At 39.8% G+C, this 280,848-nt stretch overlaps 1 protein-coding gene across 2 annotated transcripts; it reads left to right on the plus strand.

The window, feature by feature from the left end:
- The first annotated feature begins 108,510 nt into the window (after positions 1 to 108,510).
- ADCY8 (adenylate cyclase 8) lies at positions 108,511 to 242,802 on the plus strand. Of its 2 annotated transcripts, XM_074898423.1 has the most exons (18): positions 108,511 to 109,504; positions 138,490 to 138,639; positions 161,758 to 161,888; positions 165,752 to 165,863; positions 177,144 to 177,271; positions 189,029 to 189,187; positions 193,283 to 193,553; positions 199,616 to 199,813; positions 205,840 to 205,940; positions 214,019 to 214,220; positions 217,533 to 217,622; positions 219,003 to 219,175; positions 221,979 to 222,060; positions 227,667 to 227,825; positions 231,425 to 231,571; positions 238,374 to 238,466; positions 240,690 to 240,804; positions 242,301 to 242,802. In XM_074898423.1, exons 1-18 carry the CDS (start codon positions 108,563 to 108,565, stop codon positions 242,786 to 242,788), a joined length of 3,741 nt encoding a protein of 1,246 aa, XP_074754524.1. In that variant the 5' UTR covers positions 108,511 to 108,562; the 3' UTR covers positions 242,789 to 242,802. The 2 variants fall into 2 exon arrangements, with proteins under 2 accessions (XP_074754524.1, XP_074754526.1); XM_074898425.1 differs by lacking the exon at positions 199,616 to 199,813.
- The last annotated feature ends 38,046 nt before the right edge of the window (positions 242,803 to 280,848 follow it).

The raw sequence follows: 280,848 nt of genomic DNA on the forward strand, positions 1-280,848 counted from the left end.
CCCACATCATTAAACAGAAAAATGAGCACATTTTCTGAGGCTAAAGAAGCCTTCTTAAAAAACATATGGGAATCTTGTGTAAATAACACAGTATAAGACAGATCTTGTCCAAGTAAGACAGACGCCAGGTCTGGTGTATATCGGAAATAATGAAAGCCAAGGGAAACTCAGAAAAGTGGCAAAGTAAATGATAATAATAACACTGAGATGTTATCCATACCAGGAAAAAAAAAAAAAAAAAAAAAAAGCAGCACATACAGGAACACAGGACCCAATAAACTAATGACAAGAAAAGGGCCAGAGATTAAAGAAAAACCAAAGGAATTTAATGTTCTTTTTAACTAATCTTTACAACAGATAAAGGACAAGGAAATTTTTACACCAAAGTATCCTTCTTCCATAACTTTAAAGTCTCTGAAGGGAAAACTTAAAAAGAATTTACAAGGTCTCAAGTGCAGTAAATAAACTGTCATAGCTGCATTTCATCTGGGATCAGAATGAAGTGAAATGTGAAAAAGGTGACACACCTATGGACCTCCTATTTTTTTCCTGCAAAAGACCTGCTTTCCAAAGCAGGAGAAGCAGAATTTTATGCTCCTTAGTCCCCACCTTTCCCTGGAGTTTTTTTCTATTATCCTGATGGCACTTTACCATATCTTCCTGGGGCTTTAAGCAATCCCTTCTACCTCTAAAAACCTATAGGGTATTCATAATTCCTCCTAATCTCATACCTTTCCCATTCTCATTTTTCTTGTCTATCTTGTTCATCCAGTGTTTTCTGCAGGCGTCAAGTCTTTCCTTTCTAACAAACTCCTTCATTCTTAACTCCCCACAAGAAACCTGTGGTTTCTTCCTGTTCTTCAACTAGAAATCTGCATTGGCTATTTTGATGTGCAAACTCTCAAGGATAGGGACTATGTGTCTTTGTAGGAATGCTGCATGGCAAGAAGAAGGAGGGAGGGTGATATTGCAGAAGGGTAAGAAGCACTATGAATATTAAAAAAAAATTCAGGTGCTGAGGATACAGTTGCTTTCACATATATTTTCACATTTTAGATAGGTGAGAATAATTTTCCAGATTTAGTCATCTATAAATTAGGCATTCAACTTCATCTTCTTCATTAGTCAACTAAGAGAGACAGGTTACTTCTGAAGACATTTGACCACATCCCAAAAGAGGTAGCCGGTAAGGGTATTTTGTTGAGTGAGGCTGATTTTGCTTGTTCTATGGTGACAATGCATAGTGCAGAAGCTCATGGGAATGAAGGGTAAGTCAATAGAGTTCTTCATGTTCATTTTTAATGAAACTATTAAAAAAAATTTAACATAATTGGTTTGAGGTTTTAATAAAATTAGAATTACTCCAAAGGAAAAGCAAAGCTGTTTGGGTTTGGGGAAGATTCATTTTCTGAGTTTGAACCATTTGTTTATCCCTAATTTAAAACAAATAAGAAAAAAAATATATGCTTTTTTTCATACTTTTTCCTTCATTTCTTAGATATCAGGGATCAAATTCAGAGTTAAGAAGTACCCTTGCGGGGAACAAATGAAGTGACAGCAGAGTGGGAGGAATAGGAGTTGTTATCCAAAATGTTCCTGACACCATCACACCCCTTCAAGTGTTTGTTAAATAATATATTAATAGTACATACTGCCTGGAAAACGTCATTCTGAACAGATGCTGTAGAGAAGGCAAATGTTGTGATCACTGCAGTAACATAACAGGCTGGACTCTAACTACCGGCCTGGCAGCAAAACCTGTTCAGTCCCAATTGCTCTTAAAAATAATTTAGTATTACTGTCTCTCTGTAGCCCCGGTATCTTTAAGGAGGAGCACAGGTTCAGCAAGGGCTGCTGATGCTATCTGCACAGTCATCAGTGCAATCTCTTGCCATGTTTCTTTTGCTGGCAGGCTCTCATGATATCTTTCAAAATGGCCAAAACCTAAAACACCCAAAGCCCTTGATGACCTTAATATCTGGTCTCAGGCAAATGCCAGTAATGATCTACATTTATCTCATGTGTCTGTCTCCATAAAAACTGTTGGTCTGGATGTTATATGCGAAATACTAGAGCTGACTCTGAAAAGCCATCAGCCTGAGGTGTGAAATTTCCACACCCACTAGAAAAGAGCACCATGCTTCACAGTGCATTAAAGACTTGTAAGAAGTTTAGACAAGAACAAAGATTGTTATTAACCCTCTGGTAATGCTGGCAAGACTCTGTCAGACCCACAGATATCAGCATCTTCAAGCAAGTGTGATGAGAAGAATGGCCAGACATCTTTCTGCTTGGATCTGAAACCAAGAGATAAGAAGTGTGAATGATCCCAACAGATGGATCAGAACTATAAAAAAGGTGTGCCATAAATGTATGGACTGGTATTGTTCAGGCAATCTTAGAGTTCACTTGTTGGTGAGAGCTGAAATTTTCAGCAGCAAAGAGGAACAGAGCCTGTCAGTGTATCAGCCAAGGCATACAGAGTGACAGAAATGGTTAGAGGTTGTCTCCAGGAAGGTGGATGTGTTTTTTTCTTTTCATTTCCATTATACTTTGCAGATGTGTCTGTTTTGGGTTTAGTAAATTTATCCTTCTTTCACCTTCCTCTGCCTTGAATTAAGTATGATTTTATTTTCAGCATGACTATATAACTGGCTGCAATAAAGGCACTTACTATCCAGGTGTGGTGCTTTGGGACTAGGAGGTATCCTGCATCTGTCACTACTGCGTATCTAGAGTACACATTTAAACTGCACAAGCTATTTTGGGAAATGGAAATTTGGTGGCCTTGGGGAGTTTCTTTCAGTGAACACTGATAACCAGAAGACTATTCTGACACTCAACAAGATAGTGGGAATAAGACCCCAACTAATTCTTTCAAAGGAGCTTGTGATGTCAATTTATAGTTTTAGATTTCTGCAGTAAAAAGAAGTCATGAAAGCCTGTAGGTAAGAATGTTTGAAAAGATATAGCCAGTCTAAACTGAGGATTTGCCGCATGGATTTCAATGTAAGATCTCATAGATTGCTTCAGGAAATCATCACTAGAACTTTCTCTGGGAAAGGGTCAAACTGCCACTCAGCCATTCACTCACCTCCCCTCCTCAGGACAGGGGAGAAAACAGGATGAAAGAGCTCATGGGCTGAGGTAGAGACAAGAGAGGTCACTCACCAGTTACTGCCACGGGAAAAGAGACCTTACTTGGGCATAATTTTAGTTATTTTATTGACAATCAAAATAGATTTGGGTAGTGAGAAAGAAAGACAAAAACTAGAATACCTTCCCCCTCCTCCAACTTTTCCCCAGTCCCGCCTTCCCCCCTTCCCTGCCGACTCCTCTCCCCCAGGGGCGCAGGGGCTGGGGCTGGGGGTCGCGGTGGGTCCCTGGCAGCCCTCTGGGCCGCTGCTCCCTCCTGCCCCGTGTCCCTGCTCCAGCGCGGGCCCTTCCCCGGGCTGCAGTCCTGCAGGGACAACCTGCTCCCGCCGGGGCTCTCCACGGCCGCAGCTCCTGCAGGAAATATCCCCCCGCTGCGGCGTGGGGCCCTCCCCGGGCTGCAGGGTGGGTCTCTGCTCCCGCGGGGTCTCTCCGGGGCTGCAGGGGATCCCTGCGCCGGGCCTGCAGCACCTCCTGCCCTCCTCCTCCTCCTCCGGCCTCGGGGTCCCTCTGCTGCTGCTCCCTCCTCGGCTTCCTCCTCCTCTGCCTGGGCCGCCTTTGGCCCTCGCTCGAACCTGGTTTCCCCCGGGCGCCCCCAGCTTGGCTGAGGGGCTCAGCTGTGTCCTGCGCTGGGGCCGCTGGAGCCGCCTGGGACGGGCTGGGACCGGCTGTGTCCGGCACGGGGCAGCCCGGCCTCTCCCCGCGGCCCCTGACAGCGCCTGGGTCATGGACATCCACCACTGCAGTCTCTCAGAATCTGTATCACAGTTGCTGATCATTATAATGATCCTGTTTTAATCATGAAGTACCAGGAGATTCAAGGTCACTATCATCTTCAAAAACTGTACCTACCTACGTTGGCTAAAGATGGGATTTTTTTTATCAACACCAGCATGTTAGTGAAAACTCTAATGTAAACTTTGAAAAATGTTTTATATTACTATTTTAGTATTTTTTGTTACTGTTACATATATTGAAATGGGGAATAGATCATAACTAAGAAATTGGCCATAGTTGGAGAGGCATGTAGAGACATGTCAGGTAAGAGTGCTTCCTTATCAGAGCTTTAACAATACCCTAGTAGTTGAAGAGGCATGTAGAGACATGTCAGAGAATTACGGGGGGGCTGTGCAGAGCCGTAGGGTGAAAAGTTCAACAGAGAGGCAGAGGAGATACTTCATCCCTGCGACCACTGCCCAGGACCCTGCGACCGCCGCCCAGAACTGTCGAAGTTTACTGCGCAGACGCAAGTGGGAAGAAACCTCATTAGAATATGAAGCGGGGTAGGCGGGGATAGGTTAAGAATATGTATAGGTGTCTCATTAATATGCAACACTTTGTAACATATAAACAAGACGAAAAGCCACAGAAGGTGCGATCCCCCATGCACCCAGCGCTGAATAAACATACCTACTTTACAACTCCACGGTTGTAGAGTCTTGCTCCTGAAGGTCAATATGATTGCTGTGACAGCTCCTGAACTGGTATGTACTGATACAGATCCTCTTGCAATTGCATCACTTGGGAGACGAGCCCTCCTTACCTCCAATTTATCCCAGCTGCCTCCCACGTTTCTGCCCATCCTTCTCTGTCTAGGTAGCTCCCAGCATGGTACCTCTGTTTGGACTGATGTTTCTACAACATTAGCTCCAATTTTCAACCTCACATTGAAAGCAGACCTCAAGCCAAACCTCTTTTCCCCTTAGGTATAAAACAGTGAAGCTCTATGTTGGTTGGATGTTTCTAGGGATAATACAGTAAAGCAGGTGCTTAGCACTTGCATATAGCTACATTCTTTTAACAGATCAAATGCTTATGACCATGAGAGTCTTCATTTCTTCCCATTCCTTCCCTTGTGTAACAGACAAACACCTTAAGGCAGAAAATGCTTTCCAATCCACTTGACAATAAGAGAGGCTTTATCTCCATAGAAAGAATAAAATGTCAGTAGATGATTGGAGAGCAAAATATGATTTAATAGCCTAAATCAAAGCTTAGTGATGCCAGTGAAAACATCCCTGTGGAAAGACTGTGAGAGAAAAAGCAAGTAGATATGAAGACCATCAGATCAAAGGTTCCAGATATCAAATTTAGATTATTTCTTTGGAAAGAGCTTAGCATGAAGTTAAATACACCTCCACATATAAACAAACACCCCCACAGTCTTACGTAAGCATGTTTTAGATTCAAAAGCAGAGAAAAGGAGGAGAATCTTGAAATGGTACTTTAAGCTTTTGTTAGAATTTTTACTTATCTTTCTTTACATCTGTGCTCCTTCCTCATATGTGAGGTTTTCCTTTTTATTGCTCACTGCTGTGCAATTTTTCTGTCTGAGATCATTCACATAGAGAACACAAAAGAAGGAGTTTTTTGATCCTGACTTCAGAGAAAAAGTCAGGAATGTATTGAGGAAGAGAGTTAAACATCACATGAACAGAAGGGGGAAAGCTGGCTGGTGTTTATGCTCTGCACAGTGACCATTGTCTCTCAGCTTTATTCCTTGGACACGGTAGAAACAAGGAGCAATTCAGTCATATACTGGAAGTAGCTCCACTTTCTGCTAGAAAATGGAGGAGCACATGATGCTAAGAGGTATTTAGAATTAACAGTAAGATTTACGTCACTTTCCCCCAGTGAGTACAATGTAGTATTCTACAATTATTTGCCAGAGCTGTCAGTTACCCTGTCACTTTTGATTGCTTCTCTGTGAGTCTCAAATTTATTTGACATGGCTTCAGTCAAGAAAGTCTGGCGACAAACATATCAGTGGCCTTACTAGGAACCTGGCATGCCAACCACAATGTGATGCATATTTTTCATAATCTCAGATTAAAAGACACAAACATAAAACTGTTTTTAAAAGAGCCTATGTACCTCAAATAATGCAAGAAGTCATTAGCTTCTAAAGCACGGCCATTGTAAAAACATTGTTTTTTCCCAAAACGTTTAGTCACTTTAATGGTATTTGCCCATAATTGAAATATTTTATAATCCATCTGCTTGCTATTCAAGCTGAAAGAGAGTGGAAACGCTGCCAAGATGGTGCAGTGTTCACCCTTTGCTCTCAAAATATTGTTGTGATACACCAAATACTTCTCTGCATCCTTCTCTGTAATCGCAATTTGTCTTCCAGTTGTGGAAACTCTGTATCTCAATGCATTGTTCCTCATATGCACTTCAGATAATAAAGTTTGTAGTGTGTGTGTACAGTGCCAGCCATTAGCACCAACTCTCATTTCTATTATCTAACTTTTAACTTTCAGCTAGGGAAATTCCTAGAAAGACTGTCCTTTTACATCTCAGCACTGCTCAAATCCTTTTCTGTATAGTGGAGGCAGTTTGATGTTGGTGTCAAGGTGAACCTTTCTGATTCTGAAGAGACATGCCTTTGTCCTACTCTAAATATTTTAAGTGCCCTCTCATATCTATCATCAACCCCTCATGGGTTTGCTCATGTCCAACGAGTGAAGTTTAATGGGTTACATATTTTACCATCTCCACATCCGTCTTCTAGTGGTATTGCCAACAGTGAGGACATGAGTGAATTAAATGCCCCTTCGCAACCTTGTTACAGAATTCTCTTGCATGCTTCATGTTCTTGAGATATTAGTCTGTCTTGAGGTCCTTCACAGTGTACATCTGAAAAGTCTGCAGTTTTTCTCTGTGCATCTTGCTTTTGTCCTGCGTTTTTTCCACTGTCATGTCTATTACTGATGCAATTACAGGCACTAATATATAATAGTGTCTTGACATCAGATATTGTACAAAATTGTTGTTAATTTTTGTGATAATGTTTCTGCATCCAGGTGTAGCCTGCCATAGGTTTTCTTTGATGATTACAACTTTCTTTAACAGTCTTAATAATGTCAAGTGTTAATTCAATGTTGACATTTGACTGGCTGTGGGAAGGTGGTGATATGCTGTGAGTGAATTCTCATTGCTGGGTAAATTGTATAAATTGCCTGCCAGTAAACTGCAGTTCGCTGTCTAAAACAAAAGAGGCTGGGATAGCAGGCCTGGTGGAAAAGCCCCACTGCTCTGTCTGTGATGGTTGTTCTGACACTGTCAGACAAGTTGCTTACTCTGCAGAAACCAGACTAACAGCTTGCAATACTGCAGCAGTAAAAGAAGCAATTAGTCAAAATATTTGCTTGTGCTGTGTTCTGTGGTCTGAGGTGCACAGTGCTTGGATAGTCTTTCTTTCTTCTGCTTTCCCTGCTTTTCACTGCTTTTATGAAAACTGGAGACAGTCATGAAAGTTACTAGAGGAGCTAGAGTTTGCACAGACGCAAAATTTGTCTTTGTCCTCCTCGTGGCTTTGGAGAGAACCTTTACATATCTCTAGCCCTCTCTTATCAACTTGTAGTTTTTGCACTTTAGCAGCATGACCAGGTGATGGTGGGTAGCCAAGACGATGTGACATTTTGGAAAATATTTCTATTTGCGTATGGTTGATTTGCATGTGAATGTTCTAGTTGAACTTCTCTCTGACCACACACATCCCTTTTCATGTGGATGGTGTTTTCCTCCTTCCAGTAAGAGTGGACCTGACAGAAAAGCAACATGTCATGCCCCCCTAGACTTTGCCTCACTGCATCACCGTGCAGTGCTGATCGCCCATTTACACAGAAGCAGTTACAGTCAGCACTGCTGCTTTCCAGGTCCTTGCAACACACTGAATTGTGTGAAAGTAACAGTATCCACTTTTCCTCCTTGATCAGGCATCACCTAAAATCTCAGACACTGTAGGCAGCTCAAAAAGATGTTGACAGAAAGGTCTGAATTTTGTTATTGTTAGGTATGACTCTGCTTCGTTGCCTATTCCTTGTCCAGCATCAGGATATAGCTCTTGGGAGGTGAGTGAGGGTCCTCAAGATCATACTACAGTAACTAAGAAACCAGTCTTGTTCTGGTGTAGTTTTAGCTTTGCTACCCCGATATTCCTAATAGAGGGACAAGACAGTGGATGTGATTTACCTCACCTTGCCTTTACTGTTTTCAATACAAACACCAGTGCTGTCATCTGCAACTCTGGAAAAGCTTCTTGCCAGCTCCTTACCACAGGTCTGCTTTCATATTACCTGCTCAGTTACATACATCTACCAATAATAGCCAAGATGTGGTGAGGCAACTGCCTTCCTAATGAAACAGCTTCCAATGACTAGCACTTACCAATGTCTGTCTCTGGTCCCAAGTACCCCAGTTTTGCCTCAAGTGATTCTTCTTCAATGTGACTTTGGCACTGGTCTCATTTCAGTTCTTTCAGTCTATGCAAATGTGCAGCTTCCTTGTCCTTCAGTAGATACGTTTCTGCTTATCCAGCTTGTAAACCCATTAATGATGCTAAAAGGACTTATTTTCTTTTGTTAATTTACTCTGGAACACTATTCCAAGTAGATATTGCACTGAGTGAAGATTAAACTACAGGAACCCTGGAAGACAGGTAGAACATTCCTGGTAGCCAGTTAACAGCTCTGTTGCAAAATTTCATAACACATTGTTTGAGGTCAGTATTTTTCCTTTTTCTGTTATTTTATATTTCTGCCTGAATAGCCTGTCTCAGATTTAATGTTGGTAAACAGATGCACCCACAAATTTCGGTTGAAATTGACTGTATGTTAACAGAACCAGCAGAAATTTTAGCCTTCAATCCTTTCTTTGGTATTCTACTTTGATTTTGCATTACCAAAGTAATGTTATGATTGGTCATGATATAATATTAATGTAACATCTCTTCATTGCCATATTGCTTTTTTCTCTGATACAGAGCTGAGGTACTCTGGGCTCACAACTGATGTCTCTAACACTGAGCTGTTTCTGATGCCTGTCTTTGCATCTCCTCCTGGTGTAAACTGCACAAAGCAGGATGACTGGTTTCGTTATTTTTATATGTGTAAATATAAATCATATTGAAGTAGAACTATTTCCTAAAAAATTGCTGTTTACTTTCTTCATATAATATGCTTTTTATTCAGACTTTATATTAAATAATTTCAAAATATTATCTGTGACAGGCATATGTAAGGTATCTCGTGCACTGTTTCCCAAATAATTTTTTATATTTTGGTGCTCCTATAGGTTTCTGCTGCTGCTATGAATTAGCCTTATTTCATGTTTCCACTTAGGCCAGGTAAATGCCTGCCCTGTTTTCACAAGTCATTTGAAATATGAGCTCCATTCCTGCTTTTGCATACACACATAGGTTTCAGAAAAGGTGGTTTGGCTTCTGAACATTTGTACTAAAACCTTTTCTTTGTTCTACTAAACACTCTGAAATCTGCTGATATGCTGATAACTTCTTCAGTTCTCTCAGATGTAATATTTGACATTGATGTGATGCCTTATGGATTGGCAAATGCTTTTGGAAATTTCTAATAAATTACCTGAATTTGAGCATGTCACAGCCTTATTCTATAACAGTGTTTATGGTCCTTATTATCCCTTTATCTAGCTTGCTAGCAATCTTGTAATTTTATCATTACAATCAAAAGAAGGCGTGACTTTTAAAGGATTGATTTCAGTGTGGTTAGAGACAGAAATTTGGTAGGTTGCCATAACGAATGTTTTAATTGTGCTGAAGAAAATGATTGACTTAGTTGTTCTCTTTGGAGATAATTTTGACATATTGTTGAACCCATCAGTTCTGATTTTTCATCATGCTAACACCATATTTAGGTTTCAACAAAGGTAAAAAGAAACCAAAGGGAAAATAATGAAGAGAGAGAAATAAAACCAAAGAAAGTCAAGTGGTGAAAATCCAAATGATTGCTCACCACCAACCGGCCGATGCCCAGTCAGTCCCTGAGGAGTGGCCCCCTGTCAGCCTTCCCCTTAGGTTTGTTGCTCAGCATAACGCCATGTGGTATGGAACATCCCTTGGGTCAGTTGGGGTCAGCTGTCCCAGGTATGCCTCCTCCCAGCTTTTTGTGCACCCCCAGCCTCCTTGCTGTGAGGAAGGTATGAGGAGTGGAAGAGGCCTTGACTCTGTGTAAGCACTGCTCAGCAATAACTAAAACATCCCTGAGTTATCAACACTGTTTCAAGCAAAAATCCAAAACGTAGCCCCATACTACCTACTATGAAGAAAATAACTCTACCCCATCCAAACCAGCACATCAGAGACTCAAAGATTCCAGGAGTATGCTTTCATTCTCAGATAATATAAAAAGTTTTTCATTACATCTGTTTAAATATTTGCACTGCTTTGAAAGGTTTTATGTGTACCATCCTGTTCATTATAATGAATAAAATGCTTTTGTCCTCTTCTTTCTTCCCCATTTTTTCCCCACGGGATTTAAGTTTAACATTGAAAATATCTGCTTGAAGTTCCTTCCAACTGCTACTTGTTATACAGTATCTCACATATAGACCTGCATTTCTCTCAGGAACATCTTTCCTCTTATACTGAATTATGAATGGAGTTGGAAGAAACTTCTAGCCATAAAGATCACTCTTTCGTTCCTTCCTCCTCATTCTTGTGCACTCCATATATCACTGTCTTTCTCATCTTTTTGAAGACTTGATGCCTTCCTTTTGAAGTTGTTTTGTTTTTTGAATATTACAGAAATCCGCTGATGATGATACCTTTTTTTTAAACTATTCTGTGAATTAGATTGCCTTCAGCAGATATTTCAAGCGAAATAATAGCACACAACTAATCCAATATCAGATCATTATAATGGTCTTCACTGTGAATGTTGTTTACCTATTTTCTTTCATCTTTTTTGCTCCTTATTGCGATCATTCTTATAATCGATGATTGGTAATCTTGATGTTGGCAAATCTCTCTCTCCTTTGGCCTGGTACATTACATCATCCACTTGTTAATCTAAGGTTATTCTCCCCTTGACTGTTACCAGTGGGGTGTTAGTTATTCAATGTCATCTTCTCTCTCCTAGGTACCTACATTGAATGAGGAGTTTGCTTGTTCCATTTGATATAATTCTGATGTAGCAATCAAAATATAACACTGACATCTCTGCTTGCCATTTCTGATGAGAGAGATTCACAATGTAAAAAATGCTTCTTCCAGGTCCTTGTTTGCACCCCTTTTTTTCCTAGTTGTCTTTTCTTCTTGCTTCTAGCTTTGTGCTCCTGCTCCTCTGGCCACTACTTATACTGCTATTGAGCATCTCTAGGTCCCTTCTGCACCTATGTCCTGTGTCCTATTCCAGTGTTACATCCACTTCACTAATACCTTTTCTTTAGTGACTATGTGTCATCATCTCTTTACCTGTGACTCCCCCTGCTCCCAATGAAACTCAGTGAAGGGAATATTTTAGAGTCAATGCTTTCTACTGGTTTTCCAAAGACTCTAGGTTGTAATCAGCCTTCCACCTGGATTTTTTTCAGGAAATTCTCTGATTGAGAGGAAATAAAGAAAGGCCACTTCATTACCCAGCAGTAATCTGAAGGGCAGATGTATATGAATCAATGTATCAACGGTGGTTTTCAGTCAGGAAGGGGGCTGACCCTGGAAGAAGGTGGTAATGTGATTAGCATCTCTTCTTACATTGATCAAACCTTGCTGGAAAACATGCAGGAGTTGAGTCTGAGGTCAAACTGGGAGAATTGCTACCAGAGTTCAATTAACTTATCAGTCTGGGCTACATATCCAAGGACATGGATCTCCAAGACAAACACGACATCAGTCTTCAACAGCCGCTGCTCACAACCATGGCTCTTATCCATCGCTGGGTTCACCTCTCACCTATAACTATGCTGTGACATGCACCTGCATTATTAATATAGAATTGCCTTCTACAGGGACACTGCCAAAGTTTGACTTGAGACCTAACTGTAGATCCCATATGTGGTCTGCCACTTTTTGTAAAAAATATTTGCCTATAACAAGTAAGAGCAAACTGCATCCAGCAATGCAGAGTCTGACATTTAATATTGATTTTCTTTATTCATCTCTATGGAAATCCCATAGCTCTAATAAGGAATATGGCTTTTCCTAGACTAGACCCCACCTTCACTAAATAATAGCCTTTTAAAAGAGGTAATTTTAAGACAGAGTTGTAAGCGCTATGCTTTCTCTTTTCCATGTAAGGAGTATAAGGCATAGAACAAACAGGAATACAGATGGTTCATTGAAATTAAATTGCACTTCATAAGTTGTGTGCAGGCAGATGCCCCAAATCATAGCAATGCTACTATGGGGAGCTTGATGTCTGTGCAGTTTAGAGACTACAGAGCAGCTGTCACTATCCTGGTAAAACAGATTCATTCTCTTACCAATAAGTTCTTTCAGAGAAAATGTGAATCTGATTCTGAGTGACTGAGAGACTCATTTAAGCACCAAAAGGTGTTCTTTTTACTTTGAGTGAGGGTGTCAGACTCAGTCGTGATGTCATGATTGCAGAGTTGCCAGTAGCAACCAGTCACTTTTGTACAATTCAGTGAGAAAAAAGAATCCCTGGTCAGGAGGCCTTTTTTTTTTTTTTTTTCATTAAATGATTGGGTCCTCTAGAGGGTAATACAGAGCACGGCCTAGTTTGCATGCCCTGAATCAATCTGTGGAGGTGCTTTTCTCTCTGCTGATTATATAGGGAACCTTGTGAGCTTAGTCCTAACTTGGGCAGCCTGCTAGAATTATACATTAAAACAACGTGAAAAATCGTAAAGGAGTATAGTCTTCTCAACTACTGGAGACTGTAAGGAACTCTCCCTAGTCACAGTCTGGTTCAGTACTCTAAGAAGGAAGGACATCAGAGAAACCACTAGGTACGTGGTATTAGGACATGAGCTCTCTAAAGCTGTGTCTATAACGGTGTATTAACTAGTGCCCGAACAGTGGCAGGCAGTCATCCTCACTGCTCAGCCATTGGAGGTGCCCTATCATTTTGACTGTCACCATCTAGGTACGTTTCAAGAATTTCCAGGGATGAAGAAGGAACTATCACGGGCCATGTCTTCCCCAACAGCCAGTTTGTATGCAGCCACTTATCTTGAAAGTAAACTAGGCTAGAATTACAGACTTGGCACAACCACGGGCATATCCTGCTACTGTAGGTGTAGCCCCAGTGTTCTCAGGGCCAGTGCTTAAATATCCAAATGGAACTCCCTTGAGAAATTCACAAATTGTTTACACTGACAATTTAATTTTGGATATGACTAACATTCACTCATAATGTCACATTCATTCTAGATTATGCCAATCTTTTTATTCTGACCTAGTATAAACCATTTTAACACTTAGCTATGGTCATATCAGGAAAAAATCACTGGTTTGGAACCAGAGCATACATGTGCATGAATTTAGAAAAGCTGATCTAGAATATTTTAGTAAGGAACAGGTGCTTTTTTTTTTTTTTCCCAAAAATAAATGGTAGACAAACCCTATACTCCCTATCTATCACAAATTTTAAAGGTTCTCACTGTAAGTTTTCCACTGATCCAAGATATGAAGAACAAGACAGGGATATTTTCTGAGGGACATCCTGGAAGTTTTACAAGGTTATCTGAAAAAACCTGGGAGACTGAGATTCAGAAGTTGAAGGAAATGCCAGTTCCTCTTATATCCCTGATGTTACTTCACAACTGTTTTTCTTCTTAGCAGAGGAATAGAATCATAGGGTCATAGAATGGTTTGGGTTGGAAGGGATCTTGAGGATCATGTAGTCCCAACCCCCCTGCCATGGGCAGGGACACCTTCCACTAGCCCAGGTTGCTCAAAGCCCCGTCCAACCTGGCCTTGAACACTGCCAGGGAGGGGGCAGCCACAGCTTCTCTGGGAAACCTGTGCCAGTGTCTCACCACCCTCACAGTGAAGAATTTCTTCCTTATATCTAATTTAACTCTACCCCCTTTCAGTTTAAAGACATTACCCCTCATCCTATCTCAAGTAATTTTTGCACCCTTTTGTATTATTGTATTTTGTATTATTGCCTGTGCTATCATCTTTATGTATTAAAAAAAAAAAAAAAAAGGTTTAATTTACTAGTCATTTTTAAAAGAATTGTGTGTCCTGTTGTGTTTAACTAAAAGTGATTCCTTAAAGAGCAAAATTATCTGGAATAAACTGTGGAACTTTGTTTTTGGATTAAGATTTGGCCTTTTTTTTCAAGAACTATTCCCTAAACTTAAATCACATGCCTGATCAAAGAATTGTATTTAAAACATCAAATTCCCTACAGAAAAGTTCAGGGATGTCCCTGCTCAGGGAACAAATATCAGTATCTGAACGCTGTGATATTAAGCACAACTTATGGCATTAAAAAGGGCAGGCAGTTCACCGTGAAGTAATCAACATGTGGTCTTCCTTCCAAGAGTACAGAAATATGATTGCTTCCCACTACTCAAACCCGAAAATGTTCACTTGATTTGATTGTACAGTTGAAAAGCAAAAATCTCAGTCTGGAAAACTTTCTGAAAAAGCAGGTCCTCTTTCAGCAGCAGCATTCTCAGGTAGCTTTGCACTTCATAGTCCATTCTCTTCACCACATTCAGCTACTAGCTGGATGTTTCATGAAGCTCACAACCTTTTCTTTCTCACAGCTCTGTGTGAGATTGACCAGACTAAGACACTACCTTTCTTCTACTGTCTCTCTCTCACACATATATTCAAGATAATTTGTTTCCTAGAAGCAGTTCTCAGTCATAGGCCTGCAACCCATAGAAGAGAAGTTGATCCTTCCAGAACCAAGTAGGCCAACCTGTTTCTAAAGATTTCTTTAAAATCTTGGATAAACAAAGTCTTAGTATGGGAAAAGTCCTTTTCTCCAGAGCAGAACAATCAACCTGAGAAGCACAAGTAATGGGGAGTAATTAATGACTTTCAGTACCATTTTTGAAGGAGACTAACAATACACATAGTGGAAGCAAATCAAATGGAAGGAAAGTTGGCTGTTAATAAATGTAAGAGAGAAATTATAAGAAAATCTTTATCTTTGTATTTCTAACCCAGATACTGAAGGTATGAAGGCATCATACTCAACTACTTAAGTTGTCCAATACCTCACCTCCAATTTTATGTTTTCTATTATTCATAACATATATTTAATACTTGGAAGCTACTGATATCCCAGTAAGATATAGAAACAGGAGCTTAGATTTCTGGAACAGAAACATCTACACTGTCAATTCCAAAGAGATCCAAACCCACTGAATTCTTCAGAAAATCTAACATGAAATGGATGACTCCTACTTTGGTTCTTCAGAAAGCAAATATAATGTAGAAAGTTGTTTGCCTGATTAAAACTGGTATCAGTAACCTAAAAGGTGGGATTGTTACCTCTGATGACTGATTTATATTTTATGCTGTACACCCAGCTTAGCATGGGATAACCCCACCTAGAATGCTGATGTTAGGTGAGCTCTATTCCACTGCTTGGGTGTTGTTTCAAGAATTCAGACTGAAGCAAAATGAAATGATCAGTTATGCTTGTTGAAGTATGTGGTGGTGAAGTTCAGAAATATTTAACCAATAATTTTATGCCAAGCAAAAACATTTGTTTGATTAAAAAGCCTACAGTAAAGTGTTTTAAATGTCTTATGTTGTAAAGCTGTAGTAAGTATTTAAGATTTTTTTTAATGCAGTTGTAATTAAAATATAGCCAACAGATGAAGCATAACCTTCAACTCTCCCTTTACAAGTTTTGTGTTGTGAAACACTTGTCAAATTAGTATGTCTCCAGTTAATTAAAATTAAACATAAACAGACCAAAACATTTTCTAATTTGCAGTTCTGCTCTTGAAATCAGTATTTTTGAACAATATGAACTGTGTGGTTTAATTAACAGGGAATAGAGCTCTTCAACTTGGCCCTGTATCACATCTTGTATAAAATAATGTTTCCAGTCCTGCATTAATTTACTCCCGACCATGACTAGCACAGTTCAAAGACAAAAATTAATATTTTCAGGGCTTAGCTAGGCACAGTTATCTAGACTCCTATCTTTTAATCTTGATTTCCACCCACGCTACAGCTCCACAAGCAAGAGGATTAAGAAAATAGGACAATGAATGCATTACTGTCACTGTACTCTAATGCATATGGAAGTTATCGGAGGGTAATACGGTACTTTATCTAACATCGACCTACTCCAAAGTATGCTCTTCAAGTCACATTTGAATGTCTCACTATGTATGCTTTTATTTGGTCCTTGCATAGTCCTTGACAGCAATGGGAAATAGATTGTGAATTTTAGTATCCATCTTTCACAGAGGGAAGTGAACTAACACATAAGAACCAAGAAGGATTTTTCCCATTCCTACCCACATCCCTCCTCTCAGATCAGTACTTTGGTGAGTCATCTCAGATGGATATGGTATGAGTATGGGTCTAGAAAAATGTCACTACACTTGCAGATGTCAGTGTAAAGACTGGTTATAGTTTTCACATTATTTTTCATTGGGAAGATACTGATCACCTGCAGATGCTGCGTTGACAGTAAACCTCATGGAATGGCTGGTAGCTTTATTCAGTGGCCAGTCATAATTTTAGGAAAAAGGAAGTGAAGTTCTCTTGGATTTGGAAGATAGTGGTAACAGATTTCCATCGTATCTCCACTGGACCAGTTAAGCATGTGGTGTATGTGAGGCAGAAAGGTAAGATACCTAGAGGTTCCTCTCAAGATTTTCTCTCTGAAACACTTTTTTCAGAAGGTTCATCCTTGGCTGGGAAGTTGTCACCTCCATGACAAGGCCTGAAATAGTAGCATGCTTTTAACGTGTTAGCATGTAACCCAACAATGATGGAGGTAGCAGGGGTGGGAAAAAAAGAGATGACAATACAATTTGGTTCACTTCAGAAGAACAGTGACTCTGTTCTATTTTTACAGCTTCATTGTTGGCAGGGACACAGTTTCACCTTGCTTCTGCTGCCTAGGTGGAGTAGAGTTCAGACGCTCAGTCTCATTAAATTTAATTATGGTTTCTTAAGATTCTTCTCCTTACTATTCCATTTGGTGAAAGGCTTAATTAAAGACAAGTTCTTATTATTGTTTGATTCTTTGAAGTTGCTATTCTACCTAGACATATCTCTATTAGCAAATAAAAAATTAACATTCGTGCCCGTATACTTCATTAAAGAACTGATACAGAACTATAACTGCTTTGCCTAACAAATGGATTGTGCATATTCTATCACATTACAGAATCAGATGGTATTTAGAAAGAGGATGAAAAAGAAGGAGTGACAAAGTTGGATGGCAATGGACAATAAGCCTGGAATTAATTTTGTGATTTTTTATTTGGACATATGACCAATGTGGCAGTAGGACAGAAATATGGAAAAAACAGAACATAAGTGTCTATCCATTTGCATGTTCTTAATTGTGAAGTAAAAGGGAGATAACATCGTTTCACTGATGTTTTGGACTAAGTCACATCACCTCACAAGGGATGACTTAGGTGCAGGTACACAGTAACTTCACAGCTAAACGGTGGTGTCTAGTGCCATATCATGTGCCACAGTTTGGCTGATTTCAAGCTCCTACTCCACAAAGGTCTGCCTTAATTTTTGTGTTGTATCTATCTGCCACACCTAGGAGGAAGTCTCGGATACCATAAGCTATTTCAAATTGTGCTACACACTTACATTCAGCTGAATGAATTGAGTCCTTACCAACAGAAGAGCAACAGGCATGCAGTAACTTAATGCAACAAAAATTATTCACTTCACAGAATATTGGAGAAGCCTGTTTCATTTATATGAATCACTCATTATTTTCAGAACCTCTGCTTTGTTAAGTAACAGTTTGTTTGTTTTTTTTTTTTCTGAGAAGAAAATATTGTGAAGAAATCTTAATGATTTAGCACCCTCAAAACATCTATACATGCTGATAATTTTTTAACGTTGTCAGTGTATTCTGAAGTATTTTCAAGTAAGCTTCTTGGATACTTCATCTATTTTTAAATCACTCTAATTCATTGTCTCCAAAGAAAAAATGACCTCTTTGTGCTCTACACTTAACCACGGCATGCAGGAGGTTGGATCTGATGATAATCATATAAAAATAGGCATATTGTGTCAGAACTGAGATACAGTTATTCCCCTATTCTGTCTCTGACAGTGACAAACAGTAAAAATCTGGGAGGTGGTATCAGACAGCAAATACTAATGCTTCCTGAAAATACTCTCCTTGCATCCAACAGTTTATGACTCAGTGACTTCCAGAAACAGACAACTGTCCTTGTAAACAGTAGCCTGAGCAGATTCTTCATCCTGTATGGAAGCTGCTCTTTTTAACTTCTTTTCAATTTGCCACTTGTTAGTTTCTTTTAGGTTCATTTCCATTAGGTGGTTTATTTTTGTACTGGAAAAGACAGCAAAGAGCTGATCCTCATCCATCTTCTTTAGGACACCTATGGTTCATGGGTTTCATTAATATCCTCCTGGATTGTCTGTTTGCAAGTTGAAAAAGCCTACCGTATGTATAAGTGCAGAAACAGTTCTGGACCTTTGTTCACCCTCTTTGCTCTTCCAAAACTATTTCTACTTCTTTTAATTTATTTCTTTTTAAGATAAAAACCAGGGAGGAATGAGAATATCATACCCTACAGAAGATGTGGACACACTGTGGGCCTGTACAGTGGCATAATGATGTTCTTGATTTTTTTTTTTTTTTTTTTTCCGTAATTCTGAATATTTGGTTTGCTTGGTTGTCAATGCTTATCATTAAGCTAATATTTTTCACAGAATTATATACTGTAACACTAGGTTTTCTTCCTGGGTGATAACAGTCTACTCAAAACCAATCATTTTCTATGTAATGTTTGGACTGTATTACTTCTTGAGCATCACTTTAAATTTATCTGTATTCAATGTCATCTGTTATTTCATTGCTTAGTTATTCAGTGTTGTAATATCTTCCAGAAGCCATCGGTTGCCCTGTTTTTCCTACCATAAATTACTTAGTATCATCAGCAAACTCTGTTGACTCATTACTCACACCCCTTTCCCAGGACAGATACTGGGGAACTCCACTGCTGGCTTACAGTGCTGGTTTTGTCTGAGATAGAATTAATTTTCGTCATAGTAGCTAGTATGAGGCTATGTTTTGGATTTGTGCTGAAAACAGTGTTAATAATACAGGGGTGTTTCAGTTACTGCTGAGCAGAGCTTACACAGAGTCAAGGCCTTTCTGCTCCTCCCCCCACCCCACCAACAAGGAGGCTGGGGGTGCACAAGAAGCTGGGAGGGGACACAGCTGGGACAGCTGACCCCAACTGACCCAAGGGATGTTCCATACCATATGGCGTCATGCTCAGCATCCTCCTAAACTGAGGATTGTGGGTTCAAGCCTTGAAAGTTCTGTTGACTTCACATTAACCATTTTTCAGTTCTCTGGAGCTTTTACACTTCAAGTATATTGATCATATCTGGCTTATTCAATTTGCTTTATAATAATCACATCAGTCTTCTTATACATGAAAATTCATGTAATATTTTTCTTATGAAAAGGTTATTAAGTTATATGAGATAGGATCAGCCATTAGATTATGTTTATTGCTTCACTTTTAGAGAAATTACAGTACTTCAGTAAGGAAAAAATGCACAATTCATCTTTTTAAATTAACATTTCCATGAACATAATCTCTGTGAAACTTTATTTTCCATATTTCTGAATTGTTTCTAGCTCATGGGCTACTTTAAAAATTGATTAGTATAAACCAGTAGTTTCTCCTGTCATTCACTGCTCAGTGTTCAGCACTGTCTCTTAGAGACAAAAAATGACAATGGATCCTATGAATAATATTTACTACAGAAGTGTAAAAATCTGATACAAAAAAACACATTCAGATATGTTTTAATTTGACTGCTGGAACATTATCTTCATCCAGTACACTAGCACATAGCCTACTTAGCAAATAAATGATAATTTCACAACTAGGCAAGACCTATTCTATTCAAAGCTATGAAATCAGGCCTTCACTGAATCTCAGTTAATATTTTATTTACACTGGGAAACAGCAGCAGTAAACAATAAAACAATAGCATTTTTCAAACTAAGGTAAACTTATTTTTTCCACAGCTGAAGTACATTATGCTTTTGAAGATCAGTACTTCCGCAGTATAACAGTTTTACACTCAATGATCTGATAATGTTTTTTAATTCAGTTGGTGCTCTTACAAATATGGAGTTATTACTAATACCATGGTCCTTGATCACTCTGGAAATTTGAGAAAATCCATCTCTCAAACACACTAAATATGATTTTAGAAATCAAATCATCTTCTGTCTTTGGCAACATTTGCTGAGGAGGCTGATTTTTAAGAAAGTAATGTGAAATTAAAGTGAAAACTTTCTGGAAGCCACCCAGGATCACAGGACATTTTTTCAAGTAATCTTATCCATGTTGTCTAGATCAGATTTGGTCTTTGGGTATTTAACAAATAGTCTACATTTTCAATCTGTCATTATGGTCTTTGGCTATAGAAGGAGACATGCTTTGTTGAACAGATGCCAGAAACAGCTATTTCTGATTGAGAAATTAAAAGATTGTTTTATATAGAAACTAAAACACACTGGAAAAAGTGATGTAGATGTATATTGTTAGGTTATATGATACAAGGATCATCTGCACACACTCAAAGGAGACCAGAAGCACAGTGGCCAGCAACTGAAATGGGACCATCACAGGCCCGTATTTCTGGATGTCAGCAACTGAAGAAACTGGAGTGTGTGCATAATGTGGATACATCTGTCAGTGTGTGACTGACAGCATTAAGTGGGAATTGGTGGCAAGTAGGTAAGAAGTTTAGGAGGCAGGTGTTGAAGTGACCATAAGTCCGGGACAGACCGAGGCATCAGTTCCCTCCTCCAGCTGGCTACCAGAGGGGCCAGGAAGTCCAAGCCAACTGCTGGAGACACCGTAAGGTCTGGGGATCAACTGAGAGACACATTTTCACATGTGCATCCCTGTATATGAGGCAACTGGAAATGGGGTAATTTGATGGCCAGTTACTAGGTAGGCTCAGTGTCCAACACCTGTTACCGTTGGGTTCCATTATGTGTGTTCCTGCATGTATTTGTGTTCACAAGAATAAGCAACTGGAGTGGGGCAGCAGCACTGCAGGCTGCTGTGCCCGAGTCTCAGCAACTGGGCAGACTGAGACCCAGGGGCAGCTGCTGGCTTGAGTGTCTGGTGACAGCTGTTGGAAGGATCCACACTGCACATATGTGTAGGCTTTCCACTGACAGACCTTCATCCTGATCAGCTGGAGGAGGGAACAGGATGAAGCTACTGGTGCTGTCTGTGTCTGAGTGCTGAGTTGATATATCTGTGTAGATCTATGTGGACAGCCACATTTAGATGTGTTGTCCATTTGTGCTCTGTGTATGTGTGCTTACCGGGAACACATGCTTAGTCTTGCTTCTGCATGGACCTCGGGGCATGCAGCTGCAGTAGTCTCATCACTATTAGACTACCAGATTTGACAATCCTAACATATATATTGCATGTTAGTTTTTTTCTAATGTCCTGTCAAAAAAAATTTCTCTCTAAAATGAACCCTTATTTAGAAGAAATTTTTGCATCAGACTTCAAATCAGAGAAGTCAAATAAACACAGCAATGTCTAAAAGATAGTTGAAAAACATGGTATGGACTGGTCTATATCTAGCTGAAAAAATAAGCATTTAGTTTAAACTATTCCTTTGGTTCTCCTATTAGTTGTAGATCAACAGGCACATCCTAAAAAATAACGGATCCCATCCTAAAATGGGTTTGAGAGAGATGAGGTGAATTGCTGCCTGATGTTTCTCTCCTTCACAGATTCTGTAAGGAGGCTGGACGCCTAACTGTTAGATAATTAAACTCAGGTAAAATGAGCCCGACCCAGAGAAGCAGAAAAGATTCACAATCCATAAAAACTTTTCCTTTACCCTCTAATTTCCCAAATGACTGATTTTAATAATGTGTAAGATCAGATTGGTACCAAAAGGTATTCCTGTAGTGATGTGCTGCTGTAAAAAAGATACCTTAGCCTGTTCTCTCTTCCAGACCAGTGAACTGCCATAGTGTCTAAATGTCTATTTAAGGCCCATATCAGGTAAGAAAGAATCCCACAGGCCTGAGCTGTCAGAGCTAATAATATATAAAAAGATGTTCAATACTCACAAGAGTAGTGTTTGGATAAAACTATCTTTCATAAATGGTCATTTGGTGAATAATAACCTCAATTTTACTTTATTCATGGCTAAGAAACTAAATTTTCAGGGAAAGCTTTTTGTTTTTTCCTAAAAATAAACTTTTTTTAAAAAATTAGTAGATTAGTTCTAATACTGTAGAAACCTTAAGTCTTTGGATAACAATTTTAACAATCTTTCACAAATTACTTTAAATTTGAATTAATCCAGAAGACTACAGTTATTGTATTTTGATATTACAAAGATAGATTTTTCAGGCCTCAGTCAACATAATAGACTCCTTGTGCTGGATGCAGTGCAGAAACATGATATATACCAGATGGAGATCCACTGAAGTAAGAAGTTTATTTGTACTTTGGTCCCCTCTTTTTCTAACACTGCGTTAGACTGTGCATATTCCTGAATCACATCAGCTGAGCTCAGCCTCAGTGCTGTGATGACCTCTCCTTTCTCATTTTAAATGTGCCTGTCTCTGTGGCAGCCCTTGACAACCTTACCCCCAGAATAGATCAAAGTAGATGAGAAAGAAAAAACCTGTGATTGGGGAAGCATCATAGAAATAGGAAGGTGACCTAAGTAAATTTCTGGTCACGTAAGAAGTCTGTGGCCAATTGTAAATTTGGACCATGAGAACTGAACCATCAAAGCTGCTGCCACAAAAGAATTATCTGACCAATTACTGGTTTCAGCATCATTAGTCCCTCTTCTGTTAATTTCCTCAATACCACATCCACCACAGGAAGCTGTTAACTAGTATACTATGAGAGAAAGGTGACTGAGGAGAGGGGGTATTTAAGACAGAAAACAAAGACTAAGAACATGAAACTAATCTAATAAACCATCCAAATAGCAAGAGAGATGTAAGGATCTAAAAGAAATTCAATCGCTTCCACAGATGATTGCATTCTTCTGTGGTTTAGCATCCTTCCAATTTTACCAGAATCTAAATGCTGAAGAGCCACAGCATTAGAGGAAGAGGTGAAAAGGACTCAGTGTCAACTGGTGCCAGAGAGGAAGGTAGCTTCCCTTATCCTGCCAGCTTGCCTCTCCAGGGGAGCTTCACTTACAGTTTGAAACTATACTAGCACAAATCCCCAGCTATAGTCCAACATCTTTTGTTACAGAATATCCCAAAGCAAGCTAACGCTGGGTCCCAGTCTCAGGGTTATCCCAGATGGAAAAGGGAACAGATACACAGTGTCTGTGCCCTGTATGTGGAGCTGCTTGTGCACACCCTCATGAAGCAGAAGGGTTGCGTCTTGCTTACTAATTCCTACACAAGCCTGTTCCTAATGGTACATGGGTCCTATTTCATGCTGAATTCAACTCTTCAAACAACTTACCATAGTAAAATTCCACCCGATCCTTCACAGCAATATGTTGTCATGGAAACTTGAATCAATCTAGTCATTAATAACTTTCTTCACATAGGAACTCAAGTGCAATATCTTTCCAGATTGAATAAAGGTACAAGTTACCCATCTGACAATAACATCGAATCAATTTATGAAGATATGCTTCATTAATGATCTGTTAATGCGTCATGTGAATATCATCTGATAAACAACATATAAACCTTTTGTATAACTATTATATAAACCATTACTTATTATAAGAATTATACATTCAAGTATCTTTAATACTGGTTAGAAATATATAATATACATCTAGATTATGTGTTATATATTTATGGTATAAAATACATGCTTTTTATATTTTATTAAAATAATATATTTTATATAATAATGTAAGGACTTGGCAATTAAAAGAGTTTGTTTCACATTAATAGCTTGATTTGAAATAGCTCAGTCAATTTACATAAAAGAAGTATTGTCCATTCTTAAATTATGCTGAAAATGTTAATGAAAGTTTATTTTAATTACTTATTTCTGTTCATCCTGGCCTTGACAGTATAGTGGCTAGGAAAAATGCTAGGAAAAGAAATAGTATTTTCAAAGCAAATAAGTAGCTAGCAATATTAAAAAATGAAACTATGATTTTTTTATGAGCCTATGTAATGAAAATATGCTCATCAAAAATATTCAGGCACCTGTCAGATAAACATCAGGGCTCTTACATGATAACACATTGGGATTCTGATTCTTTATTACTACTGCCTGTCATTAGCATAGCTGATTGAATTTTTTTCTGTTGAAACTAAAGAAAGGATTTTTTTTGTCACTTTCACACATATTTAAATTTCTACCCTCCATGGAAAAAAAAACTTTTTTTTTTTTAAAAAAAAAAAGACAATTAAAAAATGAACTTATTCAGAAGAAATCTGAATATTGGTGGGTAGAAGACACAATTTTTATTAAAACCTTGCGAGGTTGCTCCCTGATATCATAGTTTATTTGCTTCCGTTCCTTCATTCTTCTTCTATATTCAGGCTCTCTGACCTATACACATCTCCCATATGGTACCTCTGGCTGTAGGACTCTCCTGACATACTGAAGTAGCTCAATAAGAATAGGAGAACAAAAGCACAGTGGGCAAAGTGGGCATCCTGATCAGAAAAAATTAAAAAAAAAAAAAAAATCACTAAGAGCACAGTGACCTCAAACTGCAAATCCCATGATATCAGAAGTTTTGATTTTCAGCCAGAGCTTTTGAAATAGTCTTCAGGTGTTTGCTTGCTATTTCTAAAAAATCAATGGTTTTAAAAAAAGAAAAACAGTTTTCTGACAAGTCCTAGTTACTATAATAGAAACTTCTATGGCCAAACAAATATAGAAACACACTGAGAATCAGGAAGCCTGGTTTTATTTTTAATTTTACCACCCACAGTTTGACATGGGGTACATCACTTCACTCTCCTCTCCATTTCCACGTCCATATTTGGCCTATGTCTCCTGAGCTGGGCTTCTCTTTTCCGCTGTTGGATATACAAAAGGATCTAAGCCTCATTTCACAGAGCTGTGAATTTTAAGGACAAAACACTATTCTGAACTGAGCTCCTGGCCAACACAAGCAATAGCTTTTCACTGTGGAATTCCAATATCTGGACCACCATCTTCCAAACAAAGAATGAGTCTACAGACTTAACAGAATGGAAAAATTCCTTTTAAAAAATCTTTCCTTGCTCAGGGCTAACAGTTAAGGTTTGTATCTAAAATTATATTGTCTGGTATCAGCTTCTAACCACTGATTCTTATTAACTTTTCTCTCCTGGATTAAGGAGAATTGTGGCATCAGAAATATCCACCCCCATGGGTACTTCTGGACTTCGATTAAATCTGCTGCTAACTTCTTCCCTTTAAACAAGCTAAATCCAACTTTCTAAATCCTTCACTGCAGAAAAAAAATATCAAACCTCTAATCATTCTTTCAGCCTCTTTCTGAGTTTTCAGTCTAGGATCATTCATATTACAAGCTGGTTGGTGGTCAGTGCCACACACTGCATCGAAAATATCTCTCAGGTAACAGTTCCACTCATGGGGAATGAAAGAAACTGGATGTCTGTTTGTTAGAGGCAATATACATTTAAATAAGTCACAAGACACCAAAGTTAGTCAAACATGGATATGGTTCAACAAGGTTTGTATCACAGTGAGCTCCCATCTCAGCTGCACCGAGTGGCAGGAATAAGTATGATGGAAAGACATGACTGTTACCAGAGCTGTGCATACCTGGGATCTAAGTGAGGCATAGGGGAGGAAAATGAAACTGCAATATCAGTCCCTGTCATTTTCCCACCTAAAACGTCCCTGCTAACAGGCAGGCTTATGGCATATTGATTAGAGGAAGAAACCAAGAGTTACACCCATTTCTGTCTCTATTACTGACAGATGACTTACATAACTTACCTGTAAATTACATATAGCCGCTACAGGTTGGCCATGCTTAATTAATAGGCAAAATGTGGTTCTACCTCATACAGAAAGGAATATGTATAAATGGATATAAAATGTATGAAGTTGACTTTTTTTACTGGGCTGACAGCACTTTTGTTAAACACTGGCCTAGAAAACCTCAAAGATGCCTTGTCTGAAGGGGTCCGTGACAGCAAATCTAGACTTTCTTCTGGCTGAGGCAGTTAACTTCTGTGCTATAACCTGGGAAATGGGTCACACCGGTCTGGAAGGGGCAGAACAGTGCATTCCTAAATCTTAGGAAAAATATTAGAATTCTAATGTTAGGAGTATGCATTAGTAGTGAAAATATAGCTGTAACCATGGCCTTTGTCTACTGAACTCTGCTTCTCCTTTGATCCATCTTTATCATTCCTGAGAATGTTTTAACTTCATTGCATGTCATTAGGAAACTATTGGTCCCATTTCATATCCTTCCTGTTGTATTAAGATAAATACAGGTTTCATTTTTAAAAAGTCTCTGTAAGTCATAGACATGAAACCATCTTTGCATCCAATCATCCTTACACAGAATGCTGTCACACAAATAACTGCCCTCCCACAGTCAGTACACAGATTTATGGTATTTATGGAACCTCTGGAAAAGTAGATTTTGCCCCCTTCAAAACCTATGATTACTGCACTTCATCTATCTATTTATTTATTAATGAAATTTATTTATTTGTCTATGTATTTAGTTAGTGAGTGTTATCCAAAGTGTTTAACAATTATTTTGTCATTTAACATAACTCAAAAATCATTCTTGTACAGATCAGTATCTCAATATGCTAATAAAAAGTGGTATTTCATTCTCTTTTACGGTCTTTCTCTGAGTATGCCTAACGTTCTAGATGAGATCTGTGATCCTGTTGATCTGCTTTGAGATTCACAGAAAACAAATACGGCTCCCTGTATCTGAGCTACAGCTCATATACTGGCCAGAAAATATTGCTGTCTCTGAACTTAGAGGCCATGGAGATTGCCAGGAGGGGACACTGAGACCCTCCGAAGGACAGAAGAGATAGTAAGGACAGAAGTTCCTGAAGAGTAAGTTCCAGAGGGACTTTTGAAGTCTTAACACCTCTAAGTACGTATGTTAGAGCAGCACCAACATTCACCAAGGAACAGTGTTGGTTATCCTGAAAACAGCAATGCTTTCCTAGGCTTTACTGAGGAAATAGACTCCGTTATTAACCTTTCCTCTGAGCTGTGTTGAAAAGGCATGTTCTGATTCTTCCCAATAGAGCAAATTTTAAATCAATAAAAGATTCTTGGTAACTAATACATTGTAAATAAATAACGGATAGAACTGCATGACTTTAAGTAGCAGCGCTTTCCCCACTTAGATTCTCTGCAATTTTTGTTCAGGAGAGGTATTAGTGCCTTCAGCACTAAGTGTAGATCTCCTTCATGATTGTCACAAGGACTATCAACAACCAGTGGAGAAATATGAAGAGACTGGAAATTATCAAATGCTTTCACTGCTGATGATGCAATAGTTTCTGAGGATGGTTAATACTCAGCTTTGCAGCATTTATCTCCTGTACGACCTACCCTTTTAAAAATGGAAATGCCTTGAAATGATGTAACCAGAGGGAATAAATCCTTCTCATTCAAGCCACACAGCATTAATGGTTAGAATAATAAGAGTTTTAACCAGACCATGTTGTCTATCTCATAGATTAAAACAGAGGACATCTCTGGGGTTTTTGAAGAGTAATAAACATCAAAAAAAATCAGCCAACAGAAGGAGGAACCTATGACTTTATCCAGCTTTCAAGTGCTTTAGTGGCCCAAGCAGAACTGTATATTACAGCAGCTAAATTCTGCAGTTTTGTACACAGCTCTGGTAGAGATGTTGCATGTTGGTCCAATGGCACAAAGCATCTCCATTAGCAAGGCAAGCTAGACCACTAATTGCACTTTTTAGTGTATGGATGATCTATCTTCACAGTCCTGACTTTGACAGGTCTCAGCTGATGGACATTCATAGGGCTCGCTTATCTTTAGGTGAAAGCAATGTAATATTTAAATCATAGACTCACAGAATACCAGGTTGGAAGGGACCTTAAGGATCATCTGGTCCAACCTGTCTTGGCAAAAGCACGGTCTAGACAAGATGGCCCAGCACCCTGTCCAGATGAATCTTAAAAATGGCCAGTTTTGAGGATTCCAGCACTTCCCTGGAGAGATTATTCCAGTGGCTGATTGTTCTCATTGTGAAAAAATTTCCACTTGTGTCCAGTTGGAATCTGCCCAGGAATAACTTGTACTCATTACCCCTCATCTTTTCCATGTGACTCCTTCTAAAAAGGGAGTCTCCATCTTCTTTGCAGCCACCCTTTAAATACTGGAACATGGTGATAAGGTCTCCCCTAAGCCTTCTCTTTTCAAGGCTGAACACACCTAGTCCTCAACCTTTCCTCATATGTCAGGCTTCCGAGTCCCTTGATCATCTTTGTGTGGCCCTCTCTCTCCAGCCCGTCCACATTTTTTTTTTTTTTTTTTTTGTATAACAGGAATGAAAACTGAATACAGTATTCCAGGTGTGGCCTGACAAGCACTGAGTAGAGTGGGATAATGACTTCTTTATCTCTGCTGTTGATGCCGTTTTTGATGTAACCCAGCATCCCATTGGCTGGTGCCCACGTCCCTTTCCACAGAGCTGCTCCCCCCAGCCAGGTAGATCCCAGCATATGCTGCACTCCTGGATTATGTTTTCCCAGGTGCACTTGTCCTTGTTGAACTTCAGAAGTTTCTTCTTAGTCCACAATTTCAGCCTATCCAGGTCTTCCTGCAGGGTGACTCCCTTCTGGAATGTCTGCTTCTCCACTCAGTTTGGTATCCTCAGCAAACTTCATCAGGGTACACTTGATCCCATCATCCAGATCACTTATGAAGATATTAAACAGTGTTGGCCCCAATATCAGTCCCTGGGGGATCCCACTTGTGACTGGTTGACAGTTTGAAAAAGGACTAATTACCACCACCCCTGGATGTGGCCTGCCAGCCAGTTCCCCACCCACCACACAGACCCCTTGTCTAGACTGTAATGCACCAGTTTCTCTAGGGGGAGACTGTGGGGAACCGTGTTGAAAGCCTTGGAGAAGTCCAAGTAGACAATGTCCACCATTCACCCCACATCAACTGAGCAGGTTAAATTGTCACAGAAAGTGATCAGGCCTGTCAAGCACAATTTGCCCTTGGTAAATCCGTGGTGGCTTTCTCCAATCACGTGATTAATTTCACTTGTGATAGCCTCCAGGGGATTTGTTCCATAATTTTCCCAGTGGTTGAAGTAGGACTGACGGGCCTATAATTTTCTGCACCCTCCTTTAAGGCCTTCTTGCAGGTGGGAGTGACATTAGCCTTCTTCTTTTGGGATGTCCCCTGATCTCCACAGCTTCTCAAACGTTATGTAGAGCCGCCTCACAATAACATCAGCCAGCTCTCTTAACACCCTCGGGTGGATAACATCAGGGCCCATCGACTGTAGGGGTCAATCTCCTGTAACAGTTTGCATATCGGCTCTTCTTTCACTTACAGTGGGTCTGTGTTTGCATTGACAAGATTTTTGTTCCCAAGACCTGGTAAAGACAGAGGTGAAATTATAATATGCTCCAGTATTTACCTTGCAATTCTATAAATTAGAACTGCTTACCTCTCGCCTATTTTCAGTCTCTGTGTACCAACTCTTTTCCATTCAATCAGCTCCAGCAAACCCAGCCTCTATCAAGCCACGCAGGAAGGATAGGATGATCTCACAACACCTGCTGTCCTGGAAGAATCTCTGGCACTCTGTCACGTAATTTTTCAGTTCATTTCTGAAGCTCAGGTGATGTGTTAAGTTTAGTAAATTTATTAAGCCTTTGTAGTTTATTAATTCCTGGCTAGGCTGTGGGGTAAATTAGCCCTGAAGAGAGTAAATTAGAAAATTTTGAGATTTATGTGAAAAGTTTTGGCTGAAATAGGTGTTTTGGTCTGGGTCTGAGAAATGTGTTTACTCACTGAAACATCTGTGCCAATAGAAGGTCCTATGTGTATTGTCCTGGTTCAGCTAGGGTAGGGTTAAGTTTCCCCAGCAGGGGGAAGGGATCTCCAGCCGGGTTATTCACACCATGCTGAAGTCACGTCCCACGCGGCAGGGCAGGAAACTTTCCTTTGTGGCTTTGGTGGCAGAAAGCACGTGTGGTGGGCTGGCTGTGTTCACTGTGGTATTTATCTGTACATCTTTTGTCTTGTTTACTGTTATTACTGTTTATTGTTGTTATTATTGCTATTGTTGTTGTTCAGATTGCTTATTACACTGTTATATTAAATTTCTCCTTATTTTAACCCCGGGGTTTGTGCCCTACTTCTTTCCGAGGGTGGGGGAGGGACAACGGCAACGTGGTCTCCAGTGCCGGCAGGGCCTAAACTACTACAGTATCTATAATTTAATCCTAATTGTTAGGTTCAAATAATAATATTATGTGTAAAATTGTATGGGAAACGGTATATCACAACTGTTGCAGACAGAATGATTAAGAGTATGAGGTTAGCATACATGAGTAACACATACGGCAGTACAGGCCAACTAGTTCGATTAAGAGGATTTCTAGGGTCAGACAGTATCACATGCATGAGAAAGAGCTGAGTCAAGGCTTTAGGTGGATAAAAAGTTAGAAGAAACCACTTAATTGCCAAGCAGACATAACCTTTGCCTTATTTAGATTGCAAGAAAACAGTGTAGTCATATCCAATTACATTTTTATAGATTAAAATCTTTCATAATATTGATCAAATAATAAAAGATTATTCTGGCACCCTGAATATGTTCTTATGTCCTTGAAGAATGGGACTGTAAAGCTCTCATCTAAGATATTCAAATATTTCTTGAAACTCAGTTGTTGAGCTTAGGTAAATTAGGTAAAATTTCTGAACTAAAATAAGTAATTTATCTGTCAGGAATTTTTCTCTTAATATTGTATTCGCATTCTTTTTATAAACATTTCTTATAAGTCACAGCAGCACATGCACTTGCTATGTCATATCTGCAAACCATGATTTTTATTTACTTATATTTCATTATTATTTTATTAAGTAAAGTTATTTTCATTTGTTTTCACAGAAATCCAATCTCTGTGATTTTTTTCAACTTGTGTGTTGTCCCACGTAGTATCAGGATGTCATCAAAACTGAATACAATTATACAGAAAAAAAAAGGTTTGTGCCTTCCTTGTGGATTATTTTCCTTTACTGGTAAACACATTTCCAGTACAGCTGCATCCATACCATGGATGCTTTGCTGCTACTCTATTACCAGCGAAGTGCTTCTACGGTCCATATCTCCCTAGTGTCAAAAGCATATGCTTTACTGCCCTGCTTTAATTCCTTATAAGTCCTGACTTTATTTAAAGAAAAAAAGTATAAAAATATAAAAATCATTCTTTTCTTCTTGTTGAGAAAAGTACAGAACAGGACATTCCCTGAGGAAAGAAAAAAAAAAAAAAAATTAATTTTAAGGATGGAACAAGCAAGGGAACGTTGCTGATAAGGTATAAAGCACATCTTACTCTGTGTCAGAGTTTACTAAAATTCAACATAAGAATGTGGAACAAAAAAAAAAAAAAAAAAAAAAGAAACCAGAAACAGAAGAAGAAGTCTGAAAGAAAAAGCCCAGCTTATCAAAGTGCAGCACAAGAATAGCACAGACTTGTGGTCTGAGAAGTAGTAATGGGCAGGGAACTCCTACGATCTCATGCTGTCTCTAAGTGCAACGCCCTTTACTTCTCTGTTCCCCAAGTAGAGATGATAACTAAATGGGTCCAAAGCACGAGAACTTCCTCAGCTCTCTTCTTTGTAGTACTCAGCTCTACAGACAATGAACTCACCAAGGAACTGGTCACTAATTGACAAGACACCTGCAAGCTGGATGCAAACAATTGCGTTGTAGGAGTAGAGAAATTCCTCATCCAGACAGTGCTTATGACAGACTTCACAAATTCTGCTTCACAAGCTCTCCTCTGGCCTGTTATATGTGAGTAAAATAGGTTTTATGTTCTAAAATTACAGAACACCGATCACACACTATCCTTTTGTAAATCACTGAAAGCCATGTCACTAGTCTCATGTGCTCACATGTGGACTCCATGTGATTCAGGAACGTGATCCCAACCTAACCACACTGCGATTAAGTAGGTGTGAAAGTGCCTCAGCAACCATCTCGATTGACAGATGACCGGAGGGTCTCCTAGTAATTCAGAGTTCTTCCACTGAGAACACTACAGCCATGTATCCTCTGGAGAACAGTAACACATGACTGCCAAATATCTCGAGACTAAAGTAAACCAGATGCAGTGGATGGAGGTAATTTCAGAGTTATTAAGGTCTTTTTTCAGTACTTCTAAGGGGTAAAAGTCCTTAAAATCAATGCAAATATAAATTATTAAGTCCCCTTTATAGTCCCAAGGAAATTCAAAGGGGCTCTATTGTAAAAAGAATCAGGTTTGAGGACTACATAAGGTATACAAATGAAATCGCACAAAAGTAAACTACATAAACAATAAGATGGAGAGGAATTTGAGTAGGTCAGGTACCTCACCAGCAGAAAGGGACCTGTCAAACATCTCCTGAAGTCTTTGGTGCTCCTGTTTGTTACAAACTAGAAGAGCCGAAAGTCAACTCAGAACAGTTTTCCCCGTCCCTTGCTTTTTCCCTACATCCAATCTCCTCCTCTACTTTGTATCTCCTGCCTTCTACCACAATAAAATGTGTTACTATTATGAAGCAGCTGGTGTTTCTCTTTGCTGTTCTTGAGCAGGGGTGGATGAAACAGAAGTGATAAGGCTGTGGAGAGAGCAGGGACCAGGGCCTGTTTTGCAGGTGGCATTTTTGGTGCAGGAAAGGCTGAAAACCCACAAAGTTCTGCCTTGCTGTACAGGCTAACCAAGTCTGATTTCTACTGCTTCCTCCTCCTCATGTCTGCCTTTTCAAAAAGCTCATTTTTCTCTTTTATGTATAAGACACCAAGTCCAAATTGCATAAGGTGGGAATAGGCTTCTCCACCCCCACAGGTTTTGATCTTTTTCTGTTGGATTTTGTTTTTCATTTCAACAGTATTTAATGGTCTCTAACTGTTTCAAAAGAATGGAAGGTTTCCGTCACTCTGAAATGGAAAAAATTAAAGAATAAAAGCTTTTCATGTAAATGGAAAAATACACCAAAACTTGCAAAGAATGGAGAGCAATATTTCTTTGTGTCTACTTAACTGAGAAAAACTAAATTGAAGGCACATTTATCAATCCAGTAATAAGCATGATCTGTATCTAATCCTTTCTATGGCCAAATTCTTGTTTTTACCTCTGTAAATCAAACAGAACTCTGGAGAAGTGAATGGCATGGCTCCTGGGTTACATCAGCATGAATGCTACAGAATAGGCGAACTGGTTGAACTAAAATGGTTTTATTTCTACAGCTAGAAATACATTCCGAAGGGGTGAATAGTGAACAGATATCTTCCTAAACTATGCTCTGGGGATGCTAAGGGCAATTATATACATACAGCCAACACTGTATCACCATCTATAATGCTCTTTGGGTCATGGTCCAGTAACATTTACAACACACAAACTTCATGCCCATCATCCACTAAACATTTATTCATTCTTGACAGATAGAACCAGACTATAACATCTGATGATATCAATACAGACATATGCACCAGCCATGCAACAGCTGTGAAAATAAAAGCCATTTTCCATTTCTTCACATAACAAAGCAAGCTCTGTTTCAATTAATGTTTCAGCTCAGGAAAGATTTGGAGATAGACTTTTCATGGTTAAACAAACCAAAAATTTCCCTGCTTCCCTCCAGAGAGATGTTCTCAACTATGTTTCACAAGAAACAAAAGAAAAGACATTACAGTTATATGAAAATGGTGAAAAGTTAGAGAATAAAGAGGTGCTATCCAAGTTTAGCTGATTTTAAAAATAATCCATGAAATTGTTCAAGCTAAAGGGAGCATTTACATTGATGTTATTGGGGATTTATTTCACCATTATGGGTTCAGTAGTTGTTATGTATCCCAAAGGAACAGAAGCACCTCTGAATTGTGTTGCAGCATAGATTAAGATGTTAAAGCAAGCTATCACTGCAAATAGGCCATGCTATAGGGAGAACAAAAAAATAGACTGATGGTATGAGCAGAGATGTGTTGCCTTCAGAGAGGACCTCCAAATGAAATCTCCACTCTGAGCTCATTTGAAATCTGAGAAACTGGGATCAGGATCTGAGTGTGCCCTTGTGCCAGTTTTTGCCGCATTGTGCTGTTTCCCATATTGGGAACACTTACAAAACTTTTGAAATAATAAATGATCATCATAACATACAGTACTGCAAGAGCAGTCTGGCACAAGAAAAGCAAACAGATCTTTGACTTCTGGTCACAAGCACATTTTCTGCTACTTTTATAGTGTTCATCATTTTTTCTTCATTACTGGTACCCTGTCAGAATGTATAAAATAAATCTGCTATCCTTTTTGTCCTTTTATTTTCTTTTGGCTAGGGTTGTCACCTTTCCATTTGTGCTTTCTGCACACAGCATAACTCACCAGAGCTGGGCTGTTTGTTTGCTTTTTCATGAGCACTGACATTACAGTCAACTTCAAGCTGGGGACAAGATTTGCTTGAAAGAGAACTGTGGTTTTCGGCACAAGGAAGAGAGTACATCTGACCAAATTTTGACCCCCTCCACAGATTCATGATCTATGTTTGGAATTTATGGACTTCTAATGCTGTATTTCATTAGTGAGACAAAGGTGCTAGAATATATGATATTATAACCTCTCACCGGTGCGACCAAACTCTGCGTTGAACAAAGGTTATGAATATTTGCATACAAAGGCTCCAGATATAACAATTGATGTTTTTTCTTCTTTTATTTCCACCATAAAAAAAAATGATGGGTTCAAATCAGAATCAGGATGTAAATATTTGTTTTTATCTTATAACCCTTCTCTTGCCTGAATAAGTTTCACTATATTATTACTGTTACCTGTTAATTTTCTCAGTCATGTGTAAGACAGAAGAAGCAGCAGTTTTGCCCAGAGGATCTCACAATCAATTCAGTTCAACCATGTCTGTATGCAAAGAAGAATATTGTAATGTCAAGCATAAACTGTGGTTAATTATTTAAGCTGTAAGTATCTTTTAAGAAACAAAAGAGCATATTAAGCACAGACAGTAAAACCACCGCAAGACATTCCTTACTAGAATGAGTTTGCTTTATAGTAGATTAAATTGTAGCCTCAAACTACTTGATAATTCAGTTCTAATGTTTCCAGTTTGACAAATTTAAATATTAAATAAGTGTGAAATTTCAGCCAGAGGTAAGGCAAAGTTTCAGGACTAAAAAGTTGCTGCTAGCTAGGGGAAAAAAAAAAAAAAAAAAAAAAAGAAAAAGATTTATGGAAACTAAAATACATTCTGGGTGTATTGGGTGTTTTTGTATTTTGATCATGAACCAAAACAAACAAACAAACAAATAGAGATGATAATCAGGGAATTCATAGGTTAATTATTTTGCCCCATTTCGGGTTAGGAGCAGAAAAGCACACAATGGTCAGTTGAGTATGTGCTATATGTAAGATTTCTAACTTAAGAGTTCAACGGTGTAGGATGGAATACTGCTTCATTGAATCCACAGTAAAATTCTGATATACAGCATTTATATCACACTGCAATAATATCTCTCCTCCTCAGAATAGCTTGTGACTTTGCTCTCCCACTAGTCCACTGGGAGTGTTTTACAGTAGGAATTCAATACCTCTCAGCAGATAACTCTCCATTTTTCTGGTCAAGGTCTTACAAGATTCTTCTTGTGTGTCAGTGAGACACTGGCACTTTAAAGTGCCAAAGGCATAACACCAAAATATACACCTAAACAACTACTGTAATTTAAAAAGCCCCAGGAAGGTTGAATAATTTCAAAAGCCAACCAGAAAAGGGAGGGTGAAAACAGGCTACATGTTTTCTCTATTAAGCAATGAGCCAGTGTTTAGAGCACTTATACCAGAGATCCTCTACCTGTGAGGGCTTGAATTCATGCCCCATCCCTCTGAGATAACACCATAAACTTTATAGGGAACTGTGAGTTAAGGACCTCTTAACCTCTCACTTCCTGCTTTAATATCTGATCTAATATAATATTTAAATATTCACTAGAACAAGGAGAGGAACCCCAGTAACCCCTTTCCTAGCAATGTGTCCCGACCTTCTGTCACTGCCCTATGCAGACTGCATTCTGTGCTTAGGCACCAGGGAGTGGAATCTCAGAGGTCTACCAGGATTTTGTAGTGTTGATGCTTCCAACATATTAGTATTAAATATTTTCAAGCATCTCTGTGCCTCTGCACCACCAGCACATTATGGTAGATGGTTCTTATGACATCTACAATACGGAGGGTGTATTTAGAAATGGTGTGGAGTGACAAGTCTGAGATCACAAAGGAAATCTTTGCCCACTAAAGAATTAAATTTGTGATTTGTCAGCCTGAGTTGGAACCCAAATGAAATAGTGACAAACATTAAAATCACTGAATAGAGCAAGATGGTTTATCTGTTATATCCCTCTGTTGGCCCTTCTGGAAGTTTTAACAGGCCAGCTCCTGATGACTGTTTTTATATGGATATGAAAATCAAAATTTTACTGTTTAGTTAATGTTCTCTATCTATTATGAACAGGAACAAGGTATCCAACCTTATTTGAATAATTTTATTATTAACCTTTGAAACTATTGATCACAAATACGTGCTAAGTGGCCTTCAAACTCTTTTGGGGTTGAAAACTTTGATGTTTTCAGGTAGGGCACAACAAGGCAGCTGATTATCACAAAATCCCTCTTGTTCGGGAGTTTCCATCTTGCTCAATACCTAGATGAAGACACAGAGGATACCAAACAACTGGGACTTCATTGCCCTCCATATGCTGCAGATAGAACTTGCCCTGACACCCAAGGCCACAGTTTGGCTGTACTTTATTCCTAGTGGCTGGCAGGCACCGGGCTGTGGATGGAAGTGAACACAGCATGAGTCACCTTGGAGGAGAGGGAAGTGTGTGTTGTGAGTGGGAGGAAGCATTTGGATGAGTTGGCAGAAGCTGTGACTGCCTCAGGACGCAATGATCAGTCATTACTCCTGAACTCAGTAGCACCAGTGGCCGGAAATAATTCTTGACTTCCCTTGTCTGGTGACTGTACTTTTCCTTGGATATCTTGATGGTCTTCTCTGAAGCTAGTTAACTCCTGACTGAAACTCTGGATTATGAACAGGTTAGGGCCACCTCTGGTGTGGCAAGTGTTAAGGGATTCACCTAAGCCCTGTGACCAGGCAAGGACTCTGAGTGGCCAAGCAGATGCAGCCACATGGACTTCAGGTCTTTTATTTAGCACTGTTTCAGGGTGGGCTGTACCCAGGGTATTTGTGAGGACGGGGAAAAGACTGGCAATCTCTGATGATGTCGATCATAAATGCTTTCTCTGCAGGTGCAGAAGCAGATCAGCACAGCACCATAACCACGTTTCCTGACGTATTAGGTGAGAGCTTGCAGCAGAGCATAATGGGGACAAGAATCCATTTCAGTTATCCTAGCTGCAAGTCTGTCCCATGATTACATGCCCATCACACATATCTTATGAAACGGACAAGTGCATCTTCAACATTTACATAGCTATTCTGACACTGAAGAAAGGCAAGTGGGCCTGCCATTGAGGTATCTTGGCTAGGGCATAAATTGAAGTCTCAAGCCTGCACCTATTTCCAGGCTGTGCCACATGTTTCCTTTCTTTGACTGCACCTTCCCATCCCAAGGGCTCTGCAACATCTCCTTCAGACATGGTGAAAGCAGAAGCCACAGAGGCACGAAAAATAATCAATTCCCTTAGCTCAGGCTCTTTGCTTTAGAAAAGCCACTTTCATCCCTTGTGGCAGCTTGTCAGAATTAGAATCAATTGACCTTAAATGTGTTTATCTTTTTATTATGCAATTAGCCACATTGCAGGGTCCTGTGATTTCTTTTTGTGACTTAATCCTTGTAACTGAATTGCAGAGCTATCCTAGAAATAGACTCAATAGAAACTTGGAATAGTAATAATTACAAACCTCCTGAGCTTTCCAGTCTCCCAAATTAATGTATGTTTTAATTAGCTATTGGTACTTAATTCACTTCTAGAGGCAGTTCATTTAAACCATTGCAAAATCATTTAAGTTATTTCCATTTTTTCATCAGAATATGAAATCAATGCTTAAAATATCTAGAAAGTTCATGCTTTTTGCTCACATTTTTACAATGAGTTTCAAGGGAAGAGAAAGACGGTTTTCATTTTACCTGTAGTTTTTCAGTGCACCACCGAATAAATTCAGTGCTTAACAGCCCCACCTCCTGGTGAAAAAGCAATGATAAAACAAAAATTTGGGTTTTGCTGGGGTTGTACATTCCCTGGCGATTTTTTCTATCTCTAACTTACATAATGGAAGCACTTTTCTTTTTTACCTTTGCATGACAGTTCTGGAGCATGTTTAGAGCTGCTTTTTTTTTTTTTTTTTTTTTTTTTTTTTCTTTTACCTTGTATTCCTTCATTTTTTTCTCACTTCACAGGGATAATATATTTTAATCATTGCTTCTCTCCCTAATGTCTCCTTTAAAATAGCTGAGGAATCCATTCTCCGTCCTTTTATGCCTCCCCATAAACAAATCCAAAGCTAGAAATCAGGGAAAACCCCAGCAATATCTGGGAACTTCTGCAGCTGTTCTTGTGCACAGTGTCTCCAGGAGTTAAAGCATCAGACAAGGAGGAATTCCCAGATGGTATGAACCTTGGAGAATAAATTATTAGGTGTCAGAAAACCTTTATTCAGTAGCATGGGTCAGGCTGCACCTGCCCTTAGGAAGGACATTTCCTGTGTGGCTCTCTTTCCTCTGCAGAAATTGAGGATTTCAGTTTGTTTTGTCTCGGAGTAACCTCCTAATAGTAATTTCTCATACCTTCTATTCTCTTTCACTGATTCCTTGCCTTCAGAAGCGAGCTTATAAAACTGATATAAACCCAGAATGGTTAATAATGAGAAAAGAACTGCCTGCGTTTGGGGAGATTAAAACAACCTACATTTAATCCTTGAAAGAATCATGAGGACAACAAAAAGGTCAGTGGCTTCATTGCTAAACAGAGCATGCAAGGAAGGAGCATGGCATGTACATGAAGAGGGGCTGGATGCTTCACAATGAGAGACACCTTCAGTGTTCATCACGGGGAAGCTTGCTTAAGATCTGACACTTTTGCTTTTGATTCAGCCTCTGCTTCTACCTCTGTGCCATCTTTAGGCTTGCCAGCACCTTTCTCCCCCAGCTACCTGTCAGCCCAGATCTTCCACAACCTCAGGGTTCCCATCATCGCAGCTGGCCCTACAGCGTCTTGCAGAGGGGAGACTGTTTTGCAGCAAGGCTTCTGAAGAGCAGGAGTGGTGACGAAACACCAATCTACCTCATACTGCCTGCTGGGCAGCTGGGGTCTGTTTGGGGTGGTCAGTGGTAACAAGGTTAATTATTTTCTAGAATTAAATGCAAATTAGACTATATTAAGAAATTATTTTTAGAGCACCACAGAGACCAGGAATTATGTGCTTTTACAGGTATTAGATAGTGCATTTCTAATGGAATCTGTCCAGCAAATACATGTTTTCATTTGCCTCACTTGTCTGTAGAGTTAAAAAGACTCAGCTAATACTTTCCAACAACATGCCTTTAAATACTAATCAAGATCAAGCCTGAAGCTATTGACCCCTGTTGCAACACAACCTATTAGCATTCGAGGGAAACCTTCTCCACCCACATCTGAACGGGGCAAACCAGCCCTGGGTCCGGAATTTGGCCCCATATAATCATTATTCCATTTGCAAGCTTAACAAAGGGCTGCATTAAACTTCAGGAACTATTGATTGCTCTCAAAGTGGTTCTATAAAATCAATTGTGGGGTTTTGTTTTAGGGAAAGGTGTAAGTGAGGAAAAAGGAGTACATGCCAAGATTTAAGATAAAAGGCATGTGGTTGAGAGGCATAGGAATGTCATGGGGTCGCAACTTCAAAGGCTGAAGCCCCATCTAGCCAAGTCCTTTCTGCTGCTCAGATATCCCATCACAGGTTGCTCAAGGCTGCCTCAGATTCTCCTAGCTTTGTTCACCTTCTTTACATTATATATACAGCTCTCTATGGTTTGCAGTTTATTCTAGTTTAACAAATAAATTAAGTCACTAGGGAAAAGAGGGAAGGGGAGACCAGATATCTGTGCAAATGCCTTAAGGTTGAATTGAATCTTTTATCTTGCTTGAAGGATTGCCTACAGAAATAATAAGAAATAATAGGAATATTATTGGGATGTGGGCTTCAGTTCTGCCAGCTTATAAACACATAAGCATAAAAAACATTTTGGTGCTTAAATAATTTACAAAATAGGATAAATTGATTCACCTCTCACAGAAGGAAACCCCAAAAGTATCCCCGCTCATCTACTTTATCTACAGCATTTACCATCAGTGCAAGAACCAAAATGAGGTCCATGGATCCAATTCAGCTCATACTGGTGGAGAATAAAAGCCATTTAGAACTGGTAATGTTGACTCACCTCCCAATGACCATAACACAAAACACTCATATCAAGTATTGGACTCCCTGGAAGTGTCATCAAAGATATTTAGGAAAAGACACTGAAAATGAAGGGTGTATCTTACCATCTCTTGCTGGACTATTCAGGGAGCTTGTACAATGCTTCCATGCTGAACTTAGCCGTATGTATAAAGAGGAGTTTATTTTTCTAGGCTATCAGCAAAAAGCCTCTCAGGGAGCACTAAATTCACACAAAATGACTCTGACAGTGCTTGGGGCTAGTACAGGGGTAATAGTGGCATGACTCGAGAATTTAAGAAATGAAGTTGAAGGCTGTATCTAACTGAATGCAATTGCCAGTATAGCTTGTGTTTTAGAACCTCTAGAACACAACCAGGAGAAGAATTTATAAATAATAATCTAAGAAACAGCTTTTTTTTTTTTTTCCCCCCCTCAAAATAATGTGTATAATCTTTCAAAGTAAGCAGTTAATAAATTGTTCATGAGCAGCTCATTGCACTATTGGACCTTTGAGCTGTGTTGGATTACTACATGAAAAGCATTGGATTGCTATGTGGACCCAACCAAAGTAAAAATTTAATCAGAGGAATTGCTATGTGATTGAATTTTGTAATAAATAAACAATTCAAGCAGTTTATGATACTGTGTTAAATACCTTTTAAACAGTTGCTTCCCAATATTGACTTCTTTGGGCTTATTCCATTCATGAAGGTTTTCTGTCATGTGTTCAAGTTGAATGCTGATATAGTGTAATTTTTCACTGAGAAAATACAATTAATAAATTAATAATTATCAATAATTAATATATATCAATAATAGATAAATGTTAATAAATTAGTAATAAAGTCAGTGGGAAAGAATTGAAAGAAAATACAAAGTCGATTCATTTAAAGTGGAGAAAGCATTAGGAAGAATTAGGAGGCCAGTGCTGCCCTGCCAGCAATGTTTTCTATGGCTGAGAGGAAGCCATGTCACTTCAGGATGTCTTTATTTCCCCTTTTGATTCTTCATTTACTTCAGCATGAAGCACACCGCTGCCAGCAGAGTGCCTGGTATGACGGGAGTCTCATTCCTGCAATGTCCCCTGGTTGCGGCTCACATCTGAGTAACCAGTTATAAAATTACAGTTCATCACAGATAAACGTTTCTCTGTGTATAACTATCTTAATAGCCAGGTTTTTTCAGCAGTCACCCACTTCTAACATTGAAATGTTACAGGGTTTTTTAGAGGATTCCCAAAAATCCACCTTTCCCTGTAAATCTCATGAGAAAGACTGTGCTGTTGGTAGAAAAACTAATCAGCTTTCGTCATGGGGAACAGACCCGGGGTTTTGTTCTGAAGTCCCATGGATGCAGGATCAAGGCTTGAGTTCTGCTGGCTTTCTTCTCAACATTTTTTTTTTTTTTTAAGATTCCTTAACAATCCCTCCAGAGTTTCACCCTGTGAAAGATAGCACCAGGCTAAATTAAGCAACGTGTTGATGGCTTTAAGGTATCTGGCTACACTGAGTGAAAATTTCACCCTCCTTTCCAAACTGGACAGGCCTTTTTGCTTGGGTTTGAGGAGCAAATAATTTAGATAAAATGGTATTTCCTCAAACTGCTGTATACCTGATGAAATAGTCTTTCTTCAAGCTGCTCTGTTTCAGACCAGGTAACTATGAAGTACTAAACTGTCTGTCCCATTGTGCTCTTGCTTTCATCACTGGCTGCAGCAGGAACAGGCTTTTCTTGCGAGAATTCCATAAGCAATTTTCCATCATGTTACTTCACATTAGTTCAGCCTATTAACTGAATATTTTGGTTGTTTGTCAGTATCAAAAAAAGGATTCTTTCTCAATATGACCCTCTTCCAGAACAAAATATATACAGTCTCTGGCTTCAGACTAAGCAGACAGAGGACAAGGGCAACACATTGCGGGGAGGGAAGTAGCCTTGGGGAAGACTGTTTGCAGCCCCACCTCCAGTACACATCACATGTACAGAACTGTGTTATTCAAGCACCACGTGTCTCCTGCTGGTGCAGCCAGCCTGGAAGCTTCTGCTGTTGTACTTGCACCCATGTCTGTGGTGGGTGAACTCGTAGCACCAGTTACCACCTGCTTCTCATCCCAGCCCTGATGGCGTTAACTATGGCCAAGGCAGGGTTAACAAGTTCAGCTCTCCCAGATCTCTCCTTCATTCCAGGTCCTAATCCAAGAGCTGTTTTAATTTCAACTACCTGTAAGGACTAAAAAATGCAGTGGAGTTCCAGGTTGAGAGGGTGGAGGTAGGCTGTGCATCAGGCATGCAGCCAGTGACTGAAAGAAAAGGAATGCAGGCAATGAATGCAAACCAGCATGCATGTTCCTTCAGGAGTGCTGCATTTCTGTGCCCAGTTGTGCATGTAGATGGAAAAAAGGAATGAAAGTGTTTAACTAATGCTCTGCTGCACAGCTTTTCAATAGCTAGCTACTTTGAGACTCAGGTAACTTGCTAACCTGAACTGCCTGGGTTTAAAGGGATACAAGTACTAAATTCCACTGGAAAAAAAAAAAAAAAAAGTTACTTCAGGTTCTGAAGTCAACCAGCAACTTTTGAAAGTTGATCTGTGGGAAGCTTGCATTAGAAAATAAGAGTAGCAGAATTTAAGTGTATCTAAGAGATTTCTGAATGGGTCAACAAACATGTGAAGAAGGGCAAACTGAATTTGATTTCATTTCAAATGAAATTAAAAGGACCCGGGTTGAAAATAAAGAAAGGGAGGTTCTTCAAGTTACAGGTAATAGATTTATAGAGCTCCTTGCCAAAGATGAGAGAACGGGAGAAGGCTGGAAAAGATGTCTGTCAGGTATTCCTAAATGGAAAACCATGTCAGCCTCAGGAAATCCCCTCATATGAAAACAGTTCCGGGCTGCAAGAATTATAACTAATAGGTTTGTTCTTTTACAGTCTGAAAGAGGGAGATGACAGTAGGAGGTAAAAGAAATTAAGTCAGGTAGTGATTTGGAAAGATGGGGAAAAGACTGTTTTCAGTAGAATCACACCTCTGTAAATGCAGTCATCACAGAATCATAGAACAGTTTGGATTGGAAGGGACCTTAAAGATTATAGTCCCACCCCCCCTGCCATGGGCAGGGACACCTTCCACCAGCCCAGGTTGCCCAAAGCCCCATCCAACCTGGCCTGGAACACTGCCAGGGAGGGGGCAGCCACAGCTTCTCTGGGCAACCTGTGCCAGTGTCTCACCACCCTCACAGGGAAGAATTTCTTCCTTATATCTAATCTAAATCCACCCTTTTTCAATTTAAAGCCACTATGTCTTGTCTTATCACTACATGCCCTTGTAAAAAGTCATGCCCTCTGTCAGCTTTCTCCTTCATCTTTTAACATTCTTAAGGCTCTAGGACATTTTTTTCTTCCAAGTTTTGTATTTGCTATGATGAGATGGGTAGTGTTGTGTGGCTTGTAGCCTGCATGAGTGAACACATGAAATCTTGAAGGCTGTTTTATGCAAAACATCTGTTACATATTTGCTTGTGATTGCCATGGATGGGACTCACTGGTGTGGGTGGCCAGTGCTCCTGCACCAGCTCAGGCTGTAACTCTATCAGTTACAATCCAGTTAGTGAGGAGGGTCTGTGGGAGAGTAGTAGGAGGATTTCACCCCATATGAGAGGATTCACCAGATTATTATTTCCCCTTGATGCATGTGTGTTTTAAAGCTTGGCTCTCACCCTCTGTTTTTACAGTTTACTGAAGCTAATTTCAAGCCTTTCTTCCTTTTTTGTTCGGCTCTGAAGAAACTTTTCTTTCACAAACAGTCCATTAGAGAAAGTCGTGCTCCATTGACTTGGCTACAGCTTTCTGAGGCAGCTGCTGCTGTTGTCGTTAAAGCATCTTGCCAACTCCCCTACCTCTTGTTTGCATTTTAAATCATTACTCATATGGAGAGAAATGTATCTAATATAATCAAAATATTAAGACTCTGCCTGTGCTTTTTATTGATTTTTTTTTAACTTTGAAGAAAAGCTATTGCTGTTTTATAACAAATCTCTCACTATTGGCAATGATACTCAAAAATTAGAGAAGTTGACATGTGTTCCTGCTGTGTTCTTAAGGGAATTCTCTTCTATGTTTTTTCCTTTCTACTGAATGAGAAGACTAACCATGAAGATAGGTACTAGGCAGGAAATAGTCAAACACACAAGCATTTCAGGAGACAGCTAGTGATTTCTGCTGAGCTTTTTTTCACCTGACTGTTAATCCTTCTTTCAGACTCCCTGGGAATCAGTACTTGCTGCAGTCTCTCTTTTATTTGGAACAAATTCCACAAAGTTTATGAGGAAAAATGGACGATGACAAAATGTCCCAAAATAATTCCCTTCAAACCTTACAGGAATTTTGGTATGGGTGAATTAAACTTAAATAAGCTTCCTGGATGATGAACAGGAAGAGCATGATAGCCTCTAGTGTGCAGCAGAATATCTCCTCTCACAAATAGAAAATAATTGCTTTTTGAAATGTCAGAGGTTACCCACAAATTCTTATACACTTTCAGACACAACTACCTCTCTATAACAGGTGTTACTGTTTTTGTTTCATTTGCTGATACTGTCCAATCTCATACTAACAGGACGACTCATGTCTTGAATTTGAAGGATACTTAGTACTGTCATTATGGCCCAAGTGAAAAATCAGAATGATCTTGAGTCAGCTCTCCAATCTTCTGCTGACATCATGCTCCAACACTATGATACAGTACTTAGAAAAGAAGTAGACAGATGAGCAAACTGGGATCAGCAAGAGATTTCTGAGCAACCACTAATGATACAAGCAGTGTCCAACATGGTAAGAACTATGTGTAAAAGTGACAGTATTGGTATTATCATTAGTAATACTGTAGGAAGTAGTATTCATGGTACATCATCTACTAGCCACCTTTGAATGTTTCAAGGACCTTACAGCAACTGGCAGCTGTAGGTATGCAAATTTATCTATGTGTATTTATTCTGCAGTGTTAGCTATTATTTTCTGGAGGGTGATGTTATTTCTGGACAGCTTATGCCTTGAACACGGTCTGATGGATCTTGCACCAAAAAAGCATTCTGTGTTTCATTCATAAAGAAAGTGAGCAATATTTCCTAACAGAACTAAGCAGATATTCCTAATTTCATTCTCTTGATCTGGGAAATGGACACTTTTCTTTAGCTACAGACTATTTTTCTTTATGGCTCCTTTACAAGGTCACGGTCATTCACCCAATAAGCTCTGCAGAGGTCAAGGACCTCATCTGAGTTCTCCTGTGGCATGCTCTCCAGGAAGGTGGAGGTCAGCCTCTCTGATTGGTACAGGTCAAGTCTGTCATTATCCATTCACCTCCTGCATCCTACAGCAGCTTTCCAGGGTCACACAGGAACCATGGAGCAAAACCAAGGATTTAATGCAAAACTAACTTCTAGCTCTGTTTCAAGCTCTGAACCAGAAAACAAGCATTTCTCTTCTTGACCTGCTTCAAAACTGCATGTCAATATCTATCACAAATAATACAAGAAATAAGAATTAGCATTCCTTCTCCTTTTTATTTCCATTCTCTGTCTTCTAGATGCAAACAAACAAAATCCAACTTTTACTTTGTAATAAAAGCAAAACATTTACTGTGAGTAGAAAACTTTGGGGGAAACTAAAGAGAATCCTAACAGCCACTACTAAAGGCTAGAGATGTTTTCAAGGATCTTGTCAGCCAGTTTATGAAATTCTGCACAAGTTCTCTGGTCCACACAAAACATGTCTTGTAAGCAACTTTGGGCCAGTATTATTATAACCTTCAGTCAGCTACACCTTTCAGAAGCATCCTATAACTTCTGTGAATGAATGTAACGAAGAGCAGTTCTCTCATATGAAACATGGATGAAAACCAGGCAACAATCAGAGATGTTCAAATGATGGAGTAAGTTCACTAGACAGTAATTATTGATCATGCTGTTCTTTCATCTAAAGGTGGGTGTAAGAGAGACAAGGTTTGCAGGGAGACATGTTTTATTATGCCCGCTAATACAGGTGGAAAAAACCCAAAAGCCTTAAGCCCACAGCCCCTTTTTGTCAGCTCTTCATGTTATGTCAGTAACTTCCACTTCATTATGGCAGTGTTGTCACAGCTAAACGGCCTAAGGATTTTACACAGCCAAGCTTAATTATTGGCATTATACTGCCTGCTTCAGCCTGGAGAGGGTAGGAGATCTTATGGGCAGAATTATTCTGCTCTTAGTGCTCTGAGACCAGTTGGAGTTAATGTCAGTGACACAAGTAACTAGCATAAAGCAGAGAAAAGATTTGGAGGTGCATTCAGAGAGGAAACAGGAGTGCTAAACAGATTTCATTTTTCTATTTTTTAATTCTTTCTTGAAAGCAAAGAGCCCTAGGGAAACATTTAAGATCTACCATAAATCTATGTAAGCAAACTTTGGTCTACATAGAAAACAATTTGTGTTTGTGAATGCGCTTGTGTGAGCCTACCCTCTGTCTATAAAGCTTATTGCATACTCATTTGCAGCTGAACCAGCTTAACTATTCCATTATTCAATTGTACCATTTAAATATGTGGATTGATCTATTCTAGAAAATCTTTCAAATTTATTTTCCTCAAAATGGGGGCACTGGAGCATTATGCTCTCCAAGTGATGTGAGAAAATTAGATTCAGCCTTGTGAGCTTGCTTGCTTTGAATGAAATCCTGCTGTAAATACAAGAATCAAATGTTGTTGGGAGAGTGTTTTTGCTGTGGGTCGGGCCTGTTTTGTATTTGTAGCTGAACACACGTTTGCAGAATTCATGCTGCACTGCAGTAAAACCTAAAATACCATTAGAATATATCTGTGACAGCATGAGAAGAAAGGATCAAACTCCAGGATTTTTCCCTGAAAAATTAAGAATATGAAAATTAAATAAATTACTTTTGCTCTTTACTTAATTGGTTTTGGATTTTGCACAGAATCAAAGAAAGCCATTGTTTTCACTCACATGTCCTTATAAAGATTCATCCCAGTGGTGCCTTATGACCCTTCTAATGAATACCTTCTTCTGTCATTACAAGACCTGAATCTGTCCAAGAATTTTTATTCTTATTATACATTAAAAAATCCTAGTTTCATCCATGGTTTCTTTTCCTTTTCCTGTGAACTACACTGATTTATTGACTGTAACCAACACAGTGCCTTATTTCCTTGCTAGTAACTGGACTTTTGCAAGTCATGGTAAAAGTCTGGAGAGGGGAAGAGGCAGAATAACGTTTCCTGAAGGGAGATTGGTATTAATATGGGGATGACTATGGAGAATCCTGAGGTGACCACTATGCTTCAGTCTGTCACAGATCTCAGTCATGCATAGATGTACACACTCTAATGAAGGAGAAAGGTGGAAAGATTTTTCCTTGCCCTTCCCACTCCTGCATAATTCCTCTTACTCGTGTTAAATGTGTCTTTTAAAATGACAGTGCAGTTTGCAGGTGCCCTAAAGCTTGCCTGACCAATAGATAACGGTTAGGCTGAGGCTGTCATATGGAGCAATTTATATCTCTGGCTTACCTACACCCATCCAAATGGACAAAACCAAACCTTACTATATCCAAATGCTAACCTAGGAAGAGGAAGGAAAGCCAGAGCATAGGAGGGTAGAATTATATCCTGAAAAGTCATTGATTCTGACAAGTATATAGGCATTGTCATGCAGTAGGAACTTCAAATTAGATGCCATAGATAACATACATTAGTAGGATTTTGAACCAGCTAATGATGTAGGAGGATAAGAAAGACCCTTTATTTATTTATTTATTTATTTATTTATTTACTTGCTTACTTCTTTATTTATTTGTTACTTCTGTAACCAAGAAAAAACAAGAGAGGAACACTCTATCCAGAAATGGTCGCTAGACTGGGGAAAACTGGAACAGATTCAAACAGTTGTTACAAAAATAATTAGAGGGCTGGAATACATGGCTTCCTGTGGGAGACCTGAAGAACCAAAGCTGTTCTGCTTATCAAAAGATAACTGAGAGATGAACTGATTACAAAATGTTTGTGTTAATGAGGAGAAAATAGAGCTCTTTTATCTAGTGGAGAAAAACATGACAAGAATTAATGACTAGAAGCTTCAGCCACACAAAATGAAATTGGAAATTTGGCACGTATTTTTAAAAATCAGGTTGATTAGCCAATAGTTTAAAACTCCTAAAGCAGATGCTGCAGGCTTTGGTTCTGGTTGGATGATATGCTAAAACTGTCTGTAGGGCTACTAGTTGCAGATCATAGAATCATAGAACCATAACACCTGTGCCATGATCTGTGAGCACTGAGCCAGGACATGATTGTTCTGTTTGTTTGTATTTGTTCTAGTGTCCATCTACACCACTGCTTTCTTAATCTCCCTCTGCTCATTTTTGCTAACAGTCCCTGTGCTTGGATATCATTAGCATTGTTTAAAATACATATTTGGAAGACCATACATGAGATTTCTCTTCACAAAAAATATTTTAGTCAAGATTTTTTGAACTTTGGCCCTTCACCTTGTAGCTTATGTGTCATAAGGCCATGCTTTATGGGATTTTCCCTTTTCATTAGACTTTTCATTCAAACTTTGGTTTTGATGTGACAGCAAGGCAATGGCTTGGGATAATCACCCGTGTACAAGCTTCAGGCCAGTGTCATGGGTGCTTCTTTTGAGTCCCCAATTCCATTTATTCCCACTGATATCCAAGCCAGACAAGTTCACTGTAGGGGGGCCAGCCCCAAACTATGAGCTGCAACCACTCTTAATACTTGACCTGGTGGCCAGGGATTATTCCCCAGAGTGGATACTTTTAATAGCACATGTATAACCATCTTTGCTATATTCTAAGCTCAAAAAAGACCAGAAACAAACCATACCTATGACTGTTGTTGCAAAGACAGTCTGCAAGAAAGACAAGATTATTAATGGACATTGGGGTGCTGCAGGGACTGTCACTACAGTGAATGCATCCTAAATGGAAGAAAGGATATTGAAGCTGAACATCCCAATACTTTTTGAGGTCAGTTTGTTTCTTATAAGAAAGGAATATTATCTAGATCTCCATGGAAAAGTTGTCCAGCAAAAAGATTACATGATTTATCACCAGTGAGGTCCACAGTGACATGATTGGGATGGATGACATGTGCGCTTTTTTGTTTTGGGTTTTTTTTTCAACCTCTTGTTAGCTATTACACATTTCTGATCACTCAGCCAGATCCTATGTGTTTTGCCATCCTTGACTAGTATGGCAAGATTAATAAAACTGGAAAGTTATCAGAGAGCAAATCTGCGTAGCTAGGCAGGTCCCAAAATGCTAAACTTTTATGATTTTCCTTCAGATGTTTTCATGTCCAAGAATTCAGCATTTCCCGTGGATTTATGGATTTGCTCTAACTGTGACAGTACATACTTACTGAGTTTCTCTGGATATAATATAATCCTGGACAGAAAATGGTTGACAGTGTTGTGAAGTCAGCAAGAGGTAGACTTGCCTATGAAATGAAAAAGGTGCTACTAGAAATGTCATGATTTCTGCAGATGGAATTTCAAGGAGCTGGGATGCTGGGACTTGCAGGTATAGGCCAAAGAGACTATGGAGGAAAACAGTGAATTATATCAAGAAAATATAAGCTTTATTTCTTGAATCCTGCATATGTACAATTTTGAGTTACATGAAGATTTCCCGGAAAACAATAACTAGGGATTCCTTCCCTAGTAGCCACACAGTTCCTGTGGGTGAGTAAATGAACTGCAGCTGGTGAGAAGGTGCAGGCGTTTCCACTGGGTTTTCCCTGAGCCATCCTGTTGCCATCTGCTCCCCTTTCACCTTGCAATTACTGTGCAGAAAACAGCATGCAAATTTAAGTGCAGTAAGGGAGCTGGGGTCAGATTTGGCTTTGACATTAATGACTCTACTTCTACTTCCAAGACACAGCTGCTGAGGCAATATCTTGAGAGGGTCTAATGGGGTATGAGGTTGCCTCTGAAAAAGCCACAGCAGCATGAGCCAAGATAACAAGCCTGTGGCAGGACTAACTGCCAAGTATTCAGGGTGTCATTGTGACTCCACTGATCTCAAAGCATCAGGCACATAGTGTCTTGTTGGCATGGTGTGAGCTGAGAAGCAGCTGTTGGTAGACACTGCTGCCATGAACTTGCCAGAATATAGTTGGTGTCAGCTGCAGTAGACCACTATCCCGTGACCTATGATACTTGCAGTGGAAGAGTGAAGCCTTTCTTCCTGTTGAGAGGGACCTCAGCTTGGATGGATGGGCAGAGAATACGCATCCTGTCAACTACATGTGGGAAACCACATGCTAACAGAGCCTGTTTTGACCTTCCGTGTGCTCACCATCCAGAGAAAGTATAGGCTCAGACTAATATCTGTGAAATTCTGCAGACAGTTATCATCCCAGAGCCTCTAACTGGCACAACAGAAGGAGTTAGAGGTTGCCAAATTCCAAATAATAAAAGCATCCTCTTTCTATTCTCAACTATACTTTCATGTTGGTCATTTAACATGTCGCATAACAGGTAAGCCAGCACAGATGCCCGTGACTGTTATCTTTATCTTTCTTCATGATCAGACCTTTCTCATTTATAATACAGATCCAGACATGATACCATGTTTTGATATCTTCAAATCAAGTTTGGATGTCTTTTTGAAAGAAATATTTTTGTCACACACTGGACTTGGTGCAAATAGCTAAACACTAGGCTGAAATAAAAAGGATTACCCTACCCATACCTTTTAGCCTTATACTAAGTGCACCTTTGGCTTTTATTGTAGACTATGCAATACTTGATGTGAGCCTTTAAAATTGCAAATAAAAAAATTAGAACCATGATTTGACTGCACACAATAGTGCAAACACACCCCCCCCCACACCCCCCCAATACTAACATATCCCAAATATCATTTTTTTAAAAGAAAAACTCATATTCAGCTTATGGGTTTTTTTAATGACTGGCCTAGCAAAACAGTTCTGCCTGGGAGTACACTCTGACAGAGCTGAGAACTGACAAGATAATGGTACAGAGAAAACAAAACTTTTATTCAGTGAAAAAAACCAACCATGAGATCTTTTTAACAACCCATTATCAAGTAGAAGGCTGAACAGAGGAAATCAAGTAATGAGCAGTAAGTTTTATTGGAAATACAAAATTAAGGATCAACATTGCATATACCTGACTTTCTCCTACTGGCATCCCACTTTTTGGCCAACACTACCTAAACAGACACTTTGATGGGAGAGGTGCTTGTCCCCTCATCCTCACACTGAACCTCATGTCAGGGCAGATAATGGGCGCTGGAATTAGATATAGTCCTCATCCAACGAGAGTATCTGCTTCCTTCAATATGTACCCTGCCTGCCTATGGCTTCAGCCTTGTACTTGTAATGTCCATCTTTCTTAGAAGTCTTTCCATGGTTTCTGATCCACAGGCATGACCTTGCAGAGTTTGTACTACTAATTAAATCATTAGTGGCATCACAGCAGCTGATCCTTAACTTACAGACATTTTGGTTTCCGTAATTCAGTAATTCATGCAAATGACAGTATGACACAGAAACACAGTGGCTGCTCATTCAAAAAAGAAAAAATCACCCTTGATTTAAAAAGAGAGGAAGAAAGCTCTCATTTTGACACTGCTCCAAATATAAAGCATTTTGCTTTCTTCTTTTCTTTATTAAACAATAGATCATGGCATTTAAATGACTGATGAAAGAATACATTTTACTTTTTTATTGTTGCAGATTAATATGAGTGATGAACTTACAGATACATATACTGAACTCCCCTATTCCTGTGAATAGCAGACACAGTCTCTGTGCAGACAGGCAAGGCTTCCTGCACATTGTCTGAAGGAGATTTTAGTTTATTATTTTGGTGAATTAGCATGATTTTTAGGAAGGGCAGTAAGTGCTGAGAAATGGGGATGAAACACAGACATGACAGGGTGGTGGGAGGAAAATTTGGTGGACACTGAATGGGCACAGGATTTGTGTGCTGACCTCTGGGAGGCAGGCATTATCAGAGAGGATCCTGATCAGATCTGTGGTGGTGATTTGTTCCCTGACTTCAGAGAATCTGGTTCACCTGGACGGACGGGCTCTTTTGGTATCTAAAATGATTAAGTATACAAAACAAGCATTCAAAAGGTTTTACATAACTGCCTGGCTCCTCCTGACTTCTGAAAAAGTAATCCACCAACCTTTCTATGTGGAAATGAGCTTTAAAGTCCCAGCCTCCTCTGTAAAACATACACATTTAGAGACTTAAATACAACTGAATTTGCAAATTCACTGTCTCAAGATTAGGGTTTACACACATACAAGACAGTTGGATCCCTCTATCCACAGAGAATCAGTGGTAAGCCTGGCTGCCTCCAGATTTTGCAGTGCATTTCTGTGGGCCTATCTTTCTTATTAGGGCTGCATGGTTATTTATAGAGCAGTGGCTGAGACTGGAGATCTAGTCACTGTGAAAAGGCAGAGCAAGGAGTGCTGGCTGAAAGTGTTGCATTTAAGCTGTTTGGTTGGAAGGGCTGATGGAAAATTTGATTTTCAACAAGCTTTTCTGGGGGGGAGTGGTATCTATTTTCCAACGCAACTTTAACATTGAAGCACAAAAATTGCCCAGAGATGCAATAATTGAAATTTCTGTATTTCAAAATTTTGCCAGAGTACCTCATGATGACTATAATTCAGTTGCACCATTCCACCTTTCTCTGCCAAACGACATCTCCCATGATTCACTGAATCTGAGAACATCCAGAATACACTGTCTTTTTCTGATAAAGACCATATGATCCATCAGTCAAGACATAAAATAGCCTGCTAATGTACAGAAAGGAGATACACATATATCAAAGATATACTACCTGTGAAATACCCTGCAACTGCTCTGCAATTATTTTAATATTTAATTTTTACAGTCAAAACAAACAAATTAACTGCTGATGTAACAGGCAAAGAGACAGAAAGAAAACAGAGGTACAGAAGAGTGAAGGGATCTGCCCCAGCGATTAAGTTTATTTTCAGGAACTCTTCATTGCTTAGCATACTGTTGTGCTTCACAAGCTCTAAGACTGGAAGCAAAGTCAGGGAGGCACCAGAGCAGGCTGTCAGGATGGAACATTAGTCATATCATCAGTCTATGCTTAAATAATTCCCATGTGTGCTGTTACACCAAGTTAAATATACTGGGTCTTATTTTCAGCTCTGTTACACTTGCATGGAATCATTGAAATTAAGGAATTGCACTAATGTGTTTTAAAAGAGAAATAAACCTATTTTCTTCGTTGAAAGAATTACTTGTAATTGGTAACTCTGTACCTTTAAACACATGGATCAACCATTATCTTTTCCTTGGGGAAAATAAAAACCTGTGTTTTCTTCTATAAGCCTGCAGTCATTTGGGAGAGAGAATCAGAGATCAGCTGTCATTGCAGAAAACGTCAGAGGAGTTTGTGGCAGCAAGCCATAGTGAGGAGGTTAAAAAAAAACCTCCATCATGCAACTATTTTGTTCACATTGTTGGAGAGAGATTAATGCTAAAATTAGCAGTTCATTATGTTCCTTGGGGAAATAGTGTAAAGTTTACACTGATAAAAGTGACTCCTGTAGCATCATATACACAGCGGAGCTGGCACAGAAAAGTAGTCAGACTATAGAGGGGAATCATGATCCAGCCAGGGTTATTTCCTCCCCTCTCTCCTTTAATGTACCCCCACCTGCTTCCAGGATGAGAAAAACAAGAATTTGTGGAGAAATGTATTATCTCTTACTGTCCCAGCCAAGTAAGCTGAGAAACATAGAGGTCAATGGGATAAGCCAGCAGGAATAGGAGAGCAACGGACTTTGATGTCTCACCAATGCCACCCTCACCTCAGCTGTGGACACTGCTTTCTGTCTGTCATCTGACTTTCTTCCCAATTAACAGTAATGTTAAATTGCTTACCCTATGCCCTTTTCCTTCACTCAGCCTTTAACATCCACATTCACATTTTAGGATTTTGTCCACTTACCCTCGCTCCAACAAAACCCTGCCCTAAAATGTTAAAAATGACAGCCAAATGATAAATAAAAGGTCATCTGTGATGCAAACAAGGTGTTTTGCCAAACTTCTCTCAGATCATAATGTTTATCTGTTGCATTACCTTTCCCATCTCTGCTTCCACCTTGACCACTCAGATGATGAAACCCCTGCAAAACAGGCTCTCTCTTCTGTTTGTATAGAAAGCTCGATTTGGCTTGGAGCCTCAGGTGCAGGTCTTTACATGAATGGAGTTGCTAAGATACAAAGTTTAGCTGGTACCTTAAATTTCAGTAGTCTTTAAGAAAAACAGCTCCTTAGGATAGCTACAATGTGGAGTCATGCTCCCACTCACCTTTGTCAGGGGCCAGTCTTGGGCACAGGACACCCCACATAACAGCAAACCACAGCAGCTTCTTTCACATTGTGAGAGAAGGTGACATTTTGGGAGTCAAAAGACGACTCTCAAATGTCTCTTTTTACAGGTGGTGGGGCAAAAGCCAATACAAATATTTCCCTCTTTCCCCCCCGACAATACACCATTTCAACATAAAACATGTTTCCACTAGCAGTCTTCAAGACCAAGAATGTAACCAGAGGTAAGAAGGGAGTGTATATACCTATAAATAATAAGACACAGAATAGCTAAGGTAAAGAGAACAACTAATAGGAAAGAAGGCAAACGAATCCTTGTGATACAAAGCTTAAGACAAACAGTAACTACTAAGATTTAGGATAAGAACATTACTCAGGCAGATTATCATATAGCTGTCTCCTTGTGAGAACTATTTCATCTTATTCTGAAGTATTTGACTCTGGCCTTAGTCCATGAGTGGATAAATGAGTTGACAAATGTTATTTCTGACATTGTGGTAAATCTTATGTTTCATAAGCAGGGCAGCTGGCAGGTTTTGAGACAGTCTGCTAGATTGGACTTTATTCACACAAATCACTGCAAAGAGCCTGTACTATAAAGTACATTTGCTATATCACACCTCTAATGTTATGCCAAGCTTCTTGAACTGTTTTTTTGGTTTTGTTTTTTTTTTTTTTTCCCCCTAAAAGGACAGAATGCTTAACTCCAATGAATCCTAATTAAATTGAGTGTGGGCATGGACCAGGCTATAAGACAAGTTCTTGACTGAAAATACGGTGGAATATTTTACTCAAATCTTTAATCTCAGCACCCCATTCCTGCTGGGACAGACTTTCAAAGACACAGGTGAGATTCATGATAAAGAATAGCACATGAACTGAATAATCTTGCAATAAATTATGAGCAATTTTCTGGCCAAGAAAAAGTGTCTTTTATTGTAAAATATTAATTTAATTCATCTACTTTCCACATATTTCATATACTTTGTATACATTTCTATATATAGAATATATACACTTTCTATATATTTCATAATTCAGGCTCTTAATTTTGTTTTCCAAACTTTTACTTTTTCCTCTTAAACTACTTTTTTTTATATGTATCCCTTTACCATTTTTCTACTCTTCCCACACTGGATTTTCTCCTGAAATCTACTTTATAGTATGCCAGCTTTCTTTGCTGTTACATATTTTTAGATTTTCCTCATCACCACAGAGTCCTTTGCTAGTTTCCAATTCTCCGCTTGAAAAGACATTTGAGGATTCTTCTTTTCTTTTCCACACTTCATATAAAAGCTAAAAAGCACAAGGTCTGATCAGGAAGAAAGGTCAGTTGCTAATAGGAAAGGTTGCATTACAAATACACTTCTACACAGTGCCGTCCCACCAATCACAGCAAAGGACATGCCAGTGTGTTGAGCACCTCTATTGTTCTGAAGAAATGTTTCCTCCTGCTATCAACTCTTCCTATGCAAATAAGACTTTTCAGATGACACAAAATAATTTCTAACAGACCCAGATGCTGATAAGTATTAAAAAAATTATAATAAAAATAAAGCTTTTGAAAATAGCTGGAGGAGAATTAAAGTTTAAATATTCTTCACGGTAGAGTGCAGACCTGTGAGAGGAAATGTAGGGCATGGGATCATTTTCTGGTGGCTACAGCAGGGGATGGGGAGATCTGGACTTCTTTTTTGTTTCTTTGTTTTGCTTTATTCATTCACCCAGTCCCATGTGGCCTTGGGCTAGTTGGCCTAGCTGTGTCTTGGTTTCCCCATCCTAATTACTGTTTTCCAATAAATTGCATAGAGCATTTCCAAACAAAAATGAAAGAATGGGAAATGGACCTTTGAAATCAATATGTGTTTTTAAAGCTCTATTAGTTACTCTTAGCATCTCACTTTCAGTTCAGAGTTGGAAGGACTTCAGAACAATTAAAACAAAACTAAGTTGAACTTAAATATTTTTCTCCACACTTCCAACCAAAACTATCCACCTCTTTAACCCAAGTTCAGGCTAGCTGAATTTTTATCACAGAACAACCTGGCAAAGAAATCTCTGAATTCAGTATAAAAAGTTTTAGTATTTACAATGTTCCCAGGGGTCGGAGCAGGAAGGGGAGAGCAAGAGTGGTTGTAGTCCCAATTCACCTTCCATTGCTATGGTGTAATGTGCTTGGAGACATGATTTATGGGCTGCCAAGTTACTCTACAGTCCTGCTACAATTTCATGCTTCAAAGTTCTCTCTGTTTTCTTCTTAGACTACAAGATGTTCTCATTACTGATATATCAGCAACCTCCTCATAAATTTTGTGGTGCTTCATATTTACTGGGTGAGGGAAGGGAAGGGAAGGGAAGGGAAGGGAAGGGAAGGGAAGGGAAGGGAAGGGAAGGGAAGGGAAGGGAAGGGAAGGGAAGGGAAGGGAAGGGAAGGGAAGGGAAGGGAAGGGGAGGGGAGGGGAGGGGAGGGGAGGGGAGGGGAGGGGAGGGGAGGGGAGGGGAGGGGAGGGGAGGGGAGGGGAGGGGAGGGAGGGAGGGAGGGAGGGAGGGAGGGAGGAAGGAAGGAAGGAAGGAAGGAAGGAAGGAAGGAAGGAAGGAAGGAAGGAAGGAAGGAAGGAAGGAAGGAAGGAAGGAAGGAAGGAAGGAAGGAAGGAAGGAAGGAAGGAAGGAAGGAAGGAAGGAAGGAAGGAAGGAAGGAAGGAAGGAAGGAAGGAAGGAAGGAAGGAAGGAAAAGGAAAAGAAAGAGAAAGAGAGAGAGAGAAAGAGAAAGAAAGAAAGAAAGAAAGAAAGAAAGAAAGAAAGAAAGAAAGAAAGAAAGAAAGAAAGAAAGAAAGAAAGAGAAAGAAAAGGAGAGAAGTGAGTTAACTAAAAAATACTGGTAGTCAAAACCAGCTTCCAATGCCTAGTTCTGTTAAGCACCTGAAGTTTATGTGTAAATTTTCTTTCATTCCAGCAGCCCTACATACAGGCTCGAGTCCCTCATGTCTGTGGCTCTTTGCAGGATGCCAGGTTAAGAGGTATGCAGAAATCCTCCAGCAGTTATCTTCACTGTTTCAGAATCTTTCTGGCAAATTATATCAAAGCATAGATGTTAACCCAAGTGTTTGAAATTATGTGACGGTAGTGATCACTTTCACATCTGGAGAATTGCATGTTTTTAAATTTCAACACACATGGACTAGCACTGACAGCTACAAGAGAGCATCAGTGAGACCTGACGGCATGCTACTGTGGTTTAATCCAGCAGGCAGCTAAACACCACACAGCCCTTCACTTACTCACCCCCAGTGGGATGGGGAAGAGAATCAGAAAAAAAGGTAATTCTTGTGGGTTAAGATAAAGACAGTTTAATAGGACAGAAAATGAAGGGAAAATAAGTGACTGCTCATGGACAGGGCACATGTTGAGAGCATGGTGGTTTGGCTAAGTGAACAACGGCCTGATGCATATCCTCTTCATTTGGCTTTAGATCACTCTCCTCCATTTATTTGCTTAAATGTTGAAAAATTACTATGGAAAAATCATTCCACAGGGGCATTTTCAGTTATAGGAAAACACTGGGAGAAGTAAACATCTTTGCTAATTTGTAAGCAATATTAAAACAGTCCTGTCAAATAGTAAGTGAAATATTATCTTTATGGAAATTAGGCATTGTTATTGAGCTTGTTACTGAAGGGTTGGAAAGAAAAACTGCAATTGTCCTGGACTTCTTAGATATAAAGGGATTTAATGTTTTGTTATTTTCTTATTTTGATTTATGTTGGCGTAATATCTACAGTATTTCTCCTTTAAATGCATTTTTACAGAAGAATGTGAATTTCCCAGAGGTTAGGTAAATAGACCATGAAAAACTAGTGTATTTCTAAATGCAAGGTTTATTTTTTGGTTTGTTTGGGTTTTTTTAATTTTGAAATAAAACTTAATTCACACTGCAATCTATGCATGACACAGATTCTGTACCAGCAAAAGTGGAATACCTTTCCCTGAGTAATAATTTTTGGGGTTTTTTTCAGCTAAACTCAAACGCTTGGACATTGAGCCATTGACCACAACTTTCTGAGTGCAACCATCCAGCCAATTCCTTCTCCACCAAGTGGTCCATCTGTCAAATCCATGTCTGTCCAATTTAGAGACAAGGATGTCACGCAGAACAGTGTCAATTTTTTTGCACAAGTCCAGGTAGATAATGTAGATCAACTGATTTCTCTTTTTAAGTATGACTGGCTGTGGACAGAGGGGTGTGCAGAGCTATATGTCCTTGATATAGCCTTATGCTCTTCCACAATCCTACTTGACACAACATGGTGAACCTGCCCGTGATGGTGTCCTTGGTGCAATATGCACTGATTTCTAAACTGCAGGCTGTGTTTTCTTATTCTCAATTATAGGTCCTGGTGACCAGAGGGCAGGATCTGTGCACTGCAGCAGCTAAAAGGGTAAGTCTTATTGGATCAGATACATAGGAATGTCTCCCTCATTTCCATTTCCTATCTGTTCCTCTGAGTAAGATAAGGATAAATATAATTTTTAATATAGCAAGCAGCAGTTCACAAGGTGTGGGAGTAATAAATTCTTAAAGGATGGATATATGTCTTACTCATATGCACAAATGTCTTTTATCTGTCTATCTATTGAGGAATAGAAATGCTACCAGTCTCTCCTTTGCTCATTTAAAAGACCATTCAAGGAGCTACACCGAACATCTGCATTAGTACAGGCCAGGGACTTTCATCCAGAGACTCCTGCACTGAGCCTTAAGCTTCTGGATGAGAGAAGAGGGGGGAACCAAACCTATCCACACCTCCCCATTGCTTCCCGCATCCTCACTGCCTTTGTGAGCCACAACAGGAGCCGCACGAAGCACAGCGAGGTGTGCTCACATCTCCACTGATAGAGACTCCACATCCCTGTGGCCATGGAACCGCTGTTCAGAATGACTGAGCTATCACATACCTTTCAAAGCATGTTATCTTTGCTACCTTATTTAAAAACCCAAAACAAACCAAAACAACAAGATACTTTTATCTTAGCTGATCACAAAGATGGGATTTAGAACCTTCCTCCTGTCTACAGTCTTTCCTAGGAATCACTTCTCTATCTACGTATCAATGCCAATATTACCTGCAGTACTCTGATAAGAGCCTTGAGAATGGAGGCAGTGGTGAATGACTACTGAAATCCTAGCAAAAGTCCAAGTATATCACTAGCCTGTTTTGTTGGTAGATATGAAATTATATGGGAAGGGCAGAGACTGTGAGGAAAAAGATGAGTCTGAAAGTAATGATAAAAAGCCTTTGGGTAATGTTTTAATTATACTATGCATAATTTATAATAGCTTTTCCAATAAACTGAATATATTCAGTTGGAACTATTGATGCTTCCTCATGGAAAGCATACAATTACAATCACATTCATGTTTCCTTATTACAATTAGCATCAAACAAAACTGTTTCTGGTTGGCTTAGTTTGACCATCAGAAAGCTTGTCATTCAAGACTAACAAGCTAATGATATGTAATATAAAAAATTATAACGTTTGTGTCACTGAAAATATATTGAATTCACACACTTCACAGCTCCTTCTATTCATTGTTCCTGTTCAGAAAAAAAATGGGATTTTAAAGTATGTTAAGAACATGCTAAGTTCATTATTTCACCTGTATGAAATTGAACTGTTGTCTTTGTATAAAGCCTTTACTGTTTGCAGTACCTGCCAAATTACATTCACCACCTGCATTTAGAAATTGTCCACATAGTCTCTGTAAAAATAATAAGAAACCGAGGACTGAAAATTAACAACTTCCTAGACACGTGTTGGGTTTATAATAATAAAGTTCCACGCACGACTAACTTTTGTCTTCTCTTTTAAATATGACAAAACCAACAAAGAATATTTTCCACTTATGGTAATGAAACATAAGTGGGTAACATATGGTAATGAAACATACCTTTGTTGATAAATGATGTGAGACTGAAAAATAAAAAGAAACTGAAAGGGAGGAGCAGATGAGTCAGGAAATTTATAACAGTGAAATGAACCAATGTTTTGCACACACCTAGCAAAATTACTGCATAAGGCAAATACACAGTGGTGGAGGTGAGGGTAGACATGTGCTCCTATGCCTGAGTGGAAGGGGATTGCTCCATTAGATTAAGGTTAGCCTTCTCTGCAGCAGTTCACATCAGCTTTCTAAGAGCACAGGCAGATACACAGCTACTACACTCCAAAGCCTTCACCTTGTGTGACACTGGTTCACAACTGATTGACTACCTGTAAGTAATAACAGATAAGTTTGCATGCTGCCTGCAGCATGGTTCCAAGAAATGTGAACTCTCTGTTTATTTCAGCTGTCCAGGGAAATGTGTCAACACATTTCATTTCCCAGGGAGAAAAGTGGATTTCCAATTTGCACAAATTACTGTAAGCAAACATGTCATTCTGAATGACCATTAAGAGAATCTATCACCACATATTTTCCCTTTTCAAAACAGAAAGGAAAAAGACCATTAACTTTGTCAAGCCCAAGAAAGGAGAGGTGTAGTTTTAAGAATTCAGTAGATGGAAACAACAATGTATTCATACTTGAACTACCCATGAAGACCTTGGTGAGCAGTGTATGTCTTTAATGAGCCATGAGGTCAGAGCTTATTTTTTGAATTTGTCTTGGGAAATGGCATCTTCTAGTTTCCACCAAACTTAACTGTGGCTCTAAATGGAGAGACAGACTTACCCAGTAAAATGCACAGACTGTGTCAGCACAGTCTTGGTGTGTATGATGTCCACATTACAAACTGTCAGGGCAGCAGGTAGTGTCTATTTGAAATATGGGCTGACAGAAGGGATGTGCAATATGCAGACCAGCAAGTGGCATCCTCACTCTTCTAGGTTTTTGTCTTTGTCTGAGGTAGTATATAGAAAATAATTCAAGAAGTGCCAGTATAAGGACTTTGAGATATGACCTCCAGTAATCTATTTAAGATTTTATCTCTTACCTACCTGCCTCATCTCTATAGACAAATAATGCTTGCTAAATAATTGCAGTTCAGAGTCCAGCAGCCAAAAGACGTGGCTTAAATTGCCGAAGAAACCAAATTTTTAGAGAATTCAGACAGTAAATTGCAGTGGCTGGAACTCAGGTGTTCTCTCAACTCCTCCAGATTTGGGGTTGGAGAGTGTCCTTCCTCAGAAGGGCAGGCTATGGGGCTGAGGGGAGTCACTTATGAGGGACACTGTCTTAGACAGCATGAGTCAGATTTCTGAGCCTCTAAATTAACTGCCAACACAGCCCAATTGCTTTCTACTCAAGGACATGGGAAGAGTCCCAAAAGAACCAATATGGCACCAGACTTTACAATGAAGATTAAAAAAAAAAACCTGGAAAATTAGGCAAAATATTTCACAGTTAAAAATAAAGCAAGTGGCAAGTCAGTTACAAAAAAAAAAACCAACACCATTCTACCAATCAAGTCTGGAATGGAATTAGGAGGTACAAACTAAAGGGGAAAAGAGGAACAGAAGGGAGGCCAGAAGTTATCTGACATGATTAAATGGCAACTTCCAAATAGCAAACTGAGTCCAAAAAAATCCTTTATTATCTGACCCTAACAAAGCCAATGAACAGGAAGATAAGTTAACAGCTATTAAGAAGAAAATTAAGAAGGCCAAGATGGATTTCAAAGAATAAATAACTAATGATGTGAAAACAAATTAAAATTGAGAAGTCTGCAAGAGATCAATAATTCCACTGAATCATCAGGGGCTAAAGGGATTTATGAAGGAATATTAAGCACATTGATGAGAGGCATAGCAGCTTTTCTGTGTAAGTTTCATGAAGGAGACTGCTGGGTAAATGCTTACCTTGAATTTATTCTTCATGGAAAAGGAAATATTTTTGGATATTGAAATGTCGGGAAAAGAAATAATAACTTATAGAGTGATAAAATGCATCAGACCCAAATGACACACCTGGGAGTTCTAAGGGAGCGTAAGTACGGAAAAAAAAATCTACAAAAATACGCAGTCTGTCTTCAAAATGCCCACTCTTCCAAAGCAAAAGAAGGTAGTAAATGTCATATGTAAACAACTGCAGACAGAATAACAAATGTCTGGAGGGTATCTCAAGAGAAGGAGCAGTCAGCCTGACCCTTGCAGAAGAAAATGACATCACCCTAGTCCCTTGGACTTTTCTATATGTCATTAGTGTAGTGAATAAAGGAAATATCACTATGGCAACATCTATATTAAGACTTAACACTTAGCATTTTGAAAGGTCTTTGATAAATATTTTGAGAAATGAACAGGCTAAACACCAGGATCCATAGGGGAAGAATGGGATTGGGTGCTACTCAGTGCCATGGTTGTGACTGACCAATGTCAGAGTGAGTATTTAGGGTTCCCTCATTTCTATTAGTGAAATCTGTTGTAGAGTTCATGTCTAGAAGGTCTGACACACTGAGGACAGGTTAGACCACACATGCTCTGCACACATGAATGTCACACCTGCACTAGGACTACTGCAGGGATATTAAGTCTAGGGTGTCAGAACGCATTGTACTCTCTGGGCTTATTCAGCGTTTCTCTTCAAGAATTCAGTTATCCATGAGAACTAGAAAAGCCACTGCTCTGACTGGCAGATATTGAGACCTGTAGGGTCTAGGTACTTTACTAAAGGTTGCTAATGGAAAGGTTACAGCATCTTTAATCATGTCAGGTATATTCATCCTGCTAAGCGATGTTCAACAGATGAAGCATCATTGTTGAGAGTTGTGAGCGATCAAGAAATGGGTGACAAAGAGAAACAAAAGGAATAGTGTAAATGGAAATACTGAAAACTTAAAGTTTGTTTCCTGAAAATTTCCTGAAAAGGAGTGGTATTGGTGAGGGACATAACTATTCAGATGTAACAGGTTTGAGAAGAACTAATTTTGAGATTTTTTTTTTTTAAATTTACCTAAGCTAAGTGATCATGCAAAATAGATTTTACTGCAAAAGCCAGTTCTGAGACCTCCAAAAAACCTTCATTACCCTGGTAATGAAGAACTGGACAGTGATTGAGTATCCTAAATGTGAGCTTGACTCTTGAAAAAATCTTGGTTTATATATTATACAGTTTGCATGGTATTCAGAGACATTTCATTGAAAGAGCCATATAAAAATAGGCCTAATTTTAGACTAACAATGTAAATGTCTGTCTTAGCCATGGGAAACCAAGACTTTTAAAAATTTTTCAAAGTCTGCAGAAATTATCACAGGATGTGGGAGTGAGATCTGCTTGAACAAGCACAAAAAGTAAGGTACAAAAGGAAACGTCATGGTGCCCAGTGGACAGACATGAGTTTGTTATCTGGCTAATCTGAGCAGGTTAATCATAAGTGACTAGGAGTCTGGTTGTCAAGTTTGATCTTCTTCTTCTGCCTTGACACATAGTCTGCAGTCAAGTTTTGAGTGTTTTTAAATGTGACAGAATTCTGCTTGGATCTCCAGCTGTGGTAGCACAGAGTTGAAGTGCTGGGGAGAAGCACAAGTGTTTGGGATGGTTTGCTAAACATTATCCCTTTCCTTCTGTCAAAACTGAATTGAAAACAAACAAGCAAACAAAACAAAAATCAGCTGAATTATAAGCAAGGGCTGCAACTGGACTGCACTGGCATACACCGACTCTTATGCAGAGACTTTCAAAGGTCCTGAAATCAACCCAGCAATCTCCTTTAGCAGCAAAACCATGATACCTCCAGCTAAGCCATATAGAAGAAACTCAGCCAGAGAACACAGAAGACTTTCTCAGAGCTTTATCACTTCACACTGCAACGTCCAGCTCATATTAGACTTTCTCCAGTTTCACTATGTATTGAAGGACTTCTGTAGGGGGCACTGACCTGACTGTTCTTTAGAATGTAGAATTACTTCTGTACTATTAAATTAAAAGGACGAGGGCTGTTCTTTGGTGCTGATGCGTCAGACACATTTTGGTTTTCATCCATACAGCTAAACTTATTGACTCTGAAGAAGGTTTTGCATCATTGCTGACTGGGAATGGTCCTTGGCCTACACAAGCCACCCAGACACTGTCTGAGAAAATGCAGGTTGGCATGGGACAACATGTCACTGCAGACAATAACAATAGTTTATCAATATGGGAGACTAACAGCAGTTTTGAAAATCTCTTTGCAAATACAAATGAGGATGTCTGGGCAAGTCCTCTCAGTCCTACAAAGGTAATATTCATCTAATGCCAGTCTCTTATGAATAACTGCTGAAGAGGTGGCTAGCAGAAGAGTCAAACTTAAGCTAAAGGAGAGAAATGTGGGTAAAGACACTGAGAAAACTGTTTGCAAGAATGGTGAAAGAAAAGGGATGATCCAGTGGGACTGAGGGATGATGCTATGTAGTCACATGATGCACTTGCTGAAGACACAAACTAGAGGAGAAGGATGAAGAAAGAAACCTGAAGGTCTAAGAAGTCAGGCAGTGGGACAGTACATTGAGGGGAAACGATGAAATATCTGAGTAACCTCAGAAATGAGGGAGATTTTACTTCTGTTTTGTCTGTAAATTGGATTACTGACTTTAATGCATTGTGCAAATCCCCATCAGTCATAAATTAAGTGATATAAAAAGTGATATAAAGCTCCAGTGGTATAAAAAGTGGTTACTGATGGATGGCTAAGTAATGGTCCAGCTCTTTATTATCTATGGTTATTAATCCTGTCACTAGCTAATAACAAGTAACCACACAAGTGACTGCAAAGATAGTGATTATTTTGTAATTTCCACATCTAAACTACCTCATAATATGATTGTGTTCTGTGAAATAATTACTGCTCTGTACTATAGCGATGGCAGAAACACTACGTCCATATGAAATTTTCTCTTTTGGTAAAGTTTCTTAAGACCTCCCCTGTGTGTGAGAGCTAACAGAAGTGAGATATTCCTGGTAGCAAAGTGCAGTGCATTGTTCTCCTGCAGCCTTTTTTTCCATTAACTCTAACAAAGTTAAGCTGATCTCACTTGCCTGCAGTGTGTGCTGTGTTTGTTCATTCTCTAGCCTCTTTATGCATAATTGCAATCCAACAGAGATTGGATGTTTTATTAAAGATATTAAATGTTACCAGCAATCTCCATTAGTATAAGAGACACCACAGAGCTCCAAAGTGCCTTACATTAAGCCATTAAATGCATTATTCCATTAACTGAGGTTAAAGTTTTGTGGCTTGGTTGCTTACAGCACAGCATCTACAGAGATGGACATGATTTCCAGGTCCTATCTGAAAATCCTCCTCTGCTCTGTGTCGCCTCCGTAGGCCAGGGTCTGTTCCCCATTCTGGGACTGGGGGGATTGACTTCCAGTATCCAGCTGAGAGAGCAGGGTTTCTCATAAACCTTGTGGCATATGAGCTGGGGTCATGCTGATATCTTGACGGCATGTCTCAAATGGCACTGTAGTTCTGTGTTTAGGCAGCTGGATCGTGTTTCATTCAGATTTAAAAAGCTGAATTTGCTAAGCACTTCAATAAATCATTTAGGTATCTGAATGTGGATGTTATGCCTCCATTTAGGAATCAAAATCTGAAAATTTTAACAGAATCTGTGGATTACTTCAGTCATTATTTAACTTTGTGTTTGGGCAGATCAATGAAGTTCTCATACAGTTGTTTTAGAAATTACCCTGGAATGTTTTCAGATTATATAAAATTATCTAAAATTTATATATTGATCACTGAGCTAACAGATTTGAGATTTCTAAATCTTGTTCTTACAGGGGAAGTAGAAAAGCTTAGCCCATGTTATTTAGCAAAAATTTTGTTCAATATTGAAATGTTGATAAATAACTTTGAGGAACTATGTTTATGATTGTATTGGAGCTTGTCTGTAAACCAGCTAACAAAGGTTTGATAAGATTAGGTGGGGAATTTAATGCCAGATATGTAGGATGGACTTAATCTCATTTAACTTTAGCTGTGTACACCATTAAAAAAAAAAAAAAAAAAAGTCTGATTTTAAAATAACTTAAATTCCTGATTTAGTCAGGGGAGAGACAGAGGACTTGTGAAGCAAAATTTCTGTGTTCACTTTCAGACTCCTTTATGGGTGAGGTGTGTGGTACCATGTTTCTCTCACTGACTGCAAGCAGATGACCAGGCCATGTGTAGATGTTTGCAGTAGGTCAGGTGAGCCCCACCCATACAAGTAAGTGTATCACAACACCTCACATTAGACATCAAACTCAGTGGTCCACAGTAGGAAGCAAATCCCCTTGCTTTCAGTCTCTACACACAGAACAGAAAAGTCATCTATTCCAATAGGTGATGCAGAGCTAAAACCTAAACCGTATGTATTAACCAGCACTAAAGGGTCACTTCATCTCAATAAAGCTATTCAGATCTGAGGAAAGATGTTCTAATTTAGGCACCCAGGTACAGATGCCTACAGTTAGATGGTGGGACTACTTCCAAAGGTGAAAACTTAAAAGCAAGGATCATATCTTCCTTTTTTTTTTTTTTTTTCTCCATAGATGTCACCATTTTTTTTAAGTACTAGCTGAAGTTTTCCTGGGATATTTGACCCAGATGTTTACAAAATATTTCAACCTATATGATTTTAAGTATTATCAAATACAAAAGTAGAACTTAAAATATATATGCTTGGAGGTTTGTTTTAGTGGTGTTCTCTCTGTGGCTGTGCCATTTTATTTTATTTTTTTTCTTTTTCTCTCTCTTTTCTAATTCCTTCTAATTCTGAAGGAATATGAACCTAACACTGGGAACAGATCAAAACTTACATTGGGAAAGAAATTTGCACTATGTGAATATTGCACTGATATTTTGTTGCCTGCAGCAGTAATTGTTTTCCAAAATACATTTCCTGTCTTGCAATTCTCTTACCTGCAGTACAAAATAAATAGTCATTTAGAAAAAAAACAAAACCACTACAAATCTCATTTGTTTGGTTCTGACAATCTCATCTGCTTAGGTCCCACACTGCCACTGGCCATTATTGTTCACGTCCTTGTCAAATCATTGGAACACAAGTCTCAATATTGTGCAGTATTACCCTGCTGGAAAAATTTGTTTAAAATAAAGTGGTGAGTTTGTCTCTGCAGTAATGGTATAAGCAGCAGGTATAGATTTGAGAAGGTTCAGGGAATTAATATGTATGTCTTAAGTCCAAGATCTAATTTAATATAAAATAACATGTTTTGAATAAAGTAAAATAAACAGTCTCTGGACAGTTTTATTTTCTGAGGACTCTGCCACAGGTCAGTGGTCTACTGAATTCACTTTGACTCTCCAAAGACAGAGTTTATGTCCGCAATAAGCCACTATATACATTGATTTACAATTTTTATGGCTGTGTTTGTCACTGCTTAAATTCTTACTCTGCAAATAGCATTTCAGTAGGAAAAAAAAAAAAAAAAAAAAAAAAAAGATGCACTTTGGCCAAAAGGTTTGCAAAGAAAACTGCCAACTTCATGTGCCCTTGACTGGAGAAGCATAACAAAAAGGAAGCATAACAAAAATTAGTTAGAGATGTTATATGGATTCTAGGTCTGTTGTGTACATATATAATCACATTTTGTTACTTTTTTTTTTTTTTTTTATTTCATTCTATTTTTAATATTTGCTGCCAGAATTAAAATGAGGCCCCCTTATCCAAAATTGCAGATTTAATCCTTTTTGTACACTGCTATTAGATTTCACAGATTTCATTACAGTTTTCATTAAAGAATATATAATAATGAAAATGTGAAGGATCAGATGATCAGCTCACTGGAGTATCCAGGGAGTAACTGGGACCTTGGAAATTTCTCTTTGGGAAGATCAATTAGATCCCCTCAGGAGAGAACTTTGATGATGAGTGGTGCCAGATTGAGTGTCAACAATGAGAACTAACTGGGAGATGATCACTTCAGTAAAACTGGTAAGTCACAAGTAGTGTTCCTCATGGTTTAATACTGGGGCCAATACTGTTTTGCCTCTTCTTAAATAACTGAGCCAGGGAGAAAGAATGCATTTTCTGCAAGCTGGTGGATGACACTAAACTGAAAGGATCCCAGTTTGGGCTCCCCAGACATTGACAAAGAGCAGGATGTTGAGCAAAAGGCCATCAAGATGGTCAGGAGACTGGAGCACGTGACATGGAGAGGGACATACAGTCCTTTCCAACTTGAATTATTCTGTTATTCTACGATTCTAAGTAACAACGGCATTTCTCTTCCTGTTGCTGTAAATAACTGCCTGAGAAAGCTTCACTTTCATCATTTCTCTTCTTCAATGATGACAAAAAATGAAGTAAGCAGGAAAGAGTGAAGGCCAGGAAGAGTGAGAAGAAGAAACCTAAATCTCATGTAAGGAGATTGTTGTTATGAAGGAGGTATATAGTTCAACATGGTAAATATGCCTGCTATGACCTGTTAATTTCTCATTCGTACTGTTAGCCATGAGTGTAGCAGAGCTGTGAGTGTTTGAGCTTTCCCTTCTTCAGGATATTGAGGAACTTTGGCAGGGACAGTCTCCTAACGCTGACCTGAGAATCTGCACTGTGCCATGGCACTGAGAGCCTAGACCTAAGACAGCCTACCCAATACTACTGACATATGACATGTCACCTGGCTCTATTAGCTACTCAGTGTCTTCTCTAGCATCGTGTCCCTGAGATCAGGAAGACATCACTTAATTGTGCCTATCCTCAAGCCAGTATGAAGAGTCACTTTCACAGAGCTGTTGCAGTATCTATTGGGATTTTCTACAGAAAGTAGCACAGTTAAACCATCTCTCTTAAACTTCCTGAAATTTAGTCCTGCAGAAAGGTGAAACTGTGCTATTGTTACTCTTTCCTATACCGAGTTGCATCCCTATGTGCATTTTTTATAGATCCTTTTTTATATAGTAACATTCTCTCAAAAGTACATAACATTGTATATTAACAGAAACTCATGATTGTGGGAGAAGCAGACAGAAAAAGTAAAACTGGAAACCAGGCCCAAAGGCCTTTAGCAATTCATGTTTCTAAATTAAGAATGAAAACATAATAATTTCTTATGTATCACAATGCAACCTTCTGCACAGCTGATGTTCATTTTGCTTGGGCATTAATGTCTATACATGATATAGAGTATTGGAGCACTAAGCCCAAGAAGTCTGTGCCCTGAACTACCTATAGACATTTTCCGGCAAACATAAATTTTCCCTTGATATAGTTTATACTTCTCAGTCCTTGAGGTAGAAGCAATTAAACTAGAATAAGTTACTCCCTTCCTTGTCTGTACAGAAATAACTCCAAGGCAGACTGATGAATGCTTGAGGGTACAAAGTAAAGCACTCAGAAATGAGAAAATATTAGTCAATATGGTCCCGGGAATGGTGATTTGTATATAAATGTTACAATACCATATTTAAGTACCTGATCATGTATTATTTTTCTTCCTTGTCCTTGGATTCAGACAAACTCATACAGGAGAGTAATTTGTGGGATTTATTGCAAGAACATCCTTTGCTTGTTGCAACAGAAAGGCAGTTTTAACAGGATGACAGGTTGAACTGAAAAATTGAATCTTCCCCTTTCCTCTGCTATAGATTTCATGCAATGCTGAACAAGACCACCTCAGAAGTCACTGTTCTCTGAGCTCCTCTTTTACTGGGAAGGTACCAAACAGCAGACACCAGAGTCTAATTTACTCAAATGCTGAGTGTTCACAGTTGCTACCAAAATCACTTCAAGCTATGCTTTTAGCAGAGAAACAAAGAAAAGAATCTAAATATCTCAGACAAAAGAGTATTAAATGTCTCTATTGGGCTGATAGTCAGAAGGCAGAGGAGTCAAGATTGTGCTTCTTGCTATTCTGGTCCCTTTGAACTACAAATACCTGTCCACGGCACAGTGGAGGTATCTGAGATGACCTGTGATCTGCAGAAGAGCTTCAAAAGAGCCAGGGAGAAGTCTTGTGAGGGTCCCTCCTCCTTCCATAATATCTTTCTTTTGAACTTTTGTAACTGAGTCCTCACCTTTGCCTCTGCTCATATGAATGACACTTGATATCAGATAGTACCAAGCTGGCTTTCAGATGTGCAGACTGACCATCTTGCATCAGGATTAGGAAATAAATCTTCTCGAGGGCTACCACGTAGATCTGAGGTCATCTGAGCTGCTGAGCACTGTGATATAGCCCCCAGAAACAGGAGTTTAAGACTGCAGAAAAGCACTTGAATACTCCAGACCTGTAAACCACTCTACTGCACTGGTTCCTGTTGGGGATAGATTTTAAAAAAAGAGTGTAAGCAAGAGAGTACTCAGGGTTAGAATAAATGCCTGGAAGCAGTAAAATCTTATATTTCTGTGAAAAATTATCTCTCTACTAGGATTCTGCTTAAAGCCCTGTTGGCAAAAAAATAAATGGTAATTGCTGTATTTTCTCTTTTTCCCCCCCCACTTTCTGATTTTCTGTCAGAATGATGCATATTCAGTTTGGAATTTAGCAGTCTCATCTGAGTGGTTAACTGTAAAATGACCATTAAAAGCTTAGCAAGCTTTTGTGCATTTGTGTCCTCTCTGACCTTATGGGAGCTGTCTGACAAGAGAGTTATGGAATTTTGATTTTTATCCTTATCTTTGGTGGTTTATATTTGCTTCTTCATGGGTTTGTTTTACCTGTCTCCTTCAAATATAAAAATCAAGCTGATCTCTCCAGAAGTTAGTGAGGCCACACTGCTATTACCTTGTTAATAGTGAAGCACCTTGCTTTTAGCTTTGCTATATGCATTGAACATTTGTAACACAATACACTCTCCTGAGGTGCTCAGTCACATTTGTATAGCTTTAGCAAGACATGAATGCATAGTAGAGGGAATGTATAAAAATGTCACTTTACAAAAGGTTTTCATGATCCTATTTATTTGATGATCAGCACAGTACTATGAAAATCTTAAGTATTTGTCATCTAGATTTTGGGGAGAAATTTAACATTAGAGTTATTGTGATCCAACTCTGTCACCAACATTGTGGCACTTCTTTCCTCATGCCTTCCAGGTGTGAACTCCCATAGTCCTTCTTGCCTCCAATCTGATGATTGTGTCATCTCATTGATTTATAAGAAATAAAGTTAATTTAACAAAACAGTTTTAATTTGCCTTCAGATCAACAAAGGGATCAAGGTCACACTGGAGACAAACATTAGATATGCAGGGGAGGAGGTGGGAGATCTGCTCTTCTGGCAGCAACTTGACTTTAGATCAGGTGATGTACATGAAATTGCACATGTACACTCAATGCAATAGCCTAAAGAAATAAATATTTCACAGCCAAGGGAAGAGAGGTTGTAAAGGCTCTTTCTGCTTCAGTGAGCGAGTCTTGTAACTGTCTGTAGGTGTGGATGGAAAAATGGTTACCAGAAAACAACAGGCCAGAAAGAGGAAAACAATGTACTTAGAAAAATTTTGCATGAAAATTTGTGAGGGACTGATAGGCTCTGGAAAATAGGAGTCTTCTGCTGAACTTGAAAGACCTGATGAACTCACAGCACCAAAAATCTGCTGAATCTGTATGGAGACATGAGCACACACTAAAATCAACCACAGGTTGGGTAACTCAGGCGACATTCAAGGTGGAGTGGCAGCCGTAAGCACATGAAGACTACAGGGGTATGTATATACATGCCTGGTGAATGAAAGGACCTTCTGGGGGACTTGAACACTGAATGAGAAGCTAACTATTTCTGAGTGAGCAGCTGGGGTGTTTCTCCAGCTATTGTTCCAACTGGGTAACTGTGTATGAGTGAGCTGAGTGAATGAATAACTGAATATGTTATAGGAATAGCTGTTTGCTACAGGTAATAACAGTTTAATGAATAGCAGTATTATAAAAAATATTGATTACTAGTTGTGCTTTGCCCTCACACATACAAACATACACTAGACTCCCTATAAGGAAAAAAGGAATTTACAGGAGAGGTAGGCAATGACTCCATTTTGCATTACCTTAACTACCGTGTCAAAGCTGTCCTATATACAAGACTCAAATATCCAGGAAGACAAAAATAATGAGCAATTTGGAAAAAGCAGAATTTGTTTCTAGGATATGTGGTAGGTAAGCTATAGAGGTAGGAATAGAATTCAAAAATTCTGATTCAATGGCTCTTGCTTATCATAATGAAGAAACGTGAAAAGCAAGGGCGTGGACTACATTTTGTAAGGGTAAAGTATGTCCTGCCAGCAGCTACCCTCAAAAAAGTCTCATGGGAAAGTTTTGCAGTTTCTAATATCCCTTGTTGCATCCCTGAACTGCTAATGTATCAAACAGTTGTTGCTCACATGGGGCATAGGAATAGCAATTTCATTTTGCTGCCTTCTCTTTCTCCCCACAAAGTAGATTTCAAGTATGGCAATTCTTACAGAAAAGCTTGGCAAAGGATTCAGTGGCCATGCCTCCTAGAAAAGCTTTCAAATTTATACACATATAAAATTAATGTATTTTCTAGGCTATGAGCTACAACTGAATGAAATTCCTGAATTTGTGAACAAAGGGAATCCTTTTAGCACAAAACGGGTTTTAATAACTGGAAAATGCAGCTGGGACACCAAAAACGATCATTAATAAAGAGCAGGCAAAGAACCATAGCATGTCATTGTCAGGACATCTAGACCCATTGCCATATACAGGATTAAAGAGAGTTATCTGTGAACCCATCTGTGCAGGCTTCTCCTGTGTTATGACCAAGAGAGACCCTCTCTTGTACATAACCCCACTGACCATCACTCCCCAGCCTCCTCACTAGGATGCAATGAGAAGAGCATCTGATACCTCCCTGGCACTTGTCTAGGACCACTTATGAAGCTCCAACTGAATAACCAGTCTTCCTTATAGCTGAGGATGACTTTGCTCCCCCTTTTTTTATATTTACTTTCCCAGGGTCTTAAACACAATAGCACTTCTTTCAATTACTCACAGCTGCCTAATCAGCCTTGACATTACAAGCTCTTCTTCCCTTTTCTACCAAAGGAAAATTAACAACCAGCCTCTCCCTGCATCATAGGTCAAGCATCAGAGACTACAGCTTTACCTGATTTTCAGATAATGCTTCTCCACTTACCTGGTTCCCCACATTTCCAGAAAGCAGAAGAGCTCTCTAGCCCTGAGGATACAAGTATTTACAGTAAAACCAGTCATAACATCTGCTTCTGACTAGCTCCTAGTTTCAAAGTCAGATCAGGAAAAAGCCCAGCTGAAGTGCAGAAGCACAGCGGTTCTGAAAAACACTGCAACAGTCACTATCTTTTAACCTCCCACTTCTCCACTTCTCTCAGAAAGTTTGGCTGCTTTAATATAAAACTGAAATAGAAAATCAGAAATGGGACAAAACAACATGGTCCTAGAGAGCACTCACAGAGGTTCACTCAGCCTGGTTCTCAGCTGTATTTTGTCAATTAACTGATTTCACCGGCACTCAGCTGTTTTCTGCCAACTAAGGGCAGGACATAGTGCTTATTTGCTCTGTGATTCATAAATAACTGACTAACTGTACAAGCAAATGAAACTCATGGCTCTGGATATAAGGAAGTTCACCCAGGATCAGTAACTGGGTGCTAGGAAGTTACCACTTTGGGATTTTAAAATTAATTAGGTATTGGTATTTATTGACATTTTTTAAGAACAAATGTGAATGAATTTCATAAAACAATGGTCAGATACCTTTATATGTGAGCAACGGCCTACCTACAGGTCCTACTTTCCTACAGTGATAGACCGTGATGGCACAAACAGAAGCTGTGAACTCAGTACAGGCACACAGAGGAAAAAGACTTAAGGGAAAAGATCAAATCAAAACTATTTAAACTGAGGAGAAACAAGGACTAAGAAAATTACTGCTGTAAAGAGACACACAGTCAGTGTCACCAAGTACTTACATATTACTTTTTAAAAGCAACTGCAGGTATCAAAGTCCTCATGGTCAGCAGACCTTGCTAATCCCTTCCTATCCTTTAGCTCAGTACTGGGTTAAAGGTGCAATGGAGCTGGAAGAGTAACAGCTGGAGCATGTGGCCAAAAATAGAAAATGTCTATGAGCTGTCAAGGGTGAGGTGGCAGCATACACACCCACATACCTTCAGCCAGTGCAGCTGGGATGTGCTTTTGGCAGTGCAGACAGAGGACAGGCTCCTCTCAGTGCTTCTCTTGTGCTGCACTGACCTGCAGCATGGTGGTTTCTTCTTGGAGGAGGAATCTGGAGGCAGGTACTGAGAAAATACAAATCGGCACGGGCAAGGGAAGAAGGGCAGGTTTCAATTTCTCTCTGCCACAAAGGACCTGGAACAGTCTCGCCCAGATGAAGAGGTCATACTCCCCACCCCAGTGATTCAGAAAACAAGAGTCCAAGCTGAAACTGGTCACTGCTAGGTTGTATGTCTCCTTCCTGTGTCTCCCATGATGGCTGCACAGACTGCATGAGCCCATCCTGGAGGTGATCCTGTCTTTCCTCATGCTTCTCCTCCAAACTTTTGTTTCTGCCTTTGCAAAATAGACTGCTGCTTAGCTTGGTGTGTTGTCATGAAGCTATATTAATCAGTCTACTAAAACACCTTCTGATTCTGTGCAGGCAGGTGTTAAAACGATGCCCATGGTAAAAAAAAAATTTAAAAAAATTTAAAAAACAAGCATAAGAAGGCCTGGAGAAACTGTGCTGCATTTGCAGAAGCTGAGCGTTCTCTGAACCAGGAGCTTTCACTTAAACCATGCCTGCTGAGAGCTTCTGTCTCAGGAGTCTTGCTCTTTGCACAGCACAGGCTTTACCTTTGGTGAAAAATAAAGAGGTTTCAGGGGAGTGGACAATGCCTCAACATCTGTTGTCTGTAGCCTTGAATTAACTTCCCAATGGTGCTGTTGATAGGCTTGGCACATTCACATACTAGAACAAAGCAATGGCTATTGGCAACTGCGTGCATGCTCATTTATCCTGGATTTTCTCAGCTGTAAATGGGCATCTGCTCGCTCAGCCTGGGAGACCGGTATCCCTGTTACTCTCCTCTGTGCCACTGGATGCAGGAAACACACACTCGGTCTTCTTAGACTGCCTGACCACCAAGGCCCAGGCTGCCATTTGCTATGGAGGTATCAACTCTCAGGGACTGGTTTTGTGTTAAACCAGTACAAGGACAAGGCAAATCGTAATTTTCAAATTTAAATGGATGAGACAAACAGCAATTCAGAGAAGCCTGAGAAAATAAAGATGTACTCTATTTTTAGCTGCTGGTGGAGCACTACCACACCTAAATCCCCATATGGCTGTAAGCCTATCAGACAAGGCTTACAATGGTGTCTAGACCTCTAAAGATAAAGAGATGTCAAGGGAAAGCTGTTATAGCATCCAAATGAGTTTCCCCTTTACCTTCTGTGAGATTTAATGTCTTACCTGGATGGATATTTTTTGCAAATGATCCAGACATCTTTAAGACACTTAAAGACTCGAGTCCTTCAGGAAGGGCCTATTTTAAAACAAGATGCAGTTCCAGGCCCTGTGCACAGCAGCGGGTTGCTTCATTTGAGAGTGCTGATATCCATGAGGCATATTTCAGTGGATCCCTGTATGTAGCTGGCAGCTAATTTAGGGCTTTGAAAGTGCCCCTTCTAGGCACCTATGTACTGGCTATACATAATATCTCATACTGTACCTCTGTATTTTATCTGAAATAGCCAGATGGTGTGAGTATTGCCCTCCATCTTCCTATGCATCATCCTAGCCAAAATGTCTACCTTACTGATCACGGCAGGAGCTGTCAGGTACATCACACCTACTTCAGTCAAGTAAAAGCTAAATAACTTTTTAAAGTTTGTCTTTCCTCTGAAATGATTAAAAAAAACCCCAAAAAACCCAACACTAATTCAAAAAAGCAATTCATCCCTGCTATAATACTTCACTCTCTTAAGATGGCCGGGGTCACCCACCAGAGACAGGTAGGTATCACCAACAAGTAAGAAGGAGGCAAGATGCTGATCCTAGGCAGCGAGTCAGGCTTTTTTAGGAGATATCAATTTTCTTTCATTTGAGCATTAGATTCTGTTAGAAAAAGAGAAAAGCTTATAGACAGACCCTTGACCTGAAGGTAGGTGTACCCACAAACTTATCTGTGTTCTTTTTTGCTTTTCCAGTTTTACTAGTTAATCTAATAAAAAATTTTATGGTTTTGCCATAGTCATGTCTATATGCTGTATATGTGGCTATACTATGAATTTAAAATAGATAGCTGGCTAAAAGCTGAACAAGAGCTCATACAGAACAAGTCTCTTGTGTCAAATCACAGTTAGCTTTATATTACAAGACAGGGGCTGCAACTGTGGTGGGTTGACCTTGGCCAGCAGACAGATGCCCACCCAGTTGCTCCATCTCCCCTCCTCAGGAGGTCAGCAGAGAAATTAGGATGAAAAAACTCATGGGTTGAGGTAATGACAGAGAGATCTCTCACCAGTTACCATCATGGGCAAACGAGACTCATCTTGGGATAAATCCATTTTTTTTTATTGCTATTTAAATAGATTCAGGTAGTGAGAAAAGAGGAGCACAGGGGTTGGGGCCACCTTCCCCCCTTCCCTGCCGACTCCTCTCCCCCAGGGGCGCAGGGGCTGGGGGTCGCGGTGGGTCCCTGGCAGCCCTCTGGGCCGCTGCTCCCTCCTGCCCCGTGTCCCTGCTCCAGCGCGGGCCCTTCCCCGGGCTGCAGTCCTGCAGGGACAACCTGCTCCCGCCGGGGCTCTCCACGGCCGCAGCTCCTGCAGGAAATATCCCCCCGCTGCGGCGTGGGGCCCTCCCCGGGCTGCAGGGTGGGTCTCTGCTCCCGCGGGGTCTCTCCGGGGCTGCAGGGGATCCCTGCGCCGGGCCTGCAGCACCTCCTGCCCTCCTCCTCCTCCGGCCTCGGGGTCCCTCTGCTGCTGCTCCCTCCTCGGCTTCCTCCTCCTCTGCCTGGGCCGCCTTTGGCCCTCGCTCGAACCTGGTTTCCCCCGGGCGCCCCCAGCTTGGCTGAGGGGCTCAGCTGTGTCCTGCGCTGGGGCCGCTGGAGCCGCCTGGGACGGGCTGGGACCGGCTGTGTCCGGCACGGGGCAGCCCGGCCTCTCCCCGCAGAGGCCGTCCCCGGCCCCTGACAGCACAGACACCCCGAGCAGTGACAGAGGCCACTGAAGGCATCACTCACAGCTCTGTAGAGACAGGACCAGACTCCCACTTCTCAGAGCACCTTCTTGCTGCCCCCAGCTTAGGCATGGGGATGCAGTAGGAAAGACAAACCAGGTCACCAAAGCAGCACTCTCTGCAAGCACCAATGCCTACCATAGCTGAACAATCCTTCACTCCAACCCAGAGCTCCTCTCTTTGCAGAGGACAGATTGTTCAAGCTGTCTCAGTGGTTGAAATGGTCTCTCTCTGTAGTGGTGTCAGTGGCAGTTTTCTTCCCCTCTTGCCTTGTTAACTCAACGCAAAAATCCCCAAACTCAATGGGGAATGAGGGATGTTCCTTCCTTTTTATGCCTTGGACAAGGGCCACAGGCAAACATAATCAGTGATACAGGCAGTGTTGTAAAAACGAGCTTAAAAGAGATGTTGAAGGCAGCTGTCCACACAGACAGGATGGCGCTGAAGGGTCTGTACTTCTCCAGCACACACAGTTGCAGGATCAGTGAAAGCTCCCTCACACTACCACCCTAACTCCTGTTTATTAAGAGAGCAATTTACATGAACACCTAATATCACTCAGGCTTTCCAGTGAACATCCCACCTGAAGTCATTATCCTCTGGCTGCCTTCCTAATCACTATTCCACAGCAATCAATTAGGAGGTGACTAACAAGCAATTAGGCCTTCAGGAGAGTGGATAAACACTCCAGACACTAAGATCTGCTTCATGTAAATAGAGTTTGCAATCAAGAATAAAATCAAAGAACAACAAAATGTTCCAAACCCAAAATTAGTCCTCAGACAGAACAGTGCAAGATAGATGAGTGTAGCCTTTTGCTGGCACATAGGAAAGTGTCATCTTTGCCCAGAGGCTCTTTCCAGGGATGTCAGTAATGTACTGAAAGAGAAAAGTTGCTTACGGAGCACTGAAAGTGGTTTTAAAACCAGGAGATTCTTAGCCTTGTAGCAACAGCAAGAAGGGAGCCAGCTTAACCTGGGTCCAGCACAGCTGAGGAGCTGAGTTAAAACCAGAGTGGCTGGCGGCCAGCCTCCACTGCTGTTTTAAAGGTGATCCACATGCATCTATCTAAACAAGATCCATTCGGTACATCCCTGAGGCCATAAGGTACAAATTTTTGGTTATTTTCTGGGCTGTGTCAGGTCAACCTATGCATTCAGCCCCTTGGCTGTATGACAGAGGTAAAAATCGTGTAACTCCTCAGGGACAGGCAGAAGGGCTTAACTGGGTATGTTATTTGGAAGAACAAACCCCCAAACACCAGGATTGGGTTGAAGGAAATGATTTGCAAATTTGACCTAAATTCTGCTAATTAATATTAATTAGGACAGCCAATGAAAACAAAAATTAAACTGTTGACGCTTCTGGGCCTGCTGGTTTTTCATAGACAGTGTTTGATATTTTACATTTGTCAGTGATATTTCAAGACACAATGGACCTATCTTTATCTGGGAGGAAAAGAACAAAACACAACAAACCAAGAAAAAAAGTATCCAGGCAATCTTTTTAATGATTATTTTTATTATTATGTTGGTTTGATGAGCAAATCAAAGAGGGAATCCCTTGCATATTGTTATAATTGTCATTCTTTCCCTCTCTGCTGTTTTTTTTATTATAACGTGTATCTTTTTGAACTCTAGGAAAGGGAACATACTTGGTGCACAGCTCCCAGCTGCCTCAGCCCTTTGTGTGGGCTGTGCTTTGAGTAGATCAAGTGGCCTCTGTGGGCATCTGGGTATATACCAAAAAATCTAACCCTTATTTCACTGCAGTCCACATTAAAGGATCAGGCCCAGGAGAACTGAGGACCCTAGGAATGAGAAGTTTCATCAGCTCTTTGCAGGAGACAGTTCACTAAATATCTTTTTGGGATGTGTCCTTTAGTGACCTCCTGGAGGTTATCAGGGTTGTGGAAGCAGCTGTCCCTACAGGGATCCTTGTTGTCTCAGAGAGCTCTCCTCTGAAATTAACAGATGGGTACACAGAATGAAGCTGGAATAAATGTTCAGCTATTTGTAAATTGTGAGTTTGGTTTTGGTTTGTTTCCTTTTGTTTTGTTTTGTTACAGTGGATGGCCCAGAACCCTGGTCCTTCTGGCAGCAGATCATCTACCAAAAGCAAATAACATGGGAAAGCTAGAGGCAAAGCAAGTGTCAGGGAGGTTTAAGGCAATGTGTCAGGCAGAGGAATGGAGAGTTTGTTTCAAGCGTGAGAAAAGTTCTGGCACAGAGAAGGTCCCAAGTGGAAGAGAGTGAAAGAAGGCTGTGAGAAGAAAAAATTGTTTTTTTCCAAACTCTCCAATGAGATAAAACAAGGACAATACTGGATTAGATATTGAAATGAAATGGAAATTTTCTCTACAGGCAATGTGTTTGGAAAGTACAGGTAGTGCTAGATTCCCTCTAACAAAAATTTCTCTTCTAACCAGGGATAATAGTAATAGACTAAAATCTTGTGCTTGTGCCAATAATTTCACAATGACCAGATTCAGTGTTTTCATCTTGACTTATTATGAGAGGAAGAGATTTGCCAAAATCCTCACAGAAAATTTCAAAGGTATACTGTGAATGGAGAACCTCAGTTTGGAGGGTTCAGAAGACCCAGAGCCATGTCATCAGGCCTTTATGGAGGATATTCTGCTTGATTGCTGCTGAAGAAAATTAAGGCCTGAAATTCAAGAAGACTTTAAATTCAATAGGAGAATTAATGGGTACCAGAGACGTCATCCCCAGATTTCACTGCAGAAGAACCAGGGTCTTGGCCTCCACAAATCAGAAAGAGGTACAAGTTCATGGGCTTTGTATCTGTCTTAGTGGATGTGTCTGAACTGCAGGTGTTTTCCGTGTTTTCCTCATATGGGATAGGTAACAAACCTACAATGTGGGCACAAGGTTAACAACTCCAGTGATTTATTTTCAGTCACAAAATACCTTGTATTTCCTGAAGTCCTAATTCTTAGAATTATTTTTCCTCTTTTCTTTTTGTAATAAAAGGAACCTTCTGAATGTAGAAGTATATTTCTAAGATCAGAAGATTAATTCAAATCTCAGCACTATTATTTTTCCTTCAGTTTCAAAATACCTTGCTGCTTAAAGCAGTCTTCTATTTTCCCACTGTCTGTCTCCTGACTCCTGGATGACAGGCAGGAGGACAAGAAAGGGATGAGCCTTTCATGCAGGGTGTCTACAGAGCACTAAAATAGGAGTAGGATACTCCAGTGCTTGCCACTCCTGCTCCCCACTTCTCCAAGGCAAAGTATCAGGCATCACTTAGTTCTGCTTCTGCCTGTCCTTTGGAAGCAGAGGACTGAAGAGTTTTAATCTTCTTCCCTCCCTGCAGCTAACAGGGGACTCTTGACAGTCCAGACACTTTTCTCAGTGAAAAAGGCACTTACCCTTACCCTGCATCTCCTCACCTACCTAGGTGAAAGCAGTGGACTTCAGCATGAGCAGTGATTGTATTGGTATTGTTATTATCAGTATTTTCCTGTCAGACTATGAGACAGATGTCTCTTCTCTCCATCAATTTTTGGTCCTAAAACACATGGGCCACTTGAACTAGAAGAACCAAAATGATTGCTAAAACAAGGAAAAGCAAACCAAAAGTCAAGATGTTACTGCTAGCTTCGATTCAGCTTTGTGCTATTACAGTCATGCTCCTTTTTGTTCCTTCAGAGTACAGGACAAATCTTATTTGCCCAAATGTGAAGTGTGCCATTAAGATGCTCCTGAGCTTTACGGACTAGTAAAGTGAAGGTGTACCATTTTCTGTTGCTGGTTACATGCAAAGAATAACTAGGCATTTCTGTTTGCATTAAACCACTGGCTTATCCACCTTAAAGTGGGTCAGCTGGAGTTAGCCTGTAGTACAAATCCGGAGACTTACTAGAAATTGTGCATCTGTAGCAAGAGTCACGTAAATGTAAATCTTACTCATCTTTCAGCTTTTCCTATGCATTTCATGAAACCTTGATGGTAAACTCCAGTTAATAAATCAGCAGTTTGTATGAATGCTCAATTTTCTTTGCCTGTCTGAGGTTAGATTGAGCTTGCTGCCAGTCTGGATAATGTCTGGGTTTGTGTCTTATTTTTAGATTAGAAATGTGTATTTTAAAATTGAGTCCAATGATAGTAGAAATGTTGAATGCCTCTACTGAGCACACCTGCTCAAACTGGTTTTGAGCACTGAATAACACTGGACCATGACTTCCTGAGCATCAAACTTCACTGAGTCTGTACATTTCCCAACTCCCCTGGGAAAGAAAGGAAACCAGATTCACTCTGGCTAACTGCAGGCACTAGCCAGAGGTGCCCACATCAGGGAGCTATCAATCTAAATCCCCCATGTATTCTGGAAAGAGAAACAGGTATCTCCAAGAAAGCAGTGTTGTCCACCTAGCTTGTGTATGATGGACTCCATCTCTCTTTTGAGGGAAAATGGGGCCATCTCAACTCCTGCCTTACACTCAGTTAAGTGCCTGATAGCTGTAATTAATCTGGATCAAGGAAGGTGGAGTTTGTTGGACATAGCAAGAAGCACTCAAAGGCTATAGCTAACTTCCTAATAAACAGGATGAGAGAACATCAGTGGGTACCAGACCCAGGCTGTATGTATTGCATCAGACTAGCATAGCTTTGGCCTGGGGCATCTAGCACTTCCTCTAGGACCTAGCAGAGGGCAGAAACTACTCTCAGTAACTAGTCTCTACACAGTCACCCTTTAGAGAGCAAGTTAACAGTATGGACATGGGCTGTTCTGTGCCAGTCAGCCAGAGTATCAGAGGATGAATTTGGACACAGGTAGTTTACTAGGGTAGATATAGCTGGGGCTTGGATTAATCCCAGCTGTCTCCAGACATCCCCTAACTGATGCCAGATGCAGACATTTTCAAGCTTCTCTTTTGTTAAAATATCACTGCCCACAAATCAATACTATAACAGCATCTCATTTGAAAAATGTGGGCAGCACTTTGAGATATTTCCATTGCCATGTCACCGGGTTATGATCTGCTTGTGATTGTTTTTATTCAAACCAAACAATTTACATCTCTCTTTGTGACCTTGCCAACGTAAACATGTCAGGGATGAGGAAGGGTCACAGTTTGACAGACCTGCTTGCATGGCTATAGGAAATGGCTCTCAACCAGACAAACCTGACTTAGAGAATTTTTTGCTTTTAATCGAATGGAAGTCTGCACTGGAAAACAGAGCCTGATGATTAATAAAATATCTGAAATAGAAAGGAAAATAATAAGGAATGTCCTGGGCTATTCTTCAGGGAATAGTATCACCAATCCATCCTCATCAAAGGAACATCAGGTGTCCCAAGGACCTCTGACACTATCATAGAATGGAAAATGTAAACTAACAATGAATGAAATCAAGTGTATTTTTTTCTTTTTCTTATTTTTTTTGGTATGTGTATGTTTATTTTGTACACAATGAACACATTTAGAGAAAGTAATCTTACTTTCCTAAATACTATAAAAATACAAATTAAATTCTACTGTGTCTCTGTGTTGTATGTAAGTCAATATATGAATGTAAGTCAAAATGAGTATTGCCAGTGAACTCAGTGGGAGTACGGCCATGAGCATTCTGGACTTTTAAGAACACTAAGAATGGTCAGCGGTCAAATATTAAGAACTCTTGGGTTTTTTTTATTATTTCTGATGCCACAGTGTCTGTGATCTGCAGTTTTGACATGCAAGATCAAATTCTAAGATTATTCAAGCACCCACTTCATTCTGAATTAAGAGAATTCTGAAATTCTCTTAATTAAGAATAACTTCAAATGTATGTAGCCAAAATTGCGGATTGTTTTTTAAAATAATGGCTTTACTTAGTCCAATGATCCTGTGTAAAATAAGGATGAAAGTTAGCAGCTTCCTGCTCTGTTACTCAGAGATCTAGATTTTATCTCTTTCCTCCCATCAGATTTAGTATCTCTATCTTATATTCAGGTTGCTGGATTTGTTTGTGTTTACTCTCAAGATTATTCAGTAATGTTCACTAGAGTAATCTTAAAAAACAAACATAGAATTTCTCCTCTAATTTCTGAAACTGCACAAGTTTCTCTGACATTTCAAAAGAAAACAAAAAAAATCAAAATTCTAATTACTTTTCTGATGTTGAGAAATTCAGCCAGTTTTGTAGGTCTTTCATTTATTTTTCCCTCCAATTGCCAGTTGACTTTTCAGGCTATTAAAATTAAAACTTCATTATTATTGTTTTATTATGAGTAATTTTCTTGTATCCATAACTGTCTACAGTTCTGCAAATAGTTTAATTTTCCTTTGAACTTGTTTATTTTTTCAAGAATATAATTTAAAGTAACAAAATGATACTCCTTTTTTTTCCTGTAAAACTTTTTTTTGTTGTTTTTGAAATGAAATGTCTTGTCAGCAGCTCAAATATCAGAGAATTCCAAGCAGACCTCATTTTATATGTAAATTAATTTGATTTTCATTTATTTGAAGTCCTTTTTTAATAAAAATATTGGGAAGAACTGAAGTAGAATCTTAATATCTCTAAGCTTCACATAGCTTTTAATTTATGCCTTTCAATCCTATGGGCTAAGCAAAGATTAATCATGTAGGGTTTTTGCATTCTGAATTGCAGAATATTCTCCTCTAGCAGACTTTCTGTGTTTTACCTAATGATTGTTATTAAAGAAACACAAGTAACAAAACATAGAAGTAGTTTTTGGGAATTAGGAGCAGAACCAAGTTTCCCCCCCCCCCCCCCCTCAGTTATGTACTGTAACGACAATACCATAATCATGTCCTCATTTGTGTGGTTTTTGTATGCCCAGAGACCCCTCTATGGAAGGATGGGGAGGATGCCCTTACTCAGGAAGTCTGACTGGCTAGTAACTTTGAAACCTTTAAGGTGGAGGAGAATGCAAGCCAAACCTCCCTGGTTCTGTGTCAAATCCTCTAATCATTCAACTTCTACATAAAGGGAGACAAAGAGGATCAAGATGGGCACGCTATTGGTTCAATAGGGAAAAAAAAAACAAGAAACATCCTCTTTTGAGAGTCCCAGCTGGGTTGAGGCATGCGGTCATTGGAAAGGTGTCCCTAGAGGCAGGAACCTACAGGCTTTGGTCCATGGACAAGTGGATCTCATAACCTTAATTCCACCACTTTTTTACTATCTTGTAAAACACGCTTTGCAAAAGGTACCAAAGGTTTCCAAAGGTACTAGGGAATGTAAGATGCTGTGCCTGGGCACACCCACTTTTAGATAGAAAAGTCCCTCTTTATACTTTTTAGCCATCAGTTTTCTGTCATTCAAATGACTGACTCACTGTTGTCACAAGACCATGTATGCAAAACCTGGCACAGCACTGGTCTTTGGTGGCTCCTGAGGAAGAGAAAGCTCTTTCCCTTTGCCTGCAGCATACAGTTGCATTTATGCTCTGCTGAGGCAGCACCAGCTCAGTTCATCTCCAAGAGCTACATACACATCTTGGCGATATGGGTTTAAGACATGCCCCCATCTGGTTTGGTAATATTTTCCACCCACTTTATAAAAACTTTGTACATATGTACAGGATCTCAAAAGACAACCTCGAAATGTACAAAGAGGTGTTTGAGACCTGAATTTCTTCTTGGACTCAGTTCAGGACTTCCTAGCTGCCATAGCCAAAGCTCTGCAAGGCTTCAGATTAAATAATTCAATGACCTTTTCTACATTACAGTACTAAATGGAAAAAACACCCCAGGATAAGAACCCAATCATAGAAAACCTTAGGTTACAAAGGACTCCTGGAAATGTCTAGTCCCACCCCCCTGCTCAAAGCCAGGCTATCTTCAAATCTGAGTGAGGCAGCTCAGAGCCTGATTTCGGGTTTAGTCAAGGTCTGAATATCCCCAGTGATGGAGCTTCCACCATCCATGTGGGTCCTCCTTCCAGTGGTTAACTACTTTCATGGTGATTATATTTTCTTTATGTTCTTATGTTCCTTTTTCCTAACTGAAGGACAAAGAGTTCCCAATGATCAGGTAAACAAGTGGGGTTCATGAGGAAAGGCTGATTAAAGAAATCAAGTAAATAGGGCGCAGAGAGAAGACTTGAAGTGCTGCTTGCCAAGGGAAGCAGCCATTTGTATCAGCGCTCTGGGATCCTGAAAGGACTGTCAAAAGAATGAGAGCTGCAGAGGAATCAGGGAATAATCCTGGCCATCCATAGGCCCTGAGCCAAGTTTTTCAGATGGAAAGCTTGATCACAAGGTGAGTTTGCAAAGCTTTCGTGCTTCGCTCTCTCACAGTAATGCTCCAATTATTAAAATCTTAATTACCAAAACAAACTACAAGGGGAAAAAAAAAATCCAGCAGTCCATTTTTAGCTGCAGCCAGCTGCAGCTGGGCATAATAGCAATGATTAGCTGCCCATGGAAATTACAATGATGTTTGTGAATAAACTTCCCCAAGTTTACATTGGGAGATTATTAAAAACAATATGGTCAGTTGCTTAGTGGGGTCAAGCATTTAGAGGTTCCCTACAGGTGGCTTCCCAGACATGCAGTCATGTTTTTAAAAAGCAGTAATTCTATTGCTTCTCATCATCTGTCTGCTAATACTGTGGGCTCACATGAGGTCTTCAGACATAGCCAAATGATCTTCACTTTTCTACTTACTCTCTTTATGGCACATGGATTTCATCTGGTATTTCAGAGAGAGTATTTCCAACAGACATCCAAATGCAGCTGAAATGTTATTACAATCTTTCCCTCCTGCAATACAGAGAATATATCAACCCAGCACATCGGTGTCATTTAGATGACCGCTGAGACACTCGAACTGCTCGGTTTGTGGAGAAGCTCACATTAATCTGTAATGCAGAGGACTTCAGGGATACTATTTCAATGTGGCGCAACCAATTAGTTGTCAACAGAATGACCTTAACAATTCGCATTACACCGGCATGAGATCATGCCTCTGAAGTGATATAAAAGCGTAGCCTGGAAGTACCGAGTGACAGCAGAAATGACTTCTCCACAAACTGATCGACAGGTGAAAGTTGCATCAGTACAGCTGCTAATGTGGTGTCACACCTGGTTCATTAAAGTAATCCCAAAGGCTGTGAAATTACATATTTCGGCAGCAAAACTGTTTACTTTAGACTATCTTATGACTGGGTCTAAAGGCATAAACTGTTTGCCAGAGTTATTTTTGGAATAACTCTCACACTAAAGCTATCCCAAAATAAAAATCTCCATCATGATACAAACCAAACTCTGCATCACACTCCTTTAGTCCCTTTTAAACACTGCTGTCAGGCAATCAGCACTCTTTCTTTCACTTCTGTCAAGGTGCAGCTGCTCGGGAACTCGGTCTCATTCTCTCAGACACACTTACACCTCCAAGAAGCTCCTCTGGGAAGCTTTGGACCAGCTGCTGAGTAAAGTGATGTAAAAGAGCTTTGTCAAAATGAATGATTGCTTATTTACTCAAACAACTGCCAGAGGAGGGAGTTAGCCCAAGAGCAAAGCTTCATCAAGTCTAACTAAAGTTCACAATCTCCTCACAAATTTAGGTTGCTTCTGTTTAACTCAAGCAGCCAGGCTCATTGCCTGGAGCTTCCCGGTCCCCTCTGCCTCTCTTGGTCTTGCTCCTGCAATATCTTTCTCAAATAGCATTGAAATGCCTCACTTAATCCCCAAAGTGTATATGGAAATGGTTTGTAAGACTTATTTTTTGATCTTAGACCCCAACATTGGGGAAAAAAACTCATGCCTGTGTACTTGGCTGCAGCCAGATAAATAGGCACTTCCCCTATGCCTCGCCTGTTCTTTTAAAGTCTTCTGAAATTTTCTTTGAAGATATTTTATCTCTGCCCTTGTTTCATTTCTGACTGCTCTTACCAACAGCCCTTTGTCTTTAGTTCCTTGTAGCGATATAAAAAATATCAAGTAGGTAAATTGAGGGAAGTACACAATAGTTAAAAATGAAACAGACACCTGCATTATCTATGAACTCTTTTATAAGATACTATTCCAAAAGCTGGCTCTGGGCTGAGATAATTACAGTAATTTGAAAACAGAGTAATTATTTGTAATTAAATCACTTTTATTGTGCAGTTAGGGTGCCATATGGAAGAGGTTTTGCCTTCAAAACAGCTAGAAGTCATCTGAAGGATTGTAAAGACACTGCTCCATTCCCCTTATGGAGACAAGAGGAAATTTCCTTGGGAACAAGCCTATCTCATCTGCTCACTGACTTTTGTGGCCTCAGGTAGCAGTTCAACTGTGATGAATTAAAATCTGGTTCAAATACATTAGCACTCCCTTTAAACTCCTCTGAGAGAAAAGTCACAACTCATTGCAATGTTTCCAGCTTCCAGACTGCTCTAAGACACTAATGACAGAAAACAACCTGACATATACTTCTGAATGGTATAAGGTGAGTAGGAGTCTGACAATTCTTTCATTTTACAACTGGAGAGGTTAAGAATAGAAATCCTGAAAAAAAAAAAAAAAAAAAAAAAAAAGGAGGAACTAGCATGTACAAAACTAATGAGCTTTACTGTCTGTTTCTACGAAGAATGGGGAAAAACACTGCCAGTGTTGCCACGAATAGGTAAAAGTGAAGTTAAAAGAAATAATGACAAAGTGCTCCCTCCCCACTCCCAGATGAGCTAATTTCAATGCTAACTGTTCCCAGGCTTTGTGCTTTGCTGCAGATGTTGACTGTGCAAGGAGGTCAGAGCAGCAAGCTCTGGTGAAGCAGTTCTGAGGGACAGCTGTGAACGTTAGGGGCTGGTCCAGGATGGGAAGGACCTATCTGACATCACAGCAGCTGTGTCCTGCCGTGCAGCGGTTTCAGTCCAATTAGTCTGCTGTTCCTTGCATTTCCTAGGTAAATATCCGAGGTTCTTCTAGGCTTATTATTATTATCTGTGGGATCTTAACCGAAGAGATCATTGACACTCATTACCTAAAATCTGGACTACATCTGCTTCTATATCTTACTAGATGTGTAATGGCAGAAATCACAATGGGTTTTCCCTGCCCTTTGGCAGACATTTGGGTGAAATCTTGTCTGTGCCAATGTATGTTTTACAGACTGTATAGTGCAAATGCAATTTGTTTGTATGCACCTACATACACTGAGTATGTGGCATCGGACATGATGATCTGGGAGTATAGCTTCATCAAAAGCAGCCCCCAAAACCTGTGATCAATTTTTAACCCTTCTCCAGTGCTGTAAACTCTTTATAACTCTTTTGACATTTTCCAGCCTGGCTCCAGAAAAGCAAACAAGTTACATTATATGCTTTCAATTCACTATTGCAGACAACTTTTTTTTTTTTTTCCATACATGTTCATCTTTCAAGGTTTATCAGGAAGAGATTCTAAAATTCCAGGCTCCATTAATACAGCTGTCTCCTCAATAGAGACAATACTTTATAGTTCTTAACAAGACCGTTCTTTTTCCCTATGTCTCAAATAAACTTTAACAAAGAGGGACCAAAACCAGACATGCTCTGCAAAAACTATCATCAAGGAAGACCAAATAAAAACTTTGTATGGATTTTTTTTTTTAAGTGTTTAGCTTTGGAATAATTGTGTTCCAACTGATTTGACTGGGGTTTTTTAATCCCATCTTTACCTTTTCCTGATGTTAAAATTCTGAAATAATCATGTCTTGAACAAGATTATTCCAAATGCTAACTGAAAAATTTACATCAAAACTACCCAGCAGAATAAAATTTGTACTACCAAGGAAATTATTATTTTTATAGTGTCTGATTTCTGCAGAACATTCTGACTTTTTACTGAAAATGGAGCACAAGTCAAAATACTTCCTTTGGTTCTAAAAAGCTGATGTAGTGACTCATGATGATTATAGTTTAAGTGCACTGCTCTCCTTTCTGGACAAGTTTATCTGTCAGCATCCCAGTTTCCATAGTCAAGGATGTGCTGCCAATGTAACCCAAGCTGGTTCTGAAGATGAAGATTGGGGCTCTAGCATGAAGGCAAGCATGGGGCTGGAGCATTTGTAACTGAGGAGGGAGAGGACAATACCAAAGAGTTTCCAGGGCAAACATGGTCTCCTTCCCTGCACACTGTCCATGTTCTTATAAAGTCCTTGTCCTAGTTTGAGATCAGTGGATGGTCTGTCTATGTGATGAAAGGGGAGGGAAAGAAAGAACATGAATCATCTGACAAAATCATTAAGAGATAGGGACTTCAAGAGCTAAGTGTGACAGACAAAAAAAGATCAGACTATCATATAAGCCTGGAAAGTTCTCATCTCCATGTTGAGTTTGTCAGACAGCTCATCCATGGTATCTAAAATGAGCTTTGATACTGGCTAAAGGCATCTGAATTCAATGATATGATCTGTGCAGCCCGGTATGTCTGCAACAGCCACTGGCAATGTGAGTCGTCTGACACGGATGCCTGGGGCCAGCTGAGTTGCCCTAGGGATTCCCACCTGGCCTCCAGCACTTCAGAGATGTGCATACGATCACCAGCTCCCTGTAGACATTTCAGATATGCTTCTGTGTGTTCAAAAACCTATATTTAGGCAGATTTATTAAGCCCTCGGTGCATATCAACTCTACTGGATCTTGAACAGCTATCACACGTGCACCCAGATAAGGAGGTTAAAGTGCCTCAACCTTCAAGCAATTGCCACCCTCAGTAGATGAGTATCAGAGCCCTGAAAGCACTAATAGGCATAAATGCCACTGACCAGTCTCAGTCAGGGCCTCCACCTGTGCTCTCTGCCATGGGCGCAGGATCCCCATTTCAGCTCAGCCCTGGACCATCAGTTTCTGCTTGTGCTCTGCCATAGGAGTACCAGTCTCTAGCCTGTTTCTGGGCCTGGCTTCTGGATGGGCCTTCAACCTACACTGTAGGTAGCTTCCCTCCTGGATGGACCCAACCTCTCAGATGTATGCTGCACTTGTCCCTAGCCCTGTCTTTAGTACTCTCTACTGGATGGACTCAAGAGTCCAGTCTTGTTGTAGCACAATCTCCAGTCCTGTCCCTTGCTCCATCACCTTCTGCTCATGACTGAAACCCCTGCATGGACCCTGGAGCTGGTTCATCACTTGCCATGTCTGGGGCTGCCAACGGACCCCCTTACCAGCACCCAACTCTATCCACCATGTCAAGACCCTGCAGGACTATGCCCTATTAGTGATGGCACTGCCTCCACAAGGATCACCCTCAGATCCTGTCTGTCTTTCCCTTAGGAAGCAGCCAGCCCTCACTGCTCCCTGACAATGGACCGTGTTTGGTGTTGTAGGTACTATTCATCTCATGGATTTATGGCAGATGCAGAATCTGGTTAAATATTTATAAACTGGAGTACTGTTCTGCTGATTAAGGATACCAATTAAACTCAGACACCAGAGTGAATAGAGCAGGCGTATTTTACTAGTGATAACGGTGTAAAACAGAAAACATGCAGTAAGAAAAAGGAGAATAGTGCACTTAAAGCAGCAAACAGCAAAAAACAGAGTAATGCATTAAATCATTACTACACGAGAGAGAGAGAATGGAGATTAAGAAAAATACATCACCACTTGCATATATTATCATCATCCAGATCCGCAGTCGCTGTGGAGCCCTGGTCACAGCGAGGATTTGGAGAGCCTGTCCCGGCAAGTGGGAAATCCTACGCGGTGCGTCCACCTGTAGATGAGGCTTCCAAAGTCGCTGTGAACGGGCCCAGCCTTATATACCAGAGATCGACAGGCCAGAATATCTGGCACCTTTGTTTTGAGCAGAAAATTTCTGGTTTCATTCTCCTGTTGGATTCTACCCAAAGCCTGGCCAGGGCTCAGGGGGGGAAAGCAAGGGAGTTTCTAACAAGGCCAAACACTTGGGTTCTCAGCCTTGAACAAGGCTAAACAAGGGAAGTTGGATACATTCTCTCCTCACTCCTGATTATATTTTGTCTAAGCTGCATCTTTCACTAGTGAGTTTACATACTTTGTTAATGATTACACACTAAACAGCTTCAGCTTGGGGCCTGTTGTTCAGGCTTCAGTACTTCAACGCTTTAGCACTTTTTACATCAGCATAAGTGCATTGTTATAACTTAGTACAATACCTACTAGCACAATGGTTTCAGTTATAAAATATACAGGATTCATCTATAGGTCAACTCTGGCTTGAGCCAGTTGTCCAAGCCTTAGCACTTCAAGTACACAGTGGGATCACAGACACCAGCGAAGATATCTTCCTCCCATAAAGTAACATAAAGAGGGTGTAAATAATGTGTGAGAAGCTTTATAAGTGTTCTCCAAAATCCTTCATTCTGAAAGGTTGCACTGAAAACTTTCAAAGCATCAGGCAGAAACTACTCAATCCTTCTGAGACTACAGAAAGCCAGGAACAACATATCTGAAGGAAAAAAAAAAATATTTAGCACCTGTGGGCCAGCATATCTTTACAACTACTCAGTGCCAGCATGCGCTATTCTGCTGTTCACATGACATGAGAGGAGAAAAAACTTTTTTGTAACACAATAGTACATCAAGGTTATCTTAAGTATTCCAATATGGGAAGAAGAAAAGGATTTAGAAGACTACCTGGCAGGAGGAGACATGGAAAGTTAGGCCATTATTAACATACAACACAACTGTGGGGAGTGGTCATCATTTTTCCTGACATACATGAGCTGAGATTTCCAATATCAAAAAACCATTGCCCACTGGGAAAGAAAATAAACAACATGCTTTGTTCTAGCATTTGTTAAATCTAAATTAGATAATAACTGAGCATGTGTATGAAAATATCTGGCACATAAACCTCCACTCATGGTAGGAGCCTGAGAGAGTACTGAAGTATAACACTAGCGGTTAGCACAGTGATAGAGTTCCTGTCATCCTCAGTGAGGTAGAACTTTTAAATTACATGCAAGACAAAAAAGGCATCTGAACATTGACACCCTCGTGGGCTAGTAAAACTTTACATTTTGGAAATGCACATTGCCTCAGCTGCAGAAGGAATTAATGGAGTTGTCCTGGGGAAGTGACCTGTCCTCATCTGTTACTTCTGGACCTACTGTGACTTACTTTAATAAGAAAAACAAATAAATAGAGCCACAAAAATGGGATATAGTACAACTTTGATAAAATACTTCCTTGAACTATTGACTTCTTTGTATAGATGCTGCCAATGCATCTGAGAGGCAACCTACAGTTCAAAACATTATAGATTCTAATCAGATGTATTCGGCTTTCATCCTTATCCTTGGCAATTATATTAGAGGTATAGTTATCCCAAGAAACCTCTCTTTTGGAGGCAAGAAGATTATAAATATAATGTTGTGTACACACAAGCTGTTCTTTTCTCAACCTTGAAACTCCTTCCACCTGCTCTGCTGCATACTGAGGAGACTGTTGAAAAGGCAGAGTGTGTCTCTAAATTGGAGGTTCTTTTTGGTAGCCCTGTCAAGGAAATAGTTAAATCTGTCCTGTGTATTCTACTGTTCAAGGGATTTGATCTTTAACACAGTTTTAAGATCTTAAAGAACATGTAGGGGTCAAAGCCAAATATTATGCCTACTGAATCATGTTAAACAAAACCACAGGGGTTTGTACTATGTAAAAGAAACAAACAACAAAACTGAAGATGTTGTGTATTATTTGATCAAAGGTAAATAAATACACAGGAGACAAAAATATCTGTTATTTTATTCTGGAGTTGGAAGAATAAGAGATATTTTATGGTGGAGGAAGATAAATAGAAGATATAGAATGACACAGAGCAAAAATGCCTGTAGATAGACCTCTAATAAATAAACTAATGGCAAAGTCTCTTAGCCAGAGAGAAACATGTCCATGGTAGGCAGCATTTCATTTTAGTCATTGAAAACTGTGCAAAACGGAAGAAGAAATCAATCTTGTATGAGCAGAGAGTTGGAGGAGGTTACTGAATAACAAAACTTTCCCTTCAATCTTATCTCTGACTTGAAAATATGACAGGCAGTCAGGAATGAAGCTGTAGAACAATACAAGCTAAATTTCATTGTCTTCAGGAAGATGTGTGTGGGATTGATTTTGTATTTGGCAACTGGAAACAGAAACTTTTATTCAAAGAGAGGAAATAAAGAGCACGGATGATTTTTTGATCACAGCTGAGCCAGAAATGTCTCTAGATCTCAGTCAAAACAGACCTGTTAAAGGCACTGCAATAGCTGCTGCCAAAGTTGGTAAAAGCCTGGAGACATATTCATCCCATCTCTCTGCCAGTCTGAGTTTCATCCTCAGATATACTTGTAGGACTGTGTTTTCCAGTTCAGACATGGAGGCTGATAACAGGACTTCAGGACTTATCATTGTGAGCTCAGGCTGCACGTCATTACTAACTAAAGAAGAAGAGAAACTTTCTATAAGCAGCTGCAGAAAAATGTTTGGGTAGTTTGGGCTGAGCTAGTGTTTCTGCCACTTAAAATTTAATCATCACGGGAATCCTTAATCCTTCGCAGTAGTGGACTTTGTGATTGCTGAACTGCTCCTTGTTTTGTCTGAGTTTCTCTGTCCTTGCCCCTTAGATGGTCTGATTGAGAGATTGCTCCAGCCTGACAAAGGGAGTTGGAAGCCGTGCTGAGGGAGGCCCTTATGATACTTCCACCATGGTAGATGGCACACCAGCATGTCACTACACATCAGCTGTCATCACCAAGACACTCAGAAAGAGGCAGTCAAGTAAAGGATGTTCCACACCAAAACAGCCCTTTCATAGCCAGCTCCAAGCAGCTCTGACAGAACCCAGGAGAGAGAGGAGTGGGAAAGCATTCTTTAGAACAAATTTCTCCTGGCTATATGTCACGGAGCATTCAATCAAGATATCCCCTTGCTCCTACCTTCTTTGTGCAGCACTTCTTCACCCAGGCACTTCCCACTCTTCTGTGCTCCCAGGCCTTTATAAGGGCAGGCAGCCTTCCTCCTCTAATTGCTCCTCTTAACATAAAGGGGCCTCTTACCCTATTGGCAGTCTCATTTCTCTGAATAGAGAAACGTTACCCATTTTTTCTCAAAAGTGTGAGGCAGAAATGAAGGAAACTCACTCCATTCTCCCTGGACACTTAATTAATCCTTATAACCCACTTCCCAGCACTTAAGTGTAGCTTTCACCTCCAATTCTTCAAGCTATGGAGGAGCTATGTAAGTTCAGATCTCATTTAGTCAAAGGGTCTTTTGAGTGTGTCTTCTGCTTTGGCATTTGAGATCCTAGCCACCAGCCCTCCTCAAATAAATGGGAGAATTTAACTGTGACATAGATAATGATCTTTTCTTTTTCTAATCTGCTGACTTGAAACTCTGCCTGGTGTTTTTTAGGATCCCACAGCTATGATGAAACCACCTGTTTTCAGCCTAGATCATTCTGCACATTTACTGCTCATCCAACTAAAGTGATTATTATTCTGCATTAGAAATATTCATTTGCATTTAATTCTCTTCATTGCAGTGAAATCAAAGGCCTACTAAAATGCAGCTCCAGCCTTTCAAATTGTTGTGGGGACACCAAACACCTCTGATGTCAAAGCATATATTTTAGGGAAGACATTGCAGGTATATATCATCCTTGTTGTTTTTACCAAGTTTAATGGCACAAACCATACAAATTGTACTATCTCCAGCCCATCCAGCATTCCTCTGGCTGCACTGTACTTTTAGGATGAAAAAAACATAAAGGTCATTCTGTTTTTCTGAGGCAGCTACTCTAATACAAATGGAAATTTTGTGAGGGTGTCCAGCAGGTTTTCCACATCCAAAGGACTCAGACAGTGAAGTGGTTTCAAATAAAATATTATAAAAATCATCATGGTAATCCTGACTAAATGTATGACAAGAATCAAGTGCTATGATGAATGAAGCCTGCATGCCAAGGGAAAAGGTGAATGATATTGTGGTATCCACTTACAACTCCTGGTACTAACTACTTCAGTGTGAGGTGCAGTCACAGATAGTTGGGAAAAAGTGGAGTCATTCTTGGAGGGTCAGTTTTGCTCTCCTATTCAACCAGTTCTCCTTTGAATAAATAGTTCCACACTCAGTGGGTCAGACAAAGATTGTCCCAGCACCTGTGTGATGAGAAGCCCACAAGACATCTGAAGATGTAGCTTCAAATCCTGCTCTGAATCAGACAGAATAGGAGTTGGAAGATTAATTCCCCTTATTTCAGATGAGTATCTGAACTACTAGGTCTCTGCTAGGAGTATCTTTGAAAGCCTTTCTTATTTCGATGCCAACAAACCTTTCCTTAGGGTTTTGTTGGAAAAAGATCTTTGGTCAAACATGCCTGACTGTGCTATGACTGTACTGAGTAAAACACCAACACTGTTCTTTGGTGCTGTCTCAGACTCCTGCCTTAGGCCATACTTGTCATATGCTTCTCTGATATTTCCTCACTTAAAATTTACTTCTCCTTTCAGTGGTTTGAACCACACCTTTCTCAAATTTCTCTTAGAAAAAAGATGGTAGAGTCTGGAGTTTTTCCTTTGTATTCTTTTTTTCATTTCATGTAATGTGGCACAGGTGCATACTGTTGACCTCCTTCTCTCATGAATCTCTTAACACTGGTCTCTCCCAGGGTACAAAGATCTTACCAAGATGAAGTCCACATCATTGTATGACCCAGGAGACCTTTGGAGTGATAATTTCCCTTTGCGCTTTGGTCTTACCACACCATCAGCTTCTGAAAAGCCATGACAAAGGAAAGTAACATCCACCACATGGTCCTGGGGTGAGCTAGAAGTCTATTGGGAATTCACCTCCTCAGTATACTTCCTCTGTGGGAAGTGTTATACTACATTAAAAAGGAGGAGGCCAAATGGAAGTTCTATCCCAGATTAAGATTTATCGCAGTGGATCATTTCCTGAGTGTCCTCAGCTGGTGTATAGTCAGGAGCCAGGCTGAAACACAGATGCACAAGTTGTAGGCATTTCCTGATGTCACACTTTAGAATATGTGGAAAAATTGACTCTGCTTCTGACTTTGCAAAGAGGCAGCAAAAGCTCTGCAGTGACCTATCTCTGAAGCGTCCTTTTGTTTGGTTACAGGCACTGCCTGCATGGAAGTCCCATTCCACAGTGTCCAAGTAAATGAATTTCAGAGCATAGAGTGTCAGCAATGGCATCAATCATTCAACAATATCAATGTCAGCATTGTATAGCTTCAGGCACCTGGAGTTCAGCATAGAACCGATACCCCATGGCTATATAAAAGTAAATCAGGAGACAAGCTGGCAAGGTGGAATAGATTGACTCTTTGGGTGAAAATAATGCTTCCCAGCAGAGCGCAGCAAAGCAAGATGCTTGCAAGCATTTCTGTTCTGAGAAGACCAGAACAGGTGTCAGTGGAGCTGGCTTAGGAACAAAGGAGTTCAGAACAGCTAAAGGATTCATTCAGCGCTGCCATTCAGAGCCTTTGTTCTGCCGTTTCCAGCAAACCGTTACAGCAGATGAGAGGCAGTGAAGAGAGGTCCAGCTGAATGGTCATTCATTCTGCTGCACCGCTGCTCAAAGATACAGTAAGAAATGAAATACATAGAGACACACACTGCGCCCCAAAAGGTGAATCCTGACTTCTGGGGATTAGTCTCCTTTCCAGGGATGGGTGACTCTGTTGGGTCTGGCCCTATGCCAAACAGAACTGGGGAGAAATAATTGGACTTCTGCCAGCCTCTCTCTTTGCTGAGTCAAGAGAGTCTCAATGGAATGACAACGTGGCCTTGTATGTTCAGCTCATACAGAATACTGAGGTCTGCAAAAATACAAAGCATTATGAGAGTAAATGTACAAGCATCTATGACTCTGAGCTGTTGAAATAATGAAAGATGAATAGCTACATTTCAACAGTTAATAGTCCATCAGGGATAAAAAAAGAATTCCTCCCTGTGCTGCTGAATTTGTTAAAATTGAGCTGCTAGAAGCTGACGTTGGTTTAAAGGAAATTCTTAACTTATCCCCTTCCCATACTGCTGTATGTACAATTTAAATTAACACAGAGTAAATGAAGTTTTGAAATGCAAAGGTGAATATGAGTCAAGAATACATTATGCATAAAGTTTACATATGGTGATGACAAGTGTCATCACATGTAAGTAACAACCACCGCACTCTTCAGAAAATTACTAATGCTGTTTGAATGCCTTCTTTCTTCGATGAAATATGTATCAGTCAGATAGAAGTACCTAAATAGCGATATTCTCTACAGTTATAAAACATTAATACTTGCTTTATGTTGCTTTACTGCTTTACTATTCCTATAATACTCTTCTTTAAATTTATTAGGAGGCAACATTTGAAGGCAACACCTGAACACAGCCAAGCAAGTGTTCCTTTCAAACGTTCCTGCTGGTTACATTTCCTACATCTCAGATCATGCTTCTCTGTTTCTGGAAGGTCCAATATTTCCTGACGTGTGCTTCCCAAAACTGGGGTCCAGCCCCTGAGGTTACCAACAGCTCTTTGCTGGCCCTGATCCACCTCACCCAGGGCCTCCCCAACTCCTGCCCGTGGACTGGGACCCCAGCCCAGCCCAGCCCAGGGCCATCAGTCCCTGCCCCAGTGATGCCATAAGATGTCAGTCCCCAGATCTGCAGGCTGTTGTCTCAGCCTCAGTCTGTCCCTGTTCCCACAGAGGTTTCTGGTGACCTGGGCTGGGGCTGCACGGCCCCACCAGCAGAGCATCCCCTGTACGCATCCCCTAGAGAGTGTCCAACTCATGCTGTGCTTTTACAACTGCACACAGTCCAGCTACGACCTTACCAGTATTGAACAGAGTGGAAGGATGATTTCACAAGCCTTAAAAGACTACTTTCTGCTTATGCACCACAAAGTTTATTTTTCCTGCAACAGCATGACATTGTTGGCTCAATTGCAACAACCCCCAGATCATTTCTTGCAGAACTGCTATTTAAGCAGCTGTTCCCCATCATGTGCTAGTGTAACGGATTATTCCTGCCTATACAGTACCTTCCACTTGCCCCTAGTGAATTGCATCTTCTGTTCTTTTCTTTGTTTTTCTAGACCGTATCTTGAATTAGCCAAAACTATTTTTAAATCTGGTTGTGCCCTTCAGCTGCTGCTCCTGTTTGGCCTGGTAAGAACAGCATTTATTCCATCATCCAGGCTTTTACCCCTGGTAGATATTTTGAAGTGTAAATAATGCAGTGCTACTGAAGCTAAAAAAAGTCAATGATCTACGATCACAGACAAAATGGTCCACCAGGATGTTTGTTAAGAGTTCCCAATTTTAGCTGGCAAAAAAATATGCAAGCTGGATGATCAGGAGTACATTTACTGCTGTAGTTTTGGACAACTCTCAGTTCAAATCTGGAGAAAGACTTCAATTTTCTATCCTGAATTTGTGGCACTAAAGCTTTACCAATTTGCCAGCCTTTTGCTACAACTCTGTCAGCTTCTGTAAGGATGAGGAAAGCTATTGTCTTGCCTGATAAATATTTAAATACTTCCCTGCCATAATTCCTGCAGAAATCTCAAAAGGGTCAACTGCTATGTAAAGGTCATTTCTTACTGCAGTGGTCACTAGCGTTCCCACACATGCTTCTTTTGTCATTTGTAATTCCATACATCTAATTTCTGTGTCCCATCCTGGGCTGCAAATCCATTGGAACCAGAAATGTTTTGTTACACATTTGTAGAGACAATTATGCAAGGGGGCTGTAGTCACAAGTTGAGACTGTAATTCAAAGGAAAAAAATACATGCAAAATCTTAGAGCAGTCAAAAATGGACCAGGCTTTCATTTCAGAGGCATCTCTCATATACTGTGATGTGAACCATATTGGAGTAACACTTGGGATCAACAGGCAGTAGTACTACAATGTTCTTTTACTGCTAAAACAAAATGTCTGAGGTGCTGCATGCTGAAAACATCCACTGGAAATGTCATGATTAGAGGGATGCCAAAAAACTTACAGCAGAGTGTAGTGTAAAGTGGAGCTTCCTCCTTACAAAACATTGGAATTGGAGATATTTTGTCTCCCATTATGATTCTAGAACAAATAATTTTGCTTGTTTCTCCATACAACTGGGAGAAGCCACAATCATCCTCTGTGTAAATTATTGATGTTGCCATTATAAATAATATTAATCACAGTAACAGTACCTGTGAAGCTGTTTAAACTAGCTTTAGTGCCGTGTAGGTGTCATAGGCATTCTTTGTGCCTGTTTCCTGGAAAAAGATTTTGGATGTTCTGTAGATCCCTGTATCACCTGTCAATGAGATGATATTTTCCTTGGCTCTTAGTAACTTCACAATGCTGAAAGCAGAGTACATCTAGCCTTTAAGGCTGACATTGCCCTTTCTAGTCATGTAAGAGGAGATCAAACCAATCTCATGTGTAGGGTAGGCCACCTACAGCCCAGTTTTAAATCTTTGTCTGGAGCACCAAGAACCTGCCATTGCTATCAAAAGGAGACCAGAGTTAATCTGCTACAGCAAATCCTGCAGCACCTAGAAAATGACAGGTTTTGGTGATTTAGAGAAATGCAATATGAAATAGATTGCTCAAAAATAAATGAATCTGTTATCCTCCCCCTGTGCCAAGGAAGATGTTACTGAATGTAAAAACAAGATAATAGAATGGAGAAACAAGTACTCTGCTGATCCCATACACATTAATAGTATCATTTCAGAGAATGACTAAAGATTGCCATGAGTCAACGATTCCTCCTAAACATTTTGTCTAAGAACACCTACCATCCCCAGCTTGACTGGCAATGAGCAGATTAACATGATTCAGCTATGATGGGAGCTCAGTTTGAAATAAATCACTGTTAATAGCAGCACACCAGGCATCGGTGCGATCTGTGTGATATGGCCAGTCACTTAAAGGCTTGTTTTACATACTCTCCAGTTTCCTATGCAAGGAACCTTCATATCGAAGACAAAAGAGTGGGGGGCAAGAGTTTTGTTGCTGGGGAAAAGTACTGCCTGGGAACCCAGCTGAATTCAACCTTGTGCTTATCTGCAGTCCAGCAAAACACAGTCCTACACATGCACATATGCAAAGTATCTGATGAAGCAACAGATACACAGGCTGGGTTCTTTTAAAGACCTGCCTGGCATCCTGTCAACTCCATAAAGAGCTGCTTGAGAACTCAGCTCAGGGGCTCTACATCTAAGATGACATAATGTGAATCTTTTTCGGCCCAGGCTCCCGACATTTCTGTAGCTTCACCATCCTTACCAACCCCAACATCCCTGCAAGCCCAGGACACAGTCACAAAGCTTCCAGGTTTCTTGGTTCATAAAAGAAGCAGGGATGCAAAGAAAGAAGTTGCCAGGAACCAAAAAGTTGGCTTCTCATTTTATTTAAAAACTGAATAGAATTATTTTCCCCCAGACGGAAGAAGAAGGAGAAGAAACAAAAAAAGAATTTCCTTTCCTTTGGAAACATGAACGTTTCTAGGTTTTGTTCCTGTTCCAAAGTTTAATACACGCACATAAGCACATGCATACACAACTCTACCAGATTTTCTCCCTTTGATCTGGCTGATGGGGGGATTTCCTCTTAGGATATGTCTTATACTGCAGTAACTGCAGGATACTGATCTGGATGGATTTTAAATCTCATACAATATAACAGCTCCCTATCTGCAGCCTAATTAGATTTATTGTATACATCCACAGGAAACATCTCCATCCTGTAACAAGAAAAACACTTTGAGATCTGATTGCAAAAATCTCTACATAGAGCTAAGAATTATTATTCCCAGTGAAAAAATTATACAGAATATCCCTATGTGTGCTTTTTTAGGTTTATATTTTCTTTTGAATGTATCAAATGCAAGTGTCCTTTCTAGTATTAATTTCAATTGTAGCTTCACTCATCAGGCTATCACTCCTACCACTTGCTGCTTCAGATAGCAAATCAAAAATAAAATGCTTGAGAATGGTTTGTCTGCTGTAGATTATAAAGATTTCAGTTGTAGCTCATTGAGAGGTGAATTTAATAGTTCATTTCCTTTTAACTTCTGTTGCAATTAACATGCAAGTCAAAGGTCTTTTGTATTAAAAGAAAAAAAAAATCTCTTCTTCAAAAGAATCCCATAAAGCATCAAGAACTGCCCACTGCTTTGTAAAAAGTATTATTCATTCAGCAGTGCAGGTGCTCAAGGGATTCATGAGTCTTAACAGCATTACAGGAGAGTGATGGTGTGCGTAGAGGAGAAAGACGAGCGAAGAAACAGCTACTCTCTGAAAACTGGTTGGAAACGGGTGAAAGGGTGGAGGGGTATTTCTGGGGGCCCAGAGAGCAATGTGAAGGACAGCAGTTCTGTTTTGGTAAGTTTTTTTCCAAATTATTGAAACTGCACCTGATTTTGATTTAGGATCAAAGTCCTCCTTTCCCAATGAAGAAGAAAGGTCTTTTCTAATCAATCTTGTTTCCTTTAAGGACTCTGTCACATTTCATCTCTGATTCTGAAAAAATCCTGTCATCCGCCATGAAAAGGTGAAAGAATAATTTGAAAATTAAAAACTTAAATTCACGTGTTTTGTTTTGTTTTTTTTTTTCTTCCTAATTGTTGAAAGTTTCCATCATGTTAATACCTTTCTGAAGGTTAATTTTCAGGTGAACTGCAACAAGTGCTTGAATAGACAGACCAATATTTTTCAGTACAAAACAGCCTGGCTAATATATTCCTGGTCAGCACCAGTGCCCACAAAGTCATACGTAAAAGACTTGTGATAGTCACAGCTGCTAATCCATTTTAGGAACTGGCGTAATAATAGCTGTGTGGATGAGGAAGTAGACCTGGAAGAGAGAGAGAGGGAAACCACAGCTCCACCCATTGGTTAAAAAGTGAATTATTGATCTCCAGCCCCTTATCTCCCTTCATAAAATCCACGTGCTTAGATCATCTTCTGGCCCTTGTATGTGTATTGTGAAGGGAGAGACAGGAAGAAGAAATCCGTTTGCATATGATGGAACTGTTGCTTCATAAAATGGAGAAGCAATAGCATGAACAGAAAAAAGAAAATCTAGAAGTTAAAAAAAAAGAAAAGTAAAACTCTTATTTTATAATACAGACATTAAAAATGAAATTTCTTGCTACTTCCCTACATTGTAACCGACCTAATTTTTTTTCCTTTTTTTGTTGCTTTTTTCCTTTCCTTTTTCTTTTTCCCTGCTATATGATGTCATTGAGGTATGCAATAATTTAGTTCTATTGCCTGCAAACTTTAAAATATTTCATTTATATTGTTACTGTACTGAGAAAATTCATCTTCAAACCCCAGCAAATGTTGATTGCTTCCATCATCTGTTAAGCTATGTGTCCTCATCATCTTTCTCTCTGATCTTTCAGTCCATGAAGCCTTCCTTTTCTTTTACCATGGCTTTCATTAAGCAGTCTGAGTGCTGCTTCTAGCTAGTGTTACAATTTTTAGTCCATTCCCTTATGCCCTTTGCTTGCTGTCATACAGACATCATATTGTGATATGCATTCATTTGAGAAAAATGGTAGACAGGTTTTAAAAAAGGAGGCTCAATCAATACCAGAAGTTCTTTTTTTTTTTTTTCCCCAGTATTATTAGAAAGTCTAAATTGTTGCCAAGGAGAAAAGAAAAAAAAAAAAAAAAAAAGGAAAAAAAAAAAAAAAAGGAGGGAGTTATAGGACAAAAACCAAACCAAACCAAACCCAAAACAAACAGGTAAGGAGAAAATCAAAGTCTATTTGCTCACATTCTGTTATTTTCATCATTACTGAAGTTTCACATTTCCTGCGTGCATGAAGAGATAGGCTATATGCCAATTGTTCATTTTTCCTTTTTTTCATTTTTCCGTGAAATCTCTATTTAAATAAAGAAGATGTGTAGTAACACAAGTGTTGTTTCATAATGTGTTAGATGATACCTTTACTGGAGAACCCTGGAGTGATTTGCAGAGCATAGTGCCAGGTTTGCAATCCTGACATAAATAGTCTCACTAAGTGAATGAGATCATTATTTGCATGATTAAATATCATAACATTAAACTGTACATAAATGTTACTGCTGTGGGTAGAGAGGGGGAAGGAGGAGAGGAATGTGACATAAACTTTCAGGTGACAGAAAAGAAATGAATTCTGTCTGATATCATCCCTCAAAAGCCTTCTAGTGACAGTATTCTTTTTAAATGGTTTTTAGTGATTTTATGCCACTGCCAAGACATTTCTCTCTATTAAAAAAAAAAAAACCAACAAAAACAATAGCAACAAAAATTGAATAATGCATAGTACTAATCTAGGGCTAACTGAGCCCTATCAGGACTTACAGGACTCAGAAGGTATGTGTGAAGTTCCCTTGTTGGACCCCCAGCTCATCCACCCTTCAGTGTCAACCAGGGCTTGGGCAGGCTCAGCCCTCTCCGGCTCCCGGGGATGGTCAGCCTTCCTCCTCACTCTGCAGAGCCCAGAGCATTGCTGCAGTGGGTCCCTATGCGCAGAAAGATCTTGTCCCCTCTTTGTAGCCCTGCACAAAGGTGTCCAGTACTTCTGAGGCTGAGATTCAGAAATACATACGCTGTTACCTAAATGCACTGCACTACTTTGCCATCACCACTGAAGAGAGAGTAAGCTCACCAAACACACAGATGGCACAGAGCTGGGGAGAACTTCTGGCATGGAGGAGGGCAAGTTTAGTATTCAACATGTTCTAAGCAAATTGGGCATACAGGATAGAAAAACTACAGTGCAGTTTAGTGACGACAAGTGCAAGATACTTCATGTAGGCCACTATGCACAGATGGAGCAAGTAACACCTGCCCAGGCCTTGAGGACAGCAAAGAAGTTTCAGTAGGTCATCAGTTGTGGAAAAGCCTGTGATGGGAGGAAGGCAAACACCTCATGGGATGTATAAATAGGAGTGCAGATCACAAGTTGAGTTGTGGTCATCTCACAGAGGGGAAAAAGAAAATAAAATCATGAAACAAGTGTGCAGAATCCAGAGCAAATCAAAAGGAACAATCAGAGAACTAGAAAATGTGACCTGTGGGGGAAAAAATTACAGAAATTAGGTTGTTTAGCCTAAGAAATGAGAAGGGAAAGAGGGAACAGATGGAAGAGTTTGTTCATTACATATGCCAGCACAACCTGTTCTCCCTGCCCATGGTGGACAGGAAAAGAAGTGATGTGCTTAGTGAATGCTGCAAGGAAAATTCAGGTTAGATATGAAAATGATAAGGATGGAGAAGCATAGAAATAGGCTGTCTGGGGAGGTACAGAGCCTCCATCTCAGGAACAATGGTGAGGGTAGAGCTCACTCTACCATGGACCCCAAGAACCCTTCCAGCACCGTGCTTCAATGATTGCAGCAACATTAGAGAACCAAGAGCTATCTATCTTGGCTTCATCTTATCTCTTTTGAATGAGTGTCTCCTTAAGCTGCATTACATATTTGTCTCCTTTTCCTTTGATTCAGCATGATTTGTGTTGAGCAATCTGAACGAGCAAGATGTTATTTTTCTGTGCTCTGGGGTAAGACTGCTAATAATTATAATTTATTTAATAAAAGAAATATAGAAATCTTTATATAAGACTTCCCCACTTATAGTAGCATTTTCAGCTCCAAGGAGTGCTGCGATTTCCCTGGGATTTATCTAGAAGTAAGGATGTATGCCTCTATTATTATCGTGAAACTAGTATTAACCCTTTCCAGGTTAGCAGGGTCATGCTGAACCACAGGAAAGACCTATCCCTGTTCACAAAAGCAGCACTCGTTCCTTATCTGGTGTCTCGAGAACAAGAATTTCCTCTGCTTATATCTGTATAAAACCTGCCTCACACATGGGACACGGACTTGGCTGCAGTCCCTGAATCCATTGTAGTGCAAATACAGAAACAATCAGGGAAATCCTTCCTAAATCTCCATGCCTTCCTTACAACAATAATAAAAGGTGAATTAAATAATGACATTTGGAGGGGTGTTCATGGAGGCTCAGGCCCACTGTAAGTCAAGCATCACATGCCATGTTCAAGCAGTCGGACTCCCAACAGAAACCAGAGCTCGAGCAGGGTAGCACGGCTCCCTGCCAGGCAGTGCCTCTGTCCACACACATCCTCACTGCCAGCAGAAGGCAGCTGCACATTTATGTCAAGGAATTCAGCAGGCATCACTCTTGTCTTTCGAAACACAAAGAAAACACCTCTTCCTTAATTTGCAATAGTCTAATGTGTAGACTATTTTTGTTTCAGCTGCTTCCAGTGGCAGGGTTTCGGCTCCAAACCTGCCTTTCCCCCAGGACAGGGATCAGCCATTTTACAAGGTTTATTCTGGGAAGAGGAGGGATGGGAGAGGTAAAGACAGACATCTCCTACCCCTCTTCTCCAGGCTGTGCCGCCCTGCATGAAGCATCCAGGTTTGCTGGCACAGACAGAGCCCACAAGCAGAGGAGCAGGGACAATTTCACCTGCCAACATGGGGGAGTGAGGAGTGGCTCTAACTCCAGTCTCTGTGTACGGGACAGTTTCTGGTATTTATCCAGTGGCTTTAATGTAAATGCTGACAGGTTATGAACCAGCAAATATACAACCTCACATAGCACAAGGTGCTTAGAGCCACAGTCCTGGCAGCGACAGCACCTTTCTCAGAGGGTCTGAGCTTGCCCAGGAAGACATGGAGTGGTCCCAAGGCTCCCCCGCCCTGTCCAGGAGTGTGACCTCGCCAGCAAGGCCTGCAGCCGCTCTTCCTTGTGCCGAGGCAGAGGGATGCCCGACTGCAGCATCTTCTCCCTTAGCGTAACGGACGGACGAATCTGCTAGGCACGGCAGGGCACCGATAGACGTCCGGCTTGGAGGAACCGGAGTGACAGACGGAGGAGCCTCCTGGGACCAGGGAACCTGCCCCGGCCGCCCCCTCGCCCCCCAAAACCGAGCCGCCGCCCGCTGTCCCCCTGCCGGCGCCTCGGCTGCGGCTGCTTTAACCGGGCAGGGGGGGTGCGGGCAGCCCCGCCGACGTCGTGGGCATCAGCTGACCGCGCCGGGCTCTGCCTCCTCCCGGGCCGCCCGCCCGCAGCACCACTCCGGCGGCGGCGGCGGCGGCGGCGGCTCCGCCGTGCGGGTCCCCGCGGCTCCCGGGGCAGCACCGGCCTCCGGCTCCCCGCAGCCGCCGCGCTCCCTGCGCGCCCGCCCCTCGCCCCTTCCTCCTTCTCCCCCTCCCTGCCGCCGGGGGAAGCCCCAGAGCCGGAGCCTTCCCTGCCCTGACCCGCGGAGAAGTTGGGATGCTCCCAGCGGTCTTCCCACATCTCTGAGTTTAGGGCGGGATTTTCTTTCCCCGTTCTTTCGGTATTTTTAGACGTGGGTTTTGGTGGGATTTTTTTTTTTTTTCCCCCTCCTTTCTTTCTTTCCTGCCTTCCTTTTTTTTTTTTTTTTTCTCGTTACCAAGCAAGCCGAGCGTCTGCGATGGATGGCAGCCCCGAGCCCCCCCCCGGGCAGAGGCGCCCCGTGAGCCAGGGCTGCGCGCCCCGCGGGGCATGCCCTGCCGCCGGGGGGATGCGGGCGGGCGGCCCCCGGCCGGCGGCTCCGGCGCCGTGACCGAGGATGCCCACGACCCGGCCGCCTCTCCCCTCCCGCCCGAGCGCGCAGGGCTCCCGCTGACCGCAGCCGCGGGGATTACAGCAGCTCCCGGGGACCAGACCTCGGAGCGGAGCCCCGGGATTCCCGGAGAGAGGAGCTGCCCGCTCTGAACGGCTCTCTGCAAGGCGGCTCCCCCCACCCCTCCGCGCCTCCGGCCTCCGGATGGGGCCGAGGATCGCCCGCCGGGCAGCGGGGCTGCGCCCGTAGATGCTCCGCTCCTCCCTCCTCCTCTCCGGACCCGCGGCTCGGCTCCCTCCCTGCTCACCGCCCCGAGGAGGGCGCGCACCCAGCCCGCCGGGGCGCCGGGGCTGCTCCGCAGCCAGGCTCCGCGGGATGCGGCTCCGCGGGGCGCCGCGGGAGCGGGCGCGGGCGCGGGGCGAGGGCCGCCTGCGCTGAGCCGGCGCAGCCGCCCCGCGGACCCCAGCAGCAAACCCGCCCTGCCGCCAGCCAAACCACCGGACCCAGGGACCTGCCTATAAATGTGATCCCCTCACCGCCACCCCGCCGCCGCCACCCGTCCTTCTCCATCCCCTCCCTCCGCTCCCGCGGCTCCAGCCCTCCCCCCGCTCCCCTCCCCAAAGACGTGCTCCCCCCCCCCCCCCCCCCCTCCCGCCCAGGCCGGCGCTCTGCCCCCCGCCAGTCACCGCCATGGAGCTCTCGGAGGTGCGGTGCCTGAGCGACAGCGATGAACTTTACACCATCAACAGGACCCCCCCCGGCAGCGGCAGACCCCAGCGCCTGCTGTGGCAGACGGCCGTGCGCCACATCACCGAGCAGCGCTTCATCCAGGAGCACAGCAGCAGCAGCGGCGGCAGCAGCAGCGGGGGGTGCAAGGGCTTCAGCTCCGAGGAGACCTGCTGCCCCAACCACCACCCCCACCCGCCGCACCACCACCACCACCACCACCACCACCTCCGGCGACAGTCGGCCGGCCGGAGTTTGGGCAGCGAGCGCCACAACAACGGAGGCACCAAAGTCTTCCCGGAGCGCACGAGCAGCAGCGGGGACCTGGGCTTTCTGCCCCTGGACTGTGCCCCCAGCAACTCCGACTTCTTCCTCAACTGGGGCTACACCTATCGCGGGGTGATCTTCCCCACTCTCCGCAACTCCTTCAAGTCTCGGGACTTGGAGCGCCTTTACCAGCGCTACTTCTTGGGCCAGCGGCGCAAATCCGAGGTGGTCATGAACATCCTGGACGTGCTGACCAAGCTGACCCTGCTGTTCCTCCACTTGACCCTGGCCTCCGCTCCCATGGACCCCATTAAGGGCATCCTCTTGGGCTTCTTCACCGGCATCGAGGTGGTGATCTGTGCCTTAGTGGTGGTCAGGAAGGACACGACCTCGTACACCTACCTGCAGTACAGCGGCGTGGTCACTTGGGTGGCCATGGCCACACAGATCCTGGCAGCCGGCCTGGGCTGTGGCCTCCTTGGGGACGGCATTGGCTATGTGCTCTTCACGCTTTTTGCAACCTACAGCATGCTCCCGCTGCCGCTCACCTGGGCCATCCTGGCTGGGCTGGTCACCTCTGTCCTGCAGCTCGTCATGCAGCTGGTTATCCCCAGGCTGGCCGTGACTTCCCTCAACCAGGTACAGTGGTGAGAAAAGGGTGGGAACCCTCCTCTTTCTCCACTACTCTGGGTGAGAGGAGGTGTGGGGTGTCCCAGGAGGTCCTCTCCCTTTTAGCAGGTGCCCAGAGGTTCGTTACCTGGAGCGGAGACTGTAGGCAAAATGCAACTGTCTCCTCTCTCCCACCTCAGTCCCCCACTGCCTATCCCAAGGTTTCACCTCAAGCTGGGGATGGAGACACTTCCTGACCACTCTGTCCCTTCTCCTTGTACATTCTCTTCACTGTTATCCCTTGAAATAGCTTTGGGGAAGGGAGCTCCTGGGGCAAGTGAGGAGGATGGGTCATTTACTGTTCCCCTCCCTTACTTCCAACAGTAGTCTGTGGAATTAGATGACTCTGTCTTGGCCAAACTCTCCCACTGCTTATCTCTCATTTTACTTGCTTATGTTTTATGGTTGAACTCGATGGTCTTAAAGGTCTCTTCCAACCTAAATGATTCTATGATTCTGTGGTTCTGTGCCTTTTAACTCTGGATGTGCTGGGAGGACTGGTACTTTCATATGTGCAGTGCGGCTTGATCTGGACTGTGAGAAAACAGGAGCAAAGCGTGCTGCTCTTTTGCAAGGAAAGCTAAGCAATGCCCCGGTGAAATCAGCGAAAAGCTCCCCTTGGAGGTTTGGTGTGAGCTCCTAGGCTGTCTTTGACAGGCACCAAAAAAGCCTTTTCTGCCAGTGGTCATGGGGCAAACATTGTGCTGCATCCTTACTGGTGATGCCAGGACGGAGTACTGGTTACATGGGAGGGTGGTGGTGCAGTGCAAACCACTGAGAGGCACCAGGCCAGATAGGGGTCTGAGGACTTAAAACTAGGATTAACCTGACTTCACACTCACCTGACTTCTTCAACAAAAGCATGAGAATGCACTGAACTCCTGACATCCCTGTAAAGAAAGAAAACACTGCCTTTCTAGGGCAACTTAATTCTGGAGGTGTTGCCTCTCCCTTTCCCCTCCCTTCCCAGACTGTCACAGCTCTGTGCTACCAATATTTCTCAGCAGATTATCATCTCCATTTGGCTCGCTCCAGGGACTCGGAGAGAAGGGGGTGGAGGTACTGGCAGATAATCCCCAAAGGAGGGAGAGTGCAGAGGAATGTGGTGTTGGTGGCATGTTGTTTTCATGAATGCTGGGATGCGCAGCTGGGAAGTGGCTGATCTTGCACCTGGAAGTTTTGATGATGATGATTCTTTGGACACATCTACCTCCCTCAGCCCCTGGCCTTCCTGAGACCCCTGACCACCCTGTCCATCCCCTTCCTCAGTGCACTTGACTGATTTCACTTCCCGGTGGCCAGGCTCACCCTGTTTGGGGAAAAGCTGCCCCAGCGTGTTGTGCCTGTCCGAGCCTTATGGACGCGAGACAATTAGACTGCGCAGAGTTGTTCCCTAGCTCTGGATAACGTGCTGATGAATGAACTGCAGCCACGCGCCGCGTCCCATTCCCGTTCCCATGCGCTGCTGGTGCTATTAGTGCTGGGTCAAAGACTGTGTGAGTTATGCCGATTTCTTAATTTACCTCCATGTCCTAATGGAGCTGTGACTAATGTGCGGCTACCTCATTATGCACAGGTATCACGGCTGTTTAGCCAGTCCACACGCACACGCACCTTTCCCACAGACATTCCTAACAAAGACGTTTCTCAGGAGAGATACTAATATCTTCATTTTGCAGCCCGGTACCTCGCCGGTTGTGTGAATGAGCTGCCTGTGAGCGGTGCACGGTGAGAGATCACCCGCCAGATGATTGCCTTCGTGAACTACATTTATAAATCTCCTTAACGGGATCCGTACACTTCCCACACGAATTTCCACCGGCTCTCGCCTTCCCAGAGCCCACTCAGCGTCGCGGAATTCTGCGCGGCTCCGGCCCGCCGCCTCCTCCCCGCTATGGCAGGGACGGACCCTGCTCCCCACCCGCCGGGAGGGGGGACGGGGACCCGCCGCCCCGCGCACGGCCGCGGCGAGCCCCCCGCGGCGGCGCTGCCCCTCCGCGGCCGATGCGCGGGGCGCGGAGCGCGGCCGCCCGGGCGCTGTCCGCCGGCGCGGTGCTGAAGCCGGCGCGGCGCTGCGCGGCGCTGCGCGGCCCGGGGGCTCCCTCCAGCGGCCCCGCGGGAGCCTGGCCGCCGCCTCCCGCCACCTCCCGCGCCCGGCCGCGGCCCCCGCCGCCTGCGCGCCCGCGCACCGCGCTGCGCACCTTCCGCGCCTCCCTGCGTCCGGCGCCGCGTCCCCACGCGGGGGCCTGGGTGGGGGCTCTGGGGCAGCCGGGCCTGGCGGCAGGGAGAGACGCAGCCCTGCTCTGTTACTTCCTAGTGTTGCACCATTTCTTTTTTTTTTTTTTTTTTTTTCCCCCGAAAATTGCAGGGTGCTTTCAAGCGTGAGAGAGTGAGGGCTTTTATGGCTGCTGAAGAGTCTATAACTATTACTTTACAGGTAAACACACAGAATGTAAATGACCGTGTCATCAAGGTTATACAGGAAATCTTTGGGGCAACAGAGGTTTCTTCGTCTTGCAGGCAAAGCACTCTCTTTTATCACAAGGCTTATTTTCCCAGGTAAAATACCGCATCTTTCCTTCAGAGAAGCCTTACAAGACTAAATGAACTATTTGATTATGTAGCAATACCTGTGACCATCTTGCTGTGCCTCAGGATGAAAACAGCTGCTTACATTGGACCAAAACCAGGAATGAAAGTATACAGGCAAAGAAAAAGCAGAGAGTAGAACTCTGATCATGGCACAGATAATGGGTTTTCCACTGATTTTTATGAGACCAGGATTTCATGCAGAGAAAATACTGAATTCAATTCTGAACATAAAGAATTGTCCACCCTGGAGTCAGTTTATTACTGTACCTGATACCATCCACAGGCACAAATGGTTCTGACCCTCTTCTCAGTCACACGGGTATAAATCAGTTGTATATCTAAACTCATAAAATTGCAACAGTTTATTCAAGAGGAAAATCAAGTGTTGTGATGTGTTTTCCCTTAATCTCTTAATTTGTCAGTTTTCATTGATAAATATGTTCACAAACAGTTCAAATCATTAGTAATGCTGAACACAAGCATGCAGTACTACTGCCTGATTCAGCTATTTGTTGAAATTATCAAAGAATGCATGATCATGAATACAAATAATGCCCACTGTAAACCAGTATTTTGCAGTAACACTTAAGAGGTCATCTGGTATTTCTTCTTTTGCATCTCAAAATTAATTTGAACCAACACATAGTAAAGATGAAGGAGAAAGACTGTCTTGAAATTAAACTATTTTTTAGAAAAAAAATCAAAACAAAACAGAACAAACACAATAAAAAACCACAGACTTATTAGTTTCAATTCTGCCAGGTGCTCAGTGCTTCTGGGGAGATATGACCACCCTTAAATCCAACTGATGCCAGCCTAAAATGCTGAGCAAATGCTCTCAGCCAGGGGACAGCCTTGAAAAAGGGGTCTGATACCATGATTTAGGTAAAGGTGCCACTGGCATTGTCTTAACTAAAGAATCTGTTCAGGAAACAAATGAGAAATGCACTGGTGAACAAGTAAAGTGCTTTGATTTGTGTGCCTGGTCAGACGCTATGCTGGGGATGGTGTTTGTCTCTGACATACCCCACAACGAAAGTTCAATTTGTATTGCATTCACTCTTGCTTTTCCTTGGTGATAACGTAGTGTACAACCTAAAATTTCTAAGACTGTATATGTGTTTCAGGCATATGGGGAAGAACAAACAACTCAGAGCTCCTTAGTGTTATGTAACATAGGCAGATGATAATATAGATATGAATTTTGACAGGCTTGAAATTATGTAAGCTACAAACATACTCTGCATTTTAATCCTCTGCCTGTTCACTCCTCACTCACATAAGTAAATTCCAGTGGAGTCAGTAAGCCTACTCCTGTGAATAAGTCACCTGCATAAGGGATACCTTGAAGGATCATGTCCTAAATTATGCATATTAGATACAACTTTAAAAATAAATTCAGAAATAATCTTGCAGTGGGTAATACCAAGAGTGGGGAAATTAATTATTTTCCCTCTGCTAGCATCTGTCTTTCCAAGTCTAGGCAGTTTTGTGAATTAAGATAGCAATTTTTGCTTTCTTGCTTTTTTCCCCCCAAACTCTCTTTCAGAGATTAATAGAGGAAAATGCTGAATTCATGAAGTCACAAGGAGTCTAACAGAGATAAATCTGTATAATTATACAATAGCAAATGACAGCTTTTGCATGCATATCTTTGCTACATATTTTCCAAAATCTGATCACAGATATCAGCATATGAGTGTGTATAGAACACATCTCTTCAAAATTTCTGCCAAATGCTTGTGGAGTATCTGTTAAATCCCTAAGGTATAAGGATATTTCAAAGTTGGCTAACATCTGAGAACCAGAATCAAAACACTCCACCTTTATCCCTATGGTTGCTTTCATAGCATTATATACTATTCATTTTTCTGCCACAGTTCATTGTGGGTGACTTATAACCTGATCGTGTGATTTTAGACTGGATTATGATCTTGTTTCCTTTTATATCCTGTAATATCACCTGACCAGTATCAGTGGGTCACGGCATAATTAGATTAGTATTGGATACACTTTTCTCTGAAGCAGCTGCATCATTGTTGTGCTAAGTAGAGCAAATGCATTAGTTATATTTACAATCCGATGATTAATTGCCTTCAGAGAGTTCCTCCAAAATGGAGGAACATGAATGAAACCTGCTTTTATCAGTGAGTTTCAGCCTATAACAGTTAGTGCACTTGTTATCAGTGAAAGTTACTTTGCCAGATTTGATGTGGCATTTTTTCTGTTGTCAGGACACTTCTGGGTAGTTTTTAAGGTTTTGTTTATTACTTGCTTGTTGTTTCTCATGTCCTAGAAAGAGGCATACACTCTAAAATAGCAGCATCTAATGCAAAATAATCACACACGGGAGCAGCACACTTACAGGTGACAGTTAACAGCAGATCATGCTGGAATGATCTTTATTAGCCTGTACAGAAGACTGAAGGCGATAAACATCCCCATTCCATCCTGCAATTCTCAACCCTGTCAATGGTGTGGTCTGAACAGGAAAGAGAAGCGGGCAAAACTAGAACTGTTTAATAGATTTTTCTCTTCCAATGGGCAGAGAAAATGGGGAGTGGAAGGACTCCTTCCTCCATTTTCCTTATTCCCAGAGTATCTGGCTAAGCACAAGAAAAACTAGATTGTTTCATGCAAAAGGTGACATTTAGTAAACAGAAAGGAATTAAGCTTTTAAAGTGGTGCTTAGGCTGATGGAAACTCCAAACCTGAAAACCCTTGCTCAGCCCCTGCCTAGCACCCCATCCCTGCAGGCACTCTGTTAACATCATATTTCTTTAAGTGCAGTCTTCTTGCACTTAACTGCACTTCTGTCTCTGAGCATCCCGTGAAGTGCCTCAATGACTCAGTGTTAAAGTTACCATGCAGCCTCACCAGAATCCAAACACTGCTCTAGTAGGAACACATTTTGCAGTTGCGCTACACACACGGTGCCTGCCTGATGTCAAAGGCAGATAAGAAGGGGATTGTGCTCTTCCTCTATGTAACAGCTGCAGTGATGAAGTTGTTTCTGGTATGTGACAGACCAAGGTTTAAATCCTTTTTTCCCCAGAAAAGATTGAAATCCACCTTTTACCTCACCAGAGAGTTTCCAAAGCAAACCTTCCCCCATTCCTAGCACAGCTGTTCTGGGAAAATAAAGGGTTTTAAATCCAGTGGGCCAAAAAAGGAAAGAAATAATAATCCTGACTCTGTAGCCAACTAATTAAGGAATTCATCTCTGGTCGTGCCCTCACTGAACATTTTAGTGTTTCATACAATGGTATTAAATCATTCCCTCAAGCACATATCCCAACCAGCAGACTGTACGGTCTGGTCCCCTATCTCTGACCCCATGAATCTTGGATGTCTGGTTTAGAGTGGTGCAGCTTCCCTAGAGAATTTCACTCCCTTCTGATCTTCTGCCCCTCCAGCTACTCAAAAGCAAATACACTCTACAGGGAGGGCATTTACTAGGGAGGCAGGAGATATTGAATGAGGGGTGAGTCTCCAGTCATTGAGCTGCTATGCAGAAGATATATAGCTATTTTAAAAGACAGTGCTAGTCCCTGTTCAGCTTTTGAACAAAAAGATATAGACAGTGTCCTCAGGGTTAGAGGGGAAGGGGACTGGGGACTGAGAAGCCCAAATATAGGGGAAAAACTTCATGGTGAATCTCTAAATCCTGGGGGAAAATGAGGTTTAAAATATACTCCATGTCTTTAAGACTTCCCTCCTAGCTAGCTCTCCTCTCATTCATCATGCTGGCTATTTTATATTTGATCTGAGACATTAAATTCTTTTTTCATGTTGTCTAAGGATCCGTAAGAACATGGCGGCATTCAAAATAGGCTACTGGCTTAAACTATATCAGTCGTGTCTGAAAATGAGGGGCACAAGGACCTTGCTTTGTGGCTTCTGAGACTATTTTTTTTTCATCTAGCCCTTTCTTCAGAGACAAACTCTGTTTCACTCGCTCTGTTCTTGGCGCAGTGCAGCTCGTGCCATCCCCAGTGCAGAAGGGACTGTAGAATTGCAATCTGGCCCAAAGAGGGAGATGAATGCAAATCACTGAGTGAGTTAGTGGTGCAGAGAATCTTGAACATTTTGGTACCACCCTCACCCATTCAAACCAAGGATAAGAGACCTATCTGGTTAAAAGGGATCAAGCACAAAAAGTACTGGGTACTTATCATGTCTTGGAACTAGGGGATCTTAGGGACTGACTGACTCAGAGACTCCCAACAGCTTGATTTAGGAACCTGACTTAAAGGCCATAAAATGTAATATAGAGAATTGCACAGACATTAGGATTCTTAGGTGGGCCAAAAAGAACACTTCTCAGGACCCTGTTTAGGGAAAACGTTGCTCTAAATCTGCGTTTCAAACGGACATCCAGCTCCTCCAGGAATCTCTTGGAGTGAGCTCTGTCACTCTCACCTCTCCATACACCCAGGTCTGCAGACAGATATCATTGTGGTGCTGCTTAATCTAGAACAAAAAATATCAGGAAATATACACAAGGCAAACTGCAAAGCCAGGCAGCCATTGGCTGACAGAGTAATATTTCATCATGTGAGTTTTGTTTATTAGCAACTATTTTAAGAAGTGCTGCTATTTCATTTGCCAACTTCTTTTGCTGCAAGGTTTCACGCAGTTAGCCCTAGAGGAGAGAGAAAGGCTGCTGAGTTCATTAATTAACCATTGCTGCAGTCTGAGAAACAGCTGAAGCATATCAGTATATAAAAAAAATACAAAAGCAAAACTAACCCAAGCCAATTTTTATTCACAACCCTAACAAATAGTTGTACTTGTCCCAAACGGTCTGCTGTCAGTGTTATAATTTTATATGTTGTTATTGTTTTTAATCTAGAGATGAGTAGCCCCTGGTATATACAAAATGTTATTTGAATAAGTTTAATGATTTAATTTTTTTACCTCAATTTTCTTTTCTGATTTTTATTTTATCATTACTTTACAATTTTGGATTTTTCTGTTTCTTTACTTTTCTTTGTTTTAACAGAACAGTTCTTTAAAAAAAAAAAAAGTCAAAATCCCTCTTTACTGAAATCAGGGGAAGCATTCAACAGGGGCAGAATCCTAATTAGGAAAATCAGTTTGTTTCTTTGGAGGGATCTGATCTCCAGGCACATTATTATTTCTCCTTTGTTCATACTCTGCTGCTTTGTTTACCTGGGAGCTACTCAGGGATGGAACTATCTATTCCATGCTGCATGCTTTAGTTCTACCACAGTAGGAGCCTCATCCATCAGTCCAGAGGTATCATCACGATGCAAACAAGAAATATTAATAACCAGGAAAATCAATCAGCAGAGAAGAACTGCATGATATTAGACTGTGTACTAGGTGTTTTATAACTGTGGAGTAAGGATCTTAGGTAAAGAAATTACTTGGATCTTCCTCCAGCTACTCAAACAACTGTATGAGATCTAGATATACACATTCTTTCATCCTATGATTCTCTGTCACATATGAAATTATCTCTAATGCTTATTAATATTGATAATATTCATAAGCATAATGGATATGGTTATAATTGACACAGAAATCATCCCACATGAGCTCAGTATAGATCTAATTTAATGTGCCAGACATGCATATTCTTTTAGAAGGAGTGTTATTCACCACAGATTTCAACTAGGGACTGGGAATGAGGATCACTCCCATTTCATCACTCAGTTTATCACTGGCCTGTGCTGACCCCCACACATCACTTTATGTTTCTGTGCTTCCTTTGATTTGAAAATTTGCCTTTCTCAGTTGCTGTAATATGTGACTAATACATTCATTTGCTTTGAGATTTTTGTACAAAACATGCCCATCACTTTCCATGATGCGTCAAAAAAGGAATACTGTGTTGACTTCTGTCAGCCATACACATTTTTTGTTAAATACTGTATACATTGAAGGTAGTGGGAATGTTTGCATATAACTTCACTCTTTTTTAAAAGACCTGGTTCCACATAATTCTCTTAAGGGCTGGAAGGGATGTCCTGTGAGGAGTGGTAAAGGACTTCGGGCTTGTTTAGTTTGGAGAGAAGGAGGCTGAGGGGGAACCTCATTGCTCTCTCCAGCCTCCTGAGGAGGGGAAGGGGAGAGGGATGTGCTGAGCTCTTCTCCCTGGGGTCCAGTGACAGGACATGTGGGAATGGATCAAAGCTGCACCAGGGAGGTTCAGACTGGACATTAGGAAGCGTTTCTTTACTGAGAGGGTGGTCAAACCCTGGAACAGGCTTCCTAGAGAGGTGGTCCATGCCCCAAGCCTGTCACTGTTTAAGAAGCATTTGGACAATGCCCTTAATAACATGCTTTAACTTTTGGTCAGCCCTGAATTGGTCGGGCAGTTGGACTAGAAGATCATTGTAGGTTCCTTCCAACTGAAATAATAGTCTATTCTATTCTATTCTATTCTATTCTATTCTATTCTATTCTATTCTATTCTATTCTACTTCAGCCCAATCATCAGTGACTCAAAGATCCCCTTACATTAGTCCATCTGTGCTGAGGGGACTTTAAAGTAGATGCCATATAGTTTATACAAGGCTGTGCTTGCAGCACTGGGCTTCAGAGCCAGACACCTCCTCAGCTGGCCTCCTTGTTACCCCATGCTTCTTGCTTTCACATCCGTGCAGTGGACCAGTTTCAATGAGAGGAAAGGAGAAGATTCCCACCCGGATTAATTTGTTGCCTTAATAGGTCTCTTTCCCAGGATTGGGATCTATAAATGCAAACTGCCTCACCTAGAGCTGAGGGAAAACCAGAAATCATGCTCTGATGCATGTGCCAGTGTTGTCTGTTCATGAGCAAGAAGAAATTCCCTTCTTCCGAGTGAAATTGTCTGAAGATTATAGGTCTCAGGCCGAGCTCTGTTCTGCCCAAAGAGTTAAACAAATTTAGGACACATTTCAGGATTCAGTCCCTCCCTCTCCCCAACGGCTGTAGCTATATTAACTCCTCCCAAACAGGCTTCCTGCATCCAACCTGTGAGGTGGGAAAAGCAGGTCTATGATGACTGCCAAACTACACGTGGGAATTGAGGAGGGAGGGTTGGTTAACCCAAAACAGCGCCTGCAACCATTCTGGTGGTTTAGCAGCATAGATGACTGCATTCCAAAGACATACCTTGATGCTGTTTAGTGCACTGGAGGGATGCAGCTTCCCTTCCTGCCCATGCTCCTGTATTGTGATGAAGCTGAATGAGGGGTGTATACTTGGTTTGTCTGATCAAGGTGCTAAGTGCACTGAGGACAGTTCTGTATAATATCTTTATCAATGATCTGGACTAAGGTATTGAATACACCCTCAGTAAATTTGCAGATGACACCAAGTTGGGCAGGAGTGTTGATCTGCTTCAGGGTAGGAAGGTCTACAGAGGGATCTGGACAGACTGTATCAGTGGGCTGAGGCCAACTGTATGAGGTTCAACAAGGCTAAGGGCTGGGTCCTGCACTTGGGTCACAACAACCCCATGGAATGCTACAGGTTTGGGGAAGAGTGGCAGAAAAGCTGACTGGAGGAAAAGAACCTGGGGGTGTATGTCAGCAATTGGCTGAATATGAGCCAGCAGTGTGCCCAGGTGGCCAAGAAGACCAGTAGCATCCTGGCTTGTATCAGAAATAGTGTGGCCAGCAAGACTAGGGAAGAGATTCTCTCTACGTGGCACTGCTGAGGCCGCAACTCAATTGTTCAGTTTTGGACCCCTCACTACAGGAAAGACATTGGGGTGCTGGAGTGTGTCCAGAGAAGGGCAGAGAAGCTGGTGAAGGGTTTAGAGCACAAGTCTTATGAGGAGCAGCTGAAGGAACTAGGATTGTTTAGCCTGGAGAAAAGGAGGTTCAGAGGAGACTTTATCACTCTCTACAACTACCTGAAAGGAGGTTGTAGTGAGGTGGGTGTTGGTCTCTTCTCCCAAGTAAGAAGTGATAGGACAAGAAGAAACGACCTGAAGTTGTGCCAGGGGAGGTTTAGATTGAATGTTAGGAAAACTTTCTTCAATGAAAGGGTTATAAAGCCTTGGAACAGGCTGCCCAGGAAGGTGGTTCAGTCACCATGAGGTATTTTGTGTAGATGTGGCACTTAAAGACATGATTTAATGGTGGACTTGGCAGTGTTAGGTTAACAGTTGGACTTGTTGATCTCAAAGGTCTGTTCCAACCTAAATGATTCTATGATTCTATATAGTAGCCTATACTTGAAGCATTAAAGGAGAGTATGCCCCAAAATGGACATAGACATTTATAGTAGATTCCTCCAAGATCTGAAGGTCCTTGAGAGCAGTCAGTGAAAATTTTACTTTAAGAACTTAAGTCATATGAATCTTGCTTGAGGACATTACTGTAAAATTTTTTTTTACATTTCCAGAATATAGCTGAATGCCACTCTGACTGATGCTATGATAATTTCCATGATCTCAATACCTAGAGTAATAGCTTGTTGACAATAACGGGAAGGGAAGAATAATTTATTATATGTATTTCATTTTTACTAATGTAATTACTTTTCCTGTTAAGTTTCATTAGCCACCTGAGAGGCTACAAGAAATGGTAGAAGAACACACAAAGTGTTCCCATTTTCTATGTGATGGTACAGGATGATAGGGCCTCCAATAATCTTCTTAGAATCTTAATAGTTCTTCATGCTTAGAAACAATTTTTCCAATGATTTCTCACTTTCCTGTAAAAATGTACTTGTGTCTACTTATTCTTAAGGGACAGCTAGGTACATTATCTGATGGCAGCCACTCTTCTTTGCTATTCCTCCATAGCAGAATATCTAACGTAAGCATTCCGTTACTCCAAATCCCATCAACAATCAAAACAATAAAATTTTAAAACTTTAAGGAGAGGACTCTCAGAGGTAATGTGACTTTGGAGAAGGAGTGTAGAAGAACACATCTTAACGTTATGTCAAATATTTAAAGTCAAGCAAAGCACTCATATGCAGAAAGATGGGTATAAATTTAAGGTGTCTGATGGCCCAAGGCCTTGAAACTTAGTACAAAGATTGTTAAGTTAGCTATTCTTTATTCTTCAAGCAGTTAACAAAGCTTTTGCTGGCCAGATTTCTTTCCATGGCATCAAAACAAAACCTCCTTACTGAATTTACAAATGGTCTATCCAAGTGTCATTTATTAAAGAATGCTGTTGATGATATACAAGAAGGAAGAGTATTTGAGATCACTTCCGGTTTTTCTCTGCAATACAAGACTTCTGTAATTAAACTTGACGTAGTTGATTTTTTTAAAATCCAAAAGAGACCAATATATCTAATAAAATCATATAATTTTCCATATTTAAATTTCTAAAGGTTCAAATTACTTCATAGATTCATATATATATTTGTATTAGATACAAACACTCAGCAAAGGCAATGTTATGGAATTTCATGCTTTATTCTTTTTTTTGTAACTTGCTTTCAGATTCAGTAATTACATTTGCAAGTCAAAATAATATTTACTATGTTCCTAAAGTTTGTGTATCTCTAAAGAGAGTTTATAGGTGCAATTTAAACATGGAAAATACACACACCATTAATTAAGAGACTTTTTTCTAATTAGTATCATTAAAAACTCAAACTATAATCTGAAAATCAAACTGTTGTCTTCTGGCTCACAGCAATATGGATTCAGCAGTTGCAGATTTGCAGAGAACTTGCAAAGTTCTTAGTCAGAGCTTAGTGGCCTTTAGCATATAATGACAATTCAAGGAATCTCAGACAAAAGAAGAAAATGCTAGAACATCCTACAAATAAGGAAAGGATTAAACGTCAAAATCATAAACACACACACAAAAGTTCTCACAGACTTTGTATGAGCCCTGTGGTTTACAAAACATGGAGAGGTAGGTGGTCATAGCAATTATTCCCGAGATAGTCATCTGGCCTAGAGCTCATTTTTCACTGTGATCTAGGGACTAGTACAGGGAGTAGCAAAGGAGATTTGCAACACTCCTCAAGCTAAGGGACTCCTTAAATCACTTAGTAGTTATAAGAGCATCTCCTGTGACTCCTTAAGTCCCACCAACTCCCACCAAACTCTATGAGGTTAAGCAGTCTTACACAGTGCAGACAGCACAAGATGAGAAGGTTTGGGGCAGGGGTGTGTGTGTAATCTGTTTAATAGCTATGTTACTGGGGGTAGTAAAGAAGACAGAGCCAAACTCTTCCCAGCGGTGCCCATTGACAGGATGAGAGTCAATGGGCAAACACTGAAACACAGTAAGCTTCACAATACCTTTTTTACTGTAAGGATGACAACACTATAACAGGTTGCTCAGAGGTATTGTTGAATCTTCATCCTTGGGAATATTAAAAATCTGACTGTACAAGACCCCAAGCAACTTGCTGTATGTGATTCTGCTCTGAGGAAGGAGGTTTGACTATATGATCTTCAGAAGTCCCTTCCAAACTTACTTATTCTGTGATTCAGTGATAATATTACAGGTGTTGTTTCAAGTAGACAGATCTGAAGATCTGCTGAGGATCTGGAGGGCAGAACACACATCTCCAAATCCAGTCTGAAGCAAACACACAGCCAGTGCAGGCCACAGCTTCTGTGATCACAGTGTGAGACCTGGTTTCACATATGTACCATGCCTTCTGCACCCACATCCGTCCATTACAGTCTTGAGTCCTACTCTGGGACTTAACTGCAGGCCTGTATCAGAGTCATAGAGTCATTTAGGTTGGAAAAGACCCTTGAGATGATCGAGTCCGACTGTAAACCTAAGAGTACCAAGTCCACCACATGTCATCTCCTGATCTGGCACATGACTTCTTTGTGAGAGCTTTCTATAGGCTTATGACCATCATAAGGTCCAAAGCTCAAAACAATATCCTTGCTTTCCCCAGCCTCATCTGGTGACATCAGGCAGTCCCAGAGCGTATAGCAAACAATATACAAGCGTATAGCAAACGTCAGGGGCACACACACTCTGTTCTTCTTTTGGGGAACAATTCTGTCTCCACAGGCTAGAACTCTGTAGTATGTGCAATATTACAGGTGGGAGGGTTTGAATATCAGTAATACATATCCCTTTTTTCCACCAGCAAACAGAGCTCCTCCATCAGCACCAACCATTCAGTTTCAGATGGTCAGGTTGCTACATAAGTGTTAGGAGATGTCTGATAAACCTGTGTGTGACTATGGTCTCACTGTGGCTTTCTCAGCAGCCTTACCTGTCAAAGCAAGCTAGAGGCAGGCTTACCCTTAGGCAGTCCACCACTGCCAGGACAATATTCTGAACAACCGACACTATCTTTCTTTTAAAAAGCCAGAAACGAACCTTCTTCCAACAAAGCACTGATGATCTTTAAACATAGTGTTTTCAGTTGCAGTAGATACTACTCATTTTTACTGCTTCTGTAGGAAGAGGATTGCTCTAGAGCAAATGAAGTTGAAGGGATACTGTGGCAGCCTTCAAATATGGCAGGGGTTGCTACAGAGAGGAAGTAATTCATTGTGCTTTGCTTCATCTATAGCTATCAGGAGATGATGGGCTTAAGTTATTATAAGGAATATTTACATTAGTTAGTAGGAGAAACCTTCTAACAATAACTTAATAACAGTAACTTAAATAACCTTATTTTTGCTTGGGAGGCTTTACCCTGAGGTATGATTAAGCAGTTTAAAGAGGCATTTTTTTAGGAGTAATTTAGATAATATCCAGGACCTGGAGCATGGGTTAAATGACCTGTCAAGGTCCTCTCATGCCCGTCTTTCTATAATTAAACGATACTGGCTCCTAATTCCGGCTATAATGCAAAGTGTTTGCAACCTTCAGCTCCCAAAGAAGCAAACAATTTTGTATTTCTAATGATTGCTACACTGAGTCTGATGGATTAGTCTGAACTGTCTTCACTTATGTAGCCTGAAATGCCACATATATATCTGTGGTTTGCTAAGGACATATTGGATCAACCATTAGCCAATAATACTGCTGATGGTGCAAGAAAATTACAGAATCTAATCGTCTCTTCCGAGAAACTAACAACTAATGAAAGGACTGTATTGCTAATAAAGTCCTGTTGAAGGCAAAGAAACAGCAAAGAATGAATCTGCTGAATGAGAAGGGCCGTTTTTGCACAGTGAAAAATATTTTTCAGGTCATCATCAGCTCATTTTAATTGACCTTCAATCTTTCTCCTTTTATGTGGTAAATCTGGTCTGATCTGTTTTATTTAGATATAAAATAAATATATAAACATACTCAGAGGATCATCATTACTGTAGATTCTGTTCATTATATACATTTGTGGTGCGTAGGCTACTTAATTACAAAGAATAAGAATTTTTCTGGTTGTTCCTGATCTAAGCAAAGTATGTGAAGTACCTATGTACATTAAAAGATACTGATATTGGCTGAAAATTTTGGGACTACAGTTGACTTCAGAACTATTCTTAGATAAATAGTACACAAGAAAATAATAGAAATATAGGCATACAGGCCCATAATTAAATACAGAGATTAGTTCATGCTTGCTGAGTGACTAGAACACTGTTAAGAGGTGGAAGAGTCCTGGCTCTTCCTTTATGTCTATATCCACCCTACACATTGGGAAGCCTCATGGGATATTTTGTCTCTTGGAAAGTTTCTCCATGTTTGACACCCACAGTTAATCCATTAGACCTCAGACTGCTTTCTGTTACTGGAGTAGCACAGCACCTTTCCTAGGGCTGAGCACTCCACCCTGCTGGAAAGCAGGGAATTGGGCTTTTACCTTTGAGCAGACACAAAATGATTCCTTTCTTCTCCAATAAAGAAAAAGGCCTTAGCATTACACAACTGTAATTCAGAGAACATGGTGGATAATGTTCTCTTCGAGGGCAATAAACTCTGACCTTAATCACATTTTTCATGATGTGAAGGGCAATTCAGTCTTTCAGCAAAATACTTTTATTTCCAGACTACAAAATCAGTATCAGCAGTTCATAGCAACTATACAGAAACCTTTAATGGAAGATTTTTAGACAACCATTTCTACTCCTGTCGGATACAGGAATCTCTTTGAAAGATGAAAACTTCACAAAATCATGCTGAATTTTCTGTGCAGAGTAGAGGGTGTTATAAAACACACGTGTGAAGTACAGGTGCTCTTGTTCTTCTTAGTGAAAGTAAGGTGGTAGGTAGAGGTAGGTCATTCTGGGCTTTTTTATCATTATAGTCATTTTCGAGACACACATTGACAGTTTATGGATTAGGATGCATTTTTTCCAGGAGTGTCTGGATGCTTCCATCCAGATCCAGTCGTACTGCTGTGTTCCTTCAAGCCCTGGATTGGACAGGTTTTTGAGCTACCACCACTCATAACTGCAAGTCCTACAGATCAGCAACTTCTGCCCTCGTGATCCAACAAAGGGTTTTTATTGAATACAGAGGTCAGCAGGAGCCCTCTTCTCCCAGAGGAAAGATTTTACAACTCTTTTACAACTCTGCATGGCAATGACTCTTCTATTGCAGTTTCCAGTTGAACTCAATGGCAACTGGAAACTGAGAGCTACCATATGCTATCCACATGCCATAGGTGTCTTCTAAATCTTAAATATCTCTAGGTAGCCACATTTTCCCTTCTGGGTGCCACCAGAGTTGTACCAATATAAGAAAGGCATTTACATGCCTAAAAGGCTGAGCTGCCCTGAAATGCAATAGTTTCACCTCTTTGCTACTGACTAGAGAAAGAGAAAAAAATGTGAGGTTTGGGGGTTTTTATATAATCTGACAAGAATTGAAAATTTTAAAACATACACATTTACTTTTTTGTTTTCTTGAAAGAAATCTTTTAAATAGCCCTTCATAAAACTTTTCTCATTCTCTAGATTTGTCTTGCCTGTCTCCTGACATTGTTCCCAAATTTGTTCTTTTTAAAAAAATCATCTTGTGAGGTATTTAGTCTGACTAGTTCTACTTTGCTTGTTAATATTTTTCTCCTTAAAAAAAATGGCATGACTTAGAGGTTTTCTCTTTTTTATGAACTCTTTGTGGAAACTATATAGGAACATGTCAGAAGACAAGAAAGAAGGCCAGAATGCGAGATAAAATTTATTTATGAGACAGCTACATTGTGTGTTTATTGCAAGGATATGTTAGTTTTATGCTAACATAATGATTAATCAATCTGACTTTAACAAATGGGTGTCGATGTTCATGAGGAGGACGACATAAATAAGTCATTTGAGCTTGTTCTTGCTTTTACCCAGAATTTAATATGTTACACGTGTGGTTACTGTACAGTGTCAGCCATCAGATGTCATCTTAATATTGACAACTGGTATGTTTGTAGTGCTGTCTATAGACATGGCTTTAATTGCTTTCAGCACCACACTATCTAAACAAAAAGAACTTGAACAGTGGGACCTGGCTGGGGCCTTATTTTCCTTTAAGAACAGAAATTCTTCTTTTTTTTTTTTTTTTTTGCATTTGTACGTATCTTGGTAAGGGTGCACTGCCACTGCAATGGGTGGCAAAAATTACACTTTAAGAACTGATTTCATCATTCTAGGGGAAAAAAAAAATCAAATTGTTATCAAGAAGGAGACCTAAGCAATTCCCTAGGATATCTGAAATGCTTCATTTCACTTGTGTTCTGATCGCTAACAAACCAAGATTGTTGGAGGAAACTACTTAAAAAGCCATCAGAGCCAGAAGGCATATCTCCATCAAACAGAACAGGCTTTGGATCAAGCATTAAACACTAGAAAAAGTCTCATCCTGTCATTAACTGTGTCCTTTCTCCTTGAGCCCTTTCATAGATTTAACTATTAGCTCTGTCTGGCTTCCAAAAAACATCAACCAATTGGGAAGATCAGTTTATAAATCCGGTGGTCTCTGGTTTTCTTTTTAAAGGCTCAGAAGTAATGTTCTCTCCACTGCTTGAAATTCTAGTAAGAAACCTGTGTTTTCTGTTAATCCTTGACTTAAATTCTGTCATGTTTTTTTGTGCCATGAAACACAGCATTGTCAGCCTTGGTATTCATATCCCAGCCTGTCCAAGGCCACACGTAATTCCTTCTCAAGCGCTCATCTGCTGAGTGCTCCTAAAAGAACAATGTTTATGTATCATGACTGCTGCTACATTGGTCTAAACAGTAGATACATGAGCTAAATACTTACTAAGACCAAACACTACTTTGCCCAAGTAGATTTCCCTTCGAAGCCAATGAGCTTTTGTGTGAGCAGGTTAAGACTGACCTTGCTCTTGAGTAGGTACCTTCAGACAACCTGGACTGCGAAAATGTGGACAGCATTCGTGGCTGTGCATTGAATCAAACCCTGTATGCACTTATACCCAGCTAACCTGATGTAAACCATCTGGGGCTTCTCTTTTTAGTTTATGTCCATCAAGTTTTAATAGCCTCCAGCAGCTCTCACTGGTATCAACAGGATTCATTATTCAACATCTGAAACAGCAGTTGTTTTGTCTTGTATCATTTATTTAATATTCTATGAACAGTCCAGTTTCTATTTCTCATGCTTACACAAGCACTGAAAACAAAGGCATGGCTTGTATTGTTAGGCAAGGAGAATTTGGCCCACAGTAAATATCAGGGTCTGATGTTAATCCCATCCTTGTTTTATACCAGAATAAGCCACTGTCTTCAAAGGAATTAGTCCTAGGTCACAACAGTGTCACTGCAGAATGAATCCTGCACTATGTCTTCTCTGCTAGCAAAGTGGCAGAAGAAACGTAATCCTTCATTATTTGTCTGTGGCGTATTCTGCCAGCCAAAGGATTGAATCAACTTTTTCCCACAGTACTCTCTGTACTTTTGATGTCAGTCTGACTTCTTCTAGCTCACCACACTGAAGCATTCACCATGACTAATAGCAAAACAACACCCACAGGTTTCACAAAGGAAAATGTTTGTCCTCGCCTAACTCTCTGAGATAAAGTTTTAATCCAGCTGGTCTGGAATGCTGTAACCTCTCATGGCTTTTGTCTGGTACATTTCCATTTGCTCCCATGTCCCTTATTTTCTCTCCAGGATAGTTTCTAACTGAGAGTTTAAAAATTTGAGATAAAGCAGACTTAAGTAGAATATTGAGTAACGTTAGATAGTTATCAATAAAATTCCCATTTATCATTGAGCAATTCATGTCTTCCTCTGTGCTTAAACTGTGTTCAGTTCAGCTCTGGAGGACAAAGGCTCCTGGGCCCTATCACCCCATCCCAACCATTATAAAGTTTTCCTTGCAGGTTCATCCATATCTTCACAAGGTCTCCATTTTCCATGGTCTCCCAAGGTTATATTGGCAGCGGTTCTCAGTGTGGTTAAGGATGCCTGATATTCTGCATACACTGAAGTCAGACTACAGTCCACTACCTTTATGCTACCCACGATTTCTCCAAAACAAAGGCAGGCTCACTTGCTGTGATCTGTGATGTTTACAGCCCAATGCTGTATCAGTGATAGCTGAGAAAGTAGGTGTTCTTGGGTTTTGTTGATTATTTTTTAATGTTTTGCTAGGAAAGTACTCTAAAAATGGCATTGCTGAGTTTTGTCTTTTCTTGGTTTTGTGGAGATCATCACAGTCAACAACAAAAGGAGATACCGCGGTAAAAAATAAACACAGGGAATATCAAATTGCTTTCATTGGGGTTTTCAGGTCACTTTTCCAAAAATAATTTAAAATGAAAGCAGAACAACCATAATGGGAAAATTGGAGAGGAGATATTGAACTTATTATTTCTGGGCTAGAAAACCTATAGTCTGATCTGGGAACTGTAAGTCTAATCCTGTCATCTCACACATCAATCAGTTGTAGATGCAGTGGGAAAACTCCATCTCTAATGACACTTGGGCAAAATGACAGTCACTTACAGGTACAACTGTAGGTCAAATTTAGCCTTGCTGTTGGCCTTTAGTTAAAAATGCTGATTATAAAATATAAAGACCCTTTGTTTTCAGCATGGTTTTGACATTTTTTGGGGTTAATAATTTAAAAAAAAAGAACAGCTGTGGGGGGCGGTTTGTTTGCCAGCAAGTGTAACTGATTATCGGAAACAGCTGATCAGTAGAGCTTCCCATCAGAGAAGCAGTCTTTGAAGGACAAGGTTTGTTTAGAAAAGGACACTCAACACTATGATATCCCTCATCTATTTTTCATTACTAGTATTTTCAGTACTGTTTCAGTTAAACAAATTTACTTTTTAATAGGTATTAGTCTCACTCTAACCCACACTGGATTGGCTTTCATAACACTGGTTTTATTTCTTGATAAAGGGTCCAAGTGTAATTTAAGATCATTAAATTTTGCTATTATTTTCTTTTTCCATTACAATACCAAAGGGGAGAAATTATTTGCCAAGTCTTGCTTCTTTCTTCCACCTATGGCCACAGTTTTGTAATTCATAGGAACACCCATGACTGGGCCTAACACAGCTACAAGGAAAAATGAAATCTTCTCTTGTGCACTCTGTTGTTATAACTCCACAGACTGCACCTAAGCAGGGTCACCTGCACACAAATCCTGACGACTGCCAGTTCCATTGGGAAGCAGCATGGAGTACATACTGCAGGTAATTGCTGGGACATGTATACATTTGATCAGATGAAAACAGCAGTGCAGTGTGTCAAAAAAGATGAATGGTTGTCAGCCTTACAAACATAATTATCGCTCACTCAGTTTTGACATCCTACTTCAGATAAGAGCCATTATCTAGAGCAATAAAACCAGCTGTGCAGAACACCACCCCAAACTCATTTAGCAGAAATGCAGACTACTTAATTCTGTTTTCTTTAAAATGTAGTTAAACTCTTTCCAATGCTGCAGTGCAGCTCTGATGAGTCTTTTTTTTTTTTTTTTTTACCATTACCTCTCATCAGTTGTATAATCTATTCAGGGAAGTACCAGGAGTTCTTTTACCTTGGCTATCTTGCATTGATTTACGCAGAACTACTGAGATAATTTAAGGAAAATTTCCAAAAGTTACTTTCACTTTAGAGGTTCTAGTTTTAGGGTGTCCAGCCTCACCTTAAAACTCAGAAATGCTCTCAGATATTTCCAGATGTTTCCAGACTGCATTTCAGATGGAATTTTTTGTCACTGAGAAGTTGTCTAATGCCTGGTCCACAAATACTGGTACATCTGTATTGGGAGACAGTTTTTGACATATCAGTTATGCATGTATGTAATGCAAGGGGAAAAATTAGAATTTGGTGAGGGTTGCTTAAAAAAAAAACCCAGGAATTATTTTTAAGTCTTAATATCTAGGATGCTGTGAGTGTGCTTCCCCATTTCAGATTAATTTCTTATAAATCTTTGTTTACTTTGATTAGTAGTAATTTATTTCTTTAGTGTCTTTAAATGGAATGTGGCTTCTACTGGATGTAATTACTTTGGTATCTGCTTTGAAGAGTAAATGTGCAGCTTGTAAGGGAGATCAACTTCCTCATAAAAAAACTGTAGGGAATATTTCAGTGTAAGACCAAGCTTCATGAATCAGAATTATGAAGTGCAGAAAGGGGAAACTCCACAGCTGCTTTACACTCCGTTCTGAGCAGTGAGCAGGGGAACACCATCACTTCAATGGTTTCCTCACCTACCCTGTCTGCCGTGGGCTGCTTCCAGTGTGTTGTCTGTTGCTCAGGCATTTGTGCTGTGCCTTGCTTTTAGCTGGTTTTTGGGGGTTGTTACAGATCTACTCCTGGTTAGACAGCATAGGTAATGTAAAGTAATTCTGTAGTATACGTATTATGGTTTTAAGGTTACATATATTTGGAGAAGAAAACAGATTCCTGTCTGAGCCTTTTATGTTTACTTAAACACACCAAATGAGGTGATGTTTTTGTACAATAAAATGATGACATCTGGAAGGTTTGGCTTTAGATTTCTCCTTGTAATTACCTGCAATGCAGCTGTCTTAGAGTAGAGGGAGACGGTACCTAACCAGCAGACAGAAAACACTGAGTAGAGAGGGTTATTCACATCAAAGGATAAGATTGTTCTTTCTAAATAGGAACATTTCAGGTATCTGTAATAGCATCCTGTGGGCAAAATTATGACAAAAGAGTGCTGTGCTTCTCAGTGCACAGGAGACATGATCACCAAGTATTTTTGTGTAGTTCAGGATCAGTTCCTACATGGGGGTCAGAGACTTCAGAAGAGTAACCTGTAGCTGTGGGAAACGGTTACTAAAAATTGCAGATCATTTACCCATCTCCATCCATTCGCCTATATGCACAGGCTATGACCCTCCTACTGACATTGTCTCAGACATATCTAGTCACTTTAACAGCTACAAAAACCACAAAAAAAAGTGTTATCCGAAGTCCCAGAATATATATATATATATATATATATATTTTTTTAGTTAAGATTATACTGAATTCCAAATTCTAGACAAACTCAAGGGGAGTTAGAGGATATGTGCTGAAAATTGTTTCCCATTTGGGGCTGCTCAATGGCACTAGCAGGGTCATGCATTTGCTTGACTGCCTATGTGTATCACTCAAGTTGTGTCAGCCATTGTGTGTCTGAAATGATATGATATGATATGATATGATATGATATGATATGATTTTCCTGAAAGATCTCTTGTACCACACCATGTTGCAAAAGTCTTGCCAAAGTTGATAGCTGACCTACCAGTCAGACATTCAATTTTCTACATTTCTAATGGATTCAATGAGAGGAAGAACAAGAATGAAAAAGCTATTTTTCTAAGAGAAAATTAAACTCTTGTTCTGAATATTAAAGATACATATTTCTGAATTCTGTCTTGAACTAGAACAATTGATTTTATGCAAATGTGTCATCGTTCAGATGGAAAATGGTCTTTGTTTTCTAAATCACCAGCAGGGCAGGAGCAATAGGCTTGTTAGGATATTCTGCAACAGGATGGAGAAAACCATGTCTGAGACCGGTTACTCTCATTAAGGTTGATCTAATAATTCCTTGGGGTACAATATGTGTTTTGATAGAGCCAACCTGCCTTGCAGACTACAGACTTCATGCATATTAAAGGCCAGACTGTGTCCCTAAATCCATAGAGAAGTCCTCTAATGCCTTATCTGGGAGCAACAAGACCAAGCTTCTTAAAAGATCTCAGCTTTCCTAGAGGCATAAATAAGATCTGAGTTTTTGAAGAATCGGCCAACGTTCACATGGGAGATTGCACAGCTGAACCACAAAACTCGGTTCTAAACACAAAATCAGGAGGTGACACTGATACAAATGGCTCATTTCACATTTAGCAAATCAGGGGTGCCTGCGGCAAAGCACTGCTCTTAATCATAGTAGTCTGTGCTTGACTAAATTTACCATGAATAAACCATATACCTTATATACCTTTCTACATCCCTGTCTTCTCAACTGTATGGTATGTTCCTGTCTTTCAGTATACTATGCATGTGTAGATCGGATAAAAGATTTAGCACTGACTCCAGCTGTGAGTAGGAGATAAACAGCTGTTGTATTTATACACTGAACAATATAGAGGATCAGGGACAGATGAGCTTTCTGGAAAGTCTTGGCAACATTTTGGGCACCTTTGTGGGACAGGTTGGGTTCCAATAAATTTTGGTGAAGAAGCACCCACAAACAAAAAAAACCTCATCATGGCCATTGGCATTTAGCAGTTAGGCCCAGGAGAAGTGAGGAGGAGTGAACCTGGGGAACAAAAAAGCTCTGTACAAGGTGATTTAACAATAAGGCAGTAATGATTTCAGTTTAATGAGTTGGCAGCATTGCCAGCTATGAATGGTCACGTGCTTCCTCTCCCTGTGGAGGCTGTGCTGTGAACTCAATCAGACGACTGCTCTAGATTGGAAAATCACTGCCAACGCCAAATGTTTGTTTTTTTAAGTTGGCCAAGTTCCCTGATATAGTGCACAGTATGGTCCCACAAACAATTGATCTGGCACGACAAAGGGGAAGCTGTGCTGAGGGATCAAGGTGGGCAAGAGGCAGTACACACATAGAGGTACTTACTCGTTTTGCTGCCAGTAGCTTTGATTCATAAAATCATGGTGTCAGCTGGAGACAGAGGCTTGCTGCAGCCCAGCAGGGAGAGTGGCAGAGTCTGTGCTGCCAGATGTTCCTGCTCTATACAAAGTAGAACATTTTCATCTCAAATCCCACAATCATCATGCAACCCTCAGTTCATTCCTGGTGACCAGTTTTTATAAGAGTGTAAGTTATTTTCCCTTGAAGTAACCTAAACAAGAGGGTGATGGAGAAGAGAGAGAGGGTAATGGGGTTTCTGTGACATTTTAGTTACAAAAAACAACCTTGTGGCGAGCTGCTATTTTTAGTTAAACAACTAATGATGAATCAAAATGCTTCTCCAAATCTAATTAACCAATAATAATTACCATAGCAACCAGTTCTTTATGTGGCACATGCTGAAAACACCCTTAAAGAAGCACAACAGCTTTACTTTCCTAGTTTTCCCAAAACAGACAAAAAACTACTCTAATCCATTGTTGAAGCCAATCCAAAAATTAGAAAACAAAAATAGGAAAATAATTAAATAATTTCCCATAGGAAATTAATGACTTTTCTTCTCTTAAGGACTGATCTGCCTTGAGAATATCCAACTGGAGATTACAATGAAAACATTTCTTTACTTTTCAGATGTGTTTTAGTGAGATCAGCCCCAGGACTGCTTCGTTTCTATGCAGCAGAACAAAATTACCTGCTGAAGGAAGATGTTAATAATAAGTTTATTTCTGCAGAGCACACTAGGATTTCTTTCTGCACTTGAGGTAGTAACACACAAGTTCAATGTCCTCCTGGATTTCAGAATTGTTTCTAAACTTTTTCAGCTTTGTCTCCCTCACTTCCACTGTGTTTTCCATGTAAATGTATGCTACCATTGGTTCAACTATTCATGATGAAGACTGTTTGTGGCAATTATCATCTTTTAGAGCTAGCTATCAATCAACATTTTTCCAATCTCTTGGGTTGTTGAATGCTTCTAAGTTTCCCTCAGGTTATGGGCTCTTTGGAAGTGCTGAACTCAGTCAATCACTATACACTCACTAAATATCTCTCAATGGCAAGTCTTAGAAAGCACTGATTTTATAGCTTTATATTCCCTCATGGACAACTGCATCTTTTTAGAGAGGAAATTCATGGCAAAATTAAGACATACTTCAGTTACGATTTTAGAAGTTTTGAAACTCTGTCACATAAAACCCCTTTTTTTAACTCACTCCCAGCTGCTCATAAAATCACAGGATTCTGTGGAAACGCCAAATCAAGGCAAACTCAATTAGGTGCTCTTAACAGCAGAAATGTCTACAAATTGTTGTTATGCTTAGCCCAGCTCTCCACTCACCTGTACCCTTCTGACTTCCTGAACTACATTCAATTCAATAGTGACTGATTCACCTACTACTTCAAAACAGACTTATGAGCTACTTTACCATCTTTTCAACCATTTTTCCTTTTCCTGTTCTCTTACATTACTATACTATACCTACTTTAATTGATACCTCTTCCTGACCAGCTGTGTCCAGTGCCTTTTAATTGTTTCTTTGTCTGAGATCTGGTGGTTCAAAAATCCACTGAGAATATTATCTTGGTTTCAGCTGTCTTGGCAATGCTCTTTTTATATAATGAACTTGGCAATGCCCTTTTTATATAATGAGTGACAGATAAAAATGCAATTATTTGAATCAATGTGTACTGTCAAATTTAAACTTAGCTTTCTTGTCTGACCTGCATCCTCTCTTTTCATTGCCTTTGTTTTTGGCTAGTTTTTGTATTAATTTTGCAAAGGGCTCTGAGATGCCTGTATGAAGGACACTTTATAATTGTAAATTTATTTAACAAGTGATTTCTCTGTGAACTAAACTCTTAATCACCTCCCATGAGAAATATGGGAAGCAGAGTTTTGGAGTAAAACTTTTAACCTCTGCTTCCAACTACCTGCATGATCTTGTTAAGTATCTTTCTTCAGCTCTGTTCATCCTATCATGTGATTATGTGCAACTTCAATTTGAGCAGGGACAGTGCTGATCTTGTTACACAGATATTCTCAAGCAACATGGTGATGGGTACCTTCTTGTTTATATTTTTTAAATATTCAAGAAGCAGACCTCCCCAGAGTTCTATTTAACATCAAAAAGTATCACTAACAGCTCTTTAAGATCACTTGCTGTCTCTGCTACAGTTAGTTATTTGAGTGCTGTGCAAGGTACAAATAGACTAAAGAGCTTATAAATGTTGTGAAAAGATTTTCTTTTTTTCACACTATACCTCATCTTTCCTACTGTGTGAGCATTGATTATCTTCAGGTCATTCAAAAAGATATGAAATTGTGTATGTCTTATGAAGTCAGACTCTACCCTGGCTTGTAACCCTGATAGGCAGTAGAAAATCCTTCAAGATTTCTGGAATTGGCCACAGTAAGCTGTAGGAAAAAGGGTGGGAATGAGAGACTCGAGACTTATATATATTTTTTATTCTTTTCTTAACAAGAGCAAAAGATTAGTATCCTTGCAAGGCATAGTGCTTTACTCCTTAGGTTGGTTTCAGTCAGACTATTATGTGTAAGAAAAGTAGCTTTTCCCTCTGAGTAAGCTGTTGTTTTACCTGTAACATATTTTCCATAATTCCCTTTGTCCAAATCAAATTATGTGCTCATGAAATCTAATTGAAGGCCAAATTCTACTGCATTTGCTCTAAGGAGATCTGCTGAAGTGAGTGGCACTAGTTCTGAGAATTAGCAGAGATGGGTGACTGAACCGGGCTCATGAGGAACTTGCAATTGAATTTGCAAGGAAATGAGAGCACCCTGCCAGTGCTTTCAGTTTTGAAATGCACATTGTAAATGTTGTGAAAGGCTTTTCTTTTTTTCACAGATAGTCTAGCTGTCCTAGTGTGTGAGCACTGATTATCTTCAAGTCAGTCAAAAAGGTATGAAACATTGACTCCTCCAGCCACCCACAGCTGATTTCAGTTGTCCTCCTGAACAATGTAATTTTGAACTGGTCTTATCTCATGTCAGCTCATCATACGCCTTTTAGTAGCCTGCACCACAAAGGACTTATCTCATGGGCTGAATTACTACATTCTGTTTTATCTTGGAGCAAAGGCAGAAGGTGTCTGGAGGAAGATGGCTGGTCCAAGGCAACCTGTCTCCAGTAAAACAGGGTAAGGTAAATAACAGGGAACAAGCAGTAAGTACAGAGGTGGAATAGTGACAAATGCAGTGAGACTAAATAGTGTCAGATTCCTCCCTTTAAAAAAATAAAAGTCAGGGGTAATTCTGTAAGGCAGTAAAATCAGGAATGGTGAGAGGAAGATGAATTGAGAATTATTAGTCCCTGTTTCTCATATTATAACCACCATACAGCACTCAAAGAAGTGATAAGGCTGTGAATTAAAGCAAACAAAAGGAAGCATTTTTATCACAAAGGGTCTAATTAAATTGTAGAAATCTTTGACATTGAAAGACATAGGGGACAAAGGTACAATTAACTTCAGAAAGGTATCAGAAACAGTTAAGCAGACAGAGAATGCCATCTCCAGATCAGAGGTGCTGTAAACCACAGGATCCTGGAAGTCAGGAAGATGCAAGGATCATGCTAATCATGCCCTATTTCTCACAAGCTTTGCCTCGATATCTATTACTGGCAAAGGTTAAACAAAACTTCATCTGGAGCCAGGATATGCATCCTTTGTTAATCATGGCATATAAATTGTAAACGAATTCCCTGTACTATTATAGAACAATACTCCAGATTCAGAAATACAGGAATATATAAAGCTGAAATTTCTGCCAGATGCATCTGATTTGATATCAGATCTCGCTTTCATGAGGCACAGCGTTACAATGAGATTAGGGAGTTTTGCTAAATGTTTTCTCTCTTTTATAAGGATTTTAGGGAGACTGATTATCAGATAATACTACAAAAATGCAACCCCTAACCCACAATGCTCTGTAACAACATATTGGTGGAGTGTTCAAGACTGTTTTGAAAAAACATCACTGAATGTTTGTTTTATTCATGTACTCGTATCTACTCTTTTATCCTTGTCCTCCTACCTGGGCACTCTCTGCTGTCTGCTATTAGAGACAGGATCCTGAATGATGAGCACTTGATCTGTCCTGGCATGACTATTCTGATGTTATGATCCTGTAGGTATCACCCATAGCATTACAGTCCATAGCCGTCAGAGTCTGGGTGGCTTTGCCAGGTGGGTGATGTGGCCGCAGGGTAACGCAGACCCTCCTGCTTCATGGCTGGTCTGCCACTGGGAAACAGAGGTGACCCCACAAGTCAGGGTGCACTCAGAGGGACCTCATCAGCACAGCGGCTGTGACTGGACCTTGGCAGGAAGATGGGGACCTGGAAGTCTGCAGACTTTCAGCTGTGCCCCAATGACTTCTTTAGCTAAGGTAGCAGACAGAGCGGTTTGGCTCTACATGCTTCATTTGAGGAATATTAATGACTTCCGGACATATTTTTCAATCTTGACCCTCTCACAAGTTAAAAAAAGGCAGGAGAAAGTGGAAACTGAGGAGTTCACATAAATCTGCAACCTGTAACAGAGTTGAGGTAGTGGATAAAGCTGCTGAAACTGCAGGTCTGTGTTCTGTCTCTAGTGTATGCAATATCGCAAGTTTCTTACCAGTTTCCCAAACAATCCTCAGTTCAATGGTGTTGATGTGTCCTGTCTTTCAAATATACAGAGCGCAAAGAAGTATCAATGAAAGACAAATACGCCACTGAAATATACACTGTCCAAGGATCCACTCCCATTTGGCACTGTGACGCACCTTCTACAAGGAGAAAGAGGGCAGCTCTTACGTAGGGCTCAGTGAAGAAAAGGTCTGTGTACATAGGCACAGGCTATGCAAAGATTTGGTTATCCTTTCAGCTTCCCCTGTTGAATGGTTCAGGATTCAGATTGTGCAAGCTTGTGCTTTGGCAGCAGCTGAAAATGAATTTATTTAATTTGTTCAATAATAACAGAATAACTGTTATCGCTGGTATTAATTCTTAAATAACTGACACTCGTTGTTTTCCTTAATATGGCTTTCTTCTCAAACTAAGCCATGGAACAAATCACAAAGTTGTTTTACAGAAGAGGCAGTGCAAAAACAAATTGTTAATTATGTTTGTAATCATTCCTGACTAAAGCCCTGTGAGTCAGTTCTTGGAAACATCATTTGTGGTTCAACTAGAGTTTAATGCCCCCAAATACTGCATATTTCTTCCTCAAGTCAGGGAGAGTTTTACACATTTGATGCCTCTAATTAAGATCCAAGAGATTCTTTTATGCAAACTTTCCAAACCTTTATTTTTACAGCCTACATGACTACAGAGCACTATTTATCTCTCTTTCTCTTTTTGAACAGATATTTTTGCTTCTCCTGTTTGATCAAATCCTATTTGTTGTTTGTTGCAGATAGCGGCTCAGGCAGTGTTATTTATGTGTATGAACACTGCAGGAATCTTCATTAGCTACCTATCAGACAGAGCACAACGTCAAGCCTTCCTGGAGACCAGAAGATGTGTAGAAGCCAGACTGAGACTAGAGACAGAAAATCAGCGACAGGTATTGGAGAAACAATCCTATTTTTGTATTAACTGGAATTGATAATTGGACAGGAACAAGCTTTTGTAGCCTTGCTGACTCCAATGTGATATCACCTGATTTGTTCAGCTTAAGGGAGTTTCATGCTGTTATTTTGTTGGTGTGTAACGATCTGATATGATATCTTCAAGATTTTCCCTGGGAAAGAGGATGAATAGACAATGGCTGTTCATTGTCCTTTCCCATACAAGAAGAAGAGGTCACCAAATGAAACAGCAACTGGCAGGTGTTTAAAAATGGTTCTTTACACAAAAGGGGTTAAACTGGGAAGCTTCATGTTTCAGAGTGTTTTGGATTCTAAAACTTGTATCACTCTAGTGAAAACTAAGCAAGTTCATGGAAGTGAACTCTATCTAGGCAGAGAAAATACTAAATCATCTCTGGTTCACAGATGAATTTTTGGAGCTGGGAGACCACTGCAGGGAAATATCACTATATGCTTTCTCTGTCCTTAAACTCTTCTCTAAAAATCTCCTTTTGGCCGCTGTGAGCAATACATACTGGGTTAGGTGAACTTTTGATCTGAGAAGGTATGGTTGCTCTTAGATACATCATCTTTTCCAATCCAGAATAAGAGGCATTGAATAAAAAAAAAATAAAAAAGAAATAAATTGCTGCTTATTACTTTGTACCAAGGGAACAGAAATGAGATGTAGCATGATATACATATTTTGCATTCCCACTGAAATATCAAAAGGTTCACCTGCTGTTTAAGAACTTACATTAAGATCAAAATACAACCAGTACATATATATATATGTGTGTTACACTGTTATTTCATTCTCAAATGAACTTAGCCATTCATTTTGTCCTGTTTTGTAGATACACATATTCCTTCTCAATCTTATTTAATTTACTTCTTAAAGCCATGCTTTTATACAGAGATCTATGAAGATGTCATATTCTAGACTTTACTGACTAATGACTCAGTATGAATGCATGACTGTGCTGAGTAATACAAGTTACCTATGCCAGAACATCTCTCCAGCCATTGCTGACTGAAAAGGTTCTGAGGGATGCTATCTAGGATGCTCTGTTCTCATTTTAAATGTAGGATCACATTTTTATGGCTTTTGGGGTTTTGCGAGTTTGTTGTGGGTTTTTTTTTTTTTCATTTTCATTCTTGTCTAATCTTTTATAAACTAATATTTTGTAAGCTTTACTTTGATCATTGTTTTGTAGAGTTCATTGTAAAAATCTTTATAAAACATGAAAAAAGATTTCCTTGTTCCAGATGATTCTGAGGATTTTAAATTAGAATGACTTCATTCTCTCATGGAAAATGGAATTCTACTGAGACAACTTTTTTTTTTTTTTTTTTTGAGACATTCAATCTTTATTTCTTATTAGGAGAATGAAGATAGAATTTTTCCATTTAGGTGGGCTGAAAAAAATCCTTTTTCTTTTTTTTTTTTCTTTTTTTTTTTTTTTTGTGGGAGGGGAAGTAGGGATTGTTTCTGAAATATTTGGTTTTAATCAGTCAGTGTTGAACTGTACATTTTGTCTTGGCCCTGTGTCTTGCAAGGTTTCAGGGCTGCGCTGTCACCTAAAGGCAGAACTTCCTGCAGAGTTACCTCATTGCAGCTGAGACTCATCTATGAGCAAAGTAGTCTGTCATAGGCATCATATGACTAGAACTGCATAAGGAAGATTATATTCAGGCCAAGGAAAATGCCCACAAGAGAAAAATACAAACATCAGGACATCAACCGAAAGATCTCTTCTAAAACTCAATTTAATGATAAACTACCCTAAAATTTAGGAACAAAGCATTTTGAAATATTTCTGATTAATGTTGTTAGAACTTTGAAACTGTGTTATTATGCACACCTATAAATATGTATATAAAATATATGTAACATACTTTTCAGCTTTTCATTTGTATTTGGGACAACAACAATGACAAAATATTCCAATACTGGAATTTCTTGAGGAATGGAGAGCCCGTTTCCCTCTTCTATACTTTCCTTTTGCTTCTGAAGCAGTGGCTCATTTAAGCAATTTCTAAAGATATCTTCTTTAAGAAGACTGGCAATGTCACATTTTAGGTGACTGCTTTTCTTGATCATCTTGTTCTTGTTCACTTGATCAGTATCCACAGGCAGTAACGTAGTGACTGTTAACATTTTTTCTACCTTGAAGACATATATTTCATAATGCAGGGAATATGTAGTTCACATTAATGCAAAAATCATGTTATCTGTTAATGCATATCACATTTTAAAAAGTAAGATTAGATCCATCTGAGGGTTAATAGATTCTTTCTATGACTCTCTAGAAGATAGTTCTGATAAATGAAGGGAGGGGAAAGGAGAAAAAAGTAGGTATAGGCCAATAGTTGTGATGTGGCTTCTGAAAATTTCTAGCAATATGGATGAGGCACTAAAAATGTGCAGAAAAAGTAGAAGAGCAGTTATTAGTGTAATTCTCCCAGATACTAATTCCAGGAATTCCAAATTCTATTCCACTTTGATTTGTTTCACTTCTCATAAACTGACTAAACTTAAGGTTTCTTACAGCAGGGTCAAACTTTTTGTGGCTTTCAGTGGTGGTACTGCTACTTTTTATAGTAATGGGTGACGTAATAGAAATCTCTCAAGGTTTGTTTCCGCTCCACAGTGCTTCCACTTCTTGAACTAAAAATAATAAATAATTAAAATAGATAATTATATTGATATGTCATAGATATGACGTGTCATATGAAGTATGACAGCTTGCCAGATAGGTCCTGTAGGGTCTGGTTTTGTCCTTACTTTGTTTACATCTGAAGACCAGTAAAATTAAAGTAAGAAAAACCAACATGCATTAAAAAATGAAACAAGGAATGGCATGTTCTTCCGTAAGTAATTGCAGAATAAGATTTCAATTTTTTATAAAGGTTATATAAATGCTTTGGATACACTTCTATTCATTACTGTGCACTGTTAAAACTAAAAAATCAAGTTTCTGCACTCTCAAAATGACCTTTCCAATTTCTCAATATCCCTTAGATTTGTCATCTCTAATCATCCATCATTCTAACAACTACAAATGCTCTTGCTATCATTATTGTGTATTGTGTTATTGCCTAAAAGAGCCAGCCATGGAAAGCTGTCCAGTTGTGAGACAAATATTTCATAATGTACATTTTGGAGACAAGTAAGAGGTACCATCAGACATGTGGAGTTGCACAAAAAAACAATAATACTTATCAGTAAGGATCTGATTGCGTTTCAAAGATTTTCAAAACTCCCCTAATGAGTATTTGCAGATTTTCTGAATTATGACTATAAAGTTTCTACCGTATCAGCTTCTCTCTTGTGACGAAAAGCAAGATATGGTTATGTACTTCCTGATAAATTTCATATAGATGAGCTGAAATTTCTTCAGTGAAAGCAGTTTCATTCATTCATTTACCATCATACTTTTTTGTAGAGTGTGATGGAAGTAGAAGGTGAAACAACCAAAATCCTACTAGGGGAGAAAAACTCTTTTTTGTTGTTTGTGCCACTGTGAGCTGAAATTTGGACAGTTAGATGTGATAGTTTGTTTCCAGTTGTTATTTTCCAGCAGACTCTTCTTGTTGTGTGGTTTTCAGGGTTTAAGGACTGCTATTTCAGTATGGCTGTGAGGTTTCCAGTTTGACAGTGAAAGCCATTTTGCTCTGTAGAAATGTCTCTGTGCCATGTATGATCTCTGTAAATCTGAATTAGCACCATTGTTTCATTGTCCACAAAGAATACTCTCAGGTGCAAGTTCAGCTTTTACAGTAATTGCAATTCATTCACTTACTGCACAGGAAGGAAGAGGGCAAACTGCACTTGTATGATGGAAAAGACTTTAAGAGCCTAGCCAAAGTTTTTAAAGCTTTTAAGTGACTTAATTTCCAGTTTCCGTGTTTCACAGACTCTATACAATTAAGCTTCTACATCTTTTTTCATTCTTCCTCCCCCATCAGCATGTACTCTCAACAAAGCTTTTGAGTAAAATTTTCAGAATTATTTCAGAAAGTTAAGAGTTTTAGTCATATCTTCAAAACTGACTAATTCATCGAGGATCTGATATTTTTTTTTTTTTTTTTTAATCTTTAAACACCTGGGGTTGTTAACAAGTACATATTAACATTTTCAATTACCATGTATTTTCTAACTCTAATTACTCTATTAATAAAGTGAACAGTATTGCAGATACAAAGGAGAATTACTCCAGCAGTCATTGCTAATGATGTTTATGCACTTAACTGTACGGTATTGTCTGTGTGACACCATTTGGAAATCCCAGCACTCTGTGAAACTGAGGGAACATCTGTGTTTCTCAATTTTCATTACAAAATTAGAATTTTGGTGAAGATCTAAAACATTTCAGAGCTTGGCTTAGCTAAACAAGACTCCACTGTTGATGAGTACCAGAAAAACTGTATCACAGAAAGACAAATATCAGAGAAGCAAGCTAGAGAAGGTAGCACAAACAAAATAATGTGCTGTGAAAACAGTCTTAGTTTGCCAGTTAATGATCAAATAATTAATTTAACTATTTTTTAATGAAATGTAGTAGCTGTTTGTGCTTAAAATATGCAGTTTTATCAATCAAAGAAAAATGACAGCCATAAAATGTCCTCCACTTTTCTTTACAACACACTGTAATTATGAATAAACATGAGGTTCTCAGTTTGGGTTGGTTGTTTTTTTTTTTTAAGTCCATTTCCTTCCAACAATATCATCACTTTCCACTACCTGTTTGAAATTTTGGGTCAATATTTTGATTTGATATATATATATGTTTCAAAAAAAGTTGACACCCAATGCTGTACTTTGATAATAACCACTTCAAAAACACTTTCCTTTTGCCTTGATTTTATTGTAAGGACACAGCAGGTAATTCTGCTTTCATCATATCTGCTCAATGAAAATAGAAAGTATAACTTACTTTCTTAATTAGCTACTGCAAATCTTTCAAAAACAATGAGTATGTAATGTCCCTCGTTGTGAATGCTCTGATTTTGCCTTAATGAAGAACAGGACGCTGCATTAAATTTTATTTTAGTTTCTATTTCTTATCATACAAAATCCCTACATTTTAAATAACTGTCATATTAAATGCAGACACATATTAAAATGATGACTTAATGAAGAACTGAATTTGTAATATATCTCTGGCCTCCTTACCTGCTCTTTCTCCAGAAATTCATCTTTACTTTAAATTTATCTAGCATTTTAAACTCTCAAATATTACTATTTAATTATAGTGTATCTCACATAACTTTGTCACTCTGCCTCTTCCTCCACCATGCATACTTATGCCAAGTTATACATATCTGAAAGATGCAAGGTGGTTAATATTTGACTTACATAATTTCTTATGACTGAAGCTGGAAATGGAGGCTTAAAATGACTAGGAAGGGAACATCAAGAAGTCAAGTAACTTGAATAGCTTTAAAAATCAGTCAAGCACCTATTATCTTGTAATGAGATCACAACATTACGGGACTGCTATTCATAGCAAAGGCATTTTACTCATAATTAAGAGACTTCTATGTCATGGCCACACTTCTACTCTCCACCCAAGACCTCTCTAGACCAATGAAACTAATGAAGCCCAGATAAAGCAATAGGGAAATACAGGTGGGAGGCTGCTTTCAAGCTAAGCAAAGCTGTTAGGCTGTATCCTGTTAACATGAATAACCTGTGTATTGGACTAGTGTTCAAAAATAAGAATATAAAACCCCTCTGAAATATTTTAAGTATTTCTGGTAGATTTAGAGCACCTCATGGTATCTTATGAAAGAAGGATCTTCTCTGCAGTTGTTTGAGATGACATCAGTGAAATCAGTCCAGAGCAGTGTGATGCTTATAGCCGTCCTCTGGTGAGAGAAAGCTGCCTACTTTTGAAGAACTCACCAGCAAAGCTGCACTGCCACTGCTGTGCTAAACTATTGGGACTAACTAAACTCAAATCAGGAAAAAATTCTCCAGTTTTTAAGCCCTGAGAAGCCAAATAGAGAAAATTATTCTACTTCAGCATTACATTTGTGCAGTTTCAATGGAGTTACCCAGTGCTACAAGGTACTAAAGCCACAATGCACTAATCTCTTTAGCTGTGTTGTTTACATCTCCCTCCAGTATGGCTTTTAGCAAGCAGACCCCTTTCTCTGCAGGCATCATCTCAAATTTCAGCTCTAGTCTTGCCAGGAGTACTCAGGCAAGAAGGTCCAGGCTGGCATCATATCTGATCCACCAGATTTCTGGGGATGCTTCCCATCAAGATGGGGTGAAGACAGACATCTGCAGGCATAATTATGGGTTTGGTCAGATTAGTGGACAACAACAAGAAAAATCTTTTCTTCTTTACATGGTCTAGTGAGAAGAGTCCTCTATGAGAACACCCTAGGAGAAGATATTTCATCCCTGCAAGTCCTGCCACGGTCTTACTGGACACCTACTTTCCAGCTAATCTCTTTCTCATAGGGGATTCCACATATTCAGTTAAAGCTCATTTTGAAAGATAAAGCAATTTGGATATTTTTTCATTCTATTTCCACAAAGGATTTGAGCTCAACCACCCTAATGAACTATTTGTCCAGGTGAGAAGAGGATTGTTTTGTTTCATATTTTTCCAGTGTGGGTATGAGGGCTGTAGAAGGAGAAATCACCCCTGAGTCTTCAGAGCAGTTTGTTGTGGCATATTTAGTCTCTCCTGCCTCTTATCTGTGCAAAAACAGTAATCTCGTCTTCATCTCTTTTTCCATTAGAAAACTGTTCTGTTCGACCATTTGTTTCCCTTGTACCTCTACTTCCAGATAAATTTTTCACACTTTCCTCTGCAACAATCTGTATTTCCCACAGCTTTATGCAGCTCTCTGCAGAATGATGAACTCTTTTTTTCTTTTTTTTTTTTAAAAAAAAAAAAAAAAAGAAGCTTACATGCTGTGTAGGTTTTATCAAGCTCTTACAGATCTAGATTTTAATCAACCATCAGTACTTTGCAACCTCTAAAGTAAGAGCAGATTGGATTGGGATTGGAACAGACACTTTAAGAGGGTTAACACTATAAAATCTTTATATGTGTGTATATATATATATATATATTGGTGCTAAGAATATGAAAATCCCTCTAAAGTGGTATGAGGATAAAGTTCAGACGGTTTAAAAAAAAGTAATCTGAATTTTAGAGATCACATGACCTTCCTTTTTTGTTGTAAACATAGTTTAAAGAGACTTTATTTTTAAAGGACAAACAGTAACCTCACAATTAAAAATTCTGTGTAAACCTCTGTTTAGATACTGCATGTTAGTCAGATTTTTTTCTTTATAGGAAACAATCTGTTGAATGTGAAATTTTTAGAAAGGTTTCACAGTTATCCAGACTTTCTTTCATTTTGGTACCTTTCTCTGAAGAACCATGATCCCCATAGAAATTTGTTCTCAGCGTTGCTCCTTTGATACTAAGAGGATGAAACTCAAAGTATAACATGCTGGTTAATCCAACAAGCAAAGGAATATGCAAACTTTATATTCTTCACAATCCATATCCATATTGTGATTCAGTAGGTGATCTGTTTCCTAAGTTCAGTGACAGACTTTTCCTCCTTATTGGGGTGGGGTGAAGCAATATTTATATGGTCTTACGCTTTTCTAGGTACCAGGGAACACATCACAGGACCAGCATGTACATTTTCTACATCTTCTTGTCTCAAAACACCCCATCTGCTCAGCCCACTTGCAGTAGAAAACATGACATTTTACATGTCAGATGTTGGGTGTTGTTCCTTCATATATGCTGCTGTTTGTTTCTTATCATCAGAGCATAACCTCCACATTTGGCTTTCAAGTAGAAATCTAAGGTAAAATCGAGATAAATATAATCCTTTGCCTTCTCTCCCATTCCTTGCAAATCTGAAGTAGTCACATGGACTCAAACAGAATTATGACATTTACAGCCAATGCTGTAGAGAGGGGTATCGGACCCTGAACTGCAATTTATACAGGGAAAAAATTATACTAAAGAGCGTCAGGACTTCAGACATGGGAGCTTTCCCTGGAAGAAACTGGTGAGAAGAAAACCTCTACTTCCCCTTCCTAGTAGATGGCTTTTGGATTCACTAGTGATAAACATGCTTTCTGAATCTCTGTGTGGGCTTTTTGATCTCTAAACCAGGCTGTTCAAATGCTGTGCTGGTCGATAGTGAATGGGACTGCTAGCTCGCTGATCTATCAGATCACCACAGGTTTCGGAAGCCCGTGTCTCCTGTGTTCTCAGCTCCTGGCTAAAGACAGAGGTATCTAATAAAAAAAAAAAAAAAAAAGCCATTATGACAGCTGCCACTTATCCTTGCTGATTGTCCTCAGGGGAGGGGACAAAGGTGAAATGAGTAAGGGGAATGAAATAGGTTCAGCCCCCTACAGTGATGAGACACGTCTGACAGCTGGTCTGCAGTGCAGTCATCTCTGCTTAAATAAAGAACTCCAGGCTCCAAATCTATCAGGCTAGTACCTTTCCTGAGCTTTGAATATACTTACTCATTTTAAGATTTTTTTTTTTTTTTTCAGAATTAGAACTTTTAAGGTACTAAGGAAAGTCAGTGTAAACTGAAATGACTGTAGTAGGTCTCTAAAAATGTCCTTACAAGCTCCACAATTAATAGAGAGACTGTGTGGTCCAGATAATGGTTTTAAATTATCTGACCATGAGCAGTACCAATTCTAAACTAGCCAGAGTCAAGTCATTGATGCCATTGCTGAGATAATTTAAGGTAAAATAAAATTTTTGGATTAGAGTTTATGAATAGGCTGAAGGTCTTTCAGAACACCATTATTTAAGTACCCACCTACAAATCTGTTGAAAGGGATTTGATTTTCAGAAAGTGACCGTTACTCCCACCTATAGAAACTTCCCAGGGGAAATTTTATCCAGCTTGCGCTGTTTAGTATTGGAATCTTGTAAGTCTCTGACAAGGTGTACTCCTTGTTTTGACCAGAATAGATGACCTAGCTCTTTTCTATCTTGTTCTGCAGTGATTTAGTCATATAAAGCTGAAAAATAAATGGCATGTGAGTTTGCTTTCTGAAATTTTCCATGTCATTACCTTCAATAACTAGTACTGTTGAGAAATTTATATTTTCCTGAAGTTGCCTAGTAATTTCTGCAACAGCAAAAAAGTAACAAAATAGAAAAAAAAATCATCTAAATGAATAACAAGTAGAAACCATGCAGAACAATTACATGAACATTCAACAGCAGACAAGTCAAAGTAGTCCTAGAGAAGAAAAAGTGTTCTGGGGCATAACACCACTTTAAAGTCAGATGGGGCCATACTGATATTTTAGAACAAAATTAAATTGTAGGAGATGTTTTGTGCTCATTTTTCTAGTCTGTTAAAATAAAGCATTTCTTAAATGCAAAGCATTTGACGCTGTCCTCCATGACATCCTTGTCTCTAAATTTGAGAGACGTGGATTTGAGAGATGGGTAAGGAACTGGCTGGCTGGTTGCACTCAAAGAGTTCCAGTCAATTACTCCATGTGCAAGTGAAGACCAGTGATGAGTGGCATTCCTCAGGGATCGATATTGGGACCAGCACTGTTTAACATCTTTGTCAGTGACACAGACAGTGGGATCGAGTGCACCCTCAGCAAGTTTGCCAATGACACCGAGCTGTGTGGTGCAGTCAATATACTGCAGGGAAGGAATGTGCCATCCAGAGGGACCTGGACAGGTCTGAGAGGTGGGCCCATGCAAACCTCATGAAGTTCAACAAGGCCAAGCGCAAGGTTCTGCATGCAAGTTGAGGCAATCCCAAGCACAAATACAGGCTGGGTGGTGAGTGGATTGAGAGCAGCCTTGTGGAGAAGGACTTGGGGGTACTAGTGGAGGGAAGACTGACTATGAACAAGCAATGTGCGCTCACAGCCCAGAAAGCCAACTACATCCTGGGCAACATCAAGGGAAGCGTGGCCAGCAGGTCGAGGGAGGTGATTCTTCCCCTCTGCTCCACTCTTGTGAGACTCCACCGGCAGTGCTCTGTTCAGGTCTGGGCCCCCCAACATAAGAAGGACATGAACCTGCTCCAGTGGGTCCAGAGGATGCCATGAAGATTCTCAGGGGGCTGGAGCACCTCCCTTATGAGGACAGCCTGAAAGAGTTGGGGTTGTTCAGCCTGGAGAAGAGAAGGCTCCAGGAAGACCTTATAGCAGCCTCCCAGTACTTAAAGGGGGCGTTACAGGAGAGATGGGGAAGGATTCTTTATCACAGAGTGTTGCGATAGGATGAAGGATAATGGTTTTAAACTGAAAGAGGATGGAGTTAAATTAGACAGAAGGAAGAAATTCTTTTCTGTGTGAGTGGTGAGACACTGGAACAGGTTGCCCACATAGGTTGTAGTTGCCGCTTCCCTGGAAGTCCTAAAGGCCAGGTTGGACGGGGCTTTGAGCAACCTGGGCTAGTGGAAGGTGTCCCTGCCCATGGTAGAGGGGTTGGAACTGGATGATCTTTAAGGTCTCTTCCAACCCAAACCATTCTATGATTCTATGATTATTCCTGCTTGACAAACCTCATCTCCTTCTATGACAGGGTGACCTGCTTATTGGATGAGGGAGAGGCTGTGGATGTTGTCTACTTTGACTTTAGCAAGGCCTTTAACACCATTTACCACAGCATTCTCCTGGAAAAACTTGCTGCTTGAGGCTTGGATGGGCACACGCTTTGCTGGGTAAAAATCTGGCTGGATGGCCGGGCCCAAAGAGTTGTGGTGAACGGAGTTAAATCCAGCTGGCGGCTGGTCAGGAGTGGTGTCCCCCAGGGCTCGGTGTTGGGGCTGCTCCTGTTTAACATCTTTATTGATGATCAAGTGCACTATTAGTGAGTTTGTAGATGACACCAAGTTGGGCGGGAGTGTTGATCTGCTTGAGGGTAGGGAGGCTCTGCAGAGAGACCTGGACAGGCTGGAGCCATGGGCTGAGCCCAACTGGAGGAGTTTCACTAAGGGCAAATGCCGGGGGCTGCCCTTGGGCCACAACAACCCCCAGCAGCGCTACAGGCTTGGGGAGGAGTGGCTGGAGAGCTGCCAGTCAGAGAGGGACCTGGGGGGTGATTGACAGCTGGCTGAACAGGAGCCAGCAGTGTGCCCAGGGGGCCAAGAAGGCCAATGGCATCCTGGCTTGTGTCAGCAATAGCATGGCCAGCAGGGACAGGGAAGGCATCTTGCCCCTGTACTCGGCACTGGTGAGGCCGCCCCTCGATTCCTGTGTTCAGTTTTGGGCCCCTCACTACAAAAAGGCCATTGAATGACTCGAGCATGTCCAGAGAAGGGCAATAAGCATAAATGTTCATGTCAACAAGACAGGGTGGTAATAAAAATTGTTTTGTAACTCCTGCTTTTCATCATGTCTTTGTCATATGGCTGGGTTTTGCAATGAAATGTAAGTCTAATATGCTCTTCATTCAGGAGGTAAAATATCATGTGTTAGAATCCAGAGCATCTGGGTTTATTAACCATTGCTCATACTCAATATAGAATAGGGCACTGAATTTGAGACCTATAGTTCTTATTGCCTAAACTAAAAGACAGCTCAAATGACAAAGCACTGTTGGAAGACTGTTTTGTGATATAGCCTAGCAGATCTAACAGCTAGCCACTGCTGTCAAGGAACAGAGACTTGCTCTCGACAGCTCTTATCCCCACCCACTCCCATGAAAGTTAGTGGTTCTCATGTGGCCCTACATGACCTTATTCATTGCACCTATGCCGTACAGTGTAAGCATTGGCTGCATTTAGTTTCATGATTAATCATGTTACTCTTAAAGATAATTTTATACATATTTTTCTAATCATTTTATGGAGGAATACAATTTTTCATTTAGAAGATACACACATCAGCATTAACAGGTACCATGCCAAAAAAGTCAATAGGGAGAGTTGTTCCACCACTTCCCAGCATGGTGTAGGATGAGCTAAGTGATTATGAAACCAAAATTATACTGGGAAGGCATGAAAATACAAAGTGGCAGCCCTGGAATCAGTCTTCTACAGCTCAGGGACCATAGGGCAAGAAGGCTTTAAGATTGTGATGTTCTTACATAGTGAACTGGTCGATGAGAAAAGCACCTCCTTTGACACCTGGCAATAGACTGTTAATCATCACGCCCTGACATACTTTTTCAATGTGGCTTCAGGTATTTTAATCTTCAAACCATTTATCATCCAACGAAAGCAACGGACCAGTAGTATCTTGCAGTCCTTACCTTCAGCACGTGCTACATATATCGTCTTATATTGTTCTACAGAACAGTATTGAGGAAACAATTCAATAAAATGTCCTTCCTACAAAAAAAAAAAAAAAGAAAAAAAAAAGTGTGGAAAAAGCATTTTCCTTCTTGTATTACCACATATTTTATAACGCTTCTCAGTTAACAAGTAATTAGACATGATTATAAAAATTCATGACTCTCATAAACACTGGGTTATCAGTTTGGATGGGAATCTAGCTATGTTTCATAGCCAATAGCTAAACAGAAGGAGACTCCAAAATCTCCTGTGTCATCTGGCCTTGTTTCTCTTTGAGAGCAGCAGATGCCTAAATGTAACATGCAGCCGAGGATGGGATGAGTGGGAACGGTAACTGTCTGAATTAAAATAAAAGAAAGTTAATATAGCTCATAGAGCAAATTGCAGCAGTAAAAATAAAAACTAAAAGCTAATAGGTAAAAATAGCTAAAAGCTAAAAATAAAAGCTAATAGGTAACCTCATAACCTCACAAGTCTGAACTTATTAGATATTGTAGTTCCTTCCATATTTTTAATTACTTGCTATTGTCTTGATAATGTACAAGGAAGAACACCTGCAAATAGACTGTCTATTGTGCACTACGTAAGAATGAAGGAATTTCCCTTTAGAGCTGAGAGAATGAGAAGTGCTAATTCCCATTTTCTAGAGTGGCATCTACAGTAATTACCTCAATTCTGAACACTGTCAGTTTTTCAGTATAAAACAATGCCATTTTTATCTACTTCTCTTAAATGTAGCAAAAGCCCAAGTGCTCTGGAAAGTCTAAAACCAGTTCTGAACAGCCCTTTCTCATTCTATCAAGTTCAGTGCTTAAGACAATAAAGCCTTTATGATATCAATTGTAGATGTTGTTAAAGTGAAGCTTGGTGGTTCTAGTAAAATGATTCTTAAAAATCAAGACGAAAAGTGTGGAGCAGTTTCTCTAGAGTCTCTGTCACTTAAATATTTCTGGGGTATGTCCACTCCAGTTTTACAGAAGTGTCTTGGGGACAGCTATAAGCAACTTGTTCCACAATCCGAAGACAAGATACACGTAGGTTCACCCATGCAAAAGTACATGCAGAGGAGGAAGAACAAAACCTGAACTGAACTGTTGATCAAGAGGGGCTTTTTATCCCTTAGCAAGCCAGTCCTGATAAAGATGTTGAGAAAAAAAGGAAAATCCCAGGGCAATGTCCTGGTTTGAGTGAGTGACAGGGTTTTTCTGGTAGCAGGGGAGGGGGCTAGAGTGATGGCCACTGTGAGAAGCTTCTTGAAGCTCCTCCGGCTCCAAGTCAGACCCACCTTTGCACCAAGGCCAGGACAATTAGCTGTGCCTCTGCAATAACATATTTGAGGGGAACCTGGAAGGAGTTGTGGGAGTTGTGAGGAGAAGTTGGAAGGAGAACATCTGTGAGAACACCGAGGTCAGTGGAAGAAAGGAGGAGGTAGAGGAGGGAGGTGTGTCAGAGCAGAGACTCCCCTGTATCCCAGGGGGAGCTGGCAGGGCCACCCTCACCCCCCACGGAGCAGATCCCGATTTGCGGCCTGTGGGGGCCCCACGCCAGGACAGGTGACTGCACCCGAAGAAGGCCGGGACCCTGTGGGAAGAAGGCCCAGCTGTGGTAGTTTGGCGCTGGGAGGATTGAAACCCGCAGGGGTGACCCACACGGCCGTGGGAGTGACTCCTGTCGGAGTTGGCTTGTGGAGGACTGTCCCCTGTGAGAGGGGGACTGTGCGGGAGCAGGAGGGGAATGGCAGAAGTTCCAACCCTGCCCGAGGTGGAAGAAGCAGCGAGACTGACCGCACCCCCCATTCCCTGCCCCTGCGCTGCTGGTGGGAGGAGGTAGAGATATCGGGAGCAAAGCTGAGCCTGGGGAGAAGGGATGGGAGTGGGGAAGGTGTTCTCAAGATGTGGTAATGCTTCTCATAGCCCTACTCCGTCTGTTACACAGGATTGTTGTTAGAGTCTGTATTAAATTTATGTTCTTTTTTAATTCCCCTAACGAGTCTGGTTTTTGCCTGTGCTTTAAAGGATGACATCATCCCTCCCTGTCCTTATCTCAAATTTCTGGTTCTTTTCCTTCGCTCCTTCTCAGTGCTGTGGGGGAAGGGGTGAGTGAGCAGCTGCATAGTGCTCAGTTGCCCTCTGAGCTCAAACCACGACAGGCAGTATAGGCAGAGTTTCATTATTTGCCCTGCACCATCTAAGGGGAGACGGTACAGGGAGCTCCTGCAGGCAGCAGACCCTTCAGGGGTGATGCCCTCACATGACCTACAGGGAAACCTTGGGGAGTTTGACCTTCCTCTTGGCAACCTCCTGCAGGTCACATATTGCTTGTTGATGTTTGTTGCTTGTTGGTATTTTGTTGTCTTTGATCAGCCCCAGTGGAAAGGTCTCCAGTTGATTTTATTCATAAGACAGACCTTGTGCACTGTTAACTGACTACAAAACCTGTTCCAAAGGTTATTTACTCTTTAGGGACATGTCCCACTTTTCCATGAGTGTGCCTAGCTACATTTGTGTAGTTGTAAGCACCGTTGATACCCCCTGATGTCAGTATGAGGGACACAAGGGACTAGTGCATGCAGGCCATAGAGAAGTTTTTCAACAAAGAACGACTATTACAGATGCATGAAATAAGAAGTGGGCATTAGAGAAAGCATCAATGTTACAGTCTTGGGACTTTAAAGAGACTTATGTGACTCATGAAGTTAATTTGCTTTATCACTGCAGGATTTATTTCACTGTTCCTAAATTTTCCTGAAGGAGTAGATTGGGTAAGAGTCAGCTCCATATTTAGACACCTTCTAAACTAGGTGACTACATGCTCTTTACACTTCTGAGCTCCTGCTAGAGTCAGCTGAGATCTAGTCAATAAACAATGGAGCTCAGGGGGACCTGGAGTGACACCAAAGCAGTCATTTACATCTGATCTGTTGAGATTCTCTTCAGAGTCACTGGATAAAATGGAAGCTTAGGCATGTCTACATTGCAGTGACCAAAATTCAGGTGTCTGAATTCAGACCTGAATCAGTTTGTTATATTTAGTGATTTTTACTGGTCTTTTTTCTTTTACTTGGTTATTCTTTAGGATAAAGGTTCTTTTATTTACACTAAGCTTTGATTGCTCCATCTTAAAGACTAGCGCTGATTCATCCCATGAATGGTTAATAGCAGATAGACCACCAGATCTTTTATAACATCCTTTTGGTGCTACCTTCTTTCTTCTGTCTTTTTTCTTGAACAAATATATCTCTGTTCCTTTTCAAATCATTTACCACTACTGCTGCTCACTTTGAATTGTCTCCACTTAGCCAACTGCTCAACCACCAAGTTTTCAACAAAGCTGGATAATGTAGTTTCCTCACCCTAGGGTTCATGACACTTCTTTATTAGGCCTTTCTCTGAAAAAGAAAAGATTTTTTTTTTTTTCATGTCTTTCCCTCCCTTTCTGAAAATGCCTTCCAGGAGAGACTGACTAGAAAAGTGAGGACCCTCTAATCATGCACATAGTAAGTAGAGAATACTATAAAAAATTGCATTTTTCTTCTCCTCTATGATTTACTACTGCTCTTTCTCACACGACCCTCACACATTTGCACTGTTCTTCTGTGCCACAGTATCTAAATCTGTGAAATGGGAATAGTAATATTTCACTAGTTTGAAGGGGAGTTATGTGGCAAGGATCTTTATATAAAGGGAATAGTGATCTGACACTCATTCTTGGATAACTGAAAATATTTTTCACTGCTGGATTGAAGCAAAGTGATGTGAAAGGCCTGTGAATAGGGACACATCTTGGTCCATAGAACATTGCCTCAGCTGTACAAAAAGAAAACATGTACATGATCCACACTAGAATCCATCTCTCAGAGCCTAATTTGTGGAAGGGCCCTTGTTCAGCATTCCTACCACCCTGTCAGTCTGGTGTGGTGTAAGAGCAGCTTGGAACAACAAAGGACAGCTGATGCCCATAGAGGGAAGAAACTTCTGTCCTTTGAAGGTTTCAGTACCAGAGAATTGACTGGTGGCTGGAATGCCTCATAAAAAATTATATAGCACACACACTGTTATGGAGGCTCTTAAATAAACAAACCACCAAAAATTAAAAATTTATTGTCAACACAATTAACTAGCCCTTTGCAAATTACAGGTCTGAATGTCCATGAGAGGAGAACAGAACAACTTCCTTGGGTTTAACAACAATCTAAAATGCATAACAAAGAACAGCTCCTTAGGGTTTAATGACAACCCAAAACGCAGAACAAAGAACTCCTTAGGGTTTAACACAACCCAAAACGCTCTATCACTCACCTGACAAGTGAGAGCTCTCACCCTCGAGGACCTGCTCAGGGCATCATCCTGACCCAAGGCACCTTGAGGAGTTTCCTTGGGCAGCGTCCTGACCCCAGGGGAGAGCCCTCGACCGCAGCTGCTGCTCCAGGGGATGAACTCAACATTGCTCCCCCAGGGGACTCCATTGATACCCAGGCCCAATCAGACCTGTAGTCAATAGCAGCTCCCATTGCCCAAAGGCCCCAACTACTGTGAAGCCTCGAGAGCAAAGGCAGCCAGGAGTTGCTGCACTTTAGCAGCCAAGAAGCCATATTTTCATTGGGCGGGAGCACCTGCCACGCACACACTCACACACGCACACTTATATGTTATTTTTCTTGTAGTGTTCCTCCATAGCATGACATACTTAATACAGAATAGTGACATGAGCTGTATATGCACTTTCAGTTTTGATCCTGACAAGAGCTCTTCATGTGCTACTGTATTGATAGTGGAGGACTGCAGCAGAGACATACTAATTAACCTCTGTTTTTATGGGTCATTGCCATGTCTAATGTGCAGATAAGAACTTTTAGCTTACCTTCATGAGTAGCATGAAGGTGAAGATATCATATGTGCTGGGCACATTTTTCTTGTCTTAGTGAACATGTGCCAGTTGAACTCTGTTTTATTCTAAATATTCTGTAATAAATGCTCTAGATATCTTCTTAAGTGAACACAAACAAGGAATGTAAGCTTTTCCTGTTGTGAAAAAGTACATTCTCCATTTTAGCCATACGTCTATGAAGAAACAGCTTCTTTTTATGTTCTTATTACAGATTTCATAAGCAGTTCAATAATAATCAGGATTTCTGTTTGCTTTCTGTCTTTTATCTTATTTTCTTTTGAATTGTATTCCTATTAGTTTTCCTACAGGGATAAGGTAGGAAATAACCTATTTCTTTTTATAGTGAAAAGATTTTGTGCCATTGTGAAAATATCTTCACAGGAACTTACCACTTTAATCACATGGCTCCATGAAACACTGATCTGATTTATTCAAAGGGTGGATATATTATATAGTCATATCAAGCAATGTATCTTAATGCTGAAGGAATAAGAGAATATATAACCTAAGTGCCTTCTGTTATAGGAGAGTGAAGGACACAAAATATCAGAAATGTTTCTGGTTTCTGGAATATCAATCAGTAACTCTTCCTAAACATTCCATCTTAAGATGCCATAGGACATTTGCTTGAGAGTGGAGCCACCTTAGAGCTAGACATTCCTGTGAAAACCTGGGTTTGCATGGGTGTAAGGGGGACCTCCTGAGGGATGGATTTTCTTCTTGCTATTATCAGAAACAACACAACAGAAGAAGAGTGGAGAATTCCCAGGTAGGAAGGGTGAAAGAAAGTCAAGCCAATGTAGATGTGCTAAAATTAGTACCACCTTGTATGAGGAAATGGAATGTCTGAGCTGGGCTTTTTACCAGAATAAAGGATGAGCTCACTGCATGATTGCTCACTGCCTGCTCTATATCAGGTATCACTGCCTTGGATATTTTTTTTCTCTCCCTCTTGAAGGCATCTCTTGATTTAGTAAAGGTTTGTAAAACAGGTGGATTAAAATTAGTAGAGTCTCTGTTCTCTCATCTTTCACATTACCATGTTATGCAGGCAGAAGCCCAGGAGAAAGTTGCCATCTCTGAGTGGAGCATTACACACCTCCACTCCAGAGAAGGCTATTAGCAGCATGTGTTTCACCTTCTTAAGTAAACATACGGTTCACCTCAGCTGGGGCTGCCATTTAGACAAATGAAGGTGGTTTTCCACAATGTGTTTTCATTGTAGCAGAGGATTGTTTACCGACTACTGACTAAGACTGCACAGAGTGGGAATTCTTAATGATCTTCACTGTAGAAGTTGTAATTTAGAAACAATACTGCCTCCTACAAATTGCTGGAGAGGGGTTCCTTCATTTTTTCAGATGTTTCATTTATGGCTACATTTCATACACAACATCTAATCCTGCTGGCATCAGAAACACCATTTTCATGACTGTTCTGCCTTCTCTCATTCCACCTATCATTCCTCTTTGCTTTGTCTGGTTCTCTCTGAGCAACTTTTTCCCTTCAAGAAGGGACATACCCCACAAGATATAAAATAAACTAACATTCCTAATATCAAGTTGCCCCACAACAGCCTCAACATCAGTGTCTCCGGCAGTAGTCAGAAAGTGTATATAACATGTTTAATCTTCCACAAAAAAACTCATAGTACAGAGAGGAACTGAAGCCAGGACTCCTGAGTGCTTTGTACTTTGGTACTTGTGAAAAGTTGCCCAGTCTTCATCCTTAAATATCATCTCACTGGAGTGTGTTAAAACATGGGGGCAAGCAACTGCAGCCAGAAAGGAAGCGAAGTAGTGCAAAGCTAAATGCCAAGATACCATTATGGTGACAGGAGAATCTGAAAGCTCAGAATCAAAACCCTTCGCTTTTGTGAGATTTAGGATTTCCATGTCAAGAAGCACCGTATCACCTGTGGAGTGTATTTTCACTTGTATAGTACTCAGTAGGGATGGTGGTCTTCTTAGAGCTGGTACAAGAAATAACTAGATTCTTCTAAATCAACTTAAAATTGCCTTTTATCCTCGGCTATGTCTTCAGCCCAAGTTAAGGCAATAGGAATCAAAGAAGATGGCCATTGCCAAGAAATGATGGCAAGAATTAATTTTTTCACCTGACTGGCTAGAACAGGACACAAAACAAAACCAGGCTGACTTAGCTGACCAAAAAAAATCAGAAATTAATGTTAAGATTTGGATCAAACCTGCCTAGAGATGGTCACAAACAAACACTTCTATTTACCATGTTTGTGATAACACAGCTTCATACTAGTAATTAGATTTTACGAGATGGGCTCTGTCCTACACCAGGGCTCCTCTGGAATTAATCTTATGTCTTACTTCACATCTCCTTTCCGATTAAGAATTTCTTGACAATAGTGGTAATGAAGAGTTTGTTTCCTTACAGTTTAAAAGCCTGAGTAAGACTTAGCTCTAAAGAGCTGCAACCTATTAGAATTTCTGAACATCTTAAAACTGATGAGGTTGTTTTCAGGACTCATGCTTTTTCTCATCAAATATTTAGATAACATGATTTTTAATTACTTATTTTGTTGCATACTGACATTTTCAGTAAAGAGATTTTGAAAACTGCACAATTTCTTTTCTGAAACAGATTTATTGATAACTTTTACCTCCTGTTTCCGGTCTGGGTTTAACACTGGTCTCAATTCCCAAACTTGTGAAGGGTCTTTCTTTAAGTGTGTGGGTGGGGTGGAGTGGGATGGGGAAAGGGTTTATGGAAATAGCTTCCTTTTCTAAGTATGAAAGGGAAGAGTTGGTCTGGAAACCACATCCACCCCGTATATGGTTTGGTACTATATAAGTGCTTTCTCCACAGTAGTGTCACTTAGCTGCTTTGGAAATACAGGAATAGATTCACACTGCACTGTATTTCCTCTCTGGGCATTGACTTAGAGGACTTTCTTCATCATTGTCTTCCACCTCTTTACAGTCTCCATATGTGCCTGATGTGGAAGTTCACATCTGGCTCTTCCTAGACTTATCCTATTCCCCAAAATGTTATCTGAAATTGGGTGATAACTAGCTTACAGAACTGATATTCTCTTCTTTAATTCAATAAAATTTCACTCTTTGCAATCCTGTAGAGCAAAAGATTATTTAATATTTTGGAGTCCGTTCAGTGAAAAACTGCTAGCTTTGCCTGAATGATTTAGAGTGATATAGTCCAATACTGGAGAAATCTGGTTAGTCTAGAAAAGAAAGACTGAGGTCAGGAGGACACAGTAACAGTATTTCAGTACAGAAAGGTTATTACAGAGAAGACAGCAATCAGTGATTATCCATACCTTTGAAAGAATACAAAGAAAGCTTAATTTTTAGAGAAACCGATTTGAGTGGGATACCTGCAAAATCTTTCAAAGCTGTCAAACTGATGAGCTTCTGAAATAGGGACATTGTAAAATCTCTTGGGGGGTGATCTAGGGCTTTCATGAAAGAATTGAATAATCTTCCAAGGGCTTGCCTTACCCTACTTAAATGTGGTTAGTTGTTATGACAGGTGTTGGAAAACAACACTTTTGTGTATGTGTGTGCATGTACTTATACACTAATACTATATGTATATGTACATTAATATGCTCTGATGTACTGTATATACACACTAATAATAAGCTAATATACACTGATTGTTAATATACATTAATAATATACAATAATAAACACGTGCATATATATAATTATGTCACTTCAACGTCTCAATAGTTTACTCTTCCTGTGTGTTTCTGAGACACAGACAAAGCTCATTAGAAATGCTAAATATGTTCTCCAGTCTTTCTAGTAGAGAGGGCCAGTTTGAATGGCTTTATATAAATTCATTTGCATTCTTCATTACCTAAATCAGTCAGTCAAGAGACATGCTAGCCCTGAGTCCTGGATGCACAATCTGCAAATGCCAGCTCAGGGAGCTCATGTAGCTTCCTCCAGTAACAGAGCACATGGCTAGACCTATTGCACATGAGCAGAACAGTCAGCCCTTCTCAGAACTGTGTAGCACATCTACATGCGTGAAAAGAGCTAAGGGATTCAATTTACAATTATAACTAAAGAACTGATTTTCATAATTGTGGTCTAGAACCAGAGACATGTGTATGTGCTCACACAGTAAGACTTACATCCCCAGTTCTCTGTGTGATCCAACAACTTCTTGACTAGTCATCTGTATAGATGAGAAAACAGACTGGTTGGACACAATGGACTAACCTGAAACCACCCTGAAAGAAGATTGACCGAAACTTCAGAATTAAACGTTGATGGACTCTTACAGGAGCTTGGAAATTTGGGCAGTTCTAGAAATTTCCAGTAAATCCTTCTTTGTCTAGTCCCATTTATATGTTTAAGTAAGTGTCTTAATTAATATTTTTGGTGGAAGGTCCCATCCAGGACCTTTTCTAGATGATTCCTAATCTTGAAGTGATTAAATTGTGCATAGATAAGACGTTTGTAAATGCCCAGTAGAAACTGTCCTTGAAGAAATGGTCTATGGAACCAGTTTTTTGTAGGTAGTTTAGATATTTAAGAAATGTTTACTATGTGGTTAAAATATACCAAGACCTAGCTGAAGATACTGGCATGAGGACCCTTGCAATGGAGACTCCTGCCCCCACAAGCAACCAACTGTCCGTTTTGGGAGATTTGAGACTCTGTGAGCATCACCCCATGCAAACATCCCAATAAATTAGTTTATTCTTTCTTGACAGGCACTCTGCCATGAATGTCAATAAAATGAATGAGTGAAAGCCTATCTGTTCCCTTAGGGTCCAAAAGATGGCCAGGAGCAGGCTGTCATCTGCAGAAAAACCCACTCCCCACTCCCACATGCTTTTGGGTGTGGGAGAAGGCTAATATATGTTCCACGAACTGTTTTGATGGCTGCTATTGTACAGCCCTTACATGTGGCGTACATTGATGTGAATAGATGTCAATACATTATGGGACAGGGCGGTTGTACAAGACCTTTGGGAAAAAGAATGGTCAGCTCTGTTTCAGCAGAACAGCTCAGCCCACAATCTGTCCTGGGGGGGATCTTCAAAAAAGTGATAAAGAGGGCCACAGGCCAAATGAATCACCCTGGAAACCTGCTTCACTGATACATATAAGCTTATTTTTGAGACTATGTGTAGAGTTTTCCAGGAACTTTGAAACCCAGTCCCACTTATCAAAATCATATAAACACTTCAATGCCACAGACTGTTGAGAAGACTCTGAGATTCCCAAGTCACTTTAAAACTTAGTTCCTGTTAACTACTGTAACCCTGTTAACACAAATTAGTCTATGGCTAAATCTGTCCTGTAAAACATTTATTAGGTGTGAATTAGTTTATATTATCTCTGTCTTTAATCTCTGACAATACAACTAAGCTTTCTCTAAATGCTGTCCTTTTCACTAAGTGGAGTCAGGTTTTTCTCATATTTTTTGCTTTATTTATTCTCCAGCTTTATTATTAATGATACAGTTTATGAATGTTAAACACACAGTCTGTAGGTTCTAGTAAATAAGCAACAATAAACTTTTGACCCTACTTGCTGCTGAGGACTTTCAAATTCCTCTGACCTGTATCTGGTAATCAAGCTACCGCTGCCTGAAGTGTAGTGCTTGATATGTTTGTAAGTGATGTTTAGTGAGAAGTTTGTAACGGAGATCATAAGTAGGATGGTTCTTTAAAATAATCATCAAGTCATCTTAAAACATTAAAGGGAAGAATGTCTAGGAAGGGAAGGAGAGAAAAGTGTCCATAATCACTTGGTAATGTGAACTACCACAAATGGTCTGAGCTACAACTTTTAGTGGGCAGGGTCCCATCTTCTGTTTCCAGTTATCCAGTTCTTTAAATAAGTCAGAGCTCGATCAGTTTTATGTGAAGTACTAATACAAACTGACGATGACTTTGGTTTCCTCTTTGTTTCCACCAGGAACGGCTGGTGCTATCTGTCTTACCACGGTTTGTAGTCCTGGAAATGATAAATGATATGACCAACGTAGAAGATGAACATTTGCAACACCAGTTTCATAAGATCTACATTCATCGTTATGAGAATGTCAGGTGGGTGGAGGACCCTCTCTTTAATGTTTAAGGTCTAAGTGTCTCTTGTTTGAGAGTTTCCTTTCTGTTGCTTTATTCGTTTGTTAATTAGAAAATTAGTGTACACTTGTTTAATCCCCGAGCAGAGAAGTACTTTGGTGCTTTCTTTTACTCATCAGGATGGCTGGATGCATTTGCCATGGCAAGACCCATTTGAACTGAGCACTAGGCCTGGACCACTTGTGTATTTTTTCACTCTAATTAAGGGTTTCACAGAAAGGGGAGACCTGTCTGCACATGAACACATATTCTGCCACAATCTTCTGGCTGACCCCACACACTGAGAAATGAGATGGAGACTTGTAAGATGCTCTCAATGTCATGTGACATGTCATGTGGAGCCTCTGTTCAGTAGCTATTTTCATTCATTCTTATTATAATTTTCTTAATTTCATTTCCCTTTTTGATTCCCCTCTCTAAATTTTGTCTCTCCTGAAATTAGTTACAAGGAAGGTGATAGTTATCCTATGAGATGCTACTCGAGATAGTAAGTTCTAATTGTACATTTACACCAGAATGGTCAGCTTCCACTCCATGATGTTACCAAAGCTCTGATTTTATTGTGGTTCCCAACCATCAGATATTTAGCTAAACCAGTAACATCACTGGCCATCACTGAAGGAAGTGAAAAATAAGCATCCTTGGATATGGTGGGAGTTTGCTAGAAAAACATGTATTTTGCCTTTTGATGAAACCCAAATATAACTTTATTTGAACGAGATATAGACATAACTGGAACTTTTGCAAAAGAGTAAATATCTGCTGCTTCTGTGGCTGTGCAGTAGCTCAGACATTTTATTAAATTTGGAGGAAAGTATCAAGGACCCTTACAAAAGGTATGAACGGCACTAGACTAAAGTGTCTTCTATTACCCTTTTTCATTCTCAGAGTAAGTCTTGCTGTAGAAGAATCAAAGTCGGGAGAAGATGGACCTTCTCTTTGAATGGAAAACAGTCCTAGTCAGGGGTGAAAAACTGAAACATAATTTATGCTTGAAAGAGATTTAAAATGAAGATTTAGAGTAGAAATACTGGTTGATTCCTGAGCATGCTGGCAGGGACTAGGTCTTTTCAAAGTTGGGTTTCACCTTATTTTTTCCTAAATGTTTAGCACAGAACACTACCTAAACCAATTGCTAAAATTAATATCCAGTTAAGAGTTTTTTTGTGGATTTGATAATGAAAATTGTAAAAATTATCAGTTTAGGTTACTAGTAATATTCATTCCTCTTTGGGTAGTTTGGTACTTTATCTTTTTTTTTTTTTTTTTTCTCACTAGTAAAAATCTTACCCAGTTTGTGAGCCTCTTATTTAAATCTCACCCAAACCCTTACCAGCCCATATATTGGATGATTAGTTGAATTATCATTCGTCATATTTTATTGTCGACCTGATCATTACTATATTTATTGGTTACCTTGGTATTCTCAGACACTGTCAAATTGTGATCTTATTCAGCACAAATGAAAGATCTTCAGCTACTTAGATTGTAACACAAGTTATTAGTTGACTTTGAAGTGCTAACGAGGTTCATTTGGGTTATTTCCAGTCTATGCCAGCTTGATATGTGTCTTTTGAAAATTACTATTAAAGTAGACAATTGTCCCTATCCAATGTTGGGGGAGGTTTCAGTATGATCCCAAGAGCAAGATTAGGTCAAATGCTGTACACCCAAACCAGTTTTTATTATTAAAAGTGAAGTGGCAGCAATAGCACAGAATGGAAGGAAAAGACAGAAATCAAAAAAACATCTGGAATAGAGTCACAAGAACAGTCACCACCATGGATCCAGCAGTGTCCTGTTGGTCCTCAGTCTTCTGTTCTTCAGTGGTGGGTGCACACACAACAAAGTTCTCTGTTGCCTTTTAAGCTCATCAGCTGATTTGCATACTAGACAAAGAGAGGCAGGTATTCCACAAACTCATTTCCATGAGAAATGGGGAAAAGGTGAAGCATGGGTTCTGTGCATACATTGAGGGAGAATGGAGTGCACCACCCATTGTTCAATTGAATCAGTGGTCACGCTCACCTGGCCCACCTTTGGTTTTGCATCAGTTCCCACAGATCTGCCGACTTCATTCTTCTTGAATCACAGAATCATCTAGGTTGGAAAAGACCTTGAAGATCATCCAGTCCAACCATTAACCTCACACTGACAGTTCCCAACTACACCAGATCCCTCAGCTTTATGTCAACCTGACTCTTAAACACCTCCAGGGATGGGGACTCCACCACCTCCATGGGCAGCCCATTCCAACACCTAACAACCCCTTCTGTAAAGAAATGCTTCCTAATATCTAGTCTAAACCTTTCCTGGCACAATTTAAGGCCATTACCTCTTGTCCTATCGTTTACCACTTGGTTAAAGAGGTCATCTCCAGGAATTGGTTGGGTGGTCACACTCAAAGAGTTCCAGTCAATGATTTGATGTGCAAGTGAAGACCAGTGATGAGTGGCGTTCCTCAGGGAACAGTATTGGGACCAGTGCTTTTTAACATTTTTGTTTGTGAAATGTACAGAGGATTTCAGTGCACCCTCAGCAATTTTGCCAGACACCGAGCTGTGTGGTGCAGTCGATATACAGGAGGGAAAGGATGTGTCATCCAGAGGGACCTTGACAGGCTTGAGAGGTGGGCCCATGCAAACCTCATGAAGTTCAACAAGGTCAAGTGCAAGGTCCTGCACATTGGTCAGGGCAATCCCAAGCACAAATACAGGCTGGATGATGGGTGGATTGAGAGCAGTCCTGCAGAGAAGGACTTAAGGGTAATGGTGGATGAAAACCTGGATATGAACCAGCAATATGCACTCATAACCCAGAAAGTCAACCATATCCTGGGCTGCATCAAGAGAAGTGTGACCAGCAGGTCAAGGGAGGTGCTTCTCCCCCTGTGCTCTGCTCTCATGAGACCTCAGCTGGAATACTGTTTTCATCTCTGGGACCCCCAGTGTAAGAAGGACAGGAACCTGCTCAAGTGGCTCCAGAGGAGGGGCATGAGGATGGTTAGGGGACTGGAGCACCTCCCCTGGGATGGCAGGCTGAGAGGATTGTTGTTGTTCAGCCTGGAGAAGAGAAGGCTCCAGGGAGACCTTATAGCAGCCTTGCTATAAAGGGGCTACAGGAAAGATAACAAGAGATATTTTGTTAGGAAGTGGAGGGGTAAGATGAAAGGTAATGGTTTTAAACTGAAAGAGGGTAGATTTAGTTGGGTATTAGGAAGAAATTCTTCACTGTGAAGGTGGTGAGGCACTGGCACAGGTTGCCCAGAGAAGCTGTGGCTGCCCCCTCCCTGGCAGTGTTCAAGGCCAGGTTGGACAGGGCTTTGGGCAACCTGGGCTAGTGGAAGGTGTCCCTGCCCATGGCAGGGGTTGGAACTAGATGAGCTTTAAGGTCCATTCCACGGTAAAAAACAGCTATATATAAACATACCTTCAAAGAACACTGTCAGACACTAATAGACAACTGGGTTCCAAGTCTATCTGTTCATACATCCCTCTATATTTTGGGCGCACCATATTTAGTCTTCTCACTGATAAACAGGGACAACTGTGTTTATTAAGGCTTTACTATATCTTCCTGAATGCTTTGAAAATCCAAAATTGCATAACACATTTTTTGCAAGACCCTTTCTCATACTTGGTACTATTTCTTTAGTCCCTTCAATATTTACATTCAGTACCCCAGAATCTCTGCAAGTCTAGTGGACAGGTAGCAAGACTTTAAAATGTTCCTTCACTAGTAAATTACTAGAAGATCTTTGTTACTTAGGACATTCTGTTATCAAAGGAGATAGGCTGCAACATTAATATCTCTTCTTTTTTTAGTATTCTTTTTGCAGATGTTAAAGGATTCACCAACCTCTCAACAACTCTATCAGCCCAGGAGTTGGTCCGAATGCTGAATGAACTCTTTGCCAGATTTGATCGACTAGCACATGTAAGTTAAACACAGTTTATTTGCAAAAAGATATGAAGCCAACTCTGTATTTGGGAGTTTTGAGAAATACCCTGATCACATTGAACAATATGCATCCAGATGTTCCCAACTGGGATTTTATATAGCCATTGAGGTTGGAAGACACTGACAGGTTTTATCAGAAAGGATGGGTTCTGATAGCATGTGAGAGCTCAAAGAGTCATCAGAACTTTGTGCTTCTGTAGTGTTAGACCAAGAATGGTATGAAAGCAGATCACCTACCACAGTTTCTAAGGAAGTTTAATAGTTCTGGTCCTTGCTGGAAAATTATTTTTTTTAAAGACCATAACTTTATTTTGACTTTTCTTCTAAAAACTAAGGAAAGTTAAACAACCTGTTCATTTAAAGGTCATTTAATCACCCACCACAGCCATTTTAATGGTTAGTTACTAGCAAGTTTTGCAACCTTTAAGTTGGATTTTATCTAATGCAACAATTAAAGTAATTAAACACAGTAGAAAAAAAAATTATGATAGGCAAATTAGTTGTTATTTAATGAGTACTGATTAGAAAAAAAAGCAAATCACAGAAATACAATCAGAAAACATGCTCAGTTTTGCTAGACTTACATATTATTTTTCCTTTCCTTTCCTTTCCTTTCCTTTCCTTTCCTTTCCTTTCCTTTCCTTTCCTTTCCTTTCCTTTCCTTTCCTTTCCTTTCCTTTCCTTTCCTTTCCTTTCCTTTCCTTTCCTTTCCTTTCCTTTCCTTTCCTTTCCTTTCCTTTCCTTTCCTTTCCTTTCCTTTCCTTTCCTTTCCTTTCCTTTCCTTTCTTTTCTAACTATCTTTAAGGGTCACCATCTGAGCTAGATAATAAGGCTGCTAGTGTAGGCAATGAAGTATATTTAATGGAATTTAGATTATAAATTATCCAATCAAATATAAGCACGTACTATGGGAAAACATGAATTATATTCTGAATATATTTGACCTGCTCTCTAGATATGCTCTCTATTTACTATAAAGGTATCCAAGTGTGACTTTCTTTGATATACACCCTCACTGATTTTTATATATTTCTGGCTCAGGGGTTTGGGGTATTTGTGCACACATTGCACAGTTATCAGTAAGACTCTTGGTGTAGTCTCTTAGATTGCAAATTAAAGTCCAGAAAGGCAAGACTTCTATAATTATTCAAATCTCTTTTGGGTCAGCTATTTTTATCTCAAATAGCAACGTGTTTTCTCATGTACAGAGTGATGCCATAACCCATTGCCTGGACACTGGTAAATTGGAAAATGTAATCTACAACATTTGTTTTGCAAACAAAAAAGCCTCATCATTCTGATTTACATTAAAAATCAAGCAGGGTAAAAGAAATTACCTCAGTCTTGTCTTTTAGAAAGCTGATAGGAGTAATGTCTGCTTCTGTATGGCTTGACAAAAATAGCTACCCCAACTGAAGAAACATATTGTAAACCAAAGTAAATGTATGTATGTCACATAAGTATTTTAGGGAAAACATGTACGTCATATGACTTATTGTCTTTCTTTTAATTTCAATTTTGCCTAGCATTCCTCGTTGAAAAAATTCTTCCTTCATGATCGTTAACCATATTTTCTAATAATTCCATAAATTATACTTAACCAACAGAGACTTTGTATAGAAGGACTAGATTCAATAAAGGAGTTAAAGCAAGAAAGGCATTTACATCTAAAAGTGTGATCCAAAGAATCCTCCCTCACTTGCCATTTAACCCTGAAGGCACTCTGCTTGGTTTTAACATTTTATAGGAACTGAAAATTTTGCTTCTTTAAATGCACAGAGGTTTCCCCCTTCTCTGTGGTTTGTCATACATCTCCTACTTCAACCTTCTTGAAATCTTTCTGTCACAGTCCTGAACTCATAAAACTTCATGGAGAACATTGAATATGCCCTCATAGGAGTGAGTATTCCAAAAATGTATGTGAGTTTACTTTAAAGAAACAGTAGTAAACACACCAGTTTGTCTAACACAGCAATTAATTTCTTACCCAGAAATTTGCAGCATTTGGGATGAAAGAACTCTGTCTGCAAAACTTCATCATCAAGACAGTCATCCCTCAAGTGAATGTCCCAGTCACTAAATTCAGGACTCTAGGCTTGTTCACGCATTTTCTTTCCAAGTCTGTGAATTTGCTTTGCTCTTCTACATATCACTGACTAACCTAACCCAGGTCAGTCCTCTGAAAGGTGAAAGACACAGGGAAGACTCACTGCAGAAGCTGAACAGATTTAACTACAAAGATTAGTGTGATCTAACCATGAATAACTAAAATTTATTAAAAAGAAAGGCATTCTGGTTGTGTTCTTTGTTTGTGGCTTCTGAGACCTGGATGTCATGATACCTACCGGATGTCCTGACAACAGAGATGCTCAACATCCCTAGAGTGGAACAGAAGCTCTACATAGCTTTTGATGTTTCTGTCCAACCCAATGAGATGAACTCTCCCTCTGCACTTCATAGGAAACCAAGACTTCTCAGTCAAGGTTCTGGACTCTTATGGGGACACCAGCTGCCTAAAATATAAGGGCCTAAGTCTTGTATTCAACTTAACATTTACTTTTAAAAATTTTGGGCACTGACTGAACCATGAACAAAATTTTAAGGACTTGTGATTTACATGAACCTGTCACCCTACTCATGTGATATTGTGCAAATCTTTCACACCTGGCAAAGGTGTATCTCTTGGAAAAATGTCCAACCTTTATCTGAAGATCCCAGGGGATGGAGAAATACTTGTGTATCTTGGAAGTCTATTCCAGTGCCTTAACACTCTTACTGTTAATTCAGTATGGCTTGTTTCTCTTTTTATTTTTCTGACTTTGAATTGCATACATTGAGTCTTGCTACGACCTATTTTTCCTAGACACAAGAACTGTCTTGTAGCCACTGCATTTCTCTGGGAATACATTTGTGTGCTTTGATCAAGCCACTTTTCAGGTTTCCTTTTGATAAAAGAAACAGATCAAGCTCATTACAAGGCTTTTTCTCTGTAAGATATTCCTTCAAATAAATTTTGAGACTAGTTTTCTGGACTGTCTCCAATTTTTCAGAATGTCTTTTAGGGCATATGTACTAGCACTGGTAGCAGTGTTCCTGGACTAAGCTCCACTAGTGTTGTGGAGGCAGATCATTACCATTCCTAATTTTTTCTCTTGATCGCTGTCCAAAGATCACATTTCTGAACATACAGTGATGACACTGTAGCACTAAAACATATTATTTGGGGGGTTTATGGTCTTGCTGTCTTGTTAGGAACACCATGCCTGCATGGTAATTGATCATTCTACCAGTCTTAGTCCTTCTGCAAATGTTTTTAACAATGGTCTCATATTTGCCTGTAAATCCTTGTCATGCCTTTTGGAAAGTAGTCGTTTCAAGACCACCCTAGAAGGATCTTCCACTAATGAGGATTACACATTCACATCTAGATTTCAGATCTAGCATTTAACTGTTTCTTACCTAGAGTTATCGTAACTCCTGAAATTAAACAGTTACTCAAACTCTTGTGTTTTGCTAAGAATTATCATCAAAGCAAAGAGATCAATTGCAGAAAGCTCGAGGCAGTTTCTTTAGATTTTAAGGAAAATCCTTGTAAATCCTTATTTACTTCTAAATAAGAGTAGTATTTTATAATCCCATATAAAGAATTTTTTTATCTGCTCTATCATCTTATATAAAACAAATATTAAAGAAGACATTATTTCACAACTTATTGAAGGATGTAATTTAGCTTAGTTTCTTGTTTCTCTTATTCTGCCTTCCTCTTTCTCATGTAATGCAGAAGCTATGAGAGCTCTGAGACTTTTTCTAAATTTCAGTTGGTTACATCAAGTATTATATGTTGATGCATATAATTAATAACAACAAATTCAGAATACTTGTATCATTACCACAGAACACTTTGAATGAAAATTAGAAGTCAATTCAATATTTCTTATAAGAAGAAATTTAATATTGTTATGTGCAGCTGATTCCCCTTTCTAATCACTCTATATTATTTGTAAAAGATTTATAGTTATTAAAGAGAAAAGTGACAGTTAGAAAGAAAGAAAGAAAAATATGTTGGCATAAAACAGAACTGAAGAAAAGATTTCCCTATATATCCATCTACTGAAAGGCCTAAACAGAAACTTAATTAATATTAATATTTTCCCTAGTCAGAAATTTTGAAGGGAGAAAGGAAATAAGATGACATTCAGTAAAATACTTAAGCCTGAAAAAGTTTCTGCTTTCATGAAGTAATAGTTATTTTTGACATTTGTTTTTCTTCTGCCATCCTACAGTGCTAGAAGTCAGCCAATACTATGATTTAAATTATTTGTCATATTTCTAGATGTATCTACACTGTGTGTAGGTTCGGTTTCAGATATGAAGAACAGGAAAGACTAAAACCCTAAATAGCGGAGCTGGCATCTGTAATCTTTTTTTGCAACAGCACCTGAGAGGTAGTCCAACAATACTGAGACCTAAAGATAAAATCAAGCCACAGCATTTTAGTTTAGATGAGTGCACAAAGACAAACACAGAGTCTTAGATTTATCCTTAATATGAAGCATTGATTCTGAAACAGAAATCTTCTCCTGAAAGATTAAAACTCTTGGGGTTTGTATAAGGATAAAATGACTGGCCTGTAAGAGACTTCATCTCTTTACTCTCATCAGTTCTTATAGGGTAAACCAGAACACCAGTGCTTCTTACTCAGAGGAACTGTAGGTGCTGAATGGAAAATTCACACTTTAATATGAGCCTTTTTACCCTTTATGTCACTAGCCCAATGTTAGTGGGAGAGTTATTTATGTAATGTGAATCACAGGCTGGTTTTGCTTATTAAACAACTGATTTTTTTATTGGGGTTTTGTTTGTTTTTTTGTGGGTTTTTTTGTTGTGGGATTTGGTTTTTTTGTTTGTTTGTTGTTTTTTTTTTTTCCTAAGAAAGGTGTTTTTTTCCTGTAACCTTGGTTAAATTCCTTCTTGGAAGATTGCAAACCTGTCAAAAATTCCTCCAACAGTCTCACTTCTGATTAGGGTTTCCAGGGTTGGAAACCAGCCTAACTAGCAGGTTGCACAAGAATGCATAATCTATAGCCCCAGTACAATACCTGCACCACCTGGTGTCAAAGAGGAAAGAACAGAGGGCATTAAAGGCTTATTTGTCTCAATAAAGACACTCCTGTTGCAGTGCTTTAACCACATTTAACCTCTGAGCTGGCAGTGCTTTGTTCTTTTGTGAAATGATCTTCAAGCACATGACCTGCAAGACTCTAGAGACTCCCTAAAAAAAACCCTGACAGTAAATAAAGGTGTGAGTTTCTTCATGCGTGTATGGATTAATTAATTATAAGAACATTGTATGTATTTATAGTAATGGGAGGGAGAGAACGCTCTTTTTGCGGTGCTTAATTCTGGGGTGTTTTCCCTCCACACCAATGTTAATAATTAATTGTCTAATACTAGTGAAAAAACAGCACTATTAAACAATGTTATTACTAAAGTTCTAGTATTTCAGATGCTAAAGAGCCCAGTAAATCATCAAAAGACTTGAATAGTCAAATAAAATTGCAGTCCACATAACACTTCTAGAAGTGGTAGTCTACAGGTATTTTATGAAAAAAGTCAGATGAAAATGACAGATTAAATAAAATTTTTATTTTCAGAACTTCTTGGTGATTTAGGAACTAAGAGTTATGTAAATCCAAACCTAAAAAAAAAAAACAACCCACCACTTTTTTTTTTACTAAATTGACATTTGAATGAAATCTAGGCTTCACAAGTATATTCTTGAGAAATGTGCACCTCACCCTTTATGTATCTGCAGTCCTAGAAATTCCCAAGGGGCAGAATTTCCATGAGGAATTGTTCCTGCCTTAGTAGGAACGAAACACACCTTGAACCTTTCTAACAGGGATTTCTGTGCCTAATATTTACAGCATAATCAACTAATTAACACTAGCTGACAAGGATTGTTTCTCACCAGACACAACAGCCACAGCTGGTTTTCTTCCACATATGGCAAGGGACAGAAGTGTTGATATAATATACTATAAACTCACGTGCCTCAGTTCCTTCTGCAGCATGAGAGACCCCAAAGCCATATTTTCCATTTCAGCTTGGAGAAGTCCTAACCACACTGCTATAGGGTATTCTAAAAAAATAAAACATTCCTTATGTGATCTGTTAAACTATGTAAAAAGAATTTCATATAGGGCTATATTTAAGTATTCCTTGATCCAGTCAGAGGATGAAAGAATGCCATATTTTTCCCTTTACATGTATAAAGAATAGAAACAGCCTTTGCAGCCATGACCCAAACCCGGTCGTCCTTTATGTCTGCATCTCCGAACTCAAGAACTTCCCTCCATCTGGCTCTGTCAAGGTCCCAGCTCTGTTTTCCAAACCAATAGAGCTGCAATAGGAGGAATTTGGACAGACTTTTCTCTCTCCAGCCCACCCCAAAACAGCCTGATGGTTAAGAGCTTTGGCCTAGACCCCATTCATACTGAGAAAGGCCTTTTATCTAAGTTTCCTATACCTTTGGCAAACATTTCAGGAACTGAGCTGTTGTACACAAAGGCCAAGTCCCTGCCTCCTCTCACTCTGGCCACCTTTTAAAAGATTTATGTGTATGATCTCTTTGTTCTGTAGTTCAGCCTCAGTAATTCCCCATCCACAATGTTCTAAATTTTGAGCTAGAAATTATAAAAATTGCAAATGTGGACTTTTCTGTGGGCTGTTCACTAGCCTGCGGGATTCCCTTCAAAAGTAGGTGAAGTGATTAATTCACCACAGGCAGAATTGACAAAGTGGCATAACTTATAAAACACAATCACTTTTTTCCGCTTGTCAGAAATTTAGCCCAAGGAAACAAGAAATATTAATGAAGTTTCTGACTGTGTCTTTCAGTAACTCGGTATTTGAGAAACTCATTTTTCCAGCTCCGCCTAATGCCAGTTTGCTTTGTTTCCTTTCCAATCATTAAGTGTGTATTTAATAAGCTTAAACATAAATCATTCATACATATGAGGTAATTATTTATGAAAAATCTGCATATTTTCTGTTGCTCTGGATTAATGTGATTTGGAAAAAAGATTTGTAATCAATTTGGCACTGAATTTGTCTAGGATTATTAATAGTTGAGTGCTTAAGTCTGCTCAATATCCCCAGGCAAAATTTCTACTGATTTCAATTGATCTCTGCAGAATTGGGCCCCTTAATCTTTCACTTGTAGCAAATGAGAAGCTGTAAACAAGGGGGAAAAAAGCCCCTATTTGTGACATGTTGAGAAATTAATTGATACCTTCAATAAATGACATTACTGAGTGAATATGGGGAGGGGTGAGAGGCTGATGTATTCTTATGTGAATGTCTGTATAATATCAGCTACCATTTACACACCCAAGGACAACTCCTGGAATCGCTTATGGGAAGGGAAAGAGGAATAGAATAAAATAAAGAGCAGATCATAATAGCCTCACAACAGGGTAAGGATTTAACACTGTAGTGTAATATTGGTGGCATCAAAATTCTTGTATGGGCATTTTCTCTTATTTAAATAATTTACTCATTTTACAGTTTCTTCACACATGTTTACAGTTTTTGTTCATTTTCATTTAGTATCATTTTGCAACTCTTAGATACTGGTGCGGTGAGATGCTTTTAGGAAGCAGGCTTGAGCTCTAGTGTGTGAGAAAAATCTTGAATGTTATTGTTATAATTTTATACCACTGAAAAGTAGGTAGGTCCTTGCAAAACTCTTGTCTCCTATTTACAGCTACAGCATGTCTATCACATTAGCCATGAACCTAACATTAATGTACTAATACAATCAGCCTGACAAATTATCTGGTCTAAATCGTAGATGTGATTAAACTATAGAATTATCAGGTGGAATCTCAGGAGATCATGCAGTCCTTCTCTGCCAAAGGCAGATACCATTAGCCCACTGTCCTTCCTGGCAGTTGTTGAATTATCTTCTTCTAGCTGAAACATTTCCAGTGCTAAAGAATCCACAGTTTACTTTTCAAATAGGTATGATGGGAAAAATAAGGGAAGAATAAAAAAGGTAAGGACAATATGGTCAGACTGTAACACATCTCATGTTGAACAGTCATAATGATTTGACTAACAGGAAAAACAAGGAAGACAAGGAGTCATGTAAGTGCTCCTTGGGGCTTCCTGTGCCAATAGAGACACCCTGACTGGCCCTTGCACTGCTCCAGAGGGACATATGTCTTATGTCATGTCTGTTAGTCCTGTGTGGGTGCCTCACATACCAAGGGGTCTTACCAATGTACCCGAAGCTAACTGTAAACAACTGAACTGCAGCCCAACCAACTACTGAGTCAGTCCCTAGGCTTCACTGACTGCATTGCATGGCTCTCCTTTGACTCTAATGGCAGCCTTAACTGCTGGCTGACATATGGACACCTATATATAGTCATCTCTGTTTGGATATCTCACCCTGTAGATGACTTTCTGGGCTTTGCAAATGAATGTAGAGGTGATGTATCACAACAAGAAAAAAACATACATTTGTGTACAGCTGAACAGATTTCCTGTGTCACACACATGCACTTCCATTTGCAAACAAACCCTCATTAGTAGGTCTTCTTATGCATTAAGGTTCTTCTTTCTTATTTTTATAAAAATCACGTCTTTTTGAAGTGGGCTGCCTTGTTCTGATGATCAGCAAATGAGGAGACATGCAGCCAGGTGACAGAGGTCTCATCTATCTTTAATGGAATCAGCACTTCAGCCAGTTTAAATAAGTCATTAAGAACCAAACAGATGCATTTTTTTTTCTGTTATAGACTATGTTCTCTAACTGTGCTGAATTAAATGTTCACTTAAAGGGCATTCCCATATCATCAGATAGGCAAGTACTACAGGTGCAAGACTGCATGATAAATGTTGCATGTAAAAATGTAATTATAATACTAAAATTTGATACTACTTGAGATCTTTCTCTTTCTTTCTTTCTTTCTTTCTTTCTTTCTTTCTTTCTTTCTTTCTTTCTTTCTTTCTCTCTTTCTTTCCCTCTTACCCTCTTTCTCTCTCTCTTTCTTTCCTGGAAATTGACTGGTTTCCCTTTTATTTTCTCTATTGTACTATGAGGTTATCAGTTGTAATGTATTTGTAGTGCATCTGAATGGAGTTAAAGTGCTGCCTTCTGTTTTACTCCACCCCAGTCAAACTGAAATGACATTATAAATGTTCCTTTTACTTTGTGGATGTAAACAAATGTCAATTAGAATATGAATCAATTGAGCGGCACTATTAGAAAAGTCAAAGAACTTTAGAATCTGTGTTTTATAATAGCTTTATCTCTTTGTGTTTTGTCTAACCAGGGAACACAGAGAGAAGCTTAAGGAAACCCACTAGCAGTTTGGCATGCACTAATTTATGCCATTGAGTCCTTGCTCCTTGTTGGTTAACTTTGTTTCATAGTTACACTCTAGAGAGGAGGAAAAAAAAAAGAAAAAGGTGGAAAGTGGGAAAGTGTGCTAAAATTGATTCTCTCATTCTTTCCATTGAGGAGGAAATATGTAAAAAATTAATGCTTCAATGGATTTTATGATACACAATTTCAGTTGCAACCATATGAAAAGTACCCAATGTTCACTTGTGTGTGTCTGCAGAGGGATTGAAGGGAAGGAGACAAGGGAAGAGCAGAGTGGCATATGAATTTTGACATCTTAGAAGCCTGACTTTGGTCTTGAATTTCCTGTGAAACTTGGGCAGCTAGGCATCACATTCCAAGAGCCAGCAATGGTATTAGCTGGAGAGTAAGCCAAAGCTTGAAACACAGTCAGCTCTTACTGATGGTTTAAGGAGATTTTTGGGTGAATCAGCTTACTTTGGCCCTGTGCCCAGAGCAGATTTTACCCTTTCTGGCATCCTTGAAGCTTCAGCTGACTTCTGCAAAGACTTTGAGTGCAATTGTGTAGGTTCTCTGTGCCACTCTAGGGTTTGTAAAGACTTCCCTGAGGTTGACTACAAAGCTTTATTCTTCCTAGGCAAAATCTTGAATAATAACCTGAAGCCTGTTCATTTGGCTAGTACTCAATTCCTGAGGCACAGTCAGTGTTCATGTTTGCTCCTATGTCCTACTTAAAGTTTTCTCTTCCCCAGTGGCTTTGGTGTATCTCTGCTCCTCTGATTAATGCAGCCTCCACCACAGGTTGACAGAAAGTGAAGAGAAAAGTTAAAATAAAAACCACAGGGCAAATTTTACTGTCGTATAATGAACCAGTTTTGAAAATTACTATCCTACTCCCCAGTAATGAGTGGTCTTCATTTTAATATTCTGTCATTGGAGTTTTTACCGATTGAGTGTTAATACTGCACTTATTATTTTAATGATTCTCTATCATAAAAACAATTCTCTGACTCAACTTTTGATACTGTCTGCCCCTAGACACTTGCAGCTCTGTCTTTAAATTATTATGCTCCCTGTTCCTGTGCATTACTTGTTTCCTGTGAGTGCCAAGCCAGCAGAATACCCTGGGAAATTTTACAGCTAGTCTTGAGCTCACTTGTTTTTCTTGTCTGGGAACTGCAAAAGTTTTAGTAATTCAGGTCACTAGCAAAGGACCTTCTAAAATAATGATCCAATTACACAGTAATACGCTATTTCAGTATATAAGGATACTGTTAATATATATTTAAGAAAAGAAAGTCAGTATTTTATCTTACGGTAAAGGATGTCTCTACCTGGATGCCAAATAAACGTCATTTCCCCAGTGTACAAGTCTAATGCAAGGCACTTTCTTTGATACCCTTGGTATGCAGATACTGGATTAGCTCCTACAACTGTTGGGATTTCTTGAGAGTGACAATGGAAACTTTAAGTGGGGATGGATTATCAGTGGCAAGAAAGAGGTTTTTCATTTATTTCCAGTGTAAAAAAAGAGACAGAAAGGATGCCCTGGAGGAATATAGTCTAAAATGGGTTATTCATTATCTCGGCTGGTGTTTCTGAATCCTTGGCCTACCTTCTAGCCTAACTTTGATAAAACCTTTATCACCATCAGCAAGGACATCTCTGACTAGCATAACACAGAAATCACTATAACCTTTTTTACTGAAAATGCAAAGGTATTTTATTTAAAACATAAAATAAATTGTACCAGACAACATTCAACAACATGTGTTAATTTGTTTTTTTCAGTATTTTTTTCAACCACTTTCACATTCACCTTAAAATAGTGAAAAAATAACTGCAAGTCTTTTCTTTCTTTTTGATACCTTTACATATAGGAACATCATTGTCTCAGAATAAAGATCCTGGGGGACTGTTATTACTGTGTGTCGGGACTCCCAGAACCTCGCCAGGACCACGCCCACTGCTGCGTTGAAATGGGGCTCAGCATGATCAAAACTATCAGGTAGTGTTGATTTTCTTCCTTCTTCTTCTTCTTTTATTGTTTCTGACAGTCTCCTGAACTTCTTATCTGAGAATGCTATTACTGGACAAGTAATTCTTATGGGAGTTCAGAGACCTCAGGATTATCACTATAAAAAGGGCAGGACTTTTTCAATCCATGTAATGTGTGGGAACAAATAAATGCATTTTATTAACCTGTGCTATTTCAGAGCATATAACACAACAGCTGTGTGTGCATTGTGAGTGATCAGTTTCACAGTTCTTAACAGTTCTCACTTTGTACTGCTGCCATTTTTAAGAGGAGGTTGAGGAGGAGGAGGAGGAGACTGAATTGCTTTCTCTAATCCCTTTAATAAAATAAACCAACAATATAAAATCTAGACAGCTGTGACAATATTTCAGCTTGGAAACTAATGCATAGACAAACTCATAAGCACTAAGATTTGCCAGATGAGCAAATTTTACTTGTTAAATTAAGTTGGTGCTTAAATCCACAAGCACTGGAAGTGTTTTAACTAAGCAGTGTGTTCTCATCATGTAAATATAGTTGTGTTGCTGATAGATTATTATATTTTGATGCAATTAGGATTAAGAATAACGATGTTTCAGCGGTCTGTGAATAGAGCTAGTCCAATAATTTATCATGGCAGTAGCTGACATCTAATACTCCAAAAGAGGATTTTGACATCTTTTTTATCCTCTATATCAATGTTGCCAAGTTCCTCTTTCTAAATTCTTCTTCTGTTTCTGTCTTCCTTAGAACACTGTTGCCTAACCCAAGCGCTCCCTTCATTCCATGGATGTTTTGCTGTCCAATCTCTTCACCTGCTTATTTTCTAGACTGCTTTGTCCGTTTTATCTGAATGTGTATCATTACGTGCATCAGACAGTTAACACATACTGCAGCTCCATTACTGAGATCCTAATAGAGAAAGAATTTGACAAAAATTAATTAATGGGAAATGTAACTGAATAATGATTATGTAACAATGATCTCTAAGAAGGTTAGATTCAATTATCACAGACTAAATGTTGCACAAAGTAATCAATATTTTGCTTCTGGAATTCCCATAGTGAAAATGAAACATGAATTAGAGAACACAGAGATGAAAAAATCTGCCAGCATTGTTAAAAATTCTTGGAGACACACAACATATCATTTGCATTTGCTTGGCAAAATCACCTTCAGCAAACCCATTGTAAGGTGTTTTTTTTTTAAGATAGTAAATTTTTCTGAATCTTTTTTACACCTGTGGAAGCCTCTAGCACTCCAGTGCCCTTTTATGAGCCAGGTCTCAAAGGCAGTAGCCCAGTAGAAATGATACTGTATTTTTTAATATCTTAAATGACAGTTATATTCAGTAGGAGCTGGGAAACCAAAGTCCATTAGGATTTGGGTCATCCCAGGCTAATTCAGTTCAGATTGCCTCCAATTTATTTGATAATCTCAGTACCTGAATTTCTGTCCATTCAATGAGCAGGGTTTTCTGTACAGGTGTTTTATGTTATTTATTTTAATCTGTGTTTGTATAGTTCACAGGGAGGACCAGTCGTTCCACGGGATATTACAACTACTTCAGTTCACATTTCTGAGAGAATGTGGAGTTACTACAGTCCATTAATTAGAACTTAAATTAGTAGATATGTCTTACAGTTAAAATTTTTTTTAAAAAAACCCAACACTCATTTAGAAAACTGAACTTCAATTATACTGATCATTGCAGAATTTGATCAGATCTAAAACCTGTTAGAAATTACATTTTGATAATCAAAATTTTTTTTATCTTCATCTGAAGATTTCACAAAATAAATATTTTGTATGTTCAAAACAACAGGGAGATGATCCAGGAGATGAGAAACTATCATTCAGACTTCACAGTTACATTGAAGTTATATAGACGAACTCAAAGCCTTCTTGCAAGTCCAAGGATCTTTACAGGAAACTTCAAAAAATTTCACTACTCATAAATCTTACATAAACAGTTATTTATTTCCTTCTTACAGAGTTATATCTTAGCTTTTAACTCTTGGCTACATTTTAGCTCAAGCACTTAGCCTAGCTTAAGAATTAGACATTAAAGCAAAACCTGGGATTTATGCTACAACATCCCACCTATAATTGGGATTTAGGCGCCTGTATCATGGAGAACAATACAGGTACTTCTGCAACTCCTCATTCTTGTACTAGTTGAAGTTCTTTATGCAATTAATGTAGAAGGAAGTTTTAAATTAGGCAGACCAGTTTTTCCCCTGCACATCCTCCAAGATTCCCATTCTCTCCATTGACAAGAGGTAGTTGGTAATGTTGCGAGTATCAGCACCAAGTATCAACACCTCACCTCTGGTGAGGCAGGACCCAGAAATCTACTTCATTCAGTAATGAATAAAGGTTTCATTCCTGAATTTTCCTTCTAGTCTTCTTGATGACTGCACAATCAGTGGGAATTGATCAAGAATGTCAAATCTATTCATTACACAACAAGTGAAATAAATCTACATGGACAGATTGACTCACAAGGGACTTGTGACTGTTTTTATACAGCTCATATCCATACAGTTAAAGTATTAATTTATTGTTAATTGAGACTCTACAACTTGATCTTAAGATCATACACTAAGGATCTGGACTTGAGTCTTGTTGCTCCACTTTTCTCTTTGCTGATGCAAGGAACTGTTCAGAACTCAACAAAACAATCCAAGATCATTATTTTCTCTGTACTGATTTTTTGCATCACTCTGTCTTGTTACAAATGTTATACAAGAAAAGCTATTATTGTTTTTCCAATCTGTCTTCCAGTACTGTGGACACTTAAAAATTGAGTACAATTGAAACACAACTTTCAGCCATGGGAAGGTTCCATGAAATGTGTTATTTGCTCCAAAACAAGGAAGTGTTGCCCCATCGCATTTGTGCATGGGCAAGAATACTAACTTTGGCTGTCTTGCAAAACCCAACCGCCTGTAAACTATAGCTGCAGTTGGAAATGCAAATTCCAATGCAAAGAATAATCTCTTCATGTGGTGTTCATTTAGTCAGCTAGTTCTCATATCTTTTCACATGCAGCATAACTCTGTATTTAAAACTGTATTAAATTTTATCGTATTAATGCCTAGATGTACTGACTGTTGGTAGAAACGAGATACTAGTGGAATGTTTAGTCATCAGATGATAATGTTTCATTTTAAGTTATCACCCAAGCTAAATGGGTGTCAGAGGTAACACTGAGAAACTAGATCTGCCATTGCTCTTACCTACAAGAAAGAGCAGCCATTTTATTGCTATGTCTGTATGGGGAAGGAATGATTTGTAAGAAGAAGGCAGTGAGAAGAATACATCAGTTTTTTCATTGCATGTAAATGAAATTCCAAAGCCATGCTGGAGTGCCAGATGGATGGAATTATGGATGGGATATATGATAAAATTCAAGGCAGGGATATTTATTTGCTGAAAGTCAAATATAGAATATGAGCTTAAGACCTAACAATAAAATGAGGTTAGATCTGGTGAGACAATAATTTCCTCACAAATATATTAAGATGGATGTTAAAGAAGATAAGGGAAAGATACCATATGTAAAAGTAATTCTGAATGGAAATAATTTCTAAATATCACATTATGTTTCAGAAATAGATTAGCATGCTTGTTCACTGGGGTTTTCTGTTCTTTGGGTTGGACTGTAAGGAGAGGGATAACTACATAAAGCAAAGTGAGGAAAGTTCAGAGTGAAAGTGAGTAAAGAAGAAAGGATGGGAAGCATGAAAGTCAGAAGTAGAGGAAGGACTGTGAAAAGAGGTGAAGGAAATAGTCTTTAAGAGGAGGAGAGACTACTTCCAAAGTGCAAATTATAGAGCATAGTCTGTCAATGTCAAGACCAAGATGAATCTTGATGTAGTGGCTTCATTTTAAAAAGCTTGCTAAATATTTTTATAAAGGTGCAGGGAAAAGTCAGAAAAATAATTTGTGAAGCAGAAGTGCTTTTAAAATAAGAAAATTGTGAAACTTGATCTGTTTAGCTGAGCAAGCAAAATGATTAAGACATCTGTTAGCAGCACATAAAAAATTTTATGGTCAGAAAACACTAGATTTAAAAATGGGTGATGGTATTACTAAGAGAAATGATGGCTTTTCTGTTCCTCGGTATTTTAAAATCAAAACTGAATTTCTTCCTAGAATAAGTATTTCCATCATGTACAAGTTACTGGAATACAAACAGGCATGAGTGGGTAAAATGTACCAGCCCGTGTGACACGATGTATTGAGGTGGACGATGTAACTGTCCCTTCTGCTCTTCAGCTTGGGACACAGTGGCAGTGTAAGTGACAGGACCTGCCTTCACAGCAAGAGCTGCTGCTTTCACCACCACCTTCTCAAATGTCCTTATCCCTTAAATCCCTGTGACTGGGAAGAGAGAGGAGAGGGAGATTGTGTGAGACCCAGCTCCTCAAGGATGTACTCACATGATATAATGATGGAAAGCCCACAACAATCCACATAACAGTGGAAAATCAAACAAACCTTTATGCTGGTGTATTTGTTTGGTAAGTCAAGGAGTTCTGAGTGGTTTCATCTGTTGGATTATTTCCCACTAAAATACCAGCTGAAAGAGTAATTTTCATGACAGACAAAATAATTCCAGCATACAATGTAAACTAAACTCCAGAAATCAGATAACAGCTTGTCTTCATTAAAACTCTGTAATTAACTGCTAATATTAGCATCAATTCATGAGAGGGAAGGAAAAAAAAAAAAAACAAAAACAAAACACCACAACACAAAACTAAACAAAACACACACACACAAAAAAACACCCAAACAAACAAACAAAAAAAAACACCAACCAAAAAAGCCCCAAAACACTACAACTATTTCAGATGATCTCAGTGACTGACCTGGCAAGTTTCCTGCCTTTAGCTTGGAAAAATTGCGTTTAACTTCAGCTGTTGCATATTAAAAATAATTCATGAAGTGATCAATGCTCGTTAAAAAAGTTAATCAGGCAGTGAAACATCCAGGGATTGCTTTCATATTCCACGATTCATGAATAATTATTTAATTATATAATAATTAAATAATATAACGGATCCAGTTCTGGATTCCTTCCACAGATTGTTTCTTCTATAATGTACAAGACTCAGCCTACGAAAAAACTGCTGCTTACCTTCATTTCTGTGTGGTGGTGGAAAGGGACATTGCAAGATATTCACAAGTTCAGCCAGCACTTTTCAGACAGGCCAGAGAGTGAATAGGTTTCACAGTGGGACTTGATCACATTGTCACCTCCATGTGTCCATTTCAGCCACTAACTGCAAATGAACAGAGCGTCAGGGCAGTATATCTTTCCCTGTTTGTGCTGTTGGCTGACAATATGAATTGAAATGGGTAGAGATTAAGAGATTCTTGTACCTCTGAGACATCTTTCTTTTGAATGTGCCACCAAATATAGTCAAAGCTATATTGGCAAGATGGCATGGGAGTGTATATAATTATATAGCTTTTTATAACAGTTTTCAGATGAAAAAGCAGACTTCTGATAATACTGTTTGTAGTCTCTTGTGCTATATTAGTTTCTTGCCTCTCAGTGCAGGCAGATATAAGAAATAAGAATACAGTAGTGTTTTAACTCTGTCCATGTTGCTATAGTATCCATCTGAACTCAGAGCAAGTCAGTTATATTAATGATAAGTCTGATGATATGAAACTTCTCCAGACAATAGTTTCTGCTGACATTGGAACTCAGCTCTAATTCCAAGGTAAACTCACCCTGGAGCTATTTTAAACTGGTTTCTTGGGACAATACCTTAAATTGTAAATTCAATGCTGTGTAAAGTCCATCTACAAGTGTCACATCCTGTGAGTCATATTACCTGAGCTGTGTTCTTTGAACTATTTTGTAGTTTAGTACATCCTATTACCTAGCTTTTTAAAAATAATGGATATCTCCTTCACAAGCATGACACCGTTCCCAGAGTCACACCAAAAAGAGCACTTCCCTCAGTTCACCTACTACCCTCTCAGGTCAGCACCAAAAATCATTTGAGTTCCTTTAGGAAAATTCCACATATATGTTGAGTCCAACCCAAAAATTCTCTGTGTAATTGAACCTTAGGATCATAGGACAGTCCAGTTTGGAGGGGTCACCAGGAGATCACTATTCCAACCTTGTGCTCAAAGCAGGGTCAGATAAGACCCTTATTTACTTCCGCCAGAATACATAGACTTTTCTATTACATCTGCACAAGGATGATAATGGCTGTCTTGATGGGTAAATTAAACAGCCCCAGGGAATGTTAACTATCACCAGGAAAAAGTGGCACAGACTGTCCAACTCTATTCTTCTGAACTTTTTGCTTCCAAAACCAGGCAGTTGCATTCAAATTACCTACTGGAAATGGTCTTCATCACATATAAGCTGCTGAACCTGAGAATGGGCTGTGAGAGAGATAGTTGACCAGAAAAAAAAAAAAAACAAAAAAAAAAAACCCACAACATTCTGGGGCTGTTTTAAGTATCTCAAAGTATAGACAAAACCTGGCAGAGTTAAACGGGTCAGCACAGATGTAGCCAGTATGTCACTGTCTGGACGTACAAGGTGTGAATTCCAGGGCATTCAGATTTTTGGCAGCTACAGGAAAGGTTGAAAAGCAGATTTATAACTTTTGGCTCACCTTCTACATGCAAATAGGAAAGCCTCTGATTAACAGCACAGAAATCAAATACCCATCAAAGAATGCTGGCCAGAAGGAAACGCCAAGATCCAATTAAAATCAATTAAATTTTTATCACTGACTTGACTGAAATAAGATGAAGAGCATGAATAGCATCAGTCACAGTCGCCTCATCCTGGATAGGATATCAGACAGCTTGTGAGGTAAACAGGGCTGCTTTACAGATCATCAATAATGCATCTTCATGCATGTGCTTTGTCTAAGTGTTTGTGAAAGCCTGTAAACTGGTTGAAGCAAATAATACATTTTATTTTTTTAAATTAGAAGCTTCACTGATGAATAAATTTAAGAGACAGAAGAACTAAAAAATGTGGAACACTTAAGCTTATACAAAATGAACACTTTTAATTTTTTCAGTATGTAGTACATGATACTATTTATGAGAAGGGGGTTTTTTTGAATAAATGAGTACTACTGTTACTGATGAAGATGATCCAGGGCTTTTTGTTTCAAAGTTTTTCATTTTTTTTCCCTGTAGCAGTATATAGACCTACTGAAGTGTGTGGTAGCATGACTGTTAGGGATTTTGATTTGACCATGATGAAGTCCTCTTCTCTACATAATTCAGAAATCTGTTTCACTCCCCATCGCTCCAAATTTTTAAGAAAAATAATAATTTCTTGGCTTTTTACATAACCCATTTTTAAACTACAGCCATTTATTCTTTATACGATTTAAAACCATACATCAGAAGTTTTGTGAAAACTAATGTCTCTACAAATGGGTTTTCAACAGCTCTGCTCTCAGTCTTGTGTTACAAATAATAAAAAAATGGAAGCAAGACTAGATTGCTGTTGTGCTTTAATTCATGTTCTGGACAGGGTTTGTTTAAATATATCTCAGACTGTCCGTGGCTCAATTCATTCAGGTCCCCTCAAGCAATTAGTTTTCTACCTGTCAATGTAAAAACACATTTCTGTGAAGGGCAAATAAGAGGAGGATGTAAAGATAGGGCCCTGTAGGTGCACCAACACTGCAGCAGACAGAAAAACACAACAATCCTCGGTCAAAGGATGCAGGCAGCTAGCCAGATCCACACTGAGTGCATCTGAAGACCTGAGATCAAATATCACCTGAGCAGCACACAGGAAGAAGTTGCTGGGAGACTGAAAGACAACAGATAAGGCGAGGGGGATAGGACCTTGATTAGAGTCTGCAGTGTCATGCAGGAGGTGGTGTGAACAGCACAGCTATGCAAAGTTTTGAACAAATGCAGAAGTCCTATATGTCTGTCTGAGGATGCTGAAGACTTTTCAGGGCATTTACCGCATTTTTATTACAAAGGAAAAGTTAAAATCCAGCAATCCTTAGTAAACACTGTAAATAGAGGGATGCATTGCTCAGTTGCACCATCATTTGTACCTAGTCTCTCCAATAAGATCTATGTGTATTAGTTCCCATATAGGGTACAAATACAAGATTATAATTTATAGTATTTTAAAATTAGAATGGAATGTAATGTAATGTAATGTAATGGAATGGAATGGAATAGAATAGAATAGAATAGAATAGAATAGAATAGAATAGAATAGAATAGAATAGAATAGAATAGAATAGAATATTTCAGTTGGAAGGAACCTACAATGATCTTCTAGTCCAACTGCCTGACCAATTCAGGGCTGACCAAAAGTTAAAGCATGTTATTAAGGGCATTGTCCAAATGCTTCTTAAACAGTGACAGGCTTGGGGCATGGACCACCTCTCTAGGAAGCCTGTTCCAGTGTCTGACCACCCTCTCAGTAAAGAAGTGCTTCCTAATGTCCCTGGTGCAGCTTTGATCCATTCCCACATGTCCTGTCACTGGATCCCAGGGAGAAGAGCTCAGCGCATCCCTCTCCCCTTCCCCTCCTCAGGAGGCTGGAGAGAGCAATGAGGTTCCCCCTCAGCCTCCTTCTCTCCAAACCAGACAAGCCCAAAGCCCTCAGCCGCCCCTCACAGGACATCCCTTCCAGCCCTGTCACCAGCTTTGTTGCCCTCCTCCGGATGCATTCAAGGACCTTCACACCCTTCTTGCACCGTGGGGCCCAGCGCTGCACCCAGTGTTCAAGGTGAGGCCGCACCAACGCTGGGTACAGCAGGATCATCACCTCTCTTGACCAGGCGGTTTCGCTGTGTTTGACCCACCCCAGGGTGCGGTTTGCTCTCTGGGCTGCCGGGGCACACTGCTGGCTCACACTGAGCCTGCTGCCCACTGGCACCCCCAGGTCCCTTTCTGCAGGGCTGCTCTCCAGCCACTCCTCTCCCAGTTTAGACTTGTGCCCAGCGTTACTACATCCTCTGTGCAGAACCCAGCATCTGGACTTGTTAAATTTCATCCCTTTGTAATTATATTGTATTATATTAATATAATTTTGCTGCTAGATAACACTGAATTAAACAGCTCAGCTGAAAAGGGTTAAATATTTATGTGGATGAGGATTTGGACTTCATATAAATATGGAAAATGGATTCAAACCCTTATGTTTCAGGGGATGAGGAAACCATTAATGGCACATGGTTAAGAAGACATTTATCTTTTTCATGTTGTTGCTTTCTCACTGATGACAATCAGATACCAGACAAGATAATCAAGTATCTAAATGATACAGCCTAATTAGGTATGCTAATTCTCTTGGGATTTAGAAACAAGTTTTAAATTCGTGTAACTGATTTTTCATTTAAATTACTTTTATTTTTTCAAGTTTATCAAGTAGTGAAAACATTCAAGTTTGCTCTTTTGAATGATTGCATAAAAAGCTGGGTCTTTTGATGGTCAAATATAGCTTCAATTTGAAATTAAAGAGGAACCAGATCCCTTTTTACAAGATGCTCTCCAGCCACTACTCTCTCAGTTTAGGCTTGTGCCCAGTGTTACTCTGCCTGGCATTAGGACTTGCTATATTCCATGCCATTGGTGATCGTCCAATGCTAGTGTTTGTCCAATGTTAGATACGAATATTTATTAGCAATATAATACTATAGTACTTAAAATCTAAATTGGTCTAATAGACTGTGTGTGTATATGTATAGAGTTATTACGTAAATATATGCTATTAGACCAATTTATTAAACTTAGGGTCCTCTTATTGTGTGCATTTTTCAATGAAAAGCTTTTTGCTCAATTATTCCTCTGGAGCCAATTTGCTTTTTACTTCAAGATAAGGAAATCAGACATAAAATGAGAAATAATTATCTTAGTCTGAACAAAAGAAAAGACAGACTGGGGAAACGATCATGTGGGGAGCTGTGTGATAATTCCTCTGACAGCTCTGTGTGTTAGTTTAGATATTTTTGCAGCATATCCATAAAAATTATTCAAAACACATTACAAATTACAGTGCTTTCACTTAGCTGTTCTCATAGCCTTTAAGGCAGTACTTCAGTGTGGAGGCATTGTTTCCATGTCCCATCTTCCAGAGACAAGTGATTGTTTAATTTTGATATTTCAAGCCCTCTTGCTTGCAAAGCAATAAAGAAATTTGTAAATGAAAACTATAAACTCAGAGTATCAGAATGGAGATATATCCATTCACAAAGCTTCTTTTTTATTACTTTATGATTAACATTTAAAAATGTCTTCCTCTTAAATATCTGAAATAACTTCTTGATACAGTGAACAGATCTTGTTTTAGGCAAACAGCAGCACTAGGACTTATAGGCATGCTTTTCTCCAAGGTTTCAGAATATACAGGAATGGGAAATAAAGATTCATTGCTTATTTTCAGTTCCACACATTTTTATATGACTAGTTTCTCTCAATTTTAAAACTATTCTTTCTTTTTTTCCCCCACAAACTGAATTGATACCCCACTGCAACAATGAAAGGCCAAGTATTAGAAGCAGTAAGCAATTTACCCTTTTGTCCTCTAGAGAGGGTCTATCAAGGTTGTGACCGAGGCATCTGAGGCAAGGATAGTCACCTTCAGAGTTGTGAATGTGTTTATTCTTTGCCTGCTCTGTTGTGTGATCTTGCTGTGCTGCCATTGACTTCAGTGACAGTAGAAGGGAGATTCTTTACAGAAAAAGAGCAGCTTTGCTTGTAGACCAACAGTAGCAACGAGCTTTTTTCTATCCCAGCTTTGTTATTCATATATTAATGAATGATAGCTCTAATTAGTACTATTTCCAGTGCAAATAATTTTTGTCATACAGGCAGAACTGTAGAAGTGCTCTCTTCATCATCCCAATGGACACAGCTCAATTGTTTTAGTTGTGAGCTTCCCATGGTGATGCGCTTCAGTATCTCGATACTGATTTGGAAGAGGCAGTCCTAGGTCTAAGACACTACTAAGGTTCCTGTGGCTGTGAATGATATATGTTGTCTCATATCAGAAGAAGATACTATTTTAACACAGTAAAATTCCCTTTTTAATCAATAGACATATTAATTGAAAACAGTGCTGGGACAAAGTCCCTTTTCTCAGACTGTTAACAAATAAGCCTCCATATGTTAACTTTTGAGAGATGAACTTGTCTTTGCCATCACACAGAATGGAAGAGACTGACTGTAGATTCACGCTGTTACCATAACAGAGCAAATGGTCTTCTAGCCAAATCTACTGAAAATAATTTACCTTTGGACAAAGAGTAACTGGGAAATTTTGGTCAACAAAGTAACATTTTTGAAATATTGAAAATTATTCAAAAAGGTACAATAGTATAAAAATACGTGCAGGTTTGATGATAATAATTTTTGTAATTTTATTGAATGCTCTTCTATAATTCCAAGGTAAAGGACTCATTGACCAGAAACTTCACAAAGACGTCTTTTTCTGTCCCTATGTTTCTCTTTCTGTCTGATAGCAATAATAACATGTGCTACTGAACCATGCATGCAATTAAGTGCTTAATGATAATCTGGCTTTTAGAGTCATTTTATCACTACTTGTACTTTGCTACCTAGAAAGTTATCTCTTGATTTGACAGTCTAAGTGGTTCTTTATAACAAATTACATTGTATTTTACGTTGTATCTGTTTCTAAAAGCTATGAAAAAACATTGCATATACTTTCATTAATCTGGTCTTTTCTTTTTTTCTTGTTTCGTTTAACAGATATGTTAGGTCAAGAACGAAGCATGACATTGACATGAGAATAGGGATACATTCAGGATCGGTTCTGTGTGGAGTGCTGGGCCTACGAAAGTGGCAGTTTGATGTCTGGTCATGGGATGTGGATATTGCAAACAAACTTGAGTCAGGTGGAATTCCTGGGTAAGGCAACGTGTATTTCCCACGGTCAGAAAACACTGCCAACACACTACACTGTTAACCTTGCCAACAGATTAATCATGTTACATTATTTCAGCAACTATGACCTCTTCTTTTTTTTTTTTTTTTTTGCTATTTTGCAGTTGGCAAGGATTTGTGAGGCTATACACAAAAAAGTAGAAATAGTCAGTTTGCAGAGGCATTGAAAAAGACAAAAGTATTTATTTTTCTTTGCCAGCTATGATTTCCTGAAAAAGATCAGTAGTTATATTCAGCCCATAGAATACTAAGAGGTAGCCCAGGTTTCCAAGTTAGGTGTTGACCATTCCTGAGGTTTTCCAGACTTCATTCACTTGTCCTTTGCATTCCAATGCTGCTGTGAGGCACAAGGCTGTAATTTATTTTATTTCATAATTCACAAAGCGTGGGAAGAATTATGTGTTCATAGGTCATTACACTAATAACAAGACATTATGGACAGCAGGCTCTCTAGGGAGTCTTTTAAATAATTTGATGCTTTATTAGATGTTTAGAGACATATATGTCAGCCTGTCTATATGTGAAATTATATGATTTTCCATTGAGCTGCCTAGTTTTTCTTTGTCTGAGGTTGCTGATTCACCTGGAAGATAAAATATTATTTCTGCTTACCATGGCCTATATCTCATGGTAGTCTGAAAGCTGCAAATCCTAGATTTGAAGCAACAGCAGTGGTTGCAGGAATACTCTGTTCCCTTTCAGTTCCACTTTCCATTGATGAAAGATCTAACAAAAAATTCCCTACAACACAGAAGCAATAGTAGTGGACATCTTTATGTGGAAAAAGTCTAAGTGATGCTATCATCTTGAGTGAGAGAGGTTTTAAATCATCAAATCTCAGCCATGTGCTCTACTCCCTACACACACATCAGGATCTGTCAGAGCTGTTGTGTTCCCAGGAAGTTAGAAAGATATTTGCTTTATATTGTATTTGCAAATGCAAATGCCTTCCATCATTCCCCATGGAGACATTTATACTAATATTCATTCTTAGAATCAACAGAAAATGAAACACTGCATGCTCTGAAAACAACTTCTATACATATGTCACCAGTGTATAAAGTTGCAGAAAAAATCTTTCCCTGCCTTTTGACCAACATGAGAGCCCCAGATGACTAAGAAAGGTCATATGCTGCTTTGTTAACATGTGCAAATCAATCATTTGTAGTTTCACCATCCGTATCTGCAAAAAGTATAGTTTATTGTTGCTAATGCATACAAGTAGTATGTCTATTAATGAATAACCCAGAGAATGCACCACCTTGCTGTTGATAAAATGTGTGGCTATGCTGCAGTCTATTGGAGCAAAATGATTTCCTCTCCTGTATATTAGTTTGCCAACAGAACAAAACCTGTATGTGACAGCAGTTCACTAAGTCCCTCAAAACAGTGATTCATGTCAGGTTTTCCTAGTGTGCAGTCCAGATTTAATAGAGCAGTTAAGTATACTTCAGCCTTTCCTTGATACTCCCTGTCACCAACACTCAAATCCCCCTGTTTGCCACAATTCCGAGATCATTCCCACTGCCAGAGCTGCACTGCTTTCCTCTGTTTCATCAGAAAATCTGCCCTGGGGTTATGAATGGTCGTTGCTCCCAGTGTGAAACAAGACCAAAGATGGACAGCCCTTTCCTAAATTCACAGTGGAGGGAGTCAGCTCACCTGCTCAGGATGGGGAGGATCCCTCTACCCAGTATGGGGGCGGGAGAGAAGGGGCTCAGCTCTTCCCTCGATGGCTGCGTATCACCCTGAGAGCTCGTAAGCATGGGAGATGCAGGGACAGATTGCCCCCAAGTGAAGGAGCACAAGTGGGTAGCCCAACTGTCGTGGAAGGAGGCACTCAGGTGCACTGAGAAAAAGCAACCATTTCTGGGTTTCTGAGAGGAAAAAATGTGTCCACAACACCTGAGAAGGAAACCATGTAAGATCCTATAGTGTTATTTCAGAGACAGTCTTCTGCCAGGACCCTATCTTCTAATCATCTTCACGTGCTCTATCTAGGTATTAATCTATGGCATTGAATTATCATAAAACCTAGTTAATATTTAAATTTCCAGGATGTATCTGTGACAGGTATCATCTAAAGCTTTGGGCCTGATACGTTTTCAACAGTAGGAGAGGCTATACTTTTTGACTTCAGGACTTAGGTTCCCAATTTGCTATATTTGTATGAAATTAGGAAGACACCTCTCTACTATACACTTCAAGTTTTTTTAAACAAGCTGTACAAAAGGTGAAACCAGAAAATATTTTGAGTCTACCAACTATTTATTAATATTTAGTCCATTTAAGTGTATTACATCAATAGCCAGCTCCATGCTCTAGTTAAAGCTGTTATCATTTCCATTATAAAATCCATATTTCAGGGTTTATAATGCAATATGCCCAAATTATGTTAGTTGAAACTCAGCACAAAGATAGTCACCCTGGCAACTAATGTATCACTTTCTTTTTATTTCTTCTTTTTTTCTTTTTTTTTTTTTTTTCTTTTTTAAATAAGTACTTTACTTAAATCAATTTAGCCTATTTAGGTTTCTAAGAGCTAGGAAATGCATTATCTTTCTCAGAGGTCATATGCTCTGGTTTGAAAGTCTAGGTCAAAAGTTACTTGCATTTGAGGAACATATTTACTGATTTTTATTGCCAATTTTAATGACATTTAACTACAAAAGAGTCCTATCTCTGTGGACATCATAACGGCATGACTTCAGGCAGTGAAAACTGCACAAAACCTGTGTTGACTTCAGAGGGAAGATGAGATAGGTTAAAAAATGGCTGATTTCTTTCAATGAGCTGGTGATATTTATCACTCTACGTAGACCCAGTTTGTGTGAAATTCTGATACTGCTGAACATTTCACACTGCTTAAAGACAACGAGTACTTTATTTTCTGACAGTACGTGCATATCATACGGGCACTTATAGCTTTTTACTCCATCAGTATTTTATGCAGTTTAACTGTAGTGGCATCCTTTATGTTCCAGAAGAAAGTTCCCAAGGGGTGTGCTAGGACCATTTCCTTCAGTAGAGAAAAGCCAATTTGTGGTACCTGAGAAAAATGCCTCAGCATGGGTCATCAAAAAGTGATCAAGAATTTTAGTTGACTCTGAATTTTAGGAATTTGTCTGCACATCTGACTTTCAGAAAGTGCCATGCATCCAAAGTTTGAAAAATGAGCCAATTTTAATGAAGTCACTGTATTTATTTGCTTGACTTAGATAAATGTCTAACAAACATCTCCTCTTACTGAGTTTATGATGCTGCTTTATAAAGTATAGCATAGCTAACCATGTGGATGTGTTTTAGAGGTGTCTGCAATGTACCCTACATGTAAGAACTTAAAGTTTTCTTAAAAACAGAAATAAGAAAGACCCTCCAGGTTTGGTTGGAAGATATCCAAAGCCCTATCGTCTTGTTGCAAATTTTAGCTTTCTGTGTCATCTCTTAAATTCAGCTTCACTTTTGCAAAATCTTTTTGAACTCATTGCTTAGTTTTACCAGATATTATCACCTCACTTGCCTTTGTATAGTTTCCCTATTTCCCTAATTCACTTCAAAGGCAATCAGACCACTAACTTCCACTGTCTAAGCTACCTTAGTTAACTGGAGGAAATGACAGAGCTTCACATAAACTGCTCTAATGCATACCATATATTTTCCTCTTACCATATTTACCTGAAGTGGCAATTTTCATTCACTCTGAATAGTATTTTACTCAGGAAGGTCTCCCATTAATCTATTACTGTAAGCAAAGATACCAGGTGTGAAGGTCAAAATGTTTTTTTCTGTGACAGGACTTTGTGCATTTGTGAGTTCCTACTAATGTGAACATATCTTGAGAGTATTTGTTCCCAAATGAAGCTCATTTTTTGTGTGTTAAATACACTAAATTTCTTTATATAAAAATACACTAATTTTCTTTATAAAAATCATCATATACAATAGAAAACCTTCTATTTATCCATCATATTAAAAATGATGCAGAGTTCATAAACTCCTCCTTACCTATGTATACTAGAGCACAATCAGTATTTGGTACTACTTATTTCACTTATGCAGGAGAATTCACATCTCCAAAGCCACTCTGGACTGCCTGAACGGGGATTATAAAGTTGAAGAAGGGCATGGCAAAGAGCGTAATGAATTCTTGAGGAAGCATAATATTGAGACTTATTTAATTAAACAACCTGAAGAGAGTCTGTTGACTTTGCCTGAAGATATTGTGAAAGAGGCTGTCAGCTCCTCCGACAGGAGAAACAGTGGAGCAACATTTACCGAAGGATCCTGGAGCCCTGAACTTCCATTTGATAACATAGTGGGAAAACAGAACGTAAGTCAAACTTCCTTTAATGTCATCAAGTATGAATGCATGCTTGAGTGCATTTCAATAATAGAATCCTCAGAGGAGACAAATTCATCTTTAACCTTTATTCTAACACATACTGTAACAGCAGAGGATTAAACAAATTGTTTCAGGGCAGAAATAAATCATGTATACAAACTGGGAAAATGCCAGTGGACCAGAGGTTTTTGAGGGTTTTTTTCCAACTGAAATTAAATGCTACACAGCTTGGTTTTAATTTAACCAGTCCATAAAGAAGGAAATGAAAATTAAAGCTAATGTTACTAAACTAGCTTGGACATTCTAGTCAATCTGTGCATCTCATTACATAGCTTCACTGCCATCAAAATAAAGGGATGAGTGAATGAACATTTCACCAGAGGAGAAAACATAGTGTAGGTTAGTGATCTATAAGGGAAAGAAAAAAGATCTACCTTAAAAAAAGCCCTTGTGAAAACAGTTTGTCTATTACTCACTTTTTTTCTTTTTTAATCAAAAATATTAAAAACTTAGATTCTAAGACATAATTAAGATTCACTAGCAGGTGAGTTAGACTCTAAGGTCATGCATAGCTCAATAGAAATATGAGATAATAGCAACTGCTCCTGGTCAGATCTTTTCCAACAGCACTGCATGGCTAATTGCTAGCACTCTGGGAACCAGCAATTCTTGTACAGTCATAAAAATCACTTTGTGAAATCTGCTTGCTTAGAGGAATTAAAGATGGAAAGGTTAAAATGCCCTCAAACACCATTCTTTTCACTGAATTTGAAAGATTGATGAGTCTTTATGAAACAAGGTCAGCTTGAGTTTTCTTCCATTTTTCTGAGGGATCTGTAATGACATGATATATCCTTTCTTCTGCTGCACATCCTTAGTCCTACTGGTCTGCACTGTCTGTTGAACTTCAAGCGTTGTTGTGTGGAGGTCTTGCTTTGTCAACCGTCTTCTGCTTCTTACAAATCTGCCCAGAAGTGATAAGCCTTCACAATCAATCAGTCCATGGCGGTGTATTCGTCTCTTCAAACTGAACTGGAGCATGGCATAGTTTGCTGTTATATAAAACACTTGTTTTATATAAGTTCTGTACATCTGTGTATTTGCATGTACACTGCCTTTTAGTACTCTCTGTATTTTGTTGATCTGTCTCTAAATTCTCATTTCATTAGGAATAGAGGTATAGGTGCATGCTGCTGTGAATATCTTCTGATCTCTCTCTGTTTCTTCTTCTTTCTATTTAGGACATTCCTATATCTGTAGTCAAAAAAATCTATGCAGAGCAGGCTATCATTTTGTTGATCATTTTCTCAGCTAAATCTGACCTTGATACAAACAAAGGCGAGGAATGAAATAAAGGACTAGTTGTTTTATTCAATTATTGCACAACTCCCACCCAATAAACTAGTAAAAAAACCCATGAAAAGCACAGATATAGGCATAACTAAACAGTTGTTTCAAAGCAGATTTTTGTCTTCTGGCAATAAACAATCCATTTTTAGAATAGTTTCTCACTGTTTTTTTAAGAACTTGTTTTTATGCTGGAAATAACTATAATTTTATATTGCACAGCTTTACAATAAGCTTTTTGGTGGAAACAAGATTTTTAAAATCTGTTATTCCATGTGTGATTCAATTATTACGTAATTTTCGATTTTAAAGTTGAGACAGTAGGCATTACTACTCATAAATAATGTATTTCAGCTCAAAATTTAGATGACAGTTTTAAATTACACTAGGATATAGTAGCTTTTTCCAGAGGTGCGTCAGTCTTGGACAGAACAAGCATTTAATAACATTAATTATGCAGCCTAAAGGTCACTGACAGCAGCAGATGTTGAGAATCCAAGTAGCTGCATCCTAACAATGAATCACTCCATATGTTTGAACATTTGCCAATAGCATTTAAATAATTTCTTTACTCAATGTAAGTTGCAACAGAATTTGAGCAACTGATCATGTGTCTTACTTTTAGCTGTAGTTATGTTAGGAAGAATATGAAATGACAAAGGCTCTGGTGAGTTTTCTGGCCAAACACAAATTCATCACAATTCATATTCTTTACCTCAAACTCATTTTCTATAGGCAGCCAAAGTCCACTGACTTGAACTGAAGATGTGTTGATATGAGTGAAGTACAGAATAACCACTCTTTATGTATATAGTCACAGACGTTAACAAAAGCTACATGTGTCCACAGCACATTTAGCACCATGTTCTTTATCTCTAATGGTGAGATAAGCCAAGGATGAAAGTGCCTGCTCTAAAATTCAGACCATGCCCAATATGGACAGAGTTTTCTCTTATTGAAACAAGTGTCTGGGCTTCTTTCCTAATGAAAAGAAAGCTGTACAGAAGTTATTTTATGTTAAGAGACTGAAGGCCTCCTCCTCTAAAACAAATTAATAGCTGATGAAGTGGGATTTCTTCACCAGGCTTTACAAAATAAGTATCTGAAAGCATTATGTGGTCACTGTGTGCAGTGCTGGAGGCACCTGATGGGCCTGTAATGATGTGAATTAGGAAAAAAAGCATTTCAAAATGTCTGTCTGGTATAAGCATATTATAGTGGTGGCTGCAATGACTCAACAGTTATCACAAAAATTATACTTAAAGACTGCCAAGATGACAGACAAGTATAAACAACAGGGTGGAATTCAGTTCAAAACCAAGGCACTTGCATTTGTGTATCTATGGAGTGTCCCAGTTGTTAAAATCACACAAAGCTCAGCTCCTAAACACACAGTTCTAGTGCTACTTGTGGTGCTCTAGGGTGCCTCAGACATCTGTCTATAAAAGACCTGTGATCATCTGGACTACCAGTTAAAATCCAGGTAAGGGACTTCGATGTCTCAAATAGTGGTAAACACCTATGCTGAAACATGCTGAGTAAGAGCTTGATTCAGCTTAGCTGTGGCTTTCCACTGCAGTTTGAGATACCCTGGCACAGTCCAGATGGTCCTCACCACTGACCAGAAATGCATGGGGTTCCCATAGGTCTTGTGCTATATCTCCTAGCTCCACACTGTTGTCCAGGATACCCTAGGGCATCTCAGCTGGCCATAGCTGCATACAATTGGCCAGTTGAAAGTATCCAGAGAGTATATTGTCAATAATAGAAGCTTAGACACCAAGCCCCTAAACATCTTAATTTAGGTGTCTTCCTCTTGAACCAAATCTGACCCGTATCCTGTCCCTTTAAACATATGACTTTGTATTTTGCTATTTCCCTCCAAAATCTGGTGTTTCCAGTATTAAAAAAAAAAACAAAAAAAAAAACCAAAAAAAAAAAACATTAAAGCCTTCCTAGAGTTTTCTAAATGGCACTGATTAAAAATTTCCTTTCTTGTTGAGGTCGGGATGTTTGAACTTTTTTCATTAAAACTTTACAGGAAGTAAGTAAAATGTAATCCCAGCCACCTTTTTAAATGTCTGTAAAATATTTTTGAAGTTGGAGTTTTATTATTTGTTTGCTTTATTTCATCCTATCATTTAGTCTCAGATTCAAGTTTGGCTGGGCTTTTTCTTAACAGAAGCTTGTATGCATTCCTGCATGAAGAACAGTTAACTGTCAGCATCAGGAAAGGTCAAGTCCATTGTATCTTACAATTCACAATTGTGTCTTCCATACAGCTATTCACAAAACTGTAGGTGAGGTAACTGGGAAAACCAATGTTTCATAATGTTGGCATAACACAGTCTTAAAAGATGTAGAGCAAAAAGGGGGATACAGAGACAAAATGTGTTTAGAACATCTTCTTGGGACAATAATTTGCATGATATTTTTTCATTATTGTTGTTACTAATTACAGGAAAGCAGTTGTCTTAAGTATGTGTATGGATGCGAGGGAGAAATGACCGTTAAACTCAAATATTAATTTCCTTGCTATCCTCTGAAAATAAACGTAACTTCTGAGTCCATTTTTGCCCCAATACCACCGACACCATTGCCATAGTGGTGATATTATGTCATGTTCATCTACCATGAATTGTAAATCACTTCATACATTCAGCAAGGCACTTCTTCATATTAATCAATGTTTTAAATATAATTTGAAGCAAAATTTAGTCACTTACTAGAATGAATTGAGATCATTCTCCTCATGTAAATAAAACACAATGCTCGAGTAAACGATTAGGGAGCTTCTCCACTTCCAGTGGAGATACAGCAATATGAACTAATTTTGAGGAACTAATGCACACCACAACATCTGATGTGATCTTGTCCTTTAACAGTGACTTCAGACTCTTTTGTAAGATTTCAGTCAACACAAACTGATAACTTTTCTGCATAGCTCATTTTAAAAGAGATAAGAATACCTAAACTATAGTACCTTAGTGTGTATTAATACAGTATTTATCCAGCTGACTCAGTGGATTGTTTGCCTGAAATTTGGCTCTCACTTTAGAGTTTCAACCTTAGCTCTCCAAGGCTAAGGTACGGATTCAGGCATATTTGAATCTTTAGTATGGGAAAAGAAACTTTAGTATGAGAAAAGTTTCCTTGTTTTTTGGGTTTTGTTGTGGTTTTTTTGTTGTTTTTTTTTTCTCTAAATGTTGATGATACTGATTTTCTGAAGGGAAAATGGGGATATTTGAGCAGTGGTTTGCCAAACTTTCTCTGATGAAGTCCTTTCTCTACTAAAGCAAACCGGAAGATTGTTTTTCATTTCACTAGAGAGAGGATTTCAGTCCTGACATCCTTTTCTGCCTGTTTATTGGGCTCTTAAATTACTCATCAAACAATGAAATATGAGAAAACAAGATACTGTCTGTGACTACAAAGTCCTTGGACTTTATTTTAGGACTGCAAAGAAAGTTGTCAGTTGAGGTTTGAATGTAGGTACCTGGGACCACTCCTGTGTTTTAATGTGCTGTCCTAGATTCATTAGAATGTGATTGTTCTGTCCTTTCAATATGAACAACGGAAATCTCCCTATATCACTTGTTGTACATAATCCCAGGATCCAAAAGAATTGGCTTTCGAGAGAAATCTAGTGATAAATTGATCCCAAACTCCTGTTCCCAACAATGCCCAGTAGGACATATAGCAGAAGATTTTTCTAGCAAGGACTCATGGGGTAACTTTTCTCAAGCAGAAATGTATTTCTTGTCCATAATAATTCTGAAATTTCTTATGCTGTTATGTATGAAGGTTTATATCCTTTCCATTCATTAACATTTCTTAACCCTTGGGAATATCACAGGTAGTGAAGTTTAATTTCCCTTTCAAGTGGGAAAGCTGCTTCACTGTGGTTTGTGTCACAAAATGATACCATGAAACTGGACTGAGTTATTCCCTTTATGAAAGCAAACTCTACCTCTTTCCTGAAAGTGAAGCACCCTTCATATTATCTCCACTAGCTTTCCTTTGTGAAGCTGTGCAAAAGTATTTTCTTTTTTTCTTTTAATTAGTCAGTGAAATACCTAAGGAATAATGCATCTGAGATAATATAAAATAATATGAATTACAGTTAAATTATTTCATATAGCCTAACTGTAATCTAGACTGATTGAAATATACCAGTGGTGAAGAAGAACATGTTATTTGAAAACCCATGTTGAAATAATCAGAAATGTCACCTTCTTCACTCCTGCCTAACTGATCTGTTCCTAAACTACACACATCCAGTAACTTTAAGACCAAGGAAAACATCATTACTCCTGTTTTGTGACTTCTGTTTCTGTAGCTTCTGTTCTTAGTTGTTAAAACACACCATTGAGTTAGATACCCTGCCGTGATTTTGGTGTGTACTCCCCTCATGCATGCTCTAATAATTAATTAACAGAATCTGGAAAAGGGAATATGGTCCTCCTAGTGTTCAGTGCAGCAGCAAACCTCCCAGTCTGTATAAAAGACAACATTAAAGTACTTCCCTTAATGTACTGTATGTGTTTAGTGGAACAGACTTATTATTTTACACTTCTATAGATTTCATTGAATGAATTGCATGGAATGCTATAATGGTTTGCAATGCAACATGATCTAAAACATTGCATTTTTAACCCAAGGGGACCAGCAGGTTTATTCTGTTTGCATGTGCTTTCCCCTAGACTCTGGCTGCCCTAACAAGAAATTCAATAAATCTGCTTCCAAACCATCTTGCACAAGCTTTGCATGTCCAGTCTGGGCCTGAGGAAATTAACAAGCGAATAGAGCACACCATCGACTTACGGAGTGGCGATAAATTGAGAAGAGAGCATATCAAGCCTTTTTCACTGATGTTTAAAGACTCCAGCCTGGAGCATAAGGTAGCTGGGTCTTGGTAGCTGCATTATTCGCAACTCAAATTGTAATAAATGTCCACTGAAGTAGAGAAGCTGTAGGTTCTAGCTTGCATTGTTTATTTTCTGGTTTTGTTTTTCATTTTGTTTCAGTTTTCAGAAGTTGGGACTGAGCTAGAGGTTGTAATAGACAGTGTCATGACGGAGGTGTTATAATGCTGCAATGATTTCATTTCATTGTTGAAAAATGCCTACACTGAGCAAACTCTGCTTCTGAAAACAACAGCCATTTGCCGGGTTTTGTTTGCTGTCTAGTAAAAGCAGTTTTCTGTCAGATGACAGGCTGCTTTGGCACAAACGGTGATTGAGCATATTAAAAAACTGACACTTCTATTCAAAACATATATCTATATTTATATAGATATGTTTCTTTCATTTAGTCATAGGATCCATCTGATGTCCTCTAGGCAGCTGCTATGTTTATTACAAGTCAAAACTAATTTGTCAACTCTTTGTTTCAAACATCCTTTTTTAACATCTGCTTCTAAGAGGTAAATATTGTTCATGTCTTTGCTGTTTCTCAACAGCAGTGTAATCTCACTAATTTGTATTTCAGTCTACATCCAGATGTAAATTGTAAGTTAAAAAAGATAAAGTAATGGGAAAATTTTCCTTGCAAACTGATGACATGACAGCACAGATCTCAAATAATTTCCCTGACTTGCATGCTGTTATAATGCAGCAAGAGCAGATCTGCAACAGGATATGTACTTAGACTGAAAAGAAAAAAAAATAATGGGAAATTGCAAGCATGGAGGCCCACTTCTCCATCATCACTTTAACCTCCACTGGAAAACATACTCTTTTACTTGACTTATGGGAGACCAGTCCTCAGGTGGTATCAGTGGTGAGAGCTTAATGAAAACCACTGGGAAAGAAAAATTCTGCTTGAAGTATATTTAAGCCCTTATTTCACAAGCAATCCTGCAGAAGAAAAAAAGAGAGGTTTGGTTAAAAAAAAAGAAAAAAAAAAAAGTTAACATTTTTAACAGTTTTGATACGTTTTTTTCTCAGTATGACATTTCTAATGCTCACCTGTGCTACAATGTTTAGAAAATGGTGTTTCATTCAATATTTCCTTAGGTGTTAGTCCCAACCAGTAAACACAGGCAATACGAGCACAAAATCCTTCCCATAAAGTGGACCGCATCTTCCTTCTGTTGTCTAATTCTGGCTGGTTTTTAGCATTACACTGGAGTAATGTTTTTTAAAAATTTCAGTACTGTTTTACTTGTTCTGGTTCATCCATCAACAGCTGGATAGTTACTGGTCAAAAACTTTCTTGCTTGTGTTCATAGTGCCAGGGCACTGTAAGTGTGCTCATAGGAGGATGGGGAATGCACCAGGATCCAAAGGGATGACGTGGATTAAGGAAAGATGAATTACAGTGTCCTCTTCATTACAGACAAGAACAATGTCTTGTGGGACAGTGTGGGAAATGTCTCTTCCCTCTTTGTTTGCCCGTGCAACAGGTTTGTCCCAGTAGCCTTAGTGTTAAACCATAGTCTGCAGACGGTCATGAAAATAATGTGTGAACTGTTTTGCTACAGAAAGTACCAATTTCCTCCATGTTATCTTATATTAATAGCACTTTCTCCCTTCTTCCTGCCCATTTAGGAAAGAAAACAAATCAAACTCATATTTAAATCGGAGTCTCATAAATCTATTTCAGAAGCCTTTTCCCTCTGCTCTCCCCATCCCTAACCTTTCAGCCTGGAATTATGCTTCCTTCTAGTCATTAACATTTTGCAACTGCTTACATGACCTTCTACATCAGCATCTTGAGCTGCTCCCTGCAGCGCCGCTGAGCAAGTAGACAGTATATGTCTATGTGAGATGTTTTCATTTGCTCCCACTCCCTCTCTGTTCAGACCAGTGGCAGCTTCAAGTCAGAGGTAACTTACCCTATGCAAAATCTTGTGCCCTCACATTTAGCCATCACACTTTCAGGCAGTGCTGCCATCTGCCTAATACTTATTTCTTTCATCTGTAAGTACTTCTCAGCCTGGACTCTACAGTTATTCAGTAGGCAGAACAGCCAGTATCCATAGCTGAGATCCGGATCAAGAAGTGTTACATTAACTTTGTTCAATGAGAATTGTGTTAATACTTTGTGCCTCAAGCCACAGAGAAGTGAGGAACCATATGAACAATAAACTATATTTCCTCTTCCTGCATTAACAGGAAGAAGACTAACAGTCTTCTGTAGCAGGACTACCACGCCATGGAATCATAAATCGTTTAGGGTGACTTGAATAGATCTGAAATGTAGTGCTGGACTTCTGTTTAAAGAGTTTGGGTTTTTTGAGGGGGGTTAATTGAAAAACAATTTCAGACAGCAGATTTACACTAGCAATTGAAGTGCTGGTTTGCTTCTTTTAATGTTTAAAAAGGTAAAAAAAATAATTTCTAGAATCAGCATCCACAGAACTACCATGGGACCCAGCACAGCTCCTGGTTTACAATGGTTTAAACAACTGGTATATCACAGCAGTTTAAGCTATTAGTGCATCTTCCCACTGCTCTCTTATCTCATTGTGCTGTGTCCTTGGTGATAGAATAAATGCAGATTCCACAGCAAGCAGTAGCAGTCACATTTGTGAATGGGTCATCTCCGTGAGGCAGTATGTATATTTCCACATGAATTTTGTAATATATTTTTCAGAGGATTTGTGCAGGATCCCCACCTGGTATATTTTATAGATTCTTTACCCAAATGGACTAGTCATTACTAACTTGTATTTTGCTCATTAGCACTTGATATCTCATTTAGAGACCAATTCACTCTCAATTTTGCTGACGGTTATTTGCACAAATAGGATGTAGGCAGATAGAGCAAAAGACTCATCACAGGAGAGTACTTCTAATGGTTGCATGAAAATACACTAAAGGTATCCCAATATATAATAGCTCATAAGGAAAATCTGACAGTACTTTAGATGATTTCCCATAATTAAAAGATATCATCATGATGCTCTACCTTAATAGCAGTAACTTGGAAATATCAGTACCATGGGGTTTTTTTATACAGGATAAAACATAGTAACAGGGCAGGGAATTTTACATGCTAGTAGGGTTTTTGTTAAGGAAAGTTTCCAACATAAAAATTTACATAAAGATATTCTAACTCTTCCTTCATATTTGAATTGGGATTGTAAATCAGCCTGGGCTTAAAGGTCTACATATTTTCTCCAAGGTGAGCACAATGAAAATATCAAAAGAGCTTTGAATTTCACAGTACAGGTTTTCTTAGGTCAAATATTAGACCTAAATATCTGAGTTTCTCTGTTTCAGAATTTCCAATGGGCGAGATAAATAGAAATTAAATGAGGAGGAAAAAAATTTTGCCCTTTCTGCATGTTCTATCGTTGCAGACATAGGCCTCATCTCTTTCCTTCAACCCAGAAACTTCTAGTGGCAAGACGGTTTTCAAGAAACACTGGGTAAACTCTGTTTCAGCATCTTCCTTTTCTGTCATTGGTCAGCAACTGGATCTGTGTCTACCTCTTGGTCTTCTCAGGAGTTCATCCATCTCTTCTCCTGCCTTGGGCTTCCTGATACATCTTCTGTCCCTCCCCTGTACTGCAGAAGCTTTTCCAGCACCACTAACACCATTGCACTGAAGAAAAAAAATCCCATGGTCTCCCTTCTCATTCATAAGGTCCTGTCTGAGTCAAAGAACAGCTGCGAGGATAAGATCAAAAACCTTCCTCCCCAGTGCACAAACACTTTCTCTAGGTAAACTTGCAAAGCCTGGTGTATTACTGGTACTCCTCTTTCAGAGATCCCTGGGAAAAGAGAGGAGATGTGGGGAATAAGCAGCATTACTTGGCAAGAGGATCTTTCTTATGCAACCTCAGTTTCAGCTAGCTGGCTGGGCTAGCCAGTAGATAAACAATGGAACCCCCATGGGCTCAAGACCCATGGGAAGCAGGGTGAGCCTTTGCTACACCATGAGCAAGTCATGCAGTGCAAGGCAGGTCTGCGGGATGGTACAGCTAAGGTGGTCACTGCAGAGTAGGTCAGTTTATGATTCTTCCTACCACTCTATGCAGCTCTAGTTGGCTACATACCTCCCCATACTTATTGGCAGTGCCTTGAGGCTTAGTCTACCCTTCAATTACTTCTCCAAGTCATTAAGGGGCAGACTGCTACAGAAGTGCTACATTTATCATTGGTGTTTGTGCTGCCTCAGAGATGCTAATAATTTCTCATCACAATATTGTTACTGATTAGACCACAGCATTAATCCTTTTGACATAAAGCTCAGCACGGCAGGCAATTCCATGTTTGTTTTTCATTCAATTAATTTGATATAATTTCCCTAAGGAACAGTTGGGATTTCACGTTATATTTTAAGGAATGTACCTTTCTTTTTTCCTTTGGTTCTTTTTGTACCACAACCAAAAAAGCCCTGGTGCATTATTCAAGCAGACTGATGCAGTTCTGTTTTCCCACTCATGAAATCAGGGTCAGTGCCTCTGTGCTTCCAGCAGCAAAATGGAGTTGCCTGTGAGCACCATCAGAAATGATGTCAAAGTGATACTGCTTCTGCCAAGCAGCGGACACAGGGTATTATCACAGCAGAGGAGTCAAAAATGAGGGACAACCACAAATAAACCCCTTCTCATGCTCATAACAAATGGAGGCAGGGAAGAGAGAAGGCTTTTTCCCATTTCAGGAGCTTGAGACTGTTTTGACCAGATGTGTATAACTGAGATGAAGTCCCTACTGACGGCCCACGTAGTGAATATAGTCTAAGTCTGGATAAGATTTCCTTCAAGAATAGATGAGCTATAAAACACAGTCCATAACTGAATTCTCTCAATGTATGTTCCTGATATATTTCTCAATCAGTTTTAATTTTTCTCAGTTATAATGCTCTCTAGACATTTATAACTACAGTTTGCCTTATTTCCAGATTGCTGGAGAAAGATTCTGATATCTGATATCTTTTGGACTTTGATTTCCTTTTGTTCTGCACATGTAACTCTTAGCTCCTTCAAAACTGCAACAGATTAAATAAAATGGAGTTATTGTTCAAGAGGAAAAATGACTTGGGCAGGCATCTGTGGGATTTTTTTATTAGGTGAAGATAATTTAGTGGCATCAGTATAGGATAAAGAGATTTACAAAAATATGTCTATGGACCAATCATCATCTGCTGTAAACAATCGGAGTTTAACTGAATTAGCAGTGACAAATACCAACTGAGGATTTGCATAATGTTTCCACTTTAACTGATCCACCATGATTCACCAACGTATCTGTTACTCCTTTTCTTGGTAACTCACATAAAAGGAGAACCTGCTAGCATTTTCAGTAGTTTGATGTGCTACAGAAAAATACTTTTGCAATAAATCCTAATAATAATGCACATCAAAGGCCTTTTACATAATAATACCTTCTACCTCGGAGAATGCCCATATCAACAAGTTTCTGCACAGCCTCTGGATTAGTTAGGATACAAAGATCATGACCCACAATCCAGATAGTCACAGAATGTCCCAAAGTATGTACTTTTCTTAAAAAAAGTAAAAAAGAAGCCAGAATGGCCTCAATTTGGCAAGAATGGAGACACCTCTGTGATGTCATGCATGCAGAGTCGCAGCTGATTTCAGTATTTTTCTTCAGGTGAGGAAACTCATGGTTCCTCTGATTAAACTATTAAGTATTTAATATTCTACTCAGCAGCACAAGCTCCTGGTATCTACCTGGGGATTTTTAAAGCAAATAACTTTGAAAAAGAGGCAACCAAGTAAAACAACTTTGTATTACAAATTACAGAGTTTTGCTCTCTTGGATCAAGTGTTTTACCAGTTTATTAATGAGTTAGTTGTTGTGTTTCAATTTTAAAGACAAATCCAGGTGTTTTGATTTATTAGCTCTTCTTTCTAATTTCCCTGAAGTAGCCTATATACATCAGTCTTTATGAAACTACTGCATGGGTTAACAGCTAATTTATTATTCTTTTTTTTTTTTTTCTATTCTAGTATTCACAAATGCGGGATGAAGTATTCAAATCAAACTTGGTGTGTGCATTTATTGTTCTTGTATTTATTACCGCTATCCAAAGCTTACTTCCTTCTTCCAGGTAAATACAGAAATATATCTCTATATATCTGAAGGCATTCTTGGGGAAACAACGGGATAACATTTCAAGGATTGACATGGGATGAGCCAATAAAATCTGCTTGTTCCTCAAAAGTGTTTGGAAATATTTTTTCACTTTTTTCCCAATATTAACTGCTTTCATATCACATTATCTGCAGCTACATGTTTTCATGCGAGGCAGCAACATTTACTGACATTATGTTGTTATGTTTTTAAACGGAATCCTCACTGAGACAAGTAGGAACTTTGGGTTTTAAAAGTTTGACATGATATGGCCTGCAACTTCCAGTGTTGAAGTAAAAAAAGATCCAGACTTATAACAGTGCCTCTTTGCTAAGTGACTGGAGGAATCAGTGTTTGTTCTGGTTTTGTTTCTTACATGCTACATAAGAAAATTGTACTGTTGTGCCTTGTTGCTGATGATACATATTACCTGGCTGGTGAAAGCAATCTTGTGCCATTAAGAAGCAAGGAGGTGATGTGGAAGATCTTTTCCCACTTCTGCTTATATGGGGCTGACCAAGCAACAACTTCCTCTCACAGTGACAAAATGTGGAATAGCAGACACCTCTGTGTCCACATGTTTCACACAGTCAAACCCATCAATTGGCATTTTTGTCTAATATTTAATAGTGAGAATACAAGAGTGTGTACAAGGACTAAGGTCAGTTTTGTAGCATCATAGCAGAACATGTCTGCCACTCAAACATGCCCCAGGTCCCATTTGGTTTTTGACAGAGCACGTGCTAAAATGGAAATGCCCAGCTGAACGTAATTCGTAGGTGTTTTCTAAAACTCAGGTGAATCTTAATTTATGGCTGCCTGTAGAATAACCTAGAAAATACAGTATTTATAAAAGAAATTACACTTACTGTGTTACAGTAATGCAGCAATATTTCTTGTATCATCTCTGGAAGACCTAATTCACCATGTTTATGTCTAAGACTATGAAAATAGTGGTCAGATGCAGGCAGGCAACTGCACTCTGCAGCAGTGGTGTCCCATGTATTTTGTAGTTCTCAGCTGGGGAAGTACCCAGAGTAATACATGACCTTCTGCTGTTCTTTATGTGTTATATTGCTCCAATACTATTAAGGTTGTTTGTTTTTTTAAAGTTCTTCTCCCAAAACACATTCAAAATTCTCCACTTCTGGTAGCTGGTTTTGGTGTTTGTTTTTTTTTTTCTCTGTATGTACAAGAAGATTTATGGATCTTATTAGTAGAACTTGTTTTTGAAAAAGATTTCTCTTGCTATATCAATCACTGCTATGCTAGGAAAAAAAAAAAAAAAAAAAAAGACATATTTTTCTACTGCACAGATTCATCTTTGTTAATTCTCACGAGAGTGTCTAGTGTCATCGGAATTAGAGAAGAAGGAGTCACATAAACCACATTGCCTTCAGCTGTCTCACTTCCTGGTTTCCCATCTTGCACAGTAGTCTTGTGTTTTTCCCTGCACTTCAAAAATGCTTTGAGGACCTTTTTGTCACTGAATGTTAAAGAGGCTGTAAATATAAATAGATTCAAATAAAGATTAGATAAATTCATACAAGATCAGCAAGGAAGATATTTAGGGAAAGGATATTTAGTACTATCCCTTTTATGAGAGAAGATTTGGAGCCACACATGTGCTTTATGACAGTTCTTATGTTCCTTCAGGAGATGAAGACCTCTGTCAAGGTTTAAGAATGCAGATTTTGGTATTAATTTTTCACGTTCTGATACTCTGCTTCAAAAGTGTGTTTCAGTCTTAAAAAAACATGCCTATTAAATGACCAGAGGTCAGCAGATGAGCAACCCTAAAATAAGAGGATGAGGGGCTTTGAGTGGGAAGGTTTCAATAGGTTTAAACACATTGAATGAGGAAATAATCTGGAAGTTCAGATTTCCTAAACTCCAGTTCTAAAAACAATTCAAGGTATGAGCAAATGAAGAAACTATCACAAAGTTAGGCAGGAGTTGGATTCAGAGAGTCTTGGAGATAACTGCATGCTCATCTGTTATACTTCTAGTAGATACCAGAGAAGTAAACTACCGCAGTGGAAGAGCATGGACATCATTTCCATGGAACAACTAATGAACTATGATTCACACTCCTTATGGTAACTTACCCATTTCCCAACAACACAGTTAAGTGTCTTTCAATGAATGCTTCAGAGATATGTTGAAGAAGGATGGAATTTTATATTGGCTTAAGTACATGTTTTAAATATCTTTCTGAGCTGAGTCTTTTGGGGATTTCTGGAAATTTGGTGAAAGAAAACATTATTTAAATCATCATAAAACATATCCTACTAAGGATCTTTAGGGAGTTTCCCAGATAGGTTGCCTCAGTCTGTGTGTTAAAGAAGGGAATCATTTTTGTATTATTGCATCTACTGTGTATGAGAGTTTCAGAATTTTATCCCAGTTTATATCTGTCTCTTGCAGGATAAATATTTGATCCATTCATACCTTTCCCTGGCAGGGCAGGCACATCACTGAATTTAAAAATCTTTGCAATAGTTTTCATTCTTTGAAATACTGAGTTGAGGAAACTACCCTAAGTGACATAAATTAATGCCATATTTCTGCTGTAATTATCCTCTATGAAACCATTAAGTTACATTGCCAACCTTGCAGTGATTCATCTTCTGAGAGGCCCAGGACTTTGATTCATTTCCTGAAATGAACTTTCTATATGCTCACATGGGCAATAGATCATGCTAGAGTAGACTGCTGAATTACTCTTATTTCTGTCAGTTTTTCACTGGGTTATTCTTGTGAGGGAAGAAAAACAGCTTTAAAACTGTTCTTCATTTAAACATCTGCATCTTCTCTTTTACATAAATTTTCCTTCAGACACAACTCTTGATTTGTAGCTATACACAAGGAAGAGGAAAGGCAAAAACTCCATTTCAAACTTCACTTGAGCTTGACTGCTAGGGAACCCCTAGAAAGAAAAACATTTGGTCTTTAATTTCTTCTTGAATGAAGAGGGGATCCAACCCAAGTGTCCTAGTTCCCACAGCATTCTCTTTGCTCGCAGGTTGGATGGGCACACGCTCTGCTGAGTAAAAAACTGTCTGGATGGCCGGGCCCAGAGAGTTGTGGTGAACGGAGTTAAATTCAGTTGGCAGCCGGTCAGGAGTGGTGTCCCCCAGGGCTGGGTGTTGGGGCCACTCCTGTTTAACATCTTTATTGATGATCTAGACGAGGGGATGGAGTGCACCCTCAGTCAGTTTGCAGATGACACCCAGTTGGGTGGGAGTGTTGATCTGCTCGAGGGTAGGGAGGCTCTGCAGAGAGACCTGGACAGGCTGGAGCCATGGGCTGAGCCCAACTGGAGGGGTTTCACTAAGGGCAAATGCCGGGGGCTGCCCTTGGGCCACAACAACCCCCAGCAGCGCTACAGGCTTGGGGAGGAGTGGCTGGAGAGCTGCCAGTCAGAGAGGGACCTGAGGGGGTGATTGACAGCCAGCTGAACAGGAGCCTGCAGTGTGCCCAGGTGGCCAAGAAGGCCAATGGCATCCTGGCTTGTGTCAGCAATAGCGTGGCCAGCAGGGACAGGGAAGGGATCTGAGCCCTGTACTCGGCACTGGTGAGGCCGCCCCTCGATTCCTGTGTTCAGTTTTGGGCCCCTCACTACAAAAAGGCCATTGAATGACTCAAGCGTGTCCAGAGAAGGGCAACGGAGCTGGTGCAGGGTCTGAAGCACAGGTCGTACGAGGAGCGGCTGAGGGAACTGGGGGTGTTTGGTCTGGAGAAGAGGAGGCTGAGGGGAGACCTCATCGCCCTCTACAGCTCCCTGAAAGGAGGGTGCAGAGAGCTGGGGATGAGTCTCTTTAACCAAGTAACAAGTGATAGGACAAGAGGGAATGGCCTCAAGTTTCTCCAGGGAAGGTTTAGACTGGCTATTAGGAAGCATTTCTTTCCAGCAGGGGTTGGTGGGTGTTGGAATGGGCTGCCCAGGGAGGTGGTGGAGTCCCCATCCCTGGAGGTGTTTAAGAGTCGGGTCGACATAGCGCTGAGGGATCTGGTGTAGTTGGGAACTGTCAGTGTGAGGTTAATGGTTGGACTGGATGATCTTCAAGGTCTTTTCCAACCTAGACAATTCTGTGATTCTGTAGTTCTGGGAGAAGTTAACGGACAGAAGGTTATTATGGCTGTTTGTTCCTATTCCTCTGAACTTGGCTATGTCTTCTGCTGGATCCTGTCAGCATGCTGCCAAGAAAATCTTAGCACAGATACTGGATTGATCCTCTCAGAGGTCACAGGTGTGTGCACTTCAGTTTTGGTTTTATGTCAAGCAGTCTTAGACAAGAGACAAGAACATCAGTGTTTAACCGAACAGCTACAGTGGAAGAATTTTTGTTACCTATATGTTTATTATGAACAAATACAAGGCCATGGTTTCTCAGGCACCACATCAGGTTATGCTGTATGTTGGATTGATATCCCAGGCTTAGGTCCCTAGATGCTCCCTTTATAGTACCTTAATTCAATAGTACTAGGTTTTACATCTAGACTTTGGCAGTCCAAAATAAGAACTCATGTACAGTGTCCTTAGGTCTGAATTTTGGAGGCTTGATCCTAACCCTTTCAAAAGCATTAATTTAGTTTCATTTAGAGCTGGGTCAGACTAGGTCTGCAGAATTGGTAGGTTACATCTGCATATATTAGACTGTCTATGTATATCAGAGATACAGATAGAAACTATCAGTTCTAAAGAGGATCTTGGTCATTTGGCTTTGGAAAGCAAGAAGGCTATTGCACAATGCTGCTGTAGTGTGGGCAGCAAGGAATTAATCTTACATAACTATCTACCATTTTCTAAACCCTGAGTTCGAAGTATAGCCAATGGAGAATTGGTCAATCAGTGGATGTGAATAAATCTGAGACTGCTGAGCAGTAAGATAAATTGTATCCTAAACTACACAGCTCTCTTGATGAGCCCTGCTGACTCCCTTGACTAGTTCTCCATGAACATATTGTCCAGACCTTCCCTGGCTTTCTGTGTATTTTCATAGACAGAAGCTTCTCTCAATACATTGTTGTATTGTGTTTTTACTTGGTAGCCTTGGGAATTTCAGGAAGTCCTGAGACTCTTCCCACAAAACTTTTAGTCTCACAGGATGAAATATGTGGCTCCTCTGCTCCAGTCTTTGTTTCCTCATTATTCACTCTTTTCTTCATAATACAGTTTGTTTTTACTGGCTACATTGTTCCTTCTTTCAAAAGCAAGCTTTACTTCTGGGTGAGGCCACTGGAGAAGATGGAACTTTTTTGGGGAAGCTCCACTGTGTCCTGTATTCAAGTCACACACAGGACTCTGACAAAGCTTGTTGGAGTGAAATGCTGACCCAAGTGTAAGATAACATCTCATACAAGTGGTACATCATCAGAACAGTGTCAAAGCTAATAAATATTACCACATGGAAGATCTCAAAGGAAGTTAATGTGTAATTCTTCTTATGTAAGTTCATTAGGAAACAGAACTTCCATTTTGATATTTTTCAACATTTTATTTCAAAATGTTTTGTAATATAATTTGGTACTACAAAAAAGCCCCAAACATCTTTTGCATATATATTTTACTTATAGCCGTTCAGACATGTTCCCAAAGGAAAACTCTCTGCTAAATACAGCCTCTTTTTCTGTTCATTATCTGTTTAAGCCATTGTCTTTTCTGGACTCTTACACTGCAAGTCTCATTAATTTTGAGGTTCTGAGATTAGGAGTTGTACATATAAACCACAGCTGCATTACTGTAAATTATTCTGAGACTTGCATGCTGTTTTCAAAATCTTACACCTTCTTAACACTTCTGTGTTAGCTTGATTAATTTTAGTAACAGACAAAAAAGTTTGAAGTAAAATGCATGTTATTCTGTCCTGACACTTTAAGGAAGTTATTTTCCCAGAAGGACTGTTTGGATGATCAGAAAGAAATAATGTTTATGCAAATATTGCATTTAAAACAACATCAAATTTAAGGTTTATGAATCTCTATCATCATCACAGCTGAACGAGGACACTAAAAATCAGAACATTGTTGTAAAAGATAATATTTAAAATTAAGTAGTCTAAAGCATACAGGAGTACAGTTCTGCACTTAAATCTCTTTCAGACTAAAAGACAACTTTATCTCATACATAATTTCTGGATTTTCCCTCAACACGACCAACATTTCCCTGCATATACTCTGATTTATGCCTACTTTTTTCAAAAAATAATTTCCTTTTGAACATAAACATTTTCATTTCTCTTGTTTTCTCAAGGTATTTTCTATAAACATCAGTACTGTGAGGAAGATGTACTCACAGTTTTCACATAAACTAGCCAGTGCATCTTTGGTGTCTCCTTGGGACAAATATTTTGGACTCTATCCATCAGCTGCAGATATGGCCAGAGCTAAGAAATGCAGGTTCCCACCCAAACTGATTCGCAAGCATTTTCTTCTATGTCCATGTATATCCACTCATACTATTCAGTGTCGTTTCCCCTTCCCATTACTTACATACCTATTAACTTATGTTGAAATTTTTTAGAGTGAAAGTTTTAGTTAATAAGCTCAAACCACAGATTTGAATTCAGATCTGTGTGAGTTTAGAATTTGCTTTTCTAAAGCCAAATTTAAATAGCCTGAAATTGAGGGGAATGTGAGGTAGGTTGAAATACAGTCCATTTAGACTCAGGGAGTAGATAATGGCTGATCTCCTGAAAAAAAATGAGGAAATAAAAGATATCTTAATATTTTCACTTCTGTTTCCACCTTGCACCCTTAAATTTGTCTTGCCAAGAAGTGTAGGTGATGTGTAGCAAAACCTGAAACGTCATGCTTTTTTTCTGTGAGACATTATGATTAAATCACTGAAGTATACTGGCACATATACAACTATGTTACTGGAAATTTTAATCACTTAATTCAAACCTCCAGTTTAAACACTCTCCTTATAGCAAAAAGGCAAAGGAAAACAGAGTGAAGAGGAGAGATGTTTGCAGGAGCAGTGGGGTTACTTTTAATTTGCATGGGTTTGAACTTTGGGAAAAGAGACACAGAAGGACAATGACTGGCAGAAATCGTGACAAAAAAATCTTGACATGAATTGTTGAGTGCTTTCCTCTCAGCGAAGTAAAATGATTTACTGTTTTTTCCAACCATGTCAGTTACTTGATTGACTTCAGGTCCCAGATTTAAGCAAGAAAAGGAATAAAAATAGAAAAATATAATGGAAGTTGAACCAGGAGATATTATGGGGTTTAATGGTCTATTCAAAAGATTTGAACTGTCTATTCTGTGTACACACTTAACAATACTTGATTAAGGATCACATTTGCAAGGACAATGTTTACAGGGTATGCCAAAGAACATGTTTTCTTTAAATATGTTTGAATCATATAAAATTTTTTCATATGCTCTGTATTTTAAAGGACTTCCATGAAAACAGAAGATCAATCCTTTTGCATTTTTAGAAACCAGTGAGATTCTTAGCTGAAGTTGTCCCACTAATAATTAGGAGGGGAATCTTGCATTTCTATAATTATTGTATCCTGGTTTATATCCAGAAAACAGACTGCACTACTGAATTCACTTTAGAGTCTATGACTCTCCGTATAGCATGAGTTTAAGACAACTGTGTTGTGCTGCATACAAAATAACATTACTAAACTGCCCCCAAACTGGTGTACAAGAGTGGGAATCAGCTCATATATAAGTGGCATCAGGATCCTACAGGTTGACTATATTTGCTCTGAAAGAAACTTAAGGGACAACTGAGACCCCAAAGAAAGGATATTCCTGCCACTAAGACTCTGTATAGACAGAGAGAGGCAGTGGCAATTATTTCCCTGGCTTGTTTCTTCAACAGAATTTTCTCAGCAAGAAACTGTGTGAAGTAATGGCAGACCTACAGAACATGAGCAAATCTTTGCTTTCTCTGGGTTTTTTCCTAGACTAATTGTCTCAGATTTATGACAACTTATTTTTCCTAGTCTTAACTGTTTACATATTTATTTTTATTAGCAGTGGTATTGTGTTGAGGTTTAATGATAGGTTCTCTTTTCTTTTTCTTCCCAGGGTGATACCAATGGTCATTCAGTTTTCTATTCTGATTATGCTGCACTCCGCTCTTGTGCTAATCACTACAGCAGAAGATTACAAATGTTTACCCTTAATGCTGCGGAAAACTTGCTGCTGGATTAATGAGACCTACTTGGCCAGGAATGTCATTATATTTGCATCCATTCTGATTAACTTTCTTGGAGCCATCATCAATATTGTAAGCTTATAGGGAACTAGGGAATATTATACAGGAAAAGATGATTTATGAATTATTAAGCTTGCTACAGGACTTGCTAACTAATGTGTTTATAAGCCAGCTATAATTTAAACATAAAAGGGAAAGTACCACAGCTTCAGGAAATTCAATCTGTTGCTTAAGCTATGTATTTCTGAAATATCTAATTATTTCTCCCTTATGAGTATCATCTATTTTTAAAACCCTTTGCTACTCTCTGTTCAATTTATCTATACTTTGAGGACCATTTGTAATTTTCTGACATGCTGATATACTTTTTTAAAGAATGTCAGTGCAAGTAATGCTTATAGATATTAAATTCCTCATCTCACAGTTCTCCCCTTAATTAGATTACTAAAAAAATGAGAAGTGTAAATGAACACAGAAAATACCTTTAAAGAAAGGATGGAGCAGGTCAAGCTGAGACAGTAACCACAGCATGGAAGAAGTTAAAACTGTAAATTCTACACATACCTTGCCTTACGCATTTAGTGCTTTGACAAAACCGCTTTGGTCCAGATTCACCTTAGCTGAAGTACCAAACCATGGGCATAGTCACTCTCAGCTTTCTTTATAGTCAGTGCAGACCAACAGGCATCCACGAGGGTTTCTCTTGATCATACTGGTCCCAATAAAGAGATTTTTCTCTCTCCACTATCCCCATAAGGAGTTTAGTTTGATTTGACTCCTAATTTACACACCTCCACTAAGACTCTAAGGTGTGACAGATCTAGAGCAATGTTTATCACTATATCTGTGAGGAAAGGCATGTACCAAGCTTCGCTTAGCAGCTGTAGTTAGATAAAAATATTGGTAATTGAATTTTGTGGGACTGGCTCTATACAGTGTCACAGGGTAAGAGAGTGGGGTCTTATATGCAAATAAATTAGAGCTCTGATTATCCTGATGTCTTCAGAAATATGAGACAGCTTTGCATGAATTAGGCAGATTATCACGTCAGACAACCTGGTAGGTGTTGAAGCCTGAGCCAAGAAGGTGGTAAATATCTGACCAGTAGATTAAAAGTAATATTTTCATCATTCTTTCCTCTTGTAAGGTACCTTTTGGCTATGGAGGTAGAAGTGCTTTTTCATCTGAACTTTATTCTTTCTAAATATTTATTTCCTTCTAGATGAGACCAGGAAAGCATTTAGTGGCAGTAATAACAATAGCAACTATAACAACATAACAGTAATCATAATTATCCTGCAATAATAACAATTATGATTATATCATTAGAGTAAGTATGCTGAAGTCTGATACTTCAAGGATTTGCCTCATCTTCTGCTAACAGATATGAGATTTTATTACGTTCTATTGCTGTCATCCTTCCATGACAGAATTCTGGTTGGCAATGTGCAAGGACTCAGCATATGTCTGGGTTTTTTAGTGATACTAAACTGATAAGACAGTTAGTTGGAGAAACAAGAATGTAGCTATTGATTACTATCCTTACAAAGAAAATAGAAATATGGCAAATGACAGGAAGTTCAATAAGCCTGAAAACATCCTGAATATAAGTACAGTGGTACGTTATATTATAGATCACTAAGGAGTGCTGTAAAATTTAGTGTTTTAAATCATGTTTCAGAATATCTGTCAGGAAAGATTTTGGTAGAATTAATCTTGTTCTTGAAACGAGATGATCTCTAATGGGCTATCACTACGTAATTTGTTATGGATATGATAATAACAGGATTTTCCCCTGACTTGTTGTGGATTATTTTTTAAAATTGTGTCCACTGCAATCTCGTGGGATGGCTAATCCAAAAACAGTTAAAAGAAATATAATTCTTTTTACTGCCATACCAATGGGTTTCTATAAAGTAATAAACAGTTATTTTTATTACCATATATGTAGAATGTCAATGGCTTGAGTCACCTTGTCCTGACCTCTACAGGAAATAGCAACATTCATATAGCCTCATTATTTCATATGTCAAAATTCCGCCATAATAGTAGTTTGCTCAGGAGGGACCTGCATGCATTTATGAACAGGTAATGCATCTCAGCCTTGCAGATATATGTGTCCACCGAGTTCAAATGCACCCAGCTGGAGGAAACTAATACTCGGATGCTTTCTAACAAGAGCTGTAAGTCTCTGGTTTCACCAGGGTGGCAAATGTGTCTTGTGGTTCTTTGCATCAAGTGCATTTTTACTGTTATAAAATTAGAAAAAATTTTCTGATCCTGAAGGTCTTTTTAAAAGACACCCAGAGTGGTTCTCACGGCACTGTGCCCTGCAGACAGGTACTGTACACCTCATAAACTTTCAGAAGGTACCAATAACTATCTGTTGTCACGGAGGACTGCGCAGATAACCCAGATAATGTTGCTGCATTGCAGAGATGACTGAATTGCTGAAAGAACAAACAAGAGAGTTTCAAGTTCAAAATTCATTAGAATTTAATTATAAGAAATCAGGCCTCATTAAACAAACTCTCTAACTCTGCTGGAAAGAAAGACAGGGGAACTAGCTTGTACATACCAGGTTGATGAAATGACCTAGTATAAACATCCAGATTGGATTAATATATGTAACATGAGACTCCATCTGCTTTAACGTCAAAACATGAAACCATTAATGATTTTTTTTTTTTTCTGTGTTGTAAGGCCATGAGGTATTGCAACTCCACACTGCTATTTTGTTTGTATTTAATACACTTGTTTTGAAGTACTATTAAAATGAATGCAGGTCATAATAGCAAAAGGCCATGTTATATTCTCCAAACCATTATATTGTAAATGATTTTTTATTCCCTTCCATTCTAGGCATCACAGTTGCAGTTCTGGGACCACATTTGTTTTGTCACAAGCCAATTCTGCATGATGCCGTGGGATTTTGTCCCACATTTAGAAGGATAACACTGTCCATAGCAACATACAGCAATAAAACCTGCTTGCAAACAAGTGCACATATGCAATCTAATTTTATGGTCCCAGTTTAATAATTTTCTCTATAGTTTATAGCAAAATGTAAACATTTTGAGACAGTAATTCTTAAAAGTCCAACATCAGTCCCTTGAAACTCCCAGAGAAGCTCATCTTTCCCCTTTAGCAACAAGAGGAAGGCTACTCAGATGCTGAACATCTGTAGCATGAATAGCTCCCCCCTTTCCATTTCATCTTCACAGTATGTCTTCCTACAGTCTATTTAGTCCTTAGTGCCAGTTAGGGAGCTGGCGTGGAGAGCAGCAGGTCAACCAGTTCTAACCCTGAACCCAGCTACTCACCACACAAGCACTTAGTCACTAGTGTACAATATAGCCCTCATTTTGTTTTCTTTCTTCACAGCTATGGTGTGATTTTGACAAACCAGTAACCCTGAAGAACCAGACGTTCAATTCATCTGCATCTTTTACAGACATCTGTTCCTATCCTGAGGTATTTCTGAGGGTACTTTTGCATCTGAGGCATGGATTTACAAAGGTTACATGGCAACCACTACCTGGAATCAGTGACCTGTGTACTGGTGGTGGAGTCAGGTGCCTCAACAACACTGTGAAGCCGAACCTTTGCATATATCCATATGCTGATAGAAAAAGCAGAGGCGGGTTACAGAAGATATTAGTCTTATGGTCTAATGAGGCATTACAACCAAGTTTCAGCCTCTGAACTTCATACAGAACCTTTGTGCTGGAAATACATCTAGCAGTGATTCAGTAACCTAGTGCAATAAAACACACCATTTCATTCATATGAAGCTAATGGAGACTAATACTTCTTACATAGGAAAACCATCAGTCATTTTACTCTAGTTATTTTAAATTTGCTTTTGAAACAACAAAAAAAAAATCCTCCCTCTGATGAGGATCAGGCAAAAAAATCAATGGGTTGGTCATGTGTAGGTAAAACAAGTATGTTGCCTAGAAATTCATATGGCAGTGTCATGATACTGCCAGCAGCATGCTGCAAATTGCAAGGAAGAATTTTCTACAGAGGAGCTGTACTAAAGAAAAACTGTACTCAGAAGAATGAAGGCTATCTCTCCTAAAACTGTATGATAGGAGTTAATTTAAACTACATCTGGACTGTGGGTGTTGATGTTGCTATTTTAAATCTGAACAGCTCATGGCCATGATTGTCTCTTTATATCCAGTATCAGCTGCACGGGTTGCCTTTGACAGATGACTAATCATTGAGAAAAATGAGACCACAAAGAGATTAGAAAATGAGATGTGAATGAAACTTCCAGGCATCACATTTTAAGAGAGTAATGTAACTAATCTAGCCCTGCAATATTAAAAATCATTCTTTTTTACAAATATATTAAAAAACACACAAACCTGTGGCTTTATCCTCTCTTCAATTAGTGTCAGAAAAGGATTAAAGCAGGAATATGGTTCTCTCATCTTGATTAATGTGGGTCTTGTGGAAAGTCAGAATCCAAAGGAAGATAAATAATTTTCTCTAATGAAAAGTTGACTTTTCATTAGCAAATGACTACATGCAGCATCTGTCCCTTTTCTCTTTTAACTATACAGGATGCCCTTTCCTTTCTAATACAATGAAAATTCTATAAAGGCACAGAGGAAGATTTCTACTAACATGGAGGTTCCATGCAAAATAGAGAATTTGTAATTTCCCATCCTATTCTAGCAAACCCCTTACTTTCAAAGTGTCCTGCACCCTGAGAAGACTGAGCACTGAAATCCAGAGCAATTTTTTTTATACTTCTGATCACTTGATCATTTATGTACATATTTATAGAGTTAATATGTGGTCACTGATCACCAAAAGTAACCAGTGCTGTTTTCTATTCAGTATTTTGTCTTCACTGGTGTGCTGGCAATGGTGACTTGTGCAGTCTTTCTTCGTCTCAACTCTGTCCTGAAGCTGGCAGTACTTCTCATCATGATTGCGATCTATTCTCTTCTGACTGAGACCATTTATGCTTCCCTTTTTCTGCAATATGACAACTTTAACCACAATGGAGAGTAAGTGTTCACAGTCCCCTTTAGGAACTGCTTTTTAATAAGTTAATGGGTCAAGTCTTGCCAGAGTTTGCATATATTGTATAGCACTATAGTTAAGTAAGGAGTGATGGTTGCAAGAGACAATTTCTAATCCAGAAAGATTTATACTGTGATTCTTTCTCAAGCTTTTTTATTAAAATGATCATTTTATGAGGACATTTAAATACTGAGCAGGGTTTGTCTTGTATGTCTCCCATAGTCTATCCATGTTGCTAAAAATATGTATTACAGTGCATATAGATTGGTTGCTTCTATTATTGAAAACTGTAGAGATACTGATTGAAACTCTTCTCAGTTTAAGAAAACAGGAGTGAACAGTTGCTGTGAAAGATATACAGAATGCAGGGATGACTGAGTTTTGTAGGAGTGCATTTGAAGGATAGACCTCTCCTTCAAGGCTTCCTTCCCAGCAAGAGGAGTTGACAAGGAGGCAGAAGAGCCACAGTACTTTGCAGTCAGAGATGAACTAAGCATTGCAATAACTGAATTTTGAACAGCAGTGATTTAGCTCATTCAGAAAAACACTTCTTCAGTCTTTGCTACTTGACCGATGTAGTATTACAGATGGCTGTTCTTGTGAGTGAGTGCCAGATGAAGATCCTCAGAATGACAGAAAAGGATGGATTTTCAGTACAAGTAGTTCTCACAACAGCCACACCTTTACACATAGTAAGACTCTGCATCTTTCCTTGCTAGCTTCCCATGGTAGCAAGGTACTAAAGATTTGGTATGCAATTCCTTTTCTTAATGCTAGTTATTCTCCTAAAATAACTAATGACATGACAGGTAACATATTTACAGCAGACCCCATTAAACATGGCAAATGGCAGTAAGCAATATTTTGGCTAAGCGTCTAGAAGTAGAGATCATGATCATTGTGTTTAATTTTTGTCCCTAATCAAGCATCACAAAGAAAGATTCACTCTTGTGTGAAAATCTTAGAGAATTCAGAGTAGTTTCTATTCCCTGTGTCAATGAAACTCTCTAGTGATTTTTATCACAGAAGAGTAAGAAAAAGTCAGGAATATTCTCTAGAGTAGCCCGCAGTCCAGGACATAGGGAACTCAGCTGAGATGCTCCACTCACAGGACAAGGATCTGAACTTCAGCTCTGACATTAGGGAGCATGAGGTTCAAGGCTGTGCGCCCAGAAATGTATCTGTTTTCTTAGCCATACCAATTAGTTGAATGAAAGATTTTGCGAGTCCCTACAAAACTCATCTAGCTCATATATTTGAGGCTATAGGTACATTGCCACAATATGCAATACCAGATGAATTCATAACTAAGACCTCTGAGGCTGTTGCCTTTAGCCAGTGTACAAGGAGTCCTTCTGTAATGAAATCTTTAGGAGGTTGTATTTCAGACAACTTCAAAATGGGAAACATTTGGATTCCAAAATATTTGCAGATGACAAAGATGTTTCCTGCCTGTCTTTGGCTCTATACTGATGACTCATTTCCTCACAGTAAATTCTTCATTAGGCCCACAAAGTCAGTTGAGTTAGGTCTCTCACAAGAAAGTTTCCTTTTATTTTATCCTCCATCAGGCTCTGCTCTTTTTCTCTCTAATTTCTCTGTTGTAATATCACAAAAATATCACATGATCTTTTTTTTTAAGATTACTACAGAAAATGGACTCAGGGTCTGGACTTTGCTTTATTCTTAGATCTCAAGGTAGACAGAGGAGTGTCCCAAAGTCTCTTCCAACTTCTGCTCCTTGTTTACTCCTTTAACTTTTTTCCACAACTTCAAGCTTTAAACACCTCTTAACCTCATCTTTCCTCATCTTTCCTCATCTCCCTTCAACAAAATAATTGCCAAGTATTCATATTTTATGCACCTCCAAATTTAGTTCTTTCTCCCTTTTGTTTTACTGTAAGATTGTCCCTACAAATTCCCTAACCTCTTCATTTATATATTTTCCCCTAGGAAACATGCCTTTTTTAAAAACCCTGATATTACAGAGATAGTCTCTCTTTTCATATAACTGTAATTTCTCCTCATATTTGAAATCCCCTTTCACAATTCTGGACCCCTTTCATCTGTGCTCCACACAAAGCATCTCAGCAATTTCATACAGCAGATTTCATACAGCCAGTACCTTCCTGGCTCATCTTTGCTTCCCTATTGTATGCAAATTTCCTTTACTTCCCCTGTCATTTCTTCTCTGCACTCCTCTTTGTAGCTCAGTAAAACCAGTCCTAATTACTGTTTGTCATTTGTCCCCTTTGATCCACACCTCCTTCCTTAACCCACTTGTCACCTTTTCCAGACCTTTCTCACAATACAGGGATGTTTAACTTTCAACACCTGCCTCGGGGTTCATCTTTTATCTCTAGGCCCATTCACCTTCACAATCTGGAAGTTTCCCTTTCCCAGCTCCAGCCTCAACCTTTCCCCATCCAGGTCCCACCTCCTGTACTCTGCCAGGGCTGTGGTGTTCATGGTTGTTTACTAAGCTCCCAGGAAAAGAGAGTGACTGACACACAACTTGCATATCAGATTTGGAAGAGAAAGATCATCATCTTCTGTGTAGCCACTGTAGGCTGCCATTTAGTTATTTAATACATTTGTCTCCAAACGGTGAGCAATGCAATTACACTCCTGTTCTCTTGAACTAACTATTGCTAAGTTAAATTTTCAAATGCAGGGGATTTTTCTAAACAACAAAAAGTACCAGGGTGCATTATAAAATGAAACTTCTGAACAATTGCAACACTGACAAATCAATAACTGTGTTTTACTTTGGATTTTTTTTTCCAGCACAGACTTCCTGGGTACAAAGGAGGCATCTTTACTACTGATGGCAATGTTCCTTTTAGCCGTGTTTTATCATGGTCAACAGGTAATGCAAACATTTGTTTTAACCATTCCCTATATCACTTGCAATTACAGGATGTGACAATAATTACTTTCAAAATACCAACTGCCTTTTTATCCACTTGAGCATATGACCTTTAACAATTTAATAAACCATATGCAGAATCTGATTAAAGAAAGCCCACATCTGACACTGCTTAGCATTCTTAAAGAACATGTGCAATATTTTATTCTGCAATACATAAGTTATATTGCATTGTCTAATAGAAATTAAAGGAACAAAAAGGACTTCATTTATCTTAGGTACATGTACAATTCCAGTGGCATCTGATCGCTTCAGTGCACTTGAGTAGGCATAAAACCAAATGAGGAAAGGGAATAACAAACAGTAAATAATAAAACTCACATGAAATGGCTTAGTAGGTTCATAGAGGAAAAACAACAGATTTGAGGAAATGAGGAAAATTTGCGGTTAAGCACCAACTTTAATTTCTTTGGGTCATGGACGACTTGCAAGAATTCTTTCACCTGGACTTAGCTCATAACCAGGGTTTAAGGGTCTCAGAGCTTTAGGATCGATCCCTTGAGAGGTAAGTGAGAAACTGGGTATTTCAGGACTCTATACACAGCGCACAGGGAAAGTATGACAATGAAGATTTAAAACAACAAATGCATTGAAGAAAAGGCACATCAAGCAGGGTGTTTTCTCCACAGCTTTTCTGGTTGTCAACCTCTAGGCTGCTGCATGTCAAACATTTTGACTTCAGGCAGTTTCTGCTGACATAAAGGCAAATGGGACCACTGCATTAAAAGAAGCAGCAACCACAATTGCCTTTAAACATTGTTCTGCATGTTCAACTTGCTTAAAGATTTTTCCCCTCAAGAGCACTAGATTCATTAATACCAGCATTTCTCAATCATCATAATTTGAGTGAGGCAATAAGAGAGGAACTTTGCTATGATTAATAATGCAGTATCATACACTGCATTACAATATTCAATACCTTTATAAGTTGTGCAAGTATCTACAGGCTCCATTCCTTCCACAGGAGAGCAAAAAGAAGGCAACACCTAAGCATTCTAGTAATTTTCTTCCTTCCTATCTTTCTGAGGAAATGAGGAATGAGTGAGTAGGAAAGCAGGGGATGAAACATGCATTGTACCCAGATTTAAGTATTGATGGGAAACAATGCACTTTAACATATCTTTAACAAGACATAAATCCCGTTTAGGAAAAATATGCAACAAACAAGAACTGAATTTCCCAAATTTGTGATAAGCCTTATAATATTTCCAATTATTTTTAACATAAGCAAAGATACAAATCTAAGGCTTGGGAATCATCTAATGGGAGAGTAAGTACTAAGAAAGAAAACACTAATGGAGTCTAGGTAGAGCAATTATGAGGCAGAATCCAGGCAATGCTCTTCAGGATCACAATTGTGAGTATAAATATCTGTCTTTTACAAAAGCTTGATCTGGGGTGTTTAAGAGTATTTTCCAGCTCAGAGGTCTGTTAGTACACCACAGTCTTTTTCCATCCTATTAATATTCCTGTTCCATAAAACAGGGATGCTGCACACAAACTACCCTTGGAAATTGTCCCTGAGACGTGTTATCTCCTGCATGTTCTCCCAAATTGTTCACAGGGCCACTCTGTCAATTTAACAATATCCAATGGCAGTACCCAAGAACATTTTCTTGTATTGTTTAATTTCCTTCAGCACAGATTAGCTTCTCACAAACTGCAAAAGTATTCTGAAGTAAAATAGCTTAAAACTGGCCTCATTCTAGGTGGATTTACAAAAAAAGATTACTTTTGTAGCATTAAATTTATGGGCATTTATTTCTGAACAACTAACTACTGTTCTCTATCCATTGTGATTTAAAGTTAATCCCCACTTTTGCACCCAAAATTTTAAGTTAAATTCAAGAAAAAGTTGTGTGAGACTGTCTAATTAGACTCAGAGCTTTCTTAAAATCTTAACTGCACTCAAGCCAATAAATCCTGAGGTGTCTTGTGCTAAACCTGTAATTAAAGGTTGTTGTGTTACTGTTACATGACATCAGGTTAAATATGCTAATTCCCTATTAGGAATTCAATTTCATCTAGAAGCACATCTTTTTAACATGAGTAATATATATTGTACAGCAGTGTTTCTTCAAATTAGACTTGAGAAAAAGCACACGACAGAAGTGTTGTGGACAATTCTGAGGTTAGACTTATTCTGTTGTAAAATGTGTTCATTTATGTTTTTAACGAGTAGAATATTTTGTATGAACATAAACTATCACTTAAAATCTTATCAAAATACAATACTATATGCAGTCTTCTTTATTAGAAATGCATTTCTAGTGAAAACACACAATATAAATAGCTTATTAACCCTGAGTGAAGCCTTCTGACATGGTTTTAAAAGGGAAGGTCTTAACAATTGCGAAGAGGGAATAAAACTACCTACAGCAGACTCAGTCCCTCCTCTCCCTCTACTCAATTAACCCTAAAAAGGCACCTTATAATAGGGAGGCCAAAATCCTCTCTGGTGTTCTTTAGACTGTAGATCTGAGTGTACACCTTGCCTACACCAGATCAGTGTTCTGGTGTAGGCAAGTGTTGACTGGCTGGTTTGCTTCTGTGCTTCTGGGGCTCTTTAGTACAAAGACTTGAACTTTGACAGTGCAGGCACAGACAGCTATGAACCTAGTAACCTCTGGATGTTAGGGCTGTGGCTTAGCTCTACAGAGCCTTGTGGGAAGGGAGGAGAGACTGACATCTCTACAGAGCAATTTATCTGCAAAAAACATGACCCGCTGAACCTTCTTCATGCTTGGGAAAAAGGGGAGGAATCAGGAGATGTGAGGAGGAGATTTTTCCAACTGAAAAAGAGAGGAAGAGACATACTTAATTCTGGTATTATGCTTCAGGTCTCTTCATTATCCTTCCTATATTCAGTTTTTAATGTGGCAAAGAAAGGATATTTGCTTGTTTTATCGGGAGTTAGGCTGTTTTCGGTGGTTGAAAGTGTCCCTTTGGGATGTAAATCTTCTTTTCTCATTCTCTAAGGAAGAACACACAGTACCACAAACACTGATCCTTACCTTGTGCTTTCCTTGTCTGTGACAGGTGTCCGCAGAGTGTTTGGGTTGTACAGCATTGATAAGACATAGGTAGTGTTAAACTTTTTGTGTAATACATCTTCCCTATTTTCTTCACCCACTGTTAGAATTAGAGACATCTCGCAGAGCTACATATCAGGGCAAGAAAACACGGACATTTCAAGATTTATGATGCAGACAGTCATTCTTATTGACACCACTGTGCCCAGGAACGTTTCATTACACAATCAAAAAATAAATCCAAAACTCAACCCTATAATTTTGTTAGTTTTAACAAATATCAAAACATAGGCAAGCATCTTCTTAAAAATTTCTATTTTCAGATCTCATATGTAGCACATCCTTTTATTTCTGAATTAACGGTGTCATCTTAGTTGTCCACTGATGATGCAAGAAAAATATTGCATGTTGCAATGTGATTATATATAACCAAAATTATGTTATCTAAAAACTAATGATTAGCTGCTGCTATTCTAAGCTAAGATTAAAGATGTGAAATTTTCCTGTACAGAAGAATAAAAGATCAACTGTGAAAAAGAGTACTACATGTTTTTGCAAAGCTCTCATTGAAGTAGCATTAAATATCTGAAGTATCAAAGAACTCATAATTCACCAGCAGCTCCTGCTCCAAGCCAATCTGCAAAATATCTTTAGAACTCCTTGCAAAATTATAGTCAGTGTTGCCTTCTCAGTCAGCTGGTAGGGATAAAAGTCAGTTATCATCTGGTATGGGCTCTCTCTTCTATCTCAAAAGGAAGGATGAAGGAAACTGAAAAAAAAAAGTTGGAAAAAAAAAAAAGATTTAAAAATACTTTTTCCTGACAGGTTGTTGTGGGGTTTTTGGGGGTTTTTTTTGTGCAGTTAATTTAGGGAATTAATAGTCACAAGATTGGAGATCAAAACATTAGAACTAGAAAAGAGATTAATTGCTTATAAAGGTAGCAATAGCATCCAGAGGGCAAGTAAATCACCGCTAAATTGCATACAAGCTTTGGAAGTTTATAGCAAGCCGGGGTCCCTTTTACTTTTAGGAAGGAAAGTTCTCTGGAGTACACTCAACCTATAAGTCCCCTTGCAAGGTGCTTTGCATTTTCTTCTGAACAGTTTGCCATTGGTCACTGCTGGTAATGAAAAATGTCAGCAAGATGAGTCACTAAACCATGCCTGAACCCCCTCATAGTCACTCCCACCCACTGCAGGCTTGCACTTTATTTCATCTTGGTATGTGAATTATATCCCAACCACTTCCTTAATCCCAACACCTTTTGGCAAACCATTTGATGTCTCTCCCAGTTGTAAAAGTCATCTATTTGCTGGTATAATAGGCTTCTCTGCTGAGTGTTTGATTATTATCTCTTGTTAAAGCATCTCAAGCCTCACAAATGTATTTTCTCTTCCAGTTTACAGCACACAGATATATTTCCATCATTTTCAATAAAGCTGTAGCTTAATAAATCATCCTTTGTGCAAGCTACAGTATCACCTGCCTTAAAATGTGCTTAAAACCTCCTTCAGTGTTATGCACCCAAAAGTTCTGGCAGTGTTGGTCCTGCCCATGTGCTGACACACATACACCTCTCAGGCAAGCAGCATGATGTTTCAACATGTTCCCTGCTTCAGCTAGCAGACAGTTGTCATTTATGTATGTAAGAATATGCATTTATATATATATATATATAAAAACATAATACATATATATATATACACACATATAAACTCTGCTGTGCAGGAAATTTCCTTTTGTTCTGTACACATACCTCACTGAAAACCATTTAAATTCAGTTTGTAGCTGAGGTGAGGGTATCAGGCACTGCCACCGTGCACATAGTAAATTCTGATTGCAGACTCTGGACCCATGATATATTAGGGACAGAGTATTTCATTGGTTATCAAATAGCATGTCTTTCACTATCTTTTAAAAGACTTAAACTGTAAATAAGTACATACCCCAACAGTAAAAATACCTCATTTTTGGTGCCACAGATTTGAAAGTCCTCTTTGGGAGTGTGTTGGGCTGTTATGTCTAGTTTTGCTGAAAGATGTTCATCCTTGAAAAGTAAACTACCTGTCTCTGCAAAGTGTTTAGAATGACCCTTGTGCTATTTTCTCATGAAAACCATTTCATTTGAAAACACATATGAAAAGGGGAACATAGTTATTTCATACCAATACCAATGCCTTCCAATACCTTAGCTTCTGTCTGACTCCATTATCTAATTAATAAAGAGTTGTTTAAAAGGAAAATAATTTTATGGCATTTTCTATCCATTGACCATAGCAGTAATATGACAAATATTATTTTGCTCAAGATTCCTCTGAGGCACTCACCACACACTAGGAAGAGAAATAATCTCCTTTTCTGGCAGTGAAATCAAATTCTTTCAGATTCTAAGATCTTCAGAAGTACTGATGGCAGTTACATGGCAGGAGCAGCCTGCCCGGATGACAATACAAATTCTACTCTTATCTTGTCAGGTTTTATTTTTGCCTTTTTTTTTCTTTCTGGAACTACAGCTTGAATACACAGCAAGACTGGATTTTCTGTGGCGTGTTCAAGCAAAAGAAGAAATCAATGAAATGAAGGAGCTAAGGGAGCACAATGAAAATATGTTACGAAATATTTTACCCAGTCACGTTGCCCGTCACTTCCTGGAGAAGGATCGGGATAATGAAGTATGTATCCGTTTTATTTTTGATACTTTTGTCTAATTAGCAAAAGAAAAGCAGACCTGTTAGGAAATTGTTAGAACTTAATTCTCCATAGGATTTATTACACAAATACTGCCAATATTTGGTATCTGATCCACATTTTAAAAAAATGATGTTTTAAAGTAAAGGGTTCTGCACTTCTAGGATCACATCTGCAGTGGTGTTCCCAGGGTCAGGCTCACCAGTAGGAGACACATGGACCTACTAATGCAAGTCTAACAGAGGGCCACTAAAATGATTAGGGGATTGGGGCACATGACATATGAGGAGAGACTGACAGAGATGGGTTCATACAACCTTAAGAGGAAAAGGCTGAAAGAGGATCTCATCATTGTCTTCAACTATCTAATGGGTGTTTATAGAGAAGACAGAGCCAAATTCTTACGCAATGTGCAAGCAAAAGGACAAGAGACAATGACACATGTTGTAGGAAGAAAAATCTCAGTTAGATACAAGGGATAAGGAATCTCTGGGAAAGTCATCATTGCATCAGGGCTCAGAGAGGTTGTGAAAACTCGTCCTGGAGATATTCAACCCTCGGTTGAACAAGATCATAAGAGACTTGACCTAATTGGCTGTGCTTTGAGTGGGAACTGTAGTAGATTACCTTCAGAGGTCCCTTCCAACCTATGCCTCTATGAAAATCTAGTTTTCCTAAAAAAGATATGTGAATTTAACAGAATGCCTGTGCAACCTTAGGATAGCCCAATGTTTCAGAGTATTATTATGGCCGCGGCAGTTATTCTGGAAGGAATCTGTGCAACAGGTACTCACATCTTCAGACCCAAGAGAACATTTCTGCCATTTCATATTGCCCCTGAGTTACCTTTTTGGGCAGTTAACAAAACACCCATTTCAGAAACATAGTTTGTGGCTATGTTCCTGAAAAGTACTGTAGTATACAAAGAAAAGCTTGATAAGGAGACTCTGGATATTTCTCAAACAGGATTTGAAGAGAGGTTGCTGAAGGGATTAAGGGAAGTCCAGAATTTGTTTCTGAAAGCAGCAGTAAGTCATTTACTCCTTATCTGAAATAAGGCAAATGTGTATTACAATATTATCTGTCAATGAAGGGTATTGTATGATGAAACTGGAATTTGTTATCTTTCATAATGAAGAGATAACTAATGATGCAAGATTCAGGTTGCAAGCACTGACATAACTATTCATTGTGCAGCAAAAAGGAACCAAGCCTATCTTTTTCTGATTACACATTTTGGAAATAGATGTAGCCAAATGAATTAAACTGCACAATGAGGAATCATTGTGTTCTGAAGATGTGATTTCAAATATCACCTAGGGAAGGACGACATAGTGAGAAGCTACAGGAAAAGGCACTTTAGAAATCAGCCTCCTGAGGAATTTTACACTCTGTGGGTATTAAACTGCCATAAAAACACTGCTACGCACTTGAGAAACTGTGTGTGTGAAAGCAACTAGGTTAAAATGCTTCATTACAAATGAAGCAGACCCCAATGCCATCCATGAGTGTGTTCTGGCAGTCTTGCATTATGGATTTTCAGGGAATACATGTCCTCTCTTACACATTCATTCACATACACTCACATGCATAATAATCTTTAGAAGCAAACAGATGTCCCATGGATCACTGCTGATGCTTCAGTAATTTGCCACTGAATTCAATTCCACCACCCCTGCTTTTTGTAAGGCAATTTCCAAAGTGACTATACTTGGGGATGATTTATGCATGAGCTGGCTGGCTGTAACATCTACCAGATCTCAGTACAATCAATCCTGCAGTTCATGTCTGGCCATTAAGTTAATTTCTCTGCTCTCAAAAAATGAATTCCCAAATGTGTACTGTAAGCATTTTCTCCTGGATGTATTATTTCTGTCTTGATGCTTCTTACCAAAAATAGAAAGACGGAGCAGCTGAAGGTTTCAGCCAGTTGCTTTCTATCTTCATGATCTTAGTAAAGAGTATGACTGAGTGTATATATGCTTCTCCTAATACATATTCTCTAGTCTTCAATAAACATCCACAAACTAACATGTATATTATTTTTTTCTATACCTATAAAAGACAATAAGAATGTCCTTAGAGTATGGCTTCCATGACCCTGCAGATGTTATTCAGTGAAAGAAATTGTAAGGGCAGGAAGGAAATCAATCTTTTTCTCAAGCAAAGCTTTGCAGTGTCTTTGGAAGCTATTAGAATTTTTCCACTTTTACTGTAGAACACATTGCTAAACAGTCTAGATAAGTAGCAGCATTAACAACATAACAAAATGCAGGGCAGGGGTTCAGGATGCTTTTCTAGGGAGAAGCAAGATGAAGAAAGGAGAGGAGCCTGACATATTTACATCAGGTTTATGGCATCCAGCAGTAAGTCCTTTTATTCTAAGACCAAAGTACTAAATTTTCCTAACGTATACTAACAAGAACATTGAGAAGCAATTACTCCAGGTCAGAATGTCATAAGAGAAGTCCCAGAGCAAAAATGAAAGTACCCACCATTGGGTAAAACTAAAGAAGCTGAAATTAAAAAAAAAAAAAAATTAAACAAAGGAGAATGCATACGGCTATGGTATATAAGCCACTAGAAAAGCGTATCAGGAGTTGGGGCAGGGGGATGCTCAGTCCCTGGGATTTTAGAAGTGGAAATTAGTTTTGTTCCTAAAAATTTGTTTGGGTTCATAGAAGAAATGAATGCATTTTCACATACATAATAACACAAACACATCCATAAATAAATCTGTCATTCAGTTCCAGAGTGAATTATATGAGTAACATAAGTGGAAGCTTATCCCAGGGCATATTTTATTCTAATAGCTTCCTGTGTTCCATCCCTTATAGGCTTCTTTCTGTCTCCACTAACTCCATTATCACCCTCATGTTTCTCCCTCCTTCCAAACCCTTAATAACAAGAACCTCACAGAGAGCCAGGCAACCAAATAGCTCCATAGTCACCTTAGGAGAACCACAGTTTACCACACAGTAAGGGATCTCTGAACACTTGTGAATAAACAAACTTGTAAAGAGCTGCAGTAGTGTGAAGTATAAATTATCCACCAGAAAATGTGGTAACTGAGATAAATCTCTACAAAGAGGTCAAATTAGACATTTTAAATGGTCCCATCTGATGCCTGTTAATCAACAAATTCAGAAAAATATTTTCAACTGCAAACATTTATGAAACAGACTTAAACAATAATAAATAATAAACATTAGATTCCTTTTAATTTCTAACAGTGCTTCATCCTCTGGTATTCATACTTGCAAAAAAACCCCTTAATTTTTTCAAGTGATTCCCCATATAAATCAAAATGAAAAATTCTATTTCATTTTTTCTGGTGTAACCTCTTGATCTCAGAAGCAGAAAAAGCAGACTTTCAAAGAAAGGCCAAACCCTGAATGTAATCCATGATAAAAATGTGAGAGCTGTCAGTCTCCTGCTGAACTTGACTAACAGTATATAAATGCTAACCTCAGATATTAAGTTATTGCACATGGAAAAACAAAGAAACATTTTAATAACAGTCAGTAAGTGCTCTCTTCCATATATTACCTTTTCAGCTCATTTTTCTTCACTGTTCTTTTAGGAATTATACTCTCAGTCCTATGATGCTGTTGGTGTGATGTTTGCTTCTATTCCTGGATTTGCTGACTTCTATTCCCAGACCGAGATGAATAACCAAGGAGTAGAATGTCTGCGCTTGCTGAATGAAATCATTGCAGACTTTGATGAGGTAATGCCAGCTACTAGAGAAAATATGATAGCGCTTAAATGATGAGTTCCCAAATACCATATATATCACCCTAAATTATCAAATTTAATAACTATTCTGCTTCCAATAATTTTCTGGGGTTTTTTTACACCAATTAGAATTGTGTATTTTGGGGTTTTGTCCTTAGTTTTGCCAAACTTTAGTCTGAATGCCCTAGTGAGATAGAGACTGAAATCAATAGTTACTTGAGTATAAACATGCATAAATAAAAGCACAGTCTGCTCCAGTGTATCTAGAAAAAGAACATGCCTTAGATCTGTAGAATAAAGAAGGATAAAGATATTTACAACAATTCTGGAAAGAAATGGTCTAAATCCAAACAGATTAAAATGTTGTTTTGAAGTCATTGGTTGAATGGACTCAATGAATGTTAAACCTGAAACAGTGTCAAGTTAAGTGTGAAGCACACAGCTCAGAAGCCAATGCTTGGTAGAGAATGAAAGGTGGTGACACATTAACTGAGGACAGTTGTCTGGTCAGGTATGTTTTACAAGAATAAATGAAATAAAGCTGCTTGCTTTACTGAGGAATTCAGAGGTGAAGGGAAATTTAAAAAAAAAAAAAAAAAAAGAAAGAAAGGAAAGGACATAGAAAGGAAAAATATTTAGATATCCCATTCAGTTAATTTCAGAAAGGGAGCTGAGGGGGGGATAAGATAAACAGAAGAAAAGTCAGATCCCCAATGTAGCTATTTCCAGGTGTAAGTAAGGAAAACATGGAAACTGAAGAGGAAGTCAGGAGCAAGTTGTATACTTGTTATATTCCATACCAACTAGTTAGTAAGGAAGCTTAGATAGGTGGTATCATGTCCAGCAATGAGACCAAGAGGAATTAAGGAAGAGGACAAATGATAGACCTATGAAGAACTTTGAAACAAACTTTAAAACTAGACAAGGTGCAAAAGTAAGGCCAAACTTACCTAGCATGGGGTATTTTAACCTATACACTGCAAGATTTCCTCAGGAGTGAGTAGATATCCTGAGCTCCCTGAGTGGTAGAAGTAGAATCTGAGGCATTTCTACCCACCAGTGAGATTGGATCTGTGTGACAGACTGGAGTGGTCTAGAGAGAAAAGGGGAGGGGAAAGAGGGAGGTGGTGGTGGGATCATTGGTCTGTGACTCTGGTTTTAGTTAAGTTATCAAAAGACAAAGTGGGAAAAAGACATCCTTTTCAGAATTCTGCTGAACAAGGCAAGATCAGTACTAAATTGGACAGCAGGGGAGAGGTCACATGGACAGCAAGAAATCGTTGAGAAACGGTAAAAAATCCTACCCAAGAAACCCATGTTTAATCTCTGTTTATCTCAAGGAATTTAAATCCATTTCTGTATTGTAGTAAAGTATCAACTGGAGAAGTGATGAGTGTCTTGTCAGCTTAAAATTAATATTTTGTTCCCTCAAAAGGAGCTGGATCTGGATCTCACATCCCACATAAGCTATGTAACCATGGACAATTATCTAAAACAGAGAAGGAAAAACCTCTACTTAGGTTATGGTTTGAAAAAAGATAACATCTTTTAGCACTTTGGCTTTTAACTCAAATGCATTATCAGAGTGCAAAAGATTGAGATTTTGAGAGAAGACAAGAAGGCATACTCAATTTTTGCATCTGGACGAGGATTCTACCCATAGATTAACCATACAGAAAGTTTTTTTTCCAGAAAATTAAAGTATTGGCAGAATTCTGACCTCTCCAGAATATAGAATACAGCTGAATGAAGATTTGAGAATTACTGTCTTTTATTTTAAAAAATAAATTATTTAGTTCTACCTCATTCCTGCTTTAAACACCTATCTCTTTTTGAGGATGTAGCCTAGAGTTTTTGGGTTGGGTTGGGTATTTCGCTTTGAAGAGCAAGTATCTATCTCCAAGGGCTTCAGAGGAAGGTACTGGAGGAAAAGTTGAAAGTAGAAGTTATATGACTGCAAAAAAATAGATTAGAAAAAGAGACTTTTTTAATTCCATTATGAGCAGCAAGTACCTAAGACATCTCACAAGTTTTGCAGAATATATTTTCAATTTGCTCCTCTGGTGGAAGTTATGTTATCTTCATTTCATTAGTGGAAAACAAAGGCACAAAGGGGTAGTTTACTTTCCTGCATTTTTTTGAAAACAAAAATACTGTTCCCATACCAGAAGCTAGAACCTAAATATGAACCCAGATCAGAGTCTTAATTGCATCTTCATCCTTCCTCATCCTGGGCATCTGCATGGGGAATGTTCATCGAGTGGTAGCTCATAAAAATTGAACCAGGGTTAAGATTACCAAAATCTGAGACAACAAAATTGAGAGTTTATCCGTATTATTGGTCAGGTACTAAAATTACTAGTTGAAAATAGAAGAATTCATGCATGCCTGCGCATTTTAGTAGAAAACAAATCTACTCTCCTATGAGAAGAGCTCTGTAATGTGTTAAGCTCCTGCACTGCTTTCCCTATAGGTATAAATACCTGCTTATCTCTGAGATTGCACAGCTGTCAGCACGCTTCTTGATTAATAGTTTTGTTTTTCTTTCCAGATCTGATTAAAATTATTATGGCTCAAACTTAAAGCAAAGCCTATTCCTATGAATTAAAGATATTTTGTCACGCACGTTCATAATAATCTTCACAACCAAATTCCATTGCTGCTGTGGTGATTATTGAAGACAAGATTTTTATCAAAAGCCCTACCACAATATTACATTCAGGCCCCTAACACCTGTTCTGTAATTAATAAAGGACCTAATTAGGGACTGTATTATGTCCCAGACATGTTTAGTTGAATAATAGATATGTTCTTGGTACGGGTAATAAATGAAATTATGTGATCCCCTGCTGACTGCTAACCTACTTTCAGCATGGTCATGTCATTAGTTTATTCTGTCTAAGCAGTCTGAAAGGGGATATGTCCGAGAGAACAACTGAAGTGAGTAATCCTATCCATGGAAAAAGAACCAGAAGTCATTTCAGGGATGATGTTTCAGGGGCAGTAATGATTCCATCTAACTGTTGATTGACACTACATGATGTCACTGTTCCTTGTTTTTCATGATGTTTCTTGGTAAGATTGCCTGCTGCCTCGATACAGCCCTGGAAGCAAAATGCAGATGTGCAGCTGGGAGCAGAGCAGATCAGTTAGCCACAGAAGAACTTTGCTCCTCAGCACCACGTGAATACCTCTGTAGAGTCTCCCAAAGATAGAAGTCTTAGCACAGGAGTGTAAGACATTGGTACCAGGTGCCATTTGCGATAACCTAGGTGATTTGAAACACCCACGTGGGATTGTCAGATCCCGTACTGCACCATCATAAACCCCATGCTGTTCTGGAACAAGCCATTGGAGGCTTTTCAGGAAAGTATGCTCTAGACGACGCTAGACATCTATGTTTAGACAACTGAATTGACTCCCTAATCTCAAACTAGATTTTACACTGTGAGTCCCTCCTTTCCTTACATGAATGTAGGAATGTTCTGTCTGTAGGGCCAAGATGTTTCTGAATTAAAGCAGTGATAAAAATGCAAATTGATATGGCTGGAAAAATGTGATAGGTGCACAAGAATTGGGTTATTTCTTTCTTCTTTTTAGAGGAGTTTCCTTGCTACTACAAAACAGAAGGCTTACAATCCAGATCTGTTATTTTGTTTTCCAGGTAATGGATCTATATTAGAGAGACAAAGCCAGTCAAACAAAAAATAGTGAACAGTGGAACAGAACCTGCCACCAACAACTGCACAGGGTAGGAGCCCACAGAGGAGTCAGGTTGTGACTGGGTCTTTCTTAGGGAGCCAGGGGAACCTGGTCCAAAAGTCAGTCTTGGGAAGTAGATCATTGACTCTTGTCAAAGCGCAGCCTTTACTCAGTTGTTGTTGGTTTTTTTTTTTTTTCCCTGATGTCTCATGAATCTGTTGATTTCCAAATTATCCAGGCTTCCTGTCAACTGAGGTAGAATGGGAGGTGCTGGTTTCTGGAATAAAAAGGAGATTTTTTAAAAAATTTAACATATAACATCATTCTGGAATACAGTTATATATAATTTGCTATTTTGTACCCAAGCACAGAGTTGCTGACAGGACCAGTTCATACATCAAAAACCAAATATGAACACTGCAAATCTACTTTTATAATTACCCATTTTTTATATGACTTGGTCTTAAGACACATACAGGGCTAAACTCCCATTCTTAGACATGTTGCACTAAAAAAATATTATTGGACTATTTCTCCTGAAGATTATGAGTCTTGAAGGAATTTTTTGGTTTTGGACTGTAATAGTCTTTCTAGCCTTTTTAATCTATCTTTTATGTATTTTAGTGATGTTACAGTTGGGATTTGTGCTTTAATAAGAGCTTTCTGGTTCATGGGCTCTTTTTCCCCCCATTTCCTTTATCCTGCAGTGATTTACATGGTGTTTATGACAGCAGATTTAAATATATTATGTTGCCACAAATAAGGTTTCAGCGGAAGGCAGGATCCTGCTTTCAGACTCTGCTGATTACTTTGCAATTGTGTGCCATGTCCTGGAACATTCTTTTTTGTGCTACTTTGCACATGTATATATATATATTCTAGGGTCTGACCTTCATATAACCTTGACTGTACATGAATTGCAACACCAAGCCATTAGTTGCTTTTCAGATACCAACCACGTTCTAGTATTTGAAAATGTTCCCTGGACTATACTGGTAAATTAGCAAGCCTATTTAAAATTTTGTAACAAATAGCAGCTGATTTAGGACTGAGTTGGAATGTCTTTCCCCAAAATCAAAATCCATCATCCTGTCATACTGTAAAGAAAGTAATTGGTAAATAAACCGTTACTTGAAGAAGTAGAGAAGTGATCTAACAGATGGGATAAAGCAGGAGGAAAAAAGGGATTTGGAAACAATAATGAATGAGAAAAGAAAATGGTTACTTAGGATTACTTTTTCTAAATTGCTTCACAGCCAATACATACTTTCTTTCTTAAAGAGTAATTTCAGATATTTATCATATATTTTAAATTACTGTGCTGTTTGCTGTTGCTTCCAGCAACCATCTGGAAATGAAAATATAAACTGTTTATAACCAAGACCATTTTCTCCCCTTGCCCACACACCTGGTGCTCTCAGATGCTTCACAAAAGCAGAGCTACAAGAAATGATCTTTTCCTTTAAGAGAGCAGTTGAAAGAGCTGCCCTTGTAGGAGGGAAACATAGATAATGGGCTTTTCTGGCAGCCTGAAGAAAAATGAGAAGCAGGTCAAGTTTTCGGACTTTCCTGACTTGGAAGGGAGCCATTAACCATATGGCTTTGTATTCCCTGTGTGCAATGCTGTGCGGCCTCCCATTAGAGACAGATGGTGCGATATCTGTACACCAACAGCAAAGCTTCCAAGACCCCGGCGCTCCGGCTGACGTACACTGTGGTTAGTTCAATGGCAGGGGATATTTCATGTTATGCCTTTGGTATGTTTCTCTCTTTGAATGAAATAATCCCTTTAGTTTTTAATTGACAGGAAATTCAAACCCACAAGATGGAAAAAGAATGCATGACAGTGTATAAAAAAAGGGGGGAAATGCTTCATGAAATTTTTGCCTGACCACAGCAAGAACTTTTTTTATTTAAATCCCAGCTAAGTTGAGTCTTTAGAACTGAAAGTCTGAAATTCCTTTTCTCTGTGAACTGTGTTTTTTCTTCCAGTACTGCCTAACCGTATTGATACCTAAATTTATTAGATATCATACTGCTTATCATGAAGTTTCCCAGGGTTTTTTGGTATTAACATCAGCAATACACATTTCTAAAGCCTGTGATGAAGCAATGTGTGTCCATATCCCACATAAAGCTCTGTTGTCATTAATGGAGTTCACAACCTCAACTCTGCTTAAGTCTCTCAAGGAATGTAAGGCTCTGGCTTCCATTTCATGAAAAGTCCTGAGTTAAACTGTGAATATAAACTTTAAATAGGGAACAAACTGTCACTCCCCCTCCACTCAGTGCTTTAGTCACTCGACTAAATTTATTCTTCCTCTTGCAGATTCTCAATCTGACAAGTTCTTTATGCCTACTTAGCACCTATAGCTATCCCAAATAGATACAGCTGTTTACCACTTCACATTGGTTCCCTGTATTTTTTGTAGAAGGGGAGAATACATAAAAAAATGCTGACTGAATGGCTCAATGAACAGACCAGTGTTAGGTCTGACAGTAAGTAGAGGGAAGCATGGGTGGGATACAGGAGGACTTGATCTCTCATAGAAGTTCTTTGGAGGCATCTACTTCCATCCATTGACGGTGTAAGATGGTTAAAATGGTTATTTAAAGTAAGTGGACTGAATTCCCTTTAACACTGGTCTCATCACCTGAATTGTTGCTGTAGCAGCACTTAATTTGCAAACTGAATTCCTCCAAAAGAGATTTAAGAGCACTTTTAAGTGATTTTCTTCTTATATTCACACATACATACACAGAGAGCTTGTCTTCACTAATTTTCAGTGATTATACCTCAGGTAACAAAGGATTCATATGCACTTAAGTTAGGCTGGAATATGCATGTCTTATATTACCCATTATGTGATTTACCAGCCAGCTTTACAGAGCACAGCAGAATTTAATTTGAATGCACTATGAGTAGGTGATGTTGCAAAGAGTCCCAGCTCAGTGTGTCCAGAACCCAGAATAAACTGTGTGCTGTGATCAGCTGAAAGATACCACGAGTGCAAAGATTCATTCTGATATCTGTAGAAGAATTTTGCATTAAGAGTTACAGAAGTAACCCTGTTTTTTTACATATATATTAGTTACTAGGTGAAGAGAGATTTCAAGATATTGAAAAAATTAAAACGATTGGCAGCACATACATGGCCGTGTCAGGATTATCACCTGAAAAACAGGTAAGATACAGTTTTCTTTAAGAAGCAAAGCTTTTGGTGTGTCCAACCATTCATATTAGAGAATATTAGTGTTATATTTATGATATACATAGAGCTGTGTCTGCCAAAAGAAAAAAGACATTTGGAACTTCTGGCAGACAACAGTTGCATTTCTTGATGAATTGAAATGACATCTTGTGCTCAGAACAAGAACCATATGAATTCTTTCCTCAAATTTAGGTTTATAGGAGAGAAAAAAAATCTCCTTTCAATCACATTGATGTGAATCTAGAGCAGGCCTATCTATATCTTTGGACATACTGTAAAGTTACCACTGTAACTCAGACTGGAATCTGGCTGACAGCCTCCAATAATCTATGGAGAGAAGATCTATTAACTGACAGCATACAGATCCATCAGTTCAACTGAAGAATGTCACAAAGCCAAAAGCCTGTACACTGCTCTCACTTGCAGAGGTGTAAACCAAGCTGAGGGAAAAATCAGCCACAGAGGACATATGCACAGTCAGAGTCATAAACCTCAGATAAGTCAGATGAGATAAATCCATTCATAATTACCCCCAAGAATATGCCTGGAAAAAAGGTCTCCAAAGGAATAAGATGAAGCTCTAAAATACATCCATCGGGAAGTCAGCTGTTGCTGAAATATATCTTGCTTGACAGTTGGTGCCTCTCCCCAAGTAAGAGGATCACAAGAAAAGGTGTGCTGCCCCAGATCAATCATAGAGTAGGAATCAGATCTGCTCACATTGATAGCAACTGCAGGAAAAGCAGAAGTCAGGTTAGTGTGAGCTTTATAAACTAGAAAGTTTCCATTGTTTGTTTAGAATACATTATAAACCATGTGGAGTGTAACTGGCTGAGCATCTCCCACCTATGGAGTAACAACTGATGCTGTCAGCTAGAAACCCACAAAAGTAGACATGCATGACATTTTTGTTTGTTCCAACTCAAAATGTTTCTGTACAGAGATGAGCAAAGAAGGACTGAGCATCAGGGAGGTATCTGGTTATGGCTACACACCTCCTAACCACGTCTTTTGACTCTTGATGTGGGTAAAAATTCAAAAGAAGAAAATCTTTATTGCATTTCCAAGACTGATTAACTCATCCTTTTTCTTGAGCTGTAACAGCCTAATGGAATTTTTATGTATGTTCTAAATACATTTATCTTCATACATACATGTCTATCACCTTGTCAGTATCTAAGAGGTGAGGGCTGCTGACAGAGGTTTGCATGCTGTGAACTGAATGAGTCTGAGGGCAAGGACCGAGCACGGGAGATGCTTATGTTCAGTATTAAACACTGAGAATAATGAAAATTGTAGAGGACTGGACAGCATGACCTGGGGGGCAGGGAGGGGCTTGCAATGCTTCATTTCTATGAACTGGAAATTTGTTTGATGAAAGAATTACCTGGCTTCAGAGTAGATGAGATGACATCATACAACAATCAGGCCAAACCCACAGCTGTTCCTTACTCCACTGCCTACTCAAAGAAACGATTAAGGAGTTCCCTGTCCGCCCTTGAGAGTCTCTGTCCATCATGTGCTCTGTTGGTGTTCTGGGAAGACTAAAACTTACTCCTGGTCCCCATCTGTATATTGACTGCCCTGCAGGAACAGAAAAGGAGAAGGAGCAGGGAGTGACTTGGCTGCTCTAAGCTGTGGTGATTAATGAGCTACAGAACAACCTTTCCCCCCCCAGTTAACCTGTCCCAGGATGCCTCGCTTACCCTGTTGTTCTGGCCACTATTCCATCCCTGAGAGTACCAAAATTGGTGTTTTTCCTGGATGATAATTTCAGCAAAGGAGAATTGTATCTTTCACTTCTTCCGCTCTGCTTCTTGCCTACATGGGTCATCCCTGGTTCTCACTAGATTTTGTCCCTTGCACCTGAGCTATCTCAATCCTGTCTGTACTTTCTTTCTCAGCCTTAGAGAGATTTCACATGCCTTATTAATTCCCATCATTGCCTGTCAGATTATTGACAGGAAATTACTTCCTTTGGTACTTCACACTAAGCTTCTCTTTATCCAGTTATACAAGTGTTGTAATATAAATGGGAAGCATTACCATTAATAATACCCTACCACTCTTGGATCTAGTATGTTGGCACTATTCTTACAAACCCCAAATTCAGATATTGGGAACTTGGTAAGAATGGGTGGGAGCTGGGCAAATGAAAAACTTTTCTAACATATTGGTTTATAACTTACTCCTCAGCAATGTGAAGACAAGTGGGGGCATTTGTGTGCTCTGGCTGACTTCTCCATAGCTCTGAATGAAAGCATACAGGAGATCAACAAGCATTCGTTTAACAACTTTGAACTCCGTATTGGTAAGCATAGTTCAAACACAAGAGATAAAATAGGGTTTTGTCTGCAAGGATCCAACTCTGTAAGTGCACCCCAGGAGCATTGCAAGGACATGTACAATTTAAGAGACTTCTATACTGTATCCTCTGTTTTCAAATTGACTAAATTTCAGGCAAAGCTAGAAATAAGAAATACTTCATTTATAGAATATGGGCCATGATTTGGGGACTGCAGGAGTTCTAAGTTTTGGTAAACTGTGGGTGGGTAGCATAATTAAGCTACCATCTTTAGCAAGTCTGGCCAAGACCCAATGGATATAACACAAGAAGTGAACGGGGGAGCCAAGACCTGACCCCAAGCTTGAAACTGGTTTACACAATCTCCAGTTAATCTTCCTGTCTTAGATTCTTCTTCAGTAAAGAGACAATAGTAGCTTATCCTAAACCCTGTGTGTAGGTAGTACTTTGGTTTTGCACAAAAATCAAATTCCAGTTCTGACCTGACCAGTGGCAGCAGCTCTGAATTGCTGTGATGGGGAGCCTCTTATCCTGGAAGGATATGCTGGGTGGCTAGTAGGATGGGACATGAAAAGATGACCTGAATATACAGCACATAGCAGAAGTAAATCTGATGGCTTCTCGTGTTGACTGAATCACTGGGCAAAACCAAAAACTATCTGGGAGAAACATGTCCTTTACAGACAACTCTGCTATTTACAAGATGAAATATATTGATCAGTCACATCATGTAGCGCTGAAGCATCTCTATCTGTGATCTGCACTTCCTAACAGTTTTAAACAGAAAACTCTCAGTACCCAAGATGTCTCAGGGAACATGCATCCACTCTTAGTAAGTGTGGATCACTTACAAAGATTTCATAGAGCATGAGTGCAACAGTATTTGGAAATAATTTCTATCATCAATTTTTAAAAACATTCTTTAAAAAAAATGTGAAAAACTAAGATCCTTTTCCCAAAGATGTGCCTTTCACTACCACTAAATGTATTCTTAAATCACTGCTGTAGAAAAAAAAAATCTCTTCTATATCATTACTTGTCTTAAAGTATAGTCGTTCAATAACTTTGTAGTATACTTTAATATTTTCACTTAATGGAATGTAAGAACATAATTTCTTGACTGTATAGTGCTAACAAGGTTGCCTTCAACAAGTGCAGACCCAGAAAGATCCTTCCAGAGAGATCTTTCCTGCTACGTAAGAATCAGTTTGCAAGAGCTTTGTCAATAATGCACAGAATACAGATGATACGTAAGTACTGTGGTTCCACTGAGACGGACATCCTGTAAAATAACTCTGTGGATACCACATTTCATGTTTTCTAGTTTTTCTGTTGGTTTTTTTTTTTTTTTTCTTACTTTCTTTGCATATACACCTCTTCCTTAAGCTTAGAGATAAGTGTATCTGAACAAGGCTTCATCTTGATCTTAAGTGCAAATATGGTTTCAGCCATTCTTTTCTAACTGGATATCTCTTTTTTTTTTTTTTTTTTTTTTTAAATAGGGATTAGCCATGGCTCTGTCGTAGCAGGAGTTATTGGTGCTAAGAAACCCCAATATGATATCTGGGGCAAAACGGTTAATTTAGCAAGTCGAATGGACAGCACAGGTGTTAGTGACAGAATTCAAGTGCCTGAAGAAACGTATCTGATCCTGAAGGACCGGGGATTTGCCTTCGACTACCGGGGAGAGATTTATGTCAAAGGTATCAGTGAACAGGAAGGAAAAATCAAAACATACTTTCTTCTAGGAAGAGTTCAACCAAATCCTTTAATCTTACAACCAAGAAAACTGACTGGACAGTACTCATTAGCAGCTGTTGTATTAGGACTTGTACAGTCTCTTAACAGGCAAAAACAGAAGCAAATCCTTAATGAGAACAATAACTCTGGAATCATAAAAGGACATTATAACCGGAGGACTTTGCTCACTCCTGGTGGATCTGAGGCAGCAGCCCAGGCAGAGGGGGCTGACAAAACTGAATTGCCATAATCAGCATTTTGTTTGTGTCCTTTTTTTTTTTTGTATTTCTTTTATATATAAAAATAAATATACAAATAAAAAGGGTTTAATTTTTTTTAGAAGAAGTGTGATTATTTTCTGGTGTGGTATTTTGATAAGATTCAGATTCCTACATTTTAACAAAAAGTGCCAGCATCTCTCCCCCCAACCTGTGATTAACCTCTGAATGTCCAGATGTAGTAGTTGTAGGCCAACACGCTGCTGTGCCAGCTTCCTGCAGAAAGGGTCAAGAATAAACCTCTGACTGGAGGGATTTAAAACATAAATAGTGTAGGGAGCTAATGATGAGGAAAGGAGTGAATACTGTCCACATTTTTCAGGTGAAAGAAAAGGATTAAGGAGGTTGACTAGGTTCTTCATGCCTTTGGTTACCTTCGGGTAGAACTATACACATCTAAGATAGTTGCCTGGTCTCCGTAACAGCCAGGGAAAAGGTAGTCAATATAGCCATAGGATTTTAAGGTGTGTTATCTGCCCAGATGTGAGGATCTGGGAGACAGAAGAGATGGATCTTGCCCTAAACCCACTGATTTAATTGAGTCCACTGGCTGTGGGCTCTTAAAATAGCTTAAGGTGTGCTCCTCACAAGAGAGTGACAGAACTGTAGATAGATAAATTGCATGTTGATATCCACCTGACTTCTTGCATCCAAACCAGGAGGCCAAGGCTCTCCCATAGGCGCTATCATATCTGTCAGTTCTGTTTGGAGGGCTCAAAGGCACTATGGTATCTTGACCAGCACAAGACACATAAGAACAGATAACAGAATTACACCTTGAATGGCATGTCTGGAGCCTACAGCTGTGTCTCTTGTCCAGTCAGGGAACTAATCAAATTCTCTGGAGTCACTTTCTAGAGCTTAGCTCTTAAACCCATCACCAGTCTGAGTTCTCACCAAACCAAGGGTTATCTGAGGCTGTAAAATGAGTACATGCTGAAGTACAATAGGAGATAAAGCTCACTGCTAAACTCCTGCTCAGTTGCCTCAAGAGGAGGAGAGGCCAAGACTGAGGATACCCCAAATTATTTGTGTGCCAGCACAGTGACAGTCCTGCTGGGATGCTGCAATGGCACACCTAGGTGTTACAAGACTTGCATTGAAAGGACAATAACTTTTGGAGGGATGGCTAATCAACTTCACCCTGGAAACAGTAAATATATAGCAAAGGTTCCCATAAGCATCAGTGCCATGGTTCATACTGAACTGTGAAGTGCACAAATGAACTTCTCAAGTCTGTATGATCAGAGGAGCTGGGTTTATCACAGTAAATATTATCTTCAAAGTGAGTCACAGATGGAAGCAGCAGAACCTGTAATCACACATCAATCCCCAGATGAGACCCCGTACAACCAATACATATGTAAACACAGACCTTGCTTTTACAGGTTGTAACCCAGGCCTTAATGAAAATGGGGGTCTCTTGGGAGCACTAGCAATGAATCAGGCACATTTTTAAAAGATGGCCAATATGCCAAGGAAAACTTCATTCCTCTAAGACACTATTACTAACAGAAGAGGCACCAAAGCATGAAAATGTTTAATTGTAGTAAGATAAAAATAATGGGTTTCATTGTAAGATAACCCGATGAATGGCTTTGTGGGGCAAAATTTAATCAGCTAGTGTCATCTTCAGAAATAGAAAATAATAAAAATGACCAAAAAATTTCCACATAAAATTGTATCACTGAATGGTGGGTCTGAGCACAGAGAGCAAAGAGCAGCCTGAAATGTCACACCCAGTGATGACTGCTGCCAGTAACTGAGCTCTCATTCTAAATTGATTACTCCTTTGAAACCCCACAAATAGAATTTTTCATGTCACACAGGGAAAACTGAGTCCCTTGGCGCACCCAGGCCAGTGCTAATACTGTAGGAGCTGAAGACAATCAAGGGCTAACATCTGAAGCAGTTAAATTAATTTCACATTTACAATGGTATTTGAGGCATTATAGAAGGAAGTTTTGGGTTAAACAGCTCATTAACAGCTGTCCTCGCCTTCCCAGCTAATTTCTGTTCTGGATGGGTTCTTCTCCTGGTTCTCTAAACATTTAATTCTTGCTAATATCCCAGGTGAACAGGTTTTCTAGTTCTCACCACCGCTGACAACCTCTGTAATAATGAGTAGCAGTGAGTGGAAGGTGTTAACTAGATAACAGTATTGGAAACTGGAGCTGTGAGGGCAATTCACTGCTCCTTAACATGGGCCCAAATCTCCTGCTTCTTATTGTAGACACAGATGGCTCCCTCTGCTATCCCTCTCAAAATCCCCGTTAGCATAACTATGTTCCCAAGCAAAATTGCCTGCTAATGAAGCCTGAGTCTGTGTTGACCAGATAAAGAGTTTGCTAAATCAGGTTATTGTCATGAATAATTCTTTAGTGAGGAATTTCACCTGTTACTGCTGCAGGTAAATCCCTGCTAGGGACTATTTGTCTACACTAAATGGCTATTTGTCACCCCAGCAATTACAATGCTTGTTCCTTTTCCAAGTGTGATGACCTTAAAGCTTCAGCAATGTTATTTCTCATTGTAGCATCTGTTTTCAGTGGAGCAGCAGCTATTATTTATGTTCTGTTTTCTGGTTTTACTCCATGACTTTATGGTACCATTACAGTATTCAACTTTCCATCTCAACTCTATCTTCAAGGTTTCTTATTCATACAGGATAGAATTCCTCAAACAAGAAGGACCTATAAAGTCAAAACACCTGGTTAATATCCTTTGAAACATGCATGGCTGGGTTAATAAAGGTAAATTGCCTTGATATTGTAATTCTTTGGCCAAACAAGACAGCCAATATTGAGAGATTTCCTGGATTTTCCCCATTAAGAGGAGAAAACCTTGGCAGAAATTCCCTATACTCTTTGATATCACCTTATTTATTTCTACAAATGTGCACTACAGAAACAAACAGCAGCCAGCTGCTTGCTCAGAAATTTGTACCTCGGTCCCTCAAACAAGTTCCATGCCATAAGCTCTGCTGACTTAAATGTTTTCTAAACAAACACGCTAAAATCCACAGCTTTCTTCTCTGAAAAGCAACATACAATCAACTAAATCAAGGGCAGTTTATGCCAGCTTTGAAGAACTCAATCATTAGAGCAGATGGAATATTGACTATCTGGACAGTACTTCTGCTGTAATGCTCCACTGGCATGTTTGCAATCGTCGTTCCTATTTTCTAGTGAAGATTTTATCTGTGGTATCTCTTTGAAGGACAGTGAAAAGTGTTGATTAATTTATGCCATTCACTAATTTTAGTAATATCTATCCAGAAAGTCACAGTTAAGTACTGATACCTGTCAAGGTATCTACTCTTAGCTCACATTAAGACTCAGAACTCAAGAGAGTTTACCGCTACTGAGAACAACATGATAGGTGTGATATCATTTAGAAGTGTGTGCTGAGTAAAAAAGCAGTTCAAAAAACAGCCCTTGAATACAGAGGAAAAATATCACCCATGTCCTCAGCTTTAATTCATTCCTGATTACTTCACAGTCGTTTGCACGTTTTGAAAAGCATGGGGAAAAAAAAAAAAAATCTAATCATTTTCTCATTAGAACTTCAGCTGCCTTTCGTAAGTGTAATGGGAGTCAAGGAGTTTATACAAATACACAGCACAGCAAAGGGGGCCAATAGCCGCATGTCCTGTCACTGCGCACTGGCAGGCTGCAACACAGGGAGCAGAGAGCCTGGCTCCAGAGCTGACTTGATGAACACATAGTGAAATGATCAGAAGCAGGAGGAAATAACCACATTAACTGTCATTGGTGGTACATGGTAAACGTTATAATTGCACAGTCAACTTATTAACCTCCCCATCAATCTTTTTCTGTTGCTCAACAGCAGTGACACAATTAAGAGTTTGTGGTTTCCCCAGCTCTGCACTTTGCTGGAGGAGGAGAAAAAATATGACAGTGAAGCAGTTGGCAGATGGAAGGGAAGGGGTGAAAATTAAATATGCATATCTCTAGGCATTGAAACTTACTGCAGTTCAGTTAGTATTTAAGGAATGCTCTCATTAACTTTCATAGTAGAACAAAATATTTCCTTGGTTTACATAACTTTAGTACATAAGGCCCAATTTTTTAAAAAAATATTCTTTTTTTCTGTCCATTTTCCACTAAGATCTTTTTTAGGTGATGGCTGTCAGAGTTAGAGCCATCCAGAAACTGATTCATTCAGCTCTTTCATGTGAAAATGACAGCAGTGTGCAGGGCTGGTTAGACAGCATCTCCTGTAAAATGCTACTCATGCTACTTCTCCTGACGCAGATCTCCCTCAGCCCAGGGTGGTTTTTTTCTGGCTGATAAATATGTTAATACTGATATGCTGAAGATCTAACTGTTTCATAGTGCATGTACCTTTTGAGGGTCTTGAAATCAGTGCTTCCTTCAGATCTACAGTATTTTAAAAAAAACAACAAAAAAAAAACCCACACACACAAAAAAAAAAAAAAAAAACCCACAAAAAAAACAAAAAAACCCAACCACCTAAACAAACCAAATCAAAACAGTATCACTGTTGTCACATGGAGAAAAAGAAGAAATCTCAGCTGGTTTGCTGAAAATTTAAGGTTCTAAAACAAATGACGTATGTATGAAATGACTTCTGAGTGCAAAACCCTTTCCCAGCAGCAGTGACATGGGATACACCAAGGGATATTTTCACAGCAACTGGATATTAATTATCATTTTAATTAACTCATCAGTTACTTAAAATAATAAAAATAGAACAGCCTCTTCTTACTTATCTTTCCTCACAGAGACTATTGTGTCAGGCTGTCCGTTCTCTAAGTTTCTATAAATCACCAAGTAATTTTGCTTCAGATGAGTGAGTTCCTCCTCTGGATGTGTCCAGATCAATGCTTTAAAGCTGCATCCAGGAGTCAGGAGTCACATTCCCATCTCTGGGGTCAGCACCCTTTCTGTGGGTAAGACCAAGGCTCACAGTGACACCAGCTCTTTCCCCATAGCCCTGTTCCTGAGAAAAGCAAGACCAGCAGCTTGGGCAGGCTGGGAGCTGTAGCCCAACATTTTTCCCATCTGAATGAGGGTGGGAAGAAGACCCTATCAGGATCTATCCCACAAGGTAAGTCAAACTGGTGCCTTTACAGCTCATTCTTCATTAACAGCCTGGTTAACTGCAAGTTGTTATAATGGCCACCCAGCAGCTTGTCCAGGCCAGACCTGCTCACAAGGCAATGAGGTCACTGCAGTATGCAGTCACCTGCCACCCCATTAAATTCCCCCCTTCCTGGCAATTAACGTGGCAGGACCCATTACATCTCAGAAACCACTGTACTGATGTTAGCAGGCAAGTATTCATGGAACCATGTCCAACAAATCTTTTGCTGTTGCTGGCTTTATTTTGGGGTTTGTTTGTTGTGGGTTTTTTTTATTGCTTCCCACAGAACAAAGAGAAATCTGGGTTTTCATAGTTTCCAGTTTATTTATCCATTTATTCAGACACAAAAAACACACCTGTGTCAAATACTTAAAAACTGACTTAAAAACCAACATGCTTTCCTCTTACCCTCTCAGACAGTGTTGATCACATGTCCATTGCAACTTAGGGTTCTCCACCATACTTCCCTCAGAGGTATCCCACCCTTAGCTCTACAAACTGAAAGGTTCATATACAGCACGTTTGCAAGAAGACCTCAGCCATGAGTTCACCCCATTTTTCTGTTCTCATCACTTCTAGAGCTAGAGGACTAGAGCAGAAGAGCCTTCATGAATAATGTAAAAAAAAAGAAAAATTCTCCATGAAACAAGTTCAAAGTTATTTTGAGCTTTACAGGCAAAAATCAAGATTTTATTTTCAGGTTTAAACTCACGGTGAACACCGAGAGCACTAGTATCACCAATTGCCCCTAGAAGATATTTTTGCAGATTTATGTTCCTATTAGTTTCTGCCTCTGCATTTAATCTGTATTCCCATGCAAAGCATATTGACATTAGCCAGTCTTGGCTAGACATAGCAACCCATGCCTTCGTACTCTCTCTTGTGAAGCATCACCTGACAAACATACAAGAAAGAAAAATTTGATGGCAACAGCTGCAATGTGAACTTCCACCTTCAGACACTTAGCCAAATTTGTATTCATTGATTAAGAGTCCAAAAATCATCCCTATAGCTCCACTCTATTATCCTTTTTATTAAAAAAAAAAACAAAAACAAAAACAAAAACACAACAAACAAAACAAACCCACAAAACAAAACAAACAAAAAAACCCAACCCACACTGGAATACCCCTTGTGGATGTCGGAAACTATTGCATATTAGCATCAACGCAGTTGGGAAGAACTTGATTTTGCTCCATGTTCCAATGGCTAAGAAATAACCAGTAAAGCATCAAAAAATGAAATAAACAAATAAAAAGACAACAAAGCAAGAACCTTAATCTGGTTTTGGAGCAGGGACTGGTATCCAACTGGAGCTCCTCCTTTAGGGTGGAAGGCACTATATCTAGACAACAACAATTATCACCTTTGCTCAAGGTCATAACTTCAGATTTTGGCACATGTCTTCTGTGTAAGTCCATTTTAGATGTCAGGCTCCTTCATCTCTGGTTCATAGTTTTGTAACAGTCTTGGTTACTCCATGGCCAGGAGGACTAGGGAAGTGATCATCCCCTGTACTCAGCACTGGTGTGGCCACAGCTCGAATACTGTCTTCAGTTTTGGGACCCTCACTACAAGACAGACATTGAGGTGCTGAAGCATGTCCAAAGAACAACAATGAAGCTGGTGAAGGGTCTAGAGCATGAGTCTTATGAGGAACAGTTGAGGAAACAGGGGTTGTTTAGTCTGGAGAAAAGGAGGCTCAGGGGAGACCTGATCACTCTCTACCACTAACTGAAAGGAGGCTGTAGAAAAGGTGGGTGTCGGTACCTTTTCCCACATATCAAGTAATAGAACAAGAGGAAATGGCCTGAAGTTGTGCCAGAGGAGGTTTAGATTGGATATGAGGAAAACTTTCTTCACAAAAATGGCTGTCAAACACTGGACCAGGCTGCCCAGGGAAGTAGTTGAGTCACCATCTCTGGAGGTATTTAAAAGATGTGTAGACATGGAACTTAGGGACATGGTTTAGTGGTGGACTTGGAAGTGTTAGGTTTATAGTTGGACTCGATGATCTTAGAGGTCTTTTCCAACATAAATGATTCTATGACTCTGTCATTTTAAGATTTCATGATCCTAAAGACTGTCAGAGATGACAAATATGTGTTCATAAAAATTCTGCTGGAGGTCAGTGGCAGAACTGAGTCAAGCAGTGTGGCTTATGGAAATGAAAGCTTCGACGTAGTTAATTGATACAATTCCAATATATGAATACTTTCATGAGCCAAAAGTAGTAGTTTCTTGAGACATCTTTAAGCTAGTGAAGAAAAGCACAACAAAAATTATGATGGGGAGTTAAACAAGGTCAAACTGGAAATAAAGCACGTAGTTTTGACAGCAAATATGATTAACCACTGGAACAAATCACCATGAAAAACAGTGAATCTATTATCTTCCAAAGAGTTCAAAACAACATTATAGAGATCTTTGTGAAAATTGTGCTTTAATCAAATACAAGTGCCGGAATCCACTGACGGGAACAATGAGGTTTTCTACAGTCTGTGAAGTCGCGACAAGCAGACTGGATATTTCAATAATATTTTTCCTAAATGCATAAATTCAGTATTATCTCTTCACCACTGGGATAAACAACTAAAATAGAAGAAGGTAAAATCTTTAGTCCTGGGAATGTTTCACAGCCCTTGCTAATACTGGCTGAAGATAAGGAAGGCAAACCTTTTCCTTTTCATCCATCAATTCAGAGCCCAGAAGAAACATAATTTTTTACATGTCTCCCTTTGTGGAAGGCACCAAAGGCTTTGAAAACCCGTGTCTCAGCTCACTGACACTCTACCAAGCTGTTTAGCTTCCCTATGACTTATATAACTGCTTCATTGATTTTAGCAAAAAACTGTAGTCAAACATCAAGAAAGAAATTCAATTTCTCCCCCAGTTGCATTCCACGACTCTCACCACACCACCTCTCACTCTGCTGTTTCCCCTTACTTACTCTGGTGCTTAGAGCACTCTCTGTGGTATTTGTTCTAAGGAAGGGCTGTAAGACCCACTGGGGAAGAGCATCTGTTTCTTAACAGGAGTTTGTTCACAGAGGATTTAGTGAGATGTCAGGAAATCTTTGTGGTAGTTGAGTTGTGTGACCTTGGCTACATTGAAGGTGTCTGTACTTTCCCTTACAACTAAAAATGTGACCTTGAGTCAAATGGATGAAGAGTTCACTACAGTGAGTTTTTCATCATGTGTCCCTGTCATTGTTATATAAGCATATGATGTTACATATGTAAGATACCCAGACTGACAAGGCTTCTGTACGCTTTTGTTCCACATCCAGAAAAGCCTCTGCTGAATAGAAAACATAGTACGCAGTAAAAGAAGAATGGAAATAAAAGTTTCCTCTGAAGTTGTGTGGAGGCAAGAAAGAGACGCATGTTAAATGCTCAGAAAATATCTTCCGAATAACCCAATTACCCATTTGCAACCTGTAATTCATGATGCATTTCTCAAACATCTCACAAAGGCTGACATGAAGATTTTTTCCCCTTCTCTTCTTGAACTGCTCTATTACCTAATTGTGGTGCCAAGACGACAAAAAGTTGAGTCCTAATATCTTACTTGGATTATCAGTTCCTACCAAATGATAGAGGTGAGAGATTTGTACTGGAAAGTAACAATGGCAAGGCAAAATAAAAGCCTCTGCTTCTTTGAATTATTAATAGTGTATCACCGCAGTGCACACACCAGTCACACTGTTCTCTTTTCTGGTGCCTCAGGAGAAAGGAGTATAGTTTCCAGCATACTTCAAGCCTTTTAAAAGCTCTTTGAGTCCACCCAGCTATTTCATACCAGGGATAGTTTCAAGGCAGTGCAGACTTCTTAAAGTCATATCATCCTGCTTAGAGGCATGATATGAGGATTTCACATGGGTTATTTGGGGAAGACATTTTCAACAGCATCCAAATGGAGGGAGAACATTTTAGTGCTCCTAAACCCCTCAGGCTCTGTTTAAAAATATTAAAATTTGTAATTATACAGGGATATCAATATCTGACTTGCCATGTACCGCGATTCCCTTCTGCTGGTTGCCTTTATGCAGCTTATCCCACCGATTCTGATGTTTAGTCTTTCCCTAACATATCTAACAGGCTTGAATGGTATTTTTGAGGCAGAGGAAAATCTTCTTCAAGACAACCAGAAAGTACTTTGCTGGACACCTGTTATATATGTCCTGGAATCATTGTGACTCACAGGATATGCCAGCAAGCACAGCTCAGGGGTTTGTCAGTGGTGTATTTGCTGTGTTCAAATAAACATTCTGAAATACCATAACCTGACTTTCTAACTGGTTTGGGGTTTAGGCTGCAGCAGACTAGAGTAAGTTGTCTCTGTAGCGCCCTTCTACAGTTGTACATGAACTGTGCAAAAAGTTCTTTTGGCAGAGACAACTTTATTTACAACCTCACCTGTCTCTGTCTTTTATAGGTGAAAATATTCAAGGTGTGACAGCTTGTGGAGAAATCATAAATCTGTCCTATTAGATTCATTTACCTAGAAAACATAAGATTGTATTTCTATAGCAGAAGCTCACTTTTTACTGTTTGAAAGAAGAAGGAAACATTTAAAACCTGAAACAAGTATAAATGACACAGCAATATCTTTTTGCACCAGCAGGCAAGATGAAACTATTGGCCTGAGAGAAGAAAAAGATGAAGCACACACAGCTGACCAAGTTACTAATTTTGACTCCCATAGCAGGGAGTAGTCTTGCTCAGGATAAATCCAGACTGTTTATCACGAGCCAGCCAGAAGCTGCTTTTGTATAGGTACTCCCTTCACAATGCCACCCCAAGGAGATACAGGGATAATGTATACAGAGCTGTGGACATTGCTCATGGGCACAGTTTTTTCTCAAGTTATGTCCATGGACTCAGGCGTTTATTATCTTGCACTGAAAGCACCTAGAGCTGGATAATCTAAATAAATAAATTTTAAGACCCAATACAAAATTAACACTTATTTCTGATCTTGGTTGCTTTTCCTCTGTGACCAGGACGCTGTCAGTCTATCAAGTCCTGCAATTTCTATCCCAGCCGTGGGGTCAGCAAATACTTTCCGCAGTGGTAAATACAAGCATTCATGGAAATCTAACTCCTCCCAGCTGTGTCTGAAGACTCCTGAATCAGCTCAGGCCTCTACTCTGCTGATGCAAATCTCAGTCACAGAGAGCTGGACTGGAGAGCCATAGGAATGAATAATCCTAAAGTTTTACTGGAGCACCAGCCAGTTCAACTGAGACCCTTCTTCCCAACCCAAACAGCATAAAATGGCTACTGGCATCTCAGACACCCCTGTGGATTTTTCTCCTAATCCGATCTTTGCTGTCAATTTTCCCTCATGATCATGATCCTATCAGTATTGAAAGGCCACTCCCGGTACTAATCTTGGCACTCTTTATGTTGAATCTTGTACTCCTGCTGGATTCAAGCCCTCAAGACGTGATGTTCAATACTGTGGTTGCCAAAGCACATTAGGGACTGTTAAAGTTGAAGGGGTGTTTTTCCAGAGCAATCAGATCATGACAGATACCTTTCCTAACCTTGGCTATAGCACTTGGCTGCATCACATTGTTTGGTGCTGAAACACTAATATGTGCATTCTTATGAATTTAGCAGATGAAACTTTACACACTTGGCATTACCTGAGCACTTGTTAGAGTCCAGTGCAAATTCTTTCATTGCTTTTGGTAAGACAGCTGGTCCCATGATCAAAATGATGGAAGCTACAGAAGAACCTATACAGGTGCAGAAATAGAAAGGATGAAAAATTGCGTTCAGAACATGCACATGAGCAAGCACAGGCTCAGATCTGGATATCTGAAACAAGCTGCCATGAAATAAAGACCAAAACACCTAAGATGGGGGGGGTGAGGTGGGGGGGGTAGGGAGCTGAGGGAGAAAAAAGAGACAATACAAGCTCCTTTTGGAGGCAGGGAGCTCAGGGAAAAAAAAAAAAAAAAAAATCAGAGAATTTCAGTAGGGTTGTCTTAAAAATGGCTCTGAAAAACAATCACATCTGCTGACTACTGCAGTCTAATTCATCTGAAAATCTGTCACGCTGCTTGCAGAGGAAAACTACTAGCATTAGAAACCCTTCCAGTATTTTCTGAGAGATCCATTTACTGTGTAATCATTGTTTAGGTAGCTACAAACAACTTTCCCTCTTTCTTGCTTTCCTGTGACACCCTTAAATAGCACTCATTCTTTTACCAGAACAGAATGCTAATGTGCAGAAAGGTCAGCTGCTTTCAGTCCTCTACAGTGTATCATTTTTTAAAAGGAGCTCTTAACTCACGTGGGCCTCTAACAAACAAGCATCAGATGCTCTTCTTATGCTCAACACCCTCTGCCTGGAACAAGGAAGGCAGATATGTCCAAAAATATAATGGTACTGTATTTATAGCTGCGCAAAAAGTTTAGAGTGCAAATTTAAAGTGCATGGAAATCATCTGACTTTGCTCAAAGATCACATCAGCTTCTCAGAAGGTCACATAACATTTCTGAGGTTTTCAGGTCATCTCTAGGGCCCAAACTAACCTAGAGAGGTTTGGCATATCTATTGGGAAATGTGTGGTTTTGATGTGGAATCATGTTCTGAATGAGACAGGAATTGGATTGAGGAGGAGGGGGACAGGGAGAACAGATGGACTTTTCTAACCTGATTTTTTCCTGGCAATCCACAGCATTTCATGTTTTCTTTAAGCCTGGGACAGGGATTGTTTTAGTATCTTCGTCCTATACAGCAGTCGGATGTGCCATAAGACTTAAATGAAAGTAACAGTGAGCAATAACACCCAGGACATCCTTATTCTCCCTGCTGGACCTCAGTAAGCCCTGAACTTTGTATCTCTATTATCTAACACATGGTGCTGCAGTAGCTACTAGAGCGTGCTCCAGCTGCACAGACAAATTGTTGCTCCCCACAAAGGTACCAGTTGCCATTGACTGAATGCCTGATGATAGCCCCTGGCAACTGCAAAGTAAAGCCTGTTTTGTTTAAAAAAACCTTTATGACATATTGCAGCCCATGGAGTTCTGGGACCTCTGTTGTCTCTGATCAACACAGCCTGAGACACAGCCCAGGTCTTTGAATAGCATCAGTCATTGGCGAGTCATTTCAATCACCTGGAAGAAATAAAATTTGCTCAGTAGTTTCACCTTGTGCAATACTTAACCAAGAGCTTTCTAGCATTTAAATGGAAGGTTAATATTAAAAACTCTGTACTGGAATTATTGTACTAGAAAATCCTGAAAACTCTACCCTATTCATTATATTCTCCGAAACATTATCTTCCATGAACAAAATGCATAGTCCAAGTAGTTAGCTAATTCATTCTACAAATTTTTTATATTACACAGACTCTTGTTGCTTTGTAATACAGTCTCTAGCCAAGATTGGAATCCCACTTTGCTCCACTCCATATGATGTAAAAGGAGTTAGTTATCTCTTCAGTTCCCCTGGAAATGTTATCAATGCAGGTCCAAGTTCAGTCACACTGAGAACGAGAGGAAGTATTCAGCAGCGCTCTTGCACAATCTCATGTGGGGTGCTGGCACCCCAGAAGGCGCTGCTAAATAAGAAAGGAAGCTTCCTTGGCACATCTCATCTTCATCACTACACACAGATCTAGCATGGTAGGACTACACAAGCCTCCCTGAGTGGGTGTCAGGTTGTATTAATCACTTTACTAGCTACTTCTGAAAGTGTGTCTACAGTCACAGCCTTGAAGAGTTTGATACACAAGTAGACAAATGGAATGAATAGAGAAGGAAATAAAAAGCTCTAAGCACCAGAGGGATTTGTTTGATCCTTCTTGGCTTGTTCGTATCAGAGTCAAAATTGCATTTCAGATCCTTGATCCTAACCCAGACCTAAAGAACCAGATTGTGTCACTTCAGATAGTATACAAGGTTTTTACAGGCTGCTTTGTTGAACTGACCACACACATCTGTCAAACTTTTATTTCCCCCCATAAACAAACCCTTATAGAAGTGTTCCTGCCTGAGGAGTTTAATCCTCTTAGAGCCTCAAAAGAGACTCACACGAATTTTTTTCTGTTTTCTGTCACTGTTAGAGGATTTGATTGATTCTTTCATTATTCTTCCAGCTCAGAATAATGGAGAGTGGCATTTTGCTTGGAGAGATGCACATTGGCTTAAAAAACACTCCTAGTCCATCCATCTGCTAGAGCTCTGGAGAGCTGAGTGGTACTTACTATTCCAGATGTTCAGTCTAACATGGAAAAGATTTTGTTTTCCGTGGCTTGAAAGAGTTACACTGAGTGCATGGTTGTATTCCATGTATGTTTTTCTTTTGGCCTTAACCAGGGCTTGACCAGGGTCTTTCCTGCCCTGGAATAGATTTAGGCTCAATTCTTGCAGCCCTGAAGGGACAGGACAATGCACCCCACCCCAGCAAGCCATAGCAGAAGCATGACACAAAGACTGCATAAAGACATGGTGCCCTGGTGCCAGGCAGATGTACTGAGAAAAATTTTTCACAGCTGCAAGCAGGTCCCCAACAGGACCCAGTCTGCTGCTCACAGCCGTGCATGAACCGTGATGCTCTGCAGTGAATGTTGGACGATGTCACTCTATGAGTAGCCAGACAGGGCATAGTGCTTATCACTTCTAGCTTGGGTCTGAGGAGGAGGGTTTCATTAAGAAGTCAGAAATAGGCCAGTTTGCATCAAAAAAAGGGCAGACAGAGGCACACAGCCTTCTTCAGGGCAATCCTCCAGGCAGCCAAAATTTCCTCAGCCCCAGTTAAGACAACGGCTCCATATGACCACATCTACCACAGATGGCAGCAGGGACATGGTCCACTTCTCCATCTGAGCAGCAGGTTGGTGCTTCCCCTGGGGCAGATGCTCAGGTTTCTTTCCTGGCAATATCAGGCACATGGTGGAGGAATGCCCATGTCTTACACTTGGATCCAGTAGCTCTCAGGCGTCAATTAAAGCAATAGTTTATCTGCGTCCTCAATCTCAGCTAAATTGTAATGCTGTTGGTTACACTTGTGGTTTGCTGCATTTCATCTCATTCTACCACATTCATTGGAAGCAACCAGCATGGAGTGGGATCCTGATCTGAATAAACAGTCCTGTCTCTGTGTGGTCCCTCTTACTTGTGTTCTGGTATCACTCAGAGCACACTTTTTTTATGGTACAATATGGCAGCAGTGGTAGCAGAAAACACCACCACCCCGAGGCTGCAGAATGACTGAGATTTGGGTCTGCATCCAAGCTCTAATACAGCCTTTGGAAAGATGCCTTCACTTTCCCATGCTTTTTTTTTTTTTTTTTTCTCTGCCTTCTGTTTGTCATTTATTTAGAAGCTGAAACATTCAAAATGGGGAAAAATCTCCTGTATATTTTAAAGTTAATTAACATCCCTGTTCCCTGGTTGCCTGCAGGATTGCAGAATGCATGAATGAAAATGCAAGATGCAGCACAGAACCACTTCTTTGACTAAATCTCTATTTGCATTCAGCACAGCCACTGTGGCACACAGATACTCCCCCAAACAACTCAAACCAGCTCTAACACTCTGGCTCCTGCTCAAATAGCTCTAGCTAAGGCTGCCGGACAGCAAACCCCCTCAAATCAGGATTTTTACTTTATTATTTCAGTGGGGTCTTGGGATAAAACAGCCAAAAGTGAGATGGTTTTGTTGTCACCACTTTGTTCTTCAAGTGTAACCCTCCCCATTTTGTCAGTGCTTCCTCAGGCAAAGAGTGGTTTAGAAAGGGAGGGAGAGATTTGGGGAAAGCACTTAAACTCTGTGAGAATAGAGCAATTAGCACTAGAGATGAGAATCCTGAAGCCCAGAAGACCTTGCTTAGCTGCTGTGCTGTTACCACATGACCAGGGAGCATATTTGAAGGTAATAGCAAGTAACTACATTAAGCTCTCAATAGATTGGGAAGCTTGGAGAGCATTTAAAAAAAAAAAAAAAAAAAAAAAAAAAAAAGTCTATTTCTCTCACCAGGTGGCTTTCTACAAGCTCTCCTAGTTCCCACACAACGGTATTTTCAGGATCTTATTAAACACAGTAGGAAACTTAAATGCTTAAATGTCCTTGAATTTTTTTTGGTCTTGTGTTTTGGCAACCATTTTCCTTTGCTGCCCTCTTGTGGGATAACATACAAAACGTCCATTCAGAATAAAAATAAAAGGCTTCATTCATCAAAATATATCCTGACCTAAATTCACCTAAACTGGAGATTGATCTCTATGAAAGAAGCTTGTTTCATTTCATACAGTTTCTTCACGAGAGGAGGTTTTCTTTGAGTGGCAGCCTCCATGGTAAAACAGCTCAAATGTAAAATATCCATGCCGTAAAACATCATTGTTCAGATCAGTTGAAAACAGCATGAAACAATTCAGTGAGCCGGGGGGAAGATATATATATGCATGTATACAGCATATACTTATATCTACTGTAAACACAATTATTATGTAAATTTATCCATATATGTATACATATATACATATGTAAAGTACAATATATGTAAAGGCTTATTTAATGCAGCTCTAACAGAATTTTTGGATTAGCCATGAAGACAATCCTAGTCTTGAGAGACTAGTCTCATACCATATTTTGAAGACAAAGAGTCAGACAAGATTAACAGCCAAATTTCGCATTCCATTAAATATGAAAATGCCCTGTGATGAAGACATTAAATGCTCACAAGTTCCCACTGATGCTGAAGAGTGATCTCACAAACTTTCATGGAATTTGAGAGCCACATGTTTTTCTGGAAACTCAGGTCATAAGGCAAGTTTGTAGCCCACCAGTTCTGAGGATCTCAGTGGCACTTGCACTGTACGTGAATCTCACATTACCGATGACTTTCACCTCTGCAAGTACTTTGTTATCCAAGATTTTCCAAAAAGAGATCTATTCTTAGGGGTAATGTAACTTTAACCCTAAAAGGAAGCTGAAGAAATATCATTCTTGAGTTTATCCTTTTATGGAACTGCTTGAGCTGATGAATGCTGAACATTATGCGAGTCTGTTTATTATGAGGGAAATACTTTTTTATTAGCACAGATATGATTATGATAATAAAAAGTACACTGTATGACTCTCCAAGCAGACAGTCTTCTTATTCAAAACAGGGAAAGAACAGAAAATCCTCAAAAAAAACAGAAGAGTCTTAAGTTAGATCCTACAAGGACTGCTCAAGCTTGTAGGAATGACAAAAGTCATGGGCAATTTAAAGCTATTTTCTCCCAGTGGCATCATGAACATACACTAAAACTTTATGGTGGTAAATCATAAGAATTGACCTGAATGTTTCATAGCCATAGTAGGTTCCCTTTCACTGCATTAGTTTATTAACATCTTTAATTTCTGAATAATGGTGCCATGTGATCTTTATTTATGAGTAACCAAATGTTATTATCCAATACAGGGTGGCCCAGAGCAGATAATATAATCATCTCTGGATGAGCTGCAGCCAAGGCTGCCTCCAGCTTGCTCCACTGTCAAGGAAAATATCCACAGACTACGTGACATAAACCTGTGAGGCCTAAAGTTCTTTATGTTTTCCCAGTAAAACCATGCTGTAAAAGCCTGTGGGACTGCAGGGCTCTGTAGGTACAGCTTTGCAATGAGACGTGGTCTCTCATTAATGCACTGAAAAGAGCATCAGTTGAGACACCTTAAATGTATTACCTTAGAATTATTTCTGCCTCTTTTCTCCTCTCCTGTTAAAGTTTATCCCTTTAGAAAGACAAGGCTGAATTCCATAAAAAGCAGGCAGGCACTCACATCTTTCAGAAGTGGCTGACATTTCCAAAACTCAGGCAGTCTATACTACCCTAAACTCTTCCTATGAGTTTTCAGCATGATGCACCAAGTCTCTCTTTCCCTGGGCATGGTCTGTCATTACCCCGAGAAGAAAATGAAACAAAAGCTTTGGAGTGGTCATTAACCCAAGTAGAAGAGCACTCTTTTGTAAATCCACCATAGCCCCCTTTCAGATGTCTCTTTGGACAATGATAGCATGTACAAGCAGGCCAGGTTAATGGTTTGGGGGTGCCTTGGGTTTGCTAAATGTCAGCCCTAAAGCACATGGATTTGGGAGATTACCGCACCTCCCATTTCTGGAAGCAGATTTACTCATGAAACCACTATATTCTTGTGGGTACTTCTCAGACACTGCTGAAGTAAGCCCAAATGTTAGACTTTTCTGTCAAATGTTGGCATTTCGAAAAAAATGAGTTCATCTGAGGGGATGTTTTCAAAGATCCCCATGAGCACTCTGTTATTTTCAGAGAAAAGTGTCACTACAGGTCTTCCTGTTGGACTGTGCTGCATCCCAGATGTTAATATACGTATGGGAGCTCCAAAATCCAGGACAACTACAAATGCTGTGTGATCATTTAGAGAAACAGAGCATTCTTAGCATAAATCCATTGAATTACTTAAAAAGCATCAAAAGAGGGAGACTACATATCCTAGAAGAGGACATGTGGCAGACGGAGTGGGAAGGTTAGTCATCAAACAATTCATTCATGATGCCGGAGCAATGTAGAACAACTACTTTCCTGTTAGTTTTGCAGGAAATGAGAGAAAATATCTTGTCAAAAGTGGTAAGTGGTGTGAGCCAGGACCTCAGTTCGAGAGGGTGAATCACTGCAATGGAATGGTTTCATCTGCTATGAGCTTGGCACTAAAATTTAAAGCACTCCAGCTAGGGTCTGTTAGAGACAATGCAGTAGGCATCACTAGGATGTCCCTTTCAGCAGTTTATCCCAAAATATTTTCTGATGGGGATCAGCAACACAGCCACAATTCTATAGATGAGAAAACTAAGGCACAAAGAGTCAAATCAATTTATTCAATGTCATGCAGCAGGCAAGAAAACTCCATTCTTTGAATTGGAGACCAGTACTCTGCCTACTTGACCACACTGCATAATGTTTGCATTCTCTGAGGTCAGAAAATGCTCTATTTGTTCATGTAATGCCTAGCATAGCTAGCTGTGAGTGCCTTTCTAAGGGTGAAGAATGCTATTCAGTGTACAAAATGGTCTGGCAATTCAGCAATGCTCTCCACCCATGTGAACTCCGAGCTCTCTTTACCTCCTCTGACCATACAACAGCACACAGTAGGAGTCAGCACTACATTATGATGTAGCCAGGCAAATGTTATCATCAGTAATTTGCTACAGTAATTGCTGTTTTGTTTAAATCAGTGTCACTTCAATAAACTTATGTGCTGCCTGTCACATATCTCATTACAAACAGTCTAAACATGAAGAACAAAAATACCTATCACATTGACATGTGGGAAAGGTGTGCAAAGGGAATCAGGATGCTGTTCTAAGGCAATGCAAATTTCTGTAAATCACTGATCGGTGTAAATTGGTATGGCTCTGTTGCATCGGGTGATGCTACTTTAATTAACACCTGCAGGAATTCTAGCCCATAATTCTAGCCCATAACTTATAATTTTCCTTGGGTCTAATTTAAGGAACAACCTAACCAGTCTCATGATCTGAGCATTAAAAACAATCCAGCACCTTCAGGTCCTAATTTTCTGCAACAATTTTTCTTAAGTCCTCCTACAGAATCTGGTAAAATGGGTGAACTCAATGTCAAATCACAGATTTCTGCTCACTGGTCCCACAGTAACATTTAACACCACCAACAGACAGTATAAATTATGAGAGAAGGAAGTGATGACAATTAGTATCTGACCTGTTGATTTTCAGTAATGAGCAACACACTCAGTTCTGCAGCAATTCAGGGACACATGGAAGAACCCTGGTTGCCAAACTGTACTGACAGCCCTGCTTATTCATACTTTGTGAATTCACCACATCATTATATTGTCTGGGAACACTAACAATACACTTATTCTTTGGGGAAAATAATGTATCTCACTTTCAGGCCTTTGCTTTGCTTCTTTCCTCATTTTTCCTTTTTTTTTTTTTTTTTTTTTTTTTTTTTTCCCTGAAAGCAGAATCTGTCAAAATCTAATGAATTTCAGAATCACATTGTGCTTTGTTATGGTTGGAGGAGTCATCATGATTTTCTCCTAGTTACTTTAATGTTTCTAAAACTTGTCATTTGTTCCTCATAGCAATAGGGAAACTTTTTTTTTTTTCCTTAAGCACATTTATTATTGTCCTATATAAGCACCAACAAAGACCAAGGCTCTTTTACCTTTATACATTTGTAAACAATACCCTTTATCCATGGAGCAAAGCACAGAGTATAGGATAATCCCAGTTTCAAAATTCTCAAAAAAGGAAAGGACCAACATAAGCTTGGGGTGGGTATAGAATCATAGAATCCTTTAGGTTGCTTGTGTTAGGACTTTACCTAGCACTGCCAAGTTCACCACAAAACCGTGTCCCTAAGCACCACACCTACACCTCCAGGTGTAAAAACCTCCAGGGGTGGTGACTCAACTACTTCCCTGGGCAGCCTGGTCCAGTGTTTGACAACCCTTTCACTGAAGAGATTTTTCCTCATACCCAACCTAAACCTCTGCTGGCACAACACCCGGCCATTTCCTCTTGTCCTATCACTTGTTACAAGGGAAAAGAGACCAACACCCACCTTGCTACAACCTCCTTTCAGTTGGTGGTAGAGAGCGATCTGTGCTCTAGACCCTTCACCAGTTTCACTGTTGTTCTTTGGACACGCTTCAGCACCTCAATGTCTTTCTTGTAGCAAGGGGCCCAAAACTGAAGACAGTATTCAAGGTACAGCCTCACCAGTGCCGAGTACAGGGAGACAGCCACTTCCCTAGTCCTGCTGGTCATGCTATTTCTGATGCAAACCAGAATGTTATTGGTCTTCTTGGCTACCTGAGCACACTGCTGGCTCATATTTGTCCAACTGCCAACATACACCCCCAGGTCATTTTCCTCCAGGCAGCTTTCCATTCTTCCCCAAGCCTGTAGCAATCCATGGGATTGTTGTGACCCCAGCTGCAGGACCCAGCCTTCTTAAACCTCATACAATTGTCCTTGGCCCATTAATCCAGCCTGTCCAGGTCTCTCTGCAGAGCCTCCCTACCCTCGAGCAGATCAGCACACCCACCCAACTGGGTGTCAGCTGCAAACTGACTGAGGGTGCACTCGATCCCCTCTGTCTAGGTCATCAATAAAGATGTTAAACAGGAGTGGCCCCAACACCCAGCCCTGGGGGACACCACTCCTGACCGGCCGCCAGCTGGATTTAACTCCGTTTAAACAGACAGTTTTTTTACCCACTGAAGACTATACCCATCCAAGACATGAGCAGCCAGTTTCACCAGGAGAATGCTGTGGGAAATGGTGTCTAAAGCTTTACTAAAGTCTAGGTAGATAACATCCACAGCCTTTCCCTCAAACACTAAGTGGGTCATCTTGTCATAGATGGAGGTCAGGTTTGTCAAGCAGGATCTGCCTTTCATAAACACATGCTGACTGGGCCTGATTACCTGGTTGTCCTGTACATTTGTGTGATGGTACTCAGAATGATCTGCTCCATAACCTTCCCTGGCACCGAGATCAGACTGACAGGCCTGTAGTTCCCTGGATCCTCCTTCTGGCCCTTCTTGTAGATGGGTGTCACATTTGTTAACCTCCAGTCAACTGGGACCTCTATGGTTATCCAGGACTGTTGATAAATGATTGAAAGTGGCTTGATCAGCACTTCTGCCAATTCCCTCAGTACCCTTGGGTGGATCTCATCTGGCCCCATGGACTTGTGTGTGTCTACGTGGTATAGCAGAATGCTAAGCATTTCCCCTTTGATTATGGGGGCTTCATTCTGCTCCCCATCCCTGTCTTCCTGCTCAGGGGACAGGGTACCCAGAGAACAACTGGTCTTACTTTAAAGAATGAGGCAAAGTCATTAAGTACCTCAGCAGCCTTCTCAGCGTTTGTCACTATGTTTCCCCCTGCATCACATAAAGGATGGAGATTCTCCTTAGCCCTTCTTTTGCTGTGAATGTATTTATAGAAACATTTTTAATTGTCTTTTATGTCAGTAGCCAGATAAGTTCTAGTTGGGCTTTGGCCCTTCTAATTTTCTCCCTGCGTAGCCTCATGACATCTTTGTAGTCCTCCTGAGTTGCCTGCCCCTTCTTTCATAGGTCATAAACTCTCCTTTTTTGACCCTGAGTTCCAGCCAGAGCTCTCTGTTCAGCCAGGCCAATCTCTGCCCCACAGGCTCATCTTTCAGCACATAGGGATGGCTGCTCCTGCGGCTTTAAGACTTCCTTCTTGAAGAATGTCCAGCCCTCCTGGACTGCTTTGCCCTTCAGGACTGCCTTCCAATGAACCCTGTCAACCAGACTCCAAAACAGTGCAAAGTCTACCCTCCAGAAGTCCAAAGTAGCAGTTCTGCTGACCCTCCTCCTTACTTCTCCAAGAATCAAAAACTATCATTTTGTTATCACTATGCACGAGACAGCCTCCAACCATCACATCATCATCAAGTTCTTCTCTGTTCACAGACAACAGGTCCAGCAGGCCACCTTCCCAAGTTAGCTCTCTCACCATCTGTGTCAGGAAGTTATCCTCCACACACTCCAGGAACCTCCTGGACTGTTACCTCTCTCTGCTGTACTGTATTTCTGGCAGACATCTGCTAAGTTGAAGTCCCCCATGTGAACAAGGTCTAGCAATTGCAAAACTTCTCCTAGATGTTTATAAAATATTTCATCTACCTCTTCATCCTGGTTGGGTGGTCTATAACAGACTCCCAACATTAAATCTGTCTTCTTGACCTTCCCCTTGATTTTTACCCATAAACACTCAACCCTATCATCACCATCATTAAGCTCTAGACAGTCAAAACACTCCCTAACATGCAGGGCTACCCCGCCACTTCTCCATCCTTGCCTATCCCTTCTGAAGTTTATAGCCATCTATTTCAGCACTCCAGTCGTGCGAATCATCTCACCATACTTCTGTGTTGGCAACTATACTATAGTTTTCCTGCTGTTCAATGGCTTCCAGCTCTTCCTGTTTGCTGCCCATGCTGAGTGCATTAGTGTAGGCATTCTTCAGTTGGGCTATTGATCCTGCCACCTTTTTAGGACACAAACTCTAATTCCTATGTGACCATTCAAAGGCACTTCTGTGGTTTCTAACACATCCAAAACCCTTGTGTCTTTGCTGCCTCCATCCCCCACCTCCACTGAGACAGCGAACATACCACCACTCAAACATTGGAGTGCCACCCCCAGGCTTATCTCTAGTGAGCCTGGTTTTATCCCTTTCCCTTTTATTCAATGAGTCCTGCTAACTCCTGTGCAAAAATTCTTTTCCCCTTTGAGACAGGTGTACCCAAACTGTCAACAACAGGCCTGGTGTCGTGTAGACCAACCCATGATCAAAAAAACCAAAATTCTGCTGGTGGGTGACCTCTGCTGGAGGTATAAAGGGAGGCAGCTCTGCTGCCTTCTACCCTTGTGGTGGTGGTGTTTATCTTGGCATGTAATGTTTTGTAAGGAAAAAACAGCCAACTGTGGAAATTAAGCCAAGAAGGAAAATCAGAAGTAGGTTTGGAGTGATGGATGGGACTCGGTCTGAGAGTACAGCAAAGTGTCTATGCTGTTTATGGCTGCTGCTTTTGAGAAGGGGCTGCCTGTACTCACAGAGAAGGACATTGGATGCAACCCCAACCACAGGCCTGTCTGACTTGTATGTGCATCTTCTCACTCCTAGGTCCCTCCAGAAAGCAGAGTGAGCGGTTTGTGACACCTATCCACATCTGCTATATAGCCATGACAGCTCTCCAGATCAAGAACAAGCCATAAACAAGCTGTTTCCTGGGTGCCCACGTCCAGAGAGGTTTTCATGTTCACAAACTCCTCATCCACCATGGTCTGGAATAGTTTGATGCACTTTACTCCAAGGACCTCAGTCTTCCCTCCTTGATCCTGAGCTGTTTTACCAATGCTTTCAGCTGACATCATCACTGTTGAGCAGCTTTCCCAGGAGCGGTTTCTGCTGTGCCCCACAGTGTAAGCCCACATCACTTATCAGGGTTAGCTTCTCCTAGAAGACCTTCCTAAGCCCACATGGTGGTGAAAGAGAGGTGTCACTGCAAGGAGATGCTGGGTAAATGTCATCTCTGCATGGAGCTGTAGGCTCCAGAAGAAGGAGTCCTTACCCTTACAAGCCAATCCTTAGTTTATGCCATGCTGTGGGGTTATTAGTCAGGTCTGACGAGATTTGGAAATTTTCAGAGAAAACCAGCTCAATAACACCCCAACAAGAACCTCATCTCTTCATCTGAGATTGACCTAGGACGTTTCTAGTCAACAGACTTGCTTTTGAGCTGTGTCTCAGCTGGTGACCGGACAGGATTGCAGTTGCCTGTGATGGTAGGAGAGCAGCCTGCAGGGTTATGAGCCAAGTGCACGTAACCAACAGTTGTGTTAGAGGGTGCAATCTCCATGTCATATTTTTCTCTGCCCCACGGACAAGTAGGGAGTGGAGTCCCCTGTACAGCACCTGAAATGAAGGAAGATATGAAGGCGCTGTTCTGCATCTACAAAAGACCATTTACCAAGGAAGGCAAGAATTGATGTCCCGTTTTATTCAATCCCCAAATACTCTGGGGGAAATTCAGGTACATATAGTGCCATTTTTTATTCCCCATGGTATCTCAGCCAGCCATCAGCTGCCGTTCTTGAAAGGTGCAAGGCCCCCACCCACCCCATCTCTCATCTGCTCACTGTGTTTGGGAGACCTGCACTGCAGTGGACTGACATATCTGAAATGCCATGGGTGAGCCACAGTGCCATGGCATGGAAGAGCAGCTCTTGTCCATCTGCTCTGCAACTCCTCCCAGGCCTGGTTACAAGACCTTATTTAGCTAGATTAATTTAACATCTAATATTTTATATTTAATGCCTCTGTTTTCCCAAACTATTTTTTGTTCTTTGAATCTTCATCATTTTGAATGCACGGCCCTATGTACAATGATACTCTGGATACATAGATAAGACTGACACCTCTCAGCTAAGTGGTCACTTTGCTTTGCTCATTTGTTTATGCAGACCAAAAGTTTCTGTAGTAGATTGTTAAAAACTTGCAGAGTCCAAGAAAATAGGACAGAAAGGAAGAAAGAATCTGCGCCATCCTCCTGATCCACACACTGTCAACTCTACCTATAATATTTCTACAGATATATTTCTGTCTCCACATTTTATTCAGCACAATTAATTTTTAATATTCCTCTACCCAGTGTCAAAACAAAAATCTTTTTCACTGGATAATTTTTCTTCTTTTTCTCTAAACCAAACCTCATTTTGGCTTTTGGTGGCAGCTTTGTGTCCTTTTATCATTATTACTTTCTCCTGCCTGATGTTCGCATTTCCCTTAATTTAATAGTCTAAGAATCCCATTAACAAGGAGCCTACTCAGCCTTCTTAGACCCTTAACATGGGTGTTAAACGAGATTGACTCTAACGGTAACCCATCATCCACGTCTTCAAACATGCTGTGGTTTCAGTGGGTTTTAGCCAACTTGCTTGCAAAGGCATTTTGAATTAATACTTTGGGTAAGATTTATTCACACACCATCCACAATGTTTCCTTGAAATCCAAAGGTGATTCTCACATTTTGTTCATCCATCTAGATCCTGATGGTTAAGGAGAGCTGCAGATGGCAAACCTCTGCAGTGCAATTCTATCAAAAGTCAAGTCTTCAAAACATGTTGCATGCTTTTTTGAACAGCGTCGGTATTTTTTTTTAATTTCAGGATGCTCTCATCACTGTATTCACAGTTTAACAGCAATTGCCAGGATCATTTCCCTTTCATCTTCTGAATACTGTTCTCTAGATTTTCAGAGCTATTCCAATTGTCTGATGCTTTTCAAGCTATGGTGTTGTTCACCTGAATAAATGTATTTCTTTATCATTCAGGCTGTGTCTGAAAGAGCACAATGGCTCTTTTTGTACTGCTGAGAAGCTGTAGAAGATACCATGACCTTTAGGTGAGTGGTTGATGATCGATGGCACACCTGAGGACCTGAGTGCTGATGTCTCAGCAGCTGAATCACTCAAGGTGCTTGCTTGCCTCGGGTGCCTCTGGGATTTGGTTCTGCCCAGACCTTTCTCACCATTGCATGAAGCCAGAATACCTCAGTGTCAGCCCATTATGAAAAAAGTGAGTGTGGATTCAAGGCTATTGCTTTCTAGCTGATGTCTGCCTTACCTGAGCCACAGAGTTGGACATTAATGTCTACACAGACCTAGCAGATGTCTCTGCCTTGAGGTGACTCAATAGCTTCAAACCAGATGGTTTAAAAGCTTGGCTAAGAAGTGTTAATTAGTTTTGGGATATATTCCATGGCTTTAATTGATTTTAAGTTTAAGGAAATATAGGCTATGAGAGATTTAGATTTTCAGATAACAGAGAAATTATTTATGCACAGGAATAGGAGGCTGCGCAGATCTTTGCCCAGCTCTGTGAGTGGGAAAAAATATTCCAAACCTGTGGTTAGATGGCTTGAAGAACAGTAGCACAATTATACATTTACCAGTCTCAGAGCAGGAAATGATCTGTGTAATAGACCCCTAATTCAACCACCTGCTTTAATCAGGAGTGAATGTAATTAACATTGAAATCACTGTCTTGAGGCATAGGTTTACAGGAAGAATGAACCACTGGTCAAATCCAAAAGTTAAGGTCATTTAAATGGCCATTTCACATCCAGGATATGCTTCTGAATTACTAAACAGTGACTTCTTCTCACACTCTTGACCAAATATATTTTATTCTTTTGTTGTTGCATGGGAAACATTAGCAAAAATAGTGCTTTCCTAAAAATATATCAGAAATATCTTGTCATCTGCTCAGAACTAGCTCTCAACAGTTATTCACAGAGAACTCTTCCAGTCTTGCGCAAAGGCTGTAAGTCTCTCCTCTTTAAAGTGAGAGAAGTTTCTGCAAAAACTTGCATAGACTTTAGACATCTTTCTTAGATGTCTCCACACACAAATTCCCATTTGTGCACCTCAAGTCTAGGAAGACTTTCTAACAAGATCTGAACTAGCACACTAAGTATGCGTATTTTACAGAACTGGTAAAACAGATATTTTCTAGAGAGATATATCAGTAATTGACAGTCCCTGAAGAGGACTCATTTTTCTTCAACAGAGGGCTTCTCATGGCAAGGATATAAACCATGACTCTCCTGTCAGCTCATAGCAGTCTCACACTTAATGCCTAACTAAAGGTATGTCTCCTGTCTCATTAAAACCAGCTGGAGCCTTTCTGTAGTTTCAATAGGCCACAGCCAGCTACAGAGAGATTGTGATTAATGTTTAACTTTTGTAAATTCAATACAAACGACACCATTGATAGTAACTGGCTCTGAGAGTTTTCAATCCCGCAAGCAACCAGCTGAAATTAATTCTAGTTGAAGACTTCTGAGCCTGGTTTATTTCTGTGTCAGCTCCTGCATACAATGATGTGGGTCCACTCGGTCAAAATAAGGAACCTCTAGATCTGTACCCAGTGTCATGGGGTAAGTGTGCATGAAAAGCTATGGGAGAGCACAGTGAAGTACTAGGAACTGGCATTGTGCCCAAGAAAGCCAACGGCATCCTGGCTTGTATCAGCAATAGTGTGACCAGCAGAAGTAGGGAGGTGACAGTCCCCCTGTGCTCTGCACTGGTGAGGCCACACCTGGAGTGTTGTGTCCAGTTTTGGTCTCCTCAATACGAGAGAGATATCGAGGTGCTGGAGCGAGTGCAGAGGAGGTGATGCAGGAGTGCAGAGGCAACGAAGGTGGTGAAGGGCCTGGAGAACAAATCCTATGAGGAGAGACTGAGGGAGCTGGGACTGATCAGTTTGAGGAGAAGGCTGAGGGGAGACCTCATCACTCTCTACAGCTGCCTGGAAGGACATTGTAGAGAGGTTGGTGCTGGTCTCTTCTCCCAGGTGATTAGTGACAGAACAAGGGGGAACCGCTCTGAACTGCAACAGGGGAGGTTCAGACTGGACATTAGGAAAAAAATTTTCACAAAATGAGTGGTCAGACAGTGGAATAGGCTGCCCAGGGAGGTGGTGGAGTCACCATCCCTGGATGTGTTTAAGGGTCATCTGGATGATGTGTTGGTGTACGGGGAGAGTTTTGTAGAGTAAGACTGCTGGTTGGACTTGATAATCCCAAGGGTGTCTTCCAACCTGAATGATTCTGTGATTCTGTGACTAAGAACAGAGTTTAATCCACAAAATATCTGCTTACTCATGGACTAGCACCTTGCAAGCCAGACCCAAAGAAGGAATTCATCCCAGCTGTTGGCATCTATCCTGACCTGCTGTCTATGTGTCCTCATAGTCAATGGTGAGTCAGTGGAGTCTGGGTTGTGGCCTATCCGGTCAATGGGGACACCTATTTTGAAGTGAGGCAAATCATACCCCACACTCCATGGGCTCTTCTGAACAGATCTCCACTGATCATAAAGAGATCACATGGTCCCATATAAAAGTCTGTATTATAAACACCTAAAACTAAGTAAGATGGATCCTTCCACAGATACCGCCATCCTGGCATTTGGGGCAGTGGGTGTCATACAGAGTTGCTGGTAATGTAATGCAAAGCTGAACTAGGATCCTGGGGAGGAGATCAGCTCTTTTGTGCAAGGAGTACTGCAAGGTCAGAAGCCTGGCTCCATCCTTTGCAGAGAGCGCTGGGTCGGCATTCCAGTGCTTAGTGTCCATACATAAGATCTTTCAAAGTCATTCTGTCTTCCCTCACTCTTTAATGGCCTCAATAAAAGGTAATGATAGAATCATACTATGCTTTTATTTTTCAAGATTTGATGGATCATTATCTTCACTATCTGCTTTTCACCAAGAAAACTGTTTAATTCTCTGGCTGACATTGAAACTGATATTAATGTACTTCTCTTCAGAAACTACTATCTTTGTATCTCTTTATCTTTCTATCATTGTTATTAATATGATATCTATCATTCAAGCAAAATTCAGGTTTTTCATAAAGATATTAAACAGAAAATTAAAGATGATCTCTCATGGCTGTTGGAAAAAGTTCCTCTCTATTATCCTTCATTATCATAATGAATTGTCACCACTGACAAGAAGCAGTATAAAATTAGGTTTAAAAATATCCTGCTTCTCAGACTAAAGTTAATCAGGTCATCCCTAGGGATGGAAAGATTTTAGTTTGTGGCATCTGACAAACCCTCAGCAAGGGAAATAACATGTACAGGTATGTTAGAGAGAGACTTCAGCCTGCAAAGCCAGTGGCATTTCTTCATTAACAGCAGGATATGAAAACCCTAATGAGATCAGTCTCCTTTAACTTTTATCCTTTTGAGGTTATGCGCAGTTTTACTGTAAACAGACTACTGAAGAAGTGTAATATCTGTTTTACTTCAGGAATGCTTATGTATGAAAAGGCTAAGAATTTGAGAAAGATTACAGAGAACGTCTTAAAACTCATAACTGACCTGAGGCTTGAGATGTTGCCTTACTCACAGGATCAGCCTCTAATGCATATTCGACAGCTCTGGCCCATGGAAAGCTCCTTCTGACCTTTTACAATGTCAGTCCTGACCTACGCAAAGAGGAAGAATCCAGGGTCCAGTCCTTCCAAATTAATTAATGTGGTTGGTTCCTCAGCCTGCACAGACTGGGATTTACAGATTTGTCTTTCAGTAACATTTCAATTACCTTGTATAAGCTCCTAGAAGTGCAGCATGACAACGAACTGAATACCTTGTTTCAATACCGTTTTACCATCTATATACCTATACCTTCTTTAAAATCCTGGAAAAACTGCATAACATTAACGTCCGTGTTGCCAGGGTGTTTGATCAACCCCTCACAATTACATAGTCATCAATCAGTGAAGACATTTCACATGAACAGCAATTATACTTCTTGCTATCTAATCAAGATAACTGTGATTGACATTGCTGCATCTTCAGATGAAACAGATTAACTTTTCCTCTCATTACCTTATGAAGGCAATGCCTTATGCAACATCATATTAGAATCTCTCTTCACACATCACATACAGATGTGTATCTGATTATAGTACACAAATTTCTTTCCTTACAAATAAATTGTAGTTTTACCCAGAAAACTTAATGTAAATTCATATTTTATGCAAAGTGAAATTTATGAGATTAAATTTTGGAAACAATTCAATAGCTCTACCTGACTAATGATGCCTCCAAAATTGTGTATGATATGAATGTAATTGCTGAGCTAAATCATCTTACACAAGCAGAGGAACAATGAGAAATAAAACATTTTAAGAAAAAGGGGAGGTTTTGCATTGCCGTGGGAAACAAACCTGCCAGATGTCCATTGCAAACAACAGGAGCAGGCTAGGTGCTGGAGTCAGCAGGTTTTACCAGCTATGTGGATGGTCAGCTGAATTAGCACTTAAGAAGAGCACGCTTAAGTGTGTTATGTGAAAATTAGGAACTTATCTGAAACTTTCTCACATGACATTCTCATAAACAAATGGAATATAGTCTCTATTAATCCACCTTAAAGTATCTGAACAACTGGTTGATAGCTGCCTTGTAAAGTTTCATGTAATTACCTGACTACAATGCAGAAAAAGCATTTCATGTGGAGATTTAAAAGGGTCTCTTTTGCCCTGTCATAGTCAGGATTCTCATTAACAGCTTAGCTGATGTAATGGCAAGCACTTGGAAAAGCACTTTAGTTGAGGGACAGAGTATGCATGACCTTTTTGTACATTAGCTGACGTTCAGTAACAGAACTTTCACATTGCATTTCTGAAGGAGTAAGAAAATATGCAAATACAACATGAAGATCAACTGGCTTAGAAATAACATGGAAAAAAATGGGGTTTGGAAACCATATCTGGGAAGCACCTGCTGCTGCTCTCCAAAAAGAAAAGTTTTCTTCCATGAGAACTTAAGAGGTGCGGTGTGTGTAAGCTGTGGGACATCATTGTTCTTCTAGTTTTCATGTTACTGAAGCATCAGTTACAGAACTGAACTCAGGGATGCCAGTGAAAGTCTAGAGAAGAGAAACAAAAACGATACACTCTGCAAAATATGGTCTCTGAGAATATTTTTCAGGAATTACTGTGTTAAATCCTGAAAAGAAAAGATCAGAACTGGAGGGGGAAAAAAAAGAAAGGAGTGGGAAGGAACAAGAGGAGATGAGCTGGTACTAGAAGGAATTGTGATCAGCTGTTTGCTAACAGTGCCTCTAATTCCAGTTTCCACCTGCTCCCACATGAAATCACGACTTTAATTTCCAGCATGGGAAACCTGGTTAAATCTGAGCAAAATCCTTCCACAACATAGGTAGGGAAGCATGGGAAGGAGATACCTGCAGAAGGCTATGGACACACCTTGACAGAGTTTTTGGGTCCTAGTTGGGCAAAAAATGTGTTTCCTATGAGATGGTCAACATTTAACTAGAGCAACATCTTATCTTCTGCCATTATATCCCTCACAACTTTGCCCACATTCTCCATTTGATTCTAAAGTACTGCCTGCGAGGGACAGGCTGGATACATTTGTTCCTATTTTAGTACCAAGGTCCTTCCAGACCGTTATTTCTGTGATTTTTCTCCAGTGATATAGAGACAGACAGACAAATACCTTAAAATATTAGCACTTGGTGGCAATAACAAGAGGTTGTTGTAGTTATTTTAAATACCTTCAGTGAAAGAAAAGTTAAAATTGGATGACAATTCCAGCAGGTGATTTCAGGAGTACTACTTTTACTGCTGTTGATGAAAATTATGATGATTTATTGTTAACAATTCATGTAAAACAAATAAAAATAAATTAATTGTGTTTTAAATGGGTGGTGAATCTTGTGAGATCGTTACAAAGCCCAAGGAATGAGCTTTCACCGGGGCTCTGACTAAATTAGCTTTAAAATTTACGGTTTTGTTATTCCCTTAAGGGTTGAATTGTTCATTGCCTCCCTAATGTAATTTTCCACATCTACAATCAGCAGCCTTAAGAGAAGTTATTACAGCTAGAGTTTTTCCTGATATTTATTGCCAGCTCTGATGATGCTCTACTTCTGGTCAATAGCCCTTCATTGTATGTCAAGGCTGCTTCCTCCCTTGTGTTTGATGGCTTCCCTGTCTTACATGGGTATCACACCTGGTTTGCAGAGCTCACAACCTTTTGAATTAAAATGTAGTGTAAGAATCACCATCCATTTAACTTTCTGTTATCCTTTGTTTCAGAGCACTTTCTCAGATAGGTAACACCTTTCAAACTTGTGGATGAAATTATGACATTATTCTCAGGGGTGACTGACTGGTTATGTGATTAATTTTAGGTGAAAGTAATACATTATAACTAATAGAGAAAAAGAATGTTTTAGCTGCATATCAGTATATAAGATCTTTTAATATGACTTTCAGTTCTGACTTCCTAAGACCAGAAGGAACTTCACTTTGTATGGTCATTTTTTGTGACCTGTGGGATCAAAAAGAACACGTTTTTCCACTTGCTAGCAATTTTTCAACCCTGTGAAATGTTGCATGCTAGAGAGGAATGCAACTTATTTTCTGTGCAGAGCAAGACAGGAGCATAGGAGGAATTGCGATGTAATATGACAAGTTCTTCAGAGCACCTTTTGGGGAGTTCAGTGAACACCCTCAGAGCATATGCCTGAGCCAGAAGACTTGACCCAACCACAGCAACTACAATTCAGGTAAAAAATTTGGTAATGGGCTTAAAAGGAGATTTTGCTCTCCAAATTCACACATGCATTTTTTCAGGGGGGGGGGGGGAGGGTGTCTTTCACTGCCATTGTAATTCCTCAGCATTTGATTGTTGCAGGAGGTAACTGCAGAACAATGAAGCTTTGGCAACATCACCCATAAAAGTGTTACAGCTTCAGTTAGCCTCTCCTCCACAGCAGCACTCCCTTTGCTGCCTTCATGCAAGTTCTGGAAAGGTTTCACAGGAGTACTGTTCATTGTGCTGTCTCAAAAAAAAGAGGTGTCCTCAAATCACAAGATGTATCTGCAAATGCTTGGTAAAGCTTTAAAATAGTAACATATATAGGGCCCTATCCTATTCATACCACCAGTTGCTAAGAGGAACAAAAAGGAAGACGATATGCAAAATGAAATAAACTGCATTGCACAGTTATGAGCAGTGACTGAAAAATTGCATGTACAGAGGTATAATCTGATCCCCACATATTTTTATTCATTATTTCATAGAATTATAGAATGGTTTGGATTGGAAAGGACCCTAAAGATCATCTACTTACAACCCCAGTGCCATGGGCAGGGACACCTTCCACTAGACCAGATTGCTCAAAGCCCCGTCCAACATCATTTTGAAGCCTTCCAGGGAGGGGGCAGCCACAGCTTCTCTGAGCAACCTGTGCCAGGGCCTCACCACTCTCACAATAAAGAATTTCTTCCTCATATCTAAGATAAACCTACTCTCTTTCAATTTAAACCATTCCCATCATGGAAGACACCAGATTTGTTAGACACGATTTGCCCTTATGGCCTGTTGGCTGTCACCAATCACATTCTTATTTCCCATGTGCCCTAGCATAGTTTCCAGGATGATCTGCTCCATGATCTGTCTGGGCACAGAGGTGAGCCTGACTGGCCTGTAGTTCTGTAGTTCCCTGGGTTTTCCTTTTTAAATATAGGGGTTATATTTCTCCTCATCCAGCTAGTGGGAATGTCACCAGTCTTCCATGACTTCTCAAATATGATGGATAGTGGCTTGACCACTTCATCCACCAGTTCCCTTAGGACCCTTGGATACATCTCATGAGGTCCCATCGACTTGTGAACCTTCAGGTTCCTTAGCTGGTCTCAAACCTCATCTCCTACAGTGGGTGGTTCTTCAATCTCCCAGTCCCCACCTTTGCCTTCTGCATCTTGGGCGGTGTGGCTGGAGCACTTGCTGGTGAAGACCAATGAAAAAAAGTCATTGAGTACCTCAGTCTTGTCCACGTCCCAGGTACCAGGTCTCCTGTTTCCTTCTTGAGAGGGTCCACATTGTCCCTAGTCTTCCTTTATCACTGATGTATCTATAGAAGCTTTTCTTGTTGCTCTTGCATCCTGTACTGGGTCTGGCTGAGACAGAATTGGTTTTCCCCTACAGCAGCCCTCATGGCCAGATTTCATTCTATCAGGGCTTAACTTTACAAACCTGATCCCTGATTGCTTTTAGAATTTCTCTGTATTCCTCCAAGGCTCTCTGTCTTTGCTTCCATGCTCTGTAGATTTCTTTTTGTGTTTGACCTCGTCCCCGAGATCCTTGTTCATCCATGCAGCCTCCTGGCATTCTTACCTGACATTCTCTTTGTTGGGGTGCATCACTCCTGAGCTTGGAGGAGGTGATCCTTGAATATCAACCAGCTTTCTTGGGCCCTTCTTCCTTCCAGGACTTTATCCCCTGCTACTCTGCCAAGCAGATCCCTGAAGAGGCCAAAGTCTGCTCTCCTTAAGTCCAGGGTAGTGAGCTTGATGATCTCCCTCTTTGCTGCCTAAGGATCTTGAACTCCACCATTTCCTGGTCACTGCAGCCAAGGCTGCCCTTGAGCTCCACATTCCCCACCAGCCCCTCCTTGTTGGTGAGAATAAGGTCCATATAGATCCCATGTCAAGTCTCTACCATAGCAGCAGACTACAGTTCATATCCCTTGTAATTCATTGCTGTTAGCACTGCCACTGAAAATAATATTATACATAACAGAGTCAGACTGCAAGATTAGTGGTTTGTCTTAGTGGTGTCTTGGCTCCACCTAAAGATGAAGAGGAGGCTGAACTGGCTCAGAGGCATAATCAACCTTTGGATAGAGTAAGTCAAGGGGAAGGAAGGAAGTCTTCTCCTGGAAACTGCATTTAGGATCAGTCCTCCTCTTCCCACCTTTAGGCTTATGTAACCACCCTTCACTGGAGGACAAGACCCACAAAGTCTCTTCTATGGGAAAAAGTCTCAGTGTCTGGCACTACAGTTGTAGTATATCCCTAGCATTGTGGATTGGCCAGTTCAGCAGGAGAACTTACCAATACATTTATGAAAAACATTTACTTGCATACAAAATTACTATCTTTTTAGAGTCACATAAGAATCATATGTTCATTTACTCAAATGTCTTAAATCATAAACATAATAATAAAAAGTAATTATAGCTCCACTAAATATCTTCTCTCTCACATGCCTTAGTGTCTTTTACTTTTATACTGTTATAATGAAAACTCATCATAATTATAAACTCTATCTCAGAGTTTCCATTAATAGTCATTTAACAAACCACAGATAACCCTAATCAGATTATGGAAATTTGTAACTCCTGAAATCTCTTAATTGAAAGATTACTAGCTCAGCTAGTTACTAGATAATAGTCCATATACTTTTTTAATTGATACATCTCATTAATCAGCTGTAATCCTATAAAGGTTTCTGCAAGAATCTGCACATGCCATCTGATTACTTCTGGCACTAGTCTCAACAGCACAGTCCAAGAATTGTCTGAATCAAGGTATCTTGGATGAGTTACTTCCAGGGAGAGAAAAGCTAGGCAAGGCTTCACATGGGATCTTTCACAATATAAGGAAAATAAGCTATGCCTGCAATGCTGACCGCAGCTTCAATACCAGACTCATAAACAGTTTATACTATGAGTTTATCCCTGATGTTTGCCCAGGTAAGTATCCCATCACCATGAAGACTATTCACTCCACAGTTAGGGGAAGAAAAACACAGGACAGGAAGCATGCAGTGCTCCAGCCACAGCTCTCACACAGTGTGTCTGCAAACTAAAAGAAAAAGTGGGACAACCCACAGACTTCATACTGGTACAACAGCAAGCTTCCTCACCTACATTTTCACTGACACCCTGACGACATTGGGGCAATCCTCCATCTTGCTCTGTGCTCCTCTGTATCCTCAGACTAATGGCCCATGCCCAACACTGCATCACAGGATGGAGAGCCATCATGGAGGGCACCAGGCTTCTTTCTCTCTATCCCAGTAGCCCGGGGGATGGCAATGGGTATAGATTTTCCTCCCCCAAGTGAATTCCACACTTAGGGAAGTGTGGAGGGAAGAGTGCACTCTGTTAAAACCAGCACAGCTTTGCCCAGCCAAGAGCGGGAACCAAGGAGCATGTTGCAAAACTGATTCAGACAATCTAGCACAGAACAAGTATTTGCCATTGCCTCTTCAGAGATTTAATGAAAAAAATGAGCACTGAAGTTGCATAAGCACAAAGAGGAGCTTGAATGAAGGATAACATAAGTAGAAACACATTTTGCAGCCAATATCTAAAAATACAGGATACAACCCATATGGGCTCTGTTCTTCTTTTATCTTTTATCTAGACTTTTTAAATTGGTATATTAAATTATTTGGGCTAGACTGATTAACCAAAATCTCTGATTTTCCTTTAAATCTTATAAACTTCTTTCATTGTCTGCAGCCTGGCACAACTGTTTTGCTTTCTTCCCCCTATATGTACTGCAAGGCAGAAAGTTAATATGCTCTTTGCAAACAGCATAATCAGCTAGGTAATAGTCGAATGCCTCGGGAAGCCTTAGCAAGTGCAGTGTGCTCAAATGTCCTCAGCAGCAGAAGAAGCCTTTAGGGATAAATATTAAATGTGGTGTGGTGGGATTTAGCTCCACGCCTCCTATTACCTTTCATGGGAGGCACACAGATGAAGCTTTCTGCACTGTGTTAAAAATTTAGGCCTCGATGTTTAAATATTGAACAAAATGTTTAATGTGAGAACATCAGTTGCTCTTTCTTTGTTGTTCAGTCACTATCAAAAGGGGACAGAAACAGTTTATGAGCTTTCATCTTGGCTCCTTTCACCCATGCTGTTAAAAATGAGGGCACCATTCAGCCAAATTGTGGTCCCCAGCCAATGGCACAGAAATGACAACTTTAATTTCTTTCATAGTTCATAAATGTGCATATGCCAAACATTAAAATTCCCATGTTGGCTTTCAACATTACAAGTACTACAGAAGAACAGACTGCAAGGGAAGACAAAGGCATCAAATTAACTCAGGAGGGAAGGTTCTGTCTCCCACCAGATTTAGGAAGTACTGGTTGATGGGATTATGGGTCATCCTGAATAAAGCACAGCTGCCGTATAAACAACAGGAATAAGGATCATCCTTGCACATGGACCCCTTGCCACTTGCTCTGCCCTTTTATCTGGAATATTATTGATATCTACTCCCGGGTTACTATTTTCTATGTATTTGGCATACTGTGGAAAGGACAGCAGCCACAGAATTTTCACCTTTGTTTCACTGTAAGAGTCAATTTAGGAAATCAGTAGGAGGGGGATTTATACGAGTACAGCTTATTGGAGTTTGCTTTTATGTGATAATATAAGTATTTAGCACCTGTAGGTTAATCGTGGTCTTCCAGGACCTATGGAGATATGAAGCTCCCAGGAGCTCCCAAGAGCTATGCAGAACTTCACATCAGAAAGTAAGCCCATCAGACTCAGTAATTGGTGGGAAGACAGAAATGCCCAAAGGTTTAAATAAGTCTACTGCTAGCTTACAATGCTGTGACATTCTTATTTTTCACTGCTGATTTACTTCTCCAGCTCTTCCTGGTGGTTCATGTTTCTACCCCACTTGCCAGAACCACTGACCTCCAGGAAGTGATTTAATCCTCAGAGTAAAGAACATCCTGAAGGAAATAGCCTAACAGTTATGGGCTGGGAAACAGAGTGGCCCTCACTTAGAAGGGCTGTCATTGGGAGGAAACGTTCCCTCAACTGATCTTGTAAGGATTTGTTCAAATAGTGTAATGATAGAGTTGCCACATGACAGGACAGAAGGAGGTATCAACAGAATGAGGAGACAAAATTGAAGGGAAAAAATAGTGAAGAGAATTAGAGACTGGTAGAATAAAAAATGAGAGGGGGAAATAAGATGTTTTGGGCTCACACAGCAAGGTTTTGGCAGCAGTGAGGGGGTTGCAGGGATGGGTTCTGTAAGAAGCTGCTAGAAGCTTCCCCCATGTCCGACAGAGACAACGCCAGCTGGCTCCAAGACGGACCCGCTATTGGCCAAGGCTGAGCCCATCAGTGATGGTGGTAGTGCCTCTGGGATAACATGCAAGAAGGGAAAAACACCACTGCATAATAGTAGCTGAGAGGAGTGAGAATATGTGATAGAAACAACTCCCCAGATCCCAAGGTCAGTGAGGAAGGGGGGCAGGAGGTGCTCCAGGCACAAAGCAGAGGTTCCCCTGCAGCCCGCGGTGCAGCCCGTGGTGAGGCAGCTGTGCCCTGCACCCATGGAGCTCCATGGGGGAGCAGAGACCCACCTGCAGCCCCTGGGGGACCCCACGCCGGAGCAGGGGGATGCCCAAAGGAGGCTGTGACCCCGTGGGAAGCCCACGCTGGAGCAGGCTCCTGGCAGGACCTGTGGCCCCATGGAGAGAGGAGCCCACGCTGGACCAGGTTTGCTGGCAGGACTTGTGACCCCGTGGGGTCCCATGCTGGAGCAGTCTGTGCCTGAAGGACTGCAGTCCATGGAAGGGACCCATACTAGTGTGGGTAAGAGCTGCAGCCCATAGGAAGGATTCATGATGGAGAAATTCATGGAGGACTGTCTCCTGTGGGAGGGACCCCACGCTGGAGGAGGGGAAGAGTGTGAGGAGTCCTCCCCCTGAGGAGGAAGGAGAGGCAGAAACAACGGGTGATGAACTGACCACAACCCCCATTCCCCAGTCCTCCTGTACCGCTAGCAGGAAGCATATAGAGAAAATTTGGAGTGAAGTTGATCCTGGGAAGAAGGGAATGGTGGGGGGAAGGTGTTCTAAGAATTGGTTTTATTTCTCATTATCCTACTCTGATTTTATTGGTAATAAATTAAACTAATTTCCCCAAGTTGAATCTGTTTTGCCAGTGATGGTAACTGGTGA

The sequence above is a fragment of the Athene noctua genome, chromosome 2, assembly GCF_965140245.1.
Source record: "Athene noctua chromosome 2, bAthNoc1.hap1.1, whole genome shotgun sequence".
NCBI lineage: Eukaryota > Metazoa > Chordata > Aves > Strigiformes > Strigidae > Athene > Athene noctua.

What these genes read in the sequence shown, in the direction of transcription:
- ADCY8 (XM_074898423.1), top strand. Translation starts at nt 108,563, where the DNA reads ATGGAGCTCTCGGAGGTGCGGTGCCTGAGCGACAGCGATGAACTTTAC. An exon ending in TTGGAGCCATCATCAATATT is followed by an intron (nt 214,221 to 217,532) that starts GTAAGCTTATAG and finishes CTTTCTTCACAG; the next exon opens with CTATGGTGTGATTTTGACAA. An exon ending in GATTATCACCTGAAAAACAG is followed by an intron (nt 238,467 to 240,689) that starts GTAAGATACAGT and finishes CTTACTCCTCAG; the next exon opens with CAATGTGAAGACAAGTGGGG.